The sequence below is a fragment of the Petaurus breviceps genome, unplaced genomic scaffold, assembly GCF_028583685.1.
Source record: "Petaurus breviceps papuanus isolate PSGF00001 unplaced genomic scaffold, PetGlider_PUasm1.0 90769, whole genome shotgun sequence".
Classification (NCBI taxonomy): domain Eukaryota; kingdom Metazoa; phylum Chordata; class Mammalia; order Diprotodontia; family Petauridae; genus Petaurus; species Petaurus breviceps.
In genome coordinates, this window is record NW_027187341.1 from 12,367,359 (window position 1) to 12,648,179 (window position 280,821).

At 37.3% G+C, this 280,821-nt stretch overlaps 2 protein-coding genes and 2 pseudogenes across 26 annotated transcripts in view; 3 read left to right on the top strand and 1 right to left on the bottom strand.

Moving 5' to 3' along the window:
• Positions 1-51,448, top strand: part of DGKH (diacylglycerol kinase eta) — a 239,064-nt gene extending 187,616 nt beyond the window's left edge. For 6 of the 10 annotated variants that reach the window (XM_069068656.1, XM_069068657.1, XM_069068658.1 and 3 more), the window contains 17 exons: positions 1,418-1,517; positions 4,487-4,760; positions 6,201-6,326; positions 8,884-9,015; positions 10,418-10,535; positions 11,177-11,287; positions 12,172-12,268; positions 18,669-18,776; positions 21,200-21,313; positions 21,597-21,731; positions 22,425-22,591; positions 23,379-23,484; positions 25,866-25,958; positions 30,358-30,477; positions 31,023-31,128; positions 32,728-32,858; positions 39,837-51,448. In XM_069068656.1, coding sequence (XP_068924757.1) covers positions 1,418-1,517; positions 4,487-4,760; positions 6,201-6,326; positions 8,884-9,015; positions 10,418-10,535; positions 11,177-11,287; positions 12,172-12,268; positions 18,669-18,776; positions 21,200-21,313; positions 21,597-21,731; positions 22,425-22,591; positions 23,379-23,484; positions 25,866-25,958; positions 30,358-30,477; positions 31,023-31,128; positions 32,728-32,858; positions 39,837-39,926 — 2,128 coding nt within the window. In that variant the 3' untranslated portion in view covers positions 39,927-51,448. The remainder of the gene's footprint in view (positions 1-1,417; positions 1,518-4,486; positions 4,761-6,200; positions 6,327-8,883; positions 9,016-10,417; positions 10,536-11,176; positions 11,288-12,171; positions 12,269-18,668; positions 18,777-21,199; positions 21,314-21,596; positions 21,732-22,424; positions 22,592-23,378; positions 23,485-25,865; positions 25,959-30,357; positions 30,478-31,022; positions 31,129-32,727; positions 32,859-39,836) is intronic. The other 4 variants (XM_069068662.1, XM_069068663.1, XM_069068661.1 and 1 more) reach the window with 3 other exon arrangements.
• Positions 51,449-64,852: 13,404 nt separating this feature from the next.
• Positions 64,853-179,831, top strand: AKAP11 (A-kinase anchoring protein 11). Of its 16 annotated transcripts, none has more exons than XM_069068678.1 (15): positions 64,853-64,979; positions 88,155-88,265; positions 96,990-97,097; positions 100,588-100,677; positions 120,386-120,503; positions 136,594-136,710; positions 138,043-138,090; positions 139,184-139,318; positions 148,625-148,892; positions 149,600-154,274; positions 160,011-160,160; positions 164,274-164,357; positions 165,140-165,186; positions 171,961-172,121; positions 175,961-179,831. In XM_069068678.1, the coding sequence occupies exons 5-15, from the start codon at positions 120,435-120,437 to the stop codon at positions 176,099-176,101; spliced, it is 5,895 nt and encodes a 1,964-aa protein (XP_068924779.1). In that variant the 5' UTR covers positions 64,853-64,979; positions 88,155-88,265; positions 96,990-97,097; positions 100,588-100,677; positions 120,386-120,434; the 3' UTR covers positions 176,102-179,831. The 16 variants fall into 16 exon arrangements, with proteins under 16 accessions (XP_068924779.1, XP_068924780.1, XP_068924771.1 ...); XM_069068673.1 differs by lacking the exon at positions 64,853-64,979 and adding an exon at positions 73,968-74,073 and having other exon boundaries at positions 96,992-97,097; XM_069068679.1 differs by lacking the exon at positions 96,990-97,097.
• LOC138146649 (obg-like ATPase 1 pseudogene) lies at positions 80,116-86,241 on the top strand (annotated as a pseudogene).
• Positions 179,832-204,501: 24,670 nt separating the features above from the next.
• Positions 204,502-206,865, bottom strand: LOC138146718 (small ubiquitin-related modifier 2 pseudogene; annotated as a pseudogene).
• Positions 206,866-280,821: the final 73,956 nt, after the last annotated feature.

Sequence of the window (280,821 nt, forward strand, 5' to 3'; positions counted from 1 at the left end):
TCTCTCTCTCTCTCTCTCTCTCTCTCTCTCTCTCTCTCTCTCTCTCTGTTTGGTGGGGACAGGGGAGAGAGAAACAGAGAGACAGAGACTATAAAATGATCTTAGTGGGGTAGGTATTAGCAGTAGAGGGTCAGAAAGGAACCTCCAATAGAATTGGGATTTGAGCTCAGCCTTGAAGAAAGCCAGTAAATGGAGGTGAGGAGAGGAAGCGATCTAGGAATGAGGGACAGCCAATGAAAATGCATAGAGGAGTAAAGTGTAAGAAAGATGTAAAAGTAGTAAGGGACCAGATTATGAAGGGCTTTAAACACCAAACAAGATTTTACATTTTGTCCCACAGGTAATAGGAAACCAGTCGGGTGACATGAGTTAAACCTGTGCTTTAGGATGATAACTTTTGCAACTAAGTGAAGAATGGATTGGAATGGGGAGAGGCTTTAGGCAGGGAGACCAACCAGAAATCTGTTGCAATATTCCAGGCATGAGGTGATGAAAGTCTTTACCAGGGTAGTGGCAGTTCTGGTGAAGAGGAGGGGACATATGGGAGAGGTGTGGCAGCAGACTTTATATAATAGGATAGAAGTGAATTAGGAGTCGAGGATGACATCAAGGTTGGGCAAAATCATTCAGCCTTTTTGGTTCTCAGTATTCTCTTTTGTAAAATGAGGGGTTGTATGAGATGACCTATAAAGTTCCTTTCAGTGCTCAGTTCGTGATCTCTATGAATCATTCATTTCTCTTTCAGCTCTGTGAGTTAGACTATCTGATGTCTCCTTTGAAAACTTAGGTTAGACTCTAGGATTAGGACCTAGAAGGGACTTCCACAGTCACCTAGTCCAACTGCTTCACTTGTACAGTTAAGAATTAAAGTCATTTTCTCAAGGTCATATAGGAAGTAAATGATGTTCTAAGTTCAATGCTTTTTAATTTTGAGGTAAACAAATGAAAGGGAGGTAGTAAGGGACGTGGGAGGAGAGAATTTTTGATTTCACATTTAAGAAAGACCATAATTTCCCTTCTATATATCTAAATAAATAAACAAAATCATAATACTATTAACTATTACTTTTCCAACATTGCAAATAGTCTTAAAAACCAGATGTTTAAGAGAGAGGAAGTAATTCTATAAATGAAGATAATTAAAAATAACGCCACTAAAGAGGGGCATCTGGAAATAGACTTTTCTCAAGATTATCCAGTTAACTATTTGTGGACTTCAAGGTTTTTCTCTCATATGACTTTAACGATGAAGTTTTAAGATGCTGCTCTCATCTATATGTTTTCCATATGAGATTACTTGGTTCATTAAGCAGCTTTTGAATTTACATTCAGGAAAGGAAAGTGTTAGCACTCTATTCTGTGGCGCTTCCTTTTGACACATGTGTGACGGCGCTGCTTCTCTCCTTTCTCCTCAAAGGATTCTATGTCAGACTGTTAAGGACTTCGTTGCCAAAGTTGGGAAGACATATGAAAGAACAGAGGAAAACAGTGATGTAGCAGAAGCCATGGCCGTCAAAGTAAGAAAACCTTCCAGATCCTAACAGTGAGGGCTTCCCCACCCTTCCCCCTTCTTCTTGTCTGGATCTGGGATTATCTGTGTGGGGAACTCCTACTGAGGAAAATCTCCACCAATGCAGATGGGTACCTGTACTGACTTGATTTGCTTGTACTTGAGTTGCCTGGACCACTGAGAGATCTGGGGTAAATCTTGCTTCTGATGGCAACCAGTTGTGTGATCCTGGTACCCTGCTCCATTCCTCAGGAACGTCTCTAAGATTATTGTTGTAGAAAAGGTTCAGGTCTGCACTGGAAGAAGGTTCCCACCAGGGATTCCTTACATCATTGAAATCATAGGCCCAGAAGAATGCTTTGAAATAAAACTACACTTCATGGTACAATCCATCAAGCGTTTATTTCCCTGCCAAAATGTTTCATGCATCAGGAAAAAGAAATTTGGTGTAGAATATAAACATTTTTATTTAAAAGCTTTCATAGACATATTTAAATTTCACTGTCATTACTTAAATGTGTAAAATATGTACATTCTTTAAAATTGTCTAAAAAGAAAATTTATGTAAACTGAATCCTGTTCTTCAATGCACTTGCATCTCAGAAGGCGGAAAGGTGTGACAGTTGTCTGTTGGAAAGGTACTGTGTGAGGCTATAATGGAGAGAGAAGAATAGTTTTCTTCTTCCAGGTACATTTTTGCTGGTGGGATTTCCTTTTAGTCTGTCTTCCACCATGTTCGAATCTGGATGGCTTGTTTCTCCATTCACCTCTACCCTTATATCCATGAGTAAGGCTGCAGTGAATGTAAATCCCCAAGACCCTTATCATGCCTCTCACAGTTTGGATCTAGTTGTCTCACCTAATAAACCAGGACAACTGGCACGTGGAATGGAATGACCTTTTCCAGACCCATTTCCTTGAGAGATTGTAAGAGGGAAAAAATAGAATAGAGAATGGAAGTGGGCAAGTACCGTGCTACTTACACCGCTAATACCTTCAGCTTCCCAACAATGTCAATAATAGTTGACATTTTCTTTACACAATGCCATCGGTTCCTCACAACCTTATGAGATCGATGCTGCAGGTATTACTGTTCCCGCTTTATGATGAGGACACCGTATGGTAGAGTTTAAGTGATTTGTTCTTGATCTTGTAGCAAATGTGTTTCAAAGGAAGGATTTGAGACCTTCAGGTATTCCTAAGTCAGTTCCTCTGTCAATTCATCTACACCATCATATCTATCTCCATTAAAAAAAACTCTTGGCACTGAGTCTATGGCTGCTGACATTCCTGCCTTTAAATGACTTCCAGTCTCTCCTTCCTGTTCCCTCCCCTCCACCTACTTTGTTAAGATTTCAGGGAGGCAGATGGTTTCTTCTGCCGTCACCTTCATACTCTAGTTTCTGCTACAACATTTTGTCTTAGCATTCCATCAAGTCAAGGAGAAAGAGGAGCAGCAGACTGGTATCATCCCAAGAGGGAAGGTTAACATGGAGGTGAAATTTAGGCCCAGTCCAGTGTTTCTTGATCCTAAAAAAGCTGACAATAGCAACAGAATGTATGCCTACCATTTCTTTTGCCTCATTCCTCATTTTCTTTTCCTATTGAGTTATTATTCAGCAAGGTAGATAGCAAATGCAAACTCTTTCATAAGAGGAACTTCTAATGGTCAGCTAGTTTATTCTACATGAACAGAACTTCCATTTATGGCTGTCAAAATGGCTCCACAGGTTCAGGTAACTGGATATCACTTAAAATATAGTTAATGAAATATATACTAAATTGTGTTCCCATTTAAAAAAATTAGTATAGAAAGATATTTACTATATTGTTTTAAAGAAATTGATTTTTAAGGAAGGATATCTGTATAAAAAGTTTAGAACATTTTAATCACAAAAGGATTTGTGAAAGTTACGAATTTAAGAAGTTATAAGATCATTCTTTTCTATTTTATAAATATATATGGAATATTTCCATATTCCATAAGTACAATTAAAAATTATAAACATTTACAAGTCAGATTTTTATTTTTACTTAGTTTAAGAAGGCAAGGCAATTGGGGTTAAGTGACTTGCCCAAGGTCACACGGCTAGTTAAGTGTGTCAAGTGTCTGAGGCCAGATTTGAACTCAGATCCTCCTGACTCCACACCAGTGCTCTATTCACTGTGCCACCTAGCTGCCCCCAGGTCAGATTTTAAAAATGAGATTATTTGTTGTTCCTGTCATTAGAGTATATTAATTTAGATCAGGGGTGGGGAACCTGTAGCCTTGAGGCCACATGTTACCCTCTAGGTCCTCAAGTGCAGTCCTTTGACTAAATCCAAACTTCACAGAACAAATCCTTTTATTAAGGATTTCCCAACATAATGAGAAACAGTGAGGCACAGTGAATAGTGCCAGCATTTGATTTGAGAATTCCTAGGCTCAAGTCTGTGTAACATATGCTGGTTATAGACAAATCTTAATAACAACAACAAAAACAGTAGCAATAATAAAAGCATGAAAGTTTGTAAAGCTTTTAACATCATCTTAGTCCTCAAAACAACCCTGTCAAGAAGGTACTAATGTTATCCCATTTTATCGATGAGGAAACTGAGGCTGGGAGATATTAAATGACTTTCCCAGAGTCATACAGCAATCAAGAGTCTGTGCGCTAAGACTCTAAGTTGAAGAAATAGAGTTGACTTGTCTTGATAAAGGAAGTTTCCTCACACAGAGTTCCCTCTCCTAATGAAATCGCAGGGATGGTAGCTCCATCTCCAGCCCCTCAAGATGATAAAACATAAGACTCCTCATCTAACATACACATGATCATGGAAGTTGTGTATACAGACACATATTTAAATTCTAGAGGTTCTCTCTTGTGGTTAAATTCCTTAACCTCTCAAATCTATTTGTCTTGTGATCCACCTCCCATGCATCTCCACTCATTTCTCTCCTTTTAATTAATATCCTTTTTACTCATTTTTTTTCAGTGTGCAATACTAAATGAGAAACTTGACCAACTACTGCAGACTTTACATGCAGAAGCTCAGACGGCCTCAGAATTCAAACATTCTGCTCCTCCCAGTGTTGAAGGAGAATCTCTGGACTTTTCAAGTGAAGAGTCCTTATCTGACAGCAAGGGGAGCATTGTAGAGAGTGCCCCAAAGACTCCGGCACAGAAAACTTTCAAGCCAAAGGAGTTAATGTTGAGAGCAAACAGTTTAAAGAAAGCAGTGAGGCAGATCATCGAACAAGCTGAAAAAGGTACATTTGGGCAAAGTCAGGATCATGAAGCATCTATTCTTTCCTCCTGTCAGCATCATTGTTTTCATCTTTCTTTAAAAAACATTATATTTTACTCCCTGATTATATGTTAGAACAATTTCTTAACTTTTTAAAAAAATGTTTGGGGGCAGCTAGGTGGCACAGTGAATAGAGCACTGGTCCTGGAGTCAGGAGGACCTGGGTTCTGATCCAGCCTCAGACACTCAATACACACAGAAAAAAAAAACTGGCCATGTGACCTTGGGCAAGTCACTTAATCCCAATTGCCCTCCAAAAAGCAAAAAAAAAGTGTTTGAGTTCCAAATTCTGTCCTCCTCTCCCTCTTTCCCATCTCCTCTGCCTGAGATGGAAAGCGATCTGATATATGTTATACATGTGCAATCATGTAAATAGTTTTCATCTTTTGAGTCAGCTTGGCTCCCTTTCAATAACCTGATTTTATGAGCTCAATGGAAAATGGAACCACTAAAGTAAAATTTGTTCATGCTTTTTCTTAATCCATTAGTAAGTGGAATCTTACTACTACTATAGTAAGTACCTGCAAAGCAGGCTTTAAAATGAATTTGTTGAAATGTTTAACTCAGTTGGATAATAATTTTACATGGTATCTGTTTTAAAATATTTACTAAATAAACTACTACTCTGGATTTCATGCTTTTAAAATTGAAGTTGATTTTTGGGGTAACTTTTGAATTCTTAATAAACAAAGATCTACTGTTTCAATAACATAGTAGAAAAGTTTAGTACAGTTCAACATAGTGTCTTCAATTTACATAGTGCTTTTGGGTTAAAATTTTTAGCAAATTTTTTCCATGTCTTGTGTTAGTGTAATTTGATAAGACATAGGCATTTTTATTTTCTCTATAAATTTAATATTTTAGATGAATATAAAATTTTGTTTAAATGAGGATGTTTCTCTTAGATGATGGTTTGCCTCTTTATCTATCTATCTATCATCTATCTATCTGTCTGTCTATAAATAAATATATATATATATTTTTTAAGTCAGACCTGTAATTTAATTAGTATGAGAAACTCAATGAGGAAACTTCCATCAAAGTAGAACTTCACCAGTTCTTCAAACAGTGGCCATAGAAAGTTGTCTTGGCAATGTAGAAAGTTTAAAAACAAACTTAGAAAGTTAACAGATACCTTTTTTTTAGGGGCTATAATCCTGAACGCAAGTCCTACCACCTCTGAGGCTGTGTCACACTGTCTCTGAAGTAATATAGTAATAACAGTATCTAAAACCCATTCTGTTACTATCATTGAATCATCTACCATTATTGGAGTAGTGTTTACTTTCTCTTAAAGTTTCAGGAAGAAAAGGGAAATAATTTTTTTTCACTTTTTTCTCATTCTTACAACCATGTTTGCCTTATAGAAATGTGAAATTTATCTTGTTCTTATTATTTCTAGTTGTAGATGAACAGAATATTCATACTGATGAAGAGGGGAACCTGCTGTCAGCTCCCCTAGATGACAGTAGAGAAACAGAATATTCTAAGGAAGATAAAGATGATGATGGAAAAGAGTATCCTTCTGGTGAGAGGCTAATAGTAAATTTATGGTGCAATTTAACCTTTTTGCTTTAGCTTTTCAACCTGGTTTTGTCACAGACTCCTCAGAAGTAATGGCTAATGATCCATATATTTATATGTTGCTTTTCATTAGATTGTAAGCTCCTTGAGGACAGGGACTGTCTTTTGCATGTTTTTGTATTTCCAGCACTTAGCATGGTGCCTGACACATGGTTGGTACTTAATGTTCCTTAATTGATTGATGAGCTAATAACTAGCAAATTTTCCTATCTATTCTTATGTTAGAAACTATTCAAGGCATGGATGTTTGAGGTTTTTATTCTCCCTATAAATAGTATACTTGTTTTTGGTGAATACAGAAATTTATTTAAATATTGATATCTGTCTATCATTATAGATCTGCTTATTTTCTGGATGGTAGTCATTCTGTCCCCAAAAGAATAATTAGTTAATGGTGGCATGATAATGCTTCTTTATCAAGTATGTGTTGTCTCTGGGTCTAAGCCCATGTTTATTATTGGTAAATTATATTATAAGTCATAGGTCTAAAATACATGAAGCATAGTGCATATAAATGCTGTCAATGGTATGTTCTGCTTAAGAAGAAACCATGAAATATGAATTAAATTACTAGCAGTGCAACATCAGTTTTTGTCATTAGGACCTTTGGTTTTTATCAGAGCATGAACATAAAAAGGTTATTTTTATGGCAGCTTAGCCCCAGGAGTCCCATCTGTCAAACCAAAGAGCAGCTGTCCCTCTGTTTTTTTTTACTGCACCTGGTCTGTCCCAAAACACAAAGAAAATCGAATTATAAGATTAGCAATCTGTTTTCGCATCATGAAGAGTGAAAGATAATTCAATTTGGAAGTTGTTTTTAAAATCATCTGCCAGGGTATTTTCAAGTTAGTTGAAGACATTTTGATATTATTGTTGTTCAGTCGTTCCAGTCATGTCTGACTCTTTGTGACCCCATTTGGGTTTTTCTTGGCAAAGATACTGGACTAGTTTGCCATTTCCTTCTCCAACTCATCTTAAAGATGAGAATCTGAGGCAAACAGGGTTAAGTGACTTGCCCAGGGTCACACAGCTAGTAAGCGTCTGAAGCCGGATTTGAACTCAGAAATATGAGTCTTCCTGACTTCAGGCCAGGCTGTCTATCCACTGAGCCACCTAGCTGCCCCATTGAAGACATTATTTGACCATGAAATTATCTTAATCTAAATAATTTGACAATTCCTTTTAAAAAAAGCAACCTCAGATAATAAATAATATATTGATATTCATATATATTATGCATATTTATGGTGTATGACAGAATAGAGGAGGCAGTCAGGGATTTGCTCTAATATCATATGAAGGCTTATAGGTGTTAGTGCATTGCATTTGATTTGAAAGCAATTTATTGCTGTCAAATGCTTTTTTCTCCAAAGCTCTGTAGAAGAAAATTCTTCAGTTACTTCTTGATTATTCTATTTAAAATTGATGTCTATTAAGTACTTAATAAGTAAAAGATATTATTAGACTTTCTCAAATATAAAGACCAGTAAGATTACTAAGACAGAATCACCCATTCAAAACAATCTATTGTTTGAAAAAGTCATTAGACTTTTCTGTTTAATAAATAATTCTGTTTACCTGTGAAATTTCCATTAACCATACCCATTTATGTAAATGATTATATTCTTTCACCTTTTTTCTTACAATTCTCTCTATCATAGCATGAGGTAGTGAAAAGAATATTGGGTTCAGAATCAGAGGACCTCTGTCCAAATTCAAATCTACTTTTTACCTTTGTGATATTAGGAAAGTCCCTCTCCATTCTGGGCCTCAGTTCCTCATCTCTCAAATGAATTAGATTATCCTAGAGGCTCCCCCCCCTTTTTTTCTTGAAATCTTATGATCCTATCTGAAATCAGAAACCAAAAACCTCCCTACATCAGATAACCTCAGAATATTCTTTTTTTAATTTAACCAATATTTACTAGCTTTTCTTAGAACAAAGAAAGGTTCCTATAATTTCTCTAGTGAAGTTAATGATAATTCTTACTTTTACATAAATAGTATTTGTCACATTATGGAATAAATAGCACATTTATTACTATGATTTTAAAGGCTTAGCTTAAGTTGTGTTTTAGTATTTTATCAAAAACTTGTCTCATATATGTCTGTCGTTCTGTCCGTCCGTCCGTCCATCTCTCTCTCTCTCTCTCTCTCTCTCTCTCTCTCTCTCTCTCTCTCTAGCTTGGTTTGTTTACTCAATTCCAATCCATGTTAACTATAGGGATAGAGAAGCAGAGAAAAAGACACAAACAGATCTTACCCAAGGTTCTCCTCCCTTTCATTCCTTATATGACTCTTATGTTCAGGGTCCAAGAATCTGCTTTACATATTAGCTCCTAATAAAAGTAAATAAAAAAGGACTAGAGAGAAGAATCCTGATTTCCCTTAAGCCTACTTTCCTCTTCTTTGGATTGTGGTTATATGGGCATGTGTGTCTATTTGTGGGTCTATCTATCTATTTCTTTTTCTAACTTAGATTTTTTTTTTTTTGCCAACAGTTAAAATTGTGCCTCGGTCCCCAGATACATGTCTCAACCAAAGCTGTTCTCAACCTATCTCAATTTCTGGTCCAGTCTTGACATCCAACAAAGAAAATCTTCCTGTGCTTAATACCCGAATAATTTGTCCAGGTAGTAATAACTCTGAAACACACTAACTCTACATAGACCAAGAAATCATGTTTTTAAAGACTGTAACTTAAAGTTCCTATATGAGATTTCTCCAATACCATCTTTCAGTCTGTCCATTATTGCTTCCCAGGTGGCACCACACTTTGCCATTTTTAGGCCACTAAATTTTCCTCTACTTCTGGATACCTATCCAGGGGGAGTGGGTGGTGTGGTCTAGGACTGGAGCAAACACGAAGGGTCTGAGATTAGTTTGGTCTGGGTTTGGACCATGACTAAAATAATCTAGAGAAATTTTTGGTTGGAGTGAGATTAATACTTAATGGGTGTCCCCATTGAATTAGAAACTACTTGGAGACTTCTGGATTTTTCCTCAACTCCTTTGTAGGTTGTAACTGGTGGAAAAGTGGCATCTTCCAGCCAACCTGCTACTATTCTAAGGATCCCTTAGAATTATATTGAGGGTCTGTCAAGATCTGGAAAGGATTACACTGCAGGCCTGCTATGATATCCAGGCTTGCTGGATAGAAAGTTAGACCCCTGATGACATTCTGCAAAATAAAGAAGTGTGTTACTGAAGGTTTGAATTGATAGGAATTGAGGTGATGAGGTATTGTATTTCTTTTTTATTGTTGTTCTTTGTTAAAGATTTTATTTTTTCTAATTACATGTAAAAAGTGACATTTTTTAAAAACCAGCTATAGTATTTCTAAAACATTCAGATTTGGTGGCAGAATAAAATTAAGTAGGTCAGACTTTACTACTAATCATTCAAGTAATAGTTTGTTTTGAAGAAAAGAAATTTGAGGTGGTAGTGATTAAAAGGATGGAGAATAGTTATGCTAAAGAAATAGAGTTCTAATAATTCCCCAACATATACTTCACCTGCAGCTCCTTTTTTTTTCCTCTTCACCATTCCTTCTTCCCTCCTTGTTTTCATGCTGCATTCCTGTGTTTTTAATTCACCTCAGCCTTACTGTATTATGCTCTCAGATTTTACTTCTGTTTCAAGTTTCAGTGCTGTAATGTACTGAATTACCTTTGATTTATGTTTTGATTTGCATTTTGAAGTTAATTCAAAGAAATCAAAAATTTGATGGCTATAACCACAAAATAGTTGAGTTCTTTCTTTTTCTTTCCTTTTTCTTTTTGGAGGGGGGAAGGCAGGGCAATTGGGGTTAAGTGACTTGCCCAAGGTCACACAGCTAGTAAGTGTTAAGTGTCTGAGGCCGGATTTGAACTCAGGTCCTCCTGACTCCAAGCCTGGTGCTCTATTCACTGTGCCACCTAGCCTCCCCAAGTTCTTTCTTTAATGGTTTAAATTTAGTTGGTGTATTTCCTGACAATTCCTCCACTACAAAAGTAGTAACTACTTTTTATCTTTTGTGCTTTCCCTTCTCATCAGGTTTAAGAGCAGGATTAGCTGCTTCAATTGCTGGGAGTTCGATTATCAGCAAAATGTTACTAGCAAATATTGATCCCTTTGGTGCTACTCCATTTATTGACCCAGATCCAGATTCACTGTAAGAAAATATATTTGTTTTTATGAATATTTTATTTCAGCTTTATTCTCTGTCCCTTCCCCTCCCCTCCCTTCTCCGTTCCCCTCCTCTCCTCAACTCACTATAACAGTTTTGAAATGACAGCAGAGATATAGACACATATATGTACATATGCATACACATGTTTGTTATACATACATGTGTATGACATATGTGGCTATAAATATATAGATATCTATATGATCTATATCAAATTTTCACTAAGAGATTATGGTTTCTTCCCTCCTTCCCACCCCCCACCTTTGGAGGTAATCAAGGTTAAGTGACTTGCCCAGGGTCACACAGCTAGTAAGTGTCTGAGGCCAGATTTAAACTCTCCATGGTTGGTGATCTATCTATTACACCACCCAGCTACCCTGAGATTATGTTTTCAAGACATCATGTCTCATATTTATTTGTATCCTTCATAGTACCTTGATCTTTGAATAATGTTGCAGTCTGTGCTCAAAGATGGAGAGTGATTCTTGGTGACTTTTTTGCGAAATCCCTACTTTGCTCCTTTTTCCTGAGAGAAGTCAGTCTCAATAAAGAAGATTACATTGTGTGATTATAATTGTTTTTATGTACCATGATACTATGTCTTATTTTTCTACTTAATATAGAGAAGGATATTCAGAAAAATGTGTCATGAACAATTACTTTGGAATTGGATTAGATGCAAAAATTTCATTAGAGTTTAACAATAAGCGAGAGGAACACCCTGAAAAATGCAGGTAATTAAATCTCTTTTCTTTTTTTAAACTTAATATTTTATTTTTCCCCAGTTATATGTAAAAATAATTTTAACTTTCTTTTTCTCAAATCAAATTTTGAGTTCCAAATTCTCTCCCTCCCTCCCTTCTCTCCCCCATTGAGAGAGCAAGCAATTTGACATAGGTTATACATGCGTAGTCATGCAAAAACCCTTCCATGTGAGTCATGCTGTGAAAGAAAACATAGACAAAAAAAAACAAGAAAAATAAAGAAAGTGAAGAAAAAATATGCGTCAGTCTACATTCAGACTTCACCAGTTCTTTCTCTGGAGATGGACATCACCTTTCACATGCTTCAGAATTGTCTTGGATGTAATGTATTGTTGACAATAGCTAAGTTATTCATAGGTGATCTTCATACAGTGTGGCTGTTATTGTATACAGTGTTCTCCTGCTTGTGCTCATTTCACTTTGTATCAGTTCATGTAGGTTCTTTTCAGGTTTTTCTGAGAGCATCCTGAGCATTATTTCTCGTGACATAAATTCCATCACATATACAACAACTTGCTCAGCCATTCCCCAGTTGATGGGCATCCCCTAAATTTCCAACTTTTTGCCACAACTGAAAGGGCTGCTCTAAATAGTCTTATACATATAGGTCCTTTTCCTTTTTAAAAAAAATCTCTAGGATATAGTCCTAGTATTGGTATTGCTTGATCAGAGTATGAATGATTTTGTAGCCCTTTGGTCATACTTAATCAAATATTGCAGGCTACTGTTATTGCAAAGTGGTAATTTTACTTTAATTTCATAGCTATTGATATTTGTTACAAAAATGATTTTTATTTGAAGGAGAATTTTATTGAAATTACATTTTTTAATACATTAAATAATTTTATTTGCAGGAGCCGAACGAAAAACATGATGTGGTATGGGGTCCTTGGAACCAAAGAGTTATTGCAAAGAACATATAAGAATTTAGAACAAAGAGTTCAGCTTGAGGTAAGATTATTTTAACTAGTTCCATTTTAATTCATTAAGATACCATTAATGGAGCTTATATGATAATATCTTTGTGCTAGATTACATTGGAATGGAAAAACCTGATGGTGACCAAATCTTACCTGGGGAGGAGTAGTGAAATAATTTCCAAATTGAGCTTATCAAATCTATGTAACATCGTCTAGAAATATTAAGGAGCCTGCTTCCTTGTTATTGGGACTCTGGAATGATGACAACTATTTATGCTAAAACTTTCTTTTCTTCTAGGGAGCTGAGGAGATATAGCATATAGGAATAATTTCTAATAAATCTTGAGGCAGAGTATTTATTTTGGTAAACTCAGTTTTTATTTGTTTATTCTTCTTATGTATCTAGGCAGCCAGACCCTCAAACTTTAACTGTGTGTCTCTGGGCAGGTCACTTACTTATGCCTGTATCTATCCTCCTCTTTTAAATGGCTATAATAATAGCACCTTCTTCACGGGGTTGTTGTGATATGTAAAATGCTTTGCAAATTTTAAAGCACTATGTAAATGTTAGCTTTTGTAAATAGTATGAAAGAAATGATTATTTTTTTCATATATTAATAGCTAATTATTCAATTAGGACCAAGCTTTTCCCCATTGTACTTCCTGTCCAGAAATTAATCAGTGTGGGTAATCTTGGGCGGAGACTTACCCAGCCAGGATGGCTAAGATTTAGTCAATGACAAAAATGGGTGAATTCCTGCTTTTGTGTTTATTCAGCCTGGTCTGGGAAAATGTGGATTCTCCCTGTTGTCAGAATGATACGAGAATTGATAAATCTCTTTGACTAGAATTTCTTTCTTCAGTGTCAAGTACCTCAAGATATTCATTAGAATAAACCCATCTCTCATTACTTGTTAACCAGTCAGAGTTTATTTCTGGTGCACCCCTTTTTTCCAAGAGCCTATAAACTGTGAGTTCACCACCATGAGTCATCTTTGGTCCAAGAGAGATGACCAAATGACCATTCCTTTTATTAATAAAATGCTAACATTATTAGTAAAATGCTAAATTACCCAGAAATTATGTCACTCAGATTTTTTAAACATCACAAGCAGTATTGGGAGAAGGCAGAAAATGTAGGTTCAGCACGAATGATTTACCTAAATGACAGAACTAGGGCTGAAATCCAGTTGTCTCTCAATCTTGAATGAATCAACTATTTCACGCTGTTATAGAGTGTTCTGAGAAGGACATCAGTGCAGACTTGAGTATTCACAAAATATTTCATGGAAAAATAGAGACTTGATCTAATTCTTGAAGAATGGACATGATTTGTGTAAAAAGCTGCCTGTCAGTTCAAATCATGGGCTTTGAAAGTTCAAGATTCCAGTTTATCTCTTGAATAGGTAATAATTTTTAAAATATGCATTTATTTTTGTCATTCCAGCTAATCAAATAAAGTTTAGATACATTCTAATTTTATGCCCTTTTAAAAAAAACCTTAGAACATTCATTTTCAGTATCAAATTCAAGAACCCCTTGGACTTACACATATTGAATATACGATTTCAAGAAAGTTTAAAATTTGTAAACTTAATCTCCAGGCTAATATAGATAGATAGATAGATAGATAGATAGATAGATAGATAGATAGATAGATAGATAGATAGATAGATCTAAACAACCTCTTTAGAAAGATTTTGAGCCAGTTAAATTTTTTTTTCTAAACTAATGTTTCGTATGTAATTAGTTTTGAAACAGCCTTAATTTATATGACAACTATCAAGCTTGAACCTTTCCTATCTAATACTCAACTCCAATCAATTTGCTAGTGATCAGAAAATAAGTGTAAGCAGAAAATAGTAGTAAGGAATTTGGCATCTTACTTGTAATTATTTTTTGTACAACAATAATTTGTTGTGTTAAGAAACTCTGTATGTTCCTGAGAAATAGAAATTTATTAAAATGTTGATGGGTATTTGTCCATGTTATAATAATCCTAGAAAAATATTATTTTCATTCTCCAATACTTGAGTAAGCCAGTGATCAATTTTCTAGGTGGCATAGTGGATAGAGCACAGGGCCTTGTGTCAGGAAGACCTGAGTTCAAATCTGCCCTCAGATACTTTACTAGCTTTGTGACCCTGGTTCAGTCACTTAACCCTGTTTGCCTCAGTTTCCTCATCTGTAAAATGAGCTGGAGAAGGAAATGGCAAACTGCTACAATATCTTTGCCAAGAAAACCTAAATGGAGTCACAGAGAGTTGGACACACTGAAATAACTGGACAACAAAAGTGGAGATGTTGTAACTGAAAAACACTATAAAATGTAAATTACTATTGCTATCATTATTATTATTATATGTTGAATTTGCTACCAAGTGGTAAATTATGAATGCATGAATGAATTCATAAATGAATGAAAAAGCAGTTATTATGAATAATTAGTCCACACCACAAGATAAACAAGAAGTACACTGACTGTATCATCCTAGAAACAATACTGATTTTCTTTGACCTATAGCTTTCACATTTGAAATAATGGCTTTGTGTGTTATTTTTTTATTTCATATTTTATATTCGTGTGTTATATTTTCATTTAGAAATAATCATCTTTTGTAGTATAACTGTGGTTTATTAAACATAATGAAAGTAATGCCCTTGGAACCCTTGGTTCTAGGACCCCCTAAATAGATATCCTTAATCCATATCTTTTGCCTTGTAGATTGCACATAAAAACAGATAGCATCTGGGGCAGCTAGGTGGCACAGTGAATAGAGTACTGGCCCTGGAGTGAGGGGGACCTGAGTTCAAATCTGACCTCAGACACTTAACACTTACTAGCCATGTGACCTTGGGCAAGTCACTTAACCCCAATTGCCCTGCCTTCTCCCCTCCAAAAAAAAGCAAACAAAAAAACCAGATAGCATTCTTGGCCAGACTTATTTAGATCTTATCTCAAGAACATACATCTTTCAAGTCTTCACCCAAGTGTGTCACCCTCCACGAACTACACTTGACCATTTTGATCCAAAAGACGCTTTCCTCTACACTCCTTTTCTTTATCTTACCTCATTTGTTACTTCATTGGACTATTCCTGGGTCTTTTTTTTTTTTGGAGGAGGGAAGGCAGGGCAGTTGAGGTTAAGTGACTTGCCCAAGGTCACACGACTAATAAGTGTTAAGTGTCTGAGGCCGGATTTGAATTCAGGTCCTCCTGACTCCAGGGCCAGTGTTCTGTTCACTGCCACCTAGCCGCCCCTTCCTGGGTCATTTTCATTTATCCTTTTGTCATTTCACTTAGATTACAAGACCTTTGAGGGTAGGAGCCATGATATTTCTATATCCCTCCAAGTGCCAGAAAAGTACATATGCATGAGGAATGCAAAGGTTAGGCAGGGCAACCAATTTGTCTTTATTTTGCCTCAATTTCTTTCACCTAACAGCTTGCACAATTTGAATGTGGGAAATGATGATCACATATTGTTCTAAACCTCTTCAAGAATTGGATATTTGGTCAAGATTAAATAAACAAAGGAGAATCGCTTATAAAAACAACTCTCATATGTGGATCAATTGGTTTTTTTGTTTTTGCTTTTTTGGAGGACAATTGGGGTTAAGTGACTTGCCCAAGGTCACACAGCTAGTTTTTGTGTTAAGTTCTGAGGTCAGATTTTAACTCAGGTCCTCCTGACTCCAGGGCTGGTAGTTTATTCACTGCACTACCTAGCCGTCCCTTTTGTGGATCAATTTTAATGAAATCTGTTAAAGGCAGCTGTTATAGATTTGTTTTCATGTTCACTTTTTTGTGATAATAATAAAACTGTGATTTTTTTTATTTCTGAATTTCCTGAATCATTGTTCTGTTTTGTTGATTATGGCTTTCCCAGTGACTATGCACTTGTTTGATGATGTTACATCAAAAACACCAAATTGTAATTAGGATTTATAATTGATCAATCATTCAGCAATCAAGAAGCCTTTATTAAGCACCTATGAAGGTCCAGGCACAGTGCTAAGTGATGGAAATACAAAGACAAAGTGTTTCCTGACCTCAAAGAGCTTACATTCTGTTATGGGAGACAACATATACATACATACATACATATATATATATATATATATACACACACACACACACACACATATACATACATACATATACATATACATACATACATACATAAATAGAGAGAGAGAGAGAGAGAGAGAGAGAGTTTCCCAAAAGTTTTGGTGTGGTGTTAAAGGTAGTAGAGTTTAAAACTACACTAAAACTTTTGGGACGCCCTGTATAAACATGCACATGTGTATTTACAAAATTATATAAAATACATATGAAGTGATTTGGGCAGCTATAGGAGGGGAGAAGATAATTATTAGAAAAAGTGTTTAAATATTTTTATGGTAATTTGCAATATCAGGAAACAAAAAGTCAGTTAAATGTATTAATGAAAGACAATGCATGAAATATAGGGAGGATTTTGAAGAATATTATATTGGTTAAAATAGATCCTGAGGTGAGAGAAACTTTATATTATAGTGGGGCATGAGTTCATAGACACACTTGCTGTTCTAGTGAGGCACTGAGGCAAATATAAGGAAGTTAGAATATTGAGTTAGGGGGGAAAGGAAGGGCAGGGCAGTGGTTGGGTAATAATTTCTAGTGAAATTATTTTGTATAGTTCTTTCAGTAGAAGTATGATCCTTGTGTCCTCTGTTTTCCAGGAGAATCTATGAAACAACATTCAGACATTGAGCTCAGAGTGTTTTATAAATGTATATTTTGTTCATTTATTCTATATATGACATATTGCCAACTTTTTGCTGCATATAGGATTACATCTTGATATATATAAGACACTGTCATTTTTAACCAAATGTTATTGTTTTCTTCAAAATATCTCATATCTGTAGAAGTGTAGTAGAATTTAAAATAATTCAAAAGCAGATTGAATTATTCATATAACTTCAAAAGTATTTCTTTCAATGGGAATTTTATACCAAAGAACTCCTTATTTAATTCTTTATATTTAGAAAGAAATGATTACTTGGTTAATTTCTTAAAAAATGATTAGTCAATTGCATGCTACCATTGGGGGTAGGGAGAGAAAATTTAGAACTCCAGGGACTGTGGAACTGAATGTTGTAAACTAAAAGTAAATAAATAAAAAAAGAAAAGAAAAAATGATTACTCAAGGCTTACAGTTAATCATGGTGTTAAAAGAAGAGGAGGAAATTATAATGAACTAATTATAAGAAAATATTTATATTGTCCATTATTGAATCAAATAAACTTTTTACTTGATCTTTATAAAATGATTGAAGACATTAATTTTGTCTAGAAAGAAATTGTGGGGGTGGCCAGGTAGCACAGCGAGTAAGAGCACTGGCCCCAGTGTCAGGATGACCTGGGGATCGAATCCAGGCTCAGATACTTAGCACCACACCCAGAAATAACTGGCCGTGTAACCTTGAGCAAGTTACTTAACTACAATTGCTTTAAAAAAAAAAAAGAAATTGTGTTATGTGTTAACATAAAGGAATACTTTGGTCAAATGCAAATAATAGTAATAACTAATGACATGGTAGCCAGTAATTATATAGTGCTTTAAGGCTTGCAAAGTACTTTACTTATGTTAACTTGTCTGATAGTCAATTGACAAAGTATTTTAAGTAAATAAATAGGAAAAACATTTTCCTACCCCCGGGACTTTTTTCACTTAAGTCGTAGTGTAGTGAGTAATGAGTTACAAAGTAAGAGCTCTAGGATGCTTTTCCACATGTGCTTTCATTTAGGTTATTCTGTGCTTAATTCTTCAAGGATCTATGATTTCATCTCTGTGGCTGTTGCTTCTACCAATGAGAGTCATGATCCTCCATTCCAAAGTAGAGTTTTTTAAGTCACTGTGGTTAATGCAACTTGTTTTCTGATAGCCAACCTACTAGTGCTGTTTCTCCAAAGTCAGATAGATCATTGTACAGTAGGTATGCAGCCTATCAAAGGGACTGTCATCAAAGCGTTTCCAGCATATACTCAATAGACATAGCATTTAAGAGCCCAGGATTGCCTCCATATTATTGTATGTCTTTGGAATCGGGTATTAGTCAAAGAAAATATTCACTAAACTTGAAGAACTCCCATAGATTTCATAATTGGGCAGAATATCATGTGAAAAGATATAAAAATTGTAAAGTATTTCCCATATTTCTTAACCATGGTTATTTATATTTAATTAAAAATATATTTAGAAATTAAGGCCTTCAGAATGTGGAGGAATGAGTTTGCAAGATAACTAGCAATACTGAAAGCAGTATTCATATTCATTTACTTTGGGTGGCAGTAAATTGGAGATATGAAGAACTGGTTTTTCTGTGTTTTTTTTTTTTTCCTTTCCATTCATGCTGACATCTTTTACATTTTTACATTTCAGTGTGATGGACAGTATATCCCCCTTCCTAGTCTACAAGGAATAGCAGTGTTGAATATCCCAAGTTATGCTGGAGGTACTAATTTCTGGGGTGGAACTAAAGAGGACGATGTAAGTAGTATTAATAAGTAGTTTGAAATATGTGTTAATAAAAACTTTGCGATCTTTTTCATTGTAGTGATTCTATTTACTTTTAACCTAGAAAATTAACAGAAAGATATGCCAATCAATCAGCAGTCATTTATTAAGTTCTACTATGTACCCTATAGGCATTGTGCCATGTGTGGAAGTACAAATTCAGGCAAAAAACTCCCTTTCCTCAGGGAGTTTATATTCTAATGGGGAAGATAACATATAAAAGGAAGCTGAAAAGTCGAGGGGAGAGTAGAGAAGGTACCTGGGACTGGAACGTGATGGAGAGCTTCAGAAAACACATGAAACAATCTAACTCTTCCCCCTCCCCACCTCAAGCCCACACAGATAGACTATGCCCTCCATTAATTTTAAATTTGAAAAAAAAATCTTAGTGCTTTATTTAAACAGTTTCTGATTGAATTTACTTTTAACTTCCAGGAATTTGAAATCAGGAGACAATTGCAAGAGTATATATGACAGGGGGCAGCTAGGTGGCGCAATGAACAGAGCACCAGCCCTGGAGTCAGGAGGACCTGAGTTCAAATCTGCCCTCAGACACTTAACACTTACTATCTGTGTTACCTTGGGCAAGTCACTTAATCCCAATTGCCCTGCCTTCCCCCCTCCAAAAAAAAAAAGAGCATATATGACAATAACAAAAAAGAACTTTTACTTTAATAATCTGTCTTGATGGAGATGAAAAGAGGTCCTCTCAACTTTGTTTTATTGTTTTTTCTGTTCCCTCTGATTTCTCATAACTTCCTCCCTCATTTTTCTATCATGAACATATAAAATGAAATATGAAAATAAATTGGAAAGTACAGATCACTTCAGTAATTTAAAAGTATTTTGTTCTTTTTTGTGGGGCAAGGTCAAGAAAATTACAATAAGGCAAAATAATTTTAGAGCTCACTGGGGGGACTTGATTTGAAGGGTTTGGTTTTTTTTTTAAGCTTTTTTTTTTGGAGGGGGAAAGGTTGGGCAGTTGGGGTTAAGTGACTTGCCCAAGGTCACATGGGTAGTAAGTATTAAGTGTCTGTGCCTGGATTTGAAATCAGGTCTTCCTGACTCCAGGGCTGGTGCTCTATTCACTGTACCACCTAGCCACCCCAATTTGAAGGCTTTTCAAATCTGTCCACTGGTGAACTTGAATCCTGACTCTGCTCTTTACTTTCTACCTTTGTGACCTTGGGCAAGTCACTTCAGTTTGGCATTTTTCAGTTTCATCTTGTGTAAAATGAAGAAATTAGGCTAGATAGTCTTTCAGCTCTGACCCATATGGATATGTATTTTAAATATTTTTGTAAGGAATCAATGGTTCTAAAATGACAATAGGTCATCAAATTTGGGGACAATTTATTACCCTCAGTAGGAACATATGTGTCTTTATTTTACTACTGAAAGTAAAATATTAATTTTTCACTAATGATTTTATTTCCACATCAATAGTCAGAAATAAAGTATTATTTACTAAGGTATTCTTTATTAGGATACCACTTGAGGTTTAAAATAACCCATATATTGCCTGATTTTTTTTCTGTGTGTAATGATTATTGTTTATTTTTAATATAAAAAGATTACTTGTGGGATTGAGGGAAGACTATAAAGTAAAACATCTTAACTGATTAAAAGCCCAAAGTGTTTCATAATAAAAAGGTTTGTGGAGACATGTGTTACTATAGACACAATATGGTAATTTTCCAATGGTGGTTTTGTTTCTTCATTAATCACAAGAAATAAATTACTATTCACTAAATGATTTATATGCACACTCATTATTCATAACTATTTGTTAGATTTTCTTGAAGAATGGAGCCTATTAGAAAACTTCAACTAAAATAGGCCACAAATTCATTGTTTACCACTTCAAAACTTATCAAGTTTATCTCAGCTTATAAACTTTTTGGGTTTTCTAAATAGGCACGTGACATTTTAAGGAGTTTTGATGTACCCACAGACCTTTGATGAGAAATTTTTTGAAAGCTGCTTTATAGTAGTATAAGGCATTTATAAATACATTGACACCTACCAAATAACTTTAAAAGGTTGCTTTCTAAGGAGAGAGAGGTATGGAAATTCTCTCCACATGGTGCCTGAAACACGTCTCTTGATAAGGGTACATATGTTGATGGCCTGCTTTCATTATATTTTTGTGTATAATTTTATACTTTTTTTCTAGTTCTTTTTGTTGGTTGACCATGCCCTGATAGAGGAGACCTGTCTTCCATATTTTACCTGCCATTCTCTTCATTGTTTAAATCATAAATGCTGTTATACTGCAGAACATTTTTGTTTCTAAGTATTGATTTATTGTTAGACTGAAGTTTGCCTCATTCTTGTAACCTAACACTGTCCAACCCTTAGGCCTCTCTCTGGATGTGTATTCTTTTTCATTGCAGATATTTACTGCGCCATCATTTGATGACAAGATACTGGAGGTCGTTGCAGTGTTTGGTAGCATGCAGATGGCAATGTCCAGAGTCATAAAACTGCAGCATCACCGAATAGCTCAGGTCTGTGTCTTTTGCAACATCCAACATCAGGCCAGGGAGTTGGGCCAGGGAGAAGAGAGCTCGTTTAAGTCACTCTGATGCCAGACACTAACTTATGAAGTGTTGACTTTGTTTTAATGTCAACTGTTAATGAGTCACCATAAGGGATGAACAGAGTACAGCAACATATCCTTCTTTGGATAATCGTGGCTAAAAGCCACAGTCTCTAAAATGGTGCTGAGTGAAGGTGGGCTGTTATCCAGGTCTATTTGTGCCATAAAATAACATCTTTGTTTTATTTCAGTGTCGGTCGGTAAAGATCACCATACTTGGAGATGAAGGGGTGCCGGTACAAGTCGATGGAGAGGCGTGGATCCAGCCTCCAGGGATTATTAAAATCGTGCACAAAAACAGAGCTCAGATGTTAACAAGAGACAGAGTATGTAACAGGAACCATTCTGCTGCCTGCCTTTTGTTAAAAACAACAACACGCAAAACTCGATTCATTCTGGAAAACATAAAATGAAGGAAAGACTAGAATTTCTCTTAATATTAGAAATTCAAATCAGTTTCATGTGCTGATAAGCTCATGTGCATATGCTAAACTCATGTGCTCACTAATTCTAAGATTAAATACTTAAAACAGAAAAATATAGACTTCATTCTCTGCCCATATTTATCTTCACTTAGAGATTAAAATATAAAATTCAGCTACTTCACCATTTCAGTGCTATGGCCCTTAAGTCACACACACACACACACACACACACACACACACACACATGTTTTCATTTTGCTACAAAAGAAAAACAATTATATATACACATACCTGTATAGTAGATATAGGTACATGTTTATATACCAGATTGTATATAATAATGTGTATTCTATTTTACATTTTATTAAATGTTATAACTAACATATATACATGCATGTATGCATATATAATTGTTTTTGTAGCAAAATGGAAAGATTTCATCCAATATATTTCCTAGATTTTTATTGGATTTAATATAAGGTTTAATCGGGAAGAGATTGCTTTCATGCAACATTAATGTAAGCTCTGCAAATCCCTATTTAATTTGGTTGCAACACAATAAGCTAATAACTCACTATATATTGAATTCAATAGGCTTTTGAAAACACCCTCAAATCTTGGGAAGACAAACAAAAGTATGATGCTTCTAAGGTACCCCCCCGACCTCAGCTGTATCCGCAGCAAGCTGTTGATTTAGCAACAGAAGAGGAAGTCACACAGATGCAGCTCTGTTCACAGGCTGCAGAAGAACTCATTACTCGGTAAGCACTAGCACACTGACTGAGTTTGATTAACCAATCAACAAATGTTTACTAAGTGAATGCCAGGCATTGTGCTTAGCTATGGATGAGCTCTAATATGATAAAAATGAAAGAGCCGCTACTCTGAAGGAACTCACATTTATGGCAGGAAACAACATGGATAGTACATAAAACATGTTCACATATCTGCAAACCTTAAAACATTATATAAATGCTAGACCCTATTATTATTCTTATCAATAATGACTTGATTATCTCCTTTTCTAAACATGTCTTTTCATCATTAATGTCCTAGAACCCATTTTTGCCACCAAATTATCAGTCTGCATTTATTTTTAGAAATATTTCCACCAGAAATGATGAAAATAAAGTTTTATCCCCCAAGGTTCTATGAAAAGGAAAATGCACTTTAATATAACAGATTCTCCAATGGGGCAAGATAAAGAAAGAGTTAATGAATTTGTTATATCAAATAATACTTGAATAAATAAGTCATTGATTAAGCCTTGACACCTTTTGTATGAATATTTTTTGTTATAGGTATATTTTTTCTTATAAAGGTGTTATAATAGAATTTGAACTAAATTAATGATGCTTAAACAGGCTTTTTCCCCCCATAATGGATGCATTTTGACTTAAAAGCAAATTGTTTTGTCTAATTTATTTAAATTCTTTGCTCTCTTTCTACATTTTCTACACTCTCACATCTTTCCATCCTAATCCCACAAAACCTCCATTGTTGTGATCCCCTAAAAGTCAGGGCACTAAAATTCTGTTTTGTTTATAGAATCTGTGAAGCAGCAAAAGTACACAGTCTTTTGGAGCAAGAATTAGCTCATGCTGTGAATGCATGTTCCCATGCCCTGAATAAAGCCAACCCAAGATTTCCAGAGGTAAGTAAGGCACTAGTTCTTATGAACAAAATCTAATCTTTTATTTAGATTTCAGTTCACCATGTTTTCCAGTGTATTAGATTCATTACTGAGCTAAAAATAAACATGCTTAAGAATTGCCATGATCTTAAGAGAAATGTGTGATTTGTATTCATGTGTGTAGCTTCATTTTTGACTCATTTTCTTCCTTTTTTTCTTTTTTTTTTCCTTATACTTTCAATTCCATTTTTGGTATGGCTCCGTAATTTTGTTGTTGTTCACTTGTTTTTCAGTCATGTCCGACCCTCCGTGGCCTCATTTGGGGTTTTCTTGGCAAAGATACTGGAGTGATTTGCCATTTCCTTCTCTGATAGCTCATCCTTTAAATGTGGCCTTTCACATATTTCTCTTATTCCCATTCCGTCCTTTCTTTTCTCCCTCCAGAAATTCTCTTGACTTCTTTTTTTCCACTTCCTATTTTCCCTATGATCCCACACAAATCTCAGGTTTTACCCCCTAAACATTTTAATCAAAGATGTATAGGACTTTTCAAAGATGTAGACAACAGTCTCCTTATTTAATTTTTAAATATTAGGTCACTTTTTATAATTTCAAAATATATAGCCTTTTATTCAAATGGATAAAATGCTTGTGTTTGTTAAAATGTAACTCCACTATAAAAATTATACTCTGAATGAATTGTAAAAATAAATCATAAGAAGGTTTTGTTCTTTTGTCATACTGGATAGATTGCACCCTTTGGAATCTGGAAGGTCTGGGTTCAAACCCCACTTTACTAACTGTAGTGACTTTCTCCCTTGCTCTTGCCTTGGTCCCAAGGTCACTAATTGTAATGTAAAGGAACCTAGATTTCATTTGAGAACTTTATTAGTTATGAGAAACACACACGTATGTATATGTGTGTATACATGTATATACATACATATATGTGTATATATATGTATATCCTGAGTCCTGTCCCTTCAAGACTTTAATGCATATATTTGTTTTAACCCTTTCTCTTTTCCAGACCCATCCATGAGATTTCTAGACATCATCCTTCAACTCTCTCCTAACTTCACTAATCCCACCCTCCAAGAAGTTCTACCTTCACTGTTTATCACAGTTTGCATGCATGGCTCAGATAAGGCCTGGTTCATGACTTTCATTACCAGGAGAACAACTTAAGTGCCCTTGGACATTACTGTCAGCACTGAATTTAGCTTGGCTGGCTAAGGCCTGCTGATTTAGCACTTGGGTGATCCCAGCTTGACCTGTTTCTTTTTTTCAGTTATTTAGGTCTTGTCTGTGGTCTCTGAAGTAACCATTTCTTGCCTGTAGGTCTCCCTTTTGTCCAGATGATCGAATGATTCCATTTCTCTATTGGGAAACCTCCCCCTTTCCCCCTGTGGCACAGGTGAAACTTAACATAAGACCCTTAACACTTAAACTTCTAAGGTTAGCATTCTTTTTCATCTTCAAGCCCTGTACAGCTTTGACTTGTTAATGGTATTTTCTAGGTCAATACATATTTTGTTGCTGCCCAAATTCTTATTTCATAGGTTCCCAGTGACTGAATCACAGTAGCTTTCCCTTCCCCAATCCTGCCCCCAATAAGCTGTGGGACTTCAGCCAAGTCATTTAAGTTCCTTATCTCCTCATAATGATTGTAGTATCCGTCTCACAGGATTAAATGAAATAATGCATTGCACTGCATTATGTCAAGTACATTGTAAACTTTAAAGGATTATGTTAGTATCAGTTTTATTATTATTATTATTATTATTATTACTTCCTCTACTTGAAGTTGTTCTTCTTTCTTTTATCCATGATTTAATTAATATAAGTTACTCATCTTAGAGAGTTACTTGCAACCCTCAGATGTTAAGTGACTTACCCACTGTCACACAGCTAGCATATATCAAAGGCAGGACTTGAACCTGGGTCTCCTTGATTCCTAGGCCAGTCCTCTATTCATTCTGCCACACACTTAAATAAGTTACTTAAATAAGATTTGAAAACAAGAATTTGACCCCATGTTCAGGGCCTAAAAGAAATCTGAATAAGAATCTGATAGTAGAACAGTGAGAATTTAATTAACTCTATCTTTCCTTTCATTTGTTTTGTGTTTTCAAGAGAATGTATTTTTAGAAGTGGTGAGCTGAGAATGTTTACTGGAGCCAGATGTTTGCATTCTTTTAGCCCTTGGATATAAGATACAGAAGAAAGAGGCAAATGTGATGAGAAAAATTTGTAAATTCAAAGGAATCCTGGTAGTTCAAATAGCTTTGGAAAACTACAAGGCCAATTTGACTAAGAATCTCAATATTTTGCTGATTACTGATGATTGAATCTCAGTTTAATTCAGTACCACTTATCTCTATAATGTTCATCTTTTCCAGAGCCTTACCAGAGACACTGCCATCGAAATAGCTGTCAATGTGAAGGCACTAAATAATGAAACGGAGTCTTTACTAATTGGGAGAGTTCCTCTGGTAAGGAGAGGAAAAGAAAGGTTTGATATCAGGGCAGTAATGAGGGAATTCATTTGAAGGCCTCAGATTCACTGATGAACCTTTGCTCATGAGTTTTAGCTGTTTCCAGTCCCTCTTTCTAAGTTCTTCCTGCTAGTGAATGAAAGAAAAATCTGCCCCATCTGTGCCCTGACTGTATTGTAGATTTAATTGCAGGGTTTCCCTGAAAGCATATAAGCCTTCTCTTGCCAGTGTTTCCCCAAAAAGTTTTCAAAGGAAGGTCAAGTTATTGTTCACTGAATTAACACTGAAAACATAAATGATATAATCTCCATTTGTCCAGAAGGTGGCAAATGTGTAACATGGTTGGTCTTGGCCAGAGGTAAAGCATTCAAGCATAGGTTATTCTTTAGTCTATCTAAGCTTGGGGCCAGAAGAACCTTGGACTATTGAATTTTGTTGGAGATGTGGTCTTGATTTCCTAAGGCAGGGGTTCTTCCTTAAGCTTTTCGTTTTGTCCCATTCACAGTCTGCTGAAGCCTATGGACCCCTCTTTAGAATGTTTTAAAATACATAGACTTACAAAAGAAACCAATTATATTGAAATACAATTACAATAAAAAAAATTAAACAAGTTCACAGACTCTAAGGTTATGAACCTCAATCCTACCTAGGATTGTAGTTAAGGTCCAGTCTAGAAGCAACAGTTTATGACTCTCAAGCTCTTTTCTTCCTTAGCAGCTGAGCACAGCACAGTGCAAATAGTAAATGCTTAATAAATATTTATAGGATGAGTATTAACTAAGAATTAACTATAGATAGATATAGATAGCTAGAAATAGATGATAGATGGACAGTCAGACACATGTAGACAGTCATAGGGCACTTATTAAATGACTGCTGGGTGTAAGGTGTTGTGCTGAGCACAGGGAGTATAAACATATAAGATAATCCCCATAGAGATAGACAAACACACGTGTACACATGCTTGCCCACTCACCCACACACAGATATTTAGATTGATACGTAGCTACATAGATGATGGATAGATAAATGGATGATAAATAATAGAGATGATAGAAAAAAGGAAGGAACAAAGGAAGGAAATGAGGGAGAGAGGGAAAAGGAAGGAAGAGAGAGAGGGAGGAAGGAAAAAAGAAGGGAGGGAGGAAGGAAGAAAGGGATGGAGGAAGGAAGGGAGTGAAGAATGAAAAAAGGGAGTGAGGAAGGAAGGAAAAAAGGGAGGAAGGAAGGGATGTAGGAAGGAAGGAGAAAAGGGAAGGAAAAAGGAAGGATGGGAGGGAAGGAGGAAGGAAAGAAAGAAGGAAGGAAGCAAGGAAGATGGGTTCTTTAAGGAATGCAAGTGCTAAGATAAGAGGGAACTAACTAGCCAAGGGACAGTCCTCATGATAGGATGGCATTTCTTTCTCATTCCCTTGCCCTGGTATAGATGTGTGTACACAGGAGTTTCCTTTTGGAATCACTGTGCAGGGATCCAAAGCTATCATACTGCAGAATCTGGAACAGTACTGTTCTTTGTAAACATGACTGGTAGTGACAAAGTGGCATTTGGTGCCACCTGGCATTCACTCCTTCTCAGCTGTGAAGCCTTATCATCCATTCTTAGCAACAATTGGCAATGACTTCTTGCAAATTCACTCAAATGTGGCTTTGGTGCCAGTTACTAGAATGAAGATTTGTATGGGGGAGATATTAGAACTAACAGTCTCTAAAACTTTCCTGCTGGCAAAGTGTACTAGACAACATAACTTCTTCTGTACTTTTATTCTCCTCATCTAGAGGACTAATGATAGGTGTAGATCCTTGAGTAGTTTATGTTTCTGAAAACTTAGTGTCTTAAAACAGTTCATTATGGCAAGCACCTTGGGGCTGAGGTGCATGCTGCCTCCTGGGTAGTTTAATAGTAATGGTTGTCAGCTCATGCACTGTCAGTTTTACTGGTATAATTAGTCCAGAATAACCAACCCCTCTTATGACCATTCAGCAAACATTTTATTGGTACCTGTTATGTGCAAGGTAGAAAGTAAATGACGTAATGGATAAAGGGGCAAACCTGGAATCAGGAAAATTTCAGTTGAAAGTCCTGCTCCTGACCCATACCATGTGACCCTGGGTACATCACTTAATCTCTCAGGGAAATCCTTTCAAAATATGAAGTTACAAATTAGTTGCTAACCTTCAATAGTAAAAAATCAAATCGAATCAAAAACAAAACCCAACCAAAAAAAACCCCAAATGAGCAAAGCATTATGTATGCCAAGATGAAATGAGAGACAATCTCTGCTCTCAGCCTAACTGGGGACAGGGAATAGTACATAAATAAAAAAAATAGACTCATCATCATTTGCCTGTGATATAGGCAAGTCCCATGGTAGCTGGTCAGGAACAAGACTTTATCAAGCCAGATTCCAAGCTTGCCCCTTAATCCACTAGGCCATTCACTTTCTGCCTTGCATGTAACAGGTACTAAATAAGTGTTTGCTAAATTGTAAGAACTGGGATGGGGGATAGAGGTCATTTTTGGACTAATCTTGTCTGTTATAGGCAACAGATGATAAAAGGACAATGGAAGGAATGTTAAACTTAAAAATAAAAGTGAATCTCACTCTGTAAATTTTTGTAATAGTGATATTTGTGCACTATGAATATAAAGTACAAATTGATGCTTTCAGGAAGTATTTTCTGTCTGTATATTTAAAGTGACCTATGTTACTATATCATGTATACACACGTTAGATGCCTACACATGCATATATGAGTGGCAGTCAGTTATTTACTTGGGGAATAATATTAATATCCATTCATATAAATTAGTCATAGAACTAATATTGTATAAGCTTCACAAGGAATGTTTTTGAACTCAAAGAAAATGCCAGTTATCTTAAAGGAGTTGGAAATCCCATTATGTTCTTGATGAATACGAATGAAAATTTTCTCTTTTGCATAACTGTTTGAATCCTACAAAGAATATGTTTTGTCTATACCCAGTTAAAAAATATTCTGTAAATTACACAATTCCATTTACTTCAATTTTAATTCAATGTAATTTAGTTGAATTCAATGTTTATTAAACACCTATGTGAAAAGAATTGTATTGTGTTACAAAGATGAAAAACCACATAGTCTGTTCCTTAAGTAGGATAGGACAAGTACCCAAATGACTATAAGAGAAATTAGAATGTCATGAGAATATAGAAAAATTCCAAGTAGAACAGCAAGTAAGGCACCCTGATAGAAAGAAACAGGTGGAAGAATGTGCCAGGCAAATCAAACAATCCCCATTACCTTGAACACCCATTTCCTCTTGGACCTTGATGGAGATAGTCTAGGATTCTAAATCTAAGAATCTTGGGGATAGTAGTGCTCCTGAAGCCACCAGACCTGCGTCTAGCCTAGGCCCCATAGTCAGCACTGAAGGGAGAAATCATTGTGTAGGAAGGACCTCCCTTTCTCATAACCACCAGCAACAAGTGCTGACCAGCTGCTACCAAGAAACAGATAGACACAAGAACTGTGGCAGTCAGAGCATCCTCTGAACCACTCACTGGTCCTGTTTCTGGTCCAGTTCTCACAAGCATCATTTGTGGAATCAGTTCCTATGGAGAAGGGGCCAGCCATCCCTACCAGCCACCAACCAACTATCACTCATGGGGCAGAAAAGCCAGGCTAGCAGAAGCAAGGCACTCTGAGGAGGAGGCAGTATGTTCCACACAATCCAAATCACTACCATTATCTGCCTTTAAACCATTTTGGAGATAGCCTAGGACTCTGAACACAAGAGCCTTGGGAATAGCAATGATTAAAAGGTGATCATCTCCTTTTCTGTAGAATCCAGATTTATTCCCTTTGCCCATTTTAATCTATTCCTTGACTAGTTGTATATTCTCTTACCTGTTTCACATTAGTTTCCACAATTTCACTCCAGACATTTCTGAGTCTCATGCTCATGTTCCTTAAGCTTGCTCTGTTAAACTTGCCAGAAGGTATCTGTGCCAAGCAAGTCCTTAATCATTATTTTCTGTATCCATGATGACCTTTATTCTGCTTATTTGAGAATTATATTTATTTCACACAGTTGGTCTAGCCAATCTGAGGAAGAGTCATTTCCCATCTATTCATGCCAAGAAAGTAAACAACTCAGTAACAATCCACATGAATAGAAATGTCAAAAAGCAGCACATTTACCCTGTGGGGTTACTAAAGGTACACCAGCTGCTGATGACATCATTGGGAAGCAGGGATTAGAGCAAGGGTGGAAAGGATATTATGTTTCATATGGTGAATTGGAAAAAAACATTTTTTTCATTGTCAACTAGATTAATAAAACTTGTGCAAAGTTATTTTCAAAGGATTTTCTCTGAGGTTGATAAAGGAATGTTTCTAATCCTTTGGTAAATAGCAGTTGGAATCTCCACATGAAGAACTGGTATCCAATGCTTTACATGGCGTGGAAGTAGAATTGCAGAAGTTAGCAGAGATTCCATGGCTTTATTGCGTCCTACATTCAAATGACGATGAGGTTTGTGAAGTTTGATTTATTTCTACATGAACCTTGTTCTTTTCACTTTAAAAATAAGGAAGAGGGGGCGGCTAGGTGGCACAGTGAATAGAGCACTGGCCCTGGAGTCAGGAGGACCTGAGTTCAAATCCAGCCTCAGACACTTAACACACTTACTAGCTGTGTGACCTTGGGCAAGTCACTTAACCCCAATTGCCCTCCAAAAAGCAAAAACAAAACAAAATGAGAAAGAGAGCATGTAAAAACAGACAAATTAAGAATAATCTTGATTTTTTTCATTCTATATTGGGGCAAACTTATGAATTCTGACTTCCAACTGCCCTGCTTCTCTGCACAAGAATTAAAAAGTTCTTATATAAACAGAGGTAGCCAAGGGATGTACATGTTTTGAAACAACCACTGCATAATGACAATTTCTTAAAGTTACCCTTATTTCATAATATTGTCATTTAGGGAAATATGCAAGGATCATCTCTATTGTATCAGTGAGTTGCCTTTCCTAAAATAGCAATGAAGTGCTTCATTTTAAAATCTGTTTCAAACAGGATCCTCCTTTGGATTATACAAAAAGAAACAAAAGCACCATGTTTCGCATTGTGCCCAAATTTAAGAAGGAGAAAGTCCAGAAGCTGAAGGCGAGCCCACTGCCTGGTAGGTACTCTATATGAGAAGCGAAAACATATTCTCATTATAACAGAACTGATGCAAATAATGTTGTTCCTAAAATATGTAGCAAGGATTCAGTGGGCATCCACATTTATCATCTATATAAGGAAATAAGGTAACTACTTTTTTGCCTTCTACTTTGCTTGGTAGATGTTAATGTATTTGTGTTTGGATGGTTCTTTATCCCTCTAACCAGCAATCCAAGATACTGGTTTGTGACTTGTTTTTCCACTTCAAAGGGAAGGATCCAGACACTCTAGAGTCCTTTACTGGAGTATAGCAGCTTTCATTTGCTCCTTTAACCTACTAAATATGTTTCTGTAATAGCCATACATTCTCTTTTTCCTCTCAAGTGTAGAATCTTACCCTGCTGTTTCCCCAGCCCAACACAACCACACACACACACACACACACACACACACACACACACACACACACACACTCTGATGGCAATCTACAGCAACACCTGTGTTTATAAAGTAGAGATTAAACAATCTCTTTGCTGTTCTCTTTCCAGTTCACTCATCCCTAGAGATCCAACCTAATGACATTATATGCCTTAAGTACAAACAAGAGCTGACCTTTCTGATGGTAGCAGCCTTTTTACAACCAAATTCATTGCCTATTTTGAATTAGCTATCTTACTCAAAAAGGCTCAGAAGATCTTAATGATGAGGTTTATAAAATAATTGTCTAAGAGCTAATTTAAAAAAAAAACCCACAATATGGCAGATGAGCAGGTTAGTCTGAAGCTAATCAATGTTTAATAAAATATACAAAGAGAATGATCATTTTTTATTAAACAATAATCTAACACAACTAACCTTAGAATGTAGTGCTGACAAAGCTTTTAGATGGCCTATTAAATTGATTCAACATAGTATTGGCTACTTTAATTAAGAGTACTAGAGAAATCAGTAAGAGGAAGAGATTTAAATTTAACAGACTATAATCAGAACAAAGTTTCTGTAAAATTGAAATCCCCATGTCAGATTTTATATTCTTTTTAGAACTTGTAGCTCTTTTCTACTGATAATGAAGCTTATTAAGGTCATTAAGCAGTAATCAGGGGGCAGCTAGGTGGTGCAGTGAGTAGGGCACTGTCCCTGGAGTCAGGAGGACATGAGTTGAAATATGGCATCAGACACTTAACACAAAAACTAGCCGTGTGACCTTGGGCAAGTCACTTAACCCCAATTGCCCTCCCAAAATGCAAACAAACAAAAAAGAAGTAATCAGAATTCATGTGGCCCTTGCATCACTGATCCTAATAGTAAAAAAGTAAAGTTTTGATACATCTCCTGTAGTTTCAGTAGTGTTAATGACTAAAGTGGAAAGCACGGCTGCAAGGCAACGGATTCTGTCTTTGAAGAGATTATTTTCTCATATTTACTGCTAATCTGTGACCTGCATGGAAAAAACAAAACCCAGGAAATTGTCCAGTTTTGTGGAAATGATACCTTTAATCTTTTCCTTGGCTAGCACTTGCTGTTCTACTCTGTTCTCCTGTCTCTTTTGCCATCCTTTGCTTGTAATGCATTGAGCATGTAGAAATTAAGGGGGTTTTGCTCTTAACTTTGGTAGTTCAAAAGTGGGGCACAGATGAAGTTGCTGCTTGGCTGGATCAGCTCAATTTGGGAGAGTACACAGAAATCTTCATCCGCCATGACATCCGAGGGGCTGAGCTTTTGCACCTGGAAAGGCGAGATCTTAAGGTATTTCCTTTGTGCTACTTTTCTGCTCTTAAGATTTTTCTTACACCTTAACTCCTCTCTTCTGTTTGCCTTTTGTTATGTGCTTGTAGCTTGGCTTACCTTGTGCGAATATGCAGTAAACTAATCCACACTGTCCTGTGGCCTGAGCTCTTTCTGTGTTGCACTGTACTTGAAGCTGAGGATATCAACAAAACAATATGATGTCTTTGTCAAATACTTCACACAGAACGATAATGTAGTCGAGCCTCGGTGAACATAATCATTTCCCTCAGCAATAGCAGCAGCTATGACTGCACTCCTCCCTGCTTGAACTATACTGCATGGGATCAGTTTGGAAGGTGGTAGCTGCTGGTGATCTTAAAGGCTTTTCGTGTAAAAGTCAAGAGCTGAAAATTTGCTCATAGTCATTAAACACCTAATGGATGAGAGTAAGAACAATAACCATGTACAGATGTTATTTATCTGATTGCAAAGCTGATATTTTATTATGAGTCATGTTAAAAATATTAATAAATTCAAATTTCCTATCAGTTAACTATTTACAAAGTCATTTTTCTTCAACAAATTAAATAAAAATTATGATCATTTTTAAAGAAAACAACATGGAACAAAGTTTCCAAAAGTGATAGGGATAGATAATAGTTACACTTCAGTTTGCAGAAAAACACTATTTGACTGAGAATTAGCATTAGAAACATCTAAATCATTCCAGATTTGTGTGAGAAGAAAGTGTCTAAAAACTTAAGTTTTTCTTTTCTTATTCTTACATTCACATGACATTGAGTTTTGCGATGTACTTTACATATATGATCTCATTTGATTGTTATAACTCTTAGAAATAAATGGGGGGCGACTAGGTGGCACAGTGAGTAGAGCACAGTCCTGGAATCAGGAATACATGAGTTCAAATCCAGCCTCAGACACTTAACACAAAAACTAGCCATGTGACCTTGGGCAAGTCACTGAACCCCAATTACCCTCCAAAAAAAAAAGCAAAATAAATAGGAAAAGTATTTTCATTTTGCAGATGAGGAAAATGAGGCTCAGAAAGCTTATCATTGCTAATAATTCTTAAAAGTTCACATTTGTATAGCAATTTAAATGATTTGCCCATAATTAGTGAGTATAAGATTACATTTCTCATTACAAGTGATCCAGTAATAATTAGCATTATTTTTGCTGGCTTAAGTGACAGACAAGTCAGAAAAAAGTATCCTTGCATATTGTAAGAGTATACGTTACTTATATTGGCATTAAGAATTACAAGTTGGGGTGGCTAGGTGACACAGTGAGTAGAGCGCTGGCCCTGGAGTCAGGAGGACCTGAGTTCAAATTCGGCCTCAGACACTTAACACAAAAACTAGCCGTGTGGCCTTGGGCAAGTCACTTAACCCTGATTGCCGCCCAAAAAGCAAAAAAAAAAAAAAAGAATTACAAGTGGTCAGTACCTTTAGAAGAAATGCATCTTAAAACCAATTAAATCACAACTCTGCCTTCACTGTATCTTATACCTTTGCTTACATGGACTCTAAGATAACCAGCCAAATGTGCTAGTAAAAGTATTCAAAAGAGAAATATAGATCTTCCACATTCCCTGGGATAGCTAAATTTGTCTCTTAGTTATGAAAGGAAATTAGACTTTAAAAGTTTTATATAACATTTTCTTTTCCCCTGGATAATTTAGCTTAAAAAGTGAAATAATAGTGGAAAGAATTAAATAGATATTGTTCTATTGGCAGCAAAACCTGCTGCTTCAGAATCATTATCCCTTCTTGGCTGGTTGGTGTGACTGTGGGCAATGGTTATGCCCTCTAGACCTGAGTCTTGGAGGAATTGACAATGATGGCTAGAGGTATGAACAAGGTTAGGAATTTTTAATTTTACTTTTAACAAAAGGAGCTAGTTAAACAAACTTAATACCTCTGTGATTATTCTTATCTAATTCTTAGAAAATCATTTTATAGATGGTGTTCTGCCAGACTTTCGTCCCCTCCACCCTATATTTGAAAAGAATTCAATATATTATGTGAGATGATATCAGGAAGCATTTTGTTTTCTTTTTCTGTCCTATCACATAAGTTCCTGAATTTATATAAGGGTTCTTGAGGACATTTCTATATCGTCAATTATTTTCCCTCAAAATATTACATTTCAAATCATGTGTTAAAATGATATATGTGGTAATTATTTGTTATGAAAGTGAGCTTAGTTTTATTTATTTTTATATAGCATTTTGTGATTTCCCCCCTTTCATTCTGGATATATCCAAGATGCCCAGAATTTTGGAACTAGAATTTAAAGATTCCATCAATATATTTATGTCCAATAATCAATTAATCCATCTCTTGCGTACCTGCTATATGCCAAGCACCCTGCTAAATGCTGGGGAAGACAAAGGAAAATAGAAATGACCCTTGTCCTTAAGATACTTAAACATTGAATGAGAGAAACAATGTGTGTATCTGTCTGTCTATCTATCTATCTATCTGTATGTATATATAGATACATATGTATATATGTGTATGTGTATATGTATATGTACATACATGATATATACAGAGTAAATGAAAGGTAACTTTTGATAGAAACTAACATCTCTAACATAGGAGGAAACCAGGAAAAGTGTCCAGCAGAAGGTGGTGTTTGAGCTGAGGCTTGAAGAAATCCAGAGATTCTAAGAAGGCAAGGTGAGAAGGGAGATCAGGCTAGATGTGGGGAACAGCTAGTGGAAAGGTATGGAGATGGAAGATGTAGCATTGTTTGTGAGGACTATTTCAAGAAAGTCAGTATGGCTAAATTGTGCAGTATGTAGAGGGAGGCAATGTGGAAGACACCAGAAAAGTATGAAGGGAAAGAATTGTTAAGGGCTTTAAATACCTTACAAAAGAGTTAATATTTGATCTTGGATATAATATTGAGTTTATTGACTTGGAGAGCTGAAATGGTCTCGCCTACACTTTAAGAAAATCACTTTGGCAGCTATGTAGAAGAGGTTAAGTGACTTGTCTAGGGTCACATAACTAGTAAGTATCTGAAACCAGATTTAAACTCGGGTCTTTCTGATTTCAGGTCCAGCACTCTATCCTAGCCACTGCACTCCCTATCTGTGTTGTTGACATGTTGATTGAGATGCTTATGGAAAATCCAGTTTTAAATGTTCAATAGGCAAATGTGGACCTGTGTGTGTATGTGTATAGGTATAGATACATATATATGTATGTATGTGAATGTATATGTATATGATAGGTAGATAGATAGATGATAGATAGATAGATAGATCTGGGAGTCATCTTGGCAGTGATAGTAATTGAACTAATAAGATTACCAAGTGAGAGCATAAAGAGAAGAAAAAGGGACTCTGGAGAGAACTTTGGTGGTATACCAACTGTTAATGGGGATGATGCAAAAATTCAACAAAGGAGACCAAGGAGAGGTCAGACAAGTAGAAGGAGAACCAAGAAAGAGATATGACACAAAAAATGCAATTCCCAAATTACTTTGGGAATGAATGCTTTAGAGATTTTGTCTGTTCTTGCTAATAGCTTCTCATAATTAAGGGAGAAGGAGGAAAGTAAGTGAGGATAAAAGTGTTTGTTTGGAAGACGACAAGGCAGGATGGAAAAGACAAGACTGAGACAAAGGAGAACTGAATTCTAGCCTCAGCTCTCTGCTCCTATATAACTATGCGCCTAAGCTCTCTCAGATACAGTTTCATAAATTGAAGGAGATGGACTAGATGCCATCTAAATCCTTTCTAACTTTCAAAAGTCAGTGATTCTAGTTGTACTTGTTATAAAGGCTCTTTAAATACAGGAAAATTTTCAAAAAGCATTGGCATTTTAGCATCTATATACATGTTATCAGTTACCGAGAGGATGATAATATCTAACATTTATACAGCACTTTACCTATGTGATGTTATTTGATCCTCCCAGTAACCCTGTGACAATAACATAATAGTGTGTCCTAGTGTAAGTCCCATAGAGAGAAGTCTAAATCAGTTTTAGCTATGATGGTTTCCATAAGCTCAGTTTACAAGAACAGGAAATGCTTCAAATAATCCTGTCTTCAATGATGCAGTGCTGAGAAATGTTTTTGAAGCCATCTATTTTGAGATTCATTTGGCACTGTCTAGTGGAGATTAGGTATCATTTATACTCCTCAAGTACTTAGGTTCTTATTAGATTTGGGAACTGAATGGTAGGAAAATATGCCGTATAAATGTAACCTAAGGATCCCAAAGACAGTCAGTCCCTTAGTCCAAAAGAACCTTTGAAAGATTTTTGTTTTATTTCTAACAGAAGATCACTTTACAATTTCTTAGAAATAAAGTGCTAAACAGTAGTAAATAGCTGTCTGTTAAAATCATAGTAACATTTTGTTTTCTTCTTAAAGGAAACTGACCTTAAGAAAGAGGAAAATTGTAGCATTCATAATGCTGTCTTTTAGAATGTAATTAATTAAAGTAAATAAAGTATTAGAAATATTTTTCTCTAGATGTAATAGTGATAAGGCAGGTAAACAATGACTATCAAATTGTACTTTCTGGGTAGCTGTCAATAGTATAATGAGTGTTGAGTGGAATTTCATTGACTTTTTCTGGGCTTGATGTCAGCATTTGTGCTCTGGGATTTTTCTCATCGGAGGGTATAAAAATCTGGCAAGCCCTGTAAACAAAATCCATCTATCTCTCCCTCCTACACTTGCCACAATATTGATAGTCACTGCTATCAACAAGAATGAATCCACAGGTGAGACTTAGCAAAGAGGGAAGCAATGGTGCTAGACCCACAGTTCTTGTTTTGCCTTAAGAACATACCTCTAGTGAAATGAATAAGGAAACAATGCTCCAGAGCTGAGGAAAATGTGAGAAGTTTCATAAGCAGTATACATAGTTCAATGGGTCCACTGAAGGAAGGTCAAATTATAATGAACTCCAACTATAGCAAATGACATTCAGTAGTCAGTCTTTACAGATTTCATTAAGAAAATTCAGCTACCACACAATACTTTGTAAGAGGATTAATATACATAGTATAAAAGGTATGCATATTATGAGATTTCATCAATATGGGGAGCTTCTGATATGGTAGCTTCCCAAACCAACCTGCCTTTGACTTAGTAGATAAGTCTGAGAGTTAGCTTAGGCACTGAGAAGTGAGACGGTTTTTCTGAAGCCACTTAGTTGTAGGATTTGAACCCAATGTTTTCCAAGTTTAGTCCTGTCTCCATTAGTTCATACTACATGCTACCTGTAAAGAAAATAACATTAAATATGGAGAGTTACAAAGCAAACATTTAAAAAAAATTTTGATGGGTCAATTACATACTAAAAAAGCTTTATAGGAACTGATCTGTAATTGACCACGAGCTTGAAAATAGCTGTAGGTATTTGAAAATAGTAACATTTATTGGAAATACCCAGGGCCAGCAAAAGTATCTATATTGTAATATCAAAAAGATTCATGAATTTTTTATTGGTTTGTTGATGCTTTTAAAAATATGGCTGTAAGGTAAATGTTATCACATTTAAGGAGTTTTAAAGAATGGATTAGGCTATGATTTTTAGAGCAATGGGTAAAAATTTGGAATATTCCTGTAGTCATTGTTTGTTCAAATGACTTTCCATTTCCTTTTAACCTTACTTACATTGCTTTGCATGCTGCCTGAAGCCACTGGTTTTTAAGTCATTTCATTGACTTTCTAATTTGCTAAGTGGTTGTCTCATTTTAAACATTAACACAATTTTGGGAATTATTTCTTACAAAAAAGTACCATAACTTAGAAGATGGCTAAGGATTAAGATAAAAAAAAAACATGTATATAGTGTATACACACATGCACACACATATTTGTTTGTATACATATATAGATGAAAAGATAGATAGATAGATAGATAGATAGATAGATAGATAGATAGATAGATAGATAGAAAGTCTTCATGGGTTGTATATAGTTCAACAGGAGTCTACTGAGAGAAGTTCAAATTATAGTGGACTCTAGCTATAACCAGGAAATTTAGATAACTTATTGAGAAAACATAGCTCATTATACCAAAAAGCAATATATGAGGATTAACCCAGTATAAAAATGTATCTACTTTCTCAAGAAGAAAACATCAATTACTGTTGATTGATTGACTAAATCCAGTGTAATAGGTTTTCACATTCTCAAAGAGAAAACATGGTTTCATCAACATGGGGAGCTCCTGGTTATGGTAGTATTTCAGATATGGGAAATTATGCCTGTCTTGCATCAGCAGCAATCACACATTTATAAAAATTCAACATTGATATCTGATAATAAAAAATATTATTGTAAAATGAGGAGTTTGAGGAAATAGTCAAAAACCCAGCATTAAAAGCATTTCCCTAGGACGGGCAGGGATACTTACTTACACTCTATAGTCATTCCTAGTCACCGATGTAACAATCTAATTTATTTTTGTAAATAATTAAAGGTTATCACCAATGATTATTTCTCCATGAACATTTAGGAACAAACATTCCTAATCCAGAGTTGTAGAAATTGGTGTCTGCTTTCACACTTTTGCCTCATTATGGAATTTGAGCTTGTGCAAAAATGTATGAGGCTATAGATGCATCAGAACCAACAATATACATCATTCCCTCATAGAGATCCCTGTGTTTAGAAGGGAGAAATTAAGCCATGTCTGGAATCTTGAAGAGCTGCAAACAGTGTTATCAAAGAATTAATTTGAAGCTTCTATAGGTGTTTTCTCCAGAAGACCATGGTCACAGGTTGGTTGTTTCACAGTGAGTTAGGTAAAATATTCATTTTATAAACACCTTTTCTTACTTCTTGCTAATTCCACATTCAGAACCATTGAACATAGAACTCAGTGGATTCAGTGTTGCTCACCAAGTTGAATGTATCACTGTGAGTTTTCTCCTATCAATAAACTTTTCTTCTCTCTCTCTCTCTTTCTCTCTCTCTCTCTCTCTCTTTTTTTTATAGGATCTGGGGATAACGAAAGTGGGTCATATGAAACGAATTCTTCAGGGAATTAAAGAGCTAGGAAAGAGCACTCTACTGTCTGAGGTGTAATCCTACTGGTGCTACTTCTTGAAAGAGGGAGAATGACTAGTAAATGCTAAATTATCAGAGGCAGTTTGCTGTCCTTGTAGTTTACTGTGTGGATGAAAAAGCCTAAGTGTACCCTATGTAGGTGGGTTTATTTATATTGTGGGTGAAAAGCTTGGCTGGAGGTGTTAAGATTTTGTGCCAAACAAAAAAAAAGTACATTCTGTGAAGCCATTTTCTTATTGTGTGGACCTGGCATGTTCAACATGCACATATTGAGGAAAATCTAGGAGCACAGTAAACTACAATGTCTGAAAGATGGAATTGTGAAGTGGAGAATTTCCTTCATCCTGGTCTAATGTGGCTTTCCTACAATGCAACAACATATCATTATGTGGAGACAGGTTTCACTTTGACTGATCTGAGACAGAGCTTTTTCCTTGGAATCTCTATTCAGAGGAGAGAGATTAAAGTCTTGTAGTTTTGCATGTGAGATTGATACTGCCTCAGGAGCCCAGCATTCAGTGGTAAAGGGAAAATACAGTTAACTCCACAAATACTGTGGGTACAAATTACAGTGCACGACGTTTCTGCCTGAACTGATTTTCTTTTTGTTGCATGACACATCTAATACTTTTAACACTTGAACAACCTCAATATTAGTTTTAAAAGGATTTAATTTATTACTCCCCAAGTACATTTTTGTTGTTTTTTTTTCTATTGTTTAGTGTTTTATTTTACCTAAACATCCTGTGGTTAAGAATTTGTAGATGTGAATACGTTGTGTTTGTGCCATATTCAACACCAATGTACATTTTATGTAATCTAGTTTTCTTTCAGTAAATCATGTGCAGTAGGTATATCAGTTAAGAAATTTTTCTCATCTTATTAAGAACCATTGTATCATAAAACTCGTACCTGACTCCTCAAATGAAAAGTTTCTCATAGTTCATTTAAACTAAAAAGTTCTTTCATGTTCTGTCTTGGTTGTGTAACGTATCCTTGGTATATTTATCACACACATTTCCTGTAAAATATTTTTTCAGACATTTAAAAATATTTCACTTTGATATTTATAACCATCTTCTATGTGACAAAAGCAGGCAGGGTATTAACCCAGTGCTGACTATTTCCATATTGTACTTTGGGGCTACCTAATAAAATTAAAGAAAAGCAACAATTTCACCCAGATGTAATCTTGAGATACCATTTCATTGATATTCCCTAAACATTTGTTTCCCAAATATATAGATAAAAGAATTCATAGAAAAGCAACTAAAGGAAATTGCTCCAAAAGTAAAGACTGGTTAAATATTTGATTTCCTTACCTGTGACTTGTGCATGTTACAGCTGATGAAACCACGAAGCTCCAATAGAGCAGGTCCCTTCATCCTTCTCTGGGTGTCCATCAAAAAAGAGCCCACCGGGTCCTGGCTCGAAGGCCGTTCTATTCCATCACATATCTATATCCTGATGCTTTCATGTCTAATTCATGAACATATCTTAACTCCCACCAAAATCTTTGTTTGCCGCATTAAAAAGAAGGAACCATGAGAAGTCATTGAAAGGAGGAACTTTCAGCCTAAAAGCTAAAATTGGTTTTCAGGCATGGATTGGTCATTGTCTGATGTATATTATATGATTCTACACTGACATGTGCATAAGACCATTTGCTCCTGCCCCTTTCATGCTCCCTACCTTTCTTTATGATCTAAGCACTTTCCTGTTAGCTTGCAAAACAAAAGAGATAGAACCAAAATTTCACAGCTTTTATATCAGAGGTGCCTCTCATGCTATACCAAAAAGAGAGAAAGAGAAAGCTACCATGGGAAATATGGAAGTCTGAGGTACACTTACCAAAAACAAATAAGCTAAATAAAACATTTCTACTTAGCTTTTAAGAAAAGGAAGTTTTTTTGTGCTCTTATATATTCAAGAATGCATAAATATCTTAGTGTTTTAAAATGAATTCTTTTTAAATTTTCCTTGACATTGACCCCTTTATTTTAAGGGGGTATATGTGATTATCTCTATGTGATCTCTATATATACCCAGTAAAATCTCAACTAACTAGGGGCAGCTAGGTGGCGCAGTGAATAAAGCGCCGGCCCCAGAGTCCGGAGGATCTGTGTTCTGTTCTGGCCTCAGACACTTAACACACACACACACAGAAACACACACAAACTAGCAGTGTAACCTTGGGCAAATTACTTAACCCCAATTGCCCTTCAAAAGGCAAAAAAAAAAATCTCAGTTAACTACAACTTGAAAACTGGAACTAAATTTTTTGCTGCAATTGTATTTTAAAAGAATCGTGCCCCAAAAGCAACTCTGATACCATGGATTTAATTTTTAAAACAAAATTAGAGCAGTATTCCTTGTCTGTGTGCAAAACTGCCTCCATTCAATCTAGTATACTGACAGCTATTCCTGGGCTTTATCCCTTGGCCTCTCCGGACTCCCATGAGCTTGATGAGAGAGCCAACTTCCTGTAGCTAGTAAAGTACAGAAAAGAAAGCAAAGAAACCTTTATATGCAGGGTTTGTTAGGAGGTTTGGGGAGCAAAGGGGAAGGATGCTTGCTCTCTGATTCATACCATGGGAAGGACATGAAAAGCTCATTTCCCTGGACTGAGCTTGGTTGAGTTACTACCACTACCATGGTGGACACAAACTTCCCCTGATTCCTGCACCCCTACCCCTTCAGGGGCTTGAGGATATAACAGAAGGAGTTGTAAAGCCCCACCTTGGGCCATCTTTTATAAAGTGAGAGGTTGGTTTCCGTTCATTCTTTTGGATTAAAGCAGAGGGTAGAGTAACCCTAGCCAAAATTTTAAAATAATTTCTTTTCTTGTGCCTAAGTCACTACAGCTAACTTCAGACATATTCCTCTACTCTTTTATCATTTACCAATTCCAACTTCCTTTGTTGTCTTGGTAACTTGAGATTTCTTCTCTAGTTGAAATCTGGTCCTTGGTGACCACAAATGAGTGATCAGAAGATTGGTCTTATGGGAACTGGAGTAAGATCAGAGGTGCTGGGCTTCTATGTCCCATCAAACCTACCATAAACTCTAGTTATGTATGCTTAGATGTCATAGTTTGTTTATGTAGTCATTTAGCCCAAGTTTAAAAAAAATTAGATTAATTACTCTAGTTAGATGGTATTCTTATATCAATACCACCTCTGCTCAGACTTCCATACTTTCTACGGCAGTACCTTTTGATTTGATTCAGTGTATATTTGTTCCAACGAAATATTCATAAAGGAATCTTTTGGCAACAAAAGTCCCATAGTAACCTTTTTATTTTTAATTTAAATATGTTCGTGCTTGCTTTGCCTCATGTTTGAGAACACAAAGCAGTTCACAGAAAGGATTAATTGTGCAATGAATAAAAATTGGGAAGTCAAAAGTGATCACAACTGAAATCACATTTTACATGTAAGCCCTTCAAAGAAAGAAATAACGAACTAGACAAGGATATATTGTTTCATAGTGTGCTGTCTTAATTCTGTAAAGTAATACTTCATAAATTAATGGTACCTTGAAAGAGTACTCTGAAAGTTAACTCACTACTTCCCTAACCTCAGTCACATAGTTTCTCATATGATCTGTCCTATTGTCTGTTATTTTAATCAAGTATCTTTTCAGAATTCACTTGGCTTAAGAAATCCTTCACTTATCAATGTTAATGTACAGGTTGTTATTTACTAAAACATTGCCAAAGATGCTCTCGCCTTTTGGTGCCTAAGTGGAACTACTCTAGGCTGTTTTAATTAGGTGTTGGTTCAGGAAAACAACTTTAATGCAAACTGTGACTTAAGACAACTCTATTTGATATTAATTCTACACATGATTTCAAAGCATACTAGGAACGGTTTCTTATTGAGAAGTCAGTGTTTTAAACTTTCATGTTTATATAGATGTGAATTCATTATAGGATGTAGATATCTAATTATGCACCGAGAAAATCTCTCAACCTAATAAATGCTCCTGTCTCCTCTCCCTAAATAACTTGCCTATGCACCTTGAAAATGAATGGAGAATAATGCTATAATGTTAGACAAAGGTTATGCAAGTGGAAGGAAAAATGAATTGTATAAATTAGATAAGAAAAAACCTGCCCTGCAATTTTCTCAAATAAGAGATTGTGTATTGATTGAAGGATGACCCAAACAGCTCTCATAGAATTTAGTCATTCCTTATTCTTCTTTCTACTAGTGCTAAATAAAGTGTGGGGGGTGGGTGGGGATGGGAGGCGGGCAGACATAGTTATGGGTATGATGGTGGTGTGCGTGAAAGAGTCTAAAATTTAATTTTATTGCTTTGCTATGACTTCCTACTGGTTTTCCCCCTCTTCGTACAATATTTTTAAATTGTGCTTCCCTCTTGTTTCTGGTAATCAGCTCTTCTATCAACCTCTTTATAGGATGGTACTAACTGCCTTTGAATTATAGGAAGTTTTCTTAAAGAAACATTCTAAATTTGAAAAATAAGTCAGGATTATTATAATTTTTTTAATAGGGAAAGAGAAAATTACATTGGTTTTCTCCTTATCACTATCATACTTGTTCCTTCTTTTTTATTTTCCCCCAAACTAATTTTTTTTGGTGAAAAGGGGTATATAAAATGTAACACTTCAAAGGATTTTGAGGCAAAAGGCAGCTGTGTTTTAATTTTTTTGTTTGTCATATATTCCGTCTTTAGGGAAAAGGAATTCCAATATATTCACTTCTAATGCATCAAAGTTCAATTTAGTATCAAGTATAAACACTATTTCATTCAATAGAAAACAAGAACTTTATTCTATTTGTATGTTTAACATGCTTTATTTACCTTTGTTTATATTTAGTCTCCTTTCAAAGCCTCATTGGAAAAAATAAATAAAAACAAGCCATAATGTTAAAATTGTTTGCCCTACCCAAACACATATTTAAAAATACTGTTTTTCTAAGTTATAAATGTTGTGTGTGTGTGTGTGTGTGTATGTAAAACATGGTAAATTATCTATTTGGTAAGAATTGCATTTCAGAGTAAATTAACAAAATCTAGAGGAAGGTAGTGCTACTTCTATTCACTTAAATACATGAGTTTGATACTCTGTTAAATAAAATATGACATGCAAGCTGATAAGGACATAGAATATATTTTGTTTGTGATCCTTAATGTTTGATTGCACTATTAATGTTTACCACTGTTTATTCATATCTATATCTATACCTCTAAGTATTAAGCTTATGAATAGCTAATTTTTTTTACAGTTCTGGTAACTGGTAATTAGTGTTCTAGAAGGTTTTGATAAGTGTAATAGTTGCAGTTTTATGAAAGAGATATTGTATATTAAGATAATAAATTGGAGTAATATATTTATCCTATAACTAAGAAATTACATGATAATTCAAAATTGTCAAATGATAAATTGACTATTTGTCCTGTCTCAGAAGTGAGTTAGAAGTCTCACTTTCACATTATATAGCATATTTATACAACAGGATTTTCCTTTTACTGATTTTTTTTCCAAGTGAGAGTTTTGCTATGATTTTTATATCAGAATATTATCATGCTGCTTGTTCAAACTGCAAAGATTTATTCTGATTTGCAGGAATTTTAAGCAGATAAAATATTTGAGTAACAAACTAGCCTTATACATTTGGTTAACTTTGGGGCAAGAATTTTAAATTTTAATATTCTGTTTTTGAAGAAGAAAGAAAAGGAAATGTTGACATCCATAGCAGTAATGATAGATGGCATTAATAAGATAATAATCAGTAGAAGGCTTTACCAGTTGTATAAATCAATGTATTTATCTCTATAAAATATATTAAGGAACTTGATCTTTTATACAAAAATGCATTTTCTAGTTCTTTTATACTGCTGTTGCTTACTTGTTAATAATGCTGTTAATAATTTGCTTACATACTTGAAGCACTCATTTCTGCCAAACAGAAGCCCATCTTGTTCTTTTCTGAAACCCCTTATTAATGAAAAGATGATTCTCTTTCTTACAGATACATGGATGACTGAAATTATATAGTGCAGGGTAAAGTCATTTGGGATGTTATTATAGAATTATTATATTTTTTAAAGTGTGGGAAAATCAGAAAATGGAAATGATTTTTTTTTAATTTGAGAATGTTGATGTTTTAACCACATGTTCCAGTATGCTAGTTTTTTCTTTACCACCTAAGCAAATTTCTCTTCAAACCCAAACTTCTGCCTAATATTAATTGTCCATCTTTGTGGCTTGGGAGAAATCAGTAGTTGCACACCTAATATATATATACAAATAAGCATAGAAAGTGTTTCAGTCTTCAGGGAAGCATTAAGTCATTCAGGGAAACCCCATTCTGGGGTTTCATTTACACAGTTATTTAAAAATGAATTTGCAGTTTCACTATCTGTGTATAGATATAGTTTATTTGCATTCTTTAGAAATCTAAGGAACTATTTTGTTTTGTCATCATTTGCCAACAGTCACTTATACAACTGGGTGCATATTTGTCTTTTTAATTATGTTGATACATGTTTTAAATGTATTTTATATGGAAAAAAACAAGTTTTGAAAAACAAGATTTTAAGCAATTTCAAAAATCAAACCATACAAACAAAAAAAAAACCCAAAACTGTTCCAAGTTAATATGAAACAGTGTCATGTGCCTAAATTTAGTTCATTATTCTTAGAAACCCTAAAGTCAATTTATAAATCAATTTGTTTTTATAAAGCAACTGACAGATTTTATGTATTTCCAAACTGTCATAGAATATTAAGGATACTTTTCAAACAAATTATTGTGAGTGCTTTAAAAAATAAAAAGGAGAGTAAGTCACATTATATGTTATCTGTTGACATGTGAACTGATATACAGTGACAACTAAGTTACCAACTAGTATGGTTAGGCAATATGCTTTTGACACCAAGGTCCAGTAGAGTACTGGTTCCTTCTGGGTACAGCCCACTACCAGTCTGGTTCTTGCTGTAGTTAACTTTCTTGCTTGGCTTTTTTCTTTTTTTGTACTTCTACCCTTTCTATTAACTTTCTCCTTAAAAGAAGATAGAAATATGGCTTTAGATATGGAATATATTATAAACATGATTTATATGGCCTGGATGAAAATCTATTTACAATTGAGGAAGAAATGTAGAAATCAGGATTTTTTTTTTTGGTTGACCTAGGAGGGAAAATCACATAAATCAAAATAATCTTATTAAAATAAGCAAATAGGCTGCTAGCATGAAGCTATAGTGGTAAAAGAGGCACTTTTCTCATTGTATAATGAACTGTTATGAGCTTTTACTTTAAAAGTGTCTTTACATGGGGTGGCCAGGTAGCACAGCGAGTAAGAGCACCGGCTCCAGTGTTGAGAAGACCTGGAGATCGAATCCTGGGCTCAGACACTTAGCACCCACCCAGAAACACCTGGTCGTGTAACCTTGAGCAAGTTACTTAACCCCAATTGCGGCGGCCAGGTGGCTCAGCGAGTAAGAGCACCGGCTCCAGTGTTGGGATGACCTAGATCAAATCCGGGCTCAGATACTCAGCACCACACCCAGAAATAATTGACCGTGTAACCTTGAGCAAGTTACTTAACCCCGATTGCTATTAAAAAAAAAAGTGTCTTTACTTAAGGATTTGATCAAATATGTTCACATTCTTTGATATAAGATAATGTGTCTTATGGAGCCATAGTTGGCATCAAAGAAAATACCTTGTACAGCAGATGTTAAAATCTAAGAAAAACTGGATTAGAAATGGTTGGTCAGGTGTTTTCATTTTTTTCTTACTGACTAAATTAGACTGACAGCAAGACTGATCAGTAGACTATACAATAAGAATATAAAATGGATGAAAAATAATGATTCAGTGGCTTATTTGCAAATGAGAAGAAATTCAAGTCCTTCCTTAAGGAAAAAAAAAGTTAAATTATTGAGTAATTTCTCAACATACAGAATAGTGAGAATGAAAAAATTAAAATTGTTTCAGCAAATGAGATGAATTCTATTGTTACTAGTTTATGAGAGATGATGGAATGATAATAAAATTATCTGGTCTCCAGAGGATGATAGTAATTGAACTTTACATAAAAAGAATTTCCCCTCTAGCCAAAGAACATAGTAACCACTAATTGGAAAAACAAAAATATAATATGTACCAGTGCCATTAATGGAAATTTGGGGATTTTGGAGACACTTTTTTTTTTTAGTGCCAAATCAAACTTCTTGTAGTGCCTGTGCTGTTGAGGCTATCACTGGGGCTGGGAGGGTCACTGGATAGATGAGTATCTCAAGTTACATAAAATCTGTTAGCATTTAGCTACATCTAGTAAAACAAGAATGTAAACATAAAATCCAGACAATATTTCTTTCATATCTTTTCAAAGGTAAAATTTAGGAAGAATCTCAATGTTCATCTAATAGTATTAATTTATAGGATTTTCCAAAAGTCTTATTGTAGCGTTAAGCTCTTGGAAGACCCTATATTTGCAAGTGTGTATGTATGTGTGTGTGTTTGTGTGTGTGTATTTGTCATAGCTATAAGCTAAACTGAAGTTTCTGTCCATAGCAGGGAAGAAAATTTAACAAATTCATGAACTATAGAATACCAAAGCTAAACAAAACCTTAAAGAACCTGTAGTTTAGGGATTCTTAACTTGGTGATCTGGTGAAGTTTTATACTGAACCTCTTCTCAAAGTAATGTTTTTAAATGAACAAAATAAAATCCATAGGGTTACAAAGGAAAGCAAGAGTTATAAAAAAATAAAGATGTAATATTTTTTCCCCATCAAAATTCATGGACCTCCTGAAATCTGTTGGGAGAGGGGAAGAAAGGAAGAGGTCTGTGGACCCCAAGTTAAGAATTCCTACTCTAATCTAATCCCTTCATTTTAAAGATGAGGGAACAAAGATCCAGAAAGATGATATGATTTGCCTTACACACGTGGTATGCCCTGAAAGTGTGTCTTGATTGATTGATTGCTCAAGATTACATGGTGATTAGTAAAAGAGCTGAACTCAAAAGTGAGATCTTTTGATTCTAGGTTCAGCACATCTACTCTACCATCCTACCTCAGGTGATGCTGAACATGTTTTAGTAAAGGAAAATAGCTAGTTACCAAAATGACAATTATTTTTATCAGAAAATATTACCCAAATGAAATTCTTACTTCAGAATATAAACCTATGAAGCTCACATATATTTGTGAATTTAAAGCACATCATAATTCACTGATAGGCATCAATTATTCTTTTCCTATTTTGGACATTTGTATTTGTCATATGTAATACAAACACACAGACATTTTACATATTTATCGAGTGTTCAGAATGAACTACATTTTCAATGCCTTTGCATACTGAAGAACAAAATGAAACAGTCAAGTAGAACTTGTTTTTAAGTAAAATGACCTAAACATTCTCAATCTTTAAATTTTCCAAGCACTTCTAGTTTATTATCACTTTTAATTTTTATTGATACCACAGTCTAGAGGCTTGGGAAATTACAGCATCCCTTAAAGATTGAATCTGTTTACAATTAAACAGTTTTCCTTTTGAAACTTCTTTTCTGTCATGTGAATTTAATACTAAAAAGATATTTAAAATTTAAATTAATCATATTCAATTTATAAATTTGAACACCAGGGCTTATGTAATATGACAAATGGAAGAGCACTTAATATTTTTAAAAGTAGGTCTTGCAGAGAAATGAAGTATATTTTATTTAAATTAACATTGGATTCATAGTGAAAAGCAAACATACCCACCCTTGGCAATAACTAAAGTGTGCATTACAAGAGATTCATTCTATCTTTATGCTCAGATATTTTCATAGCTTAGTGATGACATCAAGAATATTTTAACCACTTTTGTTTAGAAAGATAAAAGGTTAATTGATTATTCCTCATAATTATAGGCTGATATGTATTGACTGATCCAGTTGATAGTTTTTACGTTTAAAATAGAATATGAGTCGGGGTGGCCAGGTGGCTCAGCGAGTAAGAGCACTGGCCCCAGTGTCAGGATGACCTGGGGATTGAATCCGGGCTCAGATACTTAGCACCACACCCAGAAATAACTGGCTGTGTAACCTTGAGCAAGTTACTTAACCCCAATTGCTCAAAAAAAAAATAGAATATGAGTTAAATTCAAGATTCATCTCAGGAGATTGAATTTTCTACTTTACTTTATAGAAACCAAAACATATAACATGGGGTGTTAATCTACACCTATAGGGAAAAAAAAACACATGTGAAGCCATTTCAGACTTTTTGAAGACATATATACAAATTCATGGATGTATAAATTACATATATCTATATGTTTGCATTTCTACTCTACTTATTATGGAATGGAAAGTAATAGCATATAACATTCAGATAAGGATATGTAATAATCCTAACATAAGTTTATAGTAAACATATTTTCAGATTCATGTGCATTAACATCTGAAATAAAGAATCAGTTGTGAGTTATAAGAGACGAGTCTGAGCACTGGCAGTTTGTTGGGTTTTAGGTAGGGGTTTGCTTTGTTGATGTTGTTTTCCTGAGAAAAAGTCAAGTATATCTATGTGACTACTAAATGCTAAAGGAAAAAATTCCTGTTGCAATTAAAAACATTATTTAAACAGACCTAATTTAGAATCACAGTTTTCATCTTTATTAAATGTCACCCATTTCTAAGCTTCACATAACTAACAAATCTGTTTTTACCATACAAACCATCTACCAAAGAAAAGGTGAGGCCCACTAATTAGACATGACATCTTTACACAATACACATTTGTTTTCTCTTTCAGCAAAGATGATCACAAACTGAGTGGATTTCCTGTTCATAATCATCCTGACCGTATGAAATTAAAGTGCAGTTCCTTCTGACTCTTACGCTGCAAAAACTAGTCTTTTGGTGGTATTTCTCTCCTTTTCAGTCCTTGTCATTTGATTGTTTTTAAGGATTCACTTAATCTATTGTCAAACTCATTATCAGTTTATGCCCAAAATAGGCAAAATGGCTTCTCCCTGTTACACAGTGGGCTCTGTTTGCTACAGAAAAGAGTGAAATTGTATGTTTGGCAAATATGTCAATGAAATACATCTATTAGAACAGGAGTCTTTAATTTGGCTTTATTTGCTTTTAATAATTGTAAGGAAATGTTGAGTTTTGTTTGTTTACATACTGTTTACAATGGCACAGTTTTATTTTTAATATATATGTATACAGCAATTGAGGTATATTTATTGCATACTATTTTAAAGATGTTTTATGTGTTTTCACATTTGGAATATATTGTTACATTTCCTTGTACAGAGATTTTGGTGGCTTTGTTAATGTAGTTAGTAATTTTTATGACTACTAAGTGACCAGTTTTCGGTGCCTTTTATTGTTGGATGCATGATTACATATTTATTGTATGGAAGTCACTGAGATGTGTATTTTTGTACCCTGCTGGAAGCAATGGTTGATTTTGTTGTACATAATGATGGGAGATGTTTCTCCCAAAGGATCCTTACTTGAGATCTTCCTTCTCAAATAAACAGAATGCATTCAGTGAATGTGTCAAGTCTAAGTTATTTCATGGTTGTAGGGAAATGGGAAGCTCTCAACTACAAGTAATAGACTTGGAATGTTTCTGCTGCTTTTTTTTTTAACAAGAACCATGACCACTCCCAAAATGCACAAATATTGAAAAGCATGTAGTCTATAAGACATTTAGATCTAAATTTTGAGACCTTGATTTCACAAGCCAAATATTAGCTGATTATGGGGTTGAAAATCTGAATATTCCAGTTCATCTTTATTAACTTATTATATGCAATCTTGGATCAATACATTTATTTCGAGGTGCCTCTTTTTCCATAAATGGAGAGAAATAGTACTTTTTAAGCTTCTGTTAAGAAAAGCAACAAATATTTTAAAACCTTCTTTGGAAAACATTTTTGGGTACCAGGACCTCAAAAAACTGGAGATTTTACTCAGACCAACTCCTATTCCATTCCTATATCAATCAAGTATACCTTTAAGTCTCTTACTTGATCTGAAGGTAGTGGAATTCTGTTGATGATACATCAATCAGTCAGTAAGCATTAAAAGTACAACTAACCTAAGAATCAAGAGGCTTATCACCAGAAGACTGACCATCAGGTGAGGAAATTTTTTTTCAGTCATTGTCATCACTGGTTCACTACCTTCTCCACCTGGACCCTCAGAACTGCTCTCTTCTGGTTCTCTGCCTACCCATTCTTTCTCAATCTCCTTTTCTGATCATGACCCATGTCCTGCCCTCCTTGCTTGGGTGTATGCCAGGAATCACTAATGGGGTCTCTTTTCTCTATATACCCTCTTGACGATCTCATTAAGTTCCATAATTTCAATATGCAGATGACCCAGTCTATGACTGAGTCTAGACACATATCTAGACATCTAGACACATATCTCTCATCTCTCAAGCTCCACCTCCAAATAATCAGTAGCCTGATTTCATTTGGTAGGCTATGGAAATTCATTTGAGCAGAAACATAACTCTATATTAGAAATTTAAGTAAAGATGAGTGAGAAGAGACTGCAAGCAGGGACACAAGTTTTGAACCTATTGCAATGATCCAGAGGAAAGGTAATGAGAAATTCAACCAGGCTGGTTGCAGTGGGAATCCAAAGAAATGAGTAATTTGAGAGACAGAAAAAATAGCATTGACAAGACTTGACCAAGATTGGGAGATGAGTTTTTAATATAGTTGACTGGGTGAATGATAGTCAAGTCAAATCAAGAAGCTTGTGTTAAATATCTACTATGTGCCAGGCACTGTCCCAAGCCCTGGGCATGTGTAGCAGCAAGTGCCCTAGCATACCCAGGATGGCTGCTAGCACAGGTTCTTAGATCTGCTTTTCTAAAGGAAAGCAACTCAAAAAGGGTTAACAATCTTACTTTAGTCAAACATTTATGATTTACCTAGTTAGGGGGGGAAAGAAAGCACCCTGAACTTCAGAGAACACAAACAGAAGTTACAAGAGAAAATAACACAGTTCAGCAGACAGGGCTTTCAGATGTCTGACCATTACATCCAGATGGAGTCAGTTACCAGAGAAGGAAACACCAGCATCTGGGTTTTCAAAGCCGGGGGGGAGCTGAATGGCTGCCCAGAGTCTCATCTGGCCAAATCACACAACTCTTCTCAAATTGAGTCCCAAAGCAAAACCTCACATCAGGGTATATATAGCCTTCTCCTGGGTCAGAAAATGTCACAACCCTCTTGACCCACTGCCCAATCACAAAGCAACAAGGTGTGGGCATTCCTGAAAAACAAGCCTCCAGCCATAGGCTCCATGTGACCACATTCAGCCTATTAAGGGGCAGAGTATATTTTCAAATCAGGGAAGGTTCTCAGAATCACTTAAGCCTATCGAGGGGCAGGGAAGATATCTTCTTCAGATTCCCATTACAGCATGGAATGGCAAAAATAGTGTCTGATAATCTAGAGGGGGAGGCTACATGCAACCAATTATGTATAAAAAAAGATACATACAGAATAACTTAGAGGTAATCTCAGAGGGAAGGCACTTGTATTTAGGGGGACCAGGAAAGTATTCTTGCAGAAGCTTTGACTTTTACTGAGACTTGAAGGAAGTTAGGGAAGCCAGGAGGCAGAATTTGAGAGGGAGAGAATTCCAGGTATGGGGAACAACCATTGAAAATGCACAGAATGGGGGCGGCTAGGTGGCGCAGTAAATAGAGCATCGGCCCTAAATTCAGGAGGACCTGAGTTCAAATTTGGCCCCAGACACACAAAACTAGCTGTGTGATCTTGGGCAAGTCACTTAACCCCAAATGCCCTACCTTCTCCCCTCAAAAAAAGCAAAAAGAAAAATTTAAAAAAATGCACACAATGAGAAGATAGAACAGCTTGTGTGAAGAACAGCAAAGAGGCTGGAGTGTAGCTACATTGCAGAGTATGTGGAGGGGACTAAAGTATAAGAAAACTGGAAAAGGAGGAGAGTCAGGTTATGAAGGGTTTAAAAGCCAGAGGATTTTATATTTGATCCGAGTGGTACTAGGGAGCCCTTAGAGTTTAGTGAATGGGGGGGGGAGGGAAAAGGGGATTTTAGGGTTAAACCTGAGCATGAGGAAGGTCTTTGACAGCTGAGTGGAAGATGGACTGGAATGAGGAGAAATTTGAATAGAGGAGGCCAACCAGCAGGCTTTTACTATGGTTTGTTGAGGGCCTGCGCCAAGGGTGGTGGTGGGATCAGAGGAAAGAAGGGAGCACATAGGAGAATACTGTGAGGATAGATTCAGCAAGACCTGGCGAATGATTAGATGTGGGGAATGAAAGGGAGACTTGACTACACTTTGTAGCCTTAATTGATGAGGGTTTATACATGCTAAACAGAATAGAAAATAGTCACTTAAAATTGGGTCGTAACATATGCGTGTATATATGTGTGTATCTATATATCTACAAATACATATACATATCCTTGATGCAGCTCAACCAGAGAGCAGTTATCAAGTTAAGGACCAGAAACCTATGTCCATTAAAATATTAATATTAAATATCTCAAGGCTTCTGGAAAAGACTGTCCAGCTAAAAGGCATGAATATATAAATAATTCATTACTCAATGATGGCTAACTATATGGGGCCAGTTAGTTGCTAACTTTTTTAGCCAAAAAACATATAAGTCTAATTAGCTTAATTATGGCTTGGTGAACTATAAATTTTCAACTAGAAATTAAGTTGTTTAGCCATGTCAATTGTTTTGATACTGACCACTCTTCCCCTGAACCTCAGTTCCCATTGAGAGAGGAATGTCTCCCATTTCTTTAAGGGGATCAAAACCTTTTCTTAAAACGCTAGATATACCAGCATCAATCACACAAACAAGGCCACCTGATTTTCATTTTTCCATTCGGAAGAGACATAATCATGAACAAAATGAAACCATGCACTACTGAATGGAGATGGAGGAAATTATGGAACTGTGCTGATTGTGTCCACTACAAATTTATGTTATTTAATCCCAACTGGGTTCACATTGAAGTATGACAATCATACTATTCCCTAATTGATTCACTATCTAATTCTCCACATCGATTCACTATATTCATTCTCCAAAGAATTTTCAAACATTACCATCTCTCCTCTCCTTGGCTTTTTACAACTTTGACCCAAACTACCTTTTTACCTTTACTACACGTCATCCACCTTTACACATTTTAAGGTGCTATAAAACTGACTGTTCATCTTTCATTGTGATGCCATCTCAATGCCTTTACATTGGCTATCACCCATGCTAACTCTTAGAATCCATTACCTTCTTTAAGGTTTAACTCAGACTCTATTTCCTCTATGAGGCTTTTTGTGATTCCCCCTCACCAATCAGTCCTCTTCTTCACTCCCAATATTATTTGTCTTTACTTTGTATTATTTTGTAGTTACTTATCCACATTGGTCCCTGGGTTCTTAACCCAGCTAGAGTCTACAGATTTACAAAGGGCTTGTGGATAGATTTCAGGGAGGATCAGCTAATTGTGTGACCATGACATGTCACTTCAACTATCTGGCACTCAGTTTCCTCATCTGTAAAATGAAGGGATTGAAATAATTATTCTCCATGGTCCCATTTAGCTCAAACACTACAGCCCTTTTTTTAAATGTCCATTTTAAAATAAGAAGTGCCGGCAATTATGGCAAAATTCTGGAAACTATGAATAGGGAATTGTAAGTAAGGTGAATTTTAGTGTAAGGTGGATTTTGGTGCATATACCGTGGATTTTTGTTATTATTTCTTAGAGGTCGATTTCCCAGGATCCGTAGCCATAACAACCTCTTGTTTCCAGGTATTAGATGTGAGTTCCCACAGTTATGATTCAAACCATCACCACACTTGTGCAGCATTATATAATGATAAATAATACAAACATCCACTGCTGATGCTCAGTGAGATTCAGGCATGGGATGATGTAAGCTTATGAGGCTATTGCTGGCAATATGCCTTCCTTATCTGTTGCCTCTATAATGCAGGTGGGCATTGGTCAGTGAATGGGGAACCTTAGGGTTGAATGCACAAGATGGAATGCTGTGTGTGCCTCAACTGGTCCCCATCGAGGCTTGAGGGGATTTAGGGGGATGCACAAGTTGTGCCTGTCTCAAGTGATCCCATCGAGATGTAGGGGTAGTTATCCCCTCCTTCTTGCCGGCCCCTGCAAGAAGGGTGATTAGAGAATGCTGCAGGAGTTGTGTTCCCATTAACAGCAATCCTCTCCTGAGAAAACTAGACTAGGATAAAGTAAGATTATTAACCCCTTCTTAGAGTCTTTCCTATATGACCAGATCAAGAGTGATCCTGTGCTAGCAGCTCTCCTGTGTTCTGTGTTTACTTGTCTTACAGAAGTACCACAGTTTCTTGTAGCTTTGTTTTCATTTAGATCCAATTCCGTCATCTCTCATTGTTTTGTGTTATTCTGCTATAACTGAGCAATGAAAAGTATATTTTGTTCCCAATACTCTAATTTTGCTTTATGGTAATGAGACAAGGTCTGCAGCAGTGTATGAAGAATAAAAAAATGAATATCACATTGAGGGCAGTAGAGAGGCATATGGTGAGTGGGAACAAGCTGCAACATAAAACACATGAGGAATTTAGAAGAAAAACAGGAATAAAAGAGGTCATCATGGAAATATATGATAGAAAGAGAAGGTGGGAGAGCCACAAGGCAAGAGGAAAGAGGAGGGCCACAAAACATGGGAGAAGGATGCCTGATGGAGAGATGACAAAGTGTTCCACTTGTACCTTATGATGGCAGAAGGAATGGAGGAATGACAGCAGAATATTGGGTGAACCTCCTTGATAAGAGCTGCACACATGGATAAGCATAGATGCTACAATCTGCTTTATTGGAGGGAACACCCAAATAGATGAGATCACAGACCCAATTAATTGTTAATAATAGCCAAAAAATCTGAAAAAATACTCAAAGAAAAAAAATTCAGAAGGGTACACAGAAATAAATAGAACATTCTGTTATCTCATCATTAATTTATACCTTTTAAAATATTTTAGTGAATTAATGATTTCACTGATGCATCACTGTTGTTAATGAATAATGTTAATGTTAAAAGTGAATTAATGATTTCACTGATGTTGGCTCCATCCAACAGTATGGACTGCAATGCAACCCTTCCTATGTGATTCTTGTCCATGGCTGCCTATAAGAACTCTACAGAGGTTGCATCCATTTTGCTTGGGACCTTCTTCTAAATTTGTTGACATTGCATGGATATCACTGGAGCATATGGGCTAAAATATGGGCAAATAGCAAAATCTTACAGTTTCATGGACAATCTTTATTGTTATTTTTGTAGTTAATTTTTTTTCCTTTTTTTGGATGATTGCTAAATTTAGAAATTTTAACGAGATCATCAGGACCAGGAGGGTGGTAATATATCTCGATTGTACCCTTGACCTGAGATGTCGTTCAATGAACTGAAGTGATCAAGTGATCCAGTCTGTTCTCTGGCACCTGCACTGGAAAAATGACAATTTGAGAAAAAGGAAATGAAGTTCTAGGCACCCAGAAGGAGTTGGTGGGAAGTGTTTACAAATTCAAGTAAGAAAAAGCCATATTGCAGAAATCCCACTTCCACAAAAACCCTACAGTGAATTCTTGGCTGTTGGTTTATATATTCAAGTAAGAGGAAGTCATACTACAGTATAGAAAGCCTGCCCCCACAAATTCTTACGGCAGACCTATGGTTCCTTCCCACAATATGACCTCTTTTCCACCACTTTTTTTCTCTCATATATAGAACATACCTGCTGGAGGACCCCAAGTTTTTCATTATATAGCTAAAACAGCAGGCACACTTGAATAAACTGGAAAAGTGATTTGCCTCATCCTTGTTTCTAATCTACTTGAATCTGTGGGAAGAATTCATTGAGATGTTTCCTAACAGAGCATTCCTACCCCTCCTATGCATGTGCCTTTCACATAGGGCTTATTTCACATAGAAATAAGCTTACCCAAGCAAAACAACATACCAGATAGAAGAACCTGCTCAACAGTAAAGCTGCTTTTGAAGAATGAAAGCATCATCTCAAAGAGGAAGAAAACCCAGCCATTCTCCAAAATGACCTTGAGAACATAGAATATTTTGACAACCTCTAAGTTTAATTAATGATAGGTTCATTGGACCTTAATTTTTAGTCTATTCAATTTAACCTTTATTATGTTCCTAGAATTTACAATCTTCAGGCAGATGATTTGTCATGAAAAGCCAAATTTGGTCACTGACTTAGAACAGTCAGCCCGAAATGCCCTTTTAAAGACCATAAATTTCATAGATGCTGGATTCCATCTGGAACTATCAGAACTAATCCACCAGCAACAATTATGGCACACATAAGCTCAACTGTCTGCCATAGGAGTGGGCCATTTACCTGAAATTCAGGGACATGGGTATAATGTTAATGGGATTTAAAATTCCCCCAATCCCCCTCCCCCTTAATGGGCCTCACATGGAGCCCATTAAGGGAAGCTTGCTTAGGAGAAGCTTGCTTGTAGGAAGGCTTTCATACCTTTTGCTAATTTCTAATTAGGCACTGAGTCACCAGGGTCATGATGCCTTCTGGCTCTGAGAAGTATATATATATATATATATATATATATATATATATATACTCTTAGTTGGTATTTTGCTATGGGGGCTGGCTTATGAGGATCTTGTGATTCCCTGGTCGAGATTCTGAGTGGCTGTAGGTTCAGAGCTGCTGAACTGCTCAGATGTAAAGCTTCTCTCAATCTAGGGATATATGTAAAGGAATATTGCATTGATTCAGGCAGTCAGAGCCCTGTCTGTTGATCTTTATTTCTCTGCTTGTATTTTCTCTGAAGTTCAGGGTGCTGACTTTTCCCGTGTACTAGTGAATATGATTAAAAAAGATTATTGATCCCTTAAACAGATATCTTTCCTAGTAATGCAGATCTAAGACCCTGTGTTAGCAGCCATCCTGGGTATGCCAGTGTGGTTGCCTCTACAATGGGTTTCATATGAACTCCTGTATCTCCATTAATTCTTACACACTTCCTAGAAAAGGTCAATGGGTAGTGCTCCCTCTCAGACACAGTGCTGTAGTGGTAGGCTACAGGGGGCCTAATAAAGAGTAATCCATAACTCCTGCTAGCCATCACTGCAAAACTACATCAACCAATATGTCCAGTCAAGTGACATGTTTGTTTGAGTTAAGGATTCAAGGGGTCAGGGAAAGAGACCAGGAAAACCATTGTGCTACTTAAAATTACAGAAGGGACTTTAAAAACCATTTAGTATAATTCCCTCTTTTTGATGAATGAAGAAAATGAAGTTTGAGGGGGTGAGATGACTTACCCAAAGTCACACAGGAAGTTGTCAGAAGTGGAAATCAGGTCTTTTTGACTCCAAGTCTGGAGTTCCTTCCATCATATTTTGTATGTTCCAGAACTGAAGGAGGCTTTTCACTAATGTTAGCCCACCAAACCACAGACTCAAGCTTGTTGTGGGTTCTATGGAAAAGAATCATATATTTACAGTGAGAAGAGACCTCAGAATCATCTAATCCTGCCCTTTCATCTTACAAGTGCTCAAACAGAAACATTGGAGACATTACTACCTTGCCGAGGCCCACATGGGTAGTAACAGAACAGAGAAGCAAGTAGAGATCCTCCGAATACAAATCACATTTTCTTTCTACCATACTATGCTTCCTCTGGTCCCTAGACCCCTTGCTGAGTGAGTTGAGGGTATGACTATAATTGACTTAAAAGCATGCAGTGTTGTGCTGCTTACTTGTGTGAAACAACCAATCAGGAACTAACTCCCTCTGCTTCCCCTTGTGGCATTTTATTACCCTTGTGTCATGGGAAACTCTCCCTGGCTCTAGGCTGTGTTGCTGTAGACTTAGTTCATGACTTTCTGTTTAACCCTCTGAATTGCTTACCTTTAAAGACTCTGTCTTTTTACCTCAGTAGAGCTTTCTTTTGACTTGCCTGGCCATGTCCTTTCCCCTTTGGGATATTATCTTTCTTTGGGTCTGTTATTTACTAAGAATCTTCAGTTTAACCTTAATCCCTCTTTTCTCTGTAAAAGGGGTAGGGAACCAGACAGGCTTTTAATTCTAATTATTATTATTATTATTTTGCTGATACCAGTGAGCAACTCCCTATTTGAGGCCTTGCATCCTATGGAAGCCATTTTGTAATCTCAAGGAGTCTACTTGAAATCTAAAATTCTATAAGGGATTTAACAGATACTTAGACTTTGGAAACACCAATAACATTGTCTTTTGAACACTCTAGTTCTTTGTGTTACTTGTGTTGTGTTATGATATTTTCTCTAAATATCTCTTTGCTTATTGGATAATCAGTTCGGATGGTTAAATTTTATATTTCTGCCAACTCATTTTCTCTTCAGCCCTCATTTAATAAAGAGATTTGGCTGTTTAACTGCTGAATATATTTAGTTCTGTGTATTCCTTTGTACTTTTTTTGTTGAAAAATTTCGCTTTTGCCCTTAGGCATTGCCTTCTCTGTTATATGTTTATTTTGGTTGTTGAAAGGGACCAGAAAGAACATTTGCATCAGGAACATTCATAAATAGCCCCTTAATAAAAATTCTGGTGGAGAAACAGTCTGTTCTGAGAATCTGAGGGAGTTCTCTGAGTCCTCTGCCCCACAGAGGACTGACCCAAAAGAAGAGCATTTATTGAATAAATAGTGAGTTTTTAAAAAAGGCTGTATGCATTTTGGTTCAGCAGGTCATTTACATATTACTGTTTTCAGAGTTTCGAAGGATATAGTTGATAAGTTATAAATCAAATGATTAGGGAATGTGGAAGGATTATATAAGGGTTATTGGGGTCATATTGGAATAAAATGGATTTTTTTTTTTTTTGGTTTAACATCATATATTAGAGGTGGGTCACTTTTTATAAGGCCGTATTCTAAGGCATCCCATCCCAGAGAAGCCAGATAAAGCTAGAAAGTGGGAAATGCTAAGTACAAAATGAGTCAGAAGAATATAGAATCAGAAGACACAGAAGGCAAGTAGAGAAGCTGCCTATGGAACACAATATAAAAGCTGATCTAAGCAGAGCTGACAGGCTTTTCATCAGTTCTGCTGAGAGCTGTGCTATTTGGAAGAGAGGCATCTCTTTACTGAGAGCTGATTGGCTGGAGAAAAGCTGAGTCAACTGAGAGTAGGACTGAAGACCTGTAATGGCAACCACAGAAGTAGTTCACACCTTGTTTCAGCTATTGAATTAATACCTTGTTTCAGATCAAGTTTCTTTTGAGCCTTGTATCAAGTCTGCTAAGAAACAGAATGTGTGAACCCTAGAACTTGTGAACTCCTGGGAAGGAGCTAATGACTATATAAGGAGAGCCCCAGGGCTAGTGATAGAAAGAACTGAAAAGAGGACTCTTATGGTGGCAGAGTTAAGAAGGAGAAAACTTGTGGTATGCCAGTGCTCTGTTTGTCTGCTCTGTCTGTGTTGATGTTTGTTTGTGATTCTTTGTACAGAAGCCCTGGGACCTTACTGGAAGCCCTGGAAGAGGATTTTCTGGTTGTATGTTTACAGAAGTCTTGGAGGAGGGTTTTGGAGGTCCTGGGACTTTACTGAGGATTTGTGCTCACCTCCTGGACCTTGTTTGTGGGTCTGTGTTGATTTCTATGTTGATAATTTGTGTTGAGTTCTCAGACCTTGTTGATGGCTCTGAGTTGATTTCACAGGCAGATAGTGAATTGATGATGGTGGCAGCAATGTTTATGGATATTATTGTGGCTCTGTCAAGCTTTGTCTTCCCAGAAACAGGAACTGTGAAGGACTTGAGGTGGACTGGACACTGTGAACTTCAATATGGAATGGGAACTGGATGAAGAACTGGACAAGGAGCTGGGAGCTGCCTGCCTTTGAACCCAGGTGACATTTGGAGCTGGGACCATGGAAGAGGAACCATGGAAGCTGAGAGCCATCCTCAAGTCAAGTTGAAAGAAGACTTTACTTGGATACTGTGTACTGACTGAGAATATTATGATTTACTGTGACCTAGGAGTGGATGGCCTGTGTATTTTCCACTATCCCTTAAGAGGTTACTGAGTAGTGAGTGATGACTGAGTAGTGACTGATGGCTGAATAGTGACTGATTTGTACCTTAGTGTGCCCCATGACCTTCTGTATTTTATGATTGAATGATTGAGTTACTAAGTGATTGATTGACTAAATGATTGTACTTTATTGAAAACTATTGTGACCACTTTGGTGAAAACTATGTGGCCATTTTAGTGATAAGTCATTGTGAATGCTGTACCTTGATTTTCTGCAAATGTATTGCTTTGATTTGTTATTGAATAAATAAGTGTTCACTATACTATGTTAATCAGAACCTTGAAAGCTATTCACACCAGCACTTTTCTGGAAAGCTGCCTGTGCATGGCTTTACAAGCCCCAAAACCTCTGTAACTGCAGCAACCTCACTGTAAGAGTGCTGAATCCTGCTGCTTTGTGAAGTGCTGTGGAGGATTTTTGCTCTCTAGTGCCCTCTATGGCTTAAGAAAGGGGAAACTTTTCATGGGTGTCAGTGTTGTCTGTGTAGTTCAAGAGAAGGGGAAGGAAAAGAAGTCACACCTTGAAGTTGTTTGACTGGGAGCTATGCTGATGTATCTTTGCTCAAACTGTGTAACACTTCCTCAGCACCTTGCCAAGGGAGGCTGTGTGCTTAAAGATCTTGATGCTATTTCAGTAGCCTAAGATTAGCATTTTGCCTAGTAGGAGAACACTGAGCAGCAGGAGAGGAACAAACAGCAGATGATTTTGACCAATGTGATAATAGTACAGACTATTCACAAAAGAAACCAAGGACAATATGGCCTTTCATCCAAAGTCTTAGATTTCCAAGGCACATGAGTGTAGCAGCAAGCACCCCAAGAGTCCTCAGGGTGGCTGCCAACACAGGTTCTTGGATCTGCTTTGATAAAGGAAAGCAACTCAAAATGGGTTAACACGCTTACTTTAATCAGTCAAACATGTATCGTTTACCTAGTTCAGGGGAAAGAGGTCAGCACCCCGAACTTCAGAGTATACACAGAATTATCAAGACAGAAACAGATCAAGTAGACAGATTTCCAAACTGTCCAACCATTACATCCATACCAAATCAACATCTGGGTTTTTTAAAGGCGGGGAAGAGGGGGGGCCTCTCAACAACAACTTCCCAGAGTCTCCTCTGATCAAATCACAGAACACTTCTCAAAGTGAGCCCCAAAACAAAGCTACACTTCAGGGCTTATACAGCCTTCTCCTGGCTCAGAGAATGTAACAACCTTATTGACCCACTGGCCAATCAAGAAGTATCTACTGAAAAACAAGCCTCCCACCCCAGGCTCCAGGTGCACTTTAGCCTAGGGGCAGAGAAGATCTTAAAAATTTACATTCCCATTACAATGAGATTTTCTACTTGTGTATCTCTTTGCTAGGTTTCTATAAGTATGTGCCTACTTTCTTTCTTCCATGGACACTGTATGTGTTGGTGGGAGAATGTGATCCAAATTTATGGGTGAAGAGTTATAGCATATTTACTCCTGCTTTTGCTTTCTGGTGAGTAAATGTTTTGTTTATTCTTTCTTTTTCCTTATCATTTAGTAAATATTTTACATTTAAGTGAATGATGTCAATGTGACTGACTTTGTGTAAGTGGGAAACACACCATTTGAGGCCTTGAGAGCTCAAATGGTCAGTAGTAAAAATGAATCTCCTTCCTTCAGTTACTCCTAGGCCTATGAGACTTTGAGCAGTAACTGAGCTGTAGTGACTATGGACAGTCCTCCATCGCAACTCATATCTGCTTCCCATCCCCCAGTGTTAGGATAGGTTTGGGGAAAGAGAGAGAGGGGGGGGGGGGAAGAATAGAGAGAGCGAAGGAGAAAGTGAGAGAGAGAGAGAGAGAGAGAGAGAGAGAGAGAGAGAGAGAGAGAGAGAGAGAGAGAGAGGTGGCTTACACCAGGACTGTACTAGCTTTATTCAATTGGATGTATAAAAGATAGAAAGAAAGAGAAGATGAAAATAGACCTGTTTTACACAGACTGAAAATTCACACCCAAGTTGCCTTTCTTTAGCTCTAAATTGCTTAGGAAATCCCAGGTCAAATTTCAAACATACTAATTATAGATTATAGATGAAGAAAGGGATTTCCTAAGGGAAGTCTACAGAAGTATAATCTAATGACAGTTTTGCTGGTAGAAAGGTCCAAAAGGATAAAGACAAAGAAGAAGGAAAATAGTAGGAATGCAATAAATGAGGAACAAGAGAAATATTTGATTTTTTTAAGTAATAAAAGGAGAAAACAGCAGAACAGTTTGAAATAGGTATTTAAGATTCTTACTTCTGGGGCTGCTAGGTGGCACAGTGAATGGAACACTGGCTCTGGAGTCAGGAGGACCTGAGTTCAAATTTGACCTCAGAAATTCAACACTTACTAGCTGTGTGGCCTTGAGCAAGTCACTTAACCTCAGTTGCCCTGCCTTCCCCCCTCAAAAAAAAATTCTAAAAGGTGAGTTGTGGCAAAATGTATAAAAATTGCCACCATAAATAGCAAAGTTCAAAAGTATAGGGGTACTATTTATTGAGATTAAAAATGAACCTGTACATACATGTGATGTTTCTCTTACTGAACTATCAGCATCTTGTAATGCTGCTTCACTTTTTCATGTGTTTGCCCTGACATTCCTACTAGGTTGCACAACACTGTGTCTAACTTTTTTGTATTCCCCACAGGGCCCAAGACAGTGTCTTCCTTATCCATAATAGGCTCTCAATAGATGTGTCAGAGATGCATGCTTGATGACAGGGAAACACATTTAGCAGGTGGCAAACTTGGCTAAAGCCATGCCCAAATATTATGCAAATGTTATCAGCAAGGCAAGCTGTGAAATGTAGTAGTGACATGTGTCAGGAACTTGGAACACTGTGGGGCTAAGAAAGGAAGACTAGTGGAAAGTGTTGTTCCTTTGCCCAGATTTCCTTCCTGATCACTGTCTGGAGGTGCCTGTAGAGAGAGGTGAGTGATTACAGTTCTACAGAGGATATACACAGCATTAGAATGCAGGGGTAGGGCTGGAGTATATGGTTCGGAGGTTCATGAAAGCCAATTTCAGTGTGGTAAGCAGGGGAATTTGAAAGAAAAGGCAACAGGTTGGGGGCCATCAGTAATACATTTGGGGATTTGTTGTGAGAACAGAGGAAGTGTATGAGAGTCAGTGTGAAGCTGAAGACTGGAGATCCAGTGATATTTTTTAAAGGTGACCTTCTTAGGGAAAACAAGAAGAGTTAATGGAGGAGAGATCTCTCAGAGTGGAGGACCTGATGTGGGGCTGCCGATTCAATTCAGCAAGCGTTTACAGAGCCTTTGATATGGGCAAGGAACTGTGCTAGCTACTGGGAGATACACAGAGAAAATGAAAAACAGTCTCTACTCTTAATTGGCTAATATGGCGCTGTAGGCATAGCACATGTTGATAAGTAAATATAAGATAATGTACGGAAGGAGAAGGCACTAGCAGCAAGAGGCATTAGGAAAGTCTTCCTGTAATCAGTGGCATATGAGTTAAGCCTTGGGATATATTCCTCCCTTGCCTTTGTCTCTTAGCAAAATAAGCAAGGGGGGAAAAGAGTCCATTCCAGGAGGACTAAATAGCCTGTGTAAAGCATGGAACAAGAAATGGAATGTTAATTTTAGGGAACAGTGAGTAGGACATGTAGGAATGTAAGTCACGTGAAATAAGGTTAGACAAAGACTGTGGATAACCTTAAGTGCCAAACTGAGGAGTCTGTATTTTACCTAAGAGTCAGGGTTCTTAACTTGGGGTCCAACAATTTCATTGCTTTGTTTCCCTAATTATTTCAATATAATTAGTTTCCTTTGTAATCCTTTGTATTTTATTGTATTAATTTAAAAACATCATCCAGATGAGGAGTCCCTAGGGTTCCTTTTTTTTCTCAGTGAAAAAAATTTTAACACCCTTTTCTTTTTAAAACTTGAGCTCCAAATTCTCTTCCTTCCTCCTACCCTTCTACCACCCTCCAGGAAGGCAAACAATATGATATCAATTATACATGTGAAATCATGCAAAACATTTTCATATTAGTCATATTGCAATGTATAAATAAACACACAAACAAATGAATAAAAAGCAAATTATATATATCTGCCATGGGCTTGAGCCCCAGGCACCATTATTTCTCTGGTCTTCCTTGCTGAGATGGTGTAGGTCACCATGGCTCAGACTCCTGGTTCTGTAGGGATCACTTCTGGCACCTGAAACTCAGAGGACAAACAATACAGAAAAGAGACAAATACTCCAGGCCCATTTCACAGCGCTGGGGTAAAAAAGGAAGCAGGGGAAAGAAAGCCTTTTTCCTCTCATTGGTTCATTTCATGGTCCTTGCTATGGGTGAAATGGGAAGAAGACACAGCCAATAAGAGTGGCAGAAGAAGTGAATAGCTCAGTTTGGCCAGTTTTAAAGAAATGGGCAGCCAGTCAAAAGAGGTTAGCCCACCTGTGTGGTAGAGGATACAGCAGGTTCCATGTTAGACAAACAGTACCTCTAAGGACACTACAGGGGTGTCTCCATGTTAGGAGAACTGGGTATGCTCCAAGAAGTCCAGATTATGCCACTAAAAAAAGAATTTTGCATCTAGTATCTTGTTTACATTTTGATGATACTTCTGGAATTCTGCATTTCATTATCTACACCCATACTTTAAAAAATATTATTTTGGCAGCTGTGTGAAGGAGGGACTGGTGAAAGGAGAGCTTGAAAGTAGGCAGACCAATCACAAGGCTATTGCGACATTCTTTCAGTAGTCTGGGGGTGAGATGATGATGGCCTGAACTAAGGTAGTGACTGATGGCATGGATTTGAGAGATTTGAGTAGACGCAAAATTAATAGTATTTGGCAGCTGACTGGATATGGAGGATGAAGTAAAGTGAAGTGCTCATATTTCTAAATAGAACAGAAATCTTTGAGATTCTTCCCAGTTCTCTTTATATTGGAGACTCATCTGGACCAAAACTGGATCTCTCAGGTGGAGACCTGAATCTTTAGGATGTTCCAAAGGGCTTAGAATCTAATCAGCATCTGGAAGGCATGTAACTTAGGATATGCTAAATTGTAGGTGCTTTCAGACTTGTTTTTACCAAACCATTTAAACATTTATTAAGCTAGACAGGAATACAACATTCTTCTGGCTCAACAAGCAACAAAAAAATATTGTTTCCCATAATACCATTTCTTGGAGTTCTTCCATATTAGGCTTTCTTTCTGGTAAAATGTGATGAGAGTAATAAATATTGAGGAAGCTCTGATGTGCAGGGCATTTTGCTCACTTGATAGAAAGGTCTATAATAGAGCAAGAGAGCTGGAGCAATTTCAGGACAATTTGTTCCAGCCATTTGGTTATCATTTCATCATCATGAAATTACCTCAAAGGACTTCCTGAAAAGATGACACTGGAGATTTGTAAGTTCAATTGTATGTTCCTGATGATTTACATAAGATTTTATAGTATACTGTCTGAAATGCTTTATCTTCATTTCTGATTCTTCTTCAATAAGCAATAGCTCTTAACATTTAAGTTTTCCTTTCTTCCTGCCTCTGTTAGATAATTTGTGATTTTAAAAACACTTGGATTCTCCATCAAAGTGGACCAGGGTCCTGGAAGGACTCAAAAAGAGCACTATAATTACAGAGGGGAAGTGTAGTGTAGATTGGGATCAGAAGTTGTGACTTTTCTTGATCCCATATTTGGTCACACAACTGGAAGAAGATTTAGGAGGGACTGAGAATCCCACCACCCTTTAAAGCAATTCCTGGGAGGGAGTGATGATCCTTTTAGTACCAGAAGCAGTGCAAACGCAAATCTACCTTGGACTGGAAGTTTTAGCTTTAGCTAAAGAAGTTTTAAGTTTAGCTTCCAGTCCAGAGTTGAATAGAAGGACAAGTATCCCATAAGCTGATTTGGTTATATATTTTTAGCTAGATGTTACATTTAGGGTCACAATCCTCCACTCAGCAAACTTATTTTCATGCTTTTGTGTTGTTCCCACTTATTCATTTCCTAGTTCACATTCTTTGGAAAAATCCAGCCTTATCTCAGTTGAACTAGAAGGAAAAGGAATTTTTCTGTAACTCAGCAGAGAAAGGGTACAGTGTAACTCTAGAGAATGAGTGTAATTAGTGACAGTGGCCCAAACCTTCTTCTAGATTCCAAAAAAATCAATAAAACTTAAGCAGATGAAGATTAGGAATTAAATACAGAAGGAACTGGGAGCCATTATATATGTAAAATTCTTTCCATCTTTGGTAACTTTTCACTTGTCTGGTAAAACTTGGGAACTGATATACCTGGTCATTATATTTCCTATCCTTACCTCTCCAAGAGTAGCTACCAACTCTGTCTTATAGGCAGTCTAGCTCACAAGACTCAAATCATAAAAATTCCATTTACAAAGTAATAGAGACAAACCTTGCATCTCGTCCCTTAGAAAGTCAAGTGGTATCTTCTTAGTTGAGCTACTCTCTATCCCTCACCTTATGGACCAAAATCATCTCTATGACTCAATTTAATGACCAAGATGGGACTCTAATGAGTGACAAATTCAAGGTTATTTCCAATTGCTCACCACTGGAACTTCTCCCTTGGTTGTACTACCATTGCATTCATCTTTCTCTCCTCACTACTGCTGAAGCTCTTCACCCATCATTTATTGCTTCATTCCTATTAGGTATATACCACTGTACTTTAGTTCTGGCAGGAATCATAAATTATTCCTGCTAATTATTCATGGGCCCAGATCTCCATGCCCATTTCTGGTCATTTCCTCATCATAACCCTGAATGAATATTTTTTCTCCCTTACATTTTCAAATGACATAAAACTAGTAGGTATAGCTAACTCATGACAATCAGGAAAACTGAAGAAAGTGACAAGCAATAGCATCATGCTGTATCATAATAGTATAATAAGATGAAATCTAATGGAGATAAATGGTTTTTTTAAAAATCAACTCTACAAATACAAGAATGGGTTAGATGTTTTTAGACAGCAGTTCATCTATATTTTAGTGGACGACCAACTCAACATGAGTCAATGGTGTGAAATACAGTCAACAGTTAATAAATTAGGCTGCCCTGAGAGCCACAAAGTCCAGGCTTAGGGATGTAACAATCTTGCCCTATTGTTTCCTGATCTGCTACTATATAGAGGCCTTTAATTCTAGAAATCATAGTTTAGGAAGATCATCTATAACTTTGGAGAGTGTCCATAGGAGAGTACCCAGAATAGTGAAGGCCTTCAAAATCATGCCATATGAGAATCAATTGAAGGATATGGGGATATTTAGCCAGGAGAAGAAAAGACGTGGGAGGTAATTGTCTCTAAGTATCTGAAGGTTTATCATATGGCAGAAGGATTAGGATTGTTCCTGCCTCAGAAGGCACAACCAAGACTACTCAGTGAAAGTTGCAAAGAGGCAAATTGAGGCTTGATATAAGGAGAAACTTTCTAATAATCTGAATTTTCTAAAAGAGGAATGGGTTATCTTGAGAGGGAGTGGGATAGACCTCGAAGACCTTGGAAGTCTTCAAGCAAAGGCTGGATAACCACTTGTTAGTAATTTTGTAAAGTAGATTTTTACTCAGGTACCTGATGGTTTCTGAGGCCCCTTACAACTCTTGAGATTCTGGGACTTCATTATTGCAGCAATAAAAGTGAAAGAACTATTAAAACACATGGCCCCAGTTTCACCAATTCTAAGGTCACCAAAGCAAACTACTGTTTTTTTTTAAAGGACATTCTATTAAATTATTATGAATATTGCAAAACATCTAAGAAGTTGCCTATATAGCATTTTAAAAGTTTAATAGCTAAGTTGTTCATACTATGAAGTTATTAAAATAATTATCTTAATGTTTTACTTCCTGAAAAGTATATTTTCACTCTTTTTTTTTGTCTGAGTCTGTGATTTTATTATTTTGATATCTCCCAATGAAGAGAACTTCCTCTCCAAATGTAGATCACCAACTGTTCTGCAGCTTAGAAAGTGTCTATAGCACTGAGACGTTGATTTGCCTGGAGTCGCAAATCGATGTATATCAGAAGCAGAATTCAAATCTGAGGCTAGCTTTCTATTCATTATGCCATGTTATATCTCAGTCAGTCTCATATTCATTCTTTACCATTCATTTGCTTTAAAAATTTTTAAAAGATGCCGTGACCAGTTTCTTATACTGACTGTAAAGTTTTCCCTCAGCTCTCTTCCTCTTTGAGGTATTATCTTTCTGCCTCTTAATAAAGCCCTGACTAGGAATATATGAATCATTCCTTGATTTACTGTGTACGTAAGTGCAGAACATCTGATGAGGAAGGTGATAGGCCACAGAACAGGTGGTAGCTCTTCCGTTTCCACAACCCTGAGGACAAGCTTTCCTAGAAAAGAATTCCTGGTATCTACTCTAATCTTTTTTAAAGATCCTCAGCTGCTGTGTTCAATTTCATTTGGCACCTTCCCTTGGCTCTGGGTGACTCTTTTCCTTTTACTTCCTCTCTCTGCTTCCTTCACACTGGGCTGTGCCTGCCTCCTATTCAGGCTGTTAAAGGGGCCCCCTGAACAAGGCCTAACCTTAAAAGTAAGCAGAAGATGACTATGTAGGGTGGTTTGAAAGGCTGAGGGCCAGTGTCCCCAAATAGACAGATACATGGACAGACAGATGGATAGATAGGTAATAAATAGTAGACAGATAGATAATAGATTTTAGATAGACAATAGATATAGATAAACAGGTAGACAGATAAATACTTGATAAATAGGTTGATAAATAGTAGACAGAAAGATGGTAGATAGATTGATAATATACAGCAGATAAATAATAGATATTTAGATAGATAATTGATATTTACATAGATAGATGATAGGTGGCTATAGATAGATCATTTGAGAGAGAACAGATAGATAATACTCAGATTACTAGATAGTTAGATATAGAGAGATATCCAGTAGATAGATACGTACATACACGGATAGCTGTTTTCCTTACTCCTTTTTCCTTGTGTCGAGGTCTACCATCTTTGATTCATCCCCTTAAGGTCCTGAAGGATTTGGGGTTTTCAAGAATTCCTTTTTAAAATTCAAACAACTATTTATCAGCTAATTCATTAGAGAGGGAGTTAAGACACAAAATAGCCAGGTGCTGAAGACTAGGAGGGACAAAGCCTAAGATCAATTTCTCTTTTTCCCAATGTTATCTGGAATCTCCCTTGATCATAAGCAAATAACTAAAGTTAGGATTTTAACAATTATAACTCCCTACTTCTTTTCTCCCTCCCCCACTTCCTTTTCTGTGTTTTTTTTTTTTTTATCATTTAAGAAGATAAGCCAAGGGATAATGTTGATCAGCTTTCCTGACCAGGACAAAGGAAAATGAAATGTACTAAGCCAAATTGGCCTTCTTGTTGTTCCTCTCTATCTCCTGCTTCAGTGCCTTTGTATATGCCCTTAGTCTTTCCTTCTTCTGCCAGTTGTGAGTGATTTCTACACCCCCTAAAATTTATTTTGTATGCATTTCCTAATTACTTATCTGTGGACATGCTGTTTCTCCTCAGTATGTGAATTGTTTGAAGGCAGGGATTATTGTACTTTTCTCTGTAACACTGGCTCTTAACATGTTGATACTTGTTGAATTGAATTGAATCTATGTGGTGTAATTTTAAGGTAAAAATAAAGGACCAAAAAACCCAAGTCTTCATGGTGTTGTTTGTAGACTCTAAGACAATGTGTGACGTAGGAAAAAAAACAACAACAAAAAACAGGTAACTGGGAGACAAGGGGTTTGGATTGAAATCCTGCCTGTGCCACTGAATAGTTATGTCATCTCTTCACCTTGTTTCTTAGTTTCTCTGGACCTCATTTCCTCCTTTGTGGGGTGAGATGGTGGAACTAGTATTTAGGGGTTCTTAACTTGGGGTCCATGAACATGGTTTAAAAAGTTTTGATAACTATTTCAATATAATTGGTTTTCTTTTTAATCTGGTGTTTTTATTTTATGCATTTAATATTATCCTGAGAAGTGGTTTATAGGCTTTATCAGACTGCCACAGGGGTCCAGGTATCAAAAAAAAAAGGTTAAGAACTGGACTAGAAGATCATTTCAGGAAGAACATTGATAAAATGGAGAGTGTGTCGGGGTGATAACCCAGGATGATGATCTGGTAATAATGAGGCAAGCAGGATGGTAAAGAACTTTGAAGACATGATAAATGGGGGTCACTTAAAGGAAATGGGCATGAAAGATGTGGAGAGACATAACAACTATCTTTCAACTATCTGAAAGGTTGTCAGTCATGTGGAAGGAAGATTAGACTCCTTCTCTTTGGCCCCAGAGGGCAGAACCAGGACTCATAAGTAAAAGCTGCAAAGAAGGAAGTTTAGTCTTGATGTAAGAAAAAAAAACCTTGGTTTTGGAGTAAGAGGACAAGAGATTCAAAATCTGCCTATATCAAGTGACTGAGCTGCTATGGGCAAGTTGCTTACTCTATCTTGGTTCTCAGTTTCCTAATAAGTAAAATGAAATGATTGGTGCATTCTTTCCCCAAACCATTCTCTATTTATTTTCTATATGTTCTGAATATACTTGCACGCATATGTCTCTATTCCACAGAATATAAGTTCTTTGAAGGCAAAGTTGACTTTTTTCCCCTTTGTATCATTCCCCCAGTACAGTACTTAGCACATAGTAGGAGTTTAATAAATGCTCATTTGATCAATTGATTTTCTTCCTACCAGTCTAACAGATCCTTCAATCTCCTTTGCAGGATCCTTATCCATGTTTCAGCCCCTTTGTGGGGAGTCTACCCCTAGGGCTCTGTCATGAGCCTTCCCTCTACTCCCTCACTACTTTGGTTAGCTCCCAGGAAGTCAATGACCACCTGTATGTAGATGGTTCCTGGTCTATACAGCCAACCCTGGTCTCTTTCCTGAGCTTCATTTTTTCATCTGTGGTTGTTTGCTTGGACATCTCTACATGGCTGTCTCATGGGCATCTCAAAATTAATATGTCCAAAACGGAATCCATCCTTCCTGCCAAACTCAACCCTCCTTCCTAAAACTGTTATTTCTATCAAGGGTGCCCCTTTTAAGAAACCGTTCCTGGGGCAGTCAGCTGGCGCAGTGAATAGAGCACTGTCTCTGGAGTCAGGAGGACCCGAGTTCAAAATCCGCCTCAGACACTTAACACTTACTAGCTGTGTGACCCTGGGCAAGGCACTTAGCCCCAATTGCCCTGCCTTTCTCTCTCCAACCCCCTCCCCCCAAAACCGTTCCTGATTGCCTCAGTTGTCAAGACCACTCCCAACCCCATCTCTTCGCGTTTCTCCTCTGTGCTCTGCATTCACTTAGCCTGTCGTATCCCCCCAATTGAATGCAACCTCCCACTGCTTAGCACAGCGCCCGGCACATAGTAGGCTCTTTATTGAACTGAACTTTAGGCAGCCTAGTACTGTGCCTGGCACGCAACATGCACTGAATAAGAGCTTAGTGATCATTTTAATGGGAAGGCACTCCCTTGCAGACCTGGGCCTGGATTCAGCACCCAGGGCAGAGGTTGCACCGTCACCATGAACACCCAGGAGGCCTTTCGGAAAGAGCATAATGCAGCTGAAAAGCACAATGCCAGCCCACGGTTTAAAGCCCCTGCAGCTGGGAGAGGCCTCAGGCCAATGGGAAGGCAGCTTCGCCGTCACGTGACAGACCCGCACGGCTGGTGGCCGCCTGAAGTTCTATTTTCTCCTTTTTTTTCAAAGAATTTTCTCTAACCCCTCCTTTTTATGCGCCATTTCGCGAGAACTGCCCATCTACCTCTCGCGAGAGTTGATTGAGCGACAGCTTTGGGGCGGGGCGGAAGGTGCGGTAGGCGGAGCCGAGCGCTGGAGCTGCTACGGCGGAAGCCGGTGCGCGGCTCGGGGGCGGGCCGTGGGGGCGGGGAGGGAGGGGGGAGGGAAGGAAGGGGGGCGGGTGGGGGCGCTCCTCGGGAGCCGTTGGTCGTCGTCGGGGCCGGTGACATGTCTGGAAGCGGTGGAGGCTGCCGCGGCCCCGAGGTGAGCACCGAGCTGACCCCTCTGCCTTAGGCATCGTGGGGCCGGGGCGGGGCGGGCAGGGGAGGGTAGGTGAGGGGTGAGGGAGGGGGAGGGGCGGGGGGGGTGGGGAGGGGGACCCGCCCCCCCCCTCCCATCCCCCTCCCAGCCTCGGACTCCAGTCCAGCCCCTTTTCCCTCCACGCCTCCAGGGCCAGTCCCGCAGTCGCTTAGAACGTCAGCGACTGCAGCCGCAGCTGCCGCAGCTGCCGCAGCCCCTTGGTGAGCGTCTTCTCCGGCTGTCTGCCGCAAGAGGGAGGGGGGTAAGAGCTGCAGACAGGCGGGGGCGAGGGCGGGGGCGGACTCTGTTCTGGGAGGGGTGGGGGGAGCTTGGACAAGCTGGAGGAAGCCCCCTCCCCCACCTTCCCTTCCCCCCTCCTCCCCCGTACACACCACACCAACCCAGGGGACCGAGCTCTGAGAACGTGGGGTCCTCTTCGTTTGGGGTTCGTGCTTTCAGGCACCCCCTCTCCTCTTTACACCCCTGGGGACCTGGTGTGAGCCCCTGCCTGGAGCAGTCAGGTAGCCTCTGCGGATGCCGCCGCAGAGCGTGGGTACCTTTCCGTTTTCTCCCCCCCAGTGAGCATCCTTGTGTGGCTGAGCCCAGCGCTAGGGAAGAGGGGGCTGGGTTCGTGACAGCGCTAGAAGGGCCCTGGTGGTTGTCATTGCCGTCAGTCGTAGCCACTATGCACACATTTTAACCTGGTTTTTCCCGTCGAGCATTCTTACTCATTTGTATAAACGCCAGCTTCTCCAGTGTTCCAGTAATCCTTGCCATTGAAGCTATTTTCTTGTACCTGCTACATAGAACCAAACGAAATTCGTCTATCTTCCTTTGTAGAATGAAAGGAAGAGGTTTATCCTTTAGATTTTTAGGCGGATCTCCCACACTTTGGGAGGCAAGTGTGATACAGTGGAAAGAAAATTGGTTTTGGAGCCAGAGGACCTGAGTTCAAATTCTGCTTCTGATACTTATTTGTATGGCTTTGAGTAAATCACATGACCTCACTGGGTCTTATTTTTTCTTCCATAAAATGAGTGGGATTTGACTAGGTGGCCCTTGAGGGCAGTTCTAGTTTGAAATGTATGGGTCGAATGTGATACTTTAAACATTACTTGACAAGGAGGGAGGCAGCGTGATGTACTGGGGAAAAAAATGTGGGATCTGAAAGCAGTGAGACTTGGTTTGGAAATCCCATACCTGACCCAAGTTGTAGGACCATGGACAAGTCACTCTCTGAGCCTTGATTTACTGATCTATGAAATGTGCCTCCTCGGGATTATTACTAATATCAAATGAAACTATGGAAGATATGTAAAAGCCATTTTGTTTTTATTGGTAATTTATCCTCTTGAACTCATTAAAATAATAACTAGCAATAGTGGAAGGAAATCCTGGGTAGTGTTATCTAAATGTAAGAGGTACTACAACCCCAGGATTTCAAAAGCCCAAATTCTGTTTTCAGTTTTGCTATATGTTTAGTTGTGGGCAAATAAATTCTTTAACAGTTTTAGACACTTAGCTTCTTTCACTGAGCAATAGGGGTAATACTTTGAACAACTTTGTTAAGATTATTGTGTTGATATTGATTTTGATGTGTTTTGAAAGTGCTCTATAAAAATAAAGTTATATTGAAAATAAATTCTTTTTTAAAGATATATTTTTATGCCAGATTTTAAAGGGGACCATCAGATGAGTGTGCTAGAGTTAATGTAGTTTAAGAGGGCAATTTGAAAGCCAAATGAAAGGCCTGTTTATTTGTCAGTGATCTGTCGTGGCAGTTTTTGGTGATCTGTTTTCCCTTTGTCATAGGGCTGTTGTGAGACCCAAATGAGATAATGTTTGTAAAGTACTTTCAAAGACTATATAATTATTAGGTCATCATTATTATTACTTTAATCCAGTGATTCTTAACTTTTTTTGTGTTGAACTAGATGCTCAGTAGACATCTTTCATCAATTAATAAATTTTATCAGTTAGTAAATACATTAATAAACATTTATTGAGTGCCTACTATGTGCTTGGCACTGTATTAAGTGCTGTGGACACAAAAAGAGACAAAAGATAGTTAACTCCCCTCAGATAGTTTACAGTCTAATGGGGAAGACAAATGTATACAAAGCAAACTATAGGATAAGTAGGAACTAATAGAGGGAAGGCACTAGAATTAATAAAGGGTGGGCAATAAAAATAAAAGATAAGATTTTATTTGTGACTTAAAGGAAGCCAGTAGGAAGTCAGTAGATGGAATGGAGGAGGCAAAGCATTCCAGGCATGGAGGAGAGTAAGAAAAAAAGCCCCCCCCCCCCCTTGCACCCTATCATCCCGTTCACCTAGGCTCTCAACAGGTGTCATCCTTGACTCTTCTCTTATTTCCCCCTCCCTCACCCAATCATTTGTCAAATTCTGTTCTTTCTACCTTTGATTCTACCTTTACACCATCTATTTTAACATCTTAACCTCCCTTTTCTTTCCCATCACAGCAGGCCTTCATCAATTTATGTCTGGACTATTGCAATAACCTGCTACTTAAGTCTTTCTGCCTCAAGTCTCTCCCTACTTCAGCCCATCTGCTCTCACCTGTCACTTCCCTCTATTCAGTAAAGTCCAATAACTTTCTCTTACGTACTCCAGGATCAAATTATAAAATCCTTTGTTGTTCCTAACTTCTGTCCTTGTACTCTGTGATCTAGTGATGCTGGCCTCTTTTCTATTTCTCAAACATGACACATTATCTTCAAAATCCAAGTATCTTCAGTGGTTGTCCCCCATGCCTAGAACTCTCTCTCTCCTTCCCTTTGCCTTTTTGATTCCCTAGCTTTCTTAAAGTCTCAGGTAAAATCCCATCTTCTGTAAGAAGCCATTCATAGTCTTTTTTAATCTTACTGCCTTCTCTGAGATGGTTGCTAGCTTATCCTATATATGCTATATATCTTGTTTGTATGTAGTTTTTATATCACCTCCATTAGATTGTGAACTCCTTGAGATCATGGACTGTCTTTAGCTTTTCTTTGTATCTCCAGTGATTAGTGGTGCCTGGCACATAGTAGGCAGTAAATAAATGCTTGTTGACTTGTCATGGCAGTTTTTGGTGATTTGTTAAAGCAAAGCATCTACGGATCCCTTCTCATAATAATGTTTTTTTTTTTATGAATAAAATAAATACATAGGATAACAAAGGATGCCTATTTTATGAAATTTGTTTATCAAAATACTATATATTAAACCAAATTTATGGATCTTAGATGAAGAACCTCTGCAAGTTACATAGCCTGCCAGGACTTCATTGTTTGAAATCAGTAAAATCCCTCCTGAGTCCTCATCTTTTCTTTTCCCTCTCCATTGTGCCCTTTGGAACCTCTTTTTTGTCTTTGACAAATTTTACTTTGTCTTTGACCTTGTCCTCTCACATGCCTTCCATCTTCTTGAATTCATGGAAACCTGGGTCATCAGATGCCTGTAACCTGACCACCTCCTTCAAAACTGGGTATATATGTCAAGCCCTTGACACAAAAGGCCAGGATGAGTAGTCATGATCCTTGTTCCTTTTTGCCTCTTCTAGACTCCCCCTTTACTGTCATTGGTCTTCCCTTAAGGTTCACTCTATTGTCTATATCATTACTATATAGCTTTTTGTTGTCATCATCCACAAACCCCCAGTTCATTTCTTCCTCCTTTTTACAAGGAGTTAAGTCTAGTTAAATCTAGTTCAGTCTCCTCTTTAATTCCACCCTTGTTCTCTTGCTTGATGATTTGATTGTATACATATGGTGTCCTCTTAAGCAACCTGTCTTCCCAAATTTTCAGTCTTGCCTGAATTGGACCTTTTGTTCCATGCCAACCACAGGAATGGTCATACCTTTGATTTCATCATTACCTGTAACTCTTCTTGATCTAGAATTGTAAAATCATTCTCTTGGCTCCCATCCTATCTTTCTGTCTTTTCCTTTGTTTTACTTTACTCTACCTAAATATATTCTTTGTCTTCACTGCCATATCTATTAATTCCATCCCTCCTTTTCTGGTCTACTTCCAGCCTGGACTCATTTTTTCCCTATGCAGTCTTGACCTTATAGGTAACTACTTTAGACTATATACTGTTTCCTATCCATAATCTTCTGTGCCGTGTTGGTGTTCTTGCCTTAATAAAAAACCCCAACTCTGGTTTAACCATTTAACCTTTTCACTCCTATTTGCATGCCTTTTCTAGTCTCCATTAATACTAGTGTTCTTCCCTTGTGATTATCTCCAATTTAGCCTGTTTTTGTCTTGTTTGTACATAATAATTTGCTTGCATGTTGTATTATCCCTTTAGATTGTGAATTACTTGAGGGCAGGGACTGTTTTTGCCATTCTTTGTATCCTCAGCCTGTAGCACAGTGCCTGATACACATACCAGGCACATAATAAATGATTGTTGACTGCTGTTAGAGAAAGTCATACAACCCTGCTGACTATGACAACTAATATTTTATTTCTTACTCTTTTTTTTTTTGGAGGGGGGAGGGCAGGGCAATTGGGGTTAAGTGACTTGCTTGAGGTCACATGGCTAGTAAGTATGTCAAGTGTCTGAGTTCAGATTTGAATTCAGGACCTCCTGACACCAAGGCCTGTGCTCTATTCACCGTGCCACCTAGCTGCCCCTCTATTTTTCTTACTCTTGACCAGTCCACTATTGTTGCAAACCAGTCTTTTTACTTTTCCCTAGTTGACTCTATCGATCTTTCCATATTGCCATTCCAAATCTTTCCTTCTTTTCCCCAAACCTACAGACTATTTATTCTTTTCTCTCTCGGCAGAGAACTCTGCCTTCTACTTTTAAGAAAATGAAGTATATCCATCATGACCTCCATCTTTCTCTTTTTCTGTACCTCACTCCCTTTTTCATCATCCCACATTCTTTCTTCATTTGCTCCAGTGCCTTCCTTCTACTTTTGCTTTGGTTTTATCTTTTCTGGAAGATAGTCCATTTATTCATCATTTCCCTTTTATTTATCTAAAATCTTTCTTTTCTTCTGGCTCCTTTCTTATCAGTCCTATCTCTAAAGAACATTCATTTGACTCTTAATCACTTAATCTATAGTTTTCTATTTCTTTTCCCTTTCATAGGCAAACTCAGAAAAAAAAGCTTCCCATATTGTAGTATGGCTTCTGATCTCGTCAATCAACTGGAACTAGAAACGGATCACTTTTTTACTTCCTGGTCATCTTCTCCACAATTGCTGTATCCTAGAACCAGAGGTGACACCTTGGAGGACTTAACTGTTTCACATCTGAAACTCCAGCACTGGTTCCTCTCTCCCCATCCTGATTGGGGAGTGCCTCATCTGGCCCACTACATCTAGGTAGTCCTAGATATCTTTTCCCAAGTTACCCCCTACAGCTGTGTATGTACCCACAACCTTTCCTCCCCCCTAATTATAGAACTACAATCAAATCAGTTGCTACTAGTAAGGATGTACTAGTCTGCTGTCTAACTTCTCTAGTAACCATCATTTTACTTTTCCAAAGCAAAATACCTTTCCTTGACCGCCACTTCCCTACCTTAGAGAAATCATTTCACTTTTTTGGACCTCACATTTCTCATCTGTAAAATGAGGAATTTAGACTTGATAACCTACCTCTAGGGACCCCTTTTAGCTTTATTATCCTGTGATCCTATCTGTTGTCTTCCCTTCTAGGATATAATCTTCTTGAGGGCAAGGACTCTCTCCTTTTTTGTATTTTTATCTTCATAGCTTAACTGTGCTTGGTGCATAATAAGCACTTAAACACTTTTTCATTCATTCATCAGCTCCCTGCTGGACATCTCCTTTCCAAACTCAATCTGTCCATAATGAAATTTCTTATCTTCTACAATCCTGTTTGTACTCCAAACTTCCCCTTTTTTGTTGAGGGCATCAGTATCCTTCTAATAAGGATAATTACTTCTTGCCTGGATTATTCTGGTAGCCTACCTTTCCAGAGTTATTTAACATTAAATATTTTCATCCTCTCTGTTCCATCCACTCCCTACTTGTTCTTAGAATTTTGGGTTGCATTTATTGCCTCTATGCCTTTGGAGAAGCACCTTCCATTTCTGAGAATCCTTCATTTTCTTCAAAGCTTTGATCAGGTGTCACTGTCTTTGGGAAATTTTTCCTGTTGAAACTCCTATTGATAGTGCTTTCTCTCTTTTCAAATTCTTTTGAATTTTTTTTTAAGCAATCGGGGTTAAGTAACTTGCTCAAGGTTACATGGCCAGTTATTTCTGGGTGTGGTGCTGAGGATCTGAGCCCGGATTTGATCCAGGTCATCCCGACACTGGAGCTGGTGCTCCTACTCACTGAGCCACCTGGCCGCCCCTAAGCAATTGGGGTTAAGTAACTTGCTCAAGGTTACACGGCCAAGTGTTTCTGGGCGGGTGCTAAGTGTCTGAGCCTGGGATTCGATCTCCAGGTTTTCTCAACACTTGAGCCGGTGCTCTTACTCGCTGTGCTACCTGGCCGCCCCTTTTGAATTTTTTTATTTAATTATGAGAAATCCTAGGATTTGCAGCTGGAAGGACTTTCTAGGAGAATGACGGTTTTGTTGTAAGGAAGGAAGAGTACTAGGAGGGTTGATATTTGGAAATGATGAAATTACAGGAGAGAGAGAAAGGAAGAAAAATGTATTTTTGAGTCACCAGAGGTATTGGGTGTCTGATGGGGACAGGGCTAGAGAAAACAAGATTTTACAAAACAAATTTATCCAGCTTTGTAATGTTTGTTTTTCTCGGACACAATTGTTGAACCTGTAACTTTCTGTTTAATGCTTTGCTTGATATTCATAATCAGAGGGATGTCAGTTAGCCAATAAGTATGTCCCAGGCACTGTGCTAAGTGCTGGAGAATTAAGGTGTGAAGATAGATGGAGTGTTGTATGTAAAGAACAGCAAGAAGGGCAGTTTTTCTGGATTGCAAAGTATGGGTGCAGGAGTAATGTCCAGTGAGGCTGTAAAGTTTGTTTGGGGTGGTTATGTTGGGCTTTGAAAGACAAACAGAGGATTTTATATTTTATCTTGTAGTCAGTAGGAAACCGCTGAAGTTGATTGAGTACGAGAGTTACCTGGTGTTTGAGGAAAATTTCTTCGACAGCAGTGTGTAGGCTGGATCGGAATGTGGAGAGACGATACAGGGAAGCTAGTTGGGAAGCCTTCACAATGACCTGGTTGGTTGTTGTCCTTCATTCTCAAAGAGGAACAAAGTGATATCATTGTGTTGGAGTCAAGGTATAGTGTGTCCAACTGTGGATTTATCAAACCAATATGAGCTTGGAAGGCTCTACCACAAATTGGGCACAAATGGTCCACATTAATATTTGGAGTGGAAATGTCTCTAAATTTATGCATCTCATGTTTCTTTTAAGCTACTGCAATTCTGCGTCACTTATATAGCACAGCTCCTTCTTTGATGCAGGCAGGCTGTGTTGGGTGGTCCTTTGCCAGTGTCTCCCTTGTCACAATTGATTCCAGAGTTCTTCAGAGAACTCTTGCGAATGTCCTTGTATTGATTCTTCTGACTTCTGAATGAGCACTTGCCTTGTGTGAATTCTCTGTAAAATAGTCTTTTAGGCAAACATATGTTTGGCATTTGAACACTATGGGCAGTCTGTCAGAGTTCTGCTTTCTGCAGTACAGTTTGAATGGTTGACAGTTTGGATGGAGAAAGGACCTCAGTGTCTGGTACCACATCTTGCCAGGTGATCTTCAGACTCTTCCTAAGACAGTTCAAATGGAAGTGATTCAGTTTCCTGGCAAGACACTAGTAGACTGTACATACATATTTCACAGACATAAAATGAAGTCAGCATAATAACTCTGTAGATCTGGGCTAGAGGTAATGAGGACCTGAAAATGGTAGCTCAGTGAGTGAAAAGAAAGGAAGTATGGTTATGAGAGATGTGGAGGAAGAAATGGCAAGATAGGGCAACTGATTGGGTGTGACAGGGAAGTGAGAGTAGGGTGTTAAAGACGTGCTGAAGTTAGGATAAGAACCTGGGAAGCTGAAAGGGTTCTGGTGCTTTCAGCAGAAATGAAGCATTTGGAAGAAGGGATAGTTTAGGAGGAATGAGTTCAATTTTGGACATGGCTAAGTTTAAGATCTCTCTAGGCCATCCAGTTTGAAATGTCCAGTGGGTAGTTGGTGATGTGACACTGAAGTTCAGGGGAGACACTGGGGCTGACTGTGAGTCATTTACAGAGATATGATAGATAAACTCATGGAAACTGATATCAAAGAGAAAAAGTGTAGAGGGAGAAGAAAAGGGGACATAAGAGAGTCTTTTGGAGGACCTACAGTTGGGAGGTCCAATATAAGATGATGAGCCAGCAGAGGAGACTGAGAAAGCTGTCTTCTTTTTTTTTTTAATTTTTAAATTTTATTTTAGAAAGCTGTCTTTCGATAAATCTTAAATGATTTTGACATATGCATGAGAGATGCTTCAGAGGAATTACTTTAAGACAACATTGTGCTCTACTGAATTAAATACCTTTAAAAAAAGTTAAACAAACATCATATCACCTCATCTTCTCTAAAATTTTTAGTCGTGTGGATTGTAAAGACATGGTTTCTTGCCTAATATCATAGAATTTTAATTAGGGGTAGAAGTGATGTTAGAAGTAAGTCATCTACAATATGACAGATTAGGGGCAGACCCAGCTGAACTCTCAATATGCCCCTTCAAACTACTTTAAAACAATACCTTAACTCAAATTTTGGAGCAGCAGAGCTAACAAAAAGTCAGGGTGAGATATTTTTCTGGCATAAGAAAACTTTAGGCAGGTAAAAATCTGTAAATTTGGGGTGGAGGTCTGGTGGAGGTTTCTATGGAACCCACAGTGAGGTAGTGGCAACAGTGACCAAGAGCAGCAGCAGCATTAGCTTTAGGAGTCATCAGCCCATAGATGGTGAGGGCATCAGACAGTTTCTCAGAAAGAGATTACAGGAGACCCTTTAATGGCACTGGGTATAGCTAGTGCTGATGGACAAATCTATTGTCCATATGCAGTTCTGGGTCATGGTTCCAGGGTGGAGAGGAGTGCTGGTGGTCAGTCACAAGGGAGCCGGAGCCCTGATCACAGTGCCAAAGCAGAGAGGTGTGCTAATTTGTGGCTACAGGGAACTAGGGGCCGTTTTTCTTGTAAAGACCAGAGCTTGACCAAGAAAGCTTGACCATACCTCCTGCAGGATCATGTTACCTTGGAAGCAGCAAAAATGTATAGACCCCTCCGGAATTAGCTCTGAAAAACAGCAGCACAATAAAACTTAAATCCTGAGTTGGTGCTGCCCCCCCGCCCAAGGTGAGGAGGAGAGTCTAGTTTTAATGTAAAGTTCCTAGTCAAGAAATGGGCTGGAAAAATGAGCAAACAACAAAAAAAAACTTGATCATCAAAAGCTACTAAGATGTCAGGGAGTACCGTGACATAAACTCAGAACATAAAAATAGCTACATAAAAAGCATCAAATAAAAATGCTAATTGGATTCAAGTCCAGCAACAGCTCCTGGAAGAGTTAAAAGAGATGAGTGGTAGAGAAAAATCGTGAAAAGAAATGAGAGTGATGCAAGAAAATTATGAAAAGAAGCACAAACAATACTAAAGAAAGCAATACCTTAAAAAACAGAATTGGCCTAATAGTAAAAGAGGCATAAAAATTCACTGAAGAACTCCTTAAAAAGCAAGGATCAGACCTCACTACTGTCTGCCTCTCTCTCCCCGCACACTGGGAACCTGCGTGTCAGCTGCTCCCTCAGCAAGATGCCCCCCAAAAAGGGAGGGCATGGAATTAAACCACAATCGATGTTTAGAAGATTTGGGACTTCATTGAAAATTGGTGTGGTTGGATTACCAAATGTTAGGAAATCTACATTCTTCAATGGCCTAACAGAGCCAGGCAGCAGCAGAAAACTTCTCATTCTGCAATATTGATTCTAATGAGAGTTAAGTACCTGTACCAGAAGACAGATTTGATTTTTTGTGCCAATATCACAAACCTGCAAGCAAAATTCCAACCTTTTTGAATGTAGTTGATATTGCTGGCTTTGTGAAAGGAGCGCATGCTGGACAGGGCCTGAGAAATGCCTTTTTGTCTCACATAAGTACCCGTGATGGAATCTTTCATCTACTTCGATCATTTGAAGATGAGGACATCATTTGCATTGAAGGAAGTGTTGATCCTGTTCGAGATATAGAAATAATACATGAAGAGCTTTGACTTAAAGATGAGGAAATGATAATTCCCTTAATGGATAAACTAGAAAAGGTGGCTGTGAGAGGAGGAGACAAGAAATTAAAACCTGAATATGACATAATGTGCAAAATAAAAACTTGGGTTATAGATGAAAAGAAACCTGTACACTTCTATCATGATTGGAATGACAAAGAGATTGAAGTGTCAAATAAACACTTGTTTCTGACTTCAAAAACCAATTATCTACTTGGTTAACTTTTCAGAAAAGGATTATATTGGAAAGAAAAACAAATGATTGATAAAAATTAAAGAGTGGGTAGAAAAGCATGACCAAGGTGCCTTGGTCATTCCTTTTAATGGGGCCTTGGAACTAAAGTTGCAAGAAATGATTGCTGAGGAGAAACGGAAGTATCTGGAAGAGAACATGGCACAACGTGCTGTGCCAAAGATCATTCAGGCTGGATATGCAGCACTCCAATTAGAATACTTTTTCACTGTAGGCCCAGGTGAAGTACATGCATGGACCATCAGGAGAGGGATGAAGGCTCCTCAGGCAGCAGGAAAGATTCACACTGATTTTTGAAAAGGGATTCATTATGGCTGAAGTAATGAAATATGAAGATTTTAAAGAGGAAGGTTCAGAAAATGCTGTCAAGGCTGCTGGGAAATACAGACAACAAGGTAGAAATGACATAGTTGAAGATGGAGACATTATCTTCTTTAAATTTAATACACTTCAGCAACCTAAGAAGAAATTAATTTTAAATGTTGCACATTGCTCAGAAATAATACTATTTCAAAGAGGAAAAAAAAACCCACAACAAGGATTGGCCAAATGCAAAGAAGAAATACAAAATTTCCCAGAGAAAAAATAAAACCAGTTCAGTAACTCAGTCATCCATTCATCATTAAGGAGGCTTGCCTCTTTAAGGGACACAAAATACAAAAGTCAAAGTATTCCACCTCTGGATAGTACATTCATTTAGTCAATCACAGAATCCTTAATTCAATCACAAATAAATTACCATTCCATCAGTTACTACTCAACAGAAAATAACACAGTTCAGCAGACAGGGCTTCTAGCCACTGTCTGACCATTACATCCATACTTAGTTACTGGAGAGGGAAGCACCAACATCTGGGTTTTCAAAGCTGAGAGGGGGAGTGGGGAAGAGGGGGGGGGAGTCCCAAAGCAAAACCGCACATCAGGGTTAGTCACTACTCAGTATCACGGAGAGGTCTTTTCATCTTGACTCAGGGCAGGCTTTCAGCTTTCATGGTTTCCCTTCCATGGTCCCAGCTCCCAACTGGATTCACCAAACTGCCACCTGGGTTCAAAGGCGGAGAGCTCCCAGTTCCTTGTCCAGCTCTTTCATGTGGTTCCTGTTCCATTGTGAAGCTCACAGTGTCCAGTCCACCTTAAATCCTTCACAGTCTCTGTTTCTGGGAAGTCAAGGCTTAACAAAACCACAGACAGATAAAATACCAGCACCATAGTCATGCTTCCTCAGTTTTCTGCAGCTCCAGCTGGTCCTCGGAAATCCTCAGCAGCTTGGCTGGCCCTCGAACTCAGCAGCTCCTCAGCAGCCACTTGGCCTTCACACAGCTCGTTCCCAGCAGCTCCAGTTCCCCACAGTTCCTGTCCCTGGCAGTCTTCAGAAGGAATCCTTAGCAGAAACTCTGGCTGGCTCAAAAAAAGGAGTTCGAGCTGCTGCCACTGCCGCTTCCAGTCACTGTGCTGGCTCCAGCCCAGCTCCTACTTGGCTCTGGCTCCTACTTGGCTCCAGCTCCTTCCTGCCCCAGCCCTTCCTGCTACATCAGCAAGTTCAAGGGGCATGGAAGATCTTCAAATCCCATTACCATAATAGAGGGGGGGGAGGAGAAAGAGAGAGAGAGAGAGAGAGAGAGAGAGAGAGAGAGAGAGAGAGAGAGAGAGAGAGAGAGAGAGAGAGAGAGAGAGAGAGAGAGAGAGAGAAAAGAAGAAGAAGAAGAAGAAGAAGGAGGAGGAGGAGGAGGAGGAGGAGGAGGGAGAAAATATTAAATTAATAATCATAATTGTGACTGTTAATGGGATTAGCTCTTCCAAAAGAAATGGAACCAGAAGAATGGATTAGAAACTAAAAATCCAACAATATGTTGTTTATAAGAGACAGACGAAACAAAAAGGCACACAGAGTTAAAGTAGAAGGCTGGAACAGAATTTAATATACCTTGACAGTCAGAAGAGCGGGGGTAGGAATCATGATGTCAGACAAAGCAAAAACAAAAATAGATCTAATTAAAAGAGATAATCAGGGAAACTATATTTTGTTCAAGGTTACCATAGATGATGAAGTAATATTAAAAGAAAATTTAACAGCAAGTTTCTCTGATTAAGGCCTCATTTCTTAAATACATAGGGAGCTGTCAGATTTATAAAAATAAAATATCCCCAGTTCATAAATAGTAAAAGGATTTGAAAAAATGGTCTAAGCACCATTGATTAGAGAAAGGCAGTTTAAAACTTAGAATCACACTTACTAGAAATGATGAATGTTGGAGGGTATGGAGGAAAATTAGTATATTAATGAATTGTTGGTGGAGTTGTGAACTGGACCAGCCATTCTGGAGTACAATTTGGAACTAGTCTCAAATGGCTAGAAAGTGTTTTAATTCAGCAATACCAATGTCAGTGTTAGTATCTCAAAGAGATCCAAAAAAAAGAAAAAGCTCCTATATGTGCAAAAATATTTATAGTCACTTTTTTGTGGTGGCAAAGAATTGGAAATTGAGGGGATGATGATCAATTGGGGAATGACTGAACAAGTTCTAGCATATGATTGTGATGGAATACTGTTATATAAGAAATAGTGAGGGAGATGGTTTTAGAAAAACATGGTAAAACCTATATGAACTGATGCAAAGTGAAGTGAGAATCAGATCATTGTATACAGTAACAGCAGTGTTGGATTGATGATGAACTGTGAAAGACTTGGCTACTCTGATCAATGCAATAATCCAAAAAATTCCAAAGGACTCCTGATGAAAAAATGCTGTTCATCTCTAGAGAGAGAACTGATGAATTTTGAGTGCAAATTGAAGTAAGATTTTCTCATTTGTTCTTATTTTTCTTGTTCTTTTTGGAAATATGGCTAATGTGGAAATATGTTTTGCATTATTTCCCATGTATAATTGATATCATGTTGCTTGCCTTCTCATTGGACGTTGAAGGTTGTGTGAGGGTGGCAGAGAACTTGCAACTAACTCAATATAAAAAGAAAATAATGTTAAAAATAAATAATGAATTGAAAGAATTTTGAAGCGGGGGGGGAGGGGAGGGTGTTAAATCATCTACTCTCCTCCTTTTAATCTATTTTTTTTTTTGTCTTTTGGAGGGCAAATGGGGTTAAGTAACTTGCCCAAGGTTACATGGCTAGTTTTTTGTGTGTGTGTGGGTGTTAAGTGTCTGAGGCCAGAACCGAACTTGGGTCCTCCTGACTCTGGGGTCGGTGCTTTACTCACTTTGCCACCTAGCCACCCCTTACTCTCCTCCTTTTAAAGATGAATTTAGGGGTCAAAGGAATTGTGACTAAGCAATAAGTGGCATCTTAATATTTTTCCTCAAAAGCAGAAACATAATTAGTATAGGAAAATTAATAAAAAGAAATCTTTTCCACTACATATAGGAGCATACTTTTTCACAAACAACTATATTACCAGTGGGAGGGGAGACACACAGGGAGCACACTTGTAGGGTATACATATGGCTGGACATACCTAGCCAGGTGAATCAAACTCCTATGGCTGCATCCCTGCTAGAACTTTCCTCCATTTTTTCTTCTTCTTTCTTCCCTTCAGAGCTGCTGATGTCTTCTGGTGAAGTTGTTTGGTGACCTATTTTCTCTGCTGAGCTGGACCGCAAGTCCTCATACTCCAGACCTACCACTCTGCACTGTATCCCATTGCCTGGTTTGTGAAAGTCTTGCATGTTCTCCCTTCACATTTTCATTGATGATAATCTTAATACCTGTGTAAATTATTCTCATAAAAGATTTTACATAGATGAGAAAGATCATTTTAAATTCTTGCTAGAAGGTTCATTTAAAAAAAAATCATTTTTCTTCCACTGATTCTGTGTGATTAGCAGTTATGGAATACCACAGTCTCCAAAGAGCTAAAGTTGTCACCCAAAAGGAAAAAGCTCATTTAAAGCATGAATAGTCTGTAGCACAAAGGGGTATCATTAGAGAAGTATGATTGACTGGAAAAGGAGGTGATCTGAACATGTAGTGAGAATGAATGATAACTGATGGGCCATTGACATATTCTATTGGTATCCATGAAAATTCAGGATCATTTATAGTTTATCTTGAACAAGAGTTGAACAGGTTGTAAAGGTATGGATTGTTTGAGAGCTATATAAGTGATGTCAAGCTCAAATAGAAACAGATCTCTGCAGAGGTAGAAAATCACAAATTTACCTACCTGCAGAGGTAGAAAATCACTTAGAAAATCACAAATTGACATTGTCTATATTTTATTATATTGTATTCTAAAAATTTCACATAACATTTTAATCTAGTTCTGCCATACCTTCTCATTGAAGAAAGTATTCATTACATATAAGTATGAGTAGTCTATAAGCCTTTGACCATATTCTTATTCCTGAACCAACTTCTGAAACAAGCAAAAATACGTATTTAAACAATTTTTATATATAGCAGATGGCACATATTATTATTGATTTAATATACTGTTGTCATTGCTATTAAAAGTTCATATTCAGTGTCTTGGACAGCAAATTAAGCTCACCAACGATGGTTTTTTAATTGGAAAACCAAATGTGATTTCCCTCATTTCCATTTATTGGTGTGTCATCTGATGTATCAGGTGTGTTACTTAATGTAAATGTGAAGTTTTCTTATTTTATTTTACTTTTTTAAACTTTGGAACTATGTCTTTAGTTTTGTAAGATCCTAAGTCTTTGTTGGTGTCCGTTTTATTTCTTTTGGAGGGAAATTGGGGTTAAGTGACTTGCCCAAGGTCACACTGCTAGTTTGTGTGTGTGTGTGTGTGTATGTATGTATGTATGTATGTGTGTTAAGTGTCTGAGACCAGATTTGAACTCAGGTCCTCCTGACTCCAGGGCTGGTGCTCTGTTCACTGTGCCACCTAGCTGCCCCCCATTTTATTTCTTTAGGTGAAAAGAGATTGGGTGTCTCTTAACAAAAACAAACAATTTAACATTTATATAGCACTTACCATGTCTCAGGTATTAGGTTAAGTGCATTACAGTTATTATTTCATTTGATTCTTAAAACAACCCCAGGATATGGGTGCTATTATTATTCCCATTTTACAGATGAGGAAACAATTAACTGACTTGTCCAAGGTCACATAATTGGTAGGTGTCTGAGGCCAAATTTGAAATGAGGTCTTCCTGATTCCAAGCCTGGCAATCTTATTTACTGTGCCACACTAACTTATAATACTTTCTGTGGTTAAATCCCTTCTTTGTTTCAAGCAAATGACTTACATAACAACTCTTAGCACATAGTTCAAATGTCTGATATTTGGGAGAATGCTGGTTTAATAGTAGCAGAAGAAACATATTAAAGCATTAAGAACAAACAGCTTGGATATATAGGAAACAAGACTATACCCTGAGGGAGGAACAGGAGGAAGCACATGCCAGGCAAGTCATACCCCTACCAGCTCCTTGACTACTATTTCCCTTCAGATACTGTTGGAGACAGTGCAAAATTCTGAACCCAAGAGCTTAGGAATAATAATGCCCCTTAAACCACCAGACAGAGCTTACAACTCAGCCCCTGTGGCCGTAGAGGGGAGAAATCCTTGCAGAGAAGGGCTCTCCATTCACTGCTGTTAGCAGCAACTACTAGTCAACTGCTACTAATAGATAATTAAGCAAAAGAGCCCTGAAAATGATCTCACCTCTTAGACCACTGATCCCACTTTCAGCCCTGTCCTCATAATAATCATCTGGGATAGCAACCCCTGTGAGAAGGGTCAACCATTCCCGCTGGTTACCAGCCAGTTCTGTCTTACCCCTGCCTCTTTTCCCTACCACCCCCCACTCTCCCACATTACACTCAGGGCAGGTAAACCAGCCCACTTGAAGCAATTAGGTACCATGCAGGAATTACAGCAGGCAGCATGTGCTAGGCAAGTCAAACCATGTTTACCATCTTGACCTACATCTCCCCTCATACTGATGAACCCAGGAGCCTTAAGAATAGCAGTGCTGGGGTGGCCAGGTAGCACAGTGAGTAAGAGCACTGGCTCCAGTGTTGGGATGACCTGGGGATCGAATCCGGGCTCAGATACTTAGCACCCACCCAGAAACACCTGGCCGTGTAACCTTGAGCAAGTTAATTAACCCAGTTGCTTAGGGGCGTCCAGGTGGCTCAGCGAGTAAGAGCACCGGCTCCGGTGTTGGGATGACCTGGGGATCACATCTGGGCTCACATACTCAGCACCATACCCAGAAATAACTGGCCATGTAACCTTGAGCAAGTTACTTAACCCCGATTGCTTTAAAAAAAAAAAGAATAGCAATGCTTCCAGCTCAGTTCTTGCCACTACCGTCCCGTGGGATTGCAACCTATAAATACAGCTTGGCCACTGCTTTTGCAGGTGCTACAGTCACAGCTACTGAAGATCCTGAGTGGGTATACTTTGCCATCAAAATCCATCCCAGTCTACCTTCTTCCCTTTCTCCTTCCCTCTCAGTTGCCCTCCCTCCTTTCCTTTCTTTCTTTTCTTCTTTCCCTCCCCTTCCTTTTCTCCTCCCTTCCCTTCCTTCTTTCCTTCCTTCCTTCCTTCCTTCCTTCCTTCCTTCCTTCCTTCCTTCCTTCCTTCCTTCCTTCCTTTCTTCCTTCCTTCCTTCCTTCCTTCCTTCCTTCCTTCCTTCCTTCCTTCCTTCCTTCCTTCCTTCCTTCCTTCCTTCCTTCTTTCCTTCCTTCCTTCCTCCCTCCTTCCTCTCTCTCTTTTTCCCTCTCACCCCTCTCCCTCCTTTTCTTCCCCCAGTTTAACCTGTGATTTGATTAGAACAGGTAGAATTATCATTTGACAGAAAAGAACTTCCAGAATTCAACTTCAGTGCCTCATCTTGGCTTAGAGTTTACCTTGGGATCTCAAGGATTTTGACAGTGAAAGGCAAACTCTGAAAGGGTCTGCCATGCTGGAAAGGCTTCAGATATGTTTCTGGCAACAAACTTGTCAAGTTAAATATAGAGGTTTATTGCCAGTAGGCTGACCACTTGGCGTTAAGTTTTCTTTGTTGTTGTTGGTCCCTTTACTTTTTTTTCCTTTTTGTTGTAATGTTGACATGTCAGCATGAACATTTCTTTATATAAAATACAGAATTCTGTACTTTGTATAGTTAATTCTGTGATTCTTCATTATGTACAGCTTCTTTTTGGCATGTACTTTTACATGGTAGTTCTCTCACTGCTTTACTTTATGTTCCCTTCTATACTTAATTTTGGTTTATTCTGTTTTTTTAAAAAAAATCATTTATTGATACTTTTCACTTTTTTAGTATCATTATTATTACTCCCATTCCACACCATAGAAATCTTCCTTTGTAATAATTAGTATAGTTACATACAAAAAAACCCCCCAAGTTCATATTGGTTATGTTTGAAAATATAGTTCTTGTTCTGTACCTCTGGTTCATCAGTTTTTCTTCCAAGAAGTGGGAAGCATGAGTCTCTTTCATAGTTTTCCTTTACAGTGATGTAGTTGTAGAAATTGTTTTCTTAGGTGGGTTCACTTCACTCTGCATTAGTTGACTTCCATTTGAAGGTAAGAATGGAAGTAGACAATTAAAAATATGGATCAAAGGTAAGGAATGAGAGAGGCCAAAGCCTTGTATAAATAGAGCCTTATCATAAATATTTTCTTCAAGAAAATATTGAGAAGGTGCTGATCAAGGTGGAGCACCAAATCCCAATATAAAAGATGAAATAGATCATATTTTAACTGAAAAGGAATGACTTATTACAAATGTGGGAGTCATTCCTGAATCAGCAGTCCTTATATAGACCACTGACTTAGTAGAGCAAAGATCAAAGCTAATAAGCTGGAAAAAAACCCAACCCTTCCATTCTTTTCTATTTAAACAAAATGATGGTGAGTAAAGGGCTACAAGTGAATGAAAGCATACCAATTATAATAATTTTATACAGAAATTTAGCTGACATAAATCTGTCATAATTGGTCAACAAAACATTGTACTCTGTACCAAGTACTAAGGATACAAAGAAAAGGAAAGAAAGGACCTACCTACAAGGAGCTTGCATTCTAGCAGATGTGACCCAAAAAAGTGCTTTAATAAAGAACACTTGACTTACTTGTTAAGCAGAGAGATATGGCAGTTAAAGGCAACATAGATTTGGGGTATAAGTTTGTTTGCAAAATATTACAGACATAGATGATGGAAGATTTAGAACAATATTGCTTCAACATTGGAAAGGGTGTAGAATGACAAGAACACTAATATACTGCTTTTAAATGGTTCAACTGTTCTGAAAAGCAATTTGGATTATGTGGAATAATGATCCTTTTTTGACCCTAAGGAAGCCAAAGACAGAACAAAAAGTCCCACATACACCAAAACGTTTATATCATCTGGAAACAAAGTGATGGCCCATCAATTAGGGAACGAATGAAAAAAATGTTGTATAATAATGGGAATGATAAAAGAATTCTATTGTGCTTTGAGAAATGACAGAAATGAGGAATTCAGAGAACTAGGGAAAGACTTTGTCAGAATTTATAAAGTAAGCAGAAGAGACCCAATGATCACAATAATGTAAAAACAACACTGAAAAAGTAGATGAACTCAGATTAATTATAATCACTAGACTTGGTCCCAGAGAACAGATGATGAATCTGTCAATAAACATTTGCTAAATAACCTACTATGTATCATACACCGTGCTGCTTTTGTATATTGATGTTAAAGTCATTTTCAGTATAGCCAGGTCCTGAATCCAAATCTCGTACTCCTTCCATTGTACCATCCATGTTCACCATCGTTCACCATTGCCTAAAAGTGGCCATAAATCTAACCTTGTCCCACTGGGATTACTTGGGATCTTTAGCCCTTTTTTTCTCTTCTCCAGCCATCAGATAAAAATAAAACTTCAACCTTAGTTTGTTTCCAAAATCTAGTTAAGTTTTCAAGAACTCTGTGATGCCTCTATGCTAGGATGGAGAAAAGGAATAGAACCTTGATGGAAACACTAGCAGGATAGGGAAAGTGGTTTAAGTGTGGTGTGAACTTCAAAAAGCTGTAATTTAAAATCCTAAGAAAACTACATATCCGTCTCCCATGTGAAAACAAAAAGGAATACAATTCTGCAAGAACACATTTACAATGTAAATAATACTCAATACATTCATTCCTAGAATAAGAAACAAAGCCCAACAAAATTAATTATTGGAAGACAGAAATGCCCAGTGTACTCATTTCTGATGGAACTGCACAGCAGTTCAGCTGAACGGAAAACAATTTGGAATCATGAGCAAAAATCTCATATATTTTTCTACTTTTTACACATACCTTAGAAGCATAATATATATTTTTTTAATTAAAGTCAGTTTGTCTGCATCATCCAAGTTGTGTATTTCCACTTCTCTTGTTGCCTACAGGTAACCTTAAAACCAGCCTTTATATTTAAACACTGGCATGAAGCTATATAGAATGTGCAGAAAATCTAAAAAAGTACTTGTTTTTAGTTATCATGAATATCAGAGTCAATATTTGGCATGTCATAAGCAACACCTATTCCTCTAAAGCATTGTTCACCATTGCCTAAAAATGGCCATAAATCTAACCTTGTTCCACTGGGATTACTTGGGATCTTTGGCCCTTTTTTTCTCTTCTCCAGCCATCAGATAAAAATAAAACTTCAACCTTAGTTTGTTTGCAAAATCTGTTACTACCACTCCTATGCCAGGGGAGTTGAATGACTTTGAAAGAAGATAAGCTGCCAACCAGCCGTCTCCAACTACAAACTCATGTTTCAGTTGAAAAGGAATCAAGGTATAGTGGATAAAAGCAGAACAAAGAATAGAGATCAAGATCCAGTGTTACTCTAGGGAAGGAAACTACAGTGTTTCTCAGTTTTAATATCCATTACTCAAAAACTCAGGAAAGATATTTCATCATTATGGGTATTCCCTTCAATGAGGAAGATCACATCTGTTCATCTTATGTAACTCTTTTACATATCCACCTAAAAGGCTCCAGAGCTTTCCTCCCATTCTGAATATGGTTAGGAGGCTTAGCAGTGGAGCACACACAAGCTATATCCATGGGTGATCCCATCCAGTTCTAGATCTATGATCACATTAAATTATACAAATGAAAGTTGTATGAGCACAAAACACACATTTGTCATAACAGATGGAAAAAGACAAAATAAAAATAAGAAAGCTAAGCTAGATTTTAATTTCTGTTCAGTGCTATCCTGCAAGATAGGTTGCTGTTTTCTCCAGGCTTTTTTTTAATTGCTTTTTTGCAATACCGTTGTTATTGACCACTGTAGACAGTGTAACCTTGTCTCATCTTTGTAGTTTTCATAGTTATAGACAGTATAATCATAGCTGCTATAATTTTGTCATCATCATAGGCACTATTGTAATTTCCATATCCTTGATCAGAGTAGTTACTAAGTTCTTGGTTTCAGTTTTGGCTTTGAATTTGATTTTGCCATCACCTCAGCTGAGAGCTGTTATATCTATTCCTTTTTTCTGTTGTTACTGTTATATTACTTTGGGCTCTGCAGTTTAATTTCACACTTCCCAAAACCAGGTTTATGGTATCTGGTTTCTAACAGTTTTTTCTAATTCTTAATCTACATATGTGATTTTTAAAAAGTCTCTTTATTTTGTTTGGTTGTATATTCAATATTCCCAACCTCTCTAACCCTATAAAAATTCTTGATTGATTCTTTAACTATGTTTAGTCTTAGACTACCTAGATTTTTTTTTTTGTGAGAGCTCTTTTCCTTTTATAAGTTTATAAGTTTTTGTTTTTTGGGGTCTGTCAAAGTGAAATCCTTTTTAAGTTCTGGGATCCTATCAGTACTATCAACGTCTTTGAAAAGCACAGATCTAGATCTCTGAGATCTTTGAATTATTGAATTTATTTTAACTGTTAATCTATAATCTCTCCAAAATGAAACTACTCTTCAGGCAGATCTTGTATCCCTCCTCAACTCTCCAGTAATCATTTTATCATTATATTGTTGGGTTTTGTTTGAATTGATTTTGGGCTGTGTGGCAGACACCTCAGAGTTGGTGTGTTCTTTCACATCTTTCATGGTGGTGGGATTGTTGATGTAAAAATGGAGTCAAAGTAGTATTGATAGTAACCCATTGTATCAGATATTAGACTAGATTTTTGCACTTTACAGTTTGTCTCATTATTCTAGCTGCATTGGTTCTCCTTTGTAAATTATTGTGTATGTGTTTACATGTTGTGTTTCCCTTGTAGGATCTAAGCTTTTTGAAGGTAGGAATGATTTCATTTTTATTTTGTATCCTCAGTGCCCTGCACAATTTAATTGTAGTGTCCTACGTGACCTTTTTATTAGCGTTATGACCTGAGGTCATAGCAGGCACCTCATAATTCAAGGTGCTATGTATGATGTTTAAATTTATACCGTTGAAGTAAGGGTAAATGAGCTAGCTACTGTGTGGGATTTGGTCCATTTGTCATTTATTGTTTACTGAAACTGCAAGAATAACCTCTATTTCAGATTTGTTAAGAGTTAATGTTCATGCCCAAAGGGCTATAAATACTTTCATACCCTTTGATCCAGCAATACCACTCCTAGGGTCATATCCCAAAGAGATCATAGAAGTGGGAGAAAGACCCATATGTACAAAAATGTTTATAGCAGCTCTTTTTGTGGTGGCAAAGAATTGGAAATTAAGGGGGTGCCCATCAATTGGGGAATGGCTGAACAAGTTTTGGTATATGCATGTTATGGAATACTATTGTGCTATAAGAAACGAGGAGCAGACGGTCTTCATATTTACCTGGAGAGGCTTATACAAACTGATGCTGAGTGAGAAGAGTAGAACCAGGAGAAATTTGTACACAATTACACACACAACGTATGTGTGATGACCAACTTTGATAGACTGGACTCCTCTTAGCAATGCAGTGATATAAGTCAGTCCCAAAAGACTCATGATAGAGAGAAATATGTGAATCCAGAGAAAAAAACTAGAAAGAACTGAGTTTATATCCAGGTGGAAGCAAAATACCTGATCTTTTTTCCTTCTTTTATTTGGATTTATGTCCTCTTTACCATTTTTCATCCCAGCTGATACAATCCGTACTTATAACCTGACTAATGTATAATGTGAAAGTATTTACAGATCCTATACTTGACTATATGCCGCCATGGTGGGGAGGGAAGGGAGGGGGACAAAATGTGAAACTCAAGGAATTGTGGAATTGAATCCTGTAAACTAAAAGGAAACAAACAAATTAATTTTTAAAAAAAGTGAAGGAAAAAAAAGAGCTAAAGTTCACGTTAAGAGTTCATGTTGAGTTAATTATCATTAATATAAATAACTTATCATTTCATGGTTTGTATGGCAAAAGTGTTAACAATTTTTTTTTATCTTTTTGTATTTTATTGCAAGAGATATTTCATTCCAAGAACACAGTAACTTCTCCTAGAGGCATTCTCTACGTTATTAGCATTCATACTGTGCAATCTGCCTACCGGGAGATTATAGTCACCTACAAAGGTAACCTGTGTTTTCCTTAAGCTCATTATGATATAAATAGTCCAGTGTAGACCTCTGGTTCAAATAACAGCCTATGTAGGAGGCCACTGATTTGAATGTATGCCAGATTGCCTCAGAGAGCTGTCATGAATTCAGAAAAAACATTCATGAAATTGGATGTACTCTGGCTATTCAACATACAAGGCTAGATTCTGAAGCAAGACATTACTGATAAACTATATAAGAAGAGGAGCTTTCCCCCATGTAACTGACAACAACAGTCCAACCTTAAATTTCATTGCTGTTGAATTTGTCCTGCCTGTCTCACATAGATGTTGGTGCTTGTAGTGGTGTATTGATGATTAAGTTAGAGTTAGAAAGCATCTCTATAACATTGGAGGGGAATTTCTGCTCTACCTTTTCTTCTCCAGCCTCCTTTACAATTGAGGGGTCTTAGTAGCATTTACAGCCCTTTGCTAACTAGCTATCCAAGCTATCCTGGTTGATTTATCAGTAAATCCTCTTGTAGTATATGGGAGTTATATGTTGGTTTTTTGCTTTTGTCTTTTCCTAATTGGTAATATTTTCCACATAACTATCCACTCAGAGAACATTTGTTTCTAAATGTTGAGATGTGGGCAGGAGAGACTAATCTTCTTAATCCCCGGGATTAGACCCTCAAACCTAGAACACATAGTAGGCATTTAATGAATATATGTTTATTGTATTGGATTCATGCAAAAGCTTTAAAATTTTATGTAATAATTTTTAAGTTTACCTTTTATGATATCTGGGAAACATGCTATCTTACTCTTTTTTAATCATGTCTTTTGAATATCTATTTGCCTCCCTTGCACCTTCCCCTTCTTTCCTGTCTCCTTCCCTCCCCACTTTTCCATCTGTACTCTACTGCCTGATTCCTTGGGACAATTTTAGCTTAACTTATTGCTTATTGATTAGCATACTCCCACCATATCCTACCCCTCTTATTCTAATGATTCTTTTGTCATTGTTCAAACCCCGGTTTCAGTCCCCCTCTCTACATGCTCTTTTGTTCTCTTCCAATATTTACCTTTTCTGCTGTGCTCTTTGGAATGCCTGCTCCATAGTTAACAAGTTGGCTTTCATCTTAAACCTTTTCCTTTCTCATTTGTTACAGTTTTTGGTACTCTTTGAGACTTTGCTCCCTCCTGATGACATAGCTTCCCATACTATCTTATCCAGCACTAGAAACACTTTTACTAATCCCCCCAAACCCCCCATTCTCTCATCATGGTGGGGGAGTTGGAATGCTCCTTGTTCCATATTGAACTAGGCCTGTAGTTTGCCTTCAGGTTTTAATATTTTTGCTCTGTTTTCTTATAGAACATTTGCTGCAAGTTATTATTCCAGATTATTTAGTTCATTGTGTTTTTCTGGGAAAGCTATATGATTCTTAAATTATCTCATCATTCATATTTTCACTGTCATTTTGTTTTGCTTCAAACTAATGTTTTCTTCAAATATTATTACATTTTATTTTGTCAAATGAACTTTATTTCTATACTTTTTGAGTTCCAAATCTTACATCCTCTCTTTTAGTCTTTCCTTTTAGAGATATACTCTGTCATGTGTTCTAAATTGTCTTTTTTTCTTACCGATTTCTTCATTGATAGCTTTTGATTTTTACCCTAAATTCTACCATAATATCCATTCTTATTTCTTCTTTTAAATATTTTGTTTCTCTTAGGAATTTTTAAAGGGTTTCTTGGTGCATTTTATTATTTCTGAGAGTTCCATAGAATTTTCTGCCTTTCTTTTTTCCTTTGGGATTTTGAGATTGTTTTCCTTTGCTTCATAATATATGTTTATTGTATGCTTTTCTATATTGTTTCATTTTCCCCCTCATCTCCTTAGTTTGTCTTTTAGGGGGCTGGGTTCATATCTAGCCTTTCTGTCTTGATATTCTTGCCTTCCATCTTTTTTCCATATAGTATTTGATCAGGTCATTTCACTGCTTGTCCCATTCCCTAGGGCAAAGGAGTGGGGAGAGGAATAAGCATTTATATAGTGCCTACTCTTTCCCAGACACTGCATCAGACACTTTACAGATACTGTCTCATTTGATTCTCACAACTCTGGGAGGTAGGTGCTTTCATTATTCCCATTTTCCAGTTGAAGAAACTGAGGCAGAGATTAAGTGACTTGCCCAGGGTCATACAGCTGATAAGTGTCTGAAGCTGGATTTGAACTTGGGTATACCTGACTTCATATCCAGCAGTCTATCAACTAGCTGCTTCATGTAGCACTTGTTAGTGTCTATATAACTTTGTTTTTTCCTTTCCAGAAGGACTGCTCATTTTCAATTACCTACTTGTGATAGAAGCACTGTTTCCTTGACTCAGGGTCCCTGAGGAAGTGGGCGTTGCAGGTGGAACACCTGGATACTCAAAGAACATGATTTTTTTTTTTTAACAGAGAGTAGGACAGCCTATTTCCCAGGTATCATTTCACTAACATCTTCACCCCTTTCATACAGCCTGATTGGCCCCAAATTCCCTGATGCAACTTTTTGACAATGGGCACAAAAACCCAACCTGGTTTATAGTCTTTGCCTCCCAGGATTGGTGGTTGCCTAAGACCATGTGACTTGCTGTACCTTGATTATATACTGACCAGACACATTTCACGATTGAGATGAGGTAGGGCATCTCCAGAGAAACTAAGTACCATTGTATCCTTGATGTGTATCTTTGCTATGTTGGAACTAAGTAAACCTCCTTTCTTCTGTGACTTAAAAGCATCTCATTTCATCCCAACGTTGAGCTTGAACTAAGAGGGCACTGGGGTTAGTTAGAGGCCTGCCTCCAGCGCTGTTCTTGTTAAAGATGTGTATGATTGGGTCCTGGTGGATCCGAGGTGAATGGAAACTCACCAAGGACATTATTGCAGTTGTCAACTATTATCTCCCTTAAAAAATGCCTTCTCCTCTGGATGTTTTTGGAATTGCTGAGTTTCTCTTCAGTTGTTTGCTTTCTTGGTCATGAATCAGGGCAAGCTCAAATCTCTCCCCAGTTAAGAGATGGAGAAGAGTGCCTTTATTGTTGCTCAGAAGGTACAGAAACTACTTTTGTCAGTAAACCTCTTGCTTGTGTGAGTGTATATGAGATCAATAGGTTTTATTGTTTATAGTTGTATTTCCTTGTGTTAAGTGCGTTTTTTGTTTTTAGATATTTGAGCAGGTGTTCATCTAAGAAGCTGCTGTTCATTCTACTGCTCCGAAGCTTAAAGTTTTCATTTTAGAAAGATTTCATTATCAAATATGTCTATATATCTGTTCACATGTTTTTAGTAAGAAATGTAATTATTTGTAACTCTTTTCTATACCAAATGCACTAAGAATATAATTGTTAATGCTAGTTTCTAGGAATGGATAGCCTTTATATCCCCATGTAGATATGATAAATTATTCATTATTAATTCACTTTTCTTCTAGCTTGCCTACTCTTTCCTTTTTCCTTTTCCCTTGTAGTATGGTATAGAGGAAAGGACACTGGACTTGAAGTTAGAAGAACTAGGTTTGGGTCCTAGCTGTGCCATTTATTAGCCGTGTGACCTTGGGGTAACTTGCTTAACTACTCTGAGCCTCAGTTAATAGTAGCACACATTTTTTACATTATATAAAGTGCTTTTCTCACAGCAACCCTGTGTATCTCTAATGATCGTCTTTTATAGATGACAACTGATTTTGTTGAACAGTTTGTTTTTTTTTTACATTTCAGTGCTCTCTTTACTACCTCATGATATGTCTCAATTTTTAATATGGGAATAAACATATTTGACTTGCTTACCTCAAAGGGATATTCTGATTTTGTGTATTGCATAAACCTAAATACTAAATAAAATAGTCCACTATTATGCTTTTGCCTTTTTTAGCTAAAATATGTATAATTGTTTTTAATTAAAATTCTAGAGAATGCTACATTTCCTATTACATATTTTTATCACGAACTACTTGTTCAGCAGTGTTCCTTAATGAACACTTCACTGTATTCATACCATTCTTCATTCTCTTCTGATCCTTATATATGTTCTAATATATCTTTATATGTATATATGTACCTAAATATGCATATGCATATGTCTATAGAATATACATACACATAGTTGCAATCAACATGTATTTCTTATTCTTTTTTTCGCCTAAAGTTATTTTATTTTTTATTTATTTATTGCCTTTTCTTTTTGGAGGGGGGAAGGTAGGGCAGTTGGGGTTAAGTTACTTGCCCAAGGTCACATGGTTAGTCTTGTGTTAAGTGTCTGAGGCTGGATTTGAACTCAGGTCCTCCTGACTCCAGGGCTGGTGCTCTATTCACTGCACCACCTAGCCACCCCCTAAATTTATTTTAAAAGAAAATCTTTTCATATATGGACATAATTGGGCATAGTTGTCATTTTTTATGGCTTTATAGTATTTCATTATGTTACTATACCAGTTTGTTTTATCCTACCACTGTGAGATATTTGTGTTGTTCCAGGTTTTTGCTTTTATAAATATTACATCAATTTTTTTTTGAGTTCTTTCCTTGTGCAAAGATGATAACTTAAAAAAATAGTATAGGACTTTGTATATAATAGATATTGAACAAAAATGTTTGTTGAATGAATGAATGAATGCTTGATTACTCCAGAGAGTGAGTCACCAACAGTACCACCAACACTATAGGTGCACTTCTCTCTTCCCCAATGCCATTGAAATTTGTTATTTGTATTTATATTTGCTAATTCAATAGGTATATTCCCTCCCCCCCAATCTGCCCTCCCTTCCATCATACCCTCTCTCATCCCCTTCCCCCCTACTCTCCTAGAGGGTGAGATACCCCATTTAATGTATATTTCATTCCCTCCCCGAGCCAAATTCAGTGAGAATAAGGTTGACCCATTCCCTTTTGCCTTCCTATTCTTCCCCTCCATTGTAACCATTTTCCCTTGCCTCTTCTATATGAGATAGTTTACCCCATTCTGTCTCTTTCCATCTCCTCTCATTATATTCCTCTCTCACCTCTTAATTTCACCTTTTAAGTATCATCCCTTCCTATTAACTTGGTCCTGTGCCCTCTATCTATGTATACCTGTAGACATATATACACACATTCACATGTATTCATTTGCCCATATACCCTCCTACATATATATATTTCTGTTTCTATTCCCTTCAACTATTTTCATACTGAGAAAAGTTTCATAAATTACAATTATTGTTTTTCCATGTAGGAATGTTAATAGTTCAACTTTGATAAGTTCCATATGATTTCTTTTCCCTGTTTACCTTCTCATGCTTCTCTTGCTTCTTGTATCTGAATGTCAAATTTTCTATTCAACTCTGGTTTTTTCAGCAAGAATGCTTGAAACTCCTCCATGCCACTGAATGACCATATTTTCCCCTGAAACATGATACTCAGTTTTGCTGGGTAGGTGATTCTTGGTTTTAATCCCAGCTCCTCTGCCCTCCTGAATATCATATTCCAGGCCCTTCGATCCCTCAGTGTAGAAGCTGCCAGATCCTGTGTTATCCTGACTTTGTTTCCACAATAATGAAATTGTTTCTTCCTGGCTGCTCGTAATATTCTCTCCTTGATCTGGGAATTCCGGAACCTGGCTATAATATTCCTAGGAGCTTTCTTTTTGGGATCTTTTTCAGGAGGTGATTGGTGGATTCTTTCAACCTCTGTTTTGCCTTCTGGTTCTAAATCATCAGGGCAATTTTCCTTGAGAATTTTTTGGAGGATGATTTCTAGGTTCTTTCTTTGATCATGGCTTTCAGGTAGTCCAATAATTTTTAAATTATCTCTCCTGGATCTATTTTTAGGTCAGTGTTTTTTTTCCATGAGATATTTCACATTTCCTTCTATTCTTTCATTTGTTTGGGTCTGTTTAACATCATCTTGATTTCTCATAAAGTCACTAGCTTCCCTTTGCTCCAATCTAATTCTGAAGCAATGATTCTCCTCATTGAGCTTTTGACCTTCTTTTTCCATCTGGCAAATTCGGCTTTTTAAGGTATTCTTCTCCTCATTGCCTTTTTGAGCCTCTTTTGCCATTTGAGTCAGTCTGTTTTTTAAGGTGTGATTTTCCTCAGTCAGGCTGTTGACTCTCATTTCAAAATTTTCTTGCATCGTTCTCATTTCTCTTCCCAGTTTTTCCTCCACTTCTCTCATCTTCTTCTTAAGGTCCTATATGGCCTGTATGTAACCAACTCGTATTTTCCTTTGAAGCTTTTGGTGCAGGTGTTCTGACTTCACTGTCTTCCTCCTGTTCCATGCTTTGCTCCTTTTTGTCCCCAAAATAGGAGTCTAATGTTGGAATCTTCTGTTTGCTTTGTTTCCTTTGCCTGGTCATGTTGTCCCTCAGTCACTTGACCCCTGGGCTTTTTGCCACAGTAGGACTCTGCTCCAAGACAGGAGGGCTTTCGTCCCAAACACTGGGGTTTTCTCAGCTGCCAGAGGTATTAGTTGGGTGCCCTTTCTGAAGCCTCCACATGCTCTGGAAAGCTCGACACACACCCCAGGACCTCCACCCTAGACTGCAATCCAGATCCAAGCAGGTTAAAGCAAGAGCGATTACCCCTCAGACTGGTCTCTTGGTCCTGCTACACTCTGCAGGCCAGGAGCTGAACCTGCAATGTAGCCCAGCTGAGCCAAGGCTTCTCAGTGGCTTCTTGCCCTGGGGGCAAAAGCCCATGCTCTCCCAACTACTGATAGCAAAGTCCACACTGCACTGACCTCTAACTTTGTCCTTAGCATCATGTGTTGATAAATCTGGAAACGGCCACAGCTGCTGGTGATCTGGAGTCTCTCTGGCCCGTGGCTGGTCAGGCCCACCCTCGGGCTAAAACCTCTGGCTCATGAGGGCCTGGGCTGGGCTCCCAGAGTGCTGAGCTGGCCGATTTCTGCTGGGCTGTCCTCAGTGGGAGGTTAACTTCTCTTGTGTCATTTTGTGGGTTCTGCAGCTCCAAAGTTTGTTCAGAGTCCCCTTTTACATGGATTGGGGAAGGTGGAAGGTAGAGCTGCATGGAGATCCTGCTTCTACTCCTCCATCTTGACTCCACCCCCTTTATTATCCAGTTATTAAATACAGACTTTGTCTACAGCTATAGACTACAGCTTCCTGCCTTCCTTTGGAGGATGAGAGGAGTTGTGCTATGTCTGACAAAGTCACAATCATTGGAATTATGAAATTAAAGTTTACAAAGTCACCCATGCTTAACTACAATCCTGTAAGGAAGGTAGTGCAAGTATGATTCCCATTCTAATTGAGGAAATTGAAGCTTTAAGTGTTTTAACTTGCCTTTGGGCATACAGCTAATAGATAGTGTCAGAGACTGAACTCCAACCTAGTTCTTCTAAAGGGTCATGGACTCTTTGGCAGTCTGGTAAAAACCAAAACCTTCTCAGAATAAAATTTATAAATAATTGAAGGAAATGCTCATTTTCAGAGGTTAGAGAAAATAAAGATATAAGGGAATAAGAACTAGCTAATGCCTCTAGAGATTGTTATAAGCAAGAGATTATGTTATAAGCAATGGAAAAGCCCTTTAAGAGTTAAGCAGAAAACCCCAGATCCCCAGATGAGGAGATCCACTTGCAATTAAGATACCAGGAATGGTTCAGATCATAGAAAGGGTGCTGACTTTGAAATTAGGACTGAGGTTCTTAATATCAGTTTCATATACCTTTTGTGGATAGATTTCAAGGGTCAAGAGGGAAGGGAACTAATTTGGATGGGAGGAAAATAGTTACATGTTTATTTTCACTATCCTCTGAAATGGAAAAATAGGTTGTATAGTAGGTAGAACCCTGAATTTGGAATCAGGAAGACTCATCTTCATGAGTTCTAATCCAGTCTCAGATACTTACTGGCTGTGTGACCTTGGGCAAGAAATTTAACCCTCTTTACCTCAGTTTCTTCATCTGTAAAATGAGTTGGTGAAGGAAATGGCAAACCAGTTCAGTGTCTTTGCTAAGAAATCCCTAAATGGAGTTTTGAAGAGTCAGATGTGACTGAAATGACTGAACAACAACAAAAATCCTTTGAAAATGAGTGTTTCCTTCAATTATTTTTAAACCATGGTTATTCCTGACATCACAAATGATACTTCCAAAAGCTATCAAAAATATTGCTAAAGATTAAACAGCTTTGGGCAAGAAATTGGAGACTTAGAGACATAGGCAATGTCTCTAGTTTCACTGGCAGTAATTTCAAAACAAAATAAAATAGTAATTCACCTGTAGGCAGGGTGTTACCATGTTCTGTCTGTTATGCCCCTGTCTACCTTTTCACTGTTACCTCTGTCAGATTTCTGCCTTCACTCCCGGGATAAAGTCTCTTACTGGTCTCTCTGCTGCCATTGTGTTGCTTTTCCTTTCCTTGTTTACTGTATTTATTTACTCTTCCTGCACTTCTGTTGTTGGGGTGTTCAAGAACCAAATGGTCTCTATAGTTCTAGTTTTCTTTCTAAAGATGTTTCTAATTCTTCTTTATTATTGAATGGCACTACATGAATGGTTATTTCATATATGTTTAAACTCACATTTGTAGGCATGTGGTCTTTGGAATCCTTTCCTTTCCCTTCTATATTTTCTAGTTGGCACAAAATAGTCTTGCATTATTTGAATGTCCTTTTCTTTTTATTTGAATGTCTTTCTTCTGCTTGCTTGTAGAATTTATTTCTGAATTGGATTGTGAAATTTAGCCACCATGTGTCTTAAAGTTTGCAGCCTTGAGGTTTTTTCTGGAGATGATTTGTGAATTCTTTCAATTGAAATTTCATATTCTATGTTCAGAAGTTCTTATTTTCTTCGTTATAGTTCTAAGGGTTTTTTTTTTGTCCTGTTGTATTCTTCTAGGAGATCTCTGATGCTTAGACTGTCTCTCTGCAGCCTGTCTTTGGCATCACCATGTTTTGCTTGTGGAGCGAGCAGATTCTTTTTAATGTTATTGTTTTTTGCTTTTCTTCTAGGTTGTCCTTTACTTCTGTTGTTCATTCTTTGTTTCTTTGGTGATGCTTCTCATTGCAAATTCTGATTTTTCTATTCTGCCTGTTATTTTTGCTGTGCAGGCTATAAATTCTGCTCACATAATTCTTATTTCTCTTTTGAACCATTCAGGAACAGAATGTTGTGATTGCATATTCTCAAATTCCACAAGACCTGCTTTCTCATCAAATATTGGATTATTTTCCTTCATTTTGCAGTATTTATTCATACATACTTAAACTTGTTTACTAAATCTGGAGGCTATGATTCCTCATGTTGTTACTGTTTTTCATATTAATTTATCTGTTTATGTTCAAGGCCTTTAACTTTTCTTCTTCCTGATACCTTTGGTAATTTGCATTCCTCCTTCCCTCTACCCCCCTTTATTTTACTTTCTGAGTCCTCCTCTGATTGTGATTTCCTTGGGGTCTAGATTTCAAAGCATCTCAGCCTTCTCTCATGCTGGGCACATTCACAGCTTATCAGCCTACTAGGTGTCTGCCCCAATTGACTTTTGGGTGGTTAGAGCTTACGCCAGATGTATGTTGTAGTCGTTCCCTCTTGCTTGGTGGAGTCCTGTATAACACTGCTATGCACACAGTGTCTTACCTGTTCTCTCTACTTTAATTCAGTTGGCCCAGAATAGTTTTAGAGCTTTGTAGTACAGTGTGACAGGGATGTCTGCCTTAACACCAATAATTCAGATCTTTGCATTATTGATACTATGAGATTATGATACCTGGAAGGCTTTTGCTCTTGAGGGACTGTGGCTGTCTGACTGTTGTGGCCAGGAGCTGGGGTCTCTGTGGCACTGGAAAGAGGTTATGAGGACTAGAGTGTGTGGGAGAGTTTTGTTATATCCTGGGTCACCTGGGGTCTTGGGCTGACTTCTCCCCTGAGTTAACCAAACCCCCTCTCCCTACCCTGTATTTTTGAGGTTCAGAAAATCCAATCTGAAAGATTCTCATAGTGTCTCAGGATAGTTGTAGGGACCAAGGTCTGGGGTGTTTCAAATTGAGTACCTCCCCACTTAGTCTGGCACTGATTCTGGTGGCATTCAAGGTTATCCCTGCTGTAGGTTTTCAACCACCAGGAAACTTCTGCTCTCTCTGCTTCTGGATTGTAGAGCATTGCCAGATACATGTGTTTCTGGCCCATCTTTGGGAGCACAGTAGGAAGCTGCCAGTTTGTTTGCCTGAGCTGGTGCTGGCTATTCAGAGAGATCCCTTTGTGTGGTTCTGGATGGAAGAAATAACTTACATTAGTTTCTCTTTCTATTTCTTGATCACATTTTGGTCTGGTGCAATTCGTAGGTTTTTGCTAGAATAGATATAGGAGAGCTAAATTGCCTTCCTCCATTTAGACTGCTATCTGGGACACAAGTCCACCAAGGTGTATTTTCCTATCTCTTCTCTTGGCACTAGCTTGGTTATTATAATTACCCAGCATCAAGTTTTGATTTTTTGTTGTTGTTTTTTTTTCATTTACATTATTGTCATTGTGCATATTGTTTTATTGGTTCTGCTTGTTTCGCTTTCTATCAGTTGATGCTCATATAAGTCTTCCTATGCTACTTTGTATTCTTAACATTTCATTGTTTCATAGCACAGTAATTTTTTGCTGTTGTCATATGTGATAATTTGTTTATCCAGTCTTTGTAACACCCTCATTTAAAGAGGAGACTGTGACCCCAAGGGATAAAGGTCACACAGGAAATGAATCAACACAGAATTATCAAGCACCTCCTGTGTGGCACAGGTAGGATGTGAACCAAGGCCTTCTGACTCCAGATACAGTGAAGGAAAAGGCAGCATCAAAGATAACCACAAAGCAGTTTGTGTGCTTCTGATAAAAGTGGCAAATTCAGAGAAGGAAGAGCAGATTTAGTGAGAAAGATAATAAGTTTGATTTTAGACATGTTGAATTTGAGAATAGGGAGGTCCTGTAGACACTTGGAGATATGAATCAGAATATTTAAATTTGGGAGACATCTTCCAGGTGTTTGAAGCCCTAGGAATGAATGAGATTGCCAGAGGAGAGTATAGATAGAGAAAAGAATTCAAAATTTTCAGGAAGACCAGCATTAGGGTGTTGTAAAGAGGAGGAAGAGCCAACAGAGGAAAGAAGAAATGTTAGAAGGGTAAAACTGCAAAAAACAAATTAGATTCAAAAGAGATGTATTGTCCAAATTATGATATTCCTGCTAGATTGGCAGTTCCATTGAATTATTTTGAATAGGTCCTACAGATGGACTTTGATGCAGACAGGAATAATGAATTAGAAGATCTCCAGACTTTTTTTTTCCTGTGAGAGGAGCTGTCCTAAGTCAAGAAGGGAAGGTAAAAGAAGTGGGAGAGGGCAGAGAAGAATGACTTCTCTATTAGCTAAAAACGAGCAAAAGAGAATGGCCTCACTTGTAGTCTCAAAAAGCTAAGCTTTTTCTATTTTGAATTTTCCTACTTTACTATAATGTTGTCGTGTAGTCATTTCAGTGTATGACTCTTCATGATCCTTTTGGGGTTTTCTTAGCAAAGATATTAGAGTGGTTTGCTATTCCTTTTCTAGCTCATTTTACATATGAGGAAATTGAGACAAATAGGGTTAAGTGGCTGGCCTAGAGTCACATAGTCAGTAAGCTTCTGAGACCAGATTTGAACTCAGGAAGATGAGTTCATGACTCCAGGCCCAGCACTTTGTTTATTGCACTACCTACTTTCCTGTGGGTTACCTTTAACTTGCTGTGATAGCTTGTGCTATTGTGTGGTATCAGAAACTTTACTTTCAGGAAAAACACCTCAGTTTTTCTCATTTGGATCAATATTAAAAAAAAAAAGTGTGTGGAGACTTGCCCAAGTTGATGAAATCACAGTTTGTCCTTCCTCTCCTCTTTTGTAATGATTTTTTAGTGCACATGTACTTTTTGTTGTTGTTATCATAGAGATTTCTGGTCCCTGGTGCAGGAGGATTGTAGAGAAAATCCGGAGAGTCAGCAAGCAGTATAACCTGAAGAGGAATGAAGAGTACTGACCTGAGTGTCCTCCTTAAAATGGAGGTTCGGTTTTGAGTGATTATGGATTTCATTTAGGAGATTTCTGTACTGTTCCAAGGCTTCTTGCAAACAACATAGAGTAATGAAGTGAAGAAAATAAAAAGGAGAGAATATTTAAGAAATCTTTTAAGAACTTAAATATATTCAAGCACTTCAGAAGTCCCATTTCCATATAAACTATTCAGTGTGCAGGCTTCATGAAACACCAAGAGTAAAAGGAATCATTTGGAGACAATGGAGCACGTACTACAAGTAGATATTTATTTCTGATACCTACTGCCTACATTCAGTGTGACTGAGATAGGGTAGTCCTCCTTGTCAGCTGATGAAGAGCAGCTATCTTTAAAAACCCCTGCCTTTTATGCAACAGATTTTTGTAACCATATCCCGTAATGACCTGTCCTCTGTTCTCATTGCCTCCTTGATATTGCTTGACTGCATCACTGATAAGGTAACTCATCAAACTCTGTTGTATTATCTTGAAAGCTAGTGTTTTAATATTTCTTGCTTTTGTCAAACATGAGGTAGTAGCCTTGCAGCATCTCTTCTGAGCATGGAACAAATCTCTTCTTCATCTCCTTCCTAATGAAACAATATAATCCTGGTAGAATATATATATAGTCAGAATTTTTTTGGCACAAAATTCTCATCTTTTATGCAAATCCTAACTTAAGCAATTGACAAGAAGCAGTCCTCACAAAACCTAAAACAAAACTTCTACTAAAAATCTCCTATATATTAAGTATTCCTCTTCAACTTTTCCTGCAGCCTTTAATATCAAATAGGTTTTAGTGATATAATGTAGTGGTTCTCTGTCTCTGGGTACCCACTAAATAACCCAGTATAATAAACATTTCTAGACTTAATAAATAATATGTATCTCAATATACATACTGCTTTCTTTAGAATGTATGTAGTTATGTGTTGTGATTAATGAAGTATAAATTTATGTAAAAGCATTATGAGTTCATAGTAACATTTTGATCCTTCTCTTGGTGAACTCATCACTTCCAGTGAGTTTAATATCTCTATGTATTTGACTCCCAGAACTGCATAGCTAGTCCTAAGTGTCTCTCCTGAGACACTGACATCCCATGTCACTAACAGCCTATTGGACATTTTCAACTGGTTGTCTTTGAGGCATTTTAAATTCAATTTGTTAAAAATAGAATTCATTCACTCTCCAAATCCCTACTCTTCCTTCTTTCTCTCTTATAATTGAGGGTGCTAATCATACTTTTAGTCACCCAGGTTTACAACCTTTGTGTCACCTTGGACTCTTTATTTATCTAGTCATTTGCTGAACCTTGTTCTTTCTATCTTCACAACATCTTTCTTCTATGTCTTCTCACCATTCATAAAACTGTTACCCTAATTCAGGCTTTCACTACCTCTCATTCAGATTCCTGCAATATCCTTCTATTTGTTCTCCTTTTAAACTTCATACAGCTGCCAAAGTGATTTTCCTAAAGTGTGACTTTGATCATGTTATCTCCAGCAAACTCCAGTGGCTCTCTATGACTTTTAGGTTAAAATAGAAATTATTTTGTCCGGTTTTTAAATCTCTTTATATCCTGGCCTTTTTCTTCTTTTCCAGTCTTCTTGCACTTTACTCTGCTGCTCACACTCTACTGTAATCCGGCTAGTCTGCCTTACTTGTTGTTCAGCATACATGATGCTCTATCTTCTATCTCTCTGCTTTTACAATGGGCCATTTCCCATTGTAATCTCTAGTTTCTTTCAAAATGCAGCCTTCTTCCAGAAGCTTTCTTGGTTCTCCCTTCCCAAACTACTTTGCATTCATTTTATGAATATTTTTTATAAGCCTATATGTGTATACTTGATCTCCATTAAAATGACAGCTTGTTAAGGCTGGAACTCTATTACTTGTCTTTGTATCTCCAGTGCTTATGGAGATAGAAGAATATAAGTACTTGTTGATCATTTTCTTAATTATTAGCTACTAATAATACAACTACTAAATTGGTGGTGGGTAGGTTGCCATGTTCTCTATATCTGAAAGCTTTCATTGCCTAAGGCACTGTGAAGGTACATGACTTGCCCGGTATTTTTCAGACTCAGAGCTTAAATCCACATCTTCTTTATTTGTAGGCCAACTTTATCTGTTATGGCATGCTGCCTCTCAGAGGCTTAAGATATATCTTAAATGAATCCTCTGCTTCTTACTTAATTTACTTTTGTCTGTGGGAAATAGGAAGGAAATACATTTGCTGCATATGTGTATGTCCTTATAATAAAGTTTACCACTTTAAACTCACTGTCTAAGACTCCTGTCAGTGAATGAATGAGAAACTTTTTAATTAAGCATCTATGCTTAATGTACTAAGAAATGTGCTAAATACTGGGGGTGCAAATACAAAACCAAAGATAATCCCTTCCCTCCAATATTTTACTTTCTAATAGAGGAAAAGTACTTATGGCTGGTGGTGAAGGAGAGGCACTTAGGTATATGAGGCTTTAGATTAATATACTCCAAGAACAATGGCAAAGCTGATTTGATCATCATTCTGGGTTCTAGAACTGGGTTCAGAATTAGGAAAGTAGGATGTATGTGAATGGAAAGGGTGCTTGCTTGGAGGGTGGTAGTTGGGTGATTGGTGATTGGAGAGGTCATTGTGGAAAAGGTGGCCAAGAGGAAGAAGAAGAGTGAATCGAATCATAGTTGGGTATTTCCTAAAATAGTGGTCTAGATGAGGCAGTCATTAATCAGGAGATTGATGCCACAGGCTGGAATTTCCTCTAGGACATGGTCTTTGGTGTGTGAGGCAAGACAGTGCCAAGAATTCTTCTTCATAAGCATTTACAGTTTACGCATTTGGAGATAGGCAAATTGTTAAATCTTTCTTTTCAAATAGTTAAGAAGTATTTGGGGGACAGCCAGGTGGCTCAGAGAGTAAGAGCACCGGCTTCAGTGTTGGGATGACCTGGAGATCGAATCCCGGGCTCAGACACTTAGCACCCACCCAGAAGCACCTGTGTAACCTTGAGCAAGTTACGTAACCCCAATTGCTTAGGGGCGGCCAGGTGGCTCCTGTAAGAGCACTGGCTCCAGTGTCGGGATGACCTGGATCAAATCCGGTCTCAGATACTCAGCACCACACCCAGAAATAACTGGCCTTGTCACCTTGAGCAAGTTACTTAACCCTGATTGCTTAAAAAAAAAAAAAAGAAGTATTTGGTATTTGTCATTAGGATAAAGTTGGTTTTAAGATGGGGAAAGGCTAAGATTCTCTTGTAACAATATAATTCTAAAATTTCAGTTTTTATTTAATACTTTTGTTTTCATATCACCTTTATTTTCAAATATATCCTTCTTCCCCCTCTGCAGCAAGACATCTCTTGTGAGAAAAAAATGAAAGAGCTCAGCAAATTAACCACATCATTTGAACCTGATAGTATATGTATTGTTACACATCCATAGTGTAAGGAAAAGGGGTGTTTTTTTTTTTAATTTTGGTCTTTATTCATTTGTTTACTTTTAGTTTACAAGATTCAATTCCACAATTTCTTGAGTTTTAAATTTTCTTCCCCCCCCACCCCCATGATGGCATACAATCAAGTATAGTATCTGCAAATACTTTCACATTAGACATTATTTAGGTTATAAAGAAGGATTGTCTCAGATGGAATGAACAATGGGAAAGAGGAAAAAACAAACAAACAAGAAAAAGAAAAAGATCAGGTAGTTTCCTTCAATCTGGATTCAAACTCAGTTCTTTCTAATTCTTTCTCTGGATATAGACATCTCTCTCCATCATGAGTCTTTTGGAGTTGACTTATAACCCTGCATTGCTGAGAAGAGTCCAGTCTGTCAAAGTTGGGCATCAAACATACGTTGTATCTGTAATTGTGTACAAATTTCTCCTGGTTCTACTCTTCTCACTCAGCATCAGTTTGTATAAGCCTCTCCAGGTAAATATGAAGTCCATCTGCTCCTCTTTTCTTATAGCACAATAGTATTCCATTATATTCATATACCACAACTTGTTCAGCCATTCCCCAATTGATGGGCACCCCCTTAATTTCCAATTCTTTGCCACTACAAAAAGAGCTGCTATAAATATTTTTGTACATATGGGTCTTTCTCCCATTTCTGTGATCTTTTTGGGATACAACCCTAGAAGTGGTATTGCTTGGTCAAAGGGTATGAAATTATTTATAGCCTTTTGGGCAAAATTCCAGATTGCTCTCCAGAATGGTTGGATCAGTTCACAACTTCACCAGCATTTGTCACTGTCCTGTCATCTTAGCCAATCTGACTGGTAAGATGTGGTACCTCAGAGTTGTTTTGATTTGCATTTCTCTAATCAATAATGATTTAAAGCATTTTTTCATATGCTTATAGATATCTTTAATTTCTTCCTCTGAAAACTGCCTGTTCATATCCTTTGACCATTTATCAATTGGGGAATGACTTGTATTCTTATAGGTTTGACTCAATTCTCTGTATATTTTAGAAATGAGTTCTTTATCAGAGACATAGGTTGTAAAAATTCTTTCCCAATTTCCCACTTCCCTCTTAATCTTGGTCACATTGGCTTTGTTTGTACAGAAGCTTTTCAATTTAATGTAATCAAAATTATCCATTTTGAATTTTATAATGCTCTCTAATTCTTGTTTGGTCATAAAATCTTCCCCTCTCCACAAACCTGACAGGTAAACAATTCCTTGCTTTCCCAGATTGCTTTCAGTATCAGCATTTATACCTAGATCATGCACCCATTTAGACTTGATTTTGGTATATGGTGTTAGATAATGGTCTGTGCCCAGTTTCTGCCATACTATATTCCAGTTTTCCCAGCAGTTTTTGTCAAATAGTGAGTTCTTATCCCCAAAACTGGGGTCTTTGGGTTTATCAAACAGTAGATTACTATAGTCATTGACTGCTGAGTCTTGTGTGCCCAGTCTATTCCATTGATCCACTACTCTATTCCTCAGCCAGTACCAAGTACTTTTGATGACTGCTGCATTATAATACAGATTAAAATCTGGTATAGCTGGTCCACCTTCCCTAGCATTTCTTTTCATTAATTCCCTTGATAGTCTGGACTGTTTGTTCTTCCAAATGAATTTTGTTACTGTTTTTCCTAGCTCTATAAAGTAGTTTTTTGGTAAATTGATTAGTATGGCACTAAATATATAATTTAATTTAGGTAAAATTGACATTTTTATTATATTAACTCGACCCAGCCATGAGCAATTGAGAAAGGGGCGTTTTTCTTATCCTTTCTTTGGAGATAAGTTTCGTAGTTATAATTACACAGCATTAAGTTTTGACTCTTTGCGGGGTGGAGCCAAGATGGCGGAGTAGAAGCAGGACCTCCCTGCTGCTTCGGCTTCCACCTACCCCAATCCATGTAAAAAGGGAACTCTAAACAAACTTTGGAGCTGCAGAGCCCACAAAATGACACAGACAAGCTAACCTCCCACTGAGGACAGCCTGGCAGGATGGCAGGAATCGGCCATCGCAGTGCTCTGGGAGCTGAGCCCAGCCCCACACAGAGGCTTTAGCTCCAGGGTGGGCCTGACCAGCCTCCAGCCGGAGGGACTCCAGATCAGCAGCAGCTGTGGCCATTTCCAGATTTATCAACACATAGATGCGAAGGACAAAGTGAGAGGTAAGTGCAGTCTGGACTTTGGGACCCAGTAAGTGGGAGTTCATGGCTTTTGCCCCCAGGGCGAGAAGTCTCTGAGACACCAGCACAGCCAGCCAGAGCCACGTGGCAGCTTCAGCTCCTGGCCTGCAGAGAGTAGGGGGACCAAGCACCAGTCTGAGGGCTAATCACTCTTCCTTTAAACTGCTTGGATCTGGATTGCAGTCTAGGGTGAAGGTTCTGGGGTGTATGTCAGCTTGCCAGAGCGTGTGGAGGCTTCAGAGAAGGCACCCATCTAATACCTCCGGCAACTGAGAAAACCCCAGCATTTGGGATGAAAGCTCCCCTCTCTGGTGGCAGAGTTCTACTGTGGCAAAAAGCCCAGGGGTCAAGTGACTGAGGGGCGATATGACCAGGCAAAGGAAACAAAGCAGACAGAAGATTCCAACATTAGACTCCTATTTTGCGGACAAAAAGGAGCAAAGCATGGAACAGGAGGAAGTGAAGTCAGAACTCCTGCACCAAAAGCTTCAAAGGAAAATACAAGCTGGTTACAGGCCATAGAGGACCTTAAGAAGCAGATAAGAGAAGTGGAGGAAAAATTGGGAAGACAAATGAGAACTATGCAAGAAAATTACAAAATGAGAGTCAACAGCCTGACCAAAAAAACAGACTGACTCAAATGGCAAAAGAGGCTCAAAAAGGCAATGAGGAGAATCATGGCTTCAGAATTAGACTGGAGCAAATGGAAGGTAATGACTTTATGAAAAATTAAGATGCTGTTAAACAGATCCAAACAAATGAAAGAATAGAAGGCAATGTGAAATATCTCATGGGAAAAACCACTGACCTAAAAATAGATCCAGGAGAGATAATTTAAAAATTATTGGACTACATGAATGCCATGATCAAAAAAAGAACCTAGAAATCATCCTCCAGGAATTCTCAAAGAAAACTGCCCTGATGTTTTAGAACCAAAGGGCAAAATAGAGGTTGAAAGAATCCACTGATCACCTCCTGAAAAAGATCCCAAAAAGAAAACTCCTAGGAATATTATAGCCAGGTTCCAGAATTCCCAGATTAAGGAGAGAATATTACAAGCAGCCAGGAAGAAACAATTTGAATATTGTGGAAACACAATCAGGATAACCCAGGATCTGGCAGCTTCTACACTGAGGGATTGAAGGGCTTGGAATATGATATTCTGGAGGTCATAGGAGCTGGGATTAAAACCAAGAGTCAGCTACCCAGCAAAACTGAGTATCATGTTTCAGGGGAAAATATGGTCATTCAGTGGAATAGAGGAGTTTCAAGTATTCTTGCTGAAAAAACCAGAGTTGAATAGAAAATATGACATTCAGATACAAGAAGCAAGAGAAGCATGAGAAGGTAAACAGGGAAAAGAAATCATAAGGAACTTATGAAAGTTGAACTATTAACATTCCTACATGGAAAAACAATAATTGTAACTTATGAAACTTTTCTCAGTAGTTTAAGGGAATAGAAATATATATATATATATATATATATATATATGCATATACATATATATATATGTCTGTATATGAGGGTATATGGGCATAGGAATACATATGGGAATGTATGTAAATATGTTTACAGGTATACATAGAGGGCACAGGACCATTTTAACAGGAAGGGATGATACTTAAAAGGTGAAATTAAGAGGTGAGAGAGGGATATAATGAGAGAAGATGGAGAGAGACAGAATGGGGTAAACTATCTCATATAGAAGAGGCAAGGGAAAATGGTTACAATGGAGGGGAAGAATAGGAAGGCAAAAGGGAATGGGTCAACCTTATTCCCATTGAATTTGGCTTGGGGTGGGAATGAAATACACTCCAAATAGGGTATCTCACCCTCCAGGAGAGTAGGGGGGAAGTGGATGAGAGGGGGGATGATGGAAAGGAGGACAGGCGGGGGGGGGAGGGAATTTGGAAGCACCCACTTTTGAAAAGGGATGGAATCAAAGTAGAGAATAGAACAAGTGGAAGGTGGGATAGGAGGGAAGGAAATATAGTCAGTCTTTTACAATATATCTACTATGTTATTGTTTTGCATTAGCCACACATGTTTATCCTCTACTGAACTGCTTATCTTCCCAGTAAGGGTGGGTGACAAGGGAAGAAGGGAATGAATCTGGAATTCAAAATTTTAAAATCAAATATTCAAGTAAGATATACAGGCACTGGGGCATAGAGATCCACTGGAAAAGTCAAAAGGGGTGTGGGAGAAAATATGGGAGAGAGCAGATTGGAGGAGGGGATATCCTGTGGGACTGCTATTTTGGGGCGGTGGGTAGGGAAAAAACAGGGAGAAAATTTGAAACTCAAAATCTGGTGGAAATGAATGATGTAAATAAAATATTTGAAAAAAAAAATCATGCTAAGGGGTGGCTAGGTGGCACAGTGAATAGAACACCGGCCCTGGAGTCAGGAAGACCTGAGTTCAAATCCAGAATAAAACATTTAACACTTACTAGTTGTGTGACCTTGGGCAAGTCTCTTCACCCCAATTGCCCTGCCCTCCCCCCTCCACAAAAAAAAGCAAAAAAACCCCAAACCATTCTAAGGAGGGATTCATCTGACTGTCAAAGAAGTTGACACATTAAGAACCCCTGCTCTAGAGACTAGTACTTAACAAGACAGCCCACTGGAAGTAAAAAACAAACAGTCTCTCCTTCCCCACCAAAACCCAGCAAACCAAACCCTGCTTTTTGTTGTTGTTGTGTGGATATTTTACAGTCTAATAAAAATGCCAACATCTTACAGGCTCACCTGGGATTCTTCTGACAATGGTTTTGCAATAGCTTTGAATGAAAAAGTTGATTTCATCAATAAAATTTACCATTTTCCAAAAAAAAAAAGTTTTGACTCTTTTCTCATCCTATTTATATTGTCATTTTGTATATGTATTCCCTGGTTCTGCTTATTTTACTCATTAGCTCATATTAGTCTTCTCATGCTTCTTAGAACTCTTCATACTGATAGTGCAGTGTTATTCCATTATATAATTCATATTTCATAATTTGTTGATCCATTCACAAATCAGTGGACATCTACTTTATTTCTAGTTTTTTCATGCCACAGAAAATACTGCTATACATTTTTTTGTGTATAAGAAACCTTTATTAGATATCTATAAGCACATGAAGAAATATTCTAATTCACTATTGATTAGAGAAATGCAAATCAGAACAACTCTGAGGTACCACATCTCACCAGTCAGATTGGGTAAGATGACAAAACAGGAAAATGACAAATGCTGGAGAGGATGTTGGCAAATTGGAACACTAATGCATTGCTGGTGGAGTTGTGAACTGATCCAGCCTTTCTGAAGAGTAATCTGGAATTATGCCCAAAGGGCTATAAATACTTTCATACCCTTTGATCCAGCAATACCACTGCTAGGGTTATATCCCAAAGAGATCATAGAAATGGGAGAAAGGCCCGTATGTGCAAAAATGTTTATAGCAGCTTTTTTTGTGGTAGCAAAGAATTGGAAATTAAGGGGGTGCCCATCAATTGGGGAATGGCTGAACAAGTTTTGGTATATGCATGTTCATGGAATACTATTGTGCTATAAGAAACGAGGAGCAGACGTGTCTTCATATTTACCTGGAGAGGCTTATACAAACTGATGCTGAGTGAGAAGAGTAGAACCAGGAGAAATTTGTACACAATTACACACACAACGTATGTGTGATGATCAACTTTGATAGACTGGACTCTTCTCAGCAATGCAGTGATATAAGTCAATCCCAAAAGACTCATGATGGAGAGAAATATGTGCATCCAGAGAAAAAACTAGAAAGAACTGAGTTTATATCCAGGTGGAAGCAAAATACCTGATCTTTTCCCTTATCTTAATTTGGTTTTATGTCCTCTTTACTATTTTTCATTCCAGCTGATACAATCCATATTTATAACCTGACTAATGTATAATGTGAAAGTATTTACAGATCCTATACTTGACTATATGCCGCCATGGTGGGGAGGGGAGGGAAGGGGACAAAATGTGAAACTCAAGGAATTGTGGAATTGAATCCTGTAAACTAAAAGGAAACAAACAAATTAATTTAAAAAATAAATAAAAATAAAAGTGGGGGGAAAAAAAGAAACCTTTATTTTCTGATTTTGACCTCTTTAAGTTATATGCCTAATAATTAGTTGGAATTTTTGGACATTTTCGACACTTTAAATAATACCAAATTATTTTCCAGAAAAGTTGGAGTAATTCACATCTCAGTCAGCAGTGTATTAGTGTGTCTTTCTGTATCCCCTCCAACATCAACTATTCCCATCTTTGCCATATTGCTGTACATGAGGTGAAACTTCAGAGTTGTTTTAATTTGCATTTGTCTTGTTAATGATTTGGAACATTGTTTCATAGGATTTTGCTGCTTTGTTGTTTCAGTTGTGTCTGACTCTTTGTGACACCATTTGGTATTTTCTTGGCAAGGATATTGGAGTACTTTGCTTTTTCCTTCTCCATATCATTTTATGGATGAGGAACTGAGTCAAACAGGGTTAAGTGACTTGTCCAGGGTCCCACAGCTAGTAAATGTGTGAGGCCAGATTTGAATTCAGGTCTTTCTGACTCCAAGCCCAGTGCTCTATCCACTGTGCCACTGAGTTGTCCCATTTCATATGATAGTATTTTGCAGTTCTTCTTTCAATAATTGTTCCTAACCAGAAGCTTTTCCTGGCCTATACTAAGTACTTAATAACTGCTTTAGCTGTCTTTTGATCCCATCCATTAAAGAATGACTCTTAATCTTAAATAATTCTTCTGGTTTACTATTCATCTTGGTATGAGACAGAGAGGTGGCGTGATATAGCAGTCAGGGGTGGGGAATCCCATTGTTCTGTGAAGTTTGCATTCAGTCAAAGTGCTGCACTTGAGGATGTAGAGGGCCACATGTGGCCTCAAGGCTGCAGGTTCCCCACCCTGAATAGCTTATAGAGAGCTAGCCTTGAAACAGGAGCACCTAAAGTCAAGTCCTGCCTCTGATATAAACCAGCTGTGTGACTTTTGGCAAGTGTTTTAACCTTTTACTGCTCTAGGCAGTTCTCTGAGATTATAAATGACTTACTCATATCCATGTACCTAGTAGGTGCAGAGGTGGGTGATGAACCCAGTTCTCTGCTAACTCCAAGTTCATCACACTTTCCCTTAGGCCACACCTCCTCCTAAACCAATCAGTACCTTCCAAATTAGGGCAGCTGGGTGGTGCAGTGGATAGAGCACCAGGCCTAGAGGCAAGAAGACCTGAGTTCAAATCCAACCTCAGATACTTACTAACTGTGTGATCCTGGGCAAATCACTTCATTCTGTTTGCTTCAGTTGCTTTATCTGTAAAATGAACTGGAGAAGGAAATGACAAATCATTCCAGTATCTTTGCTGAAAAACTCCCAAAAGGGGTCATGAAGAGTTGCACATGACTGAAAAACAGTTAAACAACAATCTTCCAAATTTCCACATTGAATTAGTTTAAATGTTATAGGTCACTGACTTTTAGTGAATGATATTAATTAATATAAAATCATTATTTGGTTTGCTTATGTCAACATAGGTGACTTCTTTTAATGTGTGTGTCTGCATTTTTTTAGGTGTTTTTGGAGCAATTCTTCATTGATTGATTACAAACTACATAAAGCTATGGATACTTATCAGACTTTTAAAAGCAGTAAAATGAAGACGATGAAGGCTACGGTATCTGTCAAAAAAGTAAGTGTATGGTTATCTTTTTTGTTAAATTTGTAGCCTTCTGTGGCCAGAAAAGTCCTTATACATCCAAACTTTTCAGTTCACAGTTGATATAGTTGGGGCCCCAAATGATTGTGACTTCCATAAGGCCACATAGCTAGTTAGAGGAAAAACTAGAAACGAGGACTAGAACTTAGGTCTCCTGATTTCCAGTATGGTGTACTTTACCTTATATCATGCACTTAAACTTTTAGTTAGTTTTTGAGCAGATTCTTTCTAATGCGAAGAATGTATAATTTAGCGTTGCTATTGTTATAGGATCCTTCACTTTGTTGTCAGTGGGGCCAGAATTATAAAGTAACACATCAATTCATTAAAAATCAATAACTTTATTAAAACTTTCATCAGCCTTTTATTTTTTGCAGTAATTATGTGGAAGGGTAGAAATCCAAAGGAAATCCAAAGAGTAAACTTTGTTGTTGGTGGTTTTTTTTTTTAAGATTTTAATTTTTCCTCCTCTCAACTTCCTTAGTTGCTTCATGAAAAGTAAGGCCATTATCTGTCATTTCCATGATATACTCTCATCTTTACCACATTTGATTGATCATTTTGTTACTTCTGTCTTTTGATCCTTTCTTCAATTATAAGGAAGAAGGATCTTATTTCCTGAAGCCAATCTGACCCATCTATACCTTAGATCTCACTTCTCCTTATATCCTCTGATATTTAACTCCTGCATATATCTCTTGCTTCTCTAGTATTTTTTACCTTAAAACAGGAAGGATAATATAGTGAGGTTACTGGATTTAGTTAGAAAAACTGTTCAGGTCTTTGATCTGTCACTTAATAGACTTCTGATTTTGAGTAAGTCACTTCAATTTCTGAAACTTTCCTTTTTTGTAAAACTGATACAGTTATATAGTATTTAGATAATTCTTTACAATTTGAAGAGCACTTCATAATCATTATTTCATTTGATCCTCCTCGTAGTAATTCTGGGAGTTAGATTGTATATGTGTAATCTCATTCATAGCTTATTAGAAGAGGAGTCTTAGATTTGGAGATAGTGATTTGCCAGAGATGACAGGTAGCAGAACTGGAACTATAGAAACCCACATCTTCTGATTACAGATATAGCTAGCCCACTAAACCAAAGCTCCTTCTAATAATAGCTCACCATTTCTACAGTTCTATACACCATCTAGGGTTATTGTGACTTAGGGTGATGTCTACCCCGAGTACATGAAGACTTCCCCCAGTGAAATGAGCAGATGACAATAATTTGTTCCAACAATCATAAAGTTGGCTGAAGTAGGCACTGTGGAGAGCTTAGAGCTTGGTTAGACATCACAGATGTCAAGGTCATTCACTGCATCCCAGGCAAAAACCGGTTGTCTTCACTTTTGTGTTGCTACTGGACTTCAGTGACTCTGGAAGAAAGAGTAAGACTGACGACTTACACAGCTATGCCTCGCTTAAATCCAATCACATTCAAGTCAGACATCACCATGTGATGTCACTGTCCTCTTCAAAGGCTCAACAATAACAACAAAGCTCTGTATTAATGTTAGCCTTGTTATTCAAACGTATGCATTTTCTCTATCCTTAAATAATTTTTGTAGCTGTGATCCTATTTCTGTTTCTTTTCCTGCAAGTATTTAGAATCTTTGATCTGTTAAAATTTTTTACACTTTCAGTCTTCCTATTTTTAATAAGCCTATTAAGAGAGAGCTAATCTTGAAACCAGAATGATCTGTGTCTTCTGTTCTGCTTGTGATATATACTGTCTGTGGACCCTGGGCAGGTCTCTGTCTCTTGAGTTACTTCATTTAAGAAGCAGTGAGATGTAATTGATAGAGAACTGTTCTTGGAAACAGAAAGCTCTAGGTTCAAAATCTGCCTCTGAAACATTCATGTTGTGTGATTCTGAAGTTACTTCTCTGTGCTTCAGAGAATTATCTAACACTACAAGGTGTACAACAGCTGGTGATCTTTATTGGCAGAGGGAGTTCCATCATCAAGAGTTGTATATTCACTAATGAAATCACAGGTCTCTTAAAAAAATTACTTCCTTCCTCTATAGCTGACAGTTATAGAGCACTTTAAAATTTATAAATTACATTTACATGCCAATTATGTCATTTGAAGCTATCTAAATCTCTTGACCTGTCCTCAATAATCTTTCTCCTTTTGAATCATTTGACCCTGTCTATCATCCTTTATTTATATATGATAGAATCATAGAATGTCAGATTTAGAAGCAATCACATACATCCACCTTTTTGTGGATAACACTTAATTTTGTACTTTTGGCATTTTAATTTGAATGTCCTGCTCTCATCTCAAACTTAATCTGCTCAGAATAAAATTTCTCATATTCTCCTACCAAACCATATTCTTTTCTAAGCATTAATGTCAATAATGTTAATATAACAGTCTCTTTCAATAGAAAACTTGGCACCCCATTTGACTTTACCTTCTTTTTCTTCTGCTCTGTCTGAGCCATCAGAAATTCTTATTAATTCTTCCTTAGAAATATTTTGAATTTGCTCATTTTCCACTGCCCTAATATACTTGGTTAATGGCAAGGATTATATTGACCACTTTTGTATGTGTAGTGGTCATCATCATCATCATCTTCATTATTATCATCTATCTAACATCTATATGGTGCTTTAAGGTTTGCCAGACTCTTGACATACGTTACCTCAGTTCATCCTTATAACCCTGTGACTCGGTTATTGTTACTATCTTTTGTTTATAGAAGAAGAAACTGAAACTCTGAGAGACCAAGTGACTTATCAGACCAGGGACACATAGGTAATAAATGTCTGAAACTTGGATTGGTATCCTTGACTTTTAGTACAGTGTTGGGGACATAGTAAGTGCTTAATAAATGCTCTTTCTAGTTAGTTACCTAGCATTTATTAGGTGCTTACTATTTGCCAGGCACTAATGATGGGGATACAAAGGAAAAAAAAACACATGATCCCAGCCCTCATGTTCTGTTGGAGTTAACAGCATATAGAAAACTGTACATACAAGATAGAGACAGCTTAATTGGCAAGTGTTCTCAGAGGAAGGGAATTAGCAGTAGGGGCCCTGCAAAGGACCTCTTGTAGAAAGTAGGATTTGAGCTTGAAGGAAGCCAGGTGATAGAGGTAAGTGAGCTACCTCTCTGGCAGGCTTTTGCTGGTCAGGTGAAGTAGACTCCTCCCCCTCTTCTCTTCAGACTCCTTGCCATCTCAGTTACACCCCTTCTCAATGACACCCAAGCCAGAGTCTGTTTCCACTGTCTCTGGATTTCACTCTGGGTGGGACACTTATCTTTGGGTTTTCTAGGTCAGGGAGGGGGGATCTGAACAGCCAGAATTCACTTGGTCATCCTAGGCTCTGGAAAGTCAGACAAGCAGTTTCTAAACTTCCAGCCTGGAGGCTGATAGCCCCAGAAGAAGCTGCTGTCTCTGCTGGGGGTCCCCAGCCCTCTCTTACCCAGCTCCAATGGATCCTCCAGATCCTTGGTGAGATGCTGGTGAGATGGCTGCGAATTGCCTTTGGGGTGGGTCCACTGGCTGGGGCTCCTCTCTCTTGACCGAGCTGCTGCAGCCCTCACATGCTCTGCGCTCCCCTTGCCGGACCGGGACCCAGACCCACGTGGGCACTTTCCTGGGCTGGATTCTGCCTCACTCTGTCTCCCAGTGGATTCTGACCTTCACTGTGCCACCTAGCCTCCCCAAGAACCAGAGGATTTTATATCTGGTGGTGGAGATAAGGAGCCTCTAGAGTATCTTCTAGCATGCTTATTACATTTGTTTGTGTTTTTTTATTTATTTAGTATTTTATTTCCCCCCAGTTACACGTAAAAACAATTTTTAACATTTGTTTTAAAAATTTTTAAGTTCTAGTTTTTCCCCCTTCCTACCCTTCCCACCCTCCTCATTGAGAAGGCAAGTAATTCCATATAGGTTATACATGTGTAGTCATGTAAAACATATCTGTTATAGTCATATTGTGAAAGAAAACAGACAAAAAAATTTTCAAGAAAAATAAAGTAAAAAAAAGTCTTAGATCACTGTATTGCTGAGAATAGCTAAGTCATTAATAGCTAATCCTCTTACAGTATTGCTGTTACTTTGTTCACAGTATATTTCACTTTGCATCAGCCCATGCAAATCTTTCCAGGTTTTTCTGAGTGTAGTACCGTACCTTGATTAATGTAAACAAGACCCAAGTAATAATTTTAGAATGGACCCTTTATTAAGGCTGATCAGGCCCTGTGGCAGGCTGAGCTGGCACCACCCATGTCTCAGGTACAGCAAGCAGTAGCAGCAGGCAACAGCGGCAATCTGGGGCAGAACCTTAGCTTAAAAGGGGGCCTTGTGTAAGCAGTGATTGGTCAGTACATACCTTGAAACTCCCCCAGAAGCCCACCCACTTCTATGTAGGTGAGCTGACTGGGGAAAAGGTGGAGACCCAGTGGGGGAGGGCAGAGCTGACCTGGCAGTCTGCTCACTTCTTTGGGGGAGTGGGGGTTGTGGGGAAAACCAGGCACAACATTTCCCACTTCTTTTGTTTGTGTCAAACCCTTGACACCCTGGCCTAATCATACAGGATAGTCAGCTTTGTTCCCAAGGGCTGGTAGTGGGGACCCATAACAATTAGCAATTTAACGGTTAATAGGGACTTCCTATAATCAAGGCCATAGTCTCAAGGAAGACGAGGGGGCCACATTTTTTTCATTGGTACTCTAGTTGAATTTCTCTCAGGAAAGAAGCTGTCCCAATAGAGGTCAGGTCTGGATTCTTGGGAAAGCTGTCTGCATCTGATGTGGTCTTTTTCAGATTCCAAGGCTCAGGGGATTATCCTTAGATGACTAGAGTTCAAATGTACAATACAAGAACTCCCAGAAACACGACTTTACATATAAAGGTCCAGTTTTCTAGCCATACAAGACTAGGTTCAAACAGATAGTTCAGTTTTCTTAGTCACAGGGCTAGGCTCAGTTGATAGAATGAGGTTTTTCTCACAATTTTACAAAATGACATAATTACATTGTCAGGTACATGCCACTAAGATAACCAAGAAAACTTTTATACAAACTATACAAGAATCATAATTAGCATACAATCCCTTGTATCCCAGTGACCTATTTCATTTAAGCAATTCTTTTAAATCCCAGATGCCTCATGTAGTTACAGAATCTAAAAAAAGGGTTTTGCTTCTCCAGTTCAGATCTAGAGATGACCAGATAATTTTGACTTAATATAAATTAATACAATTACTTAAGATTAGTGCCATATTTTGAAACTACAGAGAATTTTCAGTTTATTTGTTGGGGCTTCCAATTATGTTGGGCATAATAGAGCGACACAGAATATCCCAGAGATTAAAATTGGAAATGGATTTTATTGCTGAGGGCTTGCTTGGGTCTCATACCCAAATCAGACAGTAAATTGGCATGAACAGTGTGCCGGGTTTTTAAAGAGATTATAATGGTCAGGTTACATAAGCTGAAACTACGATCAGTGATTGGTCAGTGTATATTTGAAATTTCGCTTTTTCTAGGCAGGTACAGGGAACCCAGAATGAGTGGAGATGGGGAACACCCAGTAGGTGGCAGGGATTTTACCCTAGGCTGAACCCCCACCCACAAGTCAATTAGAAGAGGGAAGGGTAAAAGTTATGCTAAAATGCCTGTTTATAGATCAGTGGAAGGGAAGGGAAGGGTAAAAGTTATGCTAAAATGCCTGTTTTACAGATCAATGGAAGGGAATGGTAAAAGTTATTTCTACCTTTCCTGAATCCTGTATCTGTTATAGGAGTCCTTTAAAATAAAAAAAAAAAAAACCCTTTTTTAAAAAAATTGATTTTATCTGCCCTTTGTAAAATTATCTGTCTGTCTTTTTTTTTTTACTTTTTGGAGGGCAGTTGGGGTTAAGTGACTTGCCCAAGGTCACATGGCTAGTTTTTGTGTTAAGTGTCTGAGGCCGCATTTGAACTCAGGTCCTCCTGACTCCAGGGCCAGTGCTCTATTCACTGCACCACCTACCCGCCCCCCTTTGTAAAATTATCAGACAGATATATTAACAAATTAACATTAGCTTCACCCTTACCACTATCTTATACAATCCTTGTGCTAAAATCCAAAATCCATACCTTTGATCTTATTCCCAAACATGCTCAAATCATGAATTCACATAATAGGAAGTTTTTAAAGCCAATTTTTTGCATCTGTATTTAATCCTAGGTCTGGCCTGATCCTGTTGCTCTCCTCAAACTTCACTATCCTGGTCAATCAGGCATCTATTTCATTACTTTTTGCCTTGTTACTAATCATCTCCTTTGAAGGATGTTATCTCTATATTTATTCATTTATTTGGCCCTGAATATTACTTCTCAGTGAATTTGCTATAGAATAAAAGAGGGACAAAGTCATAAACCTTGCCAGAATAAAAACTTCCTTAGCCTTGTTTGATTCCAGGCATGAGTCATCTCCACTAGTCATTCAGAAAGCAATCAGGTGCTGAAAGCAAGGCTTAGGCATAAATAGGTGGGAGGTTTCCTTTTCAGAAAGAAAAGGCACAATTGGGAAAGTCAGAGAGATCCCATCTGGGCAGTGTCTGAGGTTGTCCCCAAACTTTTCCAAGCACAGGCATCCACATTGAACAGTTCACAGCCTGCAGCCTCTGCCATCCCATTATCGGCCTTTATGACGACTCCTGTAATCAAGGGTTAGAAGAATAGTAAAATTTACAGTCCCTCAAATTATTAAATAGCAAATAAATATGGACTAGTGTCCTTCAGATAAGGCCATCTAAAATTTGATTGAGCTATTAATTTCAAACGCAAGTTACAAATCTTTCTGCCTTCCCAAAACCTCCTCATGCTCTCTCAACATACTTCTAAAACTGATATCCACTATCTGGAAACAGGAGAGGCTGGATGAACCCTATTTGTCCCCTAACCTTCTTATCTGCATTGTTCAGCTTTTCATAAACTATAAAGTCAGTTTGAATTAACCTTGTGTTAAAATGGTATCTATCTTTTCTCTCAACTAAAGTAACTCTGATTAACCTAAATATCAGGTACCCAAGTACCCCATAATTTCAAGCACCCAATCATTCCCCCCCTTAAACAGCTGGGACCCAAAATCATTTGGGTAGATCTGTAGGTTTTACAAAGCTTAGAAGGGGATTCACAAGGTCTTTTCATCACATAATTACCTATAAGTAGTTTTTCCCAAGCATGCTATTGTAAATACTTGATTTATGAATTGAAACTTAAAAATGTATGATTTCTTAAATTACAACATTTCAGAATATCATAACTGGTACTCTGACATGGTCAGAGTACTTCATCCACTATCATTTTCTTGTTCCTCTGACAGTATAATTCTTAATTTAACAGCATTTAGAGTATAAGAAACTGCTTGTATTATAACATTCATAATACCAATGTTTATCAGTAACAATATCAGAAACAATTATGATGTACCTAAATTTAAACTTCAAACCAAAATCAAGTAATTACCAATCTGGTGATCTTAATTTAGTAATTGCCAAATTGCTTTGCACAGAAAATCGTTCATCCCATAGCCATTGACACAAACGTCACACCTAAGAAAGGTTTCACTTAAGGTTGACAAACATAATAATTATAAAATATACATTCAAATATGGGAATTTTCTAAAACTAATTTGGTGTAAAAATATATCTATATCCTTAGATGATTCAGCAGCTTCAGAATAGTAATAAGAAAATTGTTAATATCAGAGTTCATAATTTTTCAAAATTACATAATTTAGCTAAAATTTTAAATGAAATATCAACATTATTATTGCCTGTTTGTAACCCAAATATAAGTAATATAATATATTTGTTTATATTAACAAATTTTATAACATAAAAACCCAATACACATGCAATACGAAATTCAGATTTAAAAAAAAAATAGCTATAATACTATTCCTACTTCAAAAATGCTTCTTAAGTTCACTTAGCTAAATAGACTTTTAGAAACAATAGTCTCAGAAAGATGGCAACAAAATAACAATAAATATCAAATGACATATACAATAATTGACTTTATTAATTCTGGCATGGATTCAAAGTTAGACAGATACCAACATATGCCAGTCATTGCATTTTACAATCAGGTGTTTCATAAACGCTACTAATTTTCCTTTTACAAATTCAAGGAACAAGTCAAGCTGAGATAGCAAAAAACTTCTTTCTTTAAGCAATCCCAATATCCTAAAAAACTTCAGGTTTTTTTTTTCAAGCAATCTCAATATCCCATTTCTAATTTCTTAATGATTGATTCTCAGAATTTGTAAAGATATTTTGTAAAGAAATTGTAAATTTCCCAAATTAAAAATTTCAAATTATTACAACAACGGGAGAATTTTGGTGGACCTTTTGAAAGTGAGCTTTGAATCTGCCAATCTCAAAGCTCCACATTTAATTGGCTTTAATTGGTCAGGCAGGAGATCTAGCCTGCCTGCTTCTTTGATTGGAGGGCAGGGATTCCCAAAGAGGGGCCTACCTCCCCACTTTCCCAATGCTCACTGAGGAGAAGGACCAGCACAGTAAGAAGTTTTGCCCTTCCCCCCTCCCTTTTGAGTTTGTGGAGGAAGAGGCAGAGGGAGGGGATTGAAGGTTGTAAGATGATGGGAAATTATACCCCTCACTATGATCTGGTAGTATTTTTGTGGGAGGGAGGTTTTGTCTCAGGAGTATCTGAGAGCGGGTGGGCCACAAGGATTCGGATAACCCTTTGGAAAGAACAGTTCCTAAGCCAGGGAGGGGAATAGGTGACAAGATCTAGCCAGACATCAATATAAGGAAACTGATCTGGATGCCCTGGATTCCCTGTGACCACCCCCACAGTGATTGGATAATTTGCTTGTGGAAACTTCCCAGCGGGGGCCAGCTCACCCCAACCATGGGGCCACTCATGCATGCAATAAGAAATGAGTTTCCTCTTCTTCAAGGGGACCCCATGATCTGCCCCGTCCTGATAGGCTACTCTAAAATGGCTTACTATGCAACCCCAGGGGAGTTTTTGATGTACTGGCTGCAACCTCCCATGTTTTAGGATGAAAAGACAGACAAACTGTATAGTCTTATAAATAAATATGTCTTCCCAGTGGAAATCAGAAAAGCTCCCTTGTTGGTGCTCATCTGATAGCCACTCAATACCTGCTTTGCAGAATAAAAATGGGGAGGCTTTAAGCGAATGAGCTCAAGACAAAACTTCACGAGGACAGACAATAGTCCTTAGCTGCTTGCTTTGCCCCTGCAGATACTGAACAAGAAGCAAATGAGCTCAAGTGAGCACAGGACACAGAAAGAACATATAGGATGTATACTGACAAATAATAGTCCCTAGCTGCTTGATTTGCCCCCGCAGATACTGAACAGGAAGCAAATGAGCTCAAGTTAGCGCAGGGCACACAAAAAACATACAAACATTAACAACCAGAATACTGATGGTCGAGAGGCTTTGGCATCCTAAAGCTTCGCCAGGGAGGAGATGCCCCCTGCACAAATGGCTATGTCTAGCCCTCCACCCTCCAGAAAAGAACCAGAACAGATTTTTTTTTTACCCAGAACAGATTTTTACTCACTCCCAAACTGGAGGTCCTGGATGTACAAAAGGTCAAATGAGGAGCAGGTAGAAGTCGGGAGGCAGGTGCAATCTAGACCTGGGGCCCTGGAGCATCATCAGGGGCCAGCCCCCCTAGGAATCTGTGCTAGCAGATGTCTACCCCCAAGGCCGAGAGCTCTTCCTATTCGGCAAAATCTCGCTGGCTCCCCACGAAGTGACCAGGGCTGCTTCCTCCCCACCCCTCTCCTTTTCTCTCTTTCTCCAAAGGGGAGATAAGGAGACAGAAGTCCAACAGTTTCCCTGGCCAAATTTTTGACCACAGATGTTGTTAGTTACAGACAGACAAACAGAAAGGCAGGCACACAAACACAACAGACAGATAACCACTCACCTCCAGAGGCTGACACAGAGATCTGGGTCCAAAGAGCCAAAATGTGATCTGATCAATGTCAGGGGATGATCTGGACTTCCTCAGCCTTGAGTTCTGAGCTCTGAGAAAATTTCAGATGCCAGCTTCTCAAGGACGTCAAAGCTGAGGGACCTCCATCCCCTGAGGCTGAGTGAGGATCTTGGGCCTTGGACAGCAACATGGAATGCTGCCAAATCTCGCTAGGGGCTCCAAATGTAGTACCGTACCTTGATTAATGCGAACAAGACCCAAGTAATAATTTTAGAATGGACCCTTTATTAAAAATGCCATGTGGCTGATCAGGCCACGTGGCCGGCTGAGCTGGCACCACCCATGTCTCAGGTACAGCAGTAGCAGTAGCAGCAGGCAACAGTGACAATCTGGGGCAGAACCTTAGCTTATAAGGGGGGGCCTTAGGTAAGCAGTGATTGGTCAGTATACACCTTGAAACTCCCCCAGAAGCCTGCCCACTTCTGTGCAGGCGAGCTGACTGGGAAAAAGGTGAAGACCCAGTGGGGGAGGGTGGAGCTGATTTGGCAGTCTGCTCACTTTCTTGGGGGAGGGGGGTTGTGGGGAAAACCAGGCACAACAAGAGAATCCTGCTCATCATTTAGGATTTCATCATAATCATATATTACAAATTGTTCAACCATTCCTCAACTGTTGTGCATTCCCTCATTTTCTAATTCTTTACCCCCAGAAAAGACCTACTATAAATATTTTTGTACATATAGGTCCTGTTCCTTTTTATTTTTTTATTTCTTTTGGGATACATATCTAGTAATGGTGTTCCTAGGTATGTATGGTTTTATAGCCCTTTGGTCATAGTTCCATATTGCTCTACAAAATGGTTGAATCAATTCACAAACTCTACCAACAGTGCATTAATGTCTTACTTTTCCCACATCACCTCCAACATTTGTCATTTACCTTTTCTGTCCTATTAGACAATGAGGTTGTACTCAGAATTGTTTTAATTTGCATTTCTCCAGTCAGTAGTGAGTTAGAATATTTTTTTCATATGACTGTAGATAAATTTTATCACTTCATCTGAAAACTGATTATATCTTTTGATCAATTAGGGAATGGCTCACTAATTACATTTGTAAAAACATTTTTAACTTCTTTGATTTTTCAATTCTGGCTTTATCTCTTGCAGAAATTCTAGTTGACTTTGTGTCCAAGCTCTGTTTTTCTTTGAGGCTTTGCTTCTAGTTGTTTTGGAACCATTCTCTTCTGGGTTTGTGTCTTGAGCATTTCTGTCACTGTAAAGAAAGGGAATAGATAGAGCACAAACATTTATTAAGCACCTAATATGTGCCAAGTTCAATGCTAAGTTCTTATGTTATCTGATCTGATTCTCACAATAGCACTTTGAGGTAAGTGAAGCGATTTTCCCCATTTTATATTTGAGGAAACTGAGGCAAACAAGTGACTTCCCCATGGTCACATAAGTAGTAAGCAACTGAAACTTGACACCATGCCCAGTCCTCTATTCACTGCACTATTTAAAAGCTACTATTGGCAACTTTTTATGGTATAATTCTTTTTTTTGTTTATTAATTCTTCCAGCCTACTTCCTTACTTGGACATTTTGTTAGGACCAGGTTCTGCATATTTATGGAGGTGATGCATGGGCTGGTCTTGCTACTCCTTTCTTGAGATACAGCATATTGTGTTATTCCAGAATCTCAGGAATAGCTCCAGTCATGGACCAGCAAGCTTTCACTGCTCTCAGAGTGGTCTGATCTAGGACAATATCTGACCAGTGTTCCCCTGGTCTGAGTTCTCAAGTTTCTAACTTGGGTTTGTGTCAGAGCAAGAGGCCTGTTGACTTGCCCTGTTCGGAATTTTTCAGTAGACTGTTGTTGGACTTCACTACTCTCAGCCTGCTGGAAATCTCTGTAGGTTCAGAGTGACAGAACTTGAAGTTTCTCTTTGATCTGGAATTCCTCATATTATTATTCCTCTGTAGGCTTTAGCCTGAGCTAGGAGCTGGAAATGAAACTTTACTCTGCTCCTGAGGTCCAAGATACACGGCTGCTTCTTGCTTCTGAGCTTTCTTTTTACTTGGTACACAGACTCAGACTCTCACCAGCTCCTTAACCTGAAATGCTGCATCTAGTCACAGGTCCCCTTTTTAATCAGTCCTGGATTTATGACTTAAAACTGGGTAATAGGAGACAGAACTGACAGATGGCATCTGTCAACCCTACACAAGGGTGGGCCTGTCTCTGCTGGTTCTGTGTCTTCTTCTTGCTCTCATGCACACATAGGCTTTCCCCATGGTAGAATGTTACACACATATGTTGCATCCTTGGCCAGACCTAATTTCCAAGGTCTGCAGACCCGTCTGTTTCTCTTTTGCCCTCTAAGGTAATAGGGAAGGTGGGTGGGAGAAGACATTTTGGGAAAGATAATCAGTTCTGTTTTGGACATGTTGAGTTTAAGGTGTCTACCAGACATCCAGATGGAAATGTTTTTTTTTTTTTTTTAAAGCCGTTGGGGTTAAGTAACTTGCTCAAGGTTACACGGCCAGTTATTTTTGTGCGGGTGCCAAGTATCTGAGGCCGGAACCGATCCCAGGTGTCCCAACGCCGGGGCCAACGCTCTTAACTCACTGCACCACCTGGCTGCCCCTACAGATGGAGATGTTTAAAAGGCAGTTGGAGATGTGAGATTGGAGATCAGCAGAAAGAGTCAGGTGGGAAAGGTAGATTTGAAAATCATCAGTATAGATATAGTAATTGAGTCTATGGGAACTGGAGAGGTTATCCACTGAAGTAGTATAGGAGAGTAGAAGAGGGCTCAAAACAGAACCCTAAGGGACAGCTACAGTTAGATGATCCAGGAGAGGAGACAAGGAATGGTCAGATAGGAGAATAAAGAGAGAGTTATATACAGAAAACCTAGAGGGAAGAGAGTATCAAGGAGGAGAGAATGATAGTGTCAAAGGCTGCAGAAAGATTCAGGAGAATAAGACTTGAGAATAGGCCATTGAATTCCACAACTAAGAGATAAGTGGTAATTTTGGAGAGAGTAGTTTTGGTGGAATGATAAGATCAGAAGCCAGATTTTAAGGGATTTTAAAAAGAGTGGGAGGACAGAAAGTAGAGAGACTCCTATATTATAAACAGCCTTTTCAGGGAGTTTAGCTGCAAAGGACAGAAAAGATATAGGATAACAACAGGAGCAGAAAGCTCAAGTGAGGGTTTTTTCAGGATGAGAAGACTTGCACGGCCATTTCTATGGGCAGTAGAAAAGGAACCAGTAGAGAAGGAAAGATTGGAAATAAGTAATAGTATGGGGATGACAGAGGGAGCAATTTGTTGGAGGAGATGGGATGGAATAGGATTGTTTGATCAGGTAGAGGGTTAGCCTGGTAAGATGAAGGCCACTTCATCATGTGAGATATGGGTGAAGGAGAACATAGTGGCAGAACGCATCTGAGTGAGGCACATATAAAAGAGAAGAGGGGGAGCACGTGGTTAATTGCCTCCATTTTTTTGTAAAATATGAGACAAGGATTTCATCTGAGAGTGAGGATAGGAGGAACCATGCAGAATTTGAGGAGTGATGAAAAAATTTTGAAGAGCAACTGTGGAGAATGGGATAGTGAGTTGATAAGGCAGGTTTAGAAGGAACAACAGTGAGGGCCCACTTGATGTTGTGTAAATTAAATTTGTAGTGGACCCAGTCAAAACGATTGTGTGATGTTCTCCACCTGCACTCAGCAGCATGTGTGTAGGACCAAAGTTGACAAATGGTGGGAGAAGTCCAAGAATGAATCCATAATCAGCAATATGATAAGGGTCAAAGGATTCAAGAGACAAGGACAATATAGAGTTTAACTGGTTCCTGAAGAAGTTAGGGAGAAAAGAAGAGAGCATGACTAGTGCCCTGGAGATGCCCTGGGAGTGAATGAAGGGTCAAGGTATCAGAGGTCATAGGGCAGATGAAGACCAGGGTTTTGTAAGGGAAGGCAGAGGAGGAGGTGAAAACTCAATAGATTAATTGGATAAGGGGATTTTAGAATTCTTGAATGTGGAGATGTGGTATTTTTGTGAGTGATGGAAAGATCTGTGGTTGTCTTTGGGTATGACTGAGGTGGGGAGGAGTAGTAGCTCATGGAAAGTGAATAGGTTGAGGAACTGAGTGATTAGGGTATTTGATGAAGAGTCAGTATGTATGTTGAAGTCCTCTGTATGAGGACAGTAATTGATGAGGAGAGAAAAATTGTAAGTGAGGTATCAAACTCATTGAGGAAGGAAAGGGCCCTCTCTGGTTTTCTTAAGCTTTTTTTTTTTTTCCAGTTTGGCCACGAGGAGCCTAAAATATCTGACTCCAGTTTTCTAGGAAGCTAGAAGAATTTATTCATCATTAAATATTTAATGTATTGTCTCCATTTTATAGTTTTAACTTGCCAGAAGTATACATGATCAGAGCAGTAAGTTAGTGACTTTTCTTTAAGCCAAATGTTTGATTGTATACAAAATTAAAGATGACACTATCTGACTGAAATTTGGGAAAGCAGCTCACAGGAAGACCTTGTGGTAAGTGAATATTAGCAGTACCACTGCCTTTTGTCGTGACTGCTCTTTTTCCAGACTGATTCATTTTTAGATAAGAGCCATGTGTATGTATGAATTATGTGAGTATAAATGTACTCATTTGTGTTTATATAAGCATATATGTATTTATAGAGGTGGCTAGACAGTGCAGTGGATAGAGTCTTGGGCCTGGTATCATGAAGATCTGAGTTCAAATCCAGCTTCAGACACTGACTAGTAGGCAAGTCACTTAACCAGTTTCCTTAGTTCTTAACAATAGTGCCTACCACCTGAGTTTGTTTTGAGGATCAAATGAAATAATATTTGAAAAGTGCTTAGCATAATGCCTGACCCATAAGGTGCAATATAAATGCTAGCTGTCAATATTATTATTATTGTTTTGTATGTGTTAATTACCTTAATTTTTCACTTTGTATATATGGATAATTCATGTAAGACCTAGATTTTCCTTGATTAAAGTTGCTTGAATGATTCAGTTATTCATTCTGTTTTAGTATGTCCATATGGAAGTGTTTTTTTTTTTTAAGGAACATTGACTTTAAGAGCTCATTAGATTTATAATTTAAACCACATAGAACATTTTTTGTTTGTGTTTATATTATACTGGATTGTGGGCTACTCCTTGTGCTTTGTTGGTATTTTTCCACTTCTTTGTTTTTGCACATCCTGTTTCCTTTGCTTTGAATGCTCTCCTCTTTCCCACTTCTCCATCCTTATCATTTTTTTTTAAAACCACGAGCTCAAGATGTCTTCCTCCATGAAGCCTTCCCTTACCACCCTGTGAAGATATTGAGAATCATAGGATGGTAGACACAAGTGCAACCTTAGTGTTCATCTAGTCCCACCTGCTTATTTTAGTGATGAGAAGATTGAAGCTTAGAAGTATGAAATCTTAACCCAGAACTACAAAGGCAGAACAGGTACCAGGACCCATAGCTGAAGATTCCTAGTCTAGTTTCTCTGAATACATGTAACTCCTTGTTTATAACATTTTTGTCACAATATAATACAAACTCTTTCAGAACAGAACCATTTTTTTCCCTAAATCCTCCATGCCAACAGAGTGCCCGACATGTATTAGCTGTTTAAAAATTTTGGACTTGGAGTCAAAAAGACTTGAGTTCAAGACCTTCTTTAAGCACTTTCTAGTTGTGTGACCCTAGACAGATCACTTAAATGCCCTCAGCTTCAGTTTCCTCATCTATAAAATGGGGATAGCACCTACCTCACAGGGTTATTGTGAGGGTCAAATGAAAGATATTGAAGCCTTAAAGTTCTTTATATGCTACTTCTTATTGTTATGTTACTTCATATTACAGTTATATATACGTCTCTTCTCCTATTCTACATTGTTAACTTCTTGAGGACAGAGATCTTTTTTTATTTCCCCATAGCACTTAGCATAGAATATCTTATACATATTAGACACTTAATAAATATTTAACAAAGGAATATCTAAAGTCAGGATGCTTTCATGGATTAATTAGTTTATTTTAAAATAAAAATATGGTTTCCTTTCAGAGATTCATCGAAGGTGTACTCCGGTCTATAAAGTCTTTGTTACAGAGCCAAAAGGAATTATGCAGTGTGTCAGCAGAGGAATACTTAAGGCCAGAGGAACAAGCCAATATGATTGAGGTTTGACATTACTACTTTCTAAACACCTAATCAGGTGGACACAAGGAAGGATTGAATATTTTAATTTTTTAAAAAAGTCATCTCTGTGGAATCTAGCATTAAATACTTGAATAATATTTTTCAAATAAGACCATAGAAGACTAAATTAGATGTTTCTTTTCTGCAAGAAGCCAGTGAAATAGAATTCTTTGTAAATTGTACTACTTATAATATTGTCACCCTATTAAAAATGTTTAAAGGCAATATTCTTTTGCAATATATCTCTTTAACTATTTTCAATTTTCAATCTTATATTAAAAGCTGAATTTTTCACTAATAGTAATAACTGATAAAAGTTGGAGGTGTGATCTGGATGGCTGATTTTATCAGTGTAAGGAATTCGGTATGAAAATTTCTTACACTGATATACATTGGCAGACTCTCTGATTTAGAGTTGTGGAGAATTGCTTGGGAGTACTGAGGGACTAAGAGACATTCCCACGGTCACAGAGTGAGAATACACACATGAACACACAAATATACACATATGTACACATACATACATATACATATGTGCATATGTGTGTGTATCTATATCTGTATCTGAATTTGCACCCAGGTCTTGCTGACCATTGATCCAGTAGATGATGCTGTCATTCAGTAACTGAAATAACATAAGAAATTTCCTACTCGAAGTAATTATCAAGAGTTTTTTCTCTGAATTCCTCCTTAGATAAAGTGAGCATATTGATGCAAAACTAAACAAAACCTGGTACATACTCTCCATCTATGGCCAAAGTGGAGGGCAGGCATTACAAAGTTATTGAACTAAGTTATTGATGTTGGGAGGGTCAGCTTAGGAATATTAAATGAAGTGAGAAAGAAGAATAATGCAGTTATTATGGAGAACCAATTGGAAGAGGCAACCTAATTGTGGAATTCCTGTGGAAAGAGGCAATTCAGACGAATAGGACCGTGGTTTAGTCGGTAAGTAATTTGGGAAAAGAGAGCACTATACAAGATAGGAAGAAAGGGGAAGAAATGAATCTTTTGGTTTATTCATCATTCTGTTGAGGAGGAATGTGTGTTCTTTAGAGACTTTTGGTAAAACCATGTAGGAATTTAAAGTGCTACCTAGTACCGATCCTTTAATGTTCATAAAATAATGATCTTCTCAAGATTGTACTGTTTTATATTTAAGATTGTGGTATAAGATTTTCAGAATCATATTTAAAAAATTAAGCAATTAAAATTTTTCTGCTTAGTTGACTAATGACCTGCTATTAAGCTCTGCACACCTGTCCTGATTAGGAAAATTTCAGCTTAGAAGAATTTTTTTTATTTTTTTTTCAGGTTACCTTTCTAGGTTTCAGTGAAGAAACAGATGCTGGTCATATGCAGGTAAAATAAAATGTGGAGTGTAAAAAGGAAGCTTTATAAATCATCTCAATAAGCTTCATGATGCTGTGAAAATTTTGCCCATCATTACATTATACCATTGTCTCTAATTCTTAAAAGTGAAACTTTATTTTTTTAAAAATTTTTGAGAGTGGCTTGGAAGTTTTGTATTTTTAACATGTTCATTTGAGTTTTCCTCTCATGGAAAAAGTAGTCATAGTAATAGTAATAATAGTAGTCATAAAAATAATCAGAATTGGACTGCAGACCACAAGTTGACTTTCGCTACAAATTATAGTTAGTGGGAAGGTAAAAAATTATGATTTTTTAAAATTGTGGTTTTGATAAAATATTTTATCTGTCTTATACATTTTGACATTTAAATAATATGAATAAACATTAATTTTGTAAGATTATTATCCAATTCTATATTTTTGACCTGATTTAGTTCAGTATAATTTTTGTTAGGATTACAGTGATGGGATTGAGTGTCATCTAAGTTATAGCAAAACAATTGAGTATGCATATGCTGTATATTTTCTTTTGAATTTGTAACTCTATTTACTGAATTTGGGTTAACTTTGGGCTTTCTTTTGTGATGTCACAGTTGCTCTGAGCTTGAGGAAATATATGTAACATGTATATGTATTAGCTTAATGTGTGTGTTATATGTGTTTTGGTATATACTTGTTTCCTGTATTAGAATGTAAGCTCATTGCAAGTAGGGATTGTTTCATTCTTTGTGTTTTTATTCCCAGCGCCTAGCTCCCTAGAATATAGTAAGCACTTATTAAATTTTTGTTGCTTAATTGATTGACTGGAACCACATATCTATTAAGTGTCTCAGGCTGGAGTTGAACTGAGGTCTTCGTCACTTTAAGTGTAGTACCCTCCCCACTACTCCATGGTGCCTCTCATAAATAATTTTATATGTTGACAACCTTTAGCTTAAATCTATGAACATTAGGTAATATAGATAAAAATTTAATTAAAGTTTATTTTATATTTTATCTATTAACCAAATAGTCTATATTTTCAAGTTTAGGGACCAAATTAAACATTATCTCATACTTTTTCTGTATGTTTTTAAAATTAGGATTTAGCTGCAATTTCTCTGGAACTCCCAGATCTTCTGAATTCTATCCACTTCTGCAATCTAAGTGAAAATGAAATTATTTTTCTGAAGGATATAAATAAGTCATCAGAAACAAATGCTGAGTCTCAAAAACAGGTAAATAAAATTTTAAAAATTTTCACAAGCATTTAGCCCTTTTGCTTCTCTCTGCACATATTGAACATTGAGAAGGAAAAGAAAATTTTTATAACAAATTTGTGTAGTTCTGCAAAACAAATCCTCGTGTTAGCCATGCCAAAAAAATGTATGTCACATACATTTTAAGTCTGAATTCTTTGGCAAGAGATGGGTACTGTGTTTCATCTTTAGTCCCCTGATTTGCTATTGGTTTATCATTGTATCAATCAGTTCTAAAATCTTTCAAAGTTGTTTCTTTGTTACAGTGTTGTTGTTAATTATATAAATTTTTCTCCTAGTTTTGTATGCTTCATTCTGTTATCAATTTATAAAGGTCTTTAAGATTTCCATTAAAACTGTTCATTTTGTCATTTCTTAAGCACAATAATAGTCCAATAATTTATATACATGATTTGTTTAGCTATTTCTTAGTAGTTAGGAATCCCCTTAGTTTCCTTTCTGGGGCTATTATGAAAAAACCTGCTATAAATATTTTTGTATAGATAGGGCCTTTTCCTTTTTTGCTTGATATCTTTGGTTTGTGGGCCTACTAGTGGTCTGGCTGGTTGAAAAGGTGTGCAGAATTTAGTGAATTTTGGCGCATAGTGCCAAGTTGCTGTCCAGAATGGCCAGGCCAGTTCATAGTTCAATCCACATTACATTTATGCACCTGTTTTCCTGAAGCTTTTCTAACATTTGTCATTTTCACCAGTCTGGCTTAATTTGTGTTTATTTGTGATTATTAGTGAGTGATTTTTTTCATATATTTTTTACATAACAGCGTAGGATTTTTCCTTTAAATAACTGCAGATTCATATCCTTTGACCATATTTGTCTATTAGGAATTGCTCTTTCTCTTATTTAATTTAAATTAGTTCTATGTATGTCTTTGATGTGAGACCTTCATCAGAGAGATTTGCTGCAAAAATTTTCTTGGGTACCTTTTTCCCTTCTAATTTTAACAGCATTAGTTTTCATATGTGCAAAAATTCTTTTAAATTTTATATTATCAAAATTGCCCATATTAAAAAAGCCTTTCAATAAATTTTTCTGACATGACTTTTCACATCAGAATTTGTTTTTGACCAAAACTATTACGAAACTTGCACACCATGGGTTTTTCAGTTTTTTTTCCTTCCAGATAATTCTTTTTTGTTGTTATTGTTTAATTGTTTCAGTCATGACTGATTTCATGATCCCATTTTTCTTGGCGGAGATACTGTAGTGGTTTGCCATTTCCTTCTCCAGCCTGTTTTAAAGATGAGAAAACTGAAGCAGAGTTAAGTGACTTGCCCATGGTCACACAGCTAGCTAGTTAATATCTGAAGCTGGATTTGAACCCAAGTCTTCCTGACTCCGTGCTTGGCATTCTATCCACTACACCATCTAGCTGTTCAAGATTTTCTTAAGAAAATATTATGTATAAAGATTTGGAATTAGTATCAAAGAATAGAAATATTTTGACCATAGAGAATAAATGAATAGTTTATGTTAATTTTAAGTAGATGAGACATTATGACTATTATTTGTTCCCTTGTATGAATTCATCACGTTAAATGTATTTCTCACCTTCAAACGCCTGTATATAGGGTATAAGCACTTAACTCCCCACAGTATCTTCTATGTTTGCTATATGTATTTTTTGTCATTTGTTTTAGGGCTTGTGTTTGTTGACGTCATCTCCCAGACAAAAGGAATCATGCCTAGGAATTTGTCATTTTAACATAGTGCTTGATTTCTAAAATGAACATGGGCATATAAAAACAGTAAGATAGAGGATCAGCTCTACAGAGCTTAGGCAACAATTGCTTGTCGACCAAGTATGTGATCGGCCTGGTGCACATGAGAGCGAGGGTTCTGTGCCTCGGGAACTGGGATGTTCACGAAGGGCACTGTAAAGGCTCCTTTGAGGGTTCTGCCTGGAGGCCTTGGACCGGCACCGTTACTTGGGCTATGAAGAAAGTCCTTCTTATCGCTGAATTTATGACCTCCTGGTTCCACACTTACGCTTTGTTCTTATTTAATCTATAATGCACATGTATGTATGTGCATGAGCATAGTGCACACACCTACACACAGACAATTATCTTTAAGATCCATGATTTCTATCATGATATACGCTTTGATCTTTTAAGCACTGACATCTGTGTAAAATCTGTTTTCTTTGATTGATCTGATCTCAGGTGTGCTTTAAGGCGGTATATTCTCAACATTGTCATAGACTGTAATGACAGTAACATTTATTAGTAAAATTAAGCAGTGTAATATTTGCTGTTCAAAGTCAGAGAAATATAGACCTCCCTTGTGGGTTTGTTTTAAATGAAGCCATAAAAATTTAAACCTAAAAGCTGCTACTTACTGATTTGAAAATTCCTTTCCTTTCCAAGTTCACACGTGCCAACCACATCACTGAAATCTTCACTTCCTTTGGGGTGTCGTCTGACCTCCAGGATCCTTGTTACTTTTTCCAAAATCATCAGCACCCAGTTTGCAGTCTTCCTCTCTATGCCTATCCTTCATCATCATCATTTGATTTTAATATATCTACTTCACAATTCCCTAACCTTCTGAAACCCAGTGACCAGCCACATCCTCACATCCCATTTGTACCACTTCTTGCTTACAGAAGCTGCTCTTTGTTCTCAAAGATTGTCAGTGCCTCAATCGCCCTGTTCTCTCAGTTTGTCAGCTCTCCTCTGTTTAGTGACCTCTCTGAGCAGCCTGAACCCTTTAGTCAGACAGTTTTCAGTAACAGTCCAGGATCTGACCTGTTAAATCACATTTCTTCTCTAGCCTTCTTAGCAAACCCAGTTTTCCACAGTTCAGCTCTTGTGATCTAGCTTCCATTCCTGCGGTTCCACCAAAGCCTACTTCTAAAGTATCATGGATGATCTCCTAGATGCAGAGCCCAGCTCCTTTTTCTCAGTTCTTCTTGAAGTACTTGGAATCAGGCTGAACTGAGTTCAGATATGGCTGTGACATTTACACCCATGTGACCCTGACCATGTCACAGCCTCGGTTTCCTCATTTATAGAATGGGTATAATAATAGCAGCTACCTTCCAGGGTTTTTTTGAGGATCAAATGAGATAATTTTTGTAAAGTACCTTGTAAACTTTAAAGTGCTTTATGCATACTAGCTGTTGATCTTTACAAGATTTGACATTGAACACCTTCTGTGTCTCAAAAACTGTTTTCTTCTTTGATTTCAATCATGGTGCACTTTTCCTAGTTTTCTTCTCTCTTTTTACTACCTCTTCTTCCTCTCTTCTTCCTTATTGAAATTTTCTAACCTTTCAGTAAAATTCATCGAATTTCCATAACTTCAACTTTTATCTTTGTGGATGAAATTCACATATGTATCACTGATCTTAGCTTTTTCTTTGAACTCTAGATCTCTCTCTCTCTAATTACTTATTGGGTCTCAAACCTAATATGTATTAAACTAAAGCAGTCTCAAGAGTCTTCTCCCTTATGAATTCACTCTGCTAATGACATCATTGTTCTCCCAGTTACCTATGTGTAGAATCTCAGCCCGAGTTATTCCTTTACCTTTCCCCTTATGTCTGATCAGTTGTCAGGTCCTGTCAATTTTACCTCATCAGTCTTTGAGATTTGTCCCTCTTTTTTGTCCCAGTAGTGAAGTGGTTAGAGTTATGACCTTGAAATCAGAAAGGCATGAGTTTGAATCCTGTCTCAACCCCTTACTGCTGTGTGATCTAAGGCCAGTTAGTCTCTGGTCCTCAGTTTTCTCATCTGTAAAGTAAGGGGCTCGAATTTGGTGAGTTGTAAGATCCATTGAGTTTTGAATTGTTTTTCCTGTACTCCCTGTGATACCTGACTAAGATTAGTTCATATCCTTTTAACTTCTTGTTTGGATGCTTGTAAGTAGCCTCCTAGTGAATTTTTTCATCTCAATCTTTTTGTCTTGCATATTGCTTCTAGAGTAATCTTGCAAATGCAAAAGTCAGTCATGAATGACTTTTCATTGCCAGGCCAAGAAGTTTTAATCACTAACACCACAACAAAGCATACAAGTGTGAGTCTGAATCCTAGTTACTAACTTCAGGATCCCAGGGACATAATCCCATAATCTTATCTGTTCATAGATTTAAAACTAGAAAGGACTTCAAAAGCCATCAAGTCCTACCCCTCTATTTTACAAATGTGGAAATGGAGACCTAGTAATGTTAAGTGACTTGCCCGAGGTCATGCAGGTACTGTCCAAGACAGAATGGAACTGACTCGTGTCAGAGCTTTTTCCACTCTGCCATGCTGTCTTTGAAGGCCTTCTCTAATTGGGCTTTCCCCGATACCTTTCCAATTGTAATTCATGAACTTCCCTTCAAATAGTCTGTGCCCAAGACAAACTTATCTACTGTCTTTTGTCAAACATACCCCAGTCTTTTACTGCATATATTTTTTCATGTTATTTATTTTTAACTGTAATGGTTGGGAAATAGACTTTCCCCAGATATTGCCACCATTGGAAATACTACTCATTCTTCAAGGTCTTGTTCAAATATCACTTTCTTACAGTCTTTCTTCTTTTCAGGGAGTTCCTTCCTACTTCTGAACTCTCAAGTGTTGTAATACTTCTCTTGTGTACTTTAATATTTTGTTTTTTATTATATTATGCAGACATTTAATGATAGCTTATTATTTATGATTTACAAAGCATTTTTCTCACAATAGCCATATGAAGCAGATAACGTAACACTAGTATATGTTATTTTCTCTACATTGCAAGTGAGGGAACTAAAACTGGGGGGTGGAGGGGTTGAAGCTTGCCCTGGGATCCTGCAGTTAGTAACTAGGATTCACAGACCCAGGTCTCTGATTCCTGTTTTAACTCGTTTTCCATTCCATTGTATACATATCCATCTAACACCTAATCTACCCCATTGATATGCTTTGTCGTGGCATTAGTAGTTGAAATGAGGTAAATAATTTGTAAAGTGTTTGTTGTTTAGTGTTGTGCAGTGCTTTGTGATCTTGGGCAAGCCACTTCACTGCCCAGTGCTCTAGGAAATTTTCCAAGACTTTAAATAGCAAAGAAAGTGAGGACCTGCATTGTTAGCAGAAGTGCTTCACTAGGACCTCCTTATACCAATGAAAATCACAGGTCTAGTCATTATTCCTATTTTGGGTAATTAAAAATATCTCATTTTTAGGGGCGGCCAGGTGGCTCAGCAAGTAAGAACACCGGCTCCAGTGTCGGGATGACCTGGGTCAAATCCGGGCTCAGATACTTAGCACCACACCCAGAAATAATAACTGGCCATGTAACCTTGAGCAAGTTACTTAACCCCTATTGCTTTAAAAAAAAAATCTCATTTTTAATACCTAGAATGATGGTATGTTTCATATATTTAATAGTTCTACATTCACAAAATTCTTAATCTTGATACCTCATCATGGGATAAAGATGACCCAAAGTTCTCTGAGGCTATCTAGTGGAGTATACACTCTGGTAGATCTTAACAAGGTGGAAAAACTTTGAATATGCTGTAGTATTTCTGTCACCTTGTGATTAGCCTAATAAATTGAGAGAGGGTCATCACTGTAACATTGACTATCGGGTCATGGCCAGGTTATTTTGGTTTTAATTCATGAAAACTATCTACCAAAGCATATAGAAGTTGTAATCAACAAGTTATTTATTAAAAACCTACTGTGTTCCAGGTACTGTTTTAGTTGCTGGAGATAGAAAGAGGAAAAAAAATGAAATAATCTCTACTCTGAAGGAGCTTATGTTCTATCAGAGGAGACAATATCAACACTGGATGTTATAGATGGAAGGGGGGGGAGGGCTGTTATTTAGGAAAGCCTTCACATAGAAAGTAATGCGTAAGCTATATTTTGAGGAAGAAAGGGGATTCTTTGAAGTGGAGGTGAGGAGGGAGTACATGGCTCAGATGGGGATTAATAAGTGCAAAGGTATGGAAACAAAAGATGGAGAACTGCTATGTACAGAACACTTTGAACCATAGAATATATTTACGATAATAATGTATGATTAGACTGGAAAGGTAGATTTATTATATTTTTTCCCATAGATGGGAACTAACTATAGTTTGTTGGGTAGTGAGGTTGGGTTAGAATGAGGAGAGTTGTGGCAGGAGTGCATTGCATTGCATTATTCTTGGCAGGATGTGAAGTCTTGAACTAAGGTGGTATCCATGTGATTAGAGAGTGGGGTGTTAAATGGAAGTAAATTCAACAAGGTTTGGCAACTGATTGGATATGTGGGATATATACCCTATTTTGGATAATTAAAAATGTCATTTTTAATACCTAGAATGTTGGTATGTTTCATATATTTAATAGTTCTAAGATAATGCCAAGTTAACAAACCTGGGACACTGGAGAAGTAGGGATGCCTTCAGTGGAATTGGGAAAATCTGGGAGAAGGGGGTGGTTTTGGTTGAAAAATTAATGAAGTTTGTTCTAGAGATGTAGTATTTGAGAAATTTCCAGGATATCTCATTGAAAATGTGCAATTAGCATGTGCATGTGGGTATATATCATTCTCAAAAGAATCTGGTAGAGATTAAAAAACAGAAGGCCAGAAGTCATTAATTTTGACTCATTCACGTTCCTGGAGGAGCAGTGGGGGGAATAAGACTGTCTCAGATTTTTCTCCATGTTTTTGTTGCACTTTTACCTCTTCATTGTGACTCAAGAATTGCTTCCTAAGTTGTGTTGCTCACTCTGAGTGAAGATGTCATTTGCTCTTTCCCTCTTTGTTTTCTTCATTGGCATTTCCATACACAGTACATCTGTGTCTACGATATTAAGTGGCAGGTGTGGTGGCTGTGATGACTTTGATGACAAAAATCTTGAGAGTGCCTTTCTAGTTTATGCCCAGTCACAGTCCTTTGCTGGGACTCTCATCAACATCTCTGAGAACTTGTTTTTCCTTTCCTTGATGTTCTGCTACCCTTTGTAGGACTTTACACATTAGACTGCAGTCTAAGTTGGTGTTGTCTCAGGCTGCCATGGCCCTATTTTTGGCAAAGAGATGCAATGTTTGGTTGGGGCAAAGACTCTTTTGCCATTTTCATTATTAGGACTGAGTTACATTAACTAATTTTTTTGAAGATAGTAATAATCTGTGTTAATGTGTGTCTTTTTATTTATTGCCTATCTTTCAGTGTCAGCTTATTAGGTCAAGTTAGAGTTGCTCCAATGATGCAACATATCTTATTATTTTTAGTCTCTAGTTTGATATTGATTTCGATGTTTTTTTTCTAACAAGTCAGTGGTCTGATTGCAGAAACGATTTACTTGGGAACGGCTCTTAGCATGTCATTTGGTACTTGCTGAGCCTATTGCCTTTTGACTCTTCTAACAGAAGTTATTCATAATACATAGACATGAAGCTTTTGCATAGTTTACAAGTCTTTGGTTTCTCCTGTTAATTCTTGAGTCAGATTTTCCAACATACTTTTGTTGAACCTCCACCATACCCATCTTAAATTGAAGTTTCTCCGTATTTAAGGATGTGTTAATTTAATTCGGAAGGTTTAATTATATTCTTCATAAAATTTTTCTTTCCTCTGTATCTGCTGAAGAAGTATTGGCACATAAACTATAATTATTTTGTAAAATTTTTGTTTTAATGCAGAGATTCTCAATTTTTTATTCAAATAGCTTAAAGCTGTGCTCGGACTTTTGGGACACTCTATACTTTTGAATACTGCAATACAAAGTGAGCCAAGTTGCTAGGAAATATTTCTTACTGCTTTTGGACTTATGATAAAAATTAGCTTCTTTATTTGCTTCTACAAGAACTCATGAGCGATCCTTTCTTTTAGCTACAAATTCCTTCAGTCTTATTTCATTTTTAGACAGCTAAGTGATAGAATAGAACACTAGACCTTGAGTCAGAAAAACCTGAGTTCAAATCGGGCCTCAGACACTTAGTAGATGTGTGACCCTGGGCAAATCATTTAACCACTGACTACCTAAATTTCCTCATCTGTAAAATGGGCATAACAATAGTATCTATCTCTCAGGGTTGTTTTAAGAATAAAATGAAATATTTGCAAAGCATTTTATAAAGCCTTAAAGCTCTGTATAAATGCTAGCTACTAATAAATAATATCAGCATTGATAATTCACTTCCTTCAATCTTATGCCCTCTAGTTGACCAGTAGTTAAGGGCCTTACATTTTGAGTATCAACATCTAATTAACATTTATAGTTGGTTTAAAAACCATGTGATTCTCAGTGCCATTTGCCCCTTAGCTTCTTTGCCCACCAGTTGCCTGTCATCACTATAAAAACAAACCCCATGTTTTTCTGTCTTATATATTTTATAATAATAAAAATCTTTTAAATTTTAGAAGAATTTTTTTGAGAGATAAGAGGAAAGATGAGATTTGGGCTTAATGAGAATTGACATATTGGTGATGTGGTTTTTGCCTTGGCTGACCCAGAGAGGCAGTATGTCATAACGGTAGAGAGCTGGCCAGAGAGTTGGGTTAAAGTCCTACCTGTGACACTGACTCCCCTCACCCTTGTGACCTGGGCAAGTTCCTTAATCTCTCCATGCTCTCTGCACTACTCTCTAAGACTCTGAAGTTACAGAGAAGGTGTAAGTTTACAGTGGTAGAGAGAATTTACTCATTAGTGAGTTTCTTATGTCAATGGTATGGGTCCTCTATCAATTCCATGTCCCTATGACCCAGTTTAACCAAGGTAACCAAAGATAAGGCTATTCCTCCAGCATATATATAAAGTCTGCTTATATGTATGACACCATGCTGGATGATGTGGAAAAACCCAAGATACCATATCTGTCTTTGAAGAGCTTATTTTCTAGTTGGGGAAACAATCCACAAAACATGTGAAAAGTTTGATCATGATACAAGAGATAAATGATAGTTTAGTACAGCAATATGATAACTGTTGCAAAGTGGTAAATAATTTCTACATGAATGGTACAAGTGATAATTTCCATGACAGAAAGGATCTCTTCAGCCTAAGGCAAGTTTGAGAGTCTGGAAAAGGAGAGATTTTAATTGGATCTGAAGGATTAGCAGCATTTTTATAGGTGGTCTGGATAGAGAAGGATCATAGAGAAAGATATATAGGAAAAAGAAGAGAAATAAGGATGAGTTCTAGAAAAAGGGAAACAGAAATGTTGGAAATTAGTAGACAAGGGAACAGTGCTACTACTTGGGCAGCATCCTTTCCCCTTTAGTTGTATTATTTCTAGACTTTCATTGCAGGAAAATATTGGAAAATAATATTTTTATCTTCTTTTGTTTTCTCCAAGAATCATTTTTCTAGCGTGCTTTGTGTAATGAGAGTATCTCCAGCAACATTCCCAAGACTCAGAGATGACTTTATATTTAATCTACTAAGCAAATACACCACAAGCATTAGATATACCCTGGAAACATACTTACATCAGAAACGTCATCTGGAGAAATCACATGGAGATGATGATGACACTAATCAGTCAGTGTCTTCTATTGAGGATGATTTTGTCACTGCATTTGAACAGTTAGATGAAGAGGAGCCTTCCAAGATGCACAGTGATGGTAAGTTTTCTGCTGTGTTTTCTTGAAATTGATGGTAGTATTCCAGGGATAATTGACATTTTTTAAAAAGATTTTTTCCTTTGATTATCCTACTGATATTTCCTGACTCTGGAGAAAGGTACTTCCCTAAATTTGCAACTCCTTAGTGAAAGCCTATGTTAATTTTTTCTATTTTCACCCTTTCTTATGTAGTGATACTAACAAGTTTCAAAGTTTTAATTCTGTTGCAAAATCTGCTGTAGTTAATCAGTATACTGGAAAATGTTTAGTAATCAGTTCTCCAGGGGAAAATGTATACATCAAACATTTAAACTTAATCTGCATTATTAACATTTTCTTTATCACTTTTCTTGTCCAGATAGTCAGCAAAACAAGAAATCAAACTCTAATTTCTAACATTTGCTGATTTTTGAGGTATAAATAACCACAACTGGTATGAGCTATCTCTGGCACACCCCTGATTATGCTCATTAAGTGGGAGAATTAGAATACTAGTATTATTTACCTGGAGACCAGTAGACTTCAGATTTAGAGAGGAATTGTAGAATATCATGAACAATTATATTATATGACTTAAGATAAAAGCTTTGGTCAACTAGTATAAGTTCAAAAGGTGCTTCTTCAGCTATTCATACATTTTATTAAAGTCAGCTAATATAAAATAAGTTAATTTTTTTTGTTGAAGAATAATTTTATTTTTGCTTCAGGAATGAGCTTTGCTACATTGCGGAGCCAATGTGATGCTGCTTCACAGACTATCCCTGCCCATTGCTTAGAAGCCAGTGATTCAGAGGTCCTGGTTAGTTCTGTGTGGCAGAAGTCAGTGGCCAAGTCTTCACCTTCCCTAATAAATGTTTTGGGATTCAAAGAGCGACCTTCTAATGTGAAAAATTCAGTCACGACATCTATTTCTGAACCTTGGACTCAAAGAAGTTTCTATAAGTCATGTCATCCTTCAGATACAAGTGTTACTTTACAAAAAACACTATTTTCATCTTCTCCTGCTGATTCATCTGAATCAGAATGTTCAAGCCCAAGCCCTGTTATTTTCTTAGACGAAGAAGGGTATCAGAAAAGCTTAAAAGCAAAACTTGAGTTGCCCAAGATTCCTGTAGGGAAAGATGGTATAGAAGACTCAGATTCTGAAATAGGTGAATTTTTTGACAGTTTTGATCAGTTTGATGAGCTAGAACAAGCTTCGGATGCTTCTTGTCCACTTAAATGGGAGCCTGTTGTAGGAAACCCACCAAAAAAAAGAGTTCACAAACATGGGAAATCCTGTTCCATTACCACTACCATGAATCCTCAGAAATTCAAGTTTGATCGTCCCACTCTCCCAGCTAATGTAAGAAAACCAACTCCTCGTAAACCAGAATCACCTTACAGTAATTTGTATGATGTCCCAGACTCTCCTCGCCCAGTGAAAACATCAGGAGAAGACAGTGGTTTGTTTAGTCCCATCCGATCTTCAGCTTTCAGCCCTCTGGGGAGCTGCACTACTACTGAATGCTACTGCCACATTGATGTCAGTGGAGAGAGGTTTAGTGAAAATCATGATAACATTTATCATGCTTACTCTGATTATGCAAACAATGTTTCATGTGAAATACTTGGCTCTGTTTTTCATTCTCAGTTAGTCCCCAGATGCACTGAAAATATATCTTGCATTGATAGTATTGTATCCACAGAGGGGAAAATTCTAACTATAGACCTTAAACACAGGGAACTTGATTGGAAAGTAAGATCAAAACACAAATCTTTAATGATTAAGGAGAATATTCAGAAATATGCTGCTGACCTTGTGGACAAAAGTTTTGGTCATGCTTTTAAAGACTTGCAGAAGGGAGTCTCTTCATGTACCAGTGCACTCTGTAGCTTAGCAGTGAAACTAACATCCTCAGTCTTTGATATGGCGTTTAATGAAATTGGAAGACGGAGAGCATTTTTGCTGAAGGAGCGTGCCATCAGTGGTTTGGCCAACTTTCTGGTTGGGGATGCTCTAACTAGTGCTTTACGAGATTTACACTATGTCAAGAAGCAAATATTTACTAACACTGCTGCCAGGTTTGCTGCAGACCTTGCTGAAGAACTTATTTTTGAAGGCCTTATGGAAGTGTGCCAGTTTTCCCATCCATCCACACCCACAGGGTCACACAGCAGCCCTTTTGATTATGAAGACAAAGTAGTTAGATCATATGCAAAGGATTTGTCTGAATCTGTCATACAGGAAGCATTCATTGAGCTATCACAAGTTGATGTGACTTTTACCACAAAGGCAGCAATTAGTGTCTCTATGGATAACATCAAGTATGTCAGCGCAGAAAGTGTGTTGCAGTCAACACAAACCTCAACTTCTTTTCCTACTTGTCATGATCAAGTGCTGACAGCATTGAATCCAGTACTGGACTATGGAAAAGACTACACAGTTCAGCAGGCTTTGTTTTGTACTTCTGGCATTGTAACTTCCATACCAGTGCCCTTGGCAGGAAGTGCTCTTGGCAGATATCATACTTCATCTAATATATGTCAAGAAAGTTCTCATCTTCCATCAGATAGTAGTCATAAAATGTACAATGATTCTACCCAAACATACTTTATGACAAAAAATAAGGAAGAGGAAGTAGCTTGTCTTAGAAATATTTGTCTACCTTCAAACCACAATCTGAGTAATGAAAATAACTATGAATTTTCATATAACCAAAATGATCTTAAATTAACAAATAGCATTGGAATCAATAGCTCTTCAGAATTAGCCTGTGATCTGTCAGCTATCAATAGTTTCTCTGGAACAATGGTAGATATGATAGTAACTGAAACTTATGAAGCAATTGCCTCCTCCAAAGTTACCAAAGCAGTTGGAGACTCTTCAGATTATTCAATTAAAGACAAAGCAGAAGGCAAAAACCATATACCACATGGTGGAGCATCTCTACAGCATGGTGAAAATAGCTCCAAAAGCTATTTTGCTGATCATTTATCTAAATATATTATAAAGCACTCCATAGATGAAAGCAAATTTGTAGCATCAAATAATAAGAATGTGGCACACAGTGCAGGTATGCCAACATGCACAGGCAGTATTAGAAAAGATGTGCCTAGTTTGATAAAGAAACATGAAACAACAGAGAAACAGCAATTTTTGCCTGCTCTTAAAGAGGAGCCACAGGTGACCCCGAATAAGCCAATCAACTTTCAAGATGGTCTAGATCAGACTACTCAGGATATGTCTTCATTAGTAAAGGATTATGTTCCAGAATATAAAAGATCAGTGGCTTCCAAGTTTTCTTCAGGTACACTACCACCGTGTCCGGATGTAACATTGCAAGGACAGAATACCGAGGAACTCACTGAGGCCATGGACTCTTCAATAAAGCCTTTTGACAAATCATTAAAAAAACATGACCTGAATAAAACTGTGCTTGGTCCTCTGCCTTTTGGGCAAGAAATCTGGTTTTCTCCTCATACTTTCTCACCTACAGTGCTTCCTGGTGAAGACATTTCACAGGTGGAAGATAAACAGAAAATCAGAGATGGGAATATAATACCTGATACCCCTCCACCAACTCCTCTAGTACCACCTCAGACTAGTTCAGAGCAGAACCTAAGGAAATTAACCAAAAAGCTCAAAGGAGAATTAGCAAAAGAATTTGCACCTGCTACACCCCCTTCTACACCTCGAAATCCATCTCTTAGTGGCTTATCTGAAAATGAGCAAAATACCATAGAAAAAGAAGAGTTTATGTTGAAACTCATGAGGTCTCTTTCAGAAGAAGTTGAAAGCAGTGAAGATGAGGAATATCCAGAAATGCATGTGAAATCAGAGTGTTCAGAGAAAACAGCTCAATATGCAAATAATTTAGCTACACATATACTTTCTTTGGCTACTGACATGGCTGCTTCCTATTTACACGGTAAAAGCTTCCAAGGACCTAGTACAAAATCTCATTTAAATGTTCAGAGTCAAACATCTGGATATACTACACTTGTAAATAAAGATGAGACTTTACAATGCTTACAGGATTATGCAGGTGATGTGGCTGGGGACGTCATCAGAGAGGCTAAGAAAATGGTAAAATCAAGGCATTGTAAACTACTGAGGCTAAAGAAGAATAATTGTTATGTGGATAGTGTTTGTCTCAAAAGAGATGAGAGAGACTGTTGCTCAAAAGAGCAGTGGAATATTCAGTCTGAACAGTGGCCAAGAGAGGTTGACCCACTTAGCCATTCATTATGTCAGAATTCCTACATGTCAGGTCTGACATCCAAGTATCCCAGCTGTGAAAGTGTGACAGATGAGTATGCTGGTCACATTATCCAAGTTCTGAAAAGGGAAGGTGCTAATAGTGAGTTAATAATGGATCAATATGCTAGTCGACTTGCTTATAGATCTATTAAATCAGGACTACAACAAGCAGCTAGAAAAATGCAGCTCAAATATAATAGAAAACTATTCCCTGTACGAAGTTCACAGATGAACAGTAAGAATGAACTGTTAAAATTCTTGAATAGAGATAAGCATCAAATAGATAAAAAAGGACAAGGCAAAATAAATATAGGTCATCTTTGTGAAAACCAAGTTGATGAAAGGGCTAAACTTACACAGAGAATTGAATGTCCAGAGTTATTAAGATTTTCAGACTCCCTTGCTTACAGCATAACACGGGACGTCACAAGAAAGCTAAAAATGTCCACAGTTGGCTTGCCAAAATCTTTAACAGATTCTTGCCTTTATAAAAAATCTACATGTGACGAAGATATGGAGGCTTATATTGAATCAGCGTTTTCTAAATCTCTTCAACTTTCTTCTCCAAAACAAAAACTTTACCACAGCACAAGTAGCTTAAATGAATATGGGCATGGAGACAGCATTATTCAAGCTATAGAGCAATATGCCAAAAAAATAGTAGATGACACTTTAGAAATAAGTTTGGAATCTGCAGTTCTACAAGTTTCTAAGAACAGAAAATCAGCTGATAAATTTACTTATGCTGAAAAGTTGTCACCATTTTCTGGTACAGCATGCAGGTATTGTAACCTGAAAGAACACCAGGATTGTATGGGAAAATCATCACAATACTTTTTTGGACAGGAGTCCTCTGCTAAAAACAAACCAATATCTAATTCAAAACTTGTAACTGGCTGTCAGAAGTCTAGACTTCTTCACTTTGATGTTCCCAGAATCCATATTGATCTTGAACAGAAGGTGGTGTTGGCTGAAAAGATAGTTGCTGCAGCTATTGAAAAAGCAGAAAGAGAACTAAGTAATATCAGTATGGCAGCTGATAGTGGAATCGGGAAGGATGGTGTGAGCTTTGCTGACAACCTTACCGCAGAAATAATGACTTCAGCTATGACGAACATTGGTCACAATGTTAACATCAGGTAAATTTTGTAAATGTTATACATACACACATAGACACATATGTGTGTGTGTATATATATATATATATACACACACACATACATGCACACATTTTTTTATGGAATGAGAAGTTATATTCTCCCTGTTTTAAGTATTGGTTACTCCTTTTTTTTTCACTTCATTAAACATTAAGTGCCTACTATGTACAGAGCACACTACTAGATACTAGTGAGTCTCAGCACTGTTTACTTTGCCTTCTAAGGGTTCTGCCCTCTCCTAAGAGGGGTGCATTGGGAAGAATGGAATATGATCTCTGGACTCCTAAAAACCAAACCAGAGGTGCTTTCAAGTTTTCTTCATTTTCAGAAATAGCACCTATAGTCTCAGTTTAGGTACTTCTCCCTCCCCCACATCCCCCATAGTGGAACTGTAACCTTTTGGGTGGGTATTGATTCCCAGTTGCCTGTTTTCATTCTCCTCTTCCTGCAAAATTCACTCATTTGTGAAGATATTCATGTATACTCTGTGCTGAAAACTGAACTTAGTGTTATGAATAATAATAATAGTAATAAAGGAAAGATAGTCCTTATAAAAGTCAGCTCTGGTAGAGTTGAAGAAGCCTTAGGCAGAAGACCTTGATTAAAATATTGGCTTTACTGCTTACTAAGCATGTAACCTTTAGCACGTCATTCATTTTCTCTGTTCTCATTTCCTCGAGGATCTGCAAAATCTGCACTATTTAACTCATTGGATGTTTGTGAGATTCACATGTGACAACACATGCAAGAGGTTTTTAAACCACAGAACACTAAATACCTGAGAGATAGCATCACTTTTCTTCTTAAAATGAGGGGATTGGATTAGATGACTACTGAGGCTCCTTTAAATGCTAGCATTCTGTGATATAGTCAGATTTTTGCTTCACAAAAAGGAAACAAAGTTCCTAACAATTAGAGGTGTCTAAAAATGGAGTGGACTGCTTTGGGAAGATGAGTTCTTGATCAGTGTTGTTAGTTCTTGAAGCAGATCCTGGATCTGTCTTTTTTTGGAATGTTGTAGAATGGGATGCCCATTCTGGTTTACATTGGCTTGGTCTAGACAATTTCTCAGGTGTTTTCCAACTCCAAAGTTCCATAGGTTTGTTAGATAAAAAGATTGGGTTAAGATGCTATCTCTGACATATTGGAACTTTGCAAAAGTTCATCATTCTTCCTCCCCCTCCCACCACACATACACACCCCACTACTTGACTTACTTGGTTTCAGTTCAATTCTATTTTAAAGTAACTACTCAGTACAAGGCAATGTGTTCAGTTCTGGGGATACAAAAGTGAAAAATGACACTGATCCTGCCTTTGAGGAATTTACACTTTACTTAGAGGGTTAACTGACATGTATACAATACATATGAGACATATATACAATAAAAGAATTTGATGAAATCAAAGGAGAGATCAGGATAAGTTATCTAAGAGATTTAAGGAAGAATTATGTGTGCTGAGGCAGTTTTAAGTAATATATATTATTTTACTGATTGAAACAATATCAACATTTCCAAGGCCAAATATTCTAAGAAATGTCTGAGATTTTTATTGAAATCATCATAACTTTAAAACCAATATAGAAAGTATTGAGCATGTGTATTTCAGAAAGACCTATTTTATGAACATCTAGCAGTGAGAGAATCATTCATTACTTACTCACTGAGTAAAAATGACCTTATTTAATAATGTTAAAGAAGTAGTTCTTTTCACGTGGGGCTAGATTTTTCTTTTTTCTTTTTTTCTTTTTTTTTATTTTAAGCAATCGGGGTTAAGTAACTTACTCAAGGTTACACGGCCAGTTATTTCTGGGTGTGGTGCTGAGTGTCTGAGCCCAGGATTCGATCTCCAGGTCGTCCCAACACTGGAGCCGGTGCTCTTACTCGCTGAGCCACCTGGCCGCCCCTAAGCAATTGGGGTTAAGTAACTTTCTCAAGGTTACACGGCCAGGTGTTTCTGGGTGGGTGCTAAGTGTCCGAGCCCGGGATTCGATCTCCAGGTCTTCTCAACACTGGAGCTGGTGCTCTTACTTGCTGTGCTACCTGGCCGCCCCTAGATTTTTCTTAAACACAAAAGTATTCAGCTTCAGTGTCCATAGTTGGAAGGGAGGACCTTAATGATCATCTAGTACAGATTTATGGCTGAACCAGGTTAAAAAGTAATTGGGAAATATTTAGCAAGAGAAATAAAAATACAATAGAACATAGATGATGTTAATATGTGGTTTTCTAAGTCAATATGTGACCCACTGGGATCTTTAAGGTTCAGTGGCTCCCATTTTTTTTTGAGTGTGACACCAATGGTAGTGTCCAACCCTTATTCATCAACTAGTTGTCATGTAGTTTATTATATGAAATGCCTAGAATAATATCAAAAGAATAAATATAGCTACAGTGTCATCATATTAATAAACTTTTCTGTATTCATATTGTTATAAGATGAAGACTAAGATCTTTTGCTTGCAGCTTGGACATCTGATAACACTAGAGGCCACAACTTCTGAGTAATCTCTCACTCTTTCCCCTTCCCTCACTCTCTATTTCCCCTGTTTGCTGTCTGGCTCCTCTTGTTGCTTCTGCTTTATCTCTGACCCTTCATCTGCCATCAGTCTAGATCAGGCCCTCATTATCGACTCGACTGTTTTAATAGCTTCATTATCCAGTTCCGTTGCCACTAGTCTTTTCTCTTCTATAGCATTCAAATAATCATCCCTACTCAAAAAACTTTAGAATCACCCTATAGCTTATAAAATAAAATAGAAAATTTTCATCCTGACATTTAAAGTGTGCTACAATCTGTATCTCCCTACAGATTTAATATTATTTCACCCTTTTACCTAATATGCATTCTAGCCATATTAGACTGTTAAGTGTTTGCTTATTTCGACATGCCATCTCTCAACCTTATGAGAGATGGCATGTCAAGATAAGGTATTCCTCATGCTTAGAAACAATTCCCTTTTTGTCTTTGCCTGTTAAAATCCATTTCTTTTTCTGTGATCTACTTTGCTGCTGTTTTCTCCACAAATTCTTCCTTAATCCACTCAGCTGAAAATTGTCTTCCATTACATGCTTTCTTAGAGTACTCTCTGGATCTTTTATGTGTCCCCATGACATTCTCCATTCTAGGTATTTGTCATTTTTATACATGTCATACCTACTAATATATTGTAAGGTTCTTGAGGATAGGAACTGTGTCATTTCTAACTTTTCCCCACAGGCAACATATAGTAGGCACTGAATATGAGTTTCTTGAATTACTTTTAATTCCTTTCTAATTCCATAAAAGTCAGAGGTACAGAAATATTTGACAAATGTAAGCTTTTATTGAACTTCCCCAGTTATAGTCCCAGGCCTAGGCCCTATTTGGTCCTTGTTTGGGCTCTGATTGCCTCAGAGTGAATGTAAATAGCAGTTGTTTCTGTTTTGGCCAGAAACCCTGAGGGTCTTCCCCTTTCAGACTGATTTTTTCTTTTTTTTTTTTTTAAACTAGCAAAAAGAAGCCATTCTCTGCCACATTTACTACCTGATCTTAATCAGTGAATGGGTGTTGCCTCAGTCACACTGAGACCTGGGAAAGACTTCAGCTTTAAAAAAGCCTCTAGTTCATCGAGTAAGAGCACCGGCTCCAATGTTGGGATGACCTGGGGATCGAATCCCGGGCTCAGACACTTAGCACCCACCCAGAAACACCTGGCCGTGTAACCTTGAGCAAGTTACTTAACCCCAATTGCTTAAAAGAAAAAAGCCTCTAGTCATCCCGATCTGTATCTCACCACTGGACTCAAAGGACTCCAGAGGAGAAAGTGAGGCTGGTGACTTTGTTCCGTCCACCCCTACTTAAATCCAATTTACTTGCCTGTCAGGGCATCACCTTCCTGATGTCATGGTCCTCCTTGAGAACAAAGGACAAACAACAACAATACTATATTCAATGTGAATTGTTCCAATTTTTGGACCAGTTATTAATTCTTGGCTTTTCTATGTTGTCAGAATAATTTTTTCAGACTCTGCCTAGCAGTAAAAAAGAGAAAGATAAGGGAAGCTGGTTACAAGTGACTAGTAAGCACAATTTTTGTAAAATAAGTTTTTGACATCTTTTGTTTTTATATTAAATATATTTTTCATTGATTTCTTCCTTCCAAGAGCAATCCTTTAACATAGAATTAAAATAAATTCATCAAAATTAACATATCAAAAAATTCTGGTAGTATATACATGTTCTCTACCAATAGTCCTCTACCTCTACATCTCATGACAACACAGTAATAGGAGATTTTATGAGTTTTCTTTGTTTGGGGGAAAGAAGGTAGTTTCCTGTTCTGATTTTTAAAAATAATAACATATTATTGCCTAGCTTATAACAGCTGGCCTTCTTATTTGGTCTTCCCTTTTTTGTTCTGGCAGATGTCTTGAATTTTAATTTTTTGAGGAAAGCTTAGATTTGTGCAAGTTTTGGGGAACATGTTACAAGTTTATGAATGATCAGTTTAGTGGCAAAAATATGTTAGTGTTGACAAGTGCAAGGTAATCAGTTTAGAAGGAGAAAATCTAAATCATATTTTGAAATATCAGTTATAATTATCAACCACTGCTATTTAAATCATTATGGTTTGCAAAAACTTTACAAATATCTTATTTTTACCCTCACAAGAATCCAGGGAGGTCAGTGCTATTGTTATCACCCCCTTTTTTACAGATGAGAAAACTGAAGCTAAGTGAATTGCCCAGGATCACATAGCCAATAATTTTCTGTGGTCAAATTTGAACTCAGGTTTTCCTGAATCTCGGTCAACACTATCCACTGTACTGCCTAACTCCTCCATTATTGATGAAACCACTAATCCACTGTCCATTTCAGCTAAAATGCCAACAGATTGTGAGGTGTCTATGGGAAATACATGAGAAATAAAACATAAAAGTCAAATTCTGTTCTTACACAGAATAATATGTTTACTGGCAAACAATGAATTTCTTTTTTTTTTCTTGTGCCTCACGAAAGATAGTAAAACCAAAAAAAAACTCTAGAAGGGCAGAGAAAATGATCAAAGGGATAAAAGGACTTTCTAGTAAAAATAGATTAAAAAAATAGATCCTTTCATTTAAGAAAGACAAATGCTAGTGGAGGGAATATGATAAAAGTTTATGAAATCAGAAAGACTGTAATGTGAGGATGGACTTCATCACCAAATCTAGGAATCTTTGAATTGAGAGGTAATTCTTAAATCATGATGTTATTTTAGGTATTTCTACATTATTAGTTGTTCTAATATTCATAGCTTACATTTATATAGGACTTTAATAAATAAAATATATTTAGTACTTCCTCATAACACTCTGAAGGAGTCATACAAATGAAAAGTAGTGAAGATATTTCCATTTTACAGTTGAGGAAACTTTGAACAACAGGTAGTATAAAACAGCAATCATAGATTATTAGACAGGATGAGAAGGATCTTGGTGTAGTCCAATGGACTTAGATAATTCATGAATTATAGAGGAAATTATTAAGGTAAGTTAGAGCTGTTTGGAGGATATCTTTTAAGGTATGAATCCCTTTTGAGCTACTATCAGAAATAAAATACTAGGTTAGATAGCTTAACATTTCTCACTTTCCCAAATCATTTGTGTTTTTGTATTTCTATCCATTTTCCCATCAAATCGGTACAAAAATATAATGTAGAATGAAAGATACATTGATTCAAATTTCTGTTTAGTTCAATAGGAAAAGAAGGCTTTCAGTCAGTTGAGTCTGTTGGTAGCCAGCAGATGAGTCTGAGTATTGGTGATGACAGTAGTTGGTCCAATCTAAGTTTCGAGGATGATCATCAGGATGAGAGCAGCAGTTTTCTTCATCTCAGTGACAGGTAACTGAAATTTTACATATTCATGCAACTGCCTTGTTTTTGTGACCCTGCCTTCTTCCTTACAGGCTCGTTATAGAAAATCTTCACGTCTTAACCTTGTGGATGATAAAAATGTCTACAGATTTTAGATAGGGTATTATTCCATGCAGAAAGTATTTATTGTAAGTAGAGGAAATGTACTATGTGGAGCAAATGTTTCTTTACAAAATGAAGTGTAGCAGTAGTAGCAGCAGCACTAACTAAGCAAATCATGTAACTAAAATTAAAATTCTTATCATTCACATTTGTGTTATGGGATGAAAAGTACCATTTCAGCAATTAATATAGGAAAAAATGTTTAATTGTTCTGTAAATCAAAGAAATTAGGTGTGACATATACAGTGTATAATAGTAAAACTCATCATTGAAGTGTTTGTCATTATTTAACCAGTTTTGTAATTCATAATGAGTTTGCCATGTTTATTAAGGTAATATTATAGTAAAAGGTATTAGATAATGTATAAATAAAAGGATTTTATATTGAAGTAACACTAGAAGATTCAAAATTGTAAATAAATATTAATTCGAAATACTCTAAATTCTACTATGCCAATAGTGGAGTTAAATTTTATATATATTTTTTATAACCTTTAATCTTTTAAAAAGTCTTTTCATAGACTTTAAAAATCTAGCAGAGCATAATGATTAAAAAGTCCTGCCTCGGAGTAAAGAAGATCTGAATTCAAGTCCTTCCTCTGACACATACTAGCTGGATACTTGGGTCAACCCTCAGTGCCCTACTCATCTATCTTAAAACAATAATTTGTAGGTGATTTGCTCGTTTGCGTTTGTGGATTACACTGATGACATTATAGATCCAAACCAAATAATTTGATCTCCTTTGCATGTGTGTATATGTGTGTGTGCTCCCTTTGTTCATAGGATCACAGATTTAGAGCTGGAGGGAAGAAGGTAGGAAAAGAAATTATTGGCAAAACATTTCAGCTGGGAAAAGCTTGCAAATTCACATATAATATGTTCATAACCTTTATATTATGCAAGTTGCAAAACTATAACCATTATAAAATCAAGTACAGTTTTGAACAGTAGAGGGTGCTTGTATCATACCCAACTTCCCCCATAATATTTTAGAAAATTTTATTAAATATTTTAAAGTTTTATTTCTCCTTATTCATAACCTTACCTAAAGTGTATTCCTGATAAAAACTTATGAAAGCTTGATTAAAATATACCTTTTGACTCTAGCTTCTCCTCAACTTAAAAACAGTAAATAGTAGTTTTTCTTGTTTTTATTATTTTCTTATACCTTCCAAGATCATACATTTCTCCTAGGAATTTTTAAAGTTTTTATTTAATTTCTTTATCATTTTCATTTTTTCAGTATTTTTATTCAATTATAATTCTAGAAATGGAAGTAATTTCAGATTTTATGTTTATAGGTTTTCATTTACAACACAAAATTTCTGTCTCAGTGCTGTTTTATTGTTCTGTGGTGTTTGTTCTGAGAAACTGCTGGCTTCAATAAACTCTGGACTAAAACTCTTGCCACTTTAACATTTCTTAGTAGTACACTCTTTGTGCTATTATTTTGTAACTCCACTAAAAATTGTTTTTCATTAGATATTAGGCATACATTTCAAAATCTATTACTCTTTCTTAATATTATTATATTAATATTACTTTTACTTAATATTACTATTATTTTATGGATATAAAACTTGTATAAGAAAATTATAGCCTTCATTACTACTTTATATTCAATTTTTAAATGGATAGGGGCAGGGGAAGGGAAAGGCTGCTGTGGAGGAGGTAGAAAAAGACTAGAGAATGAGGAGTGGATCCAGGAGTGAAGGGAGCATGACCAGGGCATCTCATGAAATGATTGTTGGGGCCAGAGACTCCAGTCAAAAGAGAGGGTCTCAAGGTGGAGCTAACATAGTAAGCACTTAATCAGTGCTTTTGCATTCATGTATTTCCCACTCAAAGAGAGAGCTCAGATATATCCTGGTGAATGAGGTGCATGTTGAAATATTCATGTTTATTTAATCACTTTGTTACTAAAAAATCTGCTTGATGTTGAATTTAGCCAACAAGTACTGATAGTGTATCAGTTTGATCATATGAAAACCACCATTTCTTAAAACCGTATAAGAAAATGAATTCATTCCATATTTTTAAATAGGTAAGAAAATGTGAAAAGAGATTGCAATTTGCAACCTATGACTTTATTTTTTTGTGACATTACTTATCAGTCATATTTAGAAAGCACAGCATCTTACTGTCAGCAAGGCACATGAAAAATTTCACATGTAGATGTTTGAGTAACATGCTCAAAAATGTGTATTAATTTACCGATGAAAAATATGGAAGAATATGTAGCATAATGCAGGGCTTATTATTAGTTCTTGTTCATAATTTTTAACAGTACCGTGAGTAGAGTTCAGCTGTATCCAGTTTTTGAATTTGAATGATACAGATCTAGCATGGAAACAAATAAATTGGAAAGATTAAAAAAAAGATTAGGTTAAAAAAATAACAGTGCCACAAGTACATAATGGGGAAAACCCAGCATGAAAAATGTATGAGAGTTTTAATTAAGTATAAAGTTAGTGTTAGTTCATTGTGTGGCACAATTTCAAGAAACTTTGAAATTTTAGGCTTGACTGAAAAAAGACTAGCATGCAGTATATTCCCATGTACTCTGCAATGAACAACATTTTTATTTACAATTATTATTAGCATAAACTTCCTTATAGTAACAGCTAACAAACTAGTTAATAGAATAGCTTAAAAATTATAAGAAAACTTGCTTGAAAGACTTAGAATGATTACAGATTATAGAATTAATTGTGCAGCTTTATTATTTAACATATGTGATATGTTAAGCTGTTCATGTTTTTAGAAACAAAGCGTATTTGTGAATATTTTTGTAATTACAAGAGATATCTGCAATCTTGTTTAGTTTGAAAAATGTTTTATAACTGCTTATTGCAAGCTAACAGATTTATTATTACTTTACTCAAATTTTAAAATTGCATGTTGAAAGTTTCTGCAAGGAATTGCATCTAATTTTATTTCTAAGTGCAGTTGCCATTTTCTTTGTAGTTGCTTTGCTGTAGTTTTAGAACATAATTATTTTCCTGTTTAGAAATGGCTACTCTATTTTTTTTCCCTTTTAATTAGGTAGCAGGCATGTAGATGTAACGAATTATCTGTTTCATATTAAAGACTAGCCAACCCCAAAACTGCAGTAATTGTTTATTAGATGGGCTCCATTCATTTGTGATTTCATTTTTGTCAGACTTCTACTCTGGAAATGCTGTTGTCTTCATTTACCACTTAATTTATATGTAAAATAGGTATTGAAGGTTGCTTATGTAATTACAGTATTTTTACCTAGATAGCATTAAAAACAAACAATGCAATATATCAGAAGGTAGTCTTATTCTAAACTCTATTTTAGTAGCTTTTTTCCCTTTTCTAAACCAGCCTCACGTTGAAGATGGTTTGATTAAAAATTTGTCTGAAGCTTATTTGTTCGCTGGGGATGGAACCTGTTCCTTAAAATTCCTTCATTAGATGTTGCATAATGTATCATTTGTGTTCACTGGAGAACAGTCAAATAATGGGGAGAAAAACCACCCCAGATCAGTGTCTTTGCACATTACTTTTTGAACACCAGCCATCCCTAATTACTTCTCTGCTTGGTGCTTCAGGCAATTTTGACAGTGGCAGAACATCATTGGGGGGTTGGGGTGGGGAAAGGAGTAAGCCTTTTATATAGAGCCTATAGGCACTTTGCTAAGTGCTTTACAAATATTATCTTGTTTGATCTTCACAACAACTCTATGAGGTAGGTGCTATTATTATCCTTATCTTTCAGTTGAGGAAACTATGGCAAATAGAGGCTAAATGACTTCAGGGTCACACAATCTGATGCAGGATTTGATTTCAGGTCTTGGTGAATCCAGACCCAGTGCTCTATTCACTGTGCCACCCAGCTGCCTCTGCCTCTCTATAGTAAGGACAGAAACAGCTCTGAAGGAAAAGCAAGATCTATTTAGAGCAACTGTTCATTTTCTAGTTCAGCTCTGTTTTTTTCTTCTCTGGCAGTAATGGTAACAGCAGTAGCTGGAGCAGTCTTGGTTTAGAAGGAGATATGTATGAGGAGAATTTATCCTTTCCAACATCAGACAGGTTGGTCTAGTCCAGAAATTTAAACAGATGAGTTTTTCTTCACTAATGCATGAAAATATAATTATAAATGAATGTGTGTTACCCATGCACATGAATATCAACATACTTTTCTCCTAATCTTGGCATGATTTTGCCTAATGAACTTATATTTGGTGAGATATGGCTATGTCAAGTATGAATGACATCTAATTATAAAGTAAGTTATCTTTTTTTGCATGTTCTGCTTGCTCTTTTTTAATCTACCAGTTATTATTTCCTGAAGAAGAGCTTGCTTCCTACAGAATTTCTGTTTTCTCTCTTTGTCTTCAGTTCATGCAGGTTTTATTTGGTATGGATGATCTCAAGTTTGAGAAAAATGAACTTTTTTGTACTCTAAAGAGAAATATCAATGTTAAATAAGTATTGAATGCCTAACTAAATCTTCATGGCATGACATAAAGTCACTGAGTAAAACTCAAGCCTTGTCTTCTAAGAGCTATATCTAAGACAAATATTGTAGACTATTTTTACATTTGAATTCTATGTCTAAAATTACTTGGATATTTGTTACCTTAAGGTAGGATTTCTGGGTCACTGATTACCTATCCTTTGGAACCCATTGGCAAATCAGTTTATAACATGAAATGGTGTGAGAAGCAAAGCTTCCTTTTAATTGTTTCTTGATTCTTTTTTAAACATTGTATGTGTTACCATTTTCACATATGTGATTATTGTGTTTTAGAGCTGGCTTTGTATGTTGGTTAAAATTTTATTAATATTTGCCTTTTTATTTCAAAATACAGTGATGGAACTGATGATAAAGATGAAGAACATAAACTTGCTATAGAAGGTAATGAATCTCAACTAAAAATATCTGGCATTATATGGCACTTAATATTTTATAGAATATTTTCACATCCATTATTCTCACATTTCTTAAGATTTTTTTTGTGTTCATGCATTCTTCTGTATGATAAATGTCATATGTCTGTATGACAACACACTATCAAGGTTGTTTGTGTAAATCTTATAAAAAATCCCTAAATAGTCTTGATTGAATATTACTTATGTAATTTTAAATTCTCTGTGAAGTAGGCCAAGTACTTGCTAAAGTAATTAAATTCATGTTAATATATGCCCTAAAATAATTATTAGAGATTCATTTGATTTTCTCTATGTGTAATTACAGTTCACGTGATATTTTGTTCAAAGTATGAAAATATCTCCCAAATTCCAAAAAGCTACCACAGAGGCATAGTATTTTATTTTAATTATGGCATAAAGTTAGCATGGTCATTTATTCTCAACCAGAAGATAAAAATATGGTAAAGTGGCTTTAGTTTCCAACTCAAATGCTTATAATGCTTATAAATGATAGCAAAAATGTTTGCCTAACTTAATCCCTCCACACTCACATTATTTTAGGTAGTAGTTGAATATTTATTTTACTAACATAACCCATGTGGTATGGATACTTGATGCTGCTTTTTGGAGTCAGTAATCTTTTCAGGTAAAAGAGTCATTTTTGAAGTAGTCTTGGGATATAACTTTGAAGAGTTACATTACATTTTCATGTTAGTATGTATATTTTTCAATTCTGTAGTGATATAAGAATGACAAACTACTAGTCTGGATAGAATATATGCCTAATAAGGGCTGGTGAAAATCTTTTTGCTTGGAGTCTTGCAGATTTAATCAAAAGGGTTAGCTACCTTAGAGAATCTCTACTGTGTAGAAAGAAGAATAGAAAGATACACTCAGAAATTTGCATGAAACAAAATCCAGTAAAAGCCAACAATAAAAACTCTAGACCTCTAGTGCTTTGTATCCCTTACACGATATCCACAGCAGTGACAGCAACTATGAATGTTCTGGCATAGTTCTGAATTGCAAAAATATAACAGTCATAGAGAAGATAGAAGTTAAACATTTATTCAGATGCCAGCAAACCAAATCCCAATACCAGAAAACCAAATACATCATAGCAACAAAGAAGTTAATTCATCATAACACAGCAAGGGGCAATACCATACCTAGCTCTCTCCTTGCCTGTGTCCTCTCCTTCCTCCAAACTAAGTGTTCTGACTCCTACTTTCTTCTGGGCTCTACTCCACCCCGTCAGCAAACTCATCCCACCACAGGCTCTATGTGATTACATTTGGCCTATTAAGGGACAGGGAAGATCTTCAAAGCAGGAAAGATCTCCTAATTCCCTTAGGCCTATTAAGGGTCAGGGAAAATCTTCAAATTCCCATTACCATTACATGTTTATACCTGTATGCACAAAGTATGGCTAACAAACAAAGTTAACTGGATATCTTAATACAGGAAGTCAAAATAGACCTTAAAAGGTGAGACTTCATGCCTAAAAAACCTTATAACTTATAAATTTAGTAATAGAATATGACTTGATAGGTTAGTTATTGTTGAAAAGGAACAGGATGAAAAGTGGCCACCAGTTGTGGTATTGATATGGCACTAAGTTGGATTGTATACTAAGAAAGATACCCTATTATGAGGAAATCTTGGGACCCAAAGGGAAGCATATTGTCAAACATTTGGGTAAAGATCAACAGTGGCAGAAACAGAAACAATTATGGGAAGTTCTAGACTTAGGTAAAGAGTCCTGTATTCAGAGGAGTAGCTGGAGTTAGACTCACATAAACTCTTTGAACCCGTTTTCCTTGTTGAAAACAGGGGCAATAAGAGTTGTACTACCTAAGTGGAGAAGGAAATGCTATACAAATGGGAGTTTTTACTCCTTCACAGAGTCCTACTCTAATGCCTTCTGTGTGCCTAGTGCATATAGAAACTTATATCAATATATCAACATTTGTTTAATCTTCTGGAGAATTGGGTATCTTGATTTGTTGAAATTTGGGGTTGAGGATTAATCAGAAAACTTTTCTGGTTTAATCGTTGTTGAAAATATTTAAAAATTTATGCATCTATTTTAGATTATAATGCAGTAAACTTAATTGATTTTCTTTGATGACCTTTTTAGTGTGTGTCTCTGTGGTCATTGTAAATATCAGTTTTGATAGTATAATAGTATAGATATAGAAATACTTAGTTTGGGGTGAGTATATTCTTTCTGAGCCAAGACATATCATGGTTTTTTTTTTCTTAAATCTTTGAAAGTAGCTTGTGTCTGTGTGTATATGGTGAGGGAGGGTTGTTTCTTTTTACATATAGTCTAACAAAATTTCCAATTAATTGAGTATTTTGATTGTATTCTAGCTAATTATGGTTTTATTATGCAATAAGTCTTATAAATGCAATAGTGGTTTTTATATTTCTTCCCCCTGCTTTGTAACAGCTATAATCAAGACAGACCGTCTGTCATCTAGACAAGACCCTTATTACCTTATACTAGTTGTGCTTTCCAGTTGTATATCTTTGTTTGTATGTCTTTTTTGATCTTTATTCTGATTTAATGGGAAAAAACTAAGATTGGGGACCAAGAAACATTGAGTTCTATTTCTGGCTCTGCCTACTCATAAAGTTGTTGATATTGGAGTACTAAATTTAGGTTATTACTCCCTCGGCAAGTACTACTCTCTTAGTGTAATTTTATTTTATTTTATTTTTTTCTTTTTTAGAGAGGGGAGGGCAGGGCAGTTGAGGTTATGTGACTTGCCCAAGATCACACAGCTAGTAAGTGTATCAAGTGTCTGAGGCTGGATTTGAACTCAGGTCCTCCTGACTCCAGGGCTGGTGCTCTATTTACTGTACCACTAAGCCGCTCCTCTTGGTGTAATTTTAGGCAAATCATAATCCACCAGTTTCATTTTCCTCATTTGCAAAATTAGGACTAGATAATCTTTGAGGTGTTCCATCGGATACTAAAATTCTGACTGTGCATTTGTAATGTGTGTGAGTGCCTGCATGTGCATCTGTGTGTATGTGTGTATCACTATGTATTTAACATACTATTTAGAGCTGAAAGCAAACTAGCCCCAAACCTCATCATTTTACATATGAGACTTTTCCAAGGTCACAGAACTCGTTACTTGGCAGAGCTTGAACTTAATTCTTACCCATTTAATTTAAAAATCTGTATTTTCTGGTTCATGCATTTCCAGTTAATAAGATGTTGCTCTGTTTTTATTCCAGAATGTTAATTTCCTAGGAATTTTCTTTACCCCCCCCAAAATATAACTAATTACCACTTATGTAAATAATTCCTCTGTGCATTCATTTCAGCAATTTTTTTTCCTTCAGAAATCTTTTAAAAATATATTTTTAGTTCTTACCATTAATTTCCACAAGATTTTGAGTTCCAGATTTTTTTCCCCCATTTCTCCCCTACTGCCCACCCCAGTATGGCAAGCATACTGATTACGCCTTTCCTCAGTCTGCTCTCTCTTATATCCTCCCCTATCTCCGCCCCCTCCCTTACTTTCTTGTAGGGCGAGATGGATTTCTATACCATTACCTGTATATCTTATTTCCCTGTTGCATGTAAAAATAATTTTTTAACGTTTGTTTTTAAAACTGAGTTTCAGATTCTCTCCCTTTTCCCCTCCTCACCCCCATTGAGAAGACAAGCAATTCAATTTAAGTTATACATGTGTAGCTATGCAAAACGTTTCCATAGTAGTCATATTGTGAAAGACTGAGTATATTTCCCTCCATCCTATCCTGCTCCCCTATTTATTCTGTTTTCTCCTTTGACCCTGTCCCTTTTCAAAAGTGTTTGCTTCTGATTACCCTCTCACCCAATATGACCTCCCTTCTATCATCCGCCCCTCTTATCCCCTTCCTCCCTACTTTCCTGTATGGTAAGATATCCAATTCAGTGTGTATATTATTCCCTTCTTAAGCCAAATCCAATGAGAGTAAGGTTGACTCATTCCCTTTCAGCTCCCTATTCTTCCCCTCCATTGTAACAGCTTTCTCTTACCTCTTTTATGTGAGATAATTTTCCCTATTCTATCTGTCCCTTTCTCCTCCCAATATATTCCTCTCTCGCCTCTTAATTTTATTTTTTAGATGTTATTCCTTCATATTCAGCTCACCCTGTGCCCTCTATGTATACACATATACACATACATACATATTTATGTATGTGTTTGTGTATATATATGGATGGATGTATATTTATTCCCTTCAACTATCCTAATACTGAGAAATGTCTCATGAGTTACAAATGTCATCTTTCCATATAGGAATAAACAGTTCAGCTTTAATAAGTTCCTTATTATTTCTCTTTCCTGTTTACCTTCTCATGCTTCTCTTGATTCTTGTATTTGAAAGTCAAATTTGTTCAGCTCTGGTTTTTTCATCAAGAATGCTAGAAAGTCTTCTATTTCATTGAATGACCATATTTTCCCCTGAAGTATTATACTCAGTTTTGCTAGGAAGGTGACTCTTGATTTTAATTCTAGCTCCTGTGACATCCAGAATATCATATTCCAAACCCTTTGATCCCTTAATGTAGAAGGTGCTAGGTCTTGTGTTATCTTGATTGTGTGTCCACAAAACTCAAATTGTTTCTTCCTGAATGCTTGTAACATTTTCTCTTTGACCTGGGTACTCTGGAATATGGCTATAATCCTCCTAAGAGTTTTCTTTTGAAGATCTTTTTAAAGAGATGATTGGCATATTCTTTCAATTTCTGTTTTACCCTCTGGTTCTAGAATATGAGGGCAGTTTTCCTTGATAATTTCTTGAAAGATGATGTCTAGGCTCTTTTTTTGATCATGATTTTCAGGTAGTCCAATAATTTTAAAATTATTTTGCAGATCTGTTGTTTTTCTGATGAGATATTTTATATTGTCTTCTATTTTTTAATTCTTCCAGATCTATTTTATAATAACTTGATATCTCATAAAGTCATTAGTTTCCATTTGCTCCATTCTAATTTTGAAGGAATTATTTTCTTCAGTGAGCTTTTGAACTTCCTTTTCCATTTGGCCAATCCTTTTTTTAAAGACATTCTTCTCCTCATTGACTTTTTGGACTTCCTTTTCCATTTGGGTTAGTCTATTTTTTAAGGTGTTATTTTCTTCAGTATTTTTTTTGAGTCTCCTTTAGCAGGCTGTTGACTCTTTTTTTTATTTCAAAATTTTCTTGCATCACTCTTATTTATCTTCCCAGTTTTTCCTCTACTTCTCTTACTTGATTTTAAAAATCCTTTGTGAGCTCCTCCAAGGCCTGCAACCAATTTACATTTTTCTTGGAGGCTTTTGATGCAAGATCTTCAGGTTCTATGTTTTGATCTTCTTTGTCACCAAAGAAAGATTTTGTAGACTTATTTCTTTTCCTCTGTTTGCTCATTTTCCCAGCCAATTACTTGATTTTTGAGCTCTTTCACAAGGTAGAACTCTGCTTCCAGAGTGGAGAGTACTGTGTCCCAAATTCCTGGTGTTTTGCACAGCTGTTGTCAGAGCTACTTCTAGGCACTTGCCTCAGAACTGTGAAGAGGACTCCCTCTCCATGGCTGTCACAAGCTCTGCCATGCCAGTGTACCTCCTCACCCCACGACTGCTACCCAAGATTGCTACTCAGATCCAAGCAGAGCAAAGCAAGAGAATCCTGCTTTCGTGCTAGCAAAGAGATTCCTGTGATTGCTCTCTCATCAGCCGCTTGGTACACCCACCAAATTCCAGAAGCAATTTGCTGCTGTTGCTCCTGCTGCTGATGTCACTGTTGCGGTAGCCACCTCTGCCACCCTGGGGGCTGAGGCTGGATTGGGGCCATTCTCTTCTCTCACCCAGGTCCAACAGAGTTTCCCCACTGACCTTTTACTTTGTCTTTGGTGTTTGTGGGTTGAGAAGTCTGGAAACCACCACAGATGCCAGTGATTCAGTCCACTGAGGTCTGCTCTGGCCTGGTCTGTGCTGGTGTGGTCCACGAGGGACTGCACTCCGCTCCCCGTCTGGTGGGCTGTCTTCAGTTGGAGATGTGTTTCACTCTGTCATCTTGTGGGTTCTGTAGGTTTAAAATTTGTTTAGAGTTATTTTTTTACAGGTATTGGAGGTGATTGGGGGAACGAGCTCCCATCTCATCAGTTTAGCGTGAAAGTAAAGCTTATTTTAATATGGTATAAGTCCACTTGAAACAAAAATTTTTTTAATTAACAGGGTCTAGTTCCTCCTGTGCAATATATATTCCCTACTTTTTTAGAAAAGAAATCTGAATATGTAGTTTCTTTGAATTCACATTTTTATGTATATATTGTGTATATGTGTGTGTATGTATGTATTTCAGATTCATTTTATAAATAGAAATTTACTTTTAAGACTTTTGGTGACTTTTCTTTTTCTTTGACTTGTATGACTTACAGTTCTAACATTTAGACATTGATTATGTTATTCATAGCACTATTTAGACAATCTGTTTAAACTTCAAAAGTATATATTTAGCTATAAATAGTATTATGTTTAACCATAAATGTGTAGCAGAAGAATGTATAATGGAGTTATCCTTTCTACTAGCTTAAAAGAAATGTTATAATTTGTGAAATTTGCACTTTTGGTGGCATGGTTAAAAAATGGATTCCCATCATCTTTTTTTAGTCATAAGAAACGGAACCTATTTATTAATATTTGGAAAATATAGCAATTTTATTTTGGTTGATGTGTTTCATCTTCAGATTGTTTTGTGTCTTAAATATTAGGTTTGGAGAAAGTTGGGAAGAAACTATTAATAGTGAATATTGATATGGCCTCATGTGTTGTGGATTCTCAGCTGAGGCTTGCCCTCCAGTGGCTGGCTGCCTCTGAAGCAGAGGTGGAACAACTTTATTTCCATGACTCTGCAAAGAAAGAATTCATGCTGGTGAGTACTGTTAAAAGACTGCAGACCTTGTCAGTATCACCCATCCATCGATCCTCTATTGTCATGTTTTGGTAAAGGTGTCCATGGCTCCATATCTCCAATAGGTTCACCATGAAACAGGAATCAAGGAGCTTAAGTTAACTGTAGTTTTCTGTTTCAGAACTATAATAATTTACCCTCTTAGTCTTATTTTATATTTTTGGTGGGTATATTCTAAACAAAATCCTCAGGTCTCCTGTTAGTGAAGAAACATAGTCTGCTTTTGAATTTTATTTATCAAGAATATCACAGGGCGGCCAGGTAACACAGCGAGTAAGAGCACCGGCTCCAGTGTCAGACTGACCTGGGGATCAAATCCGGGCTCAGACACTTAGCACCCATCCAGAAACACCTGGCCATATAATCTTGAGCAAGTTACTTAACCCCAATTGCTTAGGGGCGGCCAGGTGGCTCAGCAAGTAAGAGCACCGGCTCCAGTGTCCTGGGGATCAAATCCGGGCTCAGATACTCAGCACCACACCCAGAAATAACTGGCCGTGTAACCTTGAGCAAGTTACTTAACCTCGATTGCTTAATAAAAAAAAAAAAGAATATCATTAGCTTTTGAATCAGTGATGAATTAATCTTGTAGATGTCAAGACTTGGGCCTATCAAATGAGCTCAAGTTGAAGCCGTTAGCTTTATAGTTTATCTCCTTAGTATTAGAATTTTAAATATTATGGTATATTCATTGCCTTACTGGTGTGCCATATGATAGTACAATCTTAATGGTCTAATTTCATCAACTTGCTGTAATATTGAGGCATGTTTTCATAGTATAGACTTTGCATTCTTGGTTGTCATTTCTATCTTTTAAAAATACTTCTGTTTTGTATGTGTTATTTTTCCACAAATAATTCAGGGCTAATTTATTCTACTGTTAAGTTGTTTAGTTGAAAAGGAGTTTAGTTTATGATCATAGCTTGGCAGTAAGTTGTTTTTATTGCAGTTAAGTTGTAATTAATTTAGCAATTTAAAGAACATTATAGACATGCTTATGGAAGAGCAAGTAAGTATAAAGTTCTTTAAGTGTGTATGTGTTTTGAGAATGCTTAATTTTTTAAGAACTAGGACTTTTGCCTTCCTTGTATCCATTGGCGATAGTAGGTACATGTGCCACCACACTTTTGTGTGACTTCTCGTGAATGTGCCACCACACACAGACACACATAATTTTTAGCTTCTTTTTCCTATACCCCCTCCTCCCATCCAAATGGTCTAACTTACTAGCGGTTTAATTTTTCCATTTCTGTTGATAATGACAAAGCTGGGAGCTAAGGAAAAGCTGATATAGATAGCTAGATATGCAAGCAAAAGGGCCTAATAATATATCTTAAAATTTTTCAGTGTGAAAAATTTCCATCCTAACTCGTAAGCTGAGCAGATACTTTTCAGCTACTTTGAATTCATTAATTTAGTAGTCATTTATTAAGCACTTACCATGTCCAAAAGCATGTTTCATCTCTAAAACCTGAATAGGAATAGTCAGATTTTATTAAATAAACTTGTCTAATAATAGACTATATTCTACATGTTTTATAGAGATGTATTTTACACATCTCTATAAAATAAATTCAGGATTTGCATAATGAAAAGAATATTGAATTTAACACTAGAAGTTAGGGGAAGATGATGTGATCTGCTCTGCTAATTGTGTGGCTTCAGTTTTCTCATCTGTAAAATGGGGATAATGGTACTTATATTATCTATCTCATAGAGTAATTGTGGTTCAGATGAGGTAGTCTTTATGATAGTGCTTTTTTAACCTAAAGTACCATATTAGCTAAGTATAGAAAAAATCTGAACTCTGATTATGGAAATGAAATGTTTTAATGAATATATGTAAATAGTCCAAGTCCTATTAGGGGAAAGAAGTAATTAAAATTAGTTATAAAATTACAGATTTTCTTGCAAGAAGAACTCAGGAAAAATGGGGAAGATATAACTTGCTTCAAAACTGTTTTAAGTATCATACCTGCTTTGTTTTAGGGCATGTTGTATAAACTTCTAAGATGGCTCAATGGTTAATAATTGTCTTTCTTTCATTAGTTTTTGATACAATTCCAAGTTAACTTAAACGGATTGAATATTGGATTAGTAAAAATCCATCAAGACCAAACTTTCAGGGCTAAGCAACTTTCACATAATTTGCATGTTAATTTTCAAGAGTGGTGATTTTTTATTTGCTTTGCCCCAGCCAGTGTTAAGTCAGTTTCCTATCAGCATTTTTAGTATAAGTGAAATTAAATATATAAGTATAAATGAAAAAAACCCAAAACTATAGCAATAATACTGAGTTCTGGTATAGAATTTCCTTGAAACATTCAATGGGGGAAAATGGTGGGATTCATGGGTTAATGCATGTAACATAGTCTTCAGTTTCTTTGCTTGTCAGTTTCTTACATTTCTTTCTGGTTAATAGTATTTATTTTAATAGTAGGGTATTTAACATCGTAGTTATATTACATTTTTGTATGTTTTGATAATCATCAGGGAAGAAAAATGGGAGGGACAAAAATATATTCAGTATTTACAATATACTTGTGGCTGTGGGAAGGCATTGTATAAATTATGAATTAAAAAGAGGTAGGAGAATTGCCCACAGAGAGTTAAAAACAGTGATTGATAAAACAAATTTGTGATTAAATATGGAATTACCAACATAATATCTTTTAAAAGTAAATATTGTCTGTAGTTAAAAAAGTATTTTTTATTTTTCAATTTTTGATTTAGGTTTGTGAATAGGAGTGTTAGGGTCATGTAGAAAAAAAATGGGAAAGAGATGGGCTGCCTAGGGGAAGCTAGATGGTGCCATGAATAGAGTTCTTAGCCTGGCATCAGGAAGACCTGTGTTCACATCCAAGTTCAGATATTTAACTAGCTGGGTGACTCTGGGCAAGTCACTGAACTGTCTACCAGTTTCCTCAGCTTTTGAATGTCGATAATAATAGCTCCTACCTCATAGAATTGTTAGAATCAGATGAGGTAATACTTGTAAAGTGTTCAGCACAGTGCCAGGCTCATAGGCGATCTCCCATAAAAGCTTGTTTCCTTATTTTTTTCCTTTTTTCTTGTAGTAGAGAGGATGAATAATCGTCCTAGTAGGTAGGTAGTACTTTGAAGGAGCTGCCCTACAGTAACTAAGAAAGACTGCAATATACAATATCCCTCTTTTACCAGTCTGACTAAGTTACCTGACCTGAAGTTACACTTGTTAAAATAGAGTGGTAGCCTAGAAGCACTCCGGTTCGATGCTCAGCTTCCAAAAAACCATGACTCAGAAAATTTTAACTTCCTCTAGTAGAATGAGCTCAGTGTGGAATTGAAGTTTTTATTATTTTAAACTTAGTCATGTTTTACATAACCATGAAAATTTCCTAAGTTGAAAAACCGTATTTCAGTTGAACCTCAGGTATATTCTCTCTGAAACTCACAATGTGTTGTGAAAGGAAAATCCCCATCCCTTTTTTAAGATTTGGCATCTTTTATTATGATTTCTTATCCTTAATTAAGAGTGTGACAAAATTCTTTAGGTTGAGAATTTCCTGTCATCTGAAGCCTTTGCACAGGTTCTTGAAGTGCCAGGTTTATGTAGTTGTATCACGATATAAGCCACTAGGCCTTTTCTTGGAGATAGGCCTCTAGACACCAGCAAGGAAAAGTGTTTAGCTTGAGGAAACTTAGTTGATGTTGAGTAATGCATCACAGTGGGGCTCTTAGCAATAAAAAATAGTGTTTTAAGAACATCTTGAAGCTGTCAGATTTTTGGTTAACTCTGTTTTCTTTTTTTTTTTTCCTAGCTTTCAAAAAGAGTACGGGAAAAAGAATGGAAAGTGGGAGACCTCTTACAGGCAGTTCTTAAATATTATGAAATGATAGAAAAAGCTTCTGACATGGAGAGATGCAAACCTCTGTTTTGTTGGATCTTGGAAAATGCATAAAACAAATCCAGCCACTGTACATTTTATTGTTCCTTTTGAGTGAAAAGATATGTATGCAGGATAAAATATAACTAACAAACATTAACATTGTTAGCGTAGTTGAAGGTGAATAAATAACCTTTTTTGAGTTATTTGTGATATATACACAGTATGATAATCCAGTTCATATCTTTGTAATCTGTATTGGAATATTATCTTCATTTATTCTTCTATCCATGTGTTTGTCATATTCAGACTAAGAAATTGGTATATGAAGGAAAGTTTGATGATGAAGCTCTCAGGTGACTTTGTCTCGCAGGAATTTCATTGTGTCCAATAGTGCTGCTAAAAATTGCATTTGTGATTTATTGAATACTCTTTTATTACTGAGGTGGCTGTTAATAGAATTTAGCCAGCTAATAAGATTTATAACACTTTTACTTGCTACAATTTTGCAACATATGTACCCCTTTGGGAAAAAATAGTATTAATGACTAAATTAACATCAGTTATCAATAAGATTGAGGCTAGTTTTTTCTTCTGGAAAAAAATTGTCATTTGGCCAATCTTTTTAAATCATAGTTTTATTTTTCATAGTTAAGATACTATCAAACTTCCTACTGTAACTGCTTGAAACAGAACAACATAATTTATTAAAGAGCAGATACATTAAAATTTTAAAGTTGCAACAAACACCAGAAGTGATAGCTTTCATAATCTTTGATCATGTAAACAAGTTATTTGCCAATATTGCCAATTTATGTTGGAGTGAAAGTGTGTGTTTGTGTGTGTGAGTGAGCGTGTGTGTGTAAGTAAACATCCTCTTGGCTTTGCAAATTATTTTTGCCTTATTTCTAAGATTTCATTTTATTTTGCTTGTGTCTTAGGAAGAACTCCCTGTTGAACATTATAAAGGTGCTTTAAAATCTGACATCATAATAAGAAGAGTTTTGATTTCTCTTTGTTATTATTTACATATTAAATTTCCAATTTTACCCTATAATGTAAGTCCTGAAAATAGAGATTATTTAAATTAAAAGACATGCTAGAGCAGACATGCTCTTCATAGAGAGAAACAGTCATACAGTTGATTGACAGATTTTACAATAATACTACAGTCTAGTATCAGCTTTCTTCAGAAAAGGTAAGACCTTCCCAAATTCCAGAAAGTGTGGTATTGGCCTTTTGAAGAAAATTTTTAACCTTATACAATGTAGTATTTCACCAATCCTTTGGATAAAATGTTTCATACTACTTGTCTTTGTAAACTGCAAGTTGATACAAGCTAGAGATTAGGAGATCTGCATCATATTACAACATAAATTTTTAATTCAGCTTCCAGTTTTACCAATAACTGGAAGGCCTTTAACACATCCCTCATTGTGGGCACTTCTGTTTTTGTTGTCATTTTTTCCTGAGCATCAGATATGCACAGAATAGAAGGAATGGCCTTTTCTCAGAACATTTACATTGATTAATAGTATTATTGTTTCAGTGAAATTTTCTTTCTCTCTTTTTAAGCAAAGTGCTAAAAAGTATTTGAATATCTTCTGAGATTTTGTGGCAAACTTTGAGATTGTTTTATATAGGAAAACTGCTGGAATAGACCAAACCTTGACCATTTTTGTTATTTCATCTTGAAGTTGTTGGGTTTTTTTTTTTTTAATTTGGACTGAGAAATGCAGGAAATGCTAGGCAGAATTTTTTCTACTTTTTCAGACAATGAGATGAACCACCAGTGGGCTGCTATAAACAGGATTATTTTCTCTTATTAATCATAAAGTGGATTAGTTGCATATTAGATTTTCATATCTATTTTTAAAAAATCTGTCATTGCATTTAATATGCATAGTCAATCAGCAGCAAACCAGAATTCTGGATTTGTTTTATTTTGAAGTGGCTATATAGCTAATTGCTTTGCATATTGTTTTCTAAGCATAGAGATTTTTGTAGATCTCTCAGTAATTCTTGTTTTCCAATTAGATTCTGCTTATATTCTTGCTGTCCTCACAGTTCTTTGGAATAATACTGAGTTCACAGATCCATTATGGAAGTACAGAGTTATTAATAAATGTGATTACTAAGAGTAAAAAAAAATAATGGAAATTTCATATTCATATCAGGACAGTGACATATAGAAGTCATTTTTAAGTAGATGTCATTATAGGCATTACTTAGGTTTATTTGTAGAGAGAAAATAATAGGGCTCAAACAGTATATATTCAATCTCATAGTTCAAAATAATTTTTTAAAGGTGTGTGTGTGAGAGAGAGAGAGAGAGATTTTTCCAGTTCATTCTGACTGCTTAGGTTATGCTTTAAGTCTGTTTGGGACAGTTGTCATTGACATTTTTTAATGACAAAAACTGCTTGATGTCCTAATTTCATGAAATGTTCAATTTGTGGAGATTTTAATCCTGATGAAATGTAATGACATGTTCTGACCTGTTTAAAGTTGTGTTTTGTGTGGAATATTTGGTAAATCAGTTCCATCTCAAGTCATTGTAAGAAATGTAGAAATAAAAATCTAAAAAGACTGAAGATAAAATGACATATGCCTTAGTACATCTTTATTTTCAGAATGATTAAAGTATGTGCTAAGATTTGGTTCTTTTAGATGGTCACTTTCACGAAAAGAGATTTGTCATATTTTTGGTATGTTTATAAGATTCTTTGTCTTACACAACTGATTCCTTCACAGACCACAGAGAGAATCTCAAGGTTTGATAAGGAGTGGAGAAAAGTTTGAAATCCCTTTGTCAGAAAAAGTTTTATGGATATATGTGGTAGTATCTTTTTTTTTAAATGCTTGCAAATTTTAAATATATTATCTGTAAAGCTTAGTTAGCCTAAATAATAAGTTTTATTTTGCTGCTGAGAAGAGTTTAAATTTCTTACTAAATGTGCCATTCAGTAACATAACAATGAGTAGTTTACTCATGTGGCCTTGAAGGAATTGGAATTAAACTTTGGAAGAAAGTACTATCTCCTCAATGTGTATTTTGGGTGCTGGTTCAGCAAAAATTATTCTTCAAGATCTGATGTTGTCAGTAATTCGGCCTATGAATACATCATACTTTAAAATTTGCAGTTTTCTAAGGTAACTTTCCATGTCTTTTTGTGGAGGAGAAGGGAAGGGAATGGAAGAAAAAGGTATAGTGGAAATAAAGAGCTATTCATCCTTTGGGTGTGGAAGAGCACCCGAAATTACAAATCCTGTCACCAGCACAAGAAGTTACAAATTAGTGGATATTGGTAATTTATTCGTACTAAAAGGCAAAAATTTTTTTCTGGTTTCTTTCTTTGCTGCTTTTTTCTTTTGGGTGAAAAAAGTAAGAATATAAAAATGTCAGCAAGAAACTTTTTCAAGCATTTACTGTATTCTTGTTTTGAAGAGACAGATGCAGTATTAGCTACTCTCATGTTTTATAACATTTGTGTACATTCCTTTTGTATAGGTGAAGTTATAGTTCTACAAGTTCATTGTTAGGTTTGAATAGTATTTAATATTAATTGGATTTGCTATTTTTGTTATTTGTGCAGTGGTACAGTAATTCACAACCTTAGTTTAATCAGTCATATGTACACTGAAAACAGTAACTCTTTATGTAACTCAGTCTTGTATTTTGTAACAGTGGCATTTTTTGCTATTCAGTAATTTCATGGTATGTTCAGTTTCCAAATGATGATCTCCAGTTGCACTTAGTTGTCTTTGTTTTTGCAGTGGCTTAAAATAAAAGTTTCAAAAAATACTTTTGTAATAAATTTACACTTTTTATTTTACCTTACAGAACAAAATTTTGAAAAGCCTTTAATCTCCCAGCTTCCCCATTAATTTCAGGATTCTGTTGAACTTGGTTTTGGTTATTCACTGATTGATAAACTTTTCTGTTAACTAGAAACTAGTGGTATTTAGATGTATTTGCTATCTTTAAAAAAATGTGAAAGGGGCAAGTAATTTGTGATCATCTAAGTCAGAGGTGTCAAACTTGTGTTGTGGCCTGCTGCATACTACCTGTAAAACTCCCAAGTGCAGCCCAAACCAGATAAAAATGTAATTGGGAAATATTTAACAAATTAGATAAAAATATAATGAAATACAGATAATGTTATTTTGTGATTTTTTTAAAGCAGTTGGGGTTAAGTAACTTGCTCAAGGTTACACGGCCAGTTATTTCTGGGTGTGATGCTAATTTTGTGATTTTCTAAGAAAACATATGGCCTACAGACATCCATTTCTATTAGAGTTTGGTACCACTGATCTAAGTATCATCACATTTCTGAAGATTTAGGAGAATTAGGAAACATTTAGGCTGGAGGGAAAAACACAAAAACCTCCAGGGTCTTATTTATTGCTTATAGGGACTATTGTCATATATTCTTTATTACCTTGCAACAAATGTGAGTTGAGATGCTAAGGTCCTACATGTCTTTGAACTTCTGTGGGAGTGAAATAATTATTGCTGCTTTGAGAAGCAATTAGAATCATGATATGAAGAAGCTCACTTTTCAATTCAGTTATGCCATAAGTTACATCCAATCTACTTTGAATATGATTCTCTCAAACATTTGTTGAACTGAAGGCAGCTAAATCATCTGCCTTTTCCCCCAGTGACTGCGTGACTCTATACCTTTGTTAGCAGCTGTACTTATTTTTGTTCATGTGAGTCTTTTCCCCCTCATCTTTGAGGATATATGCCTCATAGTAGCAACCATAGATTAGACAGTATGTATAATTTGAGTATCATTTGGATATGTTTCTAAGTTGTTTTCCAGAATTACCCAATTCAAAGCCCCACCAACAACACATACAGTGCTTGTTCTCCCATAATCCTTCTACTAACATTTGCCATTTTCCTCTCAGTTTTTTTAATTTCAATTTTTCTTATTGGTAATTTGGAGCATTCTTTCATATGGTTATCAATAACTTGTCATTCTTTTGAAAACCACTTTTGAGGAATGGCCTTTGTTCTTATTTATCAAACCACTTGTATGTCTTCATATTTGTTGTAAAGATTATATTCCAACTAACTGCAATCTGCTAGCAAGTTAGACAGTTTGGAGAGTAGTTTTAACTTCTTCAAAACTTCCATAAATTGCTATGACTGTCACATTCCTCCTACCAAAGCCTGAAAGAGTTAAATCCTTTATCACAGTGCCTTACCGAACACCTGAGAAAGCAACTTTGCAAAAAGAAAATCTGACAGAATACTTGTGTGTAACAATATTGTGATTCTCTTAAGAGGTAAAGAAAGAAACTTAACTATATTTCTAGGAAATGTTTTAAAACAAAAAAATGGTGGATGTTTAGGATAAAGAGTCAGGGAGTATGTGGTTCAATTTTTCTATTGAAGTTTATTTTGTCTCTTTTTTTTTTTGCTTTTTTTTTTTTTTAAGCAATCGGGGTTAAGTAACTTGCTCAAGGTTACAAGGCCAGTTATTTCTGGGTGTGGTGCTGAGTGTCTGAGCCCGGGATTCCATCTCCAGGTCGTCCCAACACTGGAGCCAGCGCTCTTTACTCGCTGAGCCACCTGGCCGCCCCTATTTTGTCTCTTAATCAACATACACTATTTATTGATCAGTAGGTAGCTCATTTCCATGTATCAGAAATACCTCTTGGCTTTATTGTATTTCCCTGCAGGAAACACCTACCTGGATGTAGAAACACCAAAGTGGCGTGGGTGGGAAAAGAGATGTAAAATAGCTGTAGGCAGGGAAAGCTAAGGGAAAAGCTGCAAAACATTCCTGTACATTGAAACAAAACCAGAGAAAAGATGGGGATTCAAAGGTACCTGGGGGCCCTCTCTGGAGCTGGAGCTCTTATCTGGACTACTTAAGTACAGTTTTGAGTTCCAATATTAGATATTCCCCTGATCCTCCTCCCTGTTTTTACATTTAGATTTGGTTCTGCCTTCTGGCCATTTTCTTGATCTTCTCAGCCATAAATTTGATTAGATTGTGTTTGGGCAGAGACTTCTAGCTTATTGATATCCTTGTAATGACCTCAGGTCTGTGTGTGTGGATTTCTTAAGATGTTTCTTCCCAGTAATTATCTCTAAATACTGAGCTATAAAGATGTAGACCTAGTCCTGGAGGAGCTGTTCTCCATTCTCCCTAATCATGCTTATTAGATACTTAACCCTTACCTCCCACCTCTAAAATGTGGTAGCTTAGCCTTTCATCTATAGATACAGACTTTTACCTACAGAGATGTTGTTCACCTTTTGGTCATTGCTATGTTACTGCTTTTTGGTTCTCTTTAGATTTCTGGCTTATGTATAACATGCCTACAAGGTAATAACCCTTTATGCTATAGTTCATGAACTTGCCTTTCTAGAACATTTGGTATAGTTACACGACAAATTAGATGTTTAGTGATTTTTTTTTTGATGGTTCAATTCATCCTGTTTTATGATCAGTGTTAGATCTGCTATATCCTATTTGGAATCTGAGTAAATTCCTAGTTTTGTTTGAAAAATTAACTAAGAGCCATATTTCTTAAACCTAGTAAATACTTGCTACAAATCAGCAGTGTATTAAAGTAGTGAGTAGTTAACTTTTGAACTATGGGAAAAGGCTCACATTAAAGTGCAAAATTTAGCCACTAGGAGGCAGTGTGGTGCAATGGGAAAGAGTGCTGACCTGGGCATCAAAAATTGACAAGTTTGAATCCTGGCTCTGTGGCCTTAATTATATCATATCTCCACAGTTCAGTTTCCTCATCTGTAAAATGAGTAGGCTGGATTAGATGACCTCTAAGGATCCTTCCACAGGATCTATAATCCTATAATTACTCTGAATGTATTAATTATGCACCAGTAGGTAAATTTTCCTACTGCATTGTTTAGTATTGATTGATCTTGTATGTTTGAATAAAGGCAGGTTTTCCCACAAATCCAGGGATTTCTATAAAAAAAGGAGACTGGAGAATTGATTGCATTGTGATTAATTTGGAAATTTCAAATTATGTTAGTAAAGGCATGGTATAGGTAAACAGTGCTCCTTACTCAGACTTTAGATGAAAGTAGAATCTAATTTATACTTTTTTATGCCTGCCTTTGGGGACTTGAAATGACATAAAATGCTTAGAAATGTGCAACTGAAGTTAAAATATACTTCTCAACTATTTTATATATATATGTGTGTGTGTGTGTGTGTGTGTGTGTGTGTATATATGTATATATATATATATAGGTCAACATTCTGTCCCTTTTTTGTGGCAGTAAATAAATGTGGTATACTTTTGATTCTTGTTATAAGGGATGTTTTTGTTACCAAAGTTATTTAGAGTGACTGATGAAATGGATAGAGTACTGCATAGCCACACATAATCAATGCCTCAAGTTCACACGTGATGTCCCTCTCCATGAACTCTAGCCTTGGCATATCTTCAGGAATACCATTAAGTTAAAAAATACATTATTTGTATTAAAGTTCACTTCAGAGATGTAGCATAACACTGTGTATTCCCAGGAGCCAGGATGTCTTCAAAGGCCCTGTGAATGTTCATGTGGTAGAAAGATGAGTTGAATCCTACCCTTCAATGACAGCTAATCATATGATTTGATCTATCTCTTTATCTATTATTGCTTAAACCCCTACCTCCCACCTCTCCCCACTCCCACTGATAGCTTCTTCATTGCTGTCAGGGGGCTTATAACAACACTGATGCAGGCGCTGACAGCAGTTTCGTACAAACAAAATTTCCCTCCACTTTTCCCCAGCAGACACACTTTGTGCTTTCTTTCTGGTCTCCTGGCATCAAATCTCTCCCTACTTTAATCCATCTTCAATGCAGTTCCCAAACTGATGGTCCAAAAGATAGATCTAATCATGTCACACTCCTGGATTTAACACCAATGCCTTCCTGTTGATTCTAGGATCAACTATTTTCATGTCATACTTTTAAAATGCCTTTTTAAAAATGTGCTTTACTGGGGTGGCTAGGTGGTGCAGTGAATAGAGCACTGGCCCTGGACAGGAGGACCTGAGTTCAAATCCAGCTTCAGACACTTAACACTTACTAACCGTGTGACTTTGGGCAAGTCACTTAACCCCTATTGCCCTGCATTCCCCCCTCCAAAAAAGCAAAAAAAGTGCTTTACCATGTATTTACTAATTACATGAATAGTAGTAGCACATCTCTGTATAATTCCTAAATTAACACATGTTAAAGAATCTGTACTTATTTTAAAAAATAGTATCAGGAGTACGCAATCAAAAAATTTATAGAGATTGGGTTCAAGTCCAACTCCAACATTGTGTAATGATCTGTAAACTACTCAGTTTTTTAGTGCCAGCTAACTTTCTCAGGCTATAGGGATTGTAGAACATGTATTGATATGCATTGGTAGAGGAAATTGCCTCATTGGGAGTTCCTTAGGCCAGGGAAGTCACGGTTTGGGTCACAGAAAAATTCAATAAAAATGTATTATGTAAGCAATGATGACTATAATGAATACCAAAGTAACATGACAAGAAAGGAGACAAACATTTATTAAGTGCTTATTGTGTGCCTAATATTGTACTAAACACTTTACAAATATCTCATTTGTAGTCCATATCAACAGTGATAAAATTTACGTAGTGTTTGAGGTAAAACCTTTAGGTCTTTCCTAGTCTCCTATTAAGAACTTTTCACCTCAGACCTCACATAGAACTTTGTTTATATATTCCTAATGCAAAGATTCCCACCCTTCCCCCCTTTTTTTGAAATATGATGGTGGTAGTGGTGTTGTCATCTTAATAGTGTCCGATTCTCCATGACTCCATTTGGGGTTTTCTTGGCAAAGATACTGGACTGGTTTGCCATTTCCTTCTCCAGTTCATTTTACAGATGAGGAAACTGAGGCAAACAGGGTTAAGTCACTTGTCCATGGTCATACAGCTAGTAGGTATTTGAGGCTGGGATTTGAACTCAGGTCTTTCTGACTCCAGGCTCCATAACATCCCCCATGTGATAGTGACCTTGTTAGAGAAGCTCAAAAGAAAATGTTTTGTTTTGTTTTGCTTTTTGTGGTGGTGTGAGGGGACCAGAGATAAGTCCTAGATGCATATTGCAATCCATCCATGGTAGATTATTCTGTTCAATTCCCCCTGGGGGAGAGGAGCTCGTACTCAGGGTAGCCATTCCTTTAGAGCACAGGGAGCACCACCTGCAAGATTCCTGAAGAAACCATGAGATAATATCAGGGAGAAAGGAAGAGTAGGTATGGGACCTGGGAATTTTGCCTATGAAGCTGGGCAGAGTATCTGGGTCATATTCAGCTCATAACCAACCTGAGATGATGACACTCAGGAAGACTAGACTAGAGATGGGAGGGGGCAGTGAAGAATTGAGCCTCTTCTTGATACAGTATAGTTGTGTGAGAAATAAGTTCATGATTGGCTACAGGAAGCAGTGGTGGGACTAAACTTCCCAGTCTGACTGACTCACCACTTGGGGGTCAGGGATCATGCCAAAACCCCTTTTCTCCTGACATTTCTGTGGAGATCAGTGCTCTAATGAACTTGTTACTATTATGTCCTATCCATCATTAGACTGAAGCTCTACGAGGTTGGAAATCAGGTTTTATCTCACTAGGACTCTCTGCACGCTGCAAATAAGTGTCAATAAGTGTTAATTGGGTGAATGGCCGAACAAAAATTGTCATATGTGAATGTCCTATATAATGGAATAATATTGTGAAGTAAGAAATGAGGAAATAGATGATTTCAAAGAGACTTGGGAAGATTTGTAAGAACTAATGTTGAATGGAGTAGAACCAGAAGAAGAATTCATAGCTTCAATAATTATGAAAATGAACCATTTTAAAAACTTACATAAACTGATGAAAGAAGTAAGCAAAAACCAGGAAAATAAGTTGTATAGCAACACTGAAACAACCACCACAGCAAATAACCTTCAAAGTCCTAAGAACTCTAATCAATGCACTGACCATCCATGATTCCAGAAAGCCCATGATAAAACCTCTTTTCCACCTCCTGACAGAGATGATGGATTTAGGCTGCAGAATGAGGCATATATCTTTTGAACACAACCAACAAAGGGATTTATTTTGCTTAATCATGCATATTTATTACAAGGAGTTTGCTTTTTTTTTTCTATTGGGAATGGAGGTGGGAAGGAAAGAAAATGGAGTTCTAGTAATTAAAAAAATAAAATTTGGTTAAAAATGATTATGAGAAATTACTTCTCTGCCTTTTTATCCCTATCTCCCTCTCCTCTCCCCCCCCCCCTTTCCCCAGGCAGAAGGGACAGAAGGGAAAAAGAAGCCATTCTATCACCTTTCTCCCTCCACCTCTGCTTTTCTCAAATCAAGTCCTCAATGTATGACAAATTGAATACCAAGATCTTCACAGTTCAGAGACTGTAAAACTTACCTCATTGAAGCTGTGAACTTCCAAAGGGGACTAAGACCATCAGACTTTGATCTCTGAAGCCTTTCATCTCCCTTTCTTACAACAGCTCTGTTCTGAGGGCCTTAAAGTACCTCAAAAATATTACCTCGCCTCTTGAAAGTAGGTAGAGAGTTAAGTTTTCAGCTCTTACTTCACAGAAGAGAAAAGCAAGGGCAAAAGCTGTTACATAGATCGCCTAGGTCCTTAGTGAACTGGTAGACAATTCAGGAACAAAAAGGAGACTGCAGGTTCCAGTATTAACATAGCCTTCCTCATGTCCTGGGGTATATGGAATGATGGAGAATAACTAAAGAAATCTGGTCATTCTTATATTGCTTTGGAAATTGTGTTCTTCAAACTCTTTAGCTCAGGGTTATTACCCTTGAAGGGTCTTTTTTTTCCCCTCGGTTCATTGTTTTTGTTCACTAGAATCAAAGAAAATTCCCTTCCTTTGTAAGTTAATACAAGTTATGCACACTGATAATAATAATAATAATAGCTGACTTCCATAGAATGTTCTAAAGTTTGCAAAAACACTTAATAAACATTCTCATTTGAGCCTCATGACACTTAGAAGAAGGTACTATAGATATGTTATCCCCATTTTCCAGATGAGAAAAGTAAGGCTCAGGAAAGTTGTGACTTTCACAGCTAGTAGATCACATAACTAGGAAATTGTTGGACAGGATTTAAAAGCTCAGCTCCTCCCGTTTTCAAGTGCAGTAGTACTCTATCCATTATATGCAACATTGCCTCTCAAAAACAACAAAATCCCCTCATGTTTGTATAGCACTTTGAGGTTTAAAAAGTACTTTTCCTCACAATCCTGTCAGTCATTCCTTGTAATAGTTTAATACAGAACAACTTCTATTCCCAGGAAAATGAAAAATGACTATCGTATGATACTAATTGGACCGGATATCTCCCTAGCTATCTTAGACCATTAATGATGTGTCTCTACCATAAACACTAAATCAGGAAATCCACAAAGACCAAACTGACGTCATGGTTCATTTCTGGCTAATAATGCATATTTAACCAGACTCAAAGTAAACACAACCTCACTCCAAGAGCTAAGCTATTTGCACACAGTTCCTCCTTGGAGATGCGCTGGGGAACCAATTTCAAGGGCTAATTTATAAAGTCACAGCCTAATTTGTGCATTGCATCCAGCTCGAAGCCAGCATCTGCTAGACCCTGAATCTGACCGTAATGATAGGATTCACTGAGTGTTGAAGTTGAGCATGTAGGAGTTGGGCTGTGCATCCAGGGCATCAGATTACTTGATCCCATGGGGGTAAAGTGAATTACTGTAAATAATTCAACTAAAACCTGGGATTCATGGGTGGGTCCTAATGGAATTACCGTGAATGATGGCAAGCCTGGCTTTCAAATCTGGAAGCAGAGCTAGAGATAGGAGACTCTGGCAGATGTTTGATTGTGGCCTGGCTGATGGTACTCAGAAAACCACCATCAACTGAGCAGTCATGGCAATTCCTTCAGCATTTCTGTGGCTTGCTTGAGTGGGTGATATTTGCTAGGTGAGTAACACAGAATCTGCTGCCATGTTTTTAACGCTGGTCGTATAACAACCATGATCATCTTAGTCTTTCCACCATAGATTTTTCCATTCTGGAGGAAAAGAAAAGAGATTTTATAGCTCAGAATTTTCAGGGGTTTTCCATCTTTGGACCTTTACAATCTTTTGGCCTAACTGGGAAAAACATATATACAGGGAAATGCCCACATTGGTTACTCTGAGGATTATGAAGAATTCAGATGTTCTCTTGAGACAGATGTTTTATAAATTTTCACAAGTCAAAAAAGTAGGTTGCATCCAATATAAATTAGGTTAGAGTCAAGTAAGACTCCTAATAGAAACAACTAAAAACTAAGTCAGGATTCATAATTTTGAATCCTGGCTCTAAACATTGTAGCTATGGAAACAATTCACAACCTTGATGTGTCTGTTTCATATATAAATGGGGATAATAATTTTTGTACTACTTATCTCATAGGATTTTTTTAAAGGAAAGCTCTAAATAAAGCAGAGCTGAGTTATAACATTTATGCCTCTTAGACATCCCTGCTATAAACTGGCCATTGGGAAAAGGTCAGGGAAATTTAACAGGGCTGTAATTACTTTAACAGGGGGCTAATTTTTATGCCCATTTCTAAGGCTATTTTAATTGAATTGTTCCATGTGTAATTGGAACTTCTTGTCATAGTTAGTTTCCCAGTCTATCCCCAGTGTATAACAATACCAATAGGATTTATCTGAGGTTTCCTTTTCCCCTCATAAGGCAAGGGTAATAAAAAAAGAATATCATTTAAAAAAATTCACCACAGCTTCAACCATTCCCAAGGTCACAGGTTCATAAATTTTGAACTAGAAGGGATTTTTAAAAATATCTCATTCAAACCCCTCATTTTTACATATCAGGGAACCAAGGTTTAGTGACTTGTCCAATATTATGTAGGAAATAGATAGCAGAGCCAGGTACTCAACTTCAAATTCAATATTGCTTCCAATCAATCAAAATTTATTGAGCATCTACCGCCACATTCCAGGCACTGTGCCAAGTGCATGCTGGGGATACAAAAAGAGGCAAAACATAGTCACCCTCAAAGAAATTACAATCTGGGGGGGACACAACATGTGAATAAACATACATAGACACACACATGTACACACATGTACAATCTCATATCTATAGAGATATATTACCTATAATAGATTGTAATATAGATAGATATGAGCAATAGGAAATAATAAACGGGGAAGGCACTAGAATTGAGAGGTTGGGAAAAGCTTCCATTGTATTACACTGTCTCCTATTGAAGAATAGAGACTATTGAAGCAGTTATAAGGGCATTTTTCTATGGACACTCTAGTGATTTCTTTAATGGGAATAATAAGGATAATAAATGTTTGAGACACCTACAGAAATGTCTCCAGGCAGCATCCACTTCATAGAATCTCAGAATCAGAAGGAATTCAGAAGCTATCCAATCCATACCTGAATATTAGTGCTTTCTATAACATACCTTACTAGTGATCATTCAACCTCCATTTAAAGGCTTTCCCATGAAGGTTTCTATTTCCCAAAGGAGCCCATTCCATTTTTGGACAATAGTACTACTTAGGAAATATTTTTAATAACATCAAACTTCTGCCTTCTATGACCAAACAGAACAAATTTCAGCCCATTTCTATATTAAAGCCCTCTAAACACTTGAAGATATGCTTTGTAAATTTTATTTTCTTCAGGTTGAATATGCCAAGTTCCTTCATCTGATCCACATATGAATCACAGATCATATAATCAAAGAATATTAGCATTGAAGGGGGTCTGAGTGATCATCTAGTCTGACTTACACCCTAAAAGAAAACCCCTCTACAACCTATACAACAAGTGATCATCTGTCTTTTGCTTGAAGACCCCCAGTAAGAGGGAACTCACTGCCTTTTCAGGAGGGTGATGTACAGAAATGTGGGGATGTGCTCTGATTGTGTGGTAGCATACAGCAAGAGTACTAAAAAACAGAAGGAATCAGAGCAGGATGCTAGAGTTCATGTGGAGCTGCATTAGACCTTAAGGAAAAAGAATTTGAATCTAGCTGAAGCCATTCCTATCCCCATGGAAAATAATTTGGGTCAGGGAAAAGGCTTGATGAAAGTGAATTCCTGAACATAGTAGGAGGGTGAGACTGTTTTGAGGTCCAGCCCCAGGAGGACTGACTATCAAAGAGGAAGGTCCTTGGGTTGGCTAGTGCAGCCTCATTGTGGTAGAGTAGATGCTGTGTGAGCTTTAAGTAGGTTATGGTTTTTTTTTTTTAAAAACCTTCTTTTGTAATATGGGTGTTTTAGATGTGGAGACAGCTGACATTGCTTTACCTTTGGTGCATAATTTCTTCTATAGAGAGATTTGAGAGGCTTATGGGGATCAGAGAAAATATCTGCTCCACCTTGTTGATGTGATCCAGAAGTTCCCAAATATAGTCTTAATACCTAAACCAGGCCAGGATAAAACACAAGAGAACTCTCAACCAATATAATTCATGAATATCCATTCAAAATTTTAAAATAAAATGCTGTCAAAGAGAGCACAGAGATTCATCCAAGAAATCATTCATTTTGGCCAAGTTGGGTTTATAGGGATTCAAGAATGACTCAACATTAGGGAAACATTGTAGCAGCAAGCACCCCAGCATCCCCAGGGTGGCTGCCGACACAGGTTCTTAGATCTGCTTTTCTAAAGGAAAGCAACTGAAAATGGGTTAACAAGCTTACTTTAATCAATATATGTTTATATATCGTTTACCTAGTTCAGGGGAAAAAGGTCAGTACCCCGAACTTCAGAGTATACAGACAGAAGTTACAAGACAGAGAAATAGATCAAGCAGACAGGCTTCCAAACTGTCCAACCATTACATCCATACCAAATCACAGTTACCAGAGAGGGAAGCATTAACATCTGGGTTTTCAAAGCCGGGGGTCTCTCAACGGCTGCCCAGAGTCTCATCTGGTCAAATCACACAACACTTCTCAAAGACAGCCCCAAAACAAAGCCTCCCATCAGGGCTTATATAGCCTTCTCCTGGCTTAGAGAATGTAACAACCCTCTTGACCCACTGCTCAATCACAAAGCACCAAGGTGTGGTCGTTCCTGAAAAATAAGCCTCCCACCACAGGCTCCAAGTGCACTTAACCTAGGGGCAGGGAAGATCTTAAAAATTGGCATTCCTATAACAAACATTAATATAAATAATCTAAAATCAAAACACATCCAAAACCACATCACTATATAATAGATGCAGAAAAATCCTTTGACAGAGTTAAACATTCTGTCTAAAAAAATGAGATCCTACAAAGCACAGATATAAAGAGGTCTTTTAGTGTCATAATAAGTATCTGTCTAAAACCAAAAGCAAGCATTATAGGCAATATAAATGCACTAGAAGCTTTCCCAGTAAATAGAAGAGTAAATTAAGGATGCCAACTCTCCTCATGATTATTTGATTCTAGAAAACTTAGCAATAGTAGCAAAAGAAGAAAAATAAAAGTATAAAAATAAGTAAAGAGATAATGGTTTACCTAGAAAATACTAGGAAATCAATATAGATTTTAATTACAATAATAGCAAAAGTAAAATTGTTGGCTATAAATGCATGAAATGACAGCATTTCTTTGTAATAATTATAAAATTAAAAAGACAATATTAGAAAAGGAAATCATATTTAAAATAGCTACAAAATGCACAAAGTACTTGGAGATAATTCTACCAAAATATACAAAATATTTGTATAGATTCAATTACAAAGTACTTCTTAAAGAAATAGGAACAACCTAAATACCTGGTGGAATCTTTAGTGCTTCATGACTGGTCTGTGATAATATAACAAAAAGAAAATATGACTGAAATGAATTTGCCATTTTAATGCTGTAACAATCAAGCTGTCAAATGGGGTACTTTATAGAACCTGATAAAATAATGACAAAGTTCATTTGGAGTAAAAGAAGATTTAGAATATCAAGGAAAGTAATGGGAAAAAAAGGCAGAGATAAAGGAGAAATAACACTTTCAGACCTGAGACTACATTATAAAATCACCAGTTATCAAAACTATTTGTTATTGGTTAAAAAAAAAATAGGGGAGATCATTGGAACAGTCTGGACAAGTGAGAGTCAGAAACAATTACAACTTAGTAATCCAGTGATCAACAACCTAGAAAATAAAAATTACATACACAATCTCTCCCTATTTGATAAAAAAAATAACTGCTGGGAAAACTGGAAAATAATTGTAAAAATATTAGGCTTAAAACATTATCTTACACCATATCCTATAACATATTCAAAATAGATATGTAGGGCAGCTAGGTGGCACAGTAAATAGAGCACCGGCCCTGGAGTCAGGAGGACCTGAGTTCAAATCCAGCCTCAGAAAATTAACACAAAAACTAGCTATGTGACCTTGGGCAAGTCACTTAACCCCAATTGCTCTCCAAAAAAAAAGGCAAAAAAAAATACATATGTAGACTATATTTTAAATATATCACTTTAAAAAAAAAAGCTAGAAGAGAAATAGATCATACCTTTCATAGTTATGGTACCAGCCTGACTGATTTATTTAAAAGCACAGGGTGGAGTCTTAGGAGCTCTAGTTGTCAACAGCTGACATAAAACTTCCACACACTGGGGTTATCCCTAGTAGCCTGAGAGTTAATTGCAGTACTGTTGGCAACTGTAATCTCTCTCTCTTTTTTTTAAGCAGTTGGGATCAAGTAACTTGCTCAAGGTCACACGGCCAGTTATTTCTGAGTGTGGTGCTAAGTATCTGAGCCTGTGCAACTGTAATCTCTGAGCCCCAACCAGTGTGATACTCATTTAAATAAATCATCCAAGTTTAGTTTTAAGTTAAGAAATATTTACAAAACAAGACTGGGGTGAGTGAGTCCACAGATACAGAATAAATAAGGGAAGGTATGTCAGCCCCATGTTCATGTTACATACTTCACTGGTTCTTATTCTTGATGAAAACATCTTAGTAATTACCAGTTCCCTATCAAATTCCTTTACAAATTATTACTAAGCACTTTTCCATACATTATTCCATTTTTTTCTGGTGGAAATGGAGAAAGCAGCAGAGAAATATGCTTTGGGATTACTTGATTCATTTCTAGATCACCATTTGATGGACAAGCTCTTAACATTCCATGAATATGACACTTAACATGGTTACAGGATGATCAGTTCCTCCTTGTGATTATTCTTAACTAATGGAAATTCATGGATAATCAGAAAATCAATTGACTTTTAAAAAAATAAAGCTTTGTTTTGTTTTATTTTGTGATAAAGAGTTTAGAAGAGGCACAGAATAGGAAACCTTTTAGGAGATTCTTGACAATGATTTAGATGAAAAGGAGCAAACTCTAAACACCTTTTTTCCAGTAGCACATACTTCTAAACAAATTGTAATAATACTGGTAGAGAGCTTGAAGACATATATATTAATATGTGAAATTAATGGTGTTTCTCAGTTATTTTTGCCACATACCCACCCTAAAGTACACTGAATTTTTAACACGTACTAGTTCCAACATTTTAAGATGATTCAAGTTAGCATCTTGTAAGAACTTAATGTATGATCTCTAAACCAAAACATAGCCCTTCTTTCTTAGAAAGAAGAAATTATGGGCTGTTTAAAAGGAGCTCAAAATAAAATACAGAATAGGCAAATTCTTTTGTTAATAGTTTGTTACCAAGTTGATACATTTCCTTTCCTCAAAAAGTGAATAGTATAGTGTATGTGATTTAGTTGTTTTTATCCATTAGCTTATTTGTCTAATTTGTCCCCTTAAAAAGTAGAATTGACAAAATAAAAAAAGGAGGTATAAAAATTCAATGAAAAAAATAATTCTTTAAAAGTTAGAATTGGACAAGTGGAAGTTAATGAATCCACAAGACACCAAGAAATAATAAAATCAAAAGAATGAAAAAATAGAAAAACTATGAAATATCTCATCATAAAAGCAACTGACCTGGAAAGTAGATCAAAGAGAGATAATTTAAGAACTGCTGGACTACCAGAGAGTCATGATAAAAAAAAAGAGCCTAGACATCATATCATATTTCAAGAAATTATCAAAGAAAACTGCCCTTATATCCTAGAATCAGAGGATAAAACAGAAACTGAATCCACTGATCATCTCCTGAAAGAGATCCCAAAATGAAAACTCCCAGGAATGTTATAGCCAATTCCAGAGCTCCCAGATCAAGGAGAAAATATTGCAAGTGTTCAGAAAGAAACAATTCAAATATTGTTAAAGTTACAGTCAGGATAACTTAAGATTTAGCAGCATCTACATTAAAGAATTCTGAAAGTAAAGCTTTGGAATATGATATTCTGGAGGACAAAGGAGCTAGGATTATAACAAGAATCATCTCCACAGAAAAACTGAGTATGATCCTTCAGGGGGGAAAATGGATATTTAATAAAAAAGAAAGCTTTTAAGCATTCCTGATGAAAAGACCATAGCTGAATAGAAAATTTGACTTTCAAATGCAAAACTGAAGAGAACCATAAAAAGGTAAACAGGAAGGAGAAATCTTAAGAGATCTGATGAAGTTAAACTATTTACATTCCATACATTATATATGTGTGTGTGTGTGTGTGTGTGTGTATGTATGTATAATGAGAACAGTATACTTATAACTCCTAAAAACTTTATCATTGCTAGGATAGGTATACACAGACAGAGGGGATAGGCATGAGTTGACTATGATGGGATGATTAAAAAAAAAATAAAATGGAGTGAGAAAAAGTGATACACAGGGAGAAGGGGGAAGATGGAGAGATAGGATGGAATGAATTATCTCACATAGAAGAGGTGTGAAAGGAAGAGCTTTTAGAGTGGAAGAGAAGATGGAGGTGTGTGTTTTTGAAACTTACTTTCATTGGAATTGACTCAAAGAGGGAACAACATGCATACTCAATATACTAGTCTATCTTTCCCAAGGGGGAAAGGAAAGGAGGGAGATAAGGGAAAGAGGATGTGATAGAATGAATAAGTTGCTGGAGGAAATAGATAGTAAAAATATGCTAGTGAAGAACCCTAACTTGCCCCCTCTCAGAACCAGATAAATATAATCAAAAAACAAACAAGAAAGAAGTTAAGGTGAGGAACAGAATGTTAGAAAAGTTAGACATGAGAACTTTGGAGACTTTTAGGGGAAAATTGAATGGGAATAGAAAGGAGTATGCCTTTTCTCAGCTGTACATGTCACATACACAAAAATTGACCATGCAGGGCAACAAAACCCAGCAATAAGAGATAGAAAAAGAAGTTCCACTTAAAATAACTGCAGACAGTATAAAGTACTTGATAGTCCACCTGCCAAGACAAACTAAGGAACTATGTGAACACATTTACAAACCAATTTTCATATAAATAAAATTAGATTTAAACAATTGGAGAAATATTAATTGCTCATGTATGGGATGAGCCAATACAATAAAAATGACAATTCTATTTAAATTAATTATTTTTCATGCTATGCCAATAAAATAATAAAAATTATTTTATAGAGTTAGAAAAAAAATAATGACAAAATTAATCTGGAAGAACAAAAAATCAAGAATATCAAGGGAATCAATAAAAAAAAAAAGTGAAGGAAGGTAGTCAAGCAGGAACAGATCTCAAATTGTATTACAAAAGTGGTAATCCTCAAAACAATTTGGTAGTGGCTAAGAAATAGAGTGGTATACCAGTGAAATAGTTTAGGCACACAACAGAGTAGTAAATGACCACAGAAATCTGTTTTTTGATAAGTGCAAAATTTCAGGCTTTTGGGACAAGAACTTACTATTTGACAAAAATTTCTGGGAAAACTGGAAAGCAGTTTGGCAGAACCTAGATATAGACCAATATCTTACACTGTATACCAGTATAAGTTCAAAATGGGTGCCTGACTTAGACATGAAGGGTGATAGTGTAAGAAAATTAGAGGACGATAGAATATCTTACTTGTCAGATCTATGGATAAGGGAAGAATTCATGATCAAACAAGAGATATAAAACATTATGAAATGCAAAATAGGTAATTTTGATTACATGAGATTTAAAAGCTTTTTGTACTAACAAAATCAATGCAGCAATGATTAGGAAGAAAGCAGAAAATGGGAAAAATTTTACAAGTTTTTCTGATAAATACCTCATGTCTCAAATATATAGGGAACTGTTAAATCAATAAGAATACAAGTCATTCTCCAACTTATAAATAGTCAAAAGATATGGATAGTCAGTTTTCAGATGAAGAAATCAAAACTACAGTCATATGAAAAAATGCTGTAAATCACTAATGATTAGAAAAATGCAAATTTAAAAAATCCTGTGGTACCACCTTACACCCATCAAATTGGCTAACATGACAGAGAAGGAAAATAACAAATGTTGAAGGGGATATGGGAAAACTGGAACACTGTTGGTGGAGTTGAGAACAGATCCAACCATTTTGCTGAGCAATTTGGAACTATGCCCAAAGGGCTATAAAATTCATACCATTTGATTCAGCAATAGTGTTACTAGGTCTATATCTCAGAGAGATTTTAAAAAAAGGAAAAGGACATATATGTACAAAACTATTTATAACAGCTTTTTTTTTTGTGATGGCAAAGAGTTGGGAATTAAAGGAATTGCCCATCAGTTGGGGAATGGCTGAACAAGTTGTGGCATATGGTTATGATGAAATACTATTGTGCTATAAGAAATGTTGAGCAGGATACTTTCAGAAAAACCTGGGAAAACTTATATGAACTGATGCAAAGTGAGTTGAGCAGAACCACAGTATACAATAATATTAATATTACATGGTGACTAACTGTGGATAACTTAACTATTTTCAGTATTATAATGATCCAAGATAATTCCAAATGACTTAAGATGAAAAATGCTATCCACTTCCAGATAAATAAGTTTTTAACTTTATTTTTGTTTTGTTTTAGTCTGTGTTTTCTTTGGTAAGATGACAAATATTGAAAAATGTTTTACATGCCTGCACATGTATAATCTATATCAAAATGCTTGCCTTCTCAATGAGGAGAGAAAGGAGAGAGGAAAAGAATTTGGGAATCAAAGTTTTTTCCTTAACATGTTAAAAAATGTCTTCATGTGTAATTGAAAGAAATAAAATATAAAAATTAAAAAATTTTAAAGCCTCACAAAATATAATCACATTTCATAAAGATGATCAATAAATATAATTTTATTTTATTTCATAAAGGTGATCAATAAATAATGATCACAATAAAGGATAATCCTTTACTTTCTGGCTCTATCCTTAATGGAAAAGTAATGAAACCAGAAGAAGAAGAAGAAAAAGAGTAGCCTTCACTTTTAGCAGTCCTTGAACTGAGCATAAGATTCTTATGGACTAAGGGGATGAGTTCATAGGGAAGGGAGCTGAGTGGGAGATGTAATAAGAGGGTCCAGGAGCCCAAATCCATCTGTAATTAGTTATACTTGGCTTGATGGTATTGCCCCTAAATTTCAATATATTTGTTCTATGTTTAGTCAATCAAAATAAACACTTCTTTAGGTAATGAGATGGTATTCCATAGTAAATAGCTGACTTGGCACATTGAAAATGGCTTGGATGAATGGGATAAATATTTGTGGCTGTTAGAAATCTTAACCATATCTTTGGAATTGGTTCCTATGGACTATTATAGAGCATTTATGTCTTTATCATTCCCTACCCAACCTCTGCCTAGAGTAAGTGAATGCCATGACCATTTCGTCTCTAGTCCATTGTTCAGTGGGTGTACTGTTTCTTTCCTGTGAATATGACATTGTATATAGTGACAGGATGGTTAGTTGCTCCTGGGTCATGTCATTATTCTTAACTTATGGACATTCTTGGAGTATCAGGAAAAAGCACTACTGTTTTATTTTATTTGTGTGTGTGTGGTTAACCAAACCAGCCATCCTGTCTGCTGAAAGGAGCATTGCATGGAGGGACTGTGATAGGAAAACATGGTCTTTTCAATACCCAAGAATTCAGCAGTTTGGGATATCCATTTGCATGGAGTTCAGGCATGGCAGTTGGCTTGTCTGGTTCATCCATGGAGATGCTTCAATGCATGAAATCCAGAGTCAGTGTTTTCATGACTATAAACCTTTCTTCCTCATCAGAAGTAAGCTGTAACCTTATCTGTTTTTTGACAGAAATGCGATGGATCCTAGTTCAACCAAACCACAAAGAGGGGCTTACTATAATTTCTGACTAGCTAAAAAAGCTGTGTGAGGTATCTTTGGAAAACAGCCTAAGACTGAAGGACTTTGGGCTGAAGTAGTAGAATATGGAAAAAAATCCATTGAAAAGGATTTTTCAATGCATGCTGCCAACCTCAAATGATTAGTTTCCATCTAGAAAAGAAAAATAAAGGCAAGGACAAGATAAAGGTCATTCCTCAGACTGCCCTACTACATGAATCATTCCAACCAAATAATCAGGAGATTTCCGTCCACAAGACCTCAAAACAGGCTCAAATAGCATTGAAAAAAATGTATTTCCCCATTCTTAATGGCAAGAAGTTCATTTGAGTTAAACAAATGACATCACACAAGAGGGGAAAAGGAAGCTAACATTCTGGTTTTGACGAACTCTGGTGGACCGTTTTGGGGGGGGGGGCATAGATTTTGGGCCCTGTGTTTTCTGTGATAACAAAGAGATTCAGAAATGTGGAGCCAGGGTCATGCTATAGGGGAGGCAATGGACTTGTTTCTCAGGACCTGAGTCTTGCCTTCATATCTGTAGTAAATCATTCCCAGATTTAATCAATACTGTGAATAGGGTGACCAATTAATACAAGCAGTGTTCTTTCTGACAAAACATGCAGAATCTTCTGATTCTATACACAGGAGAAAAGCAAACAGCTAGAAGCTAAGACATCAGGCAACCAATCAACATTGAACTCCAAGGAAAAAGTGAAAGGCCCTCTTTCCATATCAAGAGATCAACGTTTGAAAATTACCATAGGGGCAGCCAGGTGGCTCAGCAAGTAAGAGCACCGGCTCCAGTGTCGGGATGACCTAGATCAAATCCGGGCTCAGATACTCAGCACCACAGCCAGAAATAACTGGCCGTGTAACCTTGAAGAAGTTACTTAACCCCGATTGCTTTAAAAAAAAAAAAAGAAAAAGAAAATTACCATAAAGAGATTAAACCAAACAGAAATAATTGTAGTACAGGATTGTTTCTTGGTATTTGGGATCAGAAAGCTGAGGTTTCTAATTCTGTTGGACATCTTTCTTTTCCAGAACTGGTCAATGACCATCGCTGGAGAAGAGCTGGAGGTGAAATAGGTTCTGTTAATAAATATTAACCAAAAGGTTGTAAGGGATAGGATTCGGAGAGGCGGGGAGGGTCAGATAAAGTAGAGTTATGATTACAACTTAGAAAACTGTTTCTAGTTTCTTTGGTTTAGATTATCAGCCCTAAGAGTCCTCCATGAAGGGCAGGAGTTTTAAGAGTTGCCTCATCTCCTCTGGGTATCAGGTGAGCAGAGTGGGTCAAAAGAAGATGGTGCTATCTCTTTAAAGTTTGTAGGTGTTTAGAAAGGAGGATGGAGAGGAAAGAAAAGTGGGAGTGTCCAGGATATTCTCCTCATTTCCAGGATTTCCCCCACTGGGAAGGACTCAGCAATTAGTCACATCTACCAGAGATGAGGAGACCTTGCTGTGACTAGTAAAGTAAACCACTCATGATACTTGTCTTTTGTAATATAGAAATGTTAACATCAGTGCCTCTTGGTAACCAAACTGCCCAATTGTGCAAACAGCTGGCTATTCCCATTTGACCACAGATATCACCCCCCCCCAACAGGGACTCTTCTTCAAGAAAGTTGGGTAGTGGGGACCTTCATGGTGGCTAGCATGAAGCAGCTCTATTTCACTTTTATTGTAATAGCTGTTTTCTTAAAATTGTGTGGGTGTATGAATTGGAAAGATTGAATCCTATTCATAGGGGCCTTAGAGATGATTTAGTTCGACTCCCTTGCAACAAGTGCCCCCTGCTCTTCTCAAGGTGGTTCACATGGACTTAGGTCAGATTCTTGGGGTCTACTTCAAATGGGTAAACTACTCATGTGAGTTCACAGTTCCTACATAGAGTTAATTTAAGATCATCTAAATTTTATTTTAGCTGCAACTAGCCCAGTGTGATTCCCATTTGTGTAAAATCAGTCACATTGACATCTTTGACTTAAACATGAAACATTTAGTAAACAATAAAGCAAAAGCAAGAATAATTATAACATTTACTCATTAGAAGGCAAAAATAAGAATAATAATATTTACTACAAGTGATAATTCTTCCCTTAAGCACACTTAACAACTTTATCACTAGCCAGTTATAGTTATTCTTGTTACTCAATCGTTTCAATGCTGTCTGATGCTTCGTGACTCCATTTGGTAATTTTTCACCAAAGGTACTGGAGTGGTTTGCCATTTCCATCTCCAGCTCATTTTACATATGAAGAACTGAGGCAAACAGGGTTAAGTGACTTGCTCAGGTTCACATAGCTAGTATACATCTGAAGCCAGATTTGAATTAAAAAATGAGTTTTCTTGATGCCAGGCACTCTGTCCACAGTGCCACTTAGCTGTTCCTGTACAGTTTTAACAGTAAGCAGTTTTTTCCCTCCTAAGAGTATCTTGATGCATCACCTTATGGTAACTTCATTGAGTATGAGATAGTTTTTCCTGGGTTTGGGATTCATGATGGCCTCCATCATTAGCTTCATGTCTATTTCCAGAAGTTGGCTGTTTGGAATTCTGTTTCATACCACACCAAAACTTTATTCCCCATTTCTGGGACACACATGATTTGCCCATCTAAGCCATAGTTATAACAAAAGTTATCTCCTCTTTCTTCATTTGTAATTGACAAAGGCAGTCTTCCACCAGAATGTCTAGAGGGTCCCTTGCTCCATGGTTACACTAAGTAGAAGGGTCCTGTCTGATATATTAATTATCAGAGTGTTGATGGGTTCCTGCTCCCAAGCACGAATAACATAAGGTAACCTTTCTTTGAATTCTGTAGTTGATAACTGGGTACATGGTTTAGTTATGTTTCCATCATATTCAAACTGATTTACTATTTCCAACAATTCACCAAAATTTTGCACTTTTTTCATAATGAAATCAATTAGATTTGCAGTATACTTCCTCCCCTTCAGGCTGTGTACCTAGCAACTTTCAGTTGAGCCCCCTTTTCCAGCACTGTTGAACCCGGGGGGGGGGGGGGAATAACCCTTGCTTTCTGCCAGATTTCTGTTGGGCTCCTCTCTCTAGCACTGGACCACACACTAACTTCCTTTAGGATCTTTTTCCAGTAGAGAATTCAGCCTCTCCATTGAGACAAGATATCTCTCTAACTTTTATTCTGTGTATTATCTAGTATATTCTAATCTATATAACTTATCTGATTTCTGTTTGCTATCAGCTTGGGTAAATGGGTTTATTTGCTAGTCACTGTTTGTGGATGTTTTTGTGATTGAGCGTTTAGTGGGAAGGGAGTCAAGCCTTTGGATATAACTTGGGATATTCCTTCCATATTAAGGGATAATGACTAGAAAAACAGCTTGATTCTAAAAAAAAATTTCTCTCAGACTATAGCAATATTAAGGGAGAGGGGCAGATAGATATAGTTCTGTTCTAATACCACTTCTCCCAGGAAAACTGGATTAACCTCAGGGTTCTATTTTTCTGCTTCCTTCAAGGCTAGAATTAAAAAAAAGATCTCTCTTTGGAAGGAATGGTTAAGATTTCAGGGATATCTTTTCACAATTGAGGGGATTAGGACAAGTGGTTAATTGTGGGAATTAAGTGAACTAAATGACTCCATCTTGTGAATCAGTTCTGGAGCTAGCTCCGTTCCATTTCTATTCAATTATGGGTCTAGTCCAAATTCTGTCTTGTTAGTTCATTGAATAGTGGGAACTGGGAGAAAACCTTATTGTATTGTTTAAACCTAGACATGTATGGTTAGAAAGCTGGACCATATCTACCTGTTGCTTAGAGACCCTTAACCAAGGACTTAGGCTATGCTGACCAGAAACACGGTCATATCCAAAGACTGATGCAAAGAGTTTTCTCATGATTATACATCTCAAGCAACCCCTACATCTTATCTGAAAACTGGTCCCATACTTATTAATCAGTTATTGTTTCCATGTTCCTTTGTTCATAGACACTTGGGGGGGGGGGGGACTGGAACATCTCCTTTTTTTATTTCACAGAATTGTACCTATTCGCTCTCCCTCTCACAACTTGGAAAGTCCCTAATCTTTCATCCAATTAGAAATAAGATTACCTAATGTTGTATTGTTTTCTTTTAATTACTTAACCTTATTTGATTAATTAATTTTAAAGTGTAAATGTCCATCTCCTTCTACAGTCAGGGTCCAGACCTAAGCTGAGGAGGTCTGGTCTTAGTTTGTTAGGCAGTTGGCATGCATTGCTTAATAAATTGAAATGCTCAGAAAATTGAACCTTTTGTTTTTCTCAATCATTTTATCTTTCACTCTCCACACAATTTTCGGCAAGCTGCTTTTAGACATACTCATGGGAACACAAATAACCTACATGAGCAAAACATCCACACCCGCTCACATTCCCTCCCTTATTCAGGAACTCTCTACATATTTATCTGAGGGACAAATCTTTCTATTCCTCAGAACAGTCTGTTTCTCTTAAGCATTTTGATCTGAGTTTCTATGTTTCTTTTCAAGATGATTTTATCTGTATTCTTTACAGAAATGTTATTTTTCTTCTCCCCTAAAGTAACTAAAATGGTCACATAACCAAGAGGCAGTCCCTTACACATGCAAATAAAGATTATGTAATTTATATTGAAAACATTCTGCTTATTTACAATAAGGAAAATTCACTTGTGCTTCTTTTTGCCTTTTATCGGATGAACTCTATACTCGAGAAACAGGATTCTACTGAAAAGTTGTGTTTGTTGACCATTATTTACCGAATAGTTTTTTAAAATCCCTTCTTCCAAATAAATTCACCTGCTTGTCTAGCTACACTGATTAAATACATTAAACAATCGTTTATTACAAACAATGATTATTTTCAAGTTTTCCTATCTTCCAGAAATATACAGGGACTCTTCTAAAACAATGAATCACATTGCTCTCCCATTGATCTCACTGAAAAATGTTTTCGTTAATAACATTTTAATGAGAGCAAAGGGGGTTTTTGCACCACTAAAAATAAAATAAAAGCTTAAATATTGATTGTTACATTATAATATCATTTAAATTTCTGTTCTGGGTGTATTCTATAATGTACATAATGTATTAGCTCAATAGTACATGTAGGATCATAGAATCATAGAATTATGCACAATAAGTACATGGAAAGGGCCTTGGAAGCCACCCAGTCCAAACTCCTCATTTTATAGATGAGGAAACTGAGGCTAAAAGAGGTTAAATGGCTTGCCCAGGATTACACAGTGTCTGAAGGACAATTTGAAGCCAGATCTGCCTGACTTCATGCCCAGAATTCTATCCACTGCATCACCTATATGTAATTTAAATATTATTATTTCTATGTATTCTTTCTCTCTCTTCATTTTTTTTTTGTTTTTTACTAATGGGCACCTGTATAAAGGCTTAGAGATCACTCCACTGGAGTCCGCTGTTAACAGGAACATTGTGGTGAATCCTTTTGTTATCAGAATAATGATGACCTAACCATTCTGTTCTGCAAAAAAATTGAAGGAACTGTTGACCAGATCTTCTGTGGATTTTTTTGATGGTTATGGGTTTTTTTTTCCTTCCTTAAGAATAATGTGGAAAAAGCATTAAAAAAAATTTTTTTTTATTTTAAACAAGAAGTTTATTTAAACAACAAGATGTTTGTCTTGAAAGGAAAACTATTTAGGATCAATTTCTTGATAGTAATTTTTCTCTCCTAAGAGACAGAGATTGCCCTACATGTAACAGCTATGTACAAAAAAGTTATAAAATTGTCCTTGGTTTTACAATGATAAAAGAAAAACATTGAAATTGTCCAATCAAACAAGGTGTGCAAGGGTTTTGTGTGTGTGTGTGTGTGTGTATGTGTGTGGTTGTTATTGTTGTTGTTAAACAATGAGAGCAAAATCACTTACTGGAATATAAAGATAAAAGTTCAATGAGCATGCCACTAATGGAGAAAAGGGGTATTTTCACAGAACCAGTTTGTTTTTTTGCCTCCCTATCTCCATTTGATGTTGGTCAAAACATACCATCGGTCATTTAGTTAAAAAAAATGCATTATGCCTGTGCACACATACCAGTTACTTTATGTAAAATAAAGGAATGGGGAAGGGAATCAAAGAAGAGAGAAAACTATACTGCAGTAGTCAGGATGTGGATGAACCAAATCCTGGTTTTCTCATTGTGAATGTATTGCTTTCCTTGGGAGCTCAGCTCTGAGGTAGAGTTGTACATTCTCTTTTTAGTAAGCACCTCCTGTCTGCTGCTGGAATACATCCATTGTATCTTCACCCTCCGTTTCCAACTGTGCAGGTGTATCTGTGTCATTGATTGGTTGCCCATCAAATCGGAATCTGATCTGCCTCGTTAACAAACCCTGTCGTTCACAATAGGCTTTCATTAGTTTACTAAGTGGTGTGTGCCTCTTAATCTTAAATTGCACCACTGAACCATCTTTCCTTGCCATCTTCAAATTAATGTGGTCGTTGTTTTCAGTCTTGACTCCTTCCTTCGGCTTTTGGTCGGCCAGGGAGCGTCTGGGGTCTCCTCAGCGACTTCAGGAAAGAGGCACCAGAATGGTCCGCTCCAAGGGAATGGAGGGAGAAACAGCAGTAGGAGTGGGGGTGGAGGAGGAGGAGAAGAAAAGGTAATTCTTGAGGCTGTATCCATGAAACTGTCAAATAAATTAGCCAGCTGTACTGGCCCTCAATGAGTCCCTATGGGCTGCTTCTATTTAGTTTGAATCTTATTAACTTACTTATTTTTGCCTTCAGTTCACTGCTTTGTCTCTTTTTTCTTACTCAGCCATTCTAGGTTTAAAATTGTAATCTGAAGTTACATGTTATAAAATAGTCTCTGTTTAAATTTCAATAAAACTAAATCCAGTCAGAAGTCCAGAATAAAAGATAATGCCAAGAAACCTAGAGGAGCTCAATATAATTTCCATTTACTGAATCTATGAATATTTGGAGGATCCCTGCCCTCTAAGGACCCTCAAAACACCTTGATGTCTTCATCATACAATGGAAACGTGAAATCTGGAAACTTCTGTTAAAAGCCAGAGGAGATCTTGGAATACTATTCCAAAGGGCAAATTATATAAGCTTACAACAACAAAAATACAAAACTTACCCTGAAAAGCTTAATGATGTAATCTTATGGGGGTGGAGGGAGGGAATGGGCCTTTAATTTTATAGAAGACTTTCAGACATTTCTGATGAAAAGACTAGAACTGAGTGAGGACTTTGGAATACAAATATACGAATCCAGAGAAACCTAGAAAAGTAAATTTATTGAGCAACTGGAAGGAGCTGTATGATGATGTTGTACTGACATTCTAATGGAGAGAGAAGAAACAAACATCTCTTCAGAATCTTAATGTCTTCAAAGGGTACTGAGGAGTCAACAACCACAATAAAAAATCCCAGACATTCTGAATATAGATTGGTTCTATTCTGAAGGTTTGAAGAAGGGAAGGAAAAAAAGAAAGTTAAAGGAATATACTAGTATAGAAAGGAGGAAGAAAGGGATAAAAGTTGCTATTTCTCATAAATTAGGTGTGAGAAGATTACACAAATATGGAGAAAGGAGTGGGGTCAGTGGGCATGAGACAAACCATGGTCTTACCTGAAACAGATAAAACTACGCAAAGAAATACATCAAACTCAAGAGGAAAATAAGAGGAAATAGGAGAGAGATAACCTAAGTGGATGAATAAAACTAGGGAGAGAATAATCACAAGTAAAACAAATGTGAAGCTCAATGAAATTATAAGCTATGTTATGTAGGGTTACCCAAGATGGACAGGTCATAGTGGAGAGTTCTGACAAAAATTGGAGAAAGAAATGGCAAAACACTTCAATATCTTTGTCATTGATAGTATTAAAATGATAATAGTGACATCAGAAGATGAGCTCCTCAGGTCAGAAGATGTCCAAAATGCTACTGGGGAAGAGAGGAGGACAAATACAAGTAGCTCCAGAAAGAATAAAGTGACTGAGCCAAAGCTGAGAAGAAGCTCAGCTGTGGATACATCTGGTGACAAAAGGAAATTCCAATGCTGTAAAGATCAGTACTGTCTAGGAACCTGGAATGTGAGTTCTATAAGCTCAGGCGGTCTGGATGGGGTCAAACAGGAGATGGAAAGATTAAACATCAACATCTTGGGTGTCATGAACTTAAATGGATGGGAATGGGTAAATTTAATTCATGTGTTTATTGCATATACTGTTATGGTCAAGAATCCCTTAGAAGAAATCGAGTAGCCCTCACAGTCAGCAAAAGGGAGAGAAAAGTAGTACTGGGGTATACCCTCAAAGATGACAGGATGATATCTGTTCAAATATAAGGCAGACCACTCAACATCATGGTAATTACAAGTCCATGCTCCAACCACTGATACTGAAGAGGTCAAAGCTGATCAGTTGTATGAAGACTTACAACATCTTTTAGAAATTATATTAAAAAAAAAGCTGTCACCTTCACCATAGGGGATTTCCTACTAGGAAATCAAAAGATAATTGGAATAATGGACAAGTTTGTCCTTGGAGTGCAAAGTGAAGCAGGGCAGAAACTAAGAGTTTTCTCAAGATAACTCACTGCTCATCGCAGACACTTTTTTTTCAACCCAAAAGGGGATTCTACATATGGACATCACCAGATGTCAACATGAAAATCAGATTGACTATATACTTTGCAGCCAAAGGTAGAGAAGCTCTATACAGTCAGTACAAGACCAGGAGGGGCAGCTAGGTGGTGCGGTGAATAGAGCACCAGCCCTGGAGTCAGGAGGACCCGAGTTCAAATTTGGCCTCAGACACTTAACACCCACTAGCTGTGTGACCTTGGGCAAGTCACTTAACCTCAATCACCCTGCCTTCCCCCCTCCAAAAGACAAAACCAAAAACAAAACCCATGACTTGGAGCTGTGACTGAGATCATAAGCTTCTTATTGGAAAAATTCAGGCTTAAATTGAAGAAATTAGGGAAAACCATTAAGCCATATTGGTATGAGCTGAAAAACATCCCTTATGAATATAAAATGGAAGTGATGAACATATTTAAGGGCTTACATCTGGTAGCTAGAATGCCTGAAAAACTGTGGACACAGGTTAATAATATTGCACAAAATCGCAAGCAAAAACACTCCAAAGAAAAAGAAGAGTAAAAAAGCAGAATGGCTATGAGATGAGGCTTTGTAAGTAGCTGAGGAAAGAAGGCAAGCAAAAGGTAAAGGAGAAAGGGAAGGATATATCCAACAGAATGCAGAATTACAGAGAATAACAAGGAGAGATAGTAGGTTTTCTTAAATGAGCAATGCAAAGAAATGGAAGAAAACAATAGAATTGGAAAAATGAGATCTCTTCAAGAAAATAAGAGCTATCGAGGGAATATTTTGTGCAAAAATAGGCATGATATAAGACAAGACTCATTAGAAAAACCCTGATGTTGGGCAGGTTTGAAGGCAAAAGGAAAAGGGGACATCAGATGATGAGACTGATACAGTGCCATAGAAGCAATGAACATGAGCTTGGACAGATTTCAGAAGATGGTGGAGGATAGAAGTGTGCTATGGTCCATAGATCAGACAGGATTGGATGAATGAACAATAACAACAAAACAAAACAAACTTCCTTATCCTGAAGGGAGGATTAAAAGCAGGTGAAAAACAAAAAAGCTAAAAAAAAAAGAATCTAAATGACTGACTTAGATTATTTACCTCTTAGATAACAAAATGGTTAAACAAATTGAGTTATATGAATGTAATGGAATATTAGTGTGATATAAGAAATGGTGGGGCAACTGGATAGCAGAGTGGATAGAGTGCCAGATCTGGAATCAGGAAGTCTTGGGTTCAAATCTGTCCTTAGTAGCTGTGTATCTCTGGATAAGTCCCTTAACCCTGTTTGCCTTCACTAAAATGAGCTGAAGAAGGTAAATGGCAAACCATTTTCAGTATCTTTGTCATGAAGACCACAGAAAGGAGTCAACAATCAACTAAGTCTTCAGAGGACCTTTGATGAAGCATGTTATTTAAATGCTGACAGAAGCGTGATAAACGCAGGTGTAGAGACATACATTGTTGTGCATGACCACTGTGTAGATTAGTTTTATTTTATTATGTTTTTAAATTTCTGATATTTTAGTTTTCTTCCAATTGTATGTAAAAACAATTAACATTTTATTTTTGAAGTTTTGATTTCCAAATTCTCTCTCTTCCCCCTCCCCCTCATCAAGAAGGCAAGCAATTGGCAAAACTATTTCTCTATTAGTCATGTTGTAAAAGAAAACACAGACAAAAAAAACAACCCAAGAAAAATAAATAAAGAAAAAAACCTTCATTTTGCATTCAGACTCCACCAGTTCTTTCTCTGGAGATAGATAGCAATTTTCATCATAAATCCTACAGAATTGTCTGAGAATGATTAAATCATTCACAGTTGATCATCATATGCTGTTGCTGTTATTATGTACAATGTTCTCCTGGTTCTGCTCACTTCAATTTGCATTAATTCTCATAAGTCTTTCCAGGTTTTTCTGAAAGCATCTTGCTCATCATTTCTTATAGCACAATAGTATTCCATTCCAATCAAATAGCATAACTTGTTCAGCTGTGCCCCAGTTGATGAGCATTTCCCTCCATTTCCAATTCTTTGCTACCACAAAAAGAGCTGCTATAAAATTTTGTACATATAAGTGATTTTCCTTTTTTAAAATCTCTTTGTGATACAGACTTGGTAGTGGTATTGTTGGGTCAATGAGTATTCACATTTTTATAGGCTAATGGACATAGTTCCAAATTGTTCTCCAGAATGGTTGGATCTATTCACAACTCCACCAACAGTGTTTTTAGACTCCCAATTCCACATCCCTTCCAACATTTCTCTTTTCTGTCATATTAACCAATCTGATAGGTGTGAGGTGGTACCTCAGATATTTAATATTCATTTTATAATATTTTATATATTATATGTATTTATATATTCATTTTATAATATTTTATAATATTCATTTCTCTAATCAATAGTGATTTAGAGCATTTTTTCATTTGATTATAAATACCTTTGATTTCTTCTGAAAACTATTTGTTTATATCCTTTGACTATCAGTTGGGGAATGACTTGTATTCTTTTAAATTTGACTCAGTTCTCTATATATTTGAGAAATGAGGCCTTTATCAGAGAATGTTCAGCAATTTTTTTTCATAGTTGTTTCTCCTGTTTCTCTCTCTGTGTCTCTGTCTGTCTGTCTGTCTGTCTGTCTCTCTCTCTCTTTAATTTCACCCTGTCCCTCCTCAAAAGTATTTTGCTTTTAACCACTGCCTCCCCATCTGCCCTCCCTTCTATCAGTTCCTCTCCTTCTCTTATTTCTTTCCCTTCTTACTTCCCCGTAGGGAAAATACATTTTTATATCCAACTGAATGTTTATGTTATTCCCTCTTTGAGCTAATTCCTCTGAGAGTAAGATTCAAGCATTGACCACCCCACTCATTTTCCCCTCCACTGTAAAAACTCTTTCATGCCTCTTTTATGTAAGATAATTTATCCCCATTCTACCTCTCCCTTCCCCCTTTTCCCAGTGCCTAACTTTATCATCCCTTAATCTTATTGTTTTAGATACCACCCCAACCTAGTTGATTCACACCCATGCCCTCTCTCTATGTATATTCTTTCTAATAATAGGAGTTACAAGTATTTTCCCATGTAGGAATGTAAATAGTTTAACATTGCTGAACCCCTTAAGATTTCTTTTCCTCTACCTTTTTATGGTTTTCCTGAGTTTTGTATTTGAAAATAAAATTTTCTATTCAGCTCTGGTCTTTTCATCAGGAATGGTTGAAAGCCCTCTATTTTATTAAATATTCACTTTTTCTCCTGAAGGATTTATACTCAGTTTTGCTGGGTAACTGATTCTTGTTTGTAATCCTAGCTCCTTTGCCCTCCAGAATATCGCATTTCAAGCCCTCTGATCCTTTTATATGGAAGCTGCTAAATTTTGGGTGAGCCTGAGTATAGCTCCATGATATTTTCATTGTTTCTTGTTTGCAATATTTTCTCATTGCAATATGCCTGCTTGCAACATTATCTCTTTGACCTGGGAGCTCTGGAATTTGTCTATAATATTCCTGAGAGTTTTATTTTGGGATCTCCTTCAGGAAGAAATCGGTAAATTCTTTCAATTTCTATTTTACCCTCTTATTCTAGGATACTAGGGCAGTTTTCCTTGAAATTTTCTTTCTTTTCTTAAAAACTATATTTTTCTTTAATAGTATTTTTTCCAATTAAATGTAAAGATAGTTTTTTAACATCTTGATACTTTCTTGAAATATTATGTTTAGGCTCTCTTTTTGATCATGGCTTTCTGGTAATCTAGGAATTCTTAAATTATATCTCCTCAATTTATCTTCTAGATCAATTGTTCCCCTTTGAGATGGTTCACATTTTTTCTATTTTTTCATTCTTTGGATTTTGTTTTTATTTCTTTTTGATGTCTCCTTGAGTCATTAGCTTCCACTTGCCCAATTCTAATTTTTATGGAGTTATTTTCTTCAGTGAGCTTTTGTACCTTCTGTTCCATTTGGCCAATTCTACTTTTTAAGGAGTTCTTTTCTTCAGTGAATTTTTGTACTTCTTTTTCCATTTGACCAATTCTGCTTTTTAAGGAGTAGATTTTTGTGCCTCCTTTACCAAGTTCTTGACTCTTTTTTCATGATTTTCTTGCATCACTCTCATTTCTTTTTCTAATTTTTCTTTTACCTCTCTTATTTGATTAAAAAAAATTTTTTTTAGCTCTTCAAGGAATTCTTTTTGGGCCTAAGAACAATTCATATTTTCCTTTGGTCCTTGGATGTAGCTATTCTGACTTTGTTATCTTCTTCTGAGTTTGTGTTTTGATCTTCCCTGTCACCACAGTAACTTTCTATGGTTGTGTTATTTTGTTGTTTGCTCATTTTTCAGTTTATTTCTTAACTTTGAACTTTATATTAAAGTTGGGCTCTGCTCTCAGTGTAGAGAGGGTACCATCCTAAGTTTCAGGTTTTTTGTGCTGCTCTTTTCAGGGCTAGGTCTATAATTTTTCAGTTCTTCTAGGGTGGTATGACCTAAGGAAAGGTGTGATCACTGCTCTCTGGTCTATGAGTGACCACCAGCACTCTTTTCCTCCTTGGAAGTATGACAAAGTTCCCCATTCTTCTGTGGTAGCATGCTCTTGTCTGTTAGTGCTCCTCTTTTCCCTGGGACTGTGATTTAGAATCACATATGGGCAATGCAATAGAATCCTACAAAAAGCCCCCTGTGATCTCCTTCTGACCAGTTATCTGACCCCCTTACTCTCTGTAGATGGAGAGCTCCAGAAAAAGCTGCTGCTGATTCAGCCCCAAACCTGCTACTGATTTGCCGGGGCACCAGTGCACTCTCACTCTAGTGAGACAGACCTTTTTTGGCCAACCTTCTAAGCTGTCTTGGGCTGTAAAATTGTTTTTACCTTGTCCTTTTGTTGGTTCTGAAGCTCCAGAATTTGTTTTGAGGAATTATTTTAAAGTTCTTTGGAGGGGAATTAGGGAGAACTTTACTCTGCCATCTTGTCTCCACTTCATGTGTTTCTTTGTTGCAAGAATTTTTTTCTTTCTCTTGGTCTTTAATCAAGAAGGATGTCAGAGAATGGGAAAGGTGGAAATATTGATGCCAAAAAAAGAGAGAAGGGGAATGACACCTTTTTAAAAATGCACAGAAGAACATAGAGGAAGTATAGACAAAGAAGATAGTTTTAAAAGTAGTGTGTAGAATTTATATGCTTTTTTAAAAAAAAGGTAGTATGAAATGGAGATAAACAGATTGATAGGAAACCTTTTGTGTTCTGCTGCATATATAGAAATACTTTTTAATTTTGGCATTTATGTTCAGAATAAAAATAAGTAACTTTTAAAAATGAAAGCTACATAGGGGCGGCCAGGTAGCACAGCAAGTGAGAGTGCCAACTCCAGTGTTGGGATGACCTGGAGATCGAATCCCAGGCTCAGACACTTAGCACCCACCCAGAAACACCTGGCCATGTAACCTTGAGCAAGTTACTTAATCCCAATTGCTTAGGGGTGGCCAGATGGCTCAGAGAGTAAGAGCACTGGCTCCGGTGTTGAGAAGACCTGGAGATCGAATCCCGGGCTCAGACACTTAGCACCCACCCAGAAACACCTGGCCATGTAACCTTGAGCAAGTTACTTAACTCCAATTGCTTAGGGGTGGCCAGGTGGCTCAGCAAGTAAGAGCACCGGCTCCAGTGTCAGGATGATCTGGATCAAATCTGGGCTCAGATACTCAGCACCACACCCAGAAACAACTGGCCATGTAATCTTGAGCATACATAACTCAAATTTCAATGCCAAGAAAGTGTCACCCAAAGTGACATAGGGGTAGAAGGTCAGAAGTCAGGAGTACAACCACACAATGTCAGAACAAGTTGACTGAACAATTAACCCCAGGGTACACTGCAAAGCAGTGCAAGACCTAGGAATGCAAACTGGGGCTCTAGCTCTCCCTATTACATTGTGGGATTTCATTTTCCAATGGAACTTTTTATCCAGGTATAAAAAATATGCTTCAAATGACCAGAGACATAAGAATAATTGCGTCTATCCTAAATCATGTGAAACTGTCTGTTACTTAATTTGAAGTTATGGTTCTACTGGCAAAAGAAAAAGTAGCAGGTTTAGCTTGAAGGTTAGGAATGCATTCAGTCCCAGACAGAAAAGGACTTTGCCTCCCTAATGACCAAGAGAATTGGGAGCAATAGCTCAGAATTGCAATGGAGATACAACATCAAGAACAACTCATTTCAGCCTAAAGTCTATAAAGGCTTTCCTTCCAAAACCCTACAAGGCAGGTAATGCACATTTTTTTCACCTTCATTTTCTAGGTGTGGAAATTGAGGCAGAGAGGGGTTAAATGATAATATGCCCAAGGTTATACTACTATTAAGGACCAGAGTCAAGGTTTGAACTTGAGTTGTCTGACTACAAAGACCAGTGATTTCTTCACTAAGGAAAAATGAATTAGCAAAGAAAGCTTTAAAGATCATGTGTGTGTGTGTGTGTGTGTGTGTGTGTGTGTGTGTGTGTGTGTGCAAATAAGGAAAAAACAGTGAGAGAAGAGTCTCCTCCCTTCTCATTAGAGGACTGGAAGGCAGAATGTTTAACTCCTCCCAATGCCTTCCTTTATAGAGGGCAGAACTGGATTCTCAGTACACTTTACTTTGCATCTGCTGCTTGGCCTGGTTTCAATTTCATGGAACAAGATGCCCTCACCCCCACCCCAGGTTAAGCTCATCATACTTCTAATCTCATCACACTACTCTCTCTCTCTCTCTCTCTCTCTCTCTCTCTCTCTCTCTCTCTCTCTCTCTCTCTCTCTCTCTCTCTCTCCTCCAACTGCCCCCTCCTTTCATGTTATTTCTCCCTTTAGATTGTAAGCTCCCTGAGGGCAGGAACTATCTTAAAAAATTTACTTGTCCCCAGCATTTAGCACAGTGCTTGGTGAATAGTTGTCATTGTTCATCCTTTGTTTTTGAAGAGAACCAATGACATCATGATGCTGGGGTAAAAGAGTGGATGATGGGTGATGAGCTGAAAGTGAATTGGATTTAAGTGGGGCAGAGTTAGTTGTATAAAACTCTCTAGGACAAAGGTTGATTAGTGTAGTTAATTGTCTTTTGGTGTAGCTTTTATTGACATTATCGTAGTCATTAGGTATATTATTTTCCTGGTTGGCTTTTCTTCTCTCTGTATCAATTCATAAAAATCTTCCCTTGATTGACCAAATTCCTCATATTCATATTGTCTTGTGACATCAAAGTATTCTTTTACATTAATTTATGACAATTTGTTTAGTTATTTCCCAACTGATCGCCACTATTATTGTTTCTGATTTATTGTTACCACAAAAATGCTGCAATGAATATTTTGGTATATATTTGACCTTTTCCTTCTTCCTTTAACTCCCTCGGAGTAGTACAGTGAAAGGATATGAATGGTTTAGTTATTTTTCTTGCATAATTTAATATTTTTTTCCAGAACATCTTGGACCAGTGAATGCAAGAGCTTTGCTATACATCATAAGTGAACAATTAATTCTTTTGTAAAATAATCATCCTCTATTTACCGGCTTCACAAATTCAAGTTTTTTTAAAAAAATGCTATTGTTTTTCAGTAATGTTCAGTTGTCCAACTCTTTGTGACCCCATTTGACATTTTCTTGGCAGAGATACTGGAGTGATTTGCCATTTCCTTCTCTAGCTCATTTCACATATGAGGAAACTGCGGCAAACAGTATTGTGACTTTCTCAGGGTCACTCAGATAGTAAATGTTTGAGACCAGATTTGGGCTCAGGAAGATGAGTCTTCCTGACTTCAGACTTGACATTCTATACACTGCACCATCAACTTGTCCCCTTTTGCAGATCATCTGTAAGTATTTTGAATACTTACTCTGTTCACGGAGTGGGGAATTAAATGTGGGGAATTAAACAAAATATTAAGGCACTTGTTACCCTCAAGTTGTATAAAGAAGACATATACCAGTGATAATATATTCACCAGTACAAGGCATCATATACCAAATGCCGATGGTCCAGACAATAAATCCTAGAATTCAGATGAGAAAATGTAGTTTTACACATATCTAATCCATCTAGTTTTCCTATAGCAAATTTGATTTTCAGAGACTTGAACTGATAGCTTTATCCATAGTTATTTCAAAATTTTATCTCCATTTAATAATTACCTTAATTAACTTGAGCCATATTTGCTATGGGTGGGTCCTGGTGTTAGTGATATGATAATAAAATCATAGATTTAAAAGCTGGAAGGTCATCTAGTTCAACTCCTTCATTGTACCAGTGAGGAAACTGAGGAATTTGCTCAAGGTCATAGAGGCAGTAAATCAAAGGGATAGGATTCAAATCTAGGGTGGAAAACAAGCACTCTTTCAAGTGGACTCAAGTGAAACAAAGTGCCAATCAGTGAAACAAGAATAAAGCTCTTTTTGGTCCCTGGCTCCAAAGGAATAACTCCTAGGCTCTGGTTTAAAGTAATCTCTCATGAATTTAAGGTCTATCTAATACATGAATCCATGGGACAAAAGTTCTTAACCTTTCTGAAGAGGAAAGCCCTTACCAATTAATTCTTCCCTCCCCACCACTAATCACCTACCCCATGCTGTATGACTTATGCTATATGTACTTATATTTTCAATGTAAGTAAAGTGTAAGTAAATATAAATAAATAACAATTAAGATTGTTTTAAGAGCTTCGTGACAGCCCTTGAAATAAATAGCGGCTTCTGGGTCATTGCAAAGGCAGAGTTGGGAATTTTTGTCTTGCTGCAAGAGAAGACTGAGGTTGGCAGCAATGTGTTCAGGCTCAGTCCCTTCTGTGACTTTCCATAGCATGGTCAGTCTCCTTGATCTAGTCCTGGGTGCCCTGGGTTCCTAAGCTGACTTCCACCTCTCCAGATTAAAGTTCCTCTAGACCTTTGACGTTCAGAGTGCTTGGATCATCAGAGCTTTCCTCTCAGTTCTTAGGGCAGAATGTTAAGGACCTCAGAGTCTCTGGGTCCAGGTGTCTCAGTTTGAGCACCATGGTACCTAGCTGGTCAGCAAAGACAGGCTGTTGCCTACCACTCCCACAGTTTTCTAACATCACCAGCATAAGGTTTTCTCAAGGTGGTTTTCTTCCTCTGCTCTTGCTTGTTTCTGGACTTAGAGTCTTGTAGGTCATAAGCATTTGGTTTCTGGGAGTGCTAACTCTCACTTGGCTATGTTTACCTCTTTTGTAGTTGGGAAATAACTAAAATTGTAGTTAATGAATGTAAAGGAATATTTTAATGTCGTAAGAAAAAATGAATATGAGGAATTTGGTCAATCAAGGGAAGATTTCTGTGAACTGATACAGAGAGAAGAAAAGCCAACCAGGAAAATAATATACCTAATCACTGCAATAAAGTCAATAAAAATAACACCAAAAGACAATTGAACTCTGTTTAACTACACTGATCAACCCTTGTCCTAGAGAGCTTTATACAACTAACTCTGCCTCTTAAACCCAATTCACGCTCAAGTCATCACCCATCAGTTTCCTCATATGCTTTATGCTGAATTTTTGTACAGTTCTGGAATAGAGAATGTAATTTACTATAGTTTCTTATTGGATTTCTCAACCATTATTTTGTCTGGTATGAACTTGGGGTTTTCCCAGAGTAAGTATGGAGGAGGAGTTAGGCAACATGCCTCCTTTTCAGCAGCCATCTTCACATGACATCCTCTGATCTCCTTGGTATCATTTATGGGACAATATCTTTAAAGGGTTGTCATATGGAGGAAAGATGTGACTTTTTCTGTTTGGTTCCATAGGGCAGAATCAGGAACAATGAGTGGAAATGTTCAGAGGAGAGTTTAAGCTTGATGTCAGGAAAAAAATTTCCTAAGAATCTGAGCTAGGCAAAAGTGCAATGAGCTCCTTGGAGAGGTGGTGGGTTCTGTTTCCTTAGAGGTCTTTATGCACTAGCTGAATACATACTTCTTACATATTTTATGATGGAGTTGGACTAAATGGATGATTAGATCCCTTCATCTTGCAAATTCCATGATTTTTTTTTGAGGGGAGAAGGTAGGGCAATTGGGGTTGACTTGCCCATGGTCACATGGCTAGTTTTTGTGTTAAGTGTCTGAGGTCAAATTTGAACTCAGGTTCTCCTGACTTCAGGGCCTCTATTCACTGTGCCACCTAGCTACCCCTCTGAATTTTCTATATGGTCAGTAGTGGGATTGTTGGGTCCAGGGTGCTAGCAATTTAGTGACTTTTTACATACACAACTCCACGTTGTTTCTCAGAAGTAGCTGGAGTGATTCATAACTACACCAGCAATACAGCAGTATACCTATTTTTATATAACCCTTTCAACAATAAGTATTTCCATCTTTTATCATTTTTTTTTATCAACTTGACGGGTGTAAAGTGAGAATCCAGAGCTGCTTTAATTTACACTTTTCTTATCAGTAGTAATTTAGAAATTTTTTTTCATATGGATGCCAATAGTTTTCATTTCTTAATTTGACAATTGTTCATAATTTTTGACCACCTATCTATCGAGAAATGATTCAGCCATTTATTTTCCACAATGCCTTGTAGATCTTGAATAACGGAATTGATCAGAGAGATTTGATACATAGATTCTACCCTACTTGATAGTTCCTATTCTTATTTTAGTTGCTTTGATTTTGTGGAAAAAAAATAATCTTGGCAAGAAAAAATTGCCTATTTTGTAAAGATCTCTATCTCATCTTTTGTTGTAAATTTCTCCTTAAATACAAGTTTATTTCTTCCAATTTCCTTTAATTTTTTTTTTGCATTTTAAGCTCTGTAAAGAACTTTAATGTATATTACCTCACTTGTTTCTCACAATGCCCCTATGAAGTAGATTCTGTTTTCCACATTTTACAAATGAGGAGATTGAATCTGAGACTTGTCCAGCATCACAAAGCTAATAAGCATCATAAATCCTTTTCATATGAGGTTATCTTTGGAATAACTTGCCCTATGATAGGGCATTTTGCTTGAAACAAATTCATTTAATATTTGTTCCTTAAGTTAAAAAAGATCTTGTTCATAGGGACCTGAGTTAGAATCTCAGCAGTAAATACTGTTAAAGATCAAACCACATTTTCTTTTTTGTTTGCTTATTTGTTTAAAAATTTATTTATTTTATTTATTTTTAGTTTTCAACATTTATTTCCACAGAATTTTGAGTTACAAATTTTTCTCCCCATATCTCCCCTGCCCCCAACCCAAAATAGCAAGCCTAGTGAATACCCCTTCCCCCAATCTGTTATCTCTTATATCCTCCCCATCCCCCCCACCCCTTCTAGTAGGGCAATATGGATTTCTATACCCCAGTGCCTGTATATCTTATTTCCCAGTTGCATGTAACATATATTAACATTGGGGTTTTTTTTGAAATTTTGAGTTCCAGTTTTTTTCCTTTCTCCCCTCTCACCCACCCCCACTAGGGGAATACAAGCAATTCAACATTGGTTGTACATGTGTAGTTACACAACACATTTCCATAGTAGTTACATTGTAAAAGACTAACTATATTTCCCTCCATCCTATCCTGCCCCCCACTTATTCTATTTTCTACTTTGACCCTGTCTCTTTTCAAAAGTGTTTGCTTCTAACTATCCTCTCCCCCAGTCTGCCCTCCTTTCTATCATCCTCCCTCTTATCCCCTTCCCCCCTGCTTTTCTGTAGGGTAAGATACCCAATTAATTGTGTATGTTTTTTCTTCCTTAAGCCAAATTCAATGAGAGTAAGGTTGAACCATTCCCTTTCACCTTCCTGCTCTTCCATTCCTTTGTATCAGTGTTCTCTTACCTCTATTATATGGGATGATTAACTCTATTATATCTCTCCCTTTCTCCTCCCAATATATTCCTCTCTCACCTCTTAATTTAATTTAATTTTTTAAAGCAGTTGGGGTTAAGTAACTTGCTCAAGGTTACATGGCCAGTTATTTCTGGGTGTGGTACTAAGTATCTGAGCCCAGATTCGATCCCTAGGTCATGCCGACACTGGGGCCGGTGCTCTTACTCGCTGTGCTACCTGGCCGCCCCTTCTTAATTTTATTTTTAAGATAGCATCCCTTCATATTCAACCCATCCTCTGCTCTCTGACTATGTATACATGTACACATATGTGCACACACTCATATATATATTTATACACACATACACCCTCCTACACATACATATGTATGTATGTATAAATATATACATATATATATATATTCCCTTTAACTATCCTCATATTGAGAAAAGTCTCATGAGTTACAATTTTCATTTTTCCATGTAGGAATGTAAATAGTTCAATTTTAATAAGTTCCCTATGGTTTCTTTTTCCTGTTTATCTTCTCATACTTCTCTTGCTTCTTGTAATTGAAAGTCAAATTTTCTGTTCAGCTCTGGGCTTTTCATCAAGAATTCCTGAAAGTCCTCTATTTCATTGAATGACCATATTTTTCCCTGAAGTATTATACTCAGTTTTGCTGGGTAGGTGATTCTTGGTTTTAATCCTAGCTCCTTTGACCTCCAGAATATCATATTCCAAGCCCTTCGAACCCTTAATGTAGAAGCTGCTAGATCTTGTGTTATCCTGATTATGTTTCCACAATAGTAAAATTGTTCCTTCCTGGCTGCTTGTAATATTTTCTCCTTGACCTGGGAGTTCTGGAATTTGGCTATGATATTCCTAGGAGTTTTCTTTTTGGGATCTTTTTCAAGAGGTGATTAGCGAATTCTTTCAATTTCTATTTTGCCCTCTGGTTCTAGAATATCAGGGAAATTTTCCTGGAGAATTTCTTGAAGGATGATTTCTAGGTTCCTTTTTTGATCATGGCTTTCAGGTAGTCTAATAATTTTTTTTTTGCCTTTTTTTTTTTGGAGGGCAATTGGGGTTAAGTGACTTGCCCAAGGTCACATGGCTATTTTTTGTGTTGTGTCTGAGGCTGGATCTGAACTCAGATCCTCCTGACTCCAGGGCCGGTGCACTATTCACTGCACCACCTAGCTGCCTCAGTCCAATAATTTTTAAATTATCTCTCCTGGATCTATTTCCCAGGTCAGTAGTTTTTCCAATGAGACTTTTCACATTGCCTTCTATTTTTTCATTTGTTTGGATCTGTTTTATAGTATCTCAATTTCTCAGAAAGTCATTAGCTTCCATTTGCTCCAATCTAATTTTGAAAGAATTGTTCTCTTCAGTGAGTTTTTGAAATTCCTTTTCCAGCTGCTGGTGATTCATTCTTCTGAAGTCTGCTCTGGCAGGTCTGGGTACTGATCAGGCCTTTAATGTTTTTTTTTTTTTTGTTAAAGGAAGTAACCTTCTACATTTCAATTGCTTATCCATTCATAGCTTCTTTTAAATGAACAGCATAAAATTCTAGTCTTATCATCCATTGTCACAAATTGTTTTCCAGTTTTCCTCACAATCCTTGTCAAATAGGTCGTCTTTCCCCAGTAGTTTGCATTTGGGGGTTCATAAAACACTCAGCAGCTATGCTTATTTATTTATGGGTTCTTTCCTCTCTAGACTATTTTGATTTTTCAATTTTTTTATATAGTCCCAATAGTTTTCATGATTATTGTCTTATAATATAGTTTGAGATATTGTAATATTAAGTTCCCTACATTACTATTTTTCTTCATTATTTACCATGAGATTATAGACCTTTAACTCCTCAAAGTGAATTTTGTTATTACTTTGTCTAGTTCTACGAATCAACCCCTTAGTAGGTGATAACTGTAGATTAATTTAAGTAGTACCATCATTTAAAAATTATATTATCATATCTCAACTGTGATCACTGAATATCTTTCCAATTATTTAAGGATTCCTTTATTTTTATAGATAATGTTCTCTAAATGTGTTTACTTATATTCTTTTTTGTTTTGGTAGATTAACTACTACAGAGTACATGTATTTTGAATTTATTTTGAATGGAATTAAGGTTTTCCTCCTGGATTTTGTTAATAATATGAAGAAATGATGATTTTTGTGTTTTTATTTTGTGCTCTGAAATCTTACTGAAGCTATTATCTCAATTAGTTTCTTTAGCAATTCTCTGGTGTTTTAAGTAAAACATCACTTCATCTACAAATAGGGATAATTTTATCCCCTCTTTCTTGATATTTATAACTTTAATTACCCTCTCTTCTCTCACTGTTATACCTAGTTTTTCTAGTACTATGTCAAATAATAATGGAGAGAGGAAACATCCTTATATTACCCAGATTCTTATATTTCTTCCAACGTTTTCATGGTAAATAATGATAACCAATGGTTTTAGATACTTACTTTTATATATCATATATTAAAGAAGGACATTTCCATGATTACTTTTTTTCAGTTTTTTTTAAACATGATGAATGCTATTCTACATTTACTAAGACCAAAATCTTCCTAACCTTGTGCAAGTTAGGCTAGCTTCTCCTTTAAATGTAATGAGACCATCTTTAAGGGTTGATTGGCCTAGGGGACTAAAATCGCAAGTTATAGCCATCACCTCCTTGAATCATGAGTACAAACCAACCAGAATGAGCTCCAGGAGTTCTCTCAGGTGCTTGGTTGGTGGAAATCATTGGGCAATACAAGCAAGGCAGCTTGCTTCAGCTGAAACAACTTGAGGTGTTCTCAATGCACACTCTTATTGAAGATTCTTTTTCTGCTATGGCTAAACAAAACTCCTTTTTTAACTGTAGAATGACCCTATGACAGTCTCATTTTGCTCCTTACATAGAACTTCAACTATCAAGGGACTGATCTGGGTCAGGCTGAGATTAGAACACTTTCTATAAATCCAAGCTGACCATAGTGAAAATTTATTTGGCTTAAAATAGTAATCTTTTTGCTAAAATTTTATTAAAAATTTTAGCATTAATATTTATTAGTTAAATTTCTCTAATTCTCATTTTCTGCTTTACTCCTCTCTTTCCTGGATATTATGATGACATTTTCTTAACCAAAGAAGAATGCCTTCTTTCTTAATTATTAAGTATAAATTTTGAAACATAAGCATTTATTTTCCCTTTAAATATTTTATAACTTTCCCTTGCAAATCCACAAGCCAGTGAATTTTCATTTAATTCAGTAGGCTATGGAGAGTCATTGGAAGTATTTGAATTGTGCAGTAGCATGGTCATATACATGCATTAGAAAGATTACTTTGGCTTCAGTGAGAAGGGTAGATTGGAGAAAGGAGGGTATGAAAGAACCTCTAATCTCACATCTCCAATTGGTCATCTCAAACTGGTTGTCCTCTAGACATCCTAAAATCAACATGTCAAAAACTAAGCTAATTATTTTTTTCTGAAAGGGCACAACCATCCTCCCTATCACCCAACCTAGGTGTCATCCTTGATTCCTCCCTCACTTCTTCATTTACCCAAATCCAACCTATTGCTGAATCTTATAGATTCTACCTTCACAAAATCTCTTGTATAGGTTCCCTTTTGTCTTCTGTCACTGCAGAAGGCCCTGGTGCAGGCCCTCATTATCTCACACCTAGAAAATTTTGTGATAGCCTTTTGGTTGGTCTCTCTGCCTCAGATCTTTCTCCCTTCCAGTCCATTCTCCACTTAGCTACCAAAGTGATCTTCCTAAAGTCATATCTGACAGGTCACACATCTCTATACCCCCACCCAGTAAACTCCAATAATGCTGTATTGCCTCCAGGATAACATGTGTGTGCCTTGACTCATTTTGCTTTTCTTGGTCTAGTCCCTAGTACTTAGCAAAGTGTCTGACACATAGTAAGTGCTTAATAAATGTTTTTTTTTGGACTGACTAAATGAACAAAGGGAGGAAGATTCATCAGGAGGTTATTATAATAATCACGTGAGAGGCAATGAAAACTGAGACTTGGTTGGTATCAATGAATGGATTAATTTGAGGTAATTCAGAGGAGGAATTCATAGGACTTGGCAACTTATTTGTGTGGGGGAATGAAAAGGGAGAGTCAAAATGAATTTATAAACTGATGAGATTGAATGAATAGTGGTACCAATGACACAAATAAAGAGGTCAAGAACAAGTGGGAAGGAAGGGGTGGAACAATTTATTAAGCATCTTCTATATGCCAGGCACTGTGTTATGTGCATTACAGATATGGCCTCATTTGATACTCACAATAACCCTGGGACATAGGTGTTATTCTGATCTCTATTTTGCAGTTGAGGAAACTGAGGCAGATAGTTTAAGTAACTAGCCCAGAGCTACACAACTAATAAGTGTCTGAGAGTGGATTTGAATTCTGTTCTTTTTGATTCCAGACCTGGCACTGTACCATTTAACTATCTCTATGAACAACACATTTGGGGAAGGAGTGAAGACTTCTCCCGGTGCAATGGGCAGATGTAATGGTAAGGGAATTTGAAGATCTTTCCTGCCCTTTAATGGGCCTCACTTAGAGCCCAACAAGAGAAGCTTGCTTAGGGGAAGCTTGCTTTTCAGGAAGGCACACATTTGTTACTTTGTAATTAGGCAGTGGGTCACACAGGTTTGTAATGTCTTCTGATCCTAGAGAAGGGTACATATATTATGGGAAGAGTTGTGCGATTTGGCCAGATGAGACTCTGGGCAGCCATTGAGCCCCCCAACTTTGAAAACCTAGATGTTGGTGCTTCTCTCTCTGGTAACTAACACTGTATGTATACGATGGTCAGATAGCTAGAAGCCCTACTGATGTCCTGAATTGTGTTATTATGTTATTTTCTCTGTATTTTTTGCCTGCTTGTAATTTCTGGTTGTATTTTATGAAGTTCAGGGTGCTAACATTTTCCTCTGAACTAAGTGAATTATATATAAATTTGATTAAAGTAAGATTATTAACCCCTTTTGAGTTGTTTTCCTTTAGAAAAAGCATATCAAAGAGCCTGTGCTAGCAGTCATCCTGGGTATGCTAGAGTACTTGCTGTTACAGCAGATGAGAACATTGTAGTGAAGGTGACTGAAACAAATGGTGTGGGGCATTGTAATGTTAATGGGATATAAAATCTTCCCCATCCATTAATTAGGCCTCATGGTGGAGTCAATTAAGGGCAACTTGCTGAGGGGAGGCTTGCTTGTAGGAAGGCTTTCACACCTTTTGTTAATTTCTAAGTAGTCACTGAGTCTTGAGGGTTGTGATGCCCTCTAGCTCTAAAAAGGGTATATATACTCTGAGGTTAGCATTTTGCTTTGGGTCTCACTCATTGGAAGAGTGTTCCTGTGATTTGGACAGATGAGACTCTGGATACCTGTTAAAAAAAGATGTAGAAGCAATTATAAAAAAAAACACTTTTTGATCACAAGAAGTTTGAAAAACTTCTCTCTTTTTTTTTGAGGGGGTAAGGAAGGGCAATTGGGGTTAAATGACTTGCCCAAGGTCACATGGCTAGTAAGTGTTAAGTATCTGAGTCTGGATTTGAACTCAGATCCTCTTGACTCCAGGGCCAGTGTTTTATTCACTGCGCCACCTAGCTGCCCCTGAAAAACTTCTCAACAAACAAAATGAACAATTCTATGATAAGAAGAGAAGTGGAAGATTGAGAAAAAGATCTTTTTATCAAATATCTTTGATAAGGATTTGTTATCACATATATAGATAATTAATGGATAATTATATAGATTGGATATAAGAAGATTGGAGGTCTAAAGGTTCATAAGTATAGAGACCTTAGAAACCATATATAATATATATGTATATATAACACATTATATATGTAATATATGTATATAATACATTATATATAATATATAGTATATATTTATACATTATATATTATTATATATTATATTAAATATATAATGTATTAATATATAATAATATAATATATAGATAATTAATCTATTAAGACCAAAGACTATTCCCCAATGGAGAAGTGTACAAAATATATAATGAAAGTTCTCAAAAGATGAATTTCAAACTATTAATAGCCATATGTAAGAAGGCTCCAAGTCCCAAATAATAAGAAAAATAAAAATTAAGACATTGCTAAGGTTTCATTTTACACCCAACAGATTTCCCAAGATGATGAAGTCAGAACAGCCACTGTTGAAAGAGTTGTGGAAAGATAGGAACATGAATATATTGTTTGTGGAGATATGAATTGGTAAATTCATTATGGAAAACAATTTAGAATTGTGCAAATAATGTGACTAAAATCTCCATACTTATTGACCTAGAGATTTCACTTCTAAGGAGGTTATTGATAAAAGAAAGACTTGCTCTATACCAAAATATTCATAGCAGCACTTTTTGTGGTAGTAAAGAACTGGAAAGAAAGTAAATGCCAATCGATTGAATAATGGCTAAACAAATTGTGGTATATAAGTGTAATGCAATTTTTCTGTGTTATTAGAAGTGATGAGCATAAAGAATACTGAGATCCATAGAAAAACTTACATGAACTAGTGAAAAAGAAGCAAGAACAAAGAAACAATATACACAATGACTACAACAATGTAAATGGAAATAACTACAAAAATAATAAAAAGTGAATTTTGCTACACTACAAAGACTAAACTTGACCCCAAAGAAGGGATATGAGAAGACACCTCTCCTTCCCACTCCTTTGAAGAGTTTGGGCTCCAGTAGTGTATAATTGTGTGGTCAGTTTGACTATTTTTCCCCTTTCTCTTAAAAAAAAAACCCAACCACCTTTGTCATAAGGGGTAGCTCTTTGGAAGAGGAGAGGGGAGATGGAGATGGAGAAGGAAGTCTGTTTCAGTACAAGTTTATTTTAAAAAGAAATGTACTATATCTCCTGAAATAGAACAACTCTCCTATTTTAATTTTTATGTGAACTGTTTGTGAAAGAGCATAGCATAGTGGATAGAGAGCCAGTTTCCTGGTCATGAAGTCCTGCTTCTGATACATATTGGATTTGTGACCCTGGGGAAATCATTTAAACTCTTTATGCATCCAGACAACTCTCTAAGATGACAAGTCTCAAAGCTGATGCTGAGTTGCAGTGGTATCAGGAATTTCTATATTGAGAAATGTACTATACTAAAGAAATCACAGATCTGGTTTAAGAACCAGGAAAAAAAAAAGAGGAATGATGGGGGGGCAAAAGAAGGAAGGAAAAATGAAGGGAAGAAAAAAAGATCAAGAAATAAGAAAAAGAAAGAAACAAGAAATGAAAAGAAAAAAAAAATGAAATCACCACCATTGGACTTCTATTTTCTTTTCTTTTTTTTTGGAGGGCAATTGGGTTTTAAGTAACTTGCTCAAGGTCACATGGCTAGGTTTTTTGTTTGTGTGTGTTAAGTGTCTGAGGCCGGATCCAAACTCAGGTCCTCCTGACTCCATGGCCAGCACTCTACTCACTGCGCTACCTAGCCTCCCCTTGGACTTCTATTTTCTTATCTGTAAGATAAGAGAATTGGGCTAGGTGGTCTCTAAGATTCTTTCCCATCCTCACATTCCAGGAATCCTTAATTGTGGGTATATAGCTGATTCTAATGACTTTTAAGCAATGTACATCAGACTCATTACAATAATAATACTTTGAAAGTTTTTTTTTTTTAAGACAGTAAGAATGTAGGAAATATCAAAGAGGAAGAAGTTTTTTTTTTTAACAAAGTAATTAATGGATTCTAACCTAGTCTTTTTTGTTCAGTTCAGTCTTTTTTCAGTCATGTCCAACAATTCATGACTGCATTTGGAGTTCTCTTGACAAAGATACTAGAGCTGTCTCCAGAACATTTTAGAGATGAGGATATTGAGGCAAACAGGATTAATTGCCTTGTCCAAGGTTACACAGCTAGTAAGTGTCTGAGGCCAGATTTGAACTCAGAAAGATGAGTCTTCTTGACTCGAGGCCAGATGCTCTATGCACTGTGTCACGTAGCTGCCCAGTCTTTTTTAGGAGTTGACTAAGTGGACACATTTTTCTCTATTTGGGTTTCTGAAATTAGCAAAGAAAGAGAGTGGGAGGGAAATGTTTTTAACTACTACACACAGGATTACATGGGAAGATTTGCAACATGTACTCCACAGACAAACAAGGGATAGCAGAGGTAGCCATGAAGTTCCATTCCATTCCAGGCTTCATTTAATTTCATTTAATACTAAAACCATTGGCTCTAGACATTTAATTCTTCTTCTAGTTATTATTATAGAGATTTGGAATTTTACATTTTCTATGTTATTTTTTAAATTTTCCTGTAGAATCAAGGGCTCATAAAATCAAGTAAATAGGCATTTATTAAGCACTTATTATTTGCCAGACATCATACTGAGAATGGGAATATAAATTCACGCGAAAAAACAAAGACGTTTACATTCTAGGCAGGAAAGCAGGGGGTAAAGAATGATGGAGAAGTTTGGAAATTCAGGAGTGGAACTGTGAGAAAAGTGAAGGAGTGAATATGGTGGGTCTTGGCACTTCCTCAAAATGGAGGTTCTAGGAGGAACTCACCAGTTGAAAAAGGGCTATAAAGGAGTGCAAGGATATTCTAGGGTGAGAAGGCTGCTTATGGCATGGTGAAGTCTGAAGAGTCAGGAGCAGAGCTGCATAAGGAAGGGAGGAATGAACATGACTGATCTGAAATATCAGACTCTTAGGGTTGAATGAGAGTTCAGAGTCCATTTAGACCAAGTTTTACTTGAAGTATACATTCATCCTACATCATCAACAAGTAGTCATCTAGTCTTTACCTCCTATGAAAGGGAACCCAAGAAGCCTGATCGAGTATGTCTTTTTCTTAAGTAAAACAAATTCCAAAATATAGATGGTGATCCATATTGAACTTTCAGGGTTTCTTGATTTCAAATACACTCAAAAATTCATTTTTTGATGATAAAAAAATCATAGCTGAATCCTTTTGCTAATTAATTGTCCACGTGCACCGTATCCTCCATGTATGTTTTTAGAATTGCTTTGCAAAAAAAGAGTGTTTGTGTGTGGGAAGGGGAAGAAAATATTCTTAGGAAATACTGATTTAGCTCCAGCTGAAATCTGTCTCCTGATAACTTCTACCCAGTTGGAGTATCAATTAGAATCAGGAAAATTTGTCTTTTACATTTTGTGACTTGTGTTAAAAAAAAAAAAAGCATACATTTTGGGAAACAGGTGGAAAAAGTTTTGCTTACCTGATTTTCCCAAGATGGTGGTCAAAGTTCAGGAATTTCTAGTGTTGGTGCTAGTTTCTCATTCTTCTGGAGCTATTTCCACTGTCTTATTTTTTCTTAAAATACAAACATTTGCCTTTAGAGCTAAATTCAAAAATAGTAAAGCCTATAGTTCATATGATGGACTTTAAAAATTTTAAGTAATGAATAGTACCTTTCAGAGTTATATTATTACAGCTTATTCCTTGGTATTAGCTTAGATATCAAGTAAGGAGGCACCTTTAAAGGTGTTAAATATTTCCTTTAGGATCCCTGTGCCTTGCTGTCGGCTTGCTTTGGTGGAACCTCAGTATTTGCTTCAAAGAAAGGTGCTAAGTCCTTTTTCAGTAATTTTCACAGGGCAAAATATCTGTTTTCCAGAGCTTGGTTCCTAATGAACAATAGGGATATTTGCCAAGCATTAAAAAAAATGGAACTCCAAGAATGTAAGAATGTCAGTACCTACTGTTGGAATGTGGTCTATTAGCATCATAGGAAATTTAATGGATCCAGGGAAAGTGAAAGTAAGTTGTATAAATAGAAATATAGATCCTTTGATAAAATGGATCTATGATGTGACTACTCCTTCCAGTGATGCAGATAATGAATGAACCATCCATATCCTCTCAGTTTCTATGATTTTTGTCCATGTCCATCCATAAATGCTCCATTGGGTGTCTACCCAGGGTGCTAGAAGCCTTCCTCTAGTCCTCTGGTCATATATGTTATACATACATGACATCTATGTAGTACATATATGACATATATGTACATGTATGTATACCAATGGAAAATGTAGGTTGTCTCTCAATTTATACTTTGTCCTTACCCAGATCTCAGCTACTGTTGTCAATATAAGGAGATATAACCTTACTTGTCTTTTTCAAAAAGCTTAACTTCTAGGTTTAAGATGAAGCATTGAAACATGGAACTTAGCTTTGTAATTTGTGGGTCACTCCATTGAGCTGAAAGAGGATGGGGAAGCTGTGGGAAATACTGTAAAACTCCCTCTACCACATTTGGCCTGTGGTTTCTACTTGGTCACTCAGACCCTCATCCTGTGGCTGACCTTGAGTCAAAATGGAAGGATTTTTGCATTTGCTACTGTGTATGGCTGAGAGGAGGAGCAGGTGGGACATGATCTGGGTAAGAACACAACCCCTACTTCCCTCTAAGTCAAAGTGTGCAGTGTGTTATGGCTCACTATGATTATTAATACAACTTGAATGATAAATAGCACAGTGAGTAATTCAGAAAGTGGAAATGGAAAGGAGTACTTTGTTTTATCTTGGTTTTTTTAGTTAGAAATATGCTTACTTTGCATCTAGTTATATTGGAAAGTAGCTTGAATGGAACCATGATTACAGACTATATAATAAATAGTCTGTGATAAAAGAATGTTGTTATATTATACTCAAGAATGGACTGCATAGAATGGAATTCTACTTGTCGGGATATTGTCACCATTGAACAACATTATGCTTTTGACCACAAAGTTCAAACCCTGACCAGTTCCTTCAAATTATAAGTAATAAAACTAAAACAGTAAAAATTATGGAGCCAGCTTCATTTCTCCTGTGAGAAACTTCAATGAAAGTTGTTGAGGGCAAAAGGACAACCATAGCAGCTTGAAACCCATTATTCGGAAAGATAGTTTGAGCAGCAAGAGAACCAAATCCTTGCAAACCTGAGTCCTAATCTTGAGGGACTACCTTGAGGGGGAGACCAGGGCTCAATTGCCACCATCTATTCAGGGGTTGGCATCTTTACCCATGCTCTTAATGAGCAGGGTAATTAGTGACAATTACCCTGGTGGTTTTTGTGATGTGGGCAATGGTACACTAAGAAGTGGCTTGAAACCGCAAACTCATTTTAAGTAGTTTGTTCCAACAGCCATAAGACTGGGAAAAGATAGAAATAGATCCTATTCTGTGTTGAAACTATCCAGCGACCATGGGATGAAATCTCTAGAAATAGAGACCTTGGTTTTTAATTCAGAAGAACTCACTGTCTGAATTTTTATAGGATTATATTTGGCCCTGCCCAACTATGAACACTGAAGGTGACTCTTCTTATAAGAGTAATCTTAGCAAAAATAAGCTTATAAAAGTGACCTTAAATCAATCTGATTAAATCTAACAAGACTTTAGTAAGCATCTTATATAAGAAGAAAAGAAACAAGAATTTATTGAGTGCCTACAATGTGCCAAACATTGCACTTAACTGCTTTACAAATATCTCATTTGGAGGGGAGGAGCCAAGATGGTGGAGTAGAAGCAGGAAAACTCCCTGTTCTCCCCCCATAACTACCTCAAATACCTATAAAAATGACTCTAAACAAACTTCAGAGCTACAGAAACCACAAAGTGACAGAGAGAAACAAACCTCCTGCTGAGGACAGCCTGGCAGGCCATCAGGAAGGGTTCATTGCAGCGAGCCAGGAGCAGAGCCCAGCCCTGTGTGAGCCATGGTTTTAGCCTCAGAGTGGCCAGACCAGCCATGGCTAGAGAGACTTTGGGAGAGTGGATCACCAGCAGCTGTGGCAGTTTCCAGAATTATCAACCCATAAATGCCAAAGACAAAGTGAGATGCCAGTGGATTTTGGGAACAGGGGGTCTGGGAGTGGGATGGCCTCTGCACCCTGCAGGGAGAAGTGGCTGAAGCACCATGGCCGTGCAGCCACAGCTGCATGGCTGCTTGAGAGCTCCTGACCTGCAGATTATAGGGGGAACAAGCAACCATTCTGAAGGGTAATCACTATTGCTTTAACCTGCTTGGATCTGGATTGCTGTCTAGGGTGGAGGTCCTAGGGTGGGTGACCAGGTGCCAGAGCATGTGGAGGCTTCAGAGAGGGCAGCCAACTAATAGCTCTGGAAGCTGTGAAAACCCCAGCGATTTGGGACAAAGTTCTCCTCTCTGGAAGCAGAGACCTACTGTGGCAAAAAGCTCAAAAGTCAAGCAAAGGAAGCAAAGCAAGCACAGCAATCCAACTTTGAATTCCTTTTTCAGGGACAAAAATGATCAAAACATGGAACAGGAGGAAGAAAATGAAGCCAGAACTCCTGCACCAAAAGCTTCCAAGAAAAATATGGATTGGTTACAGGCCATAGAGGAGCTTAAGAAGTATTTTGAAAACCAAATAAGAGAAGTGGAAGATAAATTGGGAAGAGAAATGAGAATGATGCAAGAAAATCATGAAAAGAAAGTCAACATGCTGACTGAAGAAAATAACACCTTAAAAAAATAGACTAACTCAAATGGCAAAAGAGGCTCAAAAAGCCAATGAAGAGAAGAATGCCTTAAAAAACCGAATTTGCCAGATGGAAAAAAGAATCTCAAAAGCTCACTGAAGAGAATAATTCCTTCAGAATTAGACTGGAGCAAATAGAAGCTAGTGACTTTATGAGAAATCAAGATGCTGTTAAACAGATCCAAACAAATGAAAAAATACAAGGCAATGTGAAATATCTCATTGGAAAAACCACTGACCTGCAAAATAGATCCAAGAGAGATAATTAAAAATTATTGGACTACCTGAAAGCCATGATCAAAAAAAGAACCTAGAAATCATCTTTCAAGAAATTCTCAAGGAAAATTGCCCTGATGTTTTAGAACCATAGGGCAAAATAGATGTTGAAAGAATCCTCCAATCACCTCCTGAAAAAGATCCCCAAAAGAAAGCTCCTAGGAATATTATAGCCAGGTTCTGGAGTTCCCAGATCAAGGAGAAAATATTACAAAATATCTCATTTGATCCTCCCATCAGCCCTGAGAAGTAGGTGCTTTTATCATCCCCACTTTACACATGAAGAAACTTATAAATGACTTGCCCAAGGTCACCCAGCTAGTAAGTGTCTGCAATTGGATTTGAATTCAGATCTTCCTGATGCAGGCTCCAGTGTTCCATCTATAAGGCACTCCGATATACATGGGGTACACAAAGACAAAATGCAAAACAGTACTCTGCCCTCAAAGACTCATATTCCATTCTACTCTAAATAATATTTTAGCCTTTCCAACCCTTCATCCCCTCCTCCTTCCACTCCCAAATTGACTTCATTAAAATGCTGCTTATTGAGAGGAGTATTTGAAGCTCATAGCATAATTCTATAAGGAATCCCTTACTTCAACTGGAATTTTGCTAATTGTCCTGATTTATCATCTGTTTATAAAACAGAGAAAGGATAAAACATTTGGAGTTGGAATTTGAAAAAAAAACCTTATAGACATTATCTCATTTGATTCCTACAATGACCCTGTGGTGTAGATGATATCACCACCCCTATTTTACAGATGAGGAAATTGAGGTGGAGAGAGATTAAGTGATTTATCTAGGGTCACAAAGCTAGTATGTGAGGGAGGATTTGTATTCAGGTTTTGCATTCTCTGAATCTAAGCATTGCATTTACCCACCTGTCTATGTTGAAGGCAAAAGGAAAGCTTTTCAACATGTTGAATAACTTCAGGAAGTATGAGATATTTTGAATTAATTAATTGATTTATAAATGTTTTTTGAGTTCTTCATGTACTCCACTGTAGGAGATTAAAAAACATTCCTGCTTTCAGGAAGCTTACAATTTGGTTGGGAAGATCAAACATGCTGCATGAAAAATTAAATCACCATACAAAGCACAAGAGATTCATCTCTTATATGAAACTTCTTCTCATATTCCCACCTATTAGCATTATCTTCTTCTTGAAATTATTTTGTATTTGTTTCCTTTTGCACATATTTTAGTGCAGTCCCTGCCACAGGATATAAGCTCCTTGAAGGCAGGAAATGCTTAATTTTGGTTCTGACTTCCTCAACTCTTAGCTCGGTGCTTGGTACATAATTAATAAATGTCTATTGAGTTGATTTGAATTTGATACTTCTTTGAATGAAGACATGGGATGCATTTTCTTTCCTTTTTGGTGGGGGGAAGGCAGGGCAATTAGGGTTAAGTGACTTGCCCAAGGTCACACAGCTAGTAAGTGTTAAGTGTCTGAGGACGGATTTGAAATCAGGTCCTCTTGACTCCAGAGCCGGGGTGCTCTATTCACTGTGCCACCTGGCTGCCCCCATGGGATGCATTTATATCTTACTCTGCCAAAAGCTTTATAAACCTCAGTAGAAAAATATAGGCTTCTGTGTGAGGACCAGTTAAGTTGTGATCACCATAATATGTTCCATAATGGTGGTCATTCTATCCCCTTTTGTGATATGTTGTATTTTAGGATATGTTTCTTATTTAGGCTTTAAAAATTAGCAGCAAATGCTTTCTTTCCCTTGTGAATGAATTGACATTATTTACTAGAAAATACATTGAAGGAAAACTGGAAACTGGAAGCTGTTTAAGCAGAGACTTTATTGTCTTTTCACTAAAAACCATGTCCCAAAGTCTTGGTGTGCTGGCATGCAGTAGGTGCTTAACACATGCTTCTTGAGTGACTGGTAGTGGTCAGGCTTTTTAAGGATAAGAGACTTTCTTTATGACATTGGCATTCTCAGCAATTGTTTCTTGCTTACCTATGAAATTTCTTTCTTTCTGCTATTTTTCTTTATGTTCCCAACCTGTTAAGATCTTTCCCTGTTTCCAAAAATTAAGATATCAGAGATAAGGCTTATCCTGGCACAGATGGAGGAGTTTAGTTGTTTTTTTTTAATAGCATCTCCGTTCTTGGGACTATAAAGAACAGAGTTCTGTATCCTGAGGAAAAAAAAAGAAACTTTGAGTGTTTACATGTCTTGTCATTCACTGCTATATAAGTCCCAGAAATTGGAAAATGGAAACATTATTATAAATAGGACCTTTTCTGTATAAAAAGGGGAAGTTGGTAAGTTGCCTTTGCTGCTACCTTATATGGCATACTGTCAATCTTAAGAGCCACCTTGGTGATGTTGTAACCCCCACAAACCATCTAGGAGTTGCCCTCTCTCCTCCTCCCCCGGTAAGTTTCTATGAGATCATAGGCCCTTTTGGTATCTTCATAGCTAATTGGCACGTACCTCACTCAAAATGCAGATCCAAAGAACAAAAACACATCTCTATCTGACTTGATTGAAATCTCTACTGGCTATAAAGAATGTCAATCAAAACCTCACTTGGATAATTATGCTCTCTGTGTAGACTATACTTTAAATTCCTCTCTAGTATGATGGCTACTTTACTGCGAAATCACTCATTTAGAGAACAATTGTTGCTAAATATAGGAGGAATATGAATAGGATCATAGATTTAGAGTTGGAGGAGTCTTTAGATGATACCTAGCCCAACTTGCTCATTTTTCCAGGCAAGGAAGCTTAGGTCAAGAGAACTTAAATGATTGGCCCAAGGTCACACAGATAGTAAACGTATGTGATCAGATTCGAACTTTATGCCAAATCTATCATGCTTTGCCCTATGCACTATGCCACCAACAATTTTAAAAAATCAATTCCTATGGATCCCCAAATAATACCAATTAAGGAAGGCATACTTTCAGGGAATTCAATAGAGTTCTAGAGCATAGAGGAGGTTGCGTATGAGCTTAGCTAAGGTCTATAAAGATGAGAGAGAGCTTGATTATTTTCAGACAGGGAAGATTGGTTAAGAAACTGGAGGGAGGAGATCTGCTATCAGACAGATTCAGTACAAAAATGTATGTGTGTGTGTGTGATAGGGGAGGGAAAAGGGTGGAGGATTCTGTTGTTGTTTGTCTTTTGTTTTCAAAGATGACCAATAATATCATTGGTCAACTTTTGACTTCGGCATGAAGTCAAAGAGGGTCCAGTGACTTTCCCATGGTCACAGATGGCACATATCAGGGGTGGAATCGGTTCAACTGATCTTTGTGGAGAACAATTACAAATCTCCTCAACTTCCCTAGTTGCTCTCCTTCTCCAGCTTATCAATTTTCTTTTAAAAATGTGTCATTCAGAAATGAACATAATATTTTATTTCTTTGGTGGGTAGTACTTTTGGGCTTGGCAGTTTGAACTCACTGAGGACAAGTGGGTGGTCATTTACCAACTCCTTATTTGCCTTGGCTAGGTAGAGAAGGGGGCAGAGTGACATTTCAGGTTGGAAGAACGATGCCAGCTAAAACATGGAGGTAGGGATGTTTATGATGTGTTTGGAGGGTAGTGAGGAAATCAGTTTTACTTCAGTAAAGGGTTCATATTGAGGAGTAGCAGGAGAAAAGTTTAGAAAAAATTGTAAAGACTCTTGAAAAGCTCACATGAAAAGTTCAAAGAATGGATAGCTATTGAAGTATCGGGGAAAAAAACTATGTTTTACAAAAATTAACTTGTTGAATATGTGCAATATTGGTTAGATGGGGCTAAGGAAAAGAGAGAGAGGGGGGGGAGACAGAGAGAGACAGAGAGACAGAGAGAGAGAGACAGAGAGACAGAGAGAGAGAGAGAGAGAGAGAGAGAGAGAGAGAGAGAGAGAGAGAGCAGTTAGTATGCTCTTAAAAATGGAGTAGGTATAAGGGCTTAGATTAAATTGGTTCTGATGAAATGGGAGACTACGTTATAAAGGTACTATAAGGAAAAATAATAGGATTTGTAGACTGAGTTAAGGGGAGCAAGAAAGGAAAGAAGCTGTCAAAAATGATTCCAAAGTTCCAATCTTTAGTGACTGAGAGAATGATTGTCCTACTGATAGAAACGGGGAATTCAGGAGAAAGAAACCCTCCTATAATTTTCATTATATATATAGTATTATATGTATATATTTCTATATATATATAAAATATTATATTATATATAGTATTATATATATTTCATCATATACATATAGCATAAACTGATGCTATACCATGTCTAATTTATCCTATACTAATATCATTAAAAAAAATTTAAATACCAAACTTTACATTTAGTCCAACTTTGCCACTTCCTAGTCTTGTGACTTTAGGCAAATCATTTTTATCTGGCTTTTAGTTTCCTCTACTGGAAAACAAAGTGGTTGGATTAGGTGATCTTTGAAGTTCCTTCAAGCTCTAAAATTCTTTTACTCTGACATCAGAATTCTAAGACTTGTCCTTTATCTGTACATAATATTACTAACTAGAATGTTTCCTTAATAGATTTCCCTCATTGTTATAGCTTTTGGAAATAATTTAAAATGATCATTCTATCATCTCTGTTAACTTCTCCTCCCAGACTCATACCATCTACCATTTTGTGAATGATAGCATTTGTTTGCTTATTTATTTAGTTAATCCGAGTCAATGATAGGAATGATAAGCAAAACAGGACCAATGGTAGAGCCTTTTGGCATAACTCCAGTGAATTCCCTCCAAGGTGGCAGTGATCAGTTAATTAACGCTCTTTCAGTCAGTATGTTAACCCAATAATAAATATAAAACATTGCTAACTATGCTATCATCTAACCTGCACTTCTTAATCACAAGATTTTATAAAAGACTCTGTTAATTGTCTTTCTGAAATCTAGATAAACTGTATCCTGAGCATTTCCCCAATCCGATCCACCAGTCTAGTAACCTTGATATAAAAGTAAATGTTGTTACTTTGTCATTCTAGAACCTTAAACTCCTTGGAGGATAGGAGTGTTTTATTTTTGCCTTTGTAGCCCCCGACAAAAGCTTAGTAAGTTTTCATTGATTGATTTTTTTTTTGTTTTTAAATTTTTATGAATTTCTTTTTTGTAATTGATTTGTTCCTAAGGAACCTATCTGTGTGTGTGGGGGGGAGGTGTCGATGTTTCTCGCCCCCCCCCCCAACATTCACTTTAACAAGATTTACAAAAATTTACCTTACATACACTAAAATTCTTACACCACTCCAGTGTCTTTGCCAAGAAAACCCCATGAACAGTATGGTCCATGGAGTCACAAAGAGTCAGATATGATTGAACAACAATCTGTCTTAGGTACAGACTAAAGGATGACTGGGAGATGGGGAGGGAGTGATATAGGGGAGAATTTAGGCAACGTAAATACAATCTCAACAAAAAAATCTATTTAAATTTTGTTTTCATTCTCTACAACTTTTCAAAGATGATGTGGATACCTGGAGCATAATTGTTTTGGGCCTGGAGATTTGAACTCATTTATTGTTTTATGTGCTCTCTCCCTTCCTCTCTTACCTATTATGGGTCCTGTTCCCTAAAATCTATATCTATTCCATTCTGCCCAATCAGGATATCATTTTTGCTCAGCAAAAGCAGTTGAGACAAAATAGAAGCTGAGTGGGTTTACCCAAATTGGGAACCCACTAAAAATGAATGTATTTGGAATCCTGAAATATTGAATGTTCAATATAGGTCACCACCTACATTTTGGGTCTTGGTATTCTTAAATAAAGAACACACTTGTTCAGTCTTCTTGAATAATAGATAATGCCTCCCAAGCAGGGTTTTAATGAGCAGAACATAAATAAATCCTTCTTTTCCAAAAAATACAAAGGCTAGTCAAGTGGCAAAATGCCAGGCACATTGCTTTTTCCGGTTTTAAAAACCCCAGCATTTCAAGACTATTCCAAAACTAAGCCAGTGTTTTGAGTGAGTAGCTCTTTATTAAAGCCAGGTGTGTTCTGTCTCCTCTTCCTGACTCTGAGGCTGTGTTGGGTTCCTGATGAATATTTCCTGTGGTGTTGGTGCATTTATGGCCTAAGTCTTGGGCACCACCCTTCTCTCGCTCTCTTTATCTCTCTTTGTCCCTTTCTCTTTTTCTTTCACTTCCTCTTTCTCTCTCACTCTCATTCTCCCCACCCACCCCACTCACCATACTACATATAAATGTTTGAAAGATTATTCCTAAACCTAAAATGTGACTTATTGTACTAATGATCTACTACTTGTATTATATAGTATATGTTAAAGTTTAAAAAGCATCATAGTTAGAAGCAGTTAGGTGGCATAATGGATAGAATGGTAGACTTGGAGTCAGGCAGACTGAGTTTGTGACCCTAGGCAATTGCTTAGCGTTTCTTAGCCTCAGTTTCCCAATCTGTAAAATTTGGGTAATAACGTGGTACAATGGATAAAGCACGAAGCCTGTGGTCAGGAAGACCTGAATTAAAATCTGCCCTTAGACACTAACTGTGTGACCTGGGCAAGTCATTTAACCCTGTTTGCCTCAGTTTCCTCATCTATAAAATGACCTGGAGAAGGAAATGGCAAACTATTCCAGTATCTCTGCCAAGAAAACATGAAATCATGTCACAAAGAGTCAGACGTGCCTGAAATAACTGAACAAAACCTTGAAGAGTTATTGTGGGGATCGAATTTGGTGAGACTCCTAAAGCACTTTGCAAACTTTGTAGTGCTAGCTATTAGAAAATCGGCCTCACAAGATCATTGTTTGTATATTGTAAGTGCTACATCAAAAAGGGATATAGATAGAGATGGGATTCTAACCAAAGTCATTCGATTTCATTTCTAGTATTCTTTCCGGGCACCTAGTTGTAGGGTAGATCATGGGAGCTATAGACAGTTAAACGAATTCTGTGATACCAGAGGAGATCACTATTCATATATGTGTGGGGAGAGGCAGAGGTGCACTGATCCATGTGAGACACAAAGCTGGCCCAATGAAGACCTTGGCCAGAAGCTACATCTACAAGCAAATGGTTATTACTGAGATACAATGGGTGTGATCTTTAGTAGCATAGTAGCCCAAGAATACATATTGAGGACAATTCCCTGGGGCCTTTCTGTTTGGTGATTTCAGCTGGAGGCCTCTTGCAGGGAGCTGGCAATGCCATCAGACCTGAAAAGCCCAGGAAGACCTTCAGATAGTCCTGGAGAGGCTCCTCACTGGAGGCCTGCACTTGTTCCTTTGGTTTAATCCTTTGGAGGGAGTTTCCTTATTGCTTCATGTTAGCTGTGTCATGTGGCTGTTTGGCTCAGTTTTAACCTTAACTCAACTCTGGGCCTTATCCAAATAGTCATATGGGGAATGGCTTTATGATCGAATCTGGAATCAGACACATTTATGTAACAGACCTGTTAGAGTTCTGCATCTGTGCACAGGAAGTGTGTAATGAATAAGACCCTACCTAGATCTACCTATAAATCCAAAGTTTCAACTGAACATGTTGTCTTCACTTATTTCCCTGTTTGTAGGGAAGAGCAGAAATGAGCCTGATGGACATTGGGAGCAAATTCAAATTTTTGACACCAAAGGAAAAAACTTTTTGTTGTGTGTGAAATCAGGAGGGAGGAGTCTCTTCCTTTATTTTGTGTCTTTCTTTTCATCTCCTCTTCTTTCCTTATTTCCCAAAGAGAGTGTTTTATTGATTTTTATGTGTCTGGGTCCTAAATGGAAATTTCTTGTTTAATTTTTTTTTTTGCATTTGGATTGTATTTGTATAGTATATACTTGCTAATTGATTGACTCATGGGTTAGGTCTTATAAAATAAGCATGGATATTCCTTTCATTGCAATTTTTATCTGTAGGAGGCTAGACAGAAATCTAACTGGGTAGTTTTGATAGGTAGCCCAATGGTGTCTTGAGTATTGAGGATTAGTCATCCTGGTGTGAAAATGGATGGCATATAGAAGACTAAACCTGTGATTTTTGTTGGTATAGGGAATTCCCAGTCCTTTTTTTTCCATTTGGGAGGGGGGAAGGCAGTACAATTGGGGTTAAGTGACTTGCCCAAGGTCACATGGCTAAGTAAGTGTTAAGTGTCTGAGGCTGGATTTGAACTCAGGTCCTCCTGATTCCAGTTCACTGTGCCACCTAGCTGCCCCAGGATATTCCTAGTCTTAAAGAGTTGCCTAGAATACTAAGAACTCAGCCCCACTGTATGTGTTAGCATCACAGTTTCAACAAAATAAGACCCTTCAAAATGCCTTCAGACAGATATCTACACTAGCAAGCCACCACATTTGAAGTTAATTAGTATTAGTTGATTGTGTGAATATTTCTTGTTATTTTCCTATGTCATTTTGAAGTCTGAATGGTATACGAAAGCAGATGACTATTGTCTATAACACCACCAAAACAACAGCTGGAAGACCTTTTTAAATTGTGGAGAATTTAAGATCAATCAATCAGTGATTAAGTATTTATTAAGTACTAACTATAGTATATAGTACTGAGATAGGTGCCGGGGAGAAAACAACAATGAAACAATCCTTGCCCTGTAGGAGCTTACATTCTATCCGGTGAGGCAACAGACATACAAATGTGTGTATCTTGATGAGACTGCTAGTAGCCTTCCTCCTTAAACTACTTTATATCAATTTTGTATTTGTCTTCTGTATATAAATGTATGTACATGTGTATAGATGCATAATATGTACAAGATACAACATCTAGGTGTTATGCATACCTGGTATCTATCATTTGGCCAGCCTTTCCCTCTCAGTAGCAACATAAGAGGTCTAGGAGTTATAATAATCACAGTATCATTCCTAGGAGTAGAACCTTCCAGGGCTTCTGTTTAGTGGGCTATGAGTTTAGCTTGCTTGGGACATGCATTATCACTCTCATTGCTGTAGCATGACCAGGCTTTTCTGTGTCAGCAAGGATCTGTGACTCTTTTCCCCACCTGGATAAGAGAATCTTAGATTTGGAAAAGGTTCCAGAGGACCTGTGTTCCAAACTCTACCTGGAAGACAATCCTCCTCAGGCAATGGGCTGCACAAATGTTATGTTGATTATTTAGTCTACATTGGGAGTACAAAACGTAAATTGTTCCATCAAACATGCAATTCTTATTTGTACAAAGTTAAATACACATGCAATCCAGGGCTCACACTCATTTGTATAAGGCTGTCCCCACTGGTGGAGAATTGTTATTTGATGCAGCATGCCAGCATGAGAAGCAGAGTTGGTGAGAGTTTGGTAGAGGCAAGATTGTGGTTTTCTGGCTTCCAATTCTGAGAGAGGATTTCATGGTTTCAGATTCTCTTCAGGGAGGAGCCCCCAAAGGGAGAGAAAGACTTTGGGAAGAAGCCAATATGTAGAGGAACTGATGTCTCAATCATCCCTATTGCTAACTTACCACACTAGGGATTTGGGGGAATTTCCCCTTGGGTAACATCTGGGAAATCTCTCTCATGGTTGAGTTGAGCTATCTCAATCTCAGTGGGAGAGCTCATTCACTTTGTATATTGTCTGGCATATTCTAATCTATATTAGAAGAATCTAATCTCTATCCCATAGGGAGATCTCATTCGCTCTGTTATGTTGTCTGGTTTATTCTCATCTGTATATTTCATTTGTTTTTGCTATCAGTTTAGAGAAATAGGTATATTTGCTATTTGCTATCTGTGATGGTTTTTGTGAAACTAGCCTGTGGTGGTAAGAGTCAAACCTTTGGATATATAGTGAAACCCTCCTTCCCCATTAAAAATGGCTAATGATTAGGAGAGCAATTAAAGCCTAAATACCTCCCCTAGACTAACAATTTCAAGAGGGGAGTGGATATAATTCTACACTTGTACCCCCTCTCTGAGGAGAGCAGAATAGCTAACATTGTGGTACTAGTCTCCTGATTCCCCTTGTGGCAGGGATCAAAGTCTCTCTTTGAACCACATTTAAACAGATTCATGTGGACACACTTAGTCTACATGGGCAATGCATACACATGCACGTACATAGTGGGTGTCTACCCACTTCTCCTGTGGCTGTGTTATGTTCTCATGTAGAGTTACAGCTTTAAGCTTTCAAAGAACTGCATTTCTGACTGTCTGTTCTCCTAGCTTGGAATGCATGCACTAGGTTTTGGAATGTCCCCAGAGTCTAAGACCTTTTGATCCAACTGGGGTTAGAGAGGTAGACCTGGAAATTGAAACAGAGTAGATGTCATACCCTGCCAAGTCACTGATAGACCTGGCTGCCCACCTGACTATGGGAAGTCCCAGATGATAGGATTTTCCTTTTAACATTTAACATTAACAAACACTGGTTTGTCCCTAACCACCTTCTCCTTCCTCCCCCCACCCCTCCCATCAACAAAGATGGTCAAATGTGAGCTGGCCCAGAGAGTACAAGTACTTTCCCAAGGCTACACAGTGAGTCAGATTCAGAGCCCAGGTCTCCAAATTTCCAGACTAATTTTCTATCCACTAGACCACACTTCCTTCCTGTCTTAAAGGACTGACAGTCTGAAGGTACTAGTAGGCAGAAACCCATAAAACATATCAGAAAAAGGTCATGTAGATAATCAAATAATCAAAGTGTGTGGCCTTTATATATGGAAGATTCTGTATAACAGGTGGATTTTTAGAAGGTTGGGGTGGGGTGGGGGTGGGGGAAATCAGGATGGAATAAAATACCCTACAGCTTCTGCCTACCACTGGAAATTAAAGCAAAAATATTGGTGGCTTAAATCAACTTATATATAAACTATAAGGATGCTCTGAATCTAAGAAGTGGCATGAAAAAAGATATGTGATCAGAATGAGCACATGAGACTTAGCAAGGGGAGGTAATCTTTAAATTTTACAAATCATATTTGTGCTGTCCTCTGCAAAAAAGACAATCTTATTCTAATGGTGTCTTGATAAAGAAGGTGACTTGGTTGTAATATTGAATTTAGAAAAGGAAAGCATTCACAAAAACGTCAGAATGATTAGACACTCCTGGCCACAGAGCTAGAGAAAGTAGGTGATTACTCTCCCTCTTCACCTGTCTCCTGGCTTCCTTCAAGACGCAACTCACATCACACTTTCTGCAGGAGACCTTTCTTAGTCCCCTCTCCTCCTTGCCTCTGAGATTTTGTTCCATTTACAGTATGTGAATTTTGTGTGTATATGATCAGTTTCATCTTGTTTCCCCTGTTAGATTGTGAGTTTCCTGAGGGCAGGGACCATGTTGTTGCTTGTCTTTGTATCTCCAGCCCTTTACCACAGTTCCTGGCACATAGAAGGCTAATAAATACTTATTGACTGCCTGACTACAAAAGGAAATAGAAAGTATTCTGCAAAGTGAAACAGTTGTAGACTTGAAGAGGGAGATTATCTATAAAACACTATTTAATCTTTAAAGTCACCATTATTTATTGTTAAATAAAGGTTGTCAGGTCAGGGATATGCTGAACAAATTTGACAATCAGCTCTCCAAAAAAAATTTTTTTTGTGTTCACGACATCCTTCTGGGTTTAAGTTGTAATGTTAACATTTTTCTCTATCCCTTTCTTACTTTTAAACAATAAAAATTCAAGCCCTGATTTGTAGCATTTGTTGGTTTCTGAGATGCAAATACCTATATTGAAAATTTAACAAATTTAACAATTGATTCTAGCACACCCTTGGTAGTCAATTCAACTCAATAAGCATTTAGTAAGTTCCTACTATGTGTCAGGAACAGTGCTAAGTGATGGGGATATAGATTAAAAAAAGAGAAAGTCTCCATTCTCAAAGAGCTTATAACCTAATGGAGGAAGACAAACAGAAAAGGAAGCTGAAAAGTGTGAGTTCAGTGGGTTGGTGGGGTGCAATGGGAGGCTAACAGGGGCATGTTGTTCAATGGAGTAGAAACCAAGCAGAGCTACTGGTGGAAAATGGTGAGTTACCTGCAAAGTTCTGAACCCTCTCTAAGGGGAGGCATTGGGACACCCTCCAGCCCTCCAGTCAGAGGGGAGTGGCAACTGAGAGAGCTATGTTGTGTCAGAAGAGGAGTCAATATTCATGGTGATGAGACTTTTCGTGATCAGCTTATCCTGGGGGAGAATTGATGTTTCCTAGAGTGGAAACCAAGCAATTACCTGCTCTGAAATTACAGGGCAGACATGGAATTCTAATAGGGTCTCAATCCCCAGGCCCTGGTTTATCTAAAGCACAGGGAATTCACAGTGCTAAAAGAAGTTCCTAAGGGACATTGGGATAATAGATCTCAGAGGAGTTCACAACGAACCAGTAAATACCAGAGACCTTTGAGATTTGAACTGGGAAAAGAACACTACACACACACACACACACACACACACACACACACACCCTTCTAAGGAGTTTAGCAACCACCCTTAGAGTAGGGGGGGAAACCCCACAAATTGCATAATGTATTTCCTCACAGGTTATTTCTTTCAATAAAAGCTTCTATGATGAAAGATGACCTTTTCTTCATTTCTCTATATCTTTTAGTCATTTTTTTTAAGTTTTCTTGATGTCTTTTCTTTCTTTAAACCACAATCTGTCTTCCTCCCAGTGGAACTTTCCCTTGTAACACAGAAAAACAGGCAAGAAAAACCAGCAACACAGTGACTAGGTTTCAAAGTATATGTGACATTGTGTGTCTGTCATGCTCTACCTCTCTACTAAGAGAAAGGAAATCTGTTTTCTAAGAGCAGACTGGTCTTTTTCATAATTTTGAGTCCATCTGAACTTTAAAGCTACTTTTAAAAAATATTATTATCATCATTGTAAGCCATTGATAGTCCTTTTTATTTTTTATCAATATCTCATTTTTTTGCACCACCAAAATTTTTCCCCAGTATACTTCTACTTCTCATAGAATTATTCTATATGAAAAATATTTTTAGAGATAAAAAAGAAAAAAAAGTCAGCAAAACTGATCAATACATTGAATAATGTCAGGAAATATGTGTAAGGTGCCATATTTATGGACCTTTCACCTCTGGAAAGGAATGGGCAGGGAGTGCCTTCTCCAATAATTTTTTTGGAGTCATGCTTGTTCTAGGTAATTTTTCAACATTTGTTTCTTGTGGTTATTTTTTTCCATTTAAATTGTTGTAGTTATTGTGCATTTTGTTTTCTTGGCTCTGCTTATTTCACTTTGCATCAGTTCGTATAGATCTTTTCATGCTTCTCCATATTCATCATTTCTTTTTAAAAATTTTAAAATTTATTTCTATTTTTTCAATGAACACCATTTATTAAATTACCAGTAGTCTGCCAGGAATTGTGGTAGGTGGTGAGGATACAAAGACCAATATGCCAACATTTCCTGCCCTCAAGGAGCTTACATTCAATAAGGGGAGATGGCATATAGTTTCTTATAGCATATAATATTCCATTAATTTATTTACTACAATTGGTTTAGCCATTCTCCAGTTGTGGAGGTTCTGCTTTGTGTCCAATTCTTTGTTATTCCCCAAAATTCACTATAAATATTTTGTACACATGATGACTTTCTTCTGATCAGTGGCCTTTCTTTTCATCATTTTTTATGTCACCAAATTTTTCCATTATATTTATGTAACTATTGTTCAACCATTTACCAGTAGATAGGCACCCATTTTGTTTCTTGTTTTCTGAGATCACAAAGATACTGCCATTTCAAGTCATTTGCCAGCTTTCCCTTCCAACTCTTAGTGACTGAGGTGTACACATTAAGTATTCCTAACCATGAAAAAAACTCAGTACTCTAACTGTGGTAGGTTAACATCCTTCATTTCCTATTACAATGCTTTGCCCTTGTTCCATGCACTTTGTTTAGCATTCTGACAGTAGGAAACCTCCAGCTTGCCTCCAAATCATCAAAGGCCCCTTCCTAGCAGGCTAGGGCCTTTTAAAAGCCAACAACATATCATTTACTTCATTAGCTTACTTTGTTATAAAAAGAGAAGGGGAAACATCTCTCTAGGAAATTATTACAATGCACACGTTGTATAAGAAAAGAGACTTTGTAAAGTCCACTTATATTTTTTAAAATACACTTTAAAAATGTCCACTTATATTTTAAAAAATACACATCCTAAATTACATATGTCTAGTTCATTCTTTTTAAACTTAAATTGTGAGCAAAAAAAGAAATATGCCACAACACTTGGTTCAAAAGTGACTGTTGTTCCCAGTCACTTTAGGAATTGAGTTTACAACATTAGTGAGTTCCCCTAGTGATCTCCATTTTGGAGAGTCAACTAGGGGAATTGAGGAAATTGGGGAATTCCCAGGCCAGTCAACCTTTGGTTCAGTCTGTCAAAAGATCTGTGATTTTTTTGGTGTATGTATGCAACCCCATCCACCTGTGTAGCTTTAGCCCCTTGTAATGTTAATGGGATGTAAGATCTTCCCTGCCCATTAATAGGCCTCAAGTGGAACCCATTAAGAGAAGCTTGATTAGGAGTGGCTTGTTTTTCAGGAAGGCCCACACCTTTTGTTACTTTGTAATTAGGCAGTGGCTCTTGAGGGTTGTGATGCCTTCTGACCCTGAAGAAGTGAATATATACTCTGGGATTAGCATTTTGCTTTGGGACTCATTCATTGGAAGATGATTGGTGATATGACCAGATGAGACTCTGGCTAGCCATTAAGGAGCCCCGCCCCCCCAACTTTGAAAAACTCAGATGTTGGTGCTTCTCTCTCTGATAACTATGTATGTATTACCTCGCTCAGACAGTTGGATCTGTCTGTTGATCCATGCTAATTTCTTAGATAGTTAGAAGCCCAGTGTGTTGGTTTTTATTTCTCTGCTTGTATTTTTTCTATTTTCTTTGTTTGGATTTTCTCTGAAGTTCAGGCTGCTGACTTTTCCCCTGAACTACTGAATGCAATTAAAAAGATTGTTGATCCCTTGAACAGCCATCTTTCCTAGTAAGGGAGACCTAAGAACCTGTGCTAGCAGTCATTCTGGGTATGCCAATGTGGTTGCTGCTACACCTGTCCACAACTTGGTACATGGTGATGATCAAATGAGGCTATGAAGTGCATTGCAAACCTTGAAGTGCTATGTAAATGTCTGTATTGTTGACGATGGTGAGTTCCTGTTGCAAAAAATGTTCATCACTGTGTCACCAGTCTTTAGTTCCTAGGATCATGGGATCCTGATTCAAGGGTTTGAATTAGAAATCATCTAGGCCAATGGCTTCCAAAGTGGGGAACATAGCCCTCAAGGAACATTTGATCAACTAATTAGGAGAGTGGGTGGGAAGATCAACCAATTAGAGACTTCTAGCCAACCAAGGGACTTATTTCCCTTATACTCACACCCACCCTAAATCTCCAGCATTTTTCCACTCAATGCTCTCTACCCTTTGTGCAGTGGTCCCTTAAGGCAGTTTTAACCTAACCACTACCCAGGCAGTTACAACAGCAGGAGTTGTTAATCAGGTACTATTGGGAAAATACTATCCTATCTGCAATACAGAAGCTCCTAGTCACCAGATAACTTGATGACTGTGGTGGCTTTCACTGAGATTCAACTCCCCTCTTTTTGTTTTGAGTGGGACAGAGCAAATCTCACAAGATAAGGCTACATGGATGGGTGGTGATATTCATCACAGATCTCATTACATTACTTCCCCTCCCTACCCCAAAGGAAACCTCTTTTTATTAAAACAAATTTTCTTATTACTGTTAAGGGTATTATGTCCTTCCAGTCACCCAGATTTCCAATTCTGATGTCACTCCCCTCACCTTAGATATCTACTGTGTTGCCAAATCTCATTGTCTTTCCATATCTGTTCTCTTATGGTTGGTACTCCTCTATTTCAGACCCATATTACTGCTCACTTGGACTATTGCAACAAGCTACTTAAAGTCTCCCTCCCTAAAGCTTCTCCTGATTCCACATAACTGACAAAGTGTCTTTCCTAAAGTGTGCCTCTAACCATGTAACCCTGAATAAACTGCAGTGCTTTCCTATAGACTATAAGGCCAAGCAGCATTTTGTCTTAATCTTATCCTTGTTAGTTTATATTTTTGTGTAAATTTTATAATGCATAGAATTAATTTTTTATAGTCAGTCAGTCAACAAGCATTTATTAAGCACTTACTTAATATGCCAAACATGGTACTAAATGTTGGGGATACAATTAAAGGTAAAAAATATGATCCTCCTTCCTCAAGGAGTTCATATTCTAATGGAGAAGATTAAGGGCAAAAATAAATTGTACATAGAAGATATATACTAGATAAGTAGAAAATGGTATCAGAGGCATGGCTCTAACAGAAGTAGGGAGGGGGACCTAAAAAGCTGGTAGAAGGTTGGATTTAAGTTGAGTCTTGAAGTATACACATACACACACACACACACAATTATAAATAAGTAAATATACACATTTTGTGAAAGTGTGGTCAAAAAAATTTTTTTTACTGATATGGTGTGTGCTATCAAAAAGTTGGAAAATCATTGATCTAGTCCAATACCCTCATTTTACAGGAGAGGAAACTGAGGTTCAAGGAGGATTAAAAAAATGAACTTTACAAAACAGAATTGATTTACTGGCTATGAATACTTGGCTCCAGAGGTGTGTGTGTGTGTGTGTGTGTGTGTGTGTGTGTGTTTCATACGTGAATATGTTGTTTTTGTTATGAAACACCTCCAGGCTCTTCTTTTCATTCCCCTATGTGGGAGTGGATGGGTGCTTGTGTGAAGTGGTAAGGGTGTTTTAGCCCAGGTGACCAGGACAGGAAACAGCATAAGGGGAGAATAGCACAGTAGCTGACTTGTTCTGAGGCACAGTTACACCCAGCATCTCCCTACTGCTCTTCAGCTCTGCCTCCCTCAGAAACCTTGTGGTTTTCATTCAGGGTTTCCATTTAGCACCAGTTGCTGCTGGGCTCCACCACTGAGGAGACTTCCTTTTGGGTTACCTGGTGGAGATGCTGCCAGCCAACCACAAAAGCCCTGTTTTGAATCTTCTCTGTGGTAAGGGAACCAGCTTAGGCTACAAGATCAGCTAGCTGCCATGATAAAGCTGATGCTCTAGGAGTATGTTGGTTGACCAAACTGGTCAGCTGACAAATGTCTTAAAATACAGAGTGAGGATATTTTTGTTTTTGTTTTTTTTTAAATTGTACTTGTAAAATTGAACACACTGAAGGACCACTTCTAGAAAAAAGAAGGTGGATTGGAAAGTGTTCAAGGAGTCTTATTAAAATTTGACTATACAGCTATTAAAAAAAATTAGATAAAATTCTCCAGAGTATGGTTACAAAAATATCTCAGCTAATAATTTACTGTCTGGTTTGAATGAGTTTAACTTTAAGGTGTGGTAGCTCTGGAAACTTATTGTGAGTCACTGCATAATAACTGGGTGTACCACCAAACATCAGCCCCCACACAATTTTCCAGCACTGAATTTTGACTGTTTTTGTATAACGTGAAAATAATGCAGCTTTTGGCTTCATTCTAGGGATGGAGTAGTTAACATAGTTTTAGAATTCACTAAAAACTTGAGTTTGATGTTTTACAACGAGCTGATATGCTCTGATTCTCTGAGGAAGTGTTCTGTTTCTCTTTGGCAAATGAGGACCTTCTTTAAAAGGGGAAGCATGCAAATAGAATCCATTATCTATCAACTAATTTTCTTCTATGTTGGCCTGAGTCTTCTTCCCACCAAATGCCCAAATGGGATCTTAGAAGCATTCTGATGATTCCTACCTTATTCCTTCCAGGGAAAGCTAACCCAATGAGCACAGACTTTTAGGGTCATTGGTCTACATCTAGAGTTGTATGGGACCAATGAGGCTTCTAGTACAAAAGGGGTGCACAGAGTGAGTTGGGAGTTGTGGTGTAGCAGGCTCAAAAGTCTCAAATTGTTCTACTTCCTTTCAAAAAGGTTTACTTTTCAACTCTGCAAATGATGAATCTTGATGGCTATCAGGAGATGGGCTATATATGGAAAAATCACTTCATACCACCTAAACACTCTATATGGATTTCCCCCAGGAAGCTGCTTCTCTTGCCTGACTGCCCTCCCCTTTCTTCTCGGCTATCAAAACCTCATTCATCCTTCAAAGTTCAACTGAGATCTCAGCTCTTCAACTCTGTGACCTCTCCAGATGGGAGTGATCTTTTACTTTTCTGAAAGTCTTTACTGTACATCTGAAATTCACCATTGTATGGTTACTTATTTTTTCATGGGTTTATACATTACCTTCCTAATAAGACTAAAAGAGCTTTGAGGGCTTCCCATAACTCCACAGGAGTTGTCTTGCATGTGCCTGTCCTCTGAGAAGTCATTCCATCATATTCCATTGTAGCAGCAAGCCCCCTAGCATACCCAGGATTCTAGCTAGCAAAGGTTCTTAGATCTGCTTTTCTAAAGGAAAGCAACTCAAAATGGTTTAACAATCTTACTTTAATCAGTCAAACATATATCATTTACCTAGTTCAGGGGAAAAAGTCAGCACCCTGAACTTCAGAGAATACAAACAGAAGTTGCAACAGAAAATAACACAATTGAGCAGACAGAGCTTCCAGCTGTCTGACCATTATAACCATACCTAGTTAGTTACCAGAGAGGGAAGCACCAGCATCTGGGTTTTTCAAAGCTGGGGGGCTCAACAGCTGCTCAGAGTCTCATCTGGTCAAATCACATAACTCTTCCCAAAGTGAGCCCCAAAGCAAAACCTCACCTCAGGGTATATATAACCTTCTCCTGGCTCAGAGAATGTCAAAACCCTCTTGACCCACTGCCCAATCACAAAGTAACAAGGTAGGGCATTTCTGAAAAACAAGCCTCCAGCCACAGGCCCCATGTGACCACATTCAGCCTATTAGGGGGCAGAGTATATTTTCAAATCAGGGAAGGTTCTCAGATTCACTCAAGCCTATCAAGGGGCAAAAGGGGCAGGGAAGATCTTCAGATTTCCATTATCATTACATTTAATGTAATGCCAAGCACAAGCAACTTCCAGGTTCGGATTACGAGGGTAGCAACTCCATTTATGTGGTGACAGATTAAGACAAGACATTCACAGAAAAGAGAAAATATAAAAATACAGGGTAATTCAGTCATTTAGTAAGTTCTCAATTCAATCACAAAGTACTAAGGTCCAAGTACTCTACCCCTGGACAGTACATTCATTTGGTCAATCACAAAGTTTTCTTTCTATTCAACTGGAGATTAGTTTCCAATCATAAACAAAATACATTCGTTTGGTCAGTCACAAAGTATAAAAGTAAAAAATTTTCCACCCCTGGATCACAACTGAATTATAATCAATTACAATCAAACCATCCATCACCACCAATCACCCTCTTAAAGGAGTAGTGGAGAGCACAAAGGACACCTACCCACACATTCAGTACCCAAGGAGAGGTCTTTTCTTCATCTTGACCTGAGGCAAGTTCTCAGCAATCTCAGTTCCTGGGGAAGCAAAGCTTAACAAAGCCACAATATACATTGCCAGCATCCTAATTAATTCACTCTCTGCCTGCAGAACAGTCTCAGGATCTCTGAAAACATCAGCAAGACCCCCCTCCAGTATTTCTGTAAACATACAACAAGAAAATCCTCCTTCAGGGTTTGTGAACCAACAGCAAGGTTCCAGAACCTCTGCAACAACAGCATTGGCCTTTACCAGCAGATGAATCTGGCAAGGTAACATCAAAACAGACAGAACAAATACCGGCACCAGTCATGCCTCCTCAGTTTTCAGCACCTCCAGGTGGCAGTTCTCAAAAGTCCTGGCTAGCTCCAACTGGCCCTCAGCAATCTGGGTGGCTTTGGCTGGCAGTTCTCTCTGCCTCCACTATGCTGCTCCCAAAAGTTCTTCGGGTCTCTCTCTAAATCCATGGCACCAGCTCCTCCCAGTTCAGCCCTCTCTCTTCATGTCAACAAGTCCATCCCACAAGTGGGATTCACAAGCTCTGGGTTTTAACACAACCTGAAAATCAAGCTAATACAAGGCAATCTTTAAATTCCATTACCATTACATCCATACACTACAGACACCCTTTCTGGCCAATTAGAGTTCCCTAAAGGTAGCCTTTCCTTACCTTGTCACTATCCATTTCTTCTCCTTCCCCCTTCCAGCTACACACAGTTGCCTGATACCTTGGGACAACTCTAACCAAGGCTAAACCACTATGGACAATGATAACCAACTTAAACCCATTTCTCATTTATCTTTATTCTGCCTCCCTGTCATACTCACCCCATCCCAGTGATTCCAAACTCCTGTTTGGCATAGGTCAAACCCTGTTTTCCATCCCCTCACCCCACTACTCCCTTATTCCCACCCCATTCCAATGTCCTACTTTAACCTTTCACTGTGCTCTCTGGGATGCTTACTCACTAGGGGAAAAATTACTTTTATCTTAAACCTTTTGCTTTCTTGCCCCCTCCATTTTCATGCATTCACTGAGACCTGGATCCTTCTTGATGACATACTTTCCCTAGTTACCCTTTCTACTACTGATTGTACTTTCACTCATACCCCTTAACTAATTAGACAGGTGGGTAAATTGGAATAATCTTTGCTCCCCATCACCATTTCTAGGCTTTCCTTTACCACCATAACTCAGTAACCTTTCCTTCTTTTGAGTTCATTCAGTACCTGTTGATCACCCATTCAAGATTGTGGTAGTTGTCTAGACTTCTATGACACTTCCCTAGTGAGTTCAGTGCCTCACTCAGCCTTTCTCTTTTTCCAAACTCCTGCCCTCATACTAGGGGACTTCAACATACATATTAATAGTTCCTCAAACACCCTAACTTCCTAATTCCTCAATTTACTCATTTCCCATGACCTACTCCTTCACCCCAATCACAGGTACACCTAGAGATTCTATTAGCATCCCACTTCTCCTTTTGCCTTGCATCCCCTAAACCTATTCCTTGTCCTTTGTCTAAACTCTATGCCCCTCAGTTCTTTTTCCTGCACTGGTTACTCTTACTTCTCTTTCCTCTCTTGATGCCTTGATAAACCAGTTCAGCTGTTCACTGTTCTCTTCCCTCAACTTTCTTCCTTACTGATCTACTGAAGATCTTGTTCTGCCAACCCCAGTCTTAGATGAATGACAATATCCACTACCTTTGCTCCTTCTCACATGCCATTGAACTTAGATGTAGAAAAATCACAAAACTGGTTTGATTAGGCATGCTCCAAATTAATGTACATCAACTCATTTGGGCCTTCATTGTGTTGAGCGATTCCTTTTACATTTCTCTAATTGATTCACTATTCCACTCATCACAAGCGCTTATCCAAACCTTTTTATCCCTTCTCAAAACTTCCATAGATCTTCTTCCCTCACTTTCTCAGCTGAGAAACTTGATTCATATTTCATTGGGGAAAAAACCGAACAAAGATGAGGCCATTTCTTAAGAGCTCCATCTTCTCTATTTCTCCTTTCACATCATTCTGATGCTTTCTATAACTATATTCTCTTTCAGCCCTCTACACATGAAGAGGGGGCCCTTCTTGCCAAGGCAAATCCTTCTCCATATACAAGTGATTTCATTGCATTCCTTCTTCTCTTGTATATGCCCCCTCATTCCTCTGATACTGCCACCATCTTTGTGGAGGCCTTCATCATTTCACATTTAATCTATTTCAATAGACTCTTGGTTGGTTTTCCAGCCTCAAGTTCTCTCCTGACTCCAAATTCATCCTCTACTCAATTGTCAAACTGATCTTCCTAATGTACAGGTCTAGTCATATCATCTCCCTATTCAAGAAACTCTTGTAGTTCCAGGATGAAATATAAAACCCATTGTTTGACTTTTAAGTTTAAATAAAATCTGAATAAAGTTATTTTGACTTTATTGCCTAATACCTTCCTATCTTTCTAGTCTTCTTACACCTGACTGTCCTCTATATACTCTGTGATCTAATGACACTGGCCTTCTTGCTATTCTTCTATATATATGGTTGTCCTAACTAGGAGGTTGAGAATGGAGAGAAGCATTAATGAGGGACAACGAGTGAAAATACTCCTCATCAATAGAGGGAGTGTTTTGTGCTAGGAAATTTGTTTATATATCCTAAAGCACAAGTCTGACCATGCTGCTCAAGAACCCTCGGTAACTCTCTATTACCTTAATGGATAAAATATGAACACCTGTTTGGTGTATAAAATCCTTTACATCTGACTCCAATTTCTCTTTCTTGACAAATTTCACACAACTCCCTCTCCTCTCACATACTCTATATTCCCAGAAAATTGTCCTATTTGCTTTAAACAATACATAGCATTGTTTAAAGTATATCATGCCTCTTTGCCTTTGCATGTGGTGGGGTTGATATAGCAAGAAAAAAAAATCCCATTGACTTAGCAGGTCAGATAGTTTTGGATGTGGTCACTGTGGCAGCATAGAGGTCACGCTTGGACTAAAGAGCTACCACATCTTGAAGTTTTGGGACCTCAGCATCAGCAAAATAACTATTAAGTCCTGAAACCACTCCTGTCAGTGTCGGTGTGCATAGTAGGGAGTGAGTATGAAATTTTATATGGTTGGGTATTAAGTATGGCATAAAGATAAGGAGAATAAGAATCTAAGGTGTTAGATGTGATGGCTGACCAATGGATCTAAACTGAGTTTTTGTTGTTATTGTTCAGTCTTGTCTGACCCTTCTAGGCTGAGTAGTGAGTCAAATGAAAGCAAATGTGAACTGGTGAACTCCAAGAATAGTAAAAAGTAAAAGACCTATAAGACATGATGAAGGCAATGAATAGGTTCAGTGGAATTGAGGGTATAAGAGAAATGGAATCATAAAATTCTAGATTTAAAGATTAAAAGTGCCTTAGAGGTTATCTATCTCCCTCCCCCACCCGTTTTGCAAATGAGGAAACTGAAATCTAGAAAGCTCACAGGATCATAGGATCATAAATTTAGGGGTTGAAGGAATCTCTGAGAACATTTAGGTCCAACTACCTCACTTTACAGATGAAGAAATTGAAGCCAGAGAGGTTAAGTCATTTCAAAAGCACAGAGGTATTAACTGTCAGAGTCAAGATATGAACCCAATTCCACTACCTCTAAGTAAGCATGCTTTCCACTAAATACATTGTGTTAAGAAAGGGGAATTTCAGAATTTGAGCTTTGGGAGGGGGTTGGTTCCTAGTGATGAGGAGGTTCCAGGATGCTTTTGAGCAGCTGAATGAAATGGAGAAGGAGGTCATTGAAATTGAGATCAAAGAACTGTCAAGGCAGGACATCATCCTGCCTTATTATCATATCCACAGGGCATCACTGTGGATATAGATATTGCCAAAGATGCCAAGGCATCACTGTGAATTTGGAAATTCCCAAGCTTGACAGGGCATCATGATAGACACAGAAGTCTCTGAGGATGACAGCAGGGGATGATGAGAACTCTGAATCTGGTGTTTAAATCATTGAGGAAGAAAGTCCAAGTTAGTAGAAGATGGCAGAAAGCTCCCATGGAGTAAAATGAGTGTGCATGGCTATGTTAACTGAGAAGTGAATGCTGAAACACTTGTTAAGGACAGGAAGAATGTGGCATACTGTGAGCTCCAAAAGCTGTTGAGAGATGCAGGATAAATTGTTTGGAAACAGCATAATAAAGAGTAAGCCAATCTAGAGAAGACTGTGCCTGTCACAAGCCTGATATCTGTCAGGAGAACTTAGCAACAAGAGGAGAATCTGGACAGCACACAATAGTGGTTTTAGGTAATTTTTCCTTTGTTAGTGAAAGCCAATCTTTTTTTGGGGGGGGGGAAGGGGGGATGTGAAATTTTCACCCCTGGACAACAAAGTTTCTCAGTGTCAAATGTCTGTCATGAATTTTGTTTGTGGCCACCTCATAAGCCTATAATTTCAAAAACACAGCAATTATCTTAACCAAAGTGCTATTGAATGCACTTTCCACTCGACGATCCTTAGGTTTCTTTCCCAACCATGTTTGCCACGAGCAGAAAGCACCATGTGGACCTAAAGGAGTGGGCATGTCCATGATAACTGAGAAGTGAATGATGGAAAATTTGCATAGTGTAACTGAAGATACTGGGAATGATTCTTAGGGATGAATATTTTCATGATTCCCTCCAACTAGTACTTAGAGAGATAACAGCTGGAATATTGTGCTTCCTTTGTGGGACCTTACTGAGAGCAAGCTTTCAGCATCCAATTCATAACCCACCTTCTCCCTTCAGTTAAGTTGAGTCCAATCCAATCCAACAAATTGTTGTATAAGGTGCAGTTCTATGCCCTGGAGTGACAAAGACAAAGGGAATCCAGTCCCTGCCCTCACAGAGCTTCCATTCTGCTGGGGAAATAATTCATGTATACGAATAAGTAATTGTAAAGTGTATGTAAAATAATTCCAAAAGAGAAATATTTCTAATACCTGGAGGAATCAGGAAAGGCACCTGAACTGTCCTTTGAAGGAAACTAAGGATTTCACAAGGTGGAGATAAGGAGGGAAGCACATTCCAGATATGGTGGACCACATATCCAATGACATGGAGGAGGAATGAAAATGTTTTATATACAAGATATTTGTTCTTCCATATGAGGTATATTACTATTTTATCTAAGCCTATGGTCAATCCAATTTAATAAACATTTATTTAACTTGAGACCTCTTGTATGTCAACTACTATGCCAGGTACAAGGGGAGTTATGAAGTTTAGAGAAGATGTGATCCCGCCCTTCACATAGCTTGCAGTCTAGCACAGGAACAAAACAGGTAAGACAAACCATAATGCACAATATTATATGATAAGTGTGTGATTAAGAGGAATCAGGAAAGTTTCATATAGAAGGAAACATTTGAGATAGGCTTTAAAGAATGACTATAGGTGAAGGGAAGGCACAGAAGTAAGAAAATACCATTTTTTCATGAGGGCAAAGGAAGGCAGAAAGTGGTCCAGGTTGGCTATAGCACGGGGTACATGGAAGGAAGCAATAAGAGAAAGGTAGGCTGGTGCCATATTGAAGAAGTCAATGTACAAAAGAGAGACAAAAATGTATTCAATGGCTTATTAGGAACTTTGTACTCAAGTTCACAAAGTCAGAAGTATAACCAGGAGAGGAATGAAGGTTGACTGGCATGGGAACTCCCCAAAGTCCCCAACTTTCCTGTCTGACTCCCTAAAATGGAGGCCCCAAGTGGAACTCACCGAAATGAGAAGAGCAAAACATGGTAGAAGGATGTTCTGGAGTGAGAAGGTTGCAGGGATTGATGAAAATTCCAGAGTGAGTGATCACAGAATCCTGAAGTTAGAAGGAACTTGGAGGCCATTCTAGTCCAAAGTGATGTATTATTCTTTGGATCCAGAATTTTCTGTACAGTATTCTCAATAGGAGCTGTAATTCCAAGCAAAGGCAACTTCCCAAGGTTCAAAATACAGCATAGCTGCTCTCCATTTTATTCAGTGACAAATTAAGAACAGAGAAAATCAAAATACAGCATAATTCAAAATACAGCATTCACCAAGTGTAATTCAATCAAGTACTACTCCACCCCTGGACATTACATTCATTTAACCAATCACAAAGTCCCTCTTCTAAATACTACTCTACCCCTAGGCAGTACAATCATTTAGTCAATCACAAAGCCCTTCTTCTCAAATGGAGATTAGTTTCCAATCATTAGTAAAGTAATTCATTTGTTCAATCACAGAGCGCAAAAAAGTCAAAAGTTCCCCACCCTTGGATCACAATTGAATCTACCCCAGAGTTACAATAAGCTTAAGTACGGCATTTAATACCCAAAGAGAGGTCTTTTCTTCATCTTGACCCTAGGCAAGTTCTCAGCAATCTTTGTTCCTGGGGAGACAAAGCTTAGCAAGGCCACAAGATACATTTCCAGTGTATTCATTAATTCATTCTCTATCTTCAGAACAGTCCTAGGACCCCTGAAAACATTAGCAAAATCCTCTTCCAGGATTTTTGTAAACATACAACAAGAAAATCCTTCTTCAGGGCTTCTGAACCAACAGCAAGGTTCCAGAACCTCTGCAACAACAGGACTGTCTTTCACCACTGGACAAATCTGGCAAAACAACATCAAAACAGGCAGACAAAGTACCAGCATAATAGCCATGTCTCCTCAGTCCTTGGCAGCTCTGGGTGGCAGCTCTCAAAAGTCCTGGGCAATTCAAACTGGCCCTCAGCAATCCTCTCCATCTCTCTCTGCCTTCAAGATGCTGCTTCCAAAAAATTCTTCTGCCTCTCTCTTTTCTTGTGTCTCTCTAAATTTACATCACCAGCTCCTACCAGTTCAGCACTCTCTTTTCACATCAACAAGTCCATCCCACAAGTGGGATTCACAAGCTCTGGGTTTTAACACAATCAATCTGAAAACCAAGCCAATACAGGGGGATCTTTAAATTCCATTACTATTACAGGAGGTCAGAAGGTAATCCTTCTGGTGACAGAGAGCTCAATCACCTAATGAAGCAGCCCATTTCAGTTTCAGACAGCTCCAATTAGTAATGCTTTATTTTTGGAGTGGGGAAGGTAAGACAATTGGGGTTAAGTGACTTGCCCAAGGTCACATAGCTAGTAAGTGTCAAGGGTCAAGGTCCTCCTGACTCCAGGGCTGGTGTTCTATTCACTTTGTCACCTAGCTGCCCTAGGAATTCTTTATAATGTGTCTCCATTATCTTGACATCTCCTCATAAGACCTTAAACAAAGTTAATGAGGAGGGAGCCCTAGTAGCTCAGGGGATAAGAAAAGTCTTTGTGTAAAAGGTGGGACTTGAGTGCATATCTGAAGAAAGACAAAAATTCTAAGTGAAGAAGATGAGAAAATGCATTTTGGGCATAGGGAAAAGAATATGCTAAGAGATCATGCTGGAGGTGGAGATGAGAATTGTGTGTAAGTAAACACTAGTGGGCAAAATGGCTGGACCAAAGAGTGCGGGAAGGGAAGTAAAGTATAATGAGATTGGAAGGGTAGGTTAGGGCCAAACTGTGCAGGAATCTAGAGAGTGAAACCAAGGAGTTGATAATTTATCCTAGAGGCAGTATTTCTACTATTGGCCATTGGTGCTCAATCGATTAGGGAAGTGATGTGGTCAGAGCTGTACTTTAGGAAAAGTACTTTGGCAGCTGAGTGGAGGATAGATTGAAAGGAAGAGAAACTGGAGACAGGAGTCTATTATAAGAAGAGATGCAGGCTTGAATTAGAACAATGTTTGTATGAGTAGACAGAAGGGAATGGATGTAAGAGCTACTGTGCAGGGAGAAATGACAAGATTTGGCAGCTGTGATTTGTATGTGAGGGGGAGTAAGGAGTCTAGGCCAATGACAAAGTTGCAAAACTGGGTGACTGGAAGTACCATCCATAAAAGTTTTAGGGAAAGATAAGTTTTGTTTTGAACGTGATGCTTTTGAAATGTCTCTGGGGCCTGTCAAGTATTCAAGTCAGTTGGAGATACGTGAGTGAAACTCAAGAGAGAGAGCAGGGTTGGACATAAAGATTCAGGAGTTATTGCCAGAGAGTAGCTGATAATTAAGCTCACATGAACTAATAAGTTTACAGAGAAAAAGAGAGTATAATGATAGAACTGAAGGAGACTTAAGACCAAGTCTTGGAGTAAACCCACAGTTAGCAGGTGTGTCATGAATGATGAACCAGCAAAGGATACTGAGAAGAAATTGTCAAATACAGAGGAGGAAAACCAAGAGCTCATACCAGTGTTCAGAGCCAGTATTATAAAAACCTAGAGAAGAGAAAATATTTAACAGGATTCCCCTGGCTACAGGCCCCTCTTTGATACCACCTTGTGCTCATTCCAAAGTTGTCCAAATGGAGTCTTTGATAAAACACATTTGGGGTAAGAGGCAAATGGCTGCTGATAACATAATGTATTTTTCCTCTGGGAATATTCACAGCCTAACAGAAAGAATTTCACTCTGCCCTCCTCTCCCAGAGCCATACAGACAGTCTCCTCTTTAAGGAGCTTGGGTACCCTGAAGAGTTTGTGTGGCATCTCTCTCTTGCCATCAGCTTGAGCCCACTATGGCTGTGTTCCCTTCCATTTGTTAGGGATCATTCACTAGCACCGTTTCATTTAATCTTTTAACGAGTAGCTTTTGCAAAAGAATATTTACTTCAAAGATATAACAAGAACAAGCATATATGCACTTCTATCCAATACCTCCAGGTATACTCCCCCATACCAACTCAGATTCTGGGGGAATAGACTCAAAACTTTGGTTAGTTCCTATATAATATTGATCCCACCAACTTCACAGCTAAAATCAGCATTGCTGCCATGTGAGTTCTGGTTTTAGCTTTCAGTGGCATAGCTTTAGAAGGCTGATCCTGAACTGTTCCTTGTTTCTTGGGACATTATTGAGGGGCTGTCTACAAGGCCTGGGCTAGATTCCAACTCCTGGATTACTGTGGTTGGAGACTCCAGCCCATGCACAGAACAGAACAGAAAAGAACAAACCCCACATCCTAAGATCCAGGTCCATTTCTCAGGGAACATATGGTCCCAAAGGGAAAGGTCCTAACGCCTTCTTCCCTTAGAGCATTTTCTCTCACCTGTTGCTATAGGAGGAAGTGTCAAGCTCTTCTAATAGTGCATGAAGCCAAGAGGTGGCCAGAGCTGACTCAGACCTGGCCATGTGTTTAGCTAACTGAAACCTGTTACAGAATGTCCACACACGCTCCATATTCTCTTCATTCTTCTCTTATAGGTCATCACTGTTTCCCCAGAAATAAGGTCCCCAGCATCTTCCCTGTGGAGCGTAGAGCAAGCTGATTGGGTCCACACATACGTCTGAGCCCCATTACGTTAATAAGGTGTGAAGCCCTAACTTAGCTAAAGGAATAAAGTAGACTGTTCCAATGAAGTAAATGTTTGTAAACACAAGTACAAAATGTCATTGCTTAATAACCCATATAATTAATGCTACAAGGCTGTCTGGGCCAAGCCACTTAATGTCTCTAGGACAGTTTTCTAGTCTTTGGGAATTTGTCAGTTTCCTCATCTAGAAAGTAGTGGAATTTTAGGCCTCAAAAAAGGCTGAAGAGGATTTGGAGGGCAGGTGAAGGGACCTTCTCCTGGATCTTTCAGTCATACCATACGGACAACTTCCTACTCTATCCCAGTGAACAGATTTAATTACCCACCAAAGAGTTCCGCAGTCGAGGGTCCTTCTTCTTAGAGTATTGGTAAATTTCACGTTTTGCTTCTTCTTTACTCCTTTGCTTTGTTGAAATAAATCTGTATTTTCTTTTGGCTGTGAGGTTTACGTATAAAATGTATTAGGCCAGTGAAATTGAGGCAAATCTCTTCCCTCTCTGAGGTAGCTAGGTGATTTCACTGTGCACAAAGCACTGGACCTAGAGTTGGGAAGATCTGAGTTCAAATCTACCTCACGTGCTTGCTAATTGGACAAATCACTTAACCCGCTTGCCTCAGTTTCCTCATCTGTAAAATGAGGATAATAATAGTACCTACCTCCCATGATTGTTATCAGGTTCAAATAAGATACTAAAAACACTATATAAATGTTAGGTATTATTAGTAGTAATAATAATTAGTATAACAGCAATGATAAAGATAATTAATAATAATATTTGTAAAGTGGTTTGCAATTCTTAAAGTACTATGTAGATGGTAGCTATTATCATTATTAGAGGCAGCTAGGGGGTGTAGTAGATAGAAAACTGGGCCTGGAGTCAGGAAGACCTGAGTTCAAATCTGACCCCTGTGATCCTGGGCAAGTCACTTAACTTCTGTTTACCTTAATCTACTGGAGAAGAAAATGGCAAACCACTCTGGCGTCTTTGCTAAGAAAACCCCATAGACAGCACTGACGTGTGATAGTCCACTGGGTCAGGAAGAGTCGGGCAAGACGGAATGACTGAATATTATTATTATAATTTTCCACACATTTATTTTTTCTCAAACTTTTGTGAAGTTCTAATTGAATTCCCCAGAATTGAATTTACCTTTCTCACTATATTTTTGCTTTGGAACAGAGGTTTCAGAGTGAGTTTTAGGGATCATGTTTTGTCTTTCAGGATGATGCAGACAGGGGAAGAATGGGAAGCAATCACCTAATACTTCCTGGTGGAATAAATAGTCTTTATCTTGACAGCTTATGATTACACCTTCATTTTGGTCCATGCTACAGGGTCTTCAAAAATAAGCAAGTTGTACCTGATTTCAAATAGAAATGCAAATTTCCAGCACATGGATATTTGTGGAGCTGAACAAGGGGTTAGGGAAAGAGAACTAAAGATTAACCTGTTCAAAGCAGATGTTCTCACGTGGGTAAGTTCCCTTAGGTCACAGTTAAAGCTGGATGCAAATTAGAAACTGCAGAAATGAGGAAGTGTTTTCATTCCTGTCTTGGCCTTCCCTGCCATGGTTTGTAGCTCCTGTAATATGGACAGCACTGTCACCAGGTGAAACATTAGTATGACTGAACCATCCCTCTCTCTCCCAGCCAGAGCCTGATGGCTATAAATTTTTAATCTTGTGGAAATAAACACAACTCAAAAATTAATTTGTATAAACTTTGTTAGTATGTCATAAACAGAGCATCAAATTTTCTTCCAGCACCAACAAGAATTCAAGTAAACTGCCCACCTCAGAAACATTTTTCTTTCTCTTTTTAATGTTCCTTTGGTTGTTGCCTATTTTTCCCTCGTGACAGGGAAAAAGCAGAACTACTCCTTGTCACACTCCTAGCGAACATTTCTCTCTGTCCTCATTAGTGTGAATAATGAGTCACGTGAAGTGGTCACATGCATACGAATTCATATTGCCCTTTCCATTGGGCTGGAACCAATGATTTCATTTTACCTAATTATAATGTTGAATGCTGTGGATCTGAATACATGGAACCAATGCTCAGGATTCATACTTGCAGTAATCAGAACCTAGCTGTACTTCAAGGTTTACAAAGTGCTTCATATGTTCATTCGGTTGAATGAAGATACCATAATGAATGATGTTTGTGATCTGTACATTATGGAGCTGGTTTTGCATTGGAATCAGAAAGCTGACTTCTCTAATTTTTCAATTTAATTACAAGAACAGAGCCCTTGGGAACTGAGGAAACACAGTGACTAGTTTCCCTTTATTCTACCTCCCTCGGAACGACCTGCGTCCTCCAGTAGCCAGAGCACATCGTGTGTACAGCAGAGAGCAGTGCTAGTCCATTGTTTGCTAACCAGTGTATGGTGAGCAAGGGAAATCATGATGTGGATGTCGCTAGGGTTCTGCTAGGGAGAAGCGATTGGCATTAAAACAACAGGAAGGTGTAGAGATTTCCCTGTTATTGCACAGAGGAGTTGATAAAAGGGAGGGAAAGGGACAGCAAGAGAAAATGTCTCTTTCCCTGCTGGATATAAATCACATGCAATATAATTCATTTCAACAAATCTTTATTAAACATCTATAAAATGCAGAACATTTTGCCAGCCCTGGGGGAATGTAAAGCTAGAAAGCTGTGTCTTTGTTAAAAATGAAATTTTATTTTTTTCCAATTAACAAAATTTGATTTTCTCTTCCTCCCAGTGAAAAAAGAAAAAAAAAAAGACAAACATGAAGCCTTGTAAATAATCAATAAACATTCATTAAATGCCTACCATGTGTCAGGTACTATGCCAAGCACTGGGGGTACAAAAAGAGGCAAAAGACAGTCCCTGACCTTAAGGAACTTACATTCTAATGATAAGCAAAATTCTGGCATTGGCATGCCTAAAACCATATTTGTATGCAATTATGCTTATATATGCATATGTACACATGCATGGTCATATACATATGTATATTTATATGTATCATTTCTAATTCTGAGACTATCATTCCTCTTTCAGGAGGTAGGTAACATGCGTCCTCACAGGTCCTCTCAATTCTTTCAAAGTTATTTGTTTTTATGGTATTATTTTTATCGTATAACTTAATCTCCTGATTCTGCTGGTTTCACTCTGCATCAGGTTCCTACAAACTTTCCAAGGCACTCTGCCTTTTGTTATGGAGCTTACAGATGAAGGAGGGAGGACATACACACCAGTAGTTATACTACAAAAGAAAATAAATGAATGTATGGGAGATGTATGGGAGCATTGTGTTATATACCTCTTCTCTCTTTTGGGTAAGTTTCCTGAATTTTTTCAGTTGGCCAAATGGACTTGTGTCATGTACTAAGCAATTTTTTCTTACATCCTCCCACTTAAACATTCCTAATTTCCCTCTTAACCATTTTCCCCCTTTCACCACAAACTTCCTCCAACCTAGCCAGGCTTTCCAGAGTGCCTTGCATGTTGTGGTTGCGTAAGGTTAAATAATATTCTTTTTATATGAGTTCCTTACAAATCCTTTCCTGTTTCCTTCAGTTTTCCTAATCATTTCATCTCAAGGTATTCTAAAATGAAATTTCCTTTTCCCTTTTTGTCTTCTATTTCCCATGTCATCTGCAGTAAGGTACTGCCTTCCACCTCCCCCCATACTTATACTTCTTAGCAATATAAATAGACATACTGTGATGAATATGACACAATGGATCATGGAGCTGAGTTTGAGCCCCAATTCTGAATCTCCTGATTCTTTATGACCTTGGACAACTCAATAAACTTCTATGGGCTTCATGTTCCTTATCTGTAAAAATGAGAGTTGGAAAGATGATGGATGTCTAAGGCCCCCTCCAGATCTAGACCTCTTATGCTTCAAATCCTATAGTTACATTGCATTTTTATGATGCTAATATTACTACTCAATAAGGGAGAAACTGAGCTGACTCTTATACTTTTCAAAACAGCCAGATTATGTAGACCTACTATGCACAAAGCATTCTGGTAGATGCAACAAGTGCAACATCTTTATTTCAAGTCTAGGTGTTTGTACCAGCTTTGGCTTCATATCTACATTAAGTCTTACCAGAAGCCCCTACTTTTCCTCTTCTCAATTCCCTTGGCTTCTATGGTATTCATTACATGACATAATAAAGGTATCAAAATATTCTAGTGCTCACATGGACTTGTGTTCTCCTATGTGTCCCCTACAATGATGCAGACAACCCTTCCATGTCTGCTTATCCTATATGACTCCTGTATAAGCAGACAGAGGGTCCACCCAATGTCTTTCTTGTTCTCCCTTTGCATTGCTGGGATGTTAGTGGAACATATAATAACAGAATAATGGAAAATTTACTCAAAATAGAAATTCAAGGTAAATGCCAGAAAAAATATACTAAAAACACACATTCCCAATACCTATTTCCCAAATCAAGATGCCTCCCACCTCTCAAGGTCAAAAGAATGAGAGTCCAGTTTGGCCCTGGTCCTACGTTGTGACTATTAACCCGGTCCCCCATTTAGGGAATGGTGGGTTAAAACACACTCACCAAATTCACATTAAATGTCATTCTTCTCCTTCTCCTTCCTATTAGATCAGCAATTCTTTGAGATTCTGAAGTATCCTTTTCAGAAAAGCAGAAGCTAAGTATCAATAGACTGATGGGGTATGATCCCTTCAAGACTGAAGTCTGCAGCAAGCAAGGAGAATAGCCTAGTCAGCTGCAACTGGGTTGCTCCATTTGTACTTGAGTATCTGCCATCATGGTTGGGGGAGAGGGGAAGACTCAATGTCCATAAGCTGCAGTGGGATAATTACAGAAGGAATCCCATGGCTCTTGTCCCCATAAGCTGTTTTTTTTTTCTATTTTCTTCATTCCCTTTATCTTTCTAGGGAAAAAAAGTAATTTTGAGACATTCCCCAGTGAACAAAGCTCTTTGCTCCAAAGTCTTGTGAGAGACACAATCAGACAATCAACTTTATTTATTAAACACCTACTATGTGCTAGGCACCACATACAAAGACAAGAAAAGAAACAACCTTTACTCTCAAGGAGTTTGCATTCAATCAGGAGAAAGATAAAGTCCTTCAATAGGAAAATCTCCCAAATTCTACACCCTCCTTCCCTAACAACCTCGGATCTAACTTCCTTGTATATGTTTTGCATTTATATATACAAAGTTGTTAGGGAGGAAGGTGTAGTACTTAGGGGGTTTTCTTGATGAAAGTTTCTGGTACAAGGTGGTGCTTGAGCTGTGTCTTGGAGGAAGTGAGAGATTCTGTGAGTGGAAGGTGAGGAGGGGGTATATTCCAGGAATTGGGACGGCTAGTAAAAAGGAACAGAATGGAAGAAGGCGTGCCACAAATGAGGTCAGTTTGACAGGACCATAGAATACCAGAAGGGGACTTATGTAGGAGGCTGAAAAAATGAGCTGGAACAAAGTTGCAAAAATTGGAAAGAGCCTTAAAAGTTCAATAAAGGAATTTGTATTTTATTCTGGAGGCAAGAGAGAGCCCTTGGAGTTTGAGTATGAGAATGAAATGGTCAAATCTGTGTTTAAGAAAAATCATTTTGGCAGCTGACTGGAGGATGTATTGGAGTGAGGAGATACTTCAGGCAGGGAGATCAGTTATGAAGGAAAGGAAAGGAAGGAATGAAAGAAGGAAACAAGAAAGGCAGAAAGAAGAAAGAAAAGTGGGAAGGAAGGAAGGAAGGAAAGGGGGAAGAAAAAAGAAGAAAGGAAGGAAAAAATGAGAAGAAAAAAAGAATGGAATAAAAAGTAGAAGGAAAGAAGGAGAAAAAAGAAAAAAAGGAAAGAAAGATATTTATTAAGTGTTTACTATGTGCCAGGCACTGTGCTAAACCCTAGGGAAACAGATGAAAGCAAAAAGACAGTCCATGTACTTAAGAAGCTTACATCCTAATGTGGGAAGACAACATAAGACCTAAGGAAGGGGACAGGGACAAGTTACTGGCTCTGGGGCATGATTTTCAAGTCCAGAAGCCAGGAATAGAACTAGAAGAGTAATAAAAGCTGCTCTGGGACCAACAGGAAAAAGGAGGCTGGGGAGGGGGGGCATGATGGAGAGAAGAAAAAAAGGGGAAAAAATGAAAGTTTTATAACTTTATTATATATTTAAAAGGAAAAACAAGATGTACATAGATGTGCAGTTTCATATGCAATTGTCTTTTTTTTCTATTTTACAATGTAATGGAAATGCTTGATTTATTTTAATCAGTTCAGAATAAAATAAATAAAATTTTCAAAAATAAATAAATAAAGGAGGTGGGTCTTACAGAGATATTCTCAGTTGAGAAGGCTGCAGGGGTAGTTGGATGTTCCAGGGAGAGGAGAGAATAGGCACTGAAGGGAGTTCTAGGAAAAGACAACAGGGTTTGAAAATCTGGCAGCCAGGAATAGGACTGAGAAGGGATGATAAATAGATTTTTGGGAAAAAAGATATGAGTCCCCATTTGGATATAATTGCATTGGAGGTGTCTGCAGGTCATTCAGTTTGAATATTCAGAGGTAATAAGGAGTCACTCTCTATTTGGACATGGTTCCTTTATATTTATATGAAGAAGAATAAGACAAGTTCTTGCTCTCAAGGAATTTACAGCCTAGGAAGAAAAATAAGACATGTCCACAAATAATAATAACATAAGTTGTAATGTGAAAGTACAATGAAAAGCATACAATTTCACACTGTAGTTAAAATTCACTCATGCATAAAATTTTGTTTATTGTTTCCCATGTATTTCTTAAACCAAATTGCACGATCCTTTCTGTGTATAATAAATAAGAATGACATTTAACTTTTTTTTTTAAAGAAGGAAATGATACTATTTAAATCACCCACCAGCTGAAGTAGAATTAAATAGGAAGAGTACTTTGGGAAACATTCACCTTGTGTAGTTTGTCAAGGGTCACTAACTGACATGCTATTCCAGATATTAAAATGTCTTGCTTTGGATCCGGTTGGAATTGGAACTCTGTTATCATATAACTGCAGGCTTGGGTTAACTTCCTACAAGACAAAATGATAGTTCATGAAATACTATTCTTGAACCTGGGTCTTCTTTTTGTGTTTGTTTTTTAAAGATCAATTTCTGCAATTGCAAGGGCCAAAGTCCAACTCACTCATATACAATGTGGGGACAAATTAATTCTGAGATTCTGACCTATCGTTTTGAAGAAGCCATGCTTCAGATAGATGCAAAGTGTACAGTTGTGTGTGATATTACATTTAGAATAAATGGCACTTAAAAGTTCCAAATTGATTGTGTGCCCAGGGGAGAGGAGAAATAATTGGGTGAATCACGTTCGTAGCTACTTATTTACACACCAAAGTGAATTTCCGGCAGAGAGCTATGATTTTCCCCAGGCTTAGCTGCAATATTTTGTGCACGGCAAAAATTACATGGACTTATAAATGACGAAGCTAGCATTCAGAGAGGAATCTACAATTCATGTTCCCATCACTCATAATGTTGCCATCAAATACTTGAATCTGATGAAATACAGGGTACCTTTCCATTCTTAAGTTTCTTGTGTGTAGTTATTACAATTCCCCAGATCTCCGTGGATTTTTAAGGAATAATGATCCTTTGGAATTTTTTGAGAACAGTTGGTGCTATTTTTTTTATGATGCTCTTAGAAATTTTGAACAAAGATCAATGTCTTTGACTCATTCTACTAGACTGAAAGTGACAGTTGGCTAGTCTGTCTTCTCTGAGCCTGCCTGGATGCATGCTATGAAACTGACTTTCATGGGTGTTTTTGTACACCTCAAGGGCTGTAGGTGGAACTTGGGTAATTAGAGTCTCATTTGACTGGTAAAGTGCCATTACAGTACTGAAAAGTACTGAAAACACTCTGGTATGTGTCCTATGGTGACTAACACGCCTGCCTGAGAAGTATCTTCTGGTGCCCTGTTTAGAAAACATACATAGAACTTAGAATAACTTCACAGGGTTTCTATCATCCAGGGACTTAAGTTACAGCTGTGTGCTGCCCAGAGGTTTAGTTGATCAAGCCTTCAAATTTAGAACTGAAAGGGACATTATCATTGGCTTTGGGATAGTAAATTTATGGGTTCAGGATGATGGCAACATCCCTAGATGGCATTTCTTCAGGGAGGAGCCTGGTGGTTCTGGTAGACTGTAGGTTCCTTGTGAGTTAGCAGTGTAGTATAGCAGCTGGTGAAGCTGATGGGAGTTTGAGTTGCATTGGCAGAGGTGATGATGGCTTCAATATATTCTGTTCAGGCTGGACTAAGTCTGCCATATAGTATTTAGTTCTGTGCATTTTGGGAGGGATATTGATGGTTTGGACAGTGTAGAGGCAAAGTGGCTTAGAGGTAAAGGGGCCTTGAGATCGTGGCACATGAGCCTTATTTGCAGGAACTGGATATATTTAGCTTGAAAGAGAAGACTAGGGACAGCTAGGTGGCAAAGTAATTAAAGCACTGTCCCTGAAGTGAGGAGGAACTGAGTTCAAATCTAGCCTCAGACATTCACTAGCTGTGTGACTCTGAACAAGTCACTTAACCCTATTTATCTCAGTTTCCTCATCTGTAAAATGAGCTGGTAAAGGAAATGGCAACCCCCCTTCAGTATCTTTGCCAAGAAAACCCCAAGTGGGGTCATAAAGAGCCAGGTACAACTGATCTATTAAACAACAACAAAATTCTTGCTAAATTTACAGATAATACAAAATTGCTGGTGGTAGTAGTGGGGAATAGATAACAATACACTAGATGATAGAGTTGGAACCCGAAATAATAATAGCAAAAATAAATTAGCCAATCTAGTACTTTAAGGTTTGCAAAGTACTTAAAAATATCATCTTATTTAGTTATCACAATAGAAACCAGAATGGTGAAAGGTTTTGAGCCCATGCCACATTAGGACTGGTTGATGGAACAGAAGAAATTTAGCCAGGAGGAGAGAAGACTTGGGGGTCAGTAGCTGCCTTGAGTCATTTTAGGTACTATTTAATTGTGGAGACACCCAAGAGGGAAGAATTAGAAGCAAAGGGTGAAAGATACAAAGAAACAAATTTAGGCATGCTATCAGGAAACCTTTCTAAATGTTAGAGCTGTCCTAAAATGAACTGGGTTGCCTGGAGAGATGGTGATTTCCTCCCCATTAGAGGTTTTCAAATAGAAACAAAATGATCACTTGTTGGGTATATTGTAGAGAGGATTCTTGGGTGGGGAGGTAGGGGTGTCACAGCATGGGTGGGACTAGGTAGCCACAATTACAATTCTGAAATCCTATGATTCTGAGCTGTAGAAAATAAGGGGTTGGACTCCAACCCCTAATTTCGCAGATAAAGTAACTGCATCTAGGAGAGTTTAAGTGACTTGCCTAAGGTCACAGAGTAACTGGTAGAGCCAAGATTAAGGGCTAGGTAGTTCCTCTTACTCCTAAACTGGGACTCTTTCTACTCCATTTTGCCCAATAATCATCCCATGGATTGCATGAGCTGTTCAACAGTTCTTTCATGCTCTAGACCTTCTCAAATTCTTCTTATGCTATCCCAGGAGTCACTCATATCTGTGTCCTCCCCCCTGTCATGACAGCATTCTACTGTCTTCATGCTCCAGGGTAACCTCACATGTCCTCCAACAAAGTTCTTCCTTTAATAAGATCATAGATTCATACAACTATGGAGCTGGAAGGGACCTCAGAGATAATTTGGTCCAATGCCTTTATTTTGAAATCGAAGATACTGAGGCTCAGACAGGTTAAGTAGTTTGCCTAATGACTTACAACCAGTTAATGACAAAGCAGGGACAAGAACCTAAATATTGTGACTTCCGATCCAATACTCTTTTTTTTTTCTTTTTGGAGGGGGGAAGGGCAGGGCATTTGGGGTTAAGTGACTTGCCCAAGGTCACACAGCTAGTAAGTGTTAAGTTTCTGAGGCTGGATTTGAACTCAGGTCCTCCTGACTCCAGGGCTGGTGCTCTATTCATTGCATCACCTAGCCACCCCCTCAATCCAATACTCTTTATACCCCACCACACTTCCTCATCAGTGCTGGACTGTCTCCACTAACGCAGAAGAATAAACAAATTTTCACAGTGATATTTAGATACCAGACAAACCTTTTAAGTGCAGAGCTTCCTCTGGATTTGGAAAATCCCATGTGACTGACATCTTTGAGGTGAAAAGAAGGGCAAGACTGATCAGAAACTGACCTTGATAGCTGTACTCTTACCTCTGCTTCCATCTCCAGGAAAAGTAGGCAAATTCCCCCGTGCCATTAGATTTTGACATGAAGGATTTGAAAATGTTGGTTTTGTAGCATATATTTCTACTGAATTATTTTCTTCATTACAAGGAAAGATTCAACTCCTGTGAGGAATATCCAAAAAAGAATTATCATGTAGAAGTAAAAGGTAACAATACATCTTATTTTAAAAATTAAACAAATAAGTGACTTTGTGGGTAATCTAGGTTTATTTGCTATCAGATAATTGCAGAAGCAATCTGCTATAATTTGAACTGCTACTGAAGCTATTCTCACCAGTCAGCAGTGACCTCCTTTTTGCCAAATCCAATACTTAGTCTTCATTGTCCCTAACCTCTTTATGATATTTGATGCTGACCACATTCTCCTTGATACTTTCCATCCTTGGCTTCCAAGAACCTTTATTTTGGTTCTTACCCTAGTTCTCAGACTGATTTTTCTGTGTTTTCTGTTATGGATTTCTTTTCCCATTCCCTTTTACAGCAACTGTGGACATTTTCCAAGGCTCAATTTCCAACCCTCTCCTTTATCTTTAAACATTTTACCTTAGTGAACTCATACATTGTCATAATTTTAATGATTAACTCTTCTGGAATCATTGTTTCATCTATATCTTTAGTCTTGACCTCTCACCCAAACTCTAATTCCCTATGTCCAGCTACTTATAGGATATTTAAACTTGGATTGAATGTTCCTTCCCATCCCTAGTATTTTTAGATCACTTTTTTCCTGAGTCTTTCCTCTCTGCCCTGACTTTTCCTAGCTGGTATTATACTTACTCATATCCATATTATATTATTCCTCCTTCACCTCCTACCAATAGAATATAAACTCTTTGATGGTATCTGTTGTTTGCCCTTCATTTTCTAAGAAGACTGATGACATCATAGGTAATATCTTAATTTGCATGTGAAATGGGTTAAAGTGAGGTAGAGTTGCACAAAGTTTTCAGCCCCACTCTCTCTTTCTGAGTCATTCAAGTCCAGTGGTTGGACAAATCAAGATGAATGGCAATGGCCCAGGATGCAGTGGATGGCCTTGGAGTCTTTGGGCTCCTTAGTGCTTGTTTCAATCACCTTCATGGACATCGGAGCAAATTGTTCTCATCTTCCCATTCCGCTGAGGGAAGTCTTCATGTACTTGGGATAGACATCTGCCTAACTCACTGACAAGTTTGAGACCTGTCAATTACCCTTAACTTGGTTTAGCCCTTCTGCTGAGATGGTTTAATGGGATATGGCTACTGCACATGTTACAGATTCTTGGAACAACTGGTGAGAGTTGGGTAAATCAGGTGGCCACACAAAGGTGGATAAGCAGTCCTGAAAAGGGTTATACAACCTTCACACCAGAGGTGCTAGACCTCCCTCTTTGGTGGTAGTGATCATGTCAAAATCCCAGTATCTGGTCTTGTGCTTTGCACTGTGTAGGTCTTTGATGTCTATTGAACTGGATTCCCCACCATCACCTCAAATTCAACATGTCCAAGATGAAATTCTTCTATTCCCCCAAACCTGTTCCTTTTCCTGGCCTCTCTATCAGTATCAATAATATCACCATTCCTGTAGTCAACCCAGCTTGAAACCTTAGGACTCAAAGGTTTTTGGTTCTTTCTTGTATTTCCCACTCAATTCCCATTCAGCAATTCACCTAAGTCCATTGTTTCTCCCTTTGAAACATCTCTCATACCTTTTTTTCCTTTATATTCCCATTGCTACAACCTTAGTTCAGACCCCTACACTTGGAACACTGAAATAGCTTATTAACCTGTCATTCTAACTTTAGGCATTCTCTCCTCCTACTCATCCCACACACCACTGCCAGATTAATTTTCCTGAAATACCATTTCCAATTCATTCCTCTGCCTAGAATCCTTTCTAATGGATTCTCATTGTCCCAAGTACTCATTCTGGCGTTGAAGGCCTACTGCAATCTATTTGGCTCTGCTTTCTTATCCTTAACCCCAATTACTCCCTAACAAACACTTCATGCTCATTTCTACCTCTGTACCTTGGCTTACAATTGTCTGTGGTGACTAAAGGAGCTTTGCAGAGGAATTATAGGAGCCAGGCCAAGCTGAAAGCAGAAGGCTTTTTTTATTTCTATAGTTTAAAGAAGGGACACATGATTTTACTGGAGACACCCAAGAGAGCGTAAGAAGGAATGAGATGTAACAAGGGAAGGTTACTATGGTAACATTCACCACCACCCCCAGGCTTGGGAAGCAGTTAATACCTTCAAAATTGGGGTAGCCTGTCAGAGAACCAGAGGGGAACAGGGAGAGATAGCTACCTCCAAAGAAGGGCAGAAAAACAGGGAAGCTAGGAGACCCAGGGTTGTGACCAAGGAATCCCACTTATTTTGGTTTTTAGACCTTGGTAGGAGATGCAAGTTAATAATGGTCTTACAGAAGGCTGCTCACAGGCAGGACTTGATTCACCATTTTACTAAATTTTAGGTGAGATTCCTAGGTCCATTTTCATTCTTTAACACAACTTTTAAAGACAGTTTTTAAGAAGACCTCTTGGGAAGACAACAGCGAAAGAGATTACAGAGTCTTGCATGAACGAAGAAATGTGCAGAATACATTTCCCAGGTGCCCCAGATTTCTGTTTCTTTGCTCTTGGAGAGACAGCCTCAAGAGGAGAATGGAAAGTGAAGGGAAGGGAACAAATATTTATTGAGTGCCTACCGTGCTAGGCAATGTACTAAGTGCTTTATTAGCATTATCTCATTTGGAGAGGGAAAAGAATTTAGCTTCAGGACTCCATGATTTAAGACAAGAGAGTAAATAATAATCAGAAGCTATAAAGAGAGAGAAAGAGAGAGAATGAGAGAGAAACTCAGTAGATATCCATACTAGGCTTTTGATTTATTTCCCAAACTTTTCATCTTCTGTTTGTCTCTATTCATCTTTACCCAAATGCCCTCTGCCATATTTCCCTCTTCTGGGTCCTAGATTTCCTCCCACGGGTATACTTTCTCAGTATACAGTGCTTCGCTACACCTTACTTTCCACCCCACTTTCTCTATGTTGTTTCTTTTAAATAGGCATGCCATCCCAGGAATATGTCTCATTCCCCCAAGTCTAAGTGATACCCGCCCATGAGGTCATGTTTACCTTAGCATTTCTTGTTACCATTGCTTATCATCCATACTTCATGCATTTGTCCATCTGAGACTATCCATTTTATTGATATCTCCTTTGCTTTTGTTTCCTGTGGCTTTCTGGGCATCTCTATTTCTATTTTTCTTTCTACGTGGTAACTACTCTCTCTGTCTATGTCTCTGTCTCTGTCTCTTTGTCTCTCTCTTACATGTAACTTGGTGGACAGTTGTAGGCAGTTTTGTCCTCTCACCCCTTTCCTTTTCAGTTTAAAGTCACCATTTACAAGACTCCTCCTTCCACATAAGTCCTGCTTCAGACCTAATCCTTCCCTTTGCCAAATATTGCTTGCCTAAAATTCAACCTTTGGTCTTCTATACTATTCAGACAGCCTTCAAACTACCTTCACAATGCCTACTCCTTCACTTTTCTATTCTCCTTCAGCATAAGTTCTTCTACTACTCATTCTACAGAACTTTTTCCCATGAATGACTAGAACTCCACCTCTTTCATTTTGATACACTTTGATAAGGGAACAGAAATTTGTAGATGATTTTTTTTATCATAAGACAATATTTTCACAGTGACACTATTGACTGAAAGGAGTATAGAATACAATATACCACTCTGTCCATTGGTAATTGATTATAAAAAGAAGAAAAAAAACATTTGACTCCATAAAGCAAAATCCTTAAAGATTCTCTTCTTCAGCATGATGCCACCCATATTCAGTCTGTGAACTCAAAGGTTGCTGGGGTTTTCCGAATCAATGACTTATCAATTTGGCAATCATTCCTTCACAAAGGGATTTATTATGAGTCAATGGAGAGATGATTATAATAGTTAATAAACATTTACACAGTGATGAAAATGTGTATAGTACCAGAAAAGAAATCTCCACTGTGCCAAATCAAGAAAAAGTCCCTGCTTACATGTGTTTATAGCTGTCTCAGAAATAACATAACAAGGAGGAAAATGTCTGAGATTTTGAGATTATTGAAGTGATGTAAACAGACAGAGGTAGTTTTGTGAGTGGGTCAGGAGACCTGGGTTCTAGTCAAGGCTCCGTCATTCTCTTGAAGTCATTTATGGTCTTAGAGACTCAGTTTCCTGGTACAGAGAGGTAACTGTGGTTTAAATGTTATGCAAGCTGAATAGGGTTAGCACCTTGCTTCTGGGATGGGGTGGCACAACACATTGACAGAAAGAGTCGGAAGGACTGGTGGAACTGTAAGATGTGACAAAAGACCCCAAAGAAACTTCAGGGGCTCAGGAATACATGCCAAGATGAGGACAAGATGCATCAATGGTGGAAGTCAGTGAAGTATGTAGAGCCTTGCTACATCCTTTGTTTTGGTAGCAATAAGATGTTTTTAGGCGGTTTTTCTGAGCATGAAGCATGTTTTTGAATTTTTAGCTCCCCTGTTATAAGTGTAAGGAATATTGGATTTTAAATTCAAAGACATGAGTTTGAATTTCAGATCTATTACGTATTACTACTATGATGCTGAGGTCATTTTTCTGTTTGAATCTCAGTTACCTCATGTGTACAATGGCAATAATATTAGTTTCACCATCTATCTCAGAGTTTTGTGATGATCTGGTGATATCTGTCAACCCTAAAATACTTTGTAAATGTTTTCTATTATTTTTATTAAAACAAGGGACAGTGGACTAGACAGTCTCTAAGGCTCCCTTTGTTTCTGATGTTCTATGACTTGAAGGTGTGACCTGAAGCAGAAAAGTAAAGGGAGCCTACTTTATTTGATGGGCCATTCAAGACTTCTAGACACATGGAAGGACCAGTGAATTCAGATTAACACCAGAATAAATGTGGGGAGTCCTCTGGTGGTTACTTCTTGGTTCATGAATGATATGAATTGTGGTCTGTGGTGACATCAGAGAAATTAAGATGAATTTCACATGTTGTCTGCAAAAAGTCATGTATGAAATTGAATAAAAGGGCAAACTAAGACAATTCTAAGACTAAGATATTAACAGAGGCACACAACCTGATAATAACGGATGGGTTAAATTGGGACTGCCTCTGGCCAAAAGATCCTGAATTGAGGGTGCAATACATTTTTATAAGCATAGAACAAAGAACAGAAAAAAAATCATGTAGTTGGTTACATTAAAGAAATCAGACAGACTCCATGTGAGATGATTAGCCCCTCTCTCTATTTTTAAGAAATGCTTTTGTGAATATTCTGGGTTTGATAAGGGCAAACACTGACAACTGGGATTAAATAAGCCCACCTTAATTGTTAAAGATGGGACGAGGTCAGGTAGTCCTAGCTTCTCAAGGATACCCACAAACCTTGCCGGAAATGCTGAGATAACATTTTATGAGAGTGCTGAGAACAGAGTTTTTCTTTAACTAACAGCAAATATATCCTCGGTATCTCTCTTTAGAGAGGGGGAGGCTGAACTTATTCATACATAAGCTTCCTCACCCAGAGAAAAGGAATCCAGTTACAGAATAATATCAAGTGAAGAGTAAAATCAAATATAAAATACAGGTTCAAAAATTAATTCTCTCAAACACATGAAATGAAAAATAATTCTCCAAAATATCAGTCCTTCAGATGTGCAATACCTATGGACTATCCCCCATGCTCTGATATGTATGAAGCATCCAGAGAAAGAACTGATGGGTCAAATCTGAAAGCACATTGGAGTATACTATTTTCACTCACTTTATTTGTTCACATTTTTATTTATTCTGTTTATTCATAGTTTTCTTTTATTCTGTTTCTTCTTTCACAACATGACTGATATGGAAATATGGTTTGCATGATTGCACATATCTAACATATATCAAATTGCTTACTGTCTTAGGGAGGAGGGAGAAAAAATATCTGAAACTCAAAATTTTATTTAAAAAGGAATGTTAAAAATTGTCTTTACCTGTAATTGGTAAAAATAATATAAAGTAATAAGAAATAAAATAAATGATAAGAAAAGAAAAAGGAAAAAAAAAGACTCCTAAGTGAGTGATGGCAGAATCTCTAAGAGTTTTTCCACGGTCAGACCTTAAGAATGAAGCATGTTTTTGGAAGTCTTTTTTTGTGCACTGAATAAAACATACTTTTGGAAGATTCAGGAATTACTAAAATTGAATGATACAGAACTACTTTGCCTGAATGTGATCATAGCCTCCTAATGGATATCCTTTTGCCTCAAATCTCTTTCCATTCTAATCCATTCTCCATTCAGCTGCCAAAGTGATCTTCCTAAAGGGGTCTGAAGTCAACCCTTACTCTATAAACTCCAGTAGCACCTATTTATCTTTAGCTTCTATTATAAAATCCCCTGTTTGGGACTTTTTAAATCTTTTAAATCTCTCTCATTAGTATGTAAACTCCTTGATGGCAAGGACCATGCTTTTGCCTTTCTTTGTAGCTTGTGTTTAGCACAGCACATAGTAAGTACTTTATAAATGCATAATTACCCAAATGAAAAAGTCAAGTGATTGTAGGGAAGGTCATTTATCAACCTTAGGTCAGCTTGGGGAGTACACTCTCTGGAACTGAATCAATCAATTCAACCTATGCACATATAATGGAAACTATTGTAATTCAGTCAGCAGGAGAACAGTGGTATTACTTAGACTTTTCCATAATGCTTCATCAGAGCCGGTGGCTCTGGGCTCTGGATGATGTGACCAGGGCAATGCATGAGCACTGTTATTATTCCTGGAGGTGAGTTCTTTTTTGTGCCCTGAATAACATAGAGTTACTTCTCCCTTGCTGCCCATAATAGAGCTGTGGGAAGAGTCAGCTGCTGCAGAGCAAAATAGGGCAGCACATGGTTTTCTTGAGAAGGCAGTGGGAGATGTTTAATGATGAGCAAATGAAGGCATTTGGTCGCTGTCACCAAGTCATCATTTAAAAGCTTGTGAAGGAGAGAAAAGTTAGCCTTTAAAGATGGAATTTGAAAAGACAATGTAATAGGATCCTGGAAAGTTGGTCCCATATTCACATTTATATTCACCTAATCAGAATTCTATACTTTGAATAAATTTAGAAGTTGGAGGAATTTGGAGTTGGAAGAAGTCTCAGAGATCATCTAGTCAAAGGGTGGGGAACCATGTGACCTTGAGGTGACATGTGGCCCTCTAGGTCCTCAAGTGCAGCCCTTTGACTGAATCTATACTTCACAGAACAAATCCCCTTAATAAAAGGATTTGTTCTGTAAAACTTGGACTCAGTCTAAGGACTGCTCCCAAAGACATAAAATTGTGCCTTGAGGTCTCAGGTTCCCCACCCTTGAACAATCCCCTTTACAGTTTAAGGACACTAAAGCACAGGGAGTTATTGGTCACCCAATGTCTCACAAGGAGTAAATGGCAGACCCAGTACTTGAACCTTGGTTATGTTTAACATCATTCAAATTCTCTTTCTGCTAAAACACAACTATGTTTCCCATAGGCTTCAATTTCATTTGAATTTTTTATTGATATCTTTTCATGTTTATATCCCCTTCATTGCTCAACATAACTCTCCTCTGTCCATCCCCTTGTGACAAAAATAAGTGTGGGTGTGGGAGAAGTTCAACCAAACAAACCAACCACCAAATCAACTTGATTGTGACAATATACACAACATCCCTCACCGCCCCCCCCCCCCCCCCCAACAGTCTTCCAGCTTTGAAAAAGAAGGGAGGAAAGTACATTTTCTCAATTCATCTCTAAGGCCATGTTATAATTGATAAAGTGTTCAGTTTAATTTTGTTGCTGATCTTTCCCTTTATTTTGTGTACATTATTTTCTTATTTCCTCAGTTACCTTTTGACATAAAAAGCTCGATTTCTTTGGTCTTCAGTTTGAAGAGGAGGTTTCTGTAAACCAACATAAAACATTGTAGAAGGAGAATTTGTGCAGGAGAAACTGTCTCTTGTAAATGAAACACAACCCAAATTTGTTTTGTTCCCTAGCTCTCCAGCTTATGACCCCCATCAAGGTGAAGAACCAGTGAGGTATTCATTCTTTGGATGCCAGAGAACAATTCTCTGCCTTCTCTCCAGCTATTTTTATGTTCCATTCAGAGATGATAAAAATACCAGGGTCAGAATCATGTAGATTCTTGAGTATGGCATAGCAATTTTCTCCTGGGGCTGAGCATTAGGTAGGGCTAAGAAGAGAATGAGATTGGTACTCCTCCTCTCTTTTATCTGAAAATTTCAGAGATTCCTAATTATTCATTTATTGTCTATCAATAAAAACATCAATTACTTAGTATTTATTGAGTTCCTCTATGTAAACATCAGTTACTATGAAAGGTACAAAAGACATGCTTTCTTGAGAGGCTTGTAATGCAATTGGGAGAAGTATGACATATTGCATGTAACATACTGAGAGCAATGTGGAGCCATGAGGGCAGTAGCATTTGATACCATAACATTCTTACAAAGATGAACCAAAGCGGTGACTGAAATATCTTCCTAAGTCATTGAGTGCAGAATGGTCAAGGACTAAGATTCTCTAGGACAATATGTCAAACTCAGATAGACTCTAGGGTCAGTGAACCATATATATGTAAGGATCCCTGGAGGTGCATATTAACTCAGAAAACCAAATATTAACATTATCTATATTTTATCACATTTTTACTTATTTTGTTAAATGTTTTCCAATTTAATGTTAATCTATTTTGGGCCACACTTGGGAGTGTTGCAGACTCTGCTCTAGAAATACAACAGATGCATTGTGGTCCTCTTTGGAGCAGCTGCTCTGTTTGGGACACCAGTGTAGGAAGTCAAAACAAGACCAAAAGAAAATGGTTTCTTACCACAGATTTATACAAATATGGGTTAAAAAAATGACTGAATGCCTCTGTTGAGTTGTAAACCAAAGAGTATACACAAGCAAAATAGGAGCATAATTTTAAAAATCAGAAATAAAAACAGTTTTGGTCCCTTAGCCTCACTATCCAACAGTGAGGTTACTCAATGTAATTTAATACTCGAGCTTTGTGGCATACACAGGATGATGCACTGGAGAAAGGGCCTGTGAATTCACTTTTTAAAAATATATTTTAATAAACTGATTTCAGTACAATTAGTTTCTTTTGCAATTCTATGTATTTTATTTTATGCATTTAAAATCACTGTGAGAAGTGCAGTTAGGTAGCAAAGCAGATAAGGAAGACCTGAGCTGAAACATTCAGACATTAACTAGCTGTGTGATCCTGACCAAATCACTTAACTTCTGCCTGTCTCAGTTTGCTCAACTGTAAAAAGGTGATCATAATAACATCTCCTTCCCAGTGTTGTTGTGAGGACTGTACGATATAATATTTGTAAAGAGCTTAGCACTGCCTGGCATGCAGTAGGTGCTTAATATATGCTTTTTCCACCATGAAGAAACAATAGGCTTCACCAGATCGCCAAAGGTGTGATTAAGCAGAAATGATTAAGACACTTTGCACTAGGGACATTGTTATTCAGTTGTGTTTGACTCTTCATGACTCTGTGGACTGTGGTTTTTCTTGGGAAAGATACTGGGGTGGTTTGCCATTTCCTTCTCGAGTTCATTTCATAGATGAAAAAATTGAGGTGAACAGGGGTAAGTGACTTTACCAAGGTCACCCAGCTAGTAAGTGTCTGAGGCAACATTTGAACTCAGGTCTTCTTGACTCTAGGCCTAGGACTATATCCATTGCACCACCTAGCTGCTTCACCTTAAAGTACTTAGCTACATTTTTCCCTGGCAGAATTTGTCGCTCAGCTGATGGACTGGCTTCTCTCAACTTGACTCCATGGATTCCCTAATCTGTCCCTTGTTTGAGGACTACATAGTTCATAGTATAATGTTCCATACTCATTGTCTTTCACTTCTTCAGAGAAAAGAAAGCCTATACATTCCCATTCTGATGCTTGAGTGCCACTGAGTTGACAATCTGGGAATGTCCCTCAGAATCTATACTCATCAGGACTTTGTCTCTTTCTCTGTCTGCCTCTCTGTTTCTGTCTCTCCCTTTCTCTGTCTCTGTCCATCTGTCTGTTTCTTTCTCTTTGTGTGTCTGTTTGTCTCTGTCTCTGTTTCTTGCTGTGTGTCTCTATTTCTCTGTGTGCCTTTGTCTCCGTCTGTATTTCTCTCCCTTTATCCCTTTGTCCAGCAGTATCTCTCTCTCTCTCTCTGTCTCTCTCTCTCTCTCTCTCTCTCTCTCTCTCTCTC

Coding starts and splice junctions, on each gene's coding strand:
- AKAP11 (XM_069068678.1), top strand. CDS start 120,435: ATGGATACTTATCAGACTTTTAAAAGCAGTAAAATGAAGACGATGAAG. Junction 136,711..138,042: donor AACAAGCCAATATGATTGAG/GTTTGACATTAC, acceptor TTTTTTTTTCAG/GTTACCTTTCTAGGTTTCAG. Junction 172,122..175,960: donor CAAAGAAAGAATTCATGCTG/GTGAGTACTGTT, acceptor TTTTTTTCCTAG/CTTTCAAAAAGAGTACGGGA.